Here is a 288,358-nt window from a genome sequence, read left to right as displayed (position 1 = left end):
GTGACAAAATCCGCTCCCTCACGGCTCATGAAAAAGTATCGGGCCCCGGACTCGGACCCTGGTTCTTTACGGATGGACCCGAAGCCGGACTCTGTCATCGTGACGGCGGCGAGGAAGCAGCATGTGACTGGACCTTCATCGACGGTCCCGCTGAGGAAATATGAATTTTTATGATCAATTGTGTCCCCTATCTAGACCCCAACGGCTCCATGTACATGCTACAAGTACATGTATGTTCCCTCCCCTTCAAGCTATGAAGACGCAAATACAATTGTGTCCAACGTTAATATGTCCTCTTTCAGATCTGCCATGAATGGGTCAGATATTCCGTTCCTAAGTATGCCTTGCCACCGTCTTTATATGGTATACTTTTCACGTTTTACAGCTCTGGCAAGGTAGGCCCTGAATTCTGCCATCGAGCTTTTCCTGCTTCTGCCTCTGAATGCTCCAGCCTGGACCTGTATCTGTATCCATGAACTTTGTCTTACTCCCTGCGCGGCTAACGGTGCCTAGCCCGGCCTGTTGCCTGCCGAAACTGTATTCAGCCTTCAAGTTATCTGCTCCGCTCCTCGAGAAATGCATTCCTGTCTAGTAGCTTAGGTAAACATCCCTCCAGCTGCAGAGCAAAGGGCCCGGCCTTACTGTCCCCGTGCAAGTAATTCATGACTTTCGTTACCATGGCAGGCCCATGCCCCCTCGTATCTCATGTAGACACTTAGACGCTTGTACACACACTAGCAGTCTGTATAGAATAGGCTCTGTCCGGAAGACTTTTCCTTCCAGATAATATAGTTCCTTAAACACATGATATTAGATACGATTTGGGATTAGGTTGTCCTGACATCCCAGACTTCTGTCTCCTCATGTAGGGCTAAATGTCAAGTTCCCGTCAATCACACGTCATGCGGCTGCGCGCGCATCTCTGCCATGTATTTCTGCTGACTTTGCAGGATTCTCTTATGGATCCACCCACTTGTGTCATCATCATAATGACGTTTCTAGTATACGCCTTTATGCACGCCTATTGTAACGCCTTTTTCATTACGTATGTGTATCCTTATCTCTCTTCTCAGCTGTAACGCCTTCTGCATATGTCTTTACTGTAATGCATTTTACTATAAATATGATAACCTGTCAATAATGTATTGCTGATCCCTTCCTGAACCTTCGTGGTGACGGAACTCGATTGCCTGGTTCGAACCATCATTCCTTTGTAAGGAATAAATTCCCTTTTATAACCTCAAATACCACGGATTCTGCCTCTTATTTTTACTGAGTTATTCTTATTGAATTTTACCGCATAAATTAAGTCTAGGTAATTTAAATTTACCACATAATTGGCGCCCGAATAGGGACACCTCTCACACCCCACGCGCCGGAGGTGCGTTGCAGACCCGGTCTCCTGCCACAGCCGGACGGACAATTACGCGTACCCGCAGGATTTCCTGTATCTCCCTCAGGCCAACGGGGGCGACTGAGGCTGCGATCAACACCCAGACGAGGCGGTGAGGAGTGCGGAGAATCCCGACCAGAGCCTAGCTGAGAGAGCAGGATCCGAGGTATACAGAGGCCCACCAGATTCCGAAGTTCCGAAGTATCTAAGTCACGAGTCGAGTCCAGTCCAGTTTGGTCTAGTCCAGTCCAGACTTCCGAGGCCTTCCGTTCCGTGCTTCCCGGTGAGTACCGTTGCTGGGGACGCATCTAGACGTGCACATTAGTTTGTGCCGGTCAAGACGGGTTTGGGTACACAGACCTGGTCTGCACTGTTCCAGCAGTGTATCTGTACTGTTTAGCAGTACATCCAGTATATTTTGTATTATGCAGTTAACTAGTTTTATTCTAAATTATTATTGTTCGTTTCTAAAAAAAAAAAGGTTTTTTGATATGTTTTAAATGTCGTGGTATGAGTGATTGTTCGATCTTCATTATTGTGTTTATTGTAATTATTGTGTTCAAGACCGAGTAAGAATTAAGTAGCAAGGTTCAAGATGCCGTTATTTTCAAAATTAAGACAGATAAAAACTAGAAAAGGGATACTCGAGGAAGCTGTTCCCATTCCACCTAGGGACACTCCAGGGTACTTTATGTACCATAAACATGGCCTAGATGCCGTATTATATCTTGATCTATGGGTGGACTACACCAAGGATTTAGCAGAGAGTCAGAGATGGCCCACTGCTGGGACATGGGATGCAGATTGCATCATGAGAGTAGAAGAAGTATTATGGAAAAAGAAAGCCAGACAGTCACAGAAAGATGCCATTGAACTATGTCGTAAAGAATCGCATAGACGCACAGAGAAAGCGCTCAGAAAAGAAGAGAAAAGTAGGGAAGATTCAGAAAGAGCCCGAGAAAACATATTAATTGACAAAGGTATCCGAGTAAAAACAGAACAAGTAGACAGACAACAAAACACTCTTATGAATGGTATGTATCCTCTTCTGGCCGAGGGTTTGCCTAAGGCCACCCTGGAGGTACCAAAAGATCTGCCACCTCCATTACTCCCGATTAAAGTACATCCCAAGACCGCAAAGGACATTTTCCTTTCTTCCTATTTAGATGATGCACCCCCCGAATATGCTAATGGTGAATATGCTAATGGTGCGCAGCCACGCACACCACCTGTTAACGACGCTCAACCCCAAGATCAGCTGCCCCCACCTCCGCAGCAACAAACTCCTCCTCACGTTCTGAACGTTCCACCTGTTTCTACAGTCCTTCCTGCATCTACACTCTCTACCCTACACCCAACAAATCCTTTTGGACTTGGCACCTCAGGAGGTGCGACAGGAGGTTTTTCCACGCCACCGCCAGCAACTAGATTGACTTATAGGGATTTAGCACACCAACGTACACCCCAAACAGCTAATCACAATATATTTAATGAGCCTCTTACAGATTGTAGATATGATCCAGTGCCAGGTAAACACAACAGAATGTTGCTATCATCAGTACGTTTACGACGAGTTGCAAACTATTTAATGACATTACCAGGAATGGTTGAACATCTAGACAAAATATATCGCTTTGTCCAAACAGGACAAGGTCCTGAAAGTATTGGCGAGGCCATGGAATACCAGAAGGTGGACATGCAAAAATTATTGTTACGCTTTTTCATAAACTGCTTGATCAGAAACAGAGATAGGCCTGAGGTAGATCCGGAGGAAATGCAAGTACTTACCAGATGGGGTCAGAATATAGCAGACGGAAAACATGATAAACAGAAGAATATAGAAGTTATGCACCGAAAGATCAGAAAAGAAGTAGAACGAATACATGAAAGAAGATTAGAAGCAGATAAAACTGAATCAGAGGAAGAGGAGGAGGAACAGTCAGAAATGAACACAGGACAATTAGAATTACCAGCTAGACAAACGATAGCTTATGTAGGAAAAGGAAGATCTTTTAATAATACAATGCGTCCGATACGTCCAGAATGTAACAGAATTTTTCAAACAGTTATCTCAAATCCAAGAACTCCTGAACACTTATTCCAGGCTACTGATAAATTACTTCGAGAACGAAGGGGGTACCATGTGCTCGATTCTATGGATGAACAAGAATTAGCCAGGTCAGCAGTACAATGGGCTGACAGTTCTGAAAAATACAGTGATGATGCGCTAGCACACACGTTTCTGAATCTCACCCCAGATGAACAGCGTTTAGCTGGTATATACATGATACAACATCTCCTTATATTGTATAAAGGCCAACACTCCGATCCTGGTCCCCTACCTGATATACTGATAGAACTACTCATGAATAAATGGAGAGGTCTAGGTACCGATCTAATTAAAGTAATTCTAGAATACCGACATAGATATAGTGCCTTTTTGTGTCCAGAACATGATCCAGCTCCCTCCATGGAAAGAAAAACGTATTACATAGACAGACAGAATCCCTTACGCGAAGTACACCCAGTTAGAAATGATGATAATACTTTTAGATGCGTGTTTGTGTACACGCCCATAACTAAAATAGAACTATTGGAAATGAAAAAATTAGTGCCCAGCCATGACAAAGATCCAGCAGGTTTTCACCGTGAACTAAAGGACATGTTTCTCATGGGTGATTATACCTATCCTGACATTATGAAAATATTGAAAGTATTATTGCCTGCCGGTATTTATGAGAAACTCAAAGAAAAAGAGTGGGAAGTGGGAGACCAAAAGATTGATTGGACCGCATTAGAAAACGAAGAAAATGCCCGAACTGCAGGCGTAGGGCTTGGGGACAAAACTAAAGCATTACCAGGATTATTAGTACAAGTATTGCCACGTTTATTAACTACGAAAAAGGAAGACTGGGGAGCAATCTCAGCTTGCAAACAGAAACCCGATGAAGACACTAGTGATTTTTATTCCCGATTTGAAAAATGTTTTGGTATTAATAACGGCCTGAAAGCAAGTAGCGATTCATATCCACATCTTTTTGTAACAAAACTAGTCGAGAATTCCCTGCCACAGGTTAAAAACAGAGTATTGAAAGTTGAGAGCACTTGGCAAGCTAACACTCCTTCACAAATGTTACAAATGTTACAGTATCACCAGAATAGAATTAGAGAAGAACAAGAACACGAACAAAGACGTATGAAAGACACGAAAATGAAAATGCTCGTTGCTCAGTCAGTTCCAGCTGATGGTCATAAAAAGGGTGCGACACAGTCCAGTAATTCAGCGGTTCCCGTCAAAGGGACATGCAACTATTGTAAACAGCCAGGTCATTATATAAACAATTGTGCAGTTCTGAAACATAATATCTCTACGGGTAAAACCAAGGAGAGACCACGTCCGCCTAGACAGGATCAGATCCAACAACAAGCACCTCAACATGTACAGCCTATGCCGGTTCCACAACAGACCGTAGTGGTACCACAGCCACAGCCTATTGCCGCAACACAAAACACGACACAACAGATGTACCAGTATGCACAAAATGACTATCCAGATTATCAGCGCTACACATGAAATAGCCTAGAGAGGGAAGTTGGCTTACCCCTTATTGAGGTTCCTGTAGATCAAGAGGGTCCTTATGTACAGAGTCAAGTATTAGGGAAAGACAGAAAGTTTTTACTTGATACAGGGGCAAGCAGAACAACTATAAGTCACGACGAAGTCCCAGGGGCACCCCTCTCAGGCTCACAAAATATTTCCCTTGGTTTTTCAGGAAAGCCTACTATTAACGAAGTATCGCAACCGCTTCCACTTACAGTTGGTCCATTGACACGGACTACAGATCTATTGCTTACTAAATCATGCCCAGAAAACTTGTTAGGTATAAAAACATTGAAAGCTCTAGGAGCTATAATATGTTGTTCTCCGGACGGAGTACGACTATTTTTACGTGACTTTAAAGGTCACTACGTGTCAAGAGACATGGATCACCGGTTACAGAATCTACCTGCACATTTATGGGCACGAGGTCCCACTGATGTAGGTTGTATGCACATTACACCATATCGAGTCACACTCAAAGCAGGAGTGGTATTACCACGAATGCGACAATACAAGTTACCTCCAGATGCTGTAGTGGCTTTACTGCAAATCATTGACGAGCTCATTGCACAAGGAGTGGTTGTGGAAACCGACTCCAATGTATGTAATTCTCCGATCATTCCGATTCTTAAACAAACTGATCCAAAAGCACCCCCAGCATATCGATTAGTTATTGATCTGCGCAAATTGAATAAATGCATTGTACCACAATATCCCGTGGTCCCAGATATCTCTTCATTACTGACAGCTATTGATTCAGAAGCAACGTTCTTTACTGTAATTGACCTCAAGAACGCCTTCTTTAGCGTCCCAATCGATCCGGAAAGCCAATATTTGTTCGGATTTAGTTTAAATGGACGAAGCTTTAAATTCGCACGCGCACCTCAAGGATTTACAGAAAGTCCTAGCATCTACAGCCAAGCACTGAAAAGACAACTTGACAGTATCCACATGCCAGTTAACACTGCACTGCTTCAGTATGTCGATGATCTGCTGATCACCGCCCGAAGCGAACGCGAATGTGAAAAAGCATCACTGACGGTTTTACATTTTCTGGCCGACAAGGGGCACAAGGTGTCCCCTTCGAAGCTGCAATTCTGTGCCCAGCAAGTTGTGTACCTTGGGCACTTGCTGTCCAAGGGGGGGAGACAGCTCACACCTGACCGCATCCAGTTAATTGTAAACATGCCACCACCCAAGACACAAAAGGAGGTACGGGCCTTCATAGGCCTCACTTCGTACTGTAGGCAGTGGATTCCCCAGTACGCATTTCTAGCAAAACCACTCATTCAGTTGACAACCCAGGAGGCAGCGACATCGACTGTCCTCCCTTGGACTTCAGAACATACACAAGCTTTTGAAGACTTAAAGAAAGCTTTATGCCAAGCACCTGTTTTAGCGACACCATGCTACAGTAAGCCTTTTACACTCTTTGTTACAGAACGTGAAGGTACTGCTTTGTCAGTACTCACTCAGGAACAAGCAGGATCACACAAACCATGTGCTTACTTTTCTAGCACATTAGATCCCGTAGCTCAGGCTCTTCCTGCGTGCCTGAAATCAGTCGCAGCGACGGCTCTAGCGATCAGACAAAGTGATTCCATAGTATTAGGACATCAGTTGACAGTACAAGTACCACACGCAGTAGAGGTTCTCTTGAACCGGACACAAACACAACACTTGACTATAGCCCGACTGACAGGTTACGAACTAACATTGTTTCAGCCACACATAGAAATCAGACGTTGTAGTACATTAAATCCTGCCACACTTTTGCCATTAAGTGGAACAGACCCATTGGCACATGATTGTATTGAAGTCATTACTATTACGACAAAACCCAGACAAGACTTGACAGACGTCCCATTACCAGACCCAGACCGGACACTTTATGTGGATGGTTCATGTATGAGAACAAGTACAGGAGAGTTAGTGGCCGCTTATGCAGTCACGACAGACACCGAAGTCATTGAAACAAATTGTATAGACACATTATCAGCTCAAGCAGCAGAGCTCATTGCTCTGACACAAGCCTGTATTCAAGCCAAAAATAAAAGAGTCAACATATACACAGATTCACGTTATGCATTCGGAGTTGTACACGACTTCGGAGTCCTTTGGCGAGAGAGAGGTTATTTGACTTCTCACGGTGCCAACATTCAACTAAGGGTGGGCGTAGTGGGCGTAGTGGGGCTACGTGAAGCAGCACGTAGTGTGCCCAAATCTACGCACACTACGCGCTTCGCGTAGCCCCACTACGTGCCACCCACCTCCCGCCCGCCCTTCTTTTAAATAATATAAGCAATGAAAAATAAATTAAAGTAAGTCGACTTACCCGTAAGCGCGGCGTCTCCGGGGCTCCCTCTTTCTGTTTCTAATTTCTTCTGGCAAATGCGCATGCGCGGACGCCCGCGCATGCGCATTTCTCGCGAGAAATGCGCATGCGCGGGTGTCTGCGCATGCGCATTTGCCAGAAGAAATTAGAAACAGAAAGAGGGAGCCCCGGAGACGCCGCGCTTACGGGTAAGTCGACTTACTTTAATTTATTTTTCAATGCTTATATTATTAAAAGGAGGGCAGGCGGGAGGTGGGTGGCGGGTGGCAAGCAGCTACGCTTCGCCCTCGGCGTGTGCGTAGCGCTGCCGTGCTTCGCCTACTTCGGAAAGTGCGAAGCAGGCAGCGCTACGTACACTACGTGGGCGAAGCGTAGTGCTACGCCCGGGGTTACATTCAACACGGTCCCCTCATTCAAGCTCTGTTAGATGCAATACATCTGCCTACTTCGATATCTATCATGAAGTGCAAGGCCCATACAAAAGTCACCGATATTATTTCCCAGGGTAATGACCTAGCAGACCGAACAGCTAAGCAAACAGCACAGAATAGGAATAATGCAACTGACTTGACAAAGACAATAGTCCCGACACACTGCATGACAGTTAGGGATCCCGCCCTTGATGTAATTGACATACAGACACATGCTACACCAGAGGAAATAAAGAAATGGACTGAATTAGGAGGGATCCAAACAGATCAGGGATGGATGACGAAGGGAAAATCTATATGGTTTCTCCCCGACTCAATGGTTCAAGTTATTATTAACACAATACATAGTCCAGCGCATCTAGGAGAGAAAGCTATGTTAGACAGTATTCAAAACATTTGGTTCAACAAACACTTACGAGCTGCAGCCAAACAGAAAGTCCGAACTTGTATGATTTGTTGTCAGTTCAATCCAGGTAAAGGTGTACCTGTAGAGCAGGGTGGATTTCAACCTCCCGATCACCCTTTTGAAGTCCTCCAGATGGATTATATCCAGATGGAACGATGTCGAGGATTCAAATATGTCCTCGTAGTTGTATGCGCTCTTTCCCGTTGGACAGAGGCATATCCCGTCTCAGATTACACTGCCCCGACTACTGCCAAACAGTTAGTTCGTGAATTCTTCCCACGGTATGGTTTGCCCCGTATCGTGTACTCAGATAATGGCCAGCCGTTCTCATCCGAGCTAATGAAACACATTTCACTCTTGTTAGGCTATCAATGGAAATTCCACTGTGTCCGGCATCCCGAGGCAGCAGGTCTCGTGGAACGTCATAATCAGACCCTGAAACAGCTCACACCTGACCGCATCCAGTTAATTGTAAACATGCCACCACCCAAGACACAAAAGGAGGTACGGGCCTTCATAGGCCTCACTTCGTACTGTAGGCAGTGGATTCCCCAGTACGCATTTCTAGCAAAACCACTCATTCAGTTGACAACCCAGGAGGCAGCGACATCGACTGTCCTCCCTTGGACTTCAGAACATACACAAGCTTTTGAAGACTTAAAGAAAGCTTTATGCCAAGCACCTGTTTTAGCGACACCATGCTACAGTAAGCCTTTTACACTCTTTGTTACAGAACGTGAAGGTACTGCTTTGTCAGTACTCACTCAGGAACAAGCAGGATCACACAAACCATGTGCTTACTTTTCTAGCACATTAGATCCCGTAGCTCAGGCTCTTCCTGCGTGCCTGAAATCAGTCGCAGCGACGGCTCTAGCGATCAGACAAAGTGATTCCATAGTATTAGGACATCAGTTGACAGTACAAGTACCACACGCAGTAGAGGTTCTCTTGAACCGGACACAAACACAACACTTGACTATAGCACGACTGACAGGTTACGAACTAACATTGTTTCAGCCACACATAGAAATCAGACGTTGTAGTACATTAAATCCTGCCACACTTTTGCCATTAAGTGGAACAGACCCATTGGCACATGATTGTATTGAAGTCATTACTATTACGACAAAACCCAGACAAGACTTGACAGACGTCCCATTACCAGACCCAGACCGGACACTTTATGTGGATGGTTCATGTATGAGAATAAGTACAGGAGAGTTAGTGGCCGCTTATGCAGTCACGACAGACACCGAAGTCATTGAAACAAATTGTATAGACACATTATCAGCTCAAGCAGCAGAGCTCATTGCTCTGACACAAGCCTGTATTCAAGCCAAAAATAAAAGAGTCAACATATACACAGATTCACGTTATGCATTCGGAGTTGTACACGACTTCGGAGTCCTTTGGCGAGAGAGAGGTTATTTGACTTCTCACGGTGCCAACATTCAACACGGTCCCCTCATTCAAGCTCTGTTAGATGCAATACATCTGCCTACTTCGATATCTATCATGAAGTGCAAGGCCCATACAAAAGTCACCGATATTATTTCCCAGGGTAATGACCTAGCAGACCGAACAGCTAAGCAAACAGCACAGAATAGGAATAATGCAACTGACTTGACAAAGACAATAGTCCCGACACACTGCATGACAGTTAGGGATCCCGCCCTTGATGTAATTGACATACAGACACATGCTACACCAGAGGAAATAAAGAAATGGACTGAATTAGGAGGGATCCAAACAGATCAGGGATGGATGACGAAGGGAAAATCTATATGGTTTCTCCCCGACTCAATGGTTCAAGTTATTATTAACACAATACATAGTCCAGCGCATCTAGGAGAGAAAGCTATGTTAGACAGTATTCAAAACATTTGGTTCAACAAACACTTACGAGCTGCAGCCAAACAGAAAGTCCGAACTTGTATGATTTGTTGTCAGTTCAATCCAGGTAAAGGTGTACCTGTAGAGCAGGGTGGATTTCAACCTCCCGATCACCCTTTTGAAGTCCTCCAGATGGATTATATCCAGATGGAACGATGTCGAGGATTCAAATATGTCCTCGTAGTTGTATGCGCTCTTTCCCGTTGGACAGAGGCATATCCCGTCTCAGATTACACTGCCCCGACTACTGCCAAACAGTTAGTTCGTGAATTCTTCCCACGGTATGGTTTGCCCCGTATCGTGTACTCAGATAATGGCCAGCCGTTCTCATCCGAGCTAATGAAACACATTTCACTCTTGTTAGGCTATCAATGGAAATTCCACTGTGTCCGGCATCCCGAGGCAGCAGGTCTCGTGGAACGTCATAATCAGACCCTGAAAATTCGACTTTCAAAAATCTGTAGAGAGAAAGGTGTCGACTGGATAGTAGCCTTACCAGTTGCACTCTTTTACATGAGAATGGTAGCACATTCTCGCACAGGGCTATCCCCGTACGAGGTGGTCTTCGGTAGGCCACCAAATATGTGGGGGACGCCTATACCTCGTAAAATCACTGATGTTGATTGTAATATGCTGACAGATTACCTTGCTTCCTTGATGTCTGCACTACAATCTTGCCGTTCACAGGTAGCTGCAGCCTTTCCCGACAACACCGAGGTGAAGCCCCATGAAGTGGCTCCTGGAGACTTGGTCTTCATAAGAAACTTCGACAGGAGGAGCCCGTTGGAGCCTCGCTGGCAAACACCAAAACTGGTACTTCTAACCACGAGGACAGCAGTGAAGGTCGAGGGTCGCAAGGGTTGGCTACACTCGAGCCATATCAAGAAATTTCATGGACTACCATCTGATTTGAACTCTCAGCCCTGCCCCCTTCCACAGACTGATTCAAAACTCCCCCTGGTTGAAAAGACCGAATCTCAAAAATATAAACTGAAACTAAGGTCTAGCAAGTCAGACAATTCGATTGTTTAAGTCCTCTCCAAGGTGAATCGGTTGAATTAGTCTCTGACATGTATCCTCTAGACCGAATTAGAGAGAGAAATAGACAGAAACAGCTCAAGAAACGTGCATATTGTAAATCACTTCATAGTCACTGTATAGTGACATTGTTGATTATGTTTTTTCTAAGTCTTTTGATTATTGCTGCAAGTATACTGTTGCACATGTACTATCCTATTTTCAAGCGTGCTCATTCTGTTTACAATGTTACTGCCGAACATTCTTTTAGTGAACTACCTCCACATGAGTTGTCCTACAGATTTGCGCTGCGCAACAACACATTCATTAGTATGTTACATCATTCCCATCAGACCAGCAATGCTACAAATTGTTGGATATGTGGCCGACTCCCTCCCTATCAGAAATACAAAGGAGTTCTGCCTCTCTTTCCGTATCCGTTTACACACAATGGTTCCTGTGGAGCATGGTTTAGTTTGATTAACTCTTTAGATTCAAACACTGTAGTTTACCAGAGCAACTGGGTATGGGGAAACCTGAACTTAGTTTTGCTTAAAGCCTGTTACCCTAACAAGGAGGGACTTCCCAAAAGAACAGGAACTGACCTAGAAAATGAAGTATATGGATTAGGAAATTTTACACTTAACCTCATGATTCTGAATGTTGAATCTGAAGCTGCACTAGTCTTGCCTGCTATGTCAGTATTACCAGTCAAAGGTGAATTATGTGTAAGAAAGAATAGTTCAGTACACCTGGGTCATAGTAAATGTACTACTGTGATCGAATTCAGTGATAAAGGCAAGTCTACATTTAGAGCTTCCCGTCATTCCTACTTCATATGTGGTCATACCGCATATATACGTTTACCTCTAGATTGGGATGGTACCTGTTACATTGCATTCCTTCTGCCACCTGTTTTCCTAGCCCCTCCTGATTATCATAGAAATACCAATCTAGTACACCATAGACCCCAGAGAGATATCCCGATTGTTGACTACACTGAAACAGCATGGGAACAATATACAGACTTCAATAAAGGTCTCTTTCCTTACATAGGTGTTGTCTCAAATAGTAAACTGATACGTAGATTAACCAGAACCCTTGAAGCAGTAGTGAATGAAACTACTTCCGCCCTAGGCAACTTAACAGAGGAGCAGTCTGCGATGCGGATTGTTGTTCTCCAAAATCGTCTTGTCCTTGACGTCATCCTAGCTGATAGGGGCGGAGCCTGTAGGGTCATCGGATCAAGTTGCTGTGTTTTCATTCCAGAAAACGCGCCATCCGTATATAAAGCCATAACTCATCTTCACAAGATTGCAAACCAGATACATCAGAATCCAGGCACCTGGACATGGTCCGGTTGGTTCTGGAGCGTGTTGTCAGCCTGGGGATGGAAAGTCCTATCCTTCCTAGGTATTGGCCTTCTCATAGTATTCAGTTGTTGCCTGTGTCTACAATGTGGACCAGCGATTTGCGGCCTGTGTGCCACATCGTGTATTCCACGTTCAAGTTCTCATTCAAAATCCCGGAAGAAGAAAGAAGAGCAAATGATGTTACATGAACAGATTGATGGATTCCTGAAGATCGATATTTCATGAAGGGTCCGTAGGGGACAAGGAGGGAATGAGGAAATATGAATTTTTATGATCAATTGTGTCCCCTATCTAGACCCCAACGGCTCCATGTACATGCTACAAGTACATGTATGTTCCCTCCCCTTCAAGCTATGAAGACGCAAATACAATTGTGTCCAACGTTAATATGTCCTCTTTCAGATCTGCCATGAATGGGTCAGATATTCCGTTCCTAAGTATGCCTTGCCACCGTCTTTATATGGTATACTTTTCACGTTTTCCAGCTCTGGCAAGGTAGGCCCTGAATTCTGCCATCGAGCTTTTCCTGCTTCTGCCTCTGAATGCTCCAGCCTGGACCTGTATCTGTATCCATGAACTTTGTCTTACTCCCAGCGCGGCTAACGGTGCCTAGCCCGGCCTGTTGCCTGCCGAAACTGTATTCAGCCTTCAAGTTATCTGCTCCGCTCCTCGAGAAATGCATTCCTGTCTAGTAGCTTAGGTAAACATCCCTCCAGCTGCAGAGCAAAGGGCCCGGCCTTACTGTCCCCGTGCAAGTAATTCATGACTTTCGTTACCATGGCAGGCCCATGCCCCCTCGTATCTCATGTAGACACTTAGACGCTTGTACACACACTAGCAGTCTGTATAGAATAGGCTCTGTCCGAAAGACTTTTCCTTCCAGATAATATAGTTCCTTAAACACAAGATATTAGATACGATTTGGGATTAGGTTGTCCTGACATCCCAGACTTCTGTCTCCTCATGTAGGGCTAAATGTCAAGTTCCCGTCAATCACACGTCATGCGGCTGCGCGCGCATCTCTGTCATGTATTTCTGCTGACTTTGCAGGATTCGCTTATGGATCCACCCACTTGTGTCATCATCATAATGACGTTTCTAGTATACGCCTTTATGCACGCCTATTGTAACGCCTTTTTCATTACGTATGTGTATCCTTATCTCTCTTCTCAGCAGTAACGCCTTCTGCATATGTCTTTACTGTAATGCATTTTACTATAAATATGATAACCTGTCAATAATGTATTGCTGATCCCTTCCTGAACCTTCGTGGTGACGGAACTCGATTGCCTGGTTCGAACCATCATTCCTTTGTAAGGAATAAATTCCCTTTTATAACCTCAAATACCACGGATTCTGCCTCTTATTTTTACTGAGTTATTCTTATTGAATTTTACCGCATAAATTAAGTCTAGGTAATTTAAATTTACCACCGCCGCTGGCTGGACTCGGCGGGCAGGAAGGTGTGTGGGACCGCGTCTACCACCATGAAGGCGGCAAGTGCGGGGGCGCTGTTGGGGCGTTACGACCGGGCCCTGTGGGAGTCCCTACAACAGTATGCGGACCTGCTGCCCCGGGACAGGAAGGAGGACTTCCTGGAAACGGTGCGAGAGGGCATGCTGGTTTCGAACCAGGTCATCAGTGCGGCAGCGGATGTCTCCTTGTTGGCGGCGCACTCCTACTGTCATGGTGTCCATCAGAGGCGTCACTCTTGGCTACGCCTGACGTCGCTCAAGCAAGAGGCTCAGCACAGAGTAGCCAATCTGCCCTTCTGGGGGAAAACCCTGTTTGGAAAACATGCGGATGATGAGATGGCCCGCATGAAGGCGGAGGCGGAGACCCTGACGGCTGTCGGGTTGGAGAAGGCCGAGAAGAAGAAGCACCCGTTCCAGAGGCGGTTCGGGTCTACGGGCAGAGGGCGTGGGCAGGGTTCGGGACAGCAGCAGCACCAACAGCAGCAGTTCCAGAAGCCCTTCCAGAAACGCCAGAGGGGTAGAGGAGGCCAGCAGGCGGCTACCACTACCAAGGGCCCGGCCGGGTCTCGGCCCTGAGCAACTACTTCTCCCTCAACCGTTACCCACTCCAGTGGGGGGAAGCATTCAACTTTTTCCGGCAGAGTGGAGAAAAATTACTCAGGACAAGTGGGTGCTGAATATTGTTTGCAATGGATACAGTCTTCGGTTTATCAGCCCGCCTCCAGCGATTCCGCCGGTAAGCTCTCAGTTCCAGCTGAGAGAGCTCCAGGCGGAGGCAGACATCTTGTTGAGAAAAAAGGCGGTAGAAGAGGTACCTCTGTCTCAAAGGGGAAGAGGTCTGTACTCTCGGTTCTTCCTTGTTCGCAAGAAGGACAAGAACGAGTTCAGGCCCATTCTGCATTTGCGACAGGCAAACAAATGGATTCGCAGAGAGAAGTTTCGCATGCTATCGTTGCATCAGATTTACCCTCAGCTGCAACGGGGAGACTGGCTCTGTGCCATAGATCTACAGGATGCGTACTTCCATGTGCCCATAGCACGGAAGCACAGGAAGTTCCTGCGATTCCAAGTCGGCGCCAATCACTATCAATACACAGTACTGCCATTCGGGCTAAAGTCTGCGCCCAGGACCTTCTCGAAGTGCATGGCGGTGGTGGCGGCACACCTGCGAAGGAACAAGGTGTTTGTCTACCCGTATCTGGACGATTGGCTGATCAAGGCATCATCCTACTCGGAAGCGCAAGAACACTTCCGGTGGACGTGCGCTCTTTTGCACAAGCTGGGGTTACACGTCAACATGTCCAAATCGGTCCCGACTCCGGTCCAGTGCATACAGTACCTGGGAGCCTCCATCGATACGCGGTCAGCAAGCGTGTCTCCTTCGGAGGAGAGACGGTTATCACTCCTTCGGAAGGCTCAGGACCTCAGGACTGCTCCATCGACGACAGTGCGGAAGGTGTCTTCGCTGCTGGGATCGATGGCCTCCTGTATCTTCCTCACGCCTCACGCACGGCTGCACATGAGACCACTGCAGGAGTGCTTGGAGGATCAATGGGATCAGAAGACAGGCTCTTGGGACGACAAGATACGACTGTCTCTACATGCTCTTCAGTCTCTGAAGTGGTGGTGTTCGGCGGAAAACCTCCTCAAGGGGGTTCCTTTCCACAAGGACATTCCCACGAAGAGTGTCGTGACGGATGCGTCTCTCCAAGGCTGGGGAGCGCATTCCGGGGACTTGCAGATTCAAGGAAAGTGGTCCCCGTTGGAATCGACGTACTACATCAATTTCCTGGAACTCAGATCTGTCTTCCTGGCACTGAAGGCCTTCCTTCCGTCCTTCCAGACCAACTCGCTGCTGATACAGACGGACAATACAACCACTATGTATTACCTCAACAAGCAGGGGGGGTCGAGATCGCGCACTCTGTCGCAGGAAGCGCAGGCGATCTGGCACTGGCTTCTGGCCCGAGGACTGACGATTACGGCCACGCATCTGCCAGGGGTACAGAATGCTCAGGCGGACGCACTGAGCAGGCTGATTCAGGAAAACCACGAATGGGTCATAAATGACGAAGTACTAGGAGAAGTCTTCGCAAGGTGGGGGACTCCAGACATAGATCTGTTCGCCACCGCCGAAAACAGCAAATGCCGAGACTTCGCATCCAGGTACTACCAGCGGGAGACGCTGGGGAATGCGTTATGGATCGATTGGTCGAACAGCTTTCTGTACGCTTTTCCACCCATTCCCCTGATTCCGGCAGTGCTCATCAAGCTGTCCCAGTCCAGGGCGCGGATGATCCTAATCGCCCCGGAATGGCCCAGACAGTGGTGGTTCACGGACCTACTTCACCGGTCTCTCCTTCCTCACATACGGTTGCCGTGCAGGCCTGACCTTCTCACGAAGTTCGGGGGGCGGATGGTGCACCCCAACCTCTCATCTTTGAGTTTGGCGGCATGGCTCCTGAAATAGTGCAATATGGCCATCTGAATCTACCAGAAGATTGTATGGACATACTGAAGGAGTCTAAACGGCCTTCCACTAGGACGTCCTATGCCTATAAGTGGAAGAGGTTCTGTATCTGGTGTAAGTCCAAGAACTTTGATCCTACAACATGTAAGGAAGATGTCATCCTTCCGTACCTTTTGCATTTGGCGCAGTCTGGCCTTAATTTCCATTCCATTAAGGTTCATCTGGCTGCTTTGACTGCTTACAGGAAATGCCCTTCACAGACTTCCTTCTTTCAGATCCCTGTGGTCAAGGATTTTTTGGAAGGCTTGAAGAAAGTGTTTCCTCCTGTCAGACTTCCCTCGCCTTCTTGGGACTTGAATGTGGTGCTGTCCAGACTGATGAAGGAGCCTTTTGAACCCATTCACAAGGCTTCATTGCAGCACCTATCCTGGAAGGCGGCGTTCCTAGTGGCCATTACATCGGCCCGCAGGGTGAGTGAACTTCAGGCATTATGTTGTCAAGAACCTTATACTGTATTTCATGCTGCTAAGGTTGTGATGCATACTCACCCTAAATTTCTTCCTAAGGTTATCTCTGATTTTCATGTCAACCAGACCATAACTTTACCTACGTTCTTTCAGAATCCCTCTTCGCCAGCGGAAAGGTCTCTCCATTCCCTGGATGTTCGGAGGGTGTTGAAATTTTATCTGGATAAGACCAAGGATATGCGTAGGTCAGACCAATTGTTTGTTAATTATGGATCAGTCAGGACCGGTCTCGCGACCTCTAAGCAGTCCATTTCTCGGTGGATTGTGTCCTGCATACAATTGTGTTATCAAAAGGCTAATAAGACCTTAGGGGGTAAACCTAAGGCTCATTCCACCAGGGGCAAAGCTGCCTCGACGGCTTTGCTGCGTAATGTTCCGATTGCGGAAATCTGCAAGGCAGCCACTTGGAAGTCGGTCCATACCTTTGCTGCGCATTACTGTCTGGACACGGATGCCAGGGCAGATGCTCAGGTTGGGCAGGCTTCGCTGCGAAATTTGTTCGCACAGTAGTGGTATTGTCTTGTGTGTTCTCCACCGCCATTGTTGTGTGGGGATGGGCTTGCCATTCTATTCACTAGATTGTGACTATACACAGAGATCCCCTACTACAGAAGGAGTAGTTTCTTTTCTGTAACTCCAGTTCTGTAGTAGGGGTATCTCTGTGATAGTCATAAGCGCCCGCCCTCCTCCCCAGTGGAGAGATGAATATTCATGTAAGGAATGCTACAGGTCTGGTGTGCTACGCCTTCAAAAAGAACTGAAAGTAAAAGGGACCTGCTGTTCATTCTGGGATACTGGGAAAGTTCTGGAAATCTGGAAAGTTTTCTTAAAGGCACAGTATCCTGTTCTCAGCCACATAATGGCAGCCTATGGGGCTTGTCATCTCCATTCCTTCCTCTCTATCATTCCAGAGGCTTTTGCTGGTAGAGGCAGGGTTTTTTCCTGTGTGGAGAAAAGCTGGACAGGCAGTGCTGTTTGTGGATGTTGGTGGAATTCTAGTTGAAGTACTGGACAGTGTAGCCTGTGGGTATAGGCTGCATTAGCTGTCTTTAAATTAAATTCTCTCTTAAAGGTGGATGCAGGCCTGCATGATTTGACACCTTAAGAGATTATTTTTTATTGCTCCGGGGTCCACGCACATGGGCGGGACTATTCACTAGATTATGACTATCACAGAGATACCCCTACTACAGAACTGGAGTTACAGAAAAAAAACTGCTCCATCCTTGGGTTACCACAGGTTTGCCGGTGAGACTCCAGAGCGAGGAAAGAAGGTCGGACACTCAGAAAGAAGAAGCCGAGCCGGCCTTGTTACGTCAGGACATTGTGGCTTCGAGATGGCATCAGGAACAAAAAGCCCAAGCAGACTGGGTGGCTAGAATAGACAAACAAAGTAAAAAGGGAGTAAGAGAATTGAAAGGAAGCAACCAGTCATGCGTATTCTTTGACAATTGAGTCAGAAAAAATTAATCAAGTTGTGTTTTGCGATACGTTGAAGCCAGCAAGGCTTTTTGAAGTAATCATATATACAGTTTACAAAATAACAGTCGAGATGACATACAGGCATTTATAAATTCACAAGTATTTGTAGAGGGAACAGTTGTACTAGAAAGACTATGTGGGTGAACAAGTATAGTTGAGAAAAACAATTGTCATTAATGTAGAGCATAGAAAAAATGAACGAGCACACATTATTATCAAGTATACATGATTAAAAATGGCAAATCATGAAGTGTGCAGTCCAAACGACACGTTTCTAGTGTGTGATTATGATAAACAGAAGGAATTAAATGCCTGTGGATACAATGGTAATATTGCAGACTTTGCAAGATAGGAGATTAGATAGCTCCACGACTGAGAAGTCCAATTACTTATACAGGAGGAAGGAGTTGTATGTGTTTTAAGAAGACATTGTGTGCAAGTGTTGCAGAAATGGGATAGAGGGGGGATCGTAGTGAAGAGAATGGCTGACTAACTAGATATGGGGGGCTGTGAGGCAAAAAACAGCTCTTGGTTTAACTTGGGCCTCGGAACAAACGATGAGAGAGTGGCAATTGTCATTGGATCCCATGTAGGAGGAACTGGTCAAAGGTATAGTACATTAGATGTTTATGGTATTGTTCCATTCTTCCAGGGTGTTAAGACCTTGTCCTACTGAGTTACAGCGAGCAATTCGCCTGCATTTGCATCTGTTTAAAAATAGGTGTAGATTACTGCCTCGAAAGGGTAGTGTCAGCTGGTCAATGACCTGGCATGTGAAGTCATTTTCGCTGTGACCCTTCTCAAGAAAGTGTGCAACAAGGGGAGCATTCAGCACTTTGCTTCAAATTTGGCTCTTGTGTTGGATGATTCGCTATCTGATCATTTGTGTGGTTTGTCCTATGTATATAAGATTTCAAGGGCATCGTACAGCATAGATCACCTTGCTGAGCGACAATTAGTGAAACTCCTAAGTTGGTAAGTTTGTTCAATTGCTGTAAAGACTTTGGTGTTGGACGTCAGGGGGTATACTATACATCTCTCGCATTTATAATGGCCCAGAACAGTTTGAAGACCTCAAGATGTCATAATGAGGTTGGCATTGTCTTGTGTCTCAGGACATGTACCAAATGGGCTCCCAATTTTTGGCCTCTTTTGTACAAGAATAATGGTGTTTCCTTGAAAGTCTCGAGAGTTTGTAAGGTCCTCCAGTTACTTTTTATGGTCTTGCTTATTTTGTTGATGAAGGGGCTGAAAGTAGAGACAAAGGGAATACGTTTATTTTCTCGTTTCTCCTTAGGTATGAGTAAAGTATCTCTGTGGTTTTACCAAGGGCGATTGCAGGCTCTTGTAACTAAACGTCTGGGATAGCAACTTTAAATGAGTTTCTCTGTAAGTATGTCAGCTTCGCGGAAGTAGTCATTCTTCCTCTTGCAATTGCTCCAAATACATATGAACTTTCCAAATGGCAGAGTATCCCGAAGGCCGTGTGGGAGTCCCGAAGACTCTTTATGCGCCTACGGATGAAAACTGGTAAACTGCGGAGTCCCCTGGCACATAGGCTTCTGAGGAATGGAATCCCCCGGTGGTATTGTGGCTGGTGGTGACAGGTAAGAGGGCTCCCGCTCTTCGGGGCTTGTACTATATGGGTCTGCCTCGTCTTTACTTCTGGTTTGTGCGAGAAAGTGAGTCTGACTAGTCAATGATAGCAGTTAGAAAGAAATGGTGCTGGGTGAAAGCAACTAAGGACAACCCGGGCTGCCGCACACTCACTCATGTGCTGTTCGGGCGGTGGTGCTGTGTGAAGGAGTAACATAAAGAACTGGAGCTGCTAGAAAACAACTGAGGCCACACAGTACCTGTAGGTGGCCGAGTCGTGTCCTGTCCCGGGGGAACCCTGACTGCTCACGCTGCAGACTCCTGTGTGGCACCAACTCATCTCTGACTGTACCATGAGGGTTGGGGACAGGCTCTGGGTCGGAGCAAAAGACGGCCGATGCGGCACCGATACCTGGTGCAGCGAGACAAGCTGGCCGCTCTTCTGATCAGAACACGTCCTCACTAGCTAGCGGCTTATTTTCTTTGGGGGTCAGCTGTGAACTAATGGAGGGGCTGAAAATAGAGACAACGGAAACACGTTTATTTACTTGTTTCTCCTTACTTATGAGTAAAGTATCTCCTTGGTTATAGCAAGCGTATTTACGGGCTTCAGTAACCAAATGTCTGGGATAGCCAAGTAGAATGAGTTTCTCCGTAAGTATGTCAGCTTTGTGGTAGTTGTCATTCTTGCTTTTGCAATTCCTCTGAATACATAAGAACTGTCCAAATAGCAGAGCCCCCCGGAGGCTGCATGGGCGATAGCTGGAGTAAAGTAAAAAAGTGTTGCGTTCAGTAGGTTTGCAGAAAAGAGAAGTATATATCTTGCCATCCTTCACATTGTGATGCTTTTACTCTATTCCAGCTATCACCCACATGGCCTTTGGGATGCTCTGCCATTTGGACAGTTCTTACATTTGGTTACAAGAGCCCGCAAGCATGTTTGCTATAACCACTGAGATACTTCACTCATACCTAAGGAGAAACAAGTAAATAAACGTATTCCCTTTGTCTCTATTTTCAGCCCCTCCATAATTTCACAGCTGACCCCAAAGAAAATAATCTTCCTTTTCTGGATCTCACACTCTATGTGGAGGTAAGCAAGATAGGTAATTCTCTTTTCCACAAACCTACTGAACGAAACACTCTTTTACTTTACTCCAGCTATCATCCTTGCGGCCTCTGGGATGCTCTGCCATTTAGACAGTTCTTACGTATTCAGAGGAATTGCAAAAGGAAGAATAACTATATCTGCAAAGCTGACATACTTATGGAGAAACTCATTCTACGTGGCTATCTCAGACGTTTGGTTACAAGAGCCTGCAAACACGCTTGCTTTAGCTACTGAGATACTTTACTCATACCTTAAGAGAAACAAGTAGATAAATGTATTCCCTTTGCCTCTACTTTCAGGCCTTCCAGCAACAAAGTAAACAAGATCATAAAAGAAACTGGAGGACCTTACAAACTCTCGAGTCTTTCAAGGAACTACCATTACTCTCGTACAAAAGAGGCCAAAACCTGGGTGACCATTTGGTACATGCTATTACATGGCCTGAGATACAAGACAATGCCAACCTCATTACGACACCTTGGGGTCTGCCACCTGTTCTGGGTGACCTGAAATCGATACAGGTTGAAACGGCATCAACACCTCAGCGCAACCTTTGGCGCTACTTTTGTGGTTCAATGGAAATAAATGTACCCCTAACTATGTACTAATATGTGGGAACCCCTTATAGCTCTACGTATATATTGACATTCGTGTTTTCCTTTTCCTGCATAGTCTTATCGCTGTATATAGTATTCTCACGTGTCACCTGCGCCATTTACCTTATTCACAAGCACTATTGTGCACGAGTCTGTATGGGTTACATGTACACTTAATGTAACTGAGTGCTGCAATATTGTCCTTTTCTAATATTTTGATCTCAGCATTTACCTGCTATAATCATTATCGTCTCCCTGTTTCCTTCCTTTTTGCTACTTTTATGCGCCTGCTTTTTTGGAAGGTAAAGTTGTCTTATACTAATACCTGTTGAGATGTTGTTGTTTACCATCCACATCTGTACCAGCACATGGTGGGCAGGCAAGGGAGCCGCCGAGGAGGATTTTGGAAAAATGGGGGCTGCTGCGCTAAGTGAGGCCTGGAAGACCCGGTCCGCCACGAGAAAAGATACCCACCCAGCAATGCTATCGGCCCTAATGGAGGGCTTCAATCAGCAGCGGAGTCAGTGGGGACACAGAGGCGTGTTTGTGTTCGTCCGCTGGCCACAAGGAGGTGAGGTTGTGGTAATATCGGTGAATGCAATGTCAATGTATGCTATAATATATGTACACATAACAATGGTAATACTGGTAAATACAATGTTGTTGTATACCATGACAAATGTACTCATAATAAGGATCATGTAGGTAAATGAGATATCAACGACTGCCATTTTATATACACACATAATAACAAACTTGTATCATTGCTGTTGAATCCACCCGAGATGACCTTCCCATCAACCCTGAGTCAGAGATGTAGGGAGCTGGCTCTGTATACACAATACCAAAGTAAGGTATAGTGTGCACAGAGTCCAGTTAATTCCCAGAGGCTTTACAGAGGCTAAAGTAGATACTACTAATGGTCTATTTTTTGGTTGTGTGGGTTAGCAGTAAGGCTTATTAGAGTGCTGTGTTAAGCACTGGTTGTACAAACTCAGGCAAGGAATTATTACACACACTCAATGACTAAATCCAAGATCAATGGTTTGTAAAAATATTACTATGTTATCACTAGGACCAAAGAAACTTAGTTGCAGGTAAGTACAGTTTTTCAAACTGGGCAAAACTTTGCAATGCAGTAAATGGATACTTAGTGCAGGACTTCAGTTCAGCAAGATAGATACAGTTTTTAGAAGGAGCAATACTTTGCAGAATGAGAAAAGTATACACTGCAATATTTCAAATGAGCAATGTTATCCTAAGGGAAGGGAAACAAGAATGCAATTTCACTGGTTAGTATGTTACTCACAAACTCAGTCTTCGAGGTTTTAGGTCAACACCGCGGAAGGTTCAAGTGAGCACCAAGAGTGCACCACCAGCGGCACTGAGGCGGTTCTGTGCAAAGGTCAAATTCGGAGGTGGGTGCACAGTGTTAACCAATAGAGACGGGGGCACTCAAAGTTGTGCCAGTTACAGGTGAGTAAAGCGGTGTTGGAGGCCAACCTCTGTGGATTAAGATAAGCACTGGGAGGGGGCCATGAGGCAGCACCAAATATACACTCTCAGCAGCACAGAGGCGGCCGCATGCAAAGTGCCAACACGGCGTCGGGCACCCAATACAAATCAAAGTAGGACGACGGTTCTAAACAAGGGCTGCAGGCTCAGACCAGGAATCTGTACGAAGGAAACCGGAGGCTGGGCAGGTAAGTTCAGATGTTGAGTGCCACCTGGGCACCATCGGTTGGGCCCCCAAGCCTGGGGTCTGCGGGTGCAGGGGTTTTCTTGGACGTCGGAAAAGCTTTACCGGAGCCAGTCGCGGTTAGAGGGTCCATTGTGTTGAGGCTGCAGGCATTGTTGTGGAGTCCCCAGTGGACTCTGGCTCTGGATCACTGGGGAACCTCGCTGGGCCCGTGGGCCGCTTGAACTTGGGCCAGAAGCCTCAGGTGCAGTGGTGGATCCAGAAGCGGGGTTTCGCAGTTCCCAGATCAGAGGCCTTCCTTGGAGTTTCTTGGTGAACAGGGCCGCTGTTCTCAGGAGCTCTGTTCTTTGTTGAAGGTAGCAGTCCTTCCAGAGGTTTTTAGAAGCTGCTGGGCTGTTTTCAGTGGGTATCTTCAGTCTTCCTCAGCTGCATGGCTCATCTTTTGTCCTCTTCCGTGGTAGTCCATCCGGACCTAAGGATTGAGGTTCAGGGGTGCCCCTAAATACTCAATTTAGGGGTGTTTCCGGGGCTGGACGGTAGTAGCCAAATGGCTACCTACCTTTAGGGCATCAATACCCTGTGTATGTCCACTCCATTTGAGGAGGGGGCATTCCCTGAATCCTGTTGGCTAGAATTCCCAAAACAATATGGAGGATTCTCAAAGGAGGAGGTCACTTCAGCTCTGGACACCTTAGGGGAGCTTCTGGCTGAGAGGGAAAACACCTCTCCTGCCTACTAATTTTCTGCCGATCTTGCAGCCAAAAAGTAGGGCTTGGTCAGGGGGGTGGAAATCTCCACTAGCTGGGGAGACCCTGGTCAGCATAACAAAGTGCAGGAAGCCTTTGAACCTCACCACCCTTCAATGCTGTTCCTGCTTGAGTCTAGGTGTGAAGCACTTACACCCATAGTAGGCTTTGTTTCTGACCCACGAGAGCAAAAGGCTGCCAACTCAGGGGATCAGAAACATGTCTAGAAGTGGCAAGCTGGTGCAGACCAGTCAGGCACACACTAGTAGTTTGGTATGGTTTTCAGGGAGACCGCTGAGGTGGCTTCTGAGTGTATTTATTAATGAATCCAACACTGGTATCAGTGTGGGCTCATTAATCTGAGATGTTTGGTACCAAACATCTTGCGATTCAGTGAAGCCATCATGGAGCTATGGAACTCGTATTGACAAGCTCCCAGCCCATGTACACAGTTTGGCTTCACTACGCACTTATAATGTCTATGAATGGACTTAGACACTATAGGGGCATTTCTGCTCATGCATTTATGCCCTCACAAAAGGTATAGTGCACCCCACCTGAGAGCTGTAAGGCCAGCTGAAGGGGTGACTTACCTGTTCCTCTTGCAGTGCTGGCAGGCCTGGCATATGGAGATGTGTGGCAGGTCGAGTCTTCACTTCTATCTGTACCAAAACATGCAGTGGCAGTGTACATGTGTTCGGTGAGGGGAATTTATGGTTCATGACTAGGCCCGGATTTACGTGCTCGACAAGAATGTGTAATCGGTTTATTGTACTTCAAGAACTGTATATAATATCGGCCAAAACCTCGGTACATAGAGACATTCTTCAGACATGACTCTTTTGCTTCTCTTGTCTTTTCATTTTTTCTATATAAATTCATATCCGAGCAACAGCCCTGTGAAGATGTGGGGAGGATACAACTTTGGACATGACGCCTGTGATGAGGCCCGGTGTAAGGGGACTGCGCCTGATTGGAGTATAAGTGTGGTGTCCCCTTGCCCCGAGGCCCTCTGACACAGGACTCTTGTGCCAGGAGTTAGCATTGGCTGACTTAGTCTGCTGATGTGGTGAGCCTCTGCGCACGCAACTCTGTGGCTGGCTCCCAGGGCACCTCTAGGGCTGTCGGGGGCCTGTTTATACAAGACACGCCGGCCCCTCTGTGGTGCTTTGTCAGAGCTGGGCACCTGGAGCGGTCTAATTGGAGCATCGACACCTGCTCCCCCCTTCTGCAGCTACATGTGCAGACTGAATGCCCCGAAACTGGTTGAAATACCAGGAGAGACCTTCAGATTATAGTGAATACATGACCCACATTCCCAAACCTAACACTTGTGGAGACTCATTGATGGTGCAGTGGAAGGGAACCAGCAACAGGTTATTTGTCGGATGGTGACCCGCCCCCTGGAACACAGTGAGTGGCTGTAAGCACTTCTTCCCTCCTTGGGCTTGGTGATAGCCAGGGACCACTTTCCTTATTTCAACCCCCCTCTGCGTGAAAAGGCTGCCAGTGCTGACGGGGTCCCTGGATTGTGAGGGGTAGATGCTGTTGGGGTTCTTCGAACCTCCCCCTCCGGCTGCGGATGTTTTGAGTCTGCCTATGGCACTTGGACGTTGGTGAAGGTGCCTGTCAAAAGAGGAAACCACAGCTTGGGTCTGGCTGCACTTGGCTGTGGCACACTGGTCTGACCCTGAGGCTCTAAGTGCTCAGGTGAACTCGCCATTCTGGGGGACTAGGACTAGGGGTGGGCGGAATTTGCGAAAGCGACTTTCGCAAATTATCGCGAAAATGTTTAAAATCTCCGCAAACACGCGGAAATATCGCGAAGATGCAGAAGTTTTTTTCCCGCCCGTTCGCGGTATTTTCTGAGTGTTCGCGGCTCGCCAACTTACCCATGCGGTTGCTTGCGGGCGCGGCCATCTTGTTTTCACTCTTCTCGCGGTGCATGATCGCGAGAAGAAAGACATGATCGCGCGACGCATGACGTCACTGCGGGCGCGAACTGTCGCGAGACAGCGCAAATGGCTAAAACAATACAACATCTCATGGAGAACGCGACCGGATCGGGAAAACTTGTCGGTGAACGCGGGGATTCAGGTAAGGCGATCGCGCGGGCGCGAGAATGTATTATTTTACAGCGCGAGCAAGAACCAAATTATCGCAAAGCTGCGGAATGCGGAAATTTTGACATTTCCGCGCTCTCCGCGGAACGCGGAAATGCCAAATTATCGCAAATTCCGCGAACGGAACGGAAATTTTGCCCAGGCCTAACTAGGACCACCTGCTTTGGGAAAAGAGTGTAAGGTAGGAGAGTACTAGGTTGTACAGCGCCCATGATGCTGAACTTAGGGCTATGCACGCATCTTGATCTCCCCTTCTCCTGAACTCTATCATGAGCAGAAATCGAGCGTCCCATGGCCCAAAACAGACGAAAATGGAGCAGGACACTGCCACCGGCCCAGCTGGGAGGCAGTCGAGCTCCACGGTGGGGGGGGGAGCTCAGGTGCCTCAGGGACCCACTGGCACACAGATACTGCTGGCTATTGATGCCTCCTACCCAAATGTCCATGCCAAATTTGAAACCATGAACTTTTTAGGAGCAGACCGCTGTAAGGTTGCAGATAGATTTAAGGTGATGGAGAACAGGTGTCCAAAGTCAGTAAGAACTGTCATCCCTTAAGGCCACAGTGGCAAACCTTAAGATGCAGATTCTTGAGGCACGTGCAGAGGATGCCAAGTGTCATGATCTGTGGGGTTCCCGGAGAGGGTGGAGGGCACCATTCCGGAGTTGTTCCTGGAACTGGCTGGGAGAGAAGAGCCCAGAGACTGCCTTGTGCCCAGTGTTTGTAGTAGAGAGAGCACATAGCTCTTTGGCGCCACACCCTCAGCGCTGGGGGCTCCACCCTGGACAATAATAGTGAAACTCCTGAACTACAGAGACAGGGACACCATTCTCTGGGAGATTAGATGCAAAAGAGACCCGAGATTCTCCAACCATGTCTTTGTATTTTTCCCAACTACATCCAGCTGGTCCAGCAGCAGAGGCAGATATTTTCAGGGGTCAAGCAAAAAGTGAAAGCTGTGGGTCTTACATACATGCTACTCTACACTGTGAGACTGAAGGTACTTCATGCCTGACGTTCACATTTCTTCGCCACCCTGGAGGAAGTGTGAGAATGGTTGGTGGTCCATGGGGATTTCCATCTCCCTTGCCGGGGTCCTGGAGATGCCAAGGTGGGGTTGCAGAGAAGATGCCTAATGGAGACTAAGCAGCACCGGATGCGGCAGTGTAGGTTGAATTCCAACGCCCAGGTGGTGGTGCGACAAGATCAAAGCCAGAGACAGAAGAGGCAGGAAGCTGGTGTACTCGTCAAGACAGTTAATTCGTCAGCAATGGCGGACAGCGAGTCAGAAATAGTGGAAGAATAGCCGAACTTGGACACTAAATTGTTCTCCTCCTCCCTTGGTCGTCAATGCTCAGCATGTGGGGTCTAGAGCTGCCTTGCCTTGGCAGCTGGGTGGGGACCGTGGACAGACCCCCCTGGTCATGGTGTGCTTCCAGTGGGCGGGAGGGGTGAGATGTGATGGACACTGCAAAGATAGCCTGAGACACTGTGGTAACTGTATTATTCTATTGTGGGGATGCTAGTTTTTTTCTTAACCTGTGGGGCAATCGGGGAGCGGGAAAGGAGTCTGCAGGCTGAACTATGGGTCCTCTGCTCTCCCTTACCCCACATCTGTTCTCGTTGACTGTTTGTTCTTCTGTAAGACATAGTTTCTTCTTTCTTGTTTTCTTCATCTTACCTTTACTCTGGTGGGTAGTCTCTTTCCAGGTCATAGCATTCTGCTGTAGTTCATACACCAATTGGGTGACCGAGGGTTCGTGGGTGGGCAACAGACCTCTCCTGACTCATATATGAGTAGTTGTCCAGGTGATATGCTTTTCTATGCTTGTGCAGGATGGCGGGTGGTGGGGTGGGTGGTGGATTGGGTGCTACTTAGCTCTAGTTCATCTAAGGGGGAGGGACACATGGACATGCTCCACCTCCCAGGGAACTGGGAAGGGCAGCAGGCACAGAGCAGGTGCCAAAGTGTTACACAGGGTGAGATATCTGGCACCCCGCACCACATAATAAAGTCGTGGAATGTCAATGCACGCTTATTTACGTGAAGCACCTTGCACTAATCCAGACAATCCTAATGATGATTTTTGGGGTCTTAGATAACCGTAGAAAGCTCTCAAAGTAGTAGCAGTGGGAGAGCAGCCTTCAGGCTTAGTCCAGCAGGAGTGTTAAGCATTCTGTTTTACCATATCTAATCAGTTAGTGGAGATTAAATGGAAAGGAACCACACAGCGTATTTATGAAAATATATCTATTTATTATATAACACTCACTAACACATTGTTATATTTCCTACCCGGAGATATTAACACAAATGCATACAACACTTCAATTGTAAACAGGTAAGTAAGCACAATACAATGGGGTCTCAAGGAGGAGACCAAACCATATACTAAAAAAATGGAATGCGAACTGCGATCGAATTCGGGACTTGAACCAGAAGACTCAGAAGAGCTAGGGACACACAGAAGCACCTGAGGTAAGTTTGTGAAGCAGGATACATACTTTCCTTGTAATAGAAATGGGTTTATTAAGTAGATAGGAACTGACCCCTGGGACACAACTGCTCTCCAGTCCAACTGCAACCCAATGCTTTCTACATTCCACTCTGCACTCCAGGCAGATGGGTTGCTAAGGAGCAGCAGTATTCCATGGCATCATACAAAAGTAATGAACATAAACAATAATGACCCATGATGAATACAACACATATTCCCCCTTAGAAAAAAAAATAACTATATAAATAAATAAACGATGTACATATATAGTCTTTGTACTTTTTAGGCATAGTACATGATCGTCTCAAATTTGTTTTGATACTTTTAGCGGGTATTCTAACAGGATCAGGACTTGCTTTACATGCATTGGTGTTTTGTTGAGGATTAGGAAACATGGCAACCTCAGTGTCAGAACATGGTGACACTTTTCTGGTGTTCCACCAATTACCATCAGCAAGTTTCACACTGTTACCTTTAACAAAAACAACTTTTTTGGGGGGGAAACCATTTAGAACAGGGGTCTCCAACGAGTAGCTCAGGAGCTACTGGTAGCTCGCCAGTACCCTCAAGGTAGCTCCCAGAGGTGAAGTCATTCCCAGTATCTCATTCAGAGAGTCTATGCGGAGACTCTAAGCATATTAAAAAATGCAGCACTGCTCATCTGATGATCTTTAGCCAACCAGCCTAAAGCAGGGACTCATCTTAACAATCAAACACACACTGTGTCGGCCTACTGAGTCTGCCACATGGCCACCTTTATCCAGTCTCGGACTAAGTCACAAGGTGATTGGCAATGTGGTAGTCCCCTGCTTTATCAATTTCACCATGTGTGTGAACAGTGGGTTATAAATGAAGAGTGGTAGTGGTAGTCTGAGCAGTAATCAGTGTTGACCTACTAAAGTGTGGGACTGCAGGAGTCCGAGTGAAAATGTTTCAGTTGGATGCACGAGCAGCCAAGGGCTGAGGAAAGCTATAATCCTGAGCAGAGAAAATTAATCATCTGCATTTATTTATGTGTGCGTCCATTAAAAACACTATTGCTTCCTGTAAGCTACACGTGGTGTCAAGAACTACCAAATGGGTTTGTCTGTGGCACAATTGTGTCAGTTCATGGCATAATAGTACCAATGACATAATTGTGGCCATCCTGAACTATTTTGGGTATTCTTGGTCTAGTTATGGTATACTGGCAGCCATCAGTGACATATTAACAGCATGACTGCACTCAATTTAGGTGTCCCTGAAATAATTGTGGCTGCGCCTTGCATAATAATGGCCATGACTAATAATATGGTGGTCATCCTGGTCCTCATGGTGTCCAGCCTTGGCACAATTGTATACTGGTGGGCATTATTGGCATTATACAGTTGTCCTCTGTGCTATGGTGCCATGGCTTATGGCTAATACCGGAGCATTCCAAGCAGGCTGTCCATGTGAGGCATTTGCACGGGTGAGTGTTCAATTGAAATAACAAGCTGATGTTTGGGGGCCCTGTTTTTCCTAAAAATGAAAATGTGTATTTTAAACGCATTTTTTTCAAACAAAGATTTTCTTCAGGAAAATGTAGTTTGTTTGCCCAAAATGGAAAGTGGTGAGAGAAAAATCTGAGCATTTTCAGAAATTGATATGCTGAAGAAGACAAGTTGCAATTCCAAATACATTCAAAGTTTATACTTGAAAGATAAGTCAAGCTGAATTGAGGAGACTTACTGCTGTGGTTATGTCCTTTGTGCCACAAGGCATGTGAAGATTTGAATGTTACTTTATCAGTCAGGTGGGGGCATTTAATATTGATAAATGTTTCCCTAGCATTTCTTCTGGTACTATCACCTGGAATACTTGGGTGGCACTGTGATAATCCTGCTTAGGATGGTCATAGTGTAATGTTTACATGTGCTGTCAATATTTTACAGTGATACAATTTGCTAGTAGCTCGACAGGACTTTCCTTGAGCTGAAGTAGCTCTCAAAACAGAAAAGGTTGGAGACCCCTGATTTAGAACATCCTGTTCTTGCTTTGTCTCTCTATAAAAGTATTATAGAGCTATCTCTGAGCCAGTTTTAAAATTCACTATTTCTGCACTTCAGGATCCTGTCTTTTCCGTTTGTTTGTATCACTGTTGTAGTGTTTACCCCTCCCTATTGCTCCGCCTCTAGCGTTGGGTTTGCGCAGAGGCGTTAGTAGCAGCCCTATGATGAAGCATGCCACAACTTGTTGTGGGTGAGGGCAGTTTTTACAAAGTGTGTGTGCTCTCTTGAACCCTTTGCAATTGCTAACATATATAGGCCGCTTTTTTGTCGCTCTACCTCTTAGTGTGTGTTTACGTACTTCTTGAGGAGGATGAGGTAGGGTTTGTGCCTATTCCCCCTTTTCTTTGTTGTGGATACCATTCGAATTTGGTACCTTTTTTCATCAATTTCCTTAGCTCATGTACTTTGTCGGAAAAGTGGTTTACAAATTTAAAGTAATACTCTGCCAGACCTAGAAATGATCTGAGTTGGTCTCTATCTCTTGGGGCAGGTGCCTTTTCAATGGCTTCAACCAGATTTTGTTTTGGTCTCACTCCTTCGCAGGATAAGGTGTGACCTAAATACTCTACTTCGCTGACCCCGAATTTGGATTTTTCCAAAGCTATTGTGAGACCAGCCTCAGAAAGCCTATTAAGAACCTCTTCTAGAATCAAATCGTGTTTGGTTCCATCACACCCCCACACCAATACATCGTCTTGGAATACTACTACATTTTTTAAACCTTTTAAAATAGATTGCATCACCCTTTGGGAAACCGCTGAAGCTGACGCCAACCCAAAGGGCATACGTGTAAAATGAAAAGCTCCTTCTGGAGTGATGAAGGAGGTGATATGCTTAGAGTCTTTATGTAGTAATATTTGGTGGTACGCGTTGGATAGATCCAAGGTGGTGAAATGCGTACCCCCTTTAATAGTAGCTAACATTTCACTTATACGGGGAAGGGGATGTCGGTCTATCCAGATGTTATCATTGACATCCCTCAAATCAATGCACATCCTAATATTACCGTTAGGTTTTCTGGCCAAAACTATTGGACTTAACCACTCAGACGCCTCAGTGGGCTCAATTACTCCTTCATTACAAAGTCTGAGCAATTCATCCTTGAGTTTTTCTCTTAAGACAAATGGCACGTTTCTTACTTTATGTACTTTAGGAGTACCATCCATTTTCAAGATGATCTGATGTTTAAATGTTCTTTTACTAAATAATTTTGGAAATTTAGTAACCCATTTGGAAGTTTTCCCTTGTGATGTTAATAAAACTTGTTGGGGATGATTGGGATTTAATACTATATTGAGAGCTCTCTGTTCTTTCCAACCCAAAAGAGATCTCCCCTTGTGCACAATATATAATTTGGCTGTTGTTTTTCTATCTAAGAAGCACATCTCAGTTTCTATGCATCCTAAACAGGTAGCTTTTCACCACAATACCCTTCTGGAACAACATCAGTGGATTGTAGTTCCTCTAATTTACCGCCTAAACCTTCCCAAATGGATCTGTCTATGATGGTAAATGTGGAACAAGAATCTGCCCATACATGTACATCCTTGTTCATGATCTTAATAATACATTTGGGGGGGTGATAGCTGTCCTGTTTGTTCGCTTCACATTTAAGGACCTGACTGGATTCAATATCATCATTCTCACAATCATCTTCATATAATAAGTCCTCCTTGTGAGGCAGATCAGTTTGATCCACTAAATTAACAGATTTAGAAATCATAGAAGTCCAGAACTCTTACACCATCTTGCAAAATGCCCTAACCTTTTGCATTTGTGTCACCTGGTTTTAAGAGCAGGACAATAAGTGGCATCAGCTGTGTGTTTTGGGCTGCCACACCTGTAACAAAATCTAGGTTTAGATTTTGTATTTTCTTGTCTATTCTCTGAAATAGGTTTATCCCCTGTTCTTTTAGCACACTTTTTTATGTTGTGTACAGTCTCATCCTCGTGGAGAATTTTTTGTGATACAATATTAAGTTCCTTTGCATATCTGGAGGTGTTCTCCATCCTTTTGGCTACCGACAATGTTTTGTCTAAAGAAGAATCCTTTAGACCCAGAAGTTTTTCTTGAATTTTCAAATTTGACATTCTATTAATTAATTGATCCCTAATTAGATCATCCCTCATGTCATTGAATTTACATGTAACAGCTAACATTCTTAGATTTGCTACATACTGTTCAATGGTTTCTCCTGGTGGCTGTGCATGTGAAAAGAACTTGTGTCTTTCCACAACAACACTGACTTTCATCCCAAAATTCTCCTCTAGAGCTTTTAACGCAACTTTGTATATGTCGATATTGCTATCCACAGACGATTCACTGTCAGTACTAGCCTCAGTAATAGTAGCTTCCATTAAGGGTAATGTTTTTAAAACATTTCTTCCTTCCAAACCCAAATTTGTTTTAAGATTGCTAGTTTCCTTTTATAAACATAATCATCACCCCCAATGGCTTCTAAATATGTTTCAAAAGTTTCCTTCCAGTGTTCCCATAACATGCATGGTTCGCCAGGACTCTGTAAAAAAAATGGTGGTGCGGAAATAACTTGCGAATACATTACTTGATGAAGAAATCTGTAAAGGAACGCAATGGAAATAAAGTCCTTCGATTTTACATTTCTTTTGGAATCTTGTGTTTAAAGCAATATTCACAAATTGAATAACACGCAATTGGTGGTGTGCGTGTCACCGATGAAGAAGTGCAGATTGTGATCATCTGATGAATTTGAGAAAAGATAGAAAAGAAAGTAAATTTTGTTCCCCCAAGATTGCGGCATGTTTTTCACGTATGTGTCAAGTGCAACATGAACGTCGATGTTTAGTCCCTCGTTGTTGTTGGGAAAAAGACGTTCATTGCGCAGATACAGAATTCCACGGCGCGGTAGCAGGAATGGAGCCAGTAGTCCTCGCAGAGCGCTCACGTACGGAACGCAGGACACGATGAAAAACAAACAAAGAGCACAGAGGTGCGTGCAACGTTTGTTACAATTTAAAAACCAGCACTGCCCGTGAAATTCAGTTCCAGAGGAAAACAAAAAAAAAATCATGTATAGTAGGTCCCAAGACGCACAAGGTCCAGAACTCCGCTCCAGTGCGAAACTCAGAAATAAAGATCCATCGCACCCACTTCCCGGCAGAAACACTGAAACTGGATGCGTCTCAACTTGCCAACATGTAGAGTAGAATCGGTCACAACAATCTCCCAGGCAGACACAGGGAATGCGCTTCAATACACCAAAAACCCAGGGAAATAGAATCCCCCCCGACGATGATGTCGGAAAATAAACGGCAGTCTGTCACTTTAGCAAGAGCATAGTTTGGTGAAAAATATCATAGACGTGCAGAGGAGAGAAAAAAAGTATCTCAGTCTTCGGCAACAACAAGATGTCAAACAGACGCAGTATAAGAATTAATGGACGGAGATAGAACAGTCAAGGTCACAAGGTAGCAATGCTGATCCAGGGGTCACTTACTGTCCAAAGTATGTTAAAGCTTATGAAGAATGGTTCTTCAACGTTGGTGTCCTCTTTATAGGGTAGCTTCCACGCTCGTTGCCAGTTTTGTGAAGCAGGACACGTACTTTTTTTGTAATAGAAAGGGTTTATTAAGTAGATAGGAACAGACCCCTGGGACACAACTGCTCTCCAGTCCAACTGCAACCCAATGCTTTCTACATTCCACTCTACACTCCAGGCAGATGGGTTGCTAAGAAGCAGCAGTCTTCCATGGCATCATACAAAAGTAATGAACATAAACAACGATGACCCATGAAGAATACAACAGTAAGCACCCAGGATCCCCACGGAGGCTCTGTGCAGAGTGGAAACACAGCCACATACTCAATAGAAGTCAATGCCAAAGTTGTGGTTGCAGTTTTGAAGAAGGACCCTTCCCAGTGGACCCTGAAGAAACCCTGTGGAAAACAGAGGTTTGGGGAGCCACCCCACCTGTGGATACCCCAAGAACCAGGATACCTATACCAGGGAAGCCGGGTGCATAGGTGCTAAGTGACGACAGAAACTGCAATAGACCACAATGGAGGACTTCAGAAAAGATGCTGCTGGTGAAGACTGTACAAGATGTGGAAATGTGGATTTTCCTGATCAGTTATGTCCCCTATCTTGGACCCCAACGGTTCTATATGCATGTTACAAGTACATGTATGTTCCCTCCAGTTCCAGTTTCTAAGACGCAAACATATGTGTGTCTACCGTCAACATGTTCTCTGTCAGATCCGCCATCAATGGGCTGGATATTCGATTCCTAAGTATGAAAGGCCACCGACTTTATATGGCTAAGTTACTCCATTTTTACAGTTCAGGCGAGTAGGCCCGATTCTGTCCTCAAAGCCTTTCCCTGCTCTCTGTCTCTGACAGCTTCAGCTTGAGCTCGCATCTGTATCCATGAACTTTGTCCTACTCCCTGTGCAGCTAACGGTGCCTGCCTCGGCCAGTTTTCGCTTGTCTGCCAAGAAGTTGTATTTCACCTTCGAATTATCTATTTTGCTCTTCAGCCGATGCATTCCTGTCCAGTGATTTAGGTAAACATTTCCTTTAGCTCACAAGCAAAGGACTCAGCCTTTCCGTCCTCCTGCAAGTGATTCATAGCCCTGTTGCTATGGAAAGTTTTCTGCCCCTCGCATCTCATATAGACACTTAGACGCTTGTACACGCACACAGTCAGTATAGAATAGATTCTGTCCGAGAGTCTCTTCCTTGTGGATAACATAGTTCTTTAAACATAGGATGTTAGATATGATTTGGGATTAGGATGACTTGACCCCAGACTTCTCGTCTCCACATGTAGAGCTAAATGTCAAGTCCCCTTCACCCCCTAGTTACACGTCAATTACACGTCATGCTGCTGCGCGCGCATCTATGCCAAGTATTATCTTATAGATCCACCTATGTCTGATAATCCTAACCAATCATGTTTCTTTTATTCCTTATTACGCCTAGTTTCGATTATGTCACTGTCACGTCATTTTTCTTATCAAATGTTACGCCTTCTACATTCGTTTCATTGTAATGTACTTATTATAAAAATACATGTCTATCAATAAATTATTGTACTTCACTTCCTGAACCCTCGTGGTGACGGAACCTGAAGGCCGCCACTCGAGTCGGCCATTTTGAATGGAATAAAGCCCATTAGAGAACCTCTTATACCACGGATTCTGCCTCTTGTTATTTTGAGCTATTTTACTTTATTTTAAGACTCCGTACGAAATTCAGTCAGGTAATATTTATTTTATTTACCACATAATGGCGCCCGAACAGGGACACTTTCTCATCTCACGCGCCGGCGGTGCGTTGCAGGCCCGGTCTCCTGCCACAGCTGGACGGACCATAAACGCGTACCAGCAGGATTTCCTGTAAGCTCCCTCCGGTCAAGCGGGGGCGACTGAGGCTGCGATCAACCCAGACGAGGCGGTGAGAAGTGCGAAGTATCCCGACCAGAGCCTAGCTGAGAGAGCAAGATCCGAGGTATACAGAGGCCCACCAGGTTTTCCGAAATCCCGATGTGCAGAGGGTCCGATGTCCACAGTCGTCGAGTCCTGTCCATTCTCTGAGGCCTTCCGTTTCAAGGAGCTACTCGGTGAGTACCATCGCCGGGGAGGCGTGTTGACGTGCACATAGGTTGTGCCGGTCAAGACGGATTTGGGTACACAAATCCGGTCTGCACTGTTTAGCAGTGTATATGTACTGTTTAGCAGTATATCAAGTATTCCGAAGTATTCAGTTATTGTCAAGAATTCAGCGTGGTGATTAGTTAGGCAGACTGTCATCATTGTCGATCATTGTTATAATGTTTAATGTTTAATGTTTAAAGTATTCAGAAAATGTCTTGCATATTGTGGTATGAATGACTGTTCATAGTTCACTGTTCATTATTGTGTTTCTCGTATTGAGTAAGTTCAAGAGTAAGTATCAGGTCAGTTGTCAATATGCCGCTCTTCTCGAAGTTAAGACAGATTACTACCAGAAAAGGGGTGCTTGAAGAAGCAGTTCCTATTCCTCCTAGAGACACTCCAGGACATTTCATGTACCATAAACATGGCATAGATGCCATATTGTTTCTTGATCTATGGGTAGATTATACCAAGGGATTACCAGAAAGTCAAAGGTGGCCCGCAGCGGGAACCTGGGATGCAGAGTGCATCATGAAAGTGGAGGAAGAGTTATGGAAAAGAAAGGTCAGACAGTCACAGAAAGACGCTGTCGAGTTATGGCGTAAAGAATCTCATAGACGAACAGAAAAAGCACGTAGACAAGAAGAGAGGAGTAAAGAAAGTTCAAATAAAGTTCAAGAAAATCTATTAATTGAGGAAGGTATCCGAGTGAAATCAGAACAAGTAAATAGACAAAGAAATGCTCTTATGAATGGTATGTATCCCCTTCTAGCCGAAGGACTACCTAAGGCTGTTACGGAGGTGCCAAAAGACTTGCCACCCCCGTTATTTCCAATTAAGGTACATCCAAAGGGGCATCCCAGAACCGCAGAAGATGTTTTCCTTTCCTCATATCTAGACGATGCAGCCCCCGAGTATGCTAACGCCACACCACATAGACCGTCTGGCGGAGGGGTTCAACGTCAGGATCAGGTATCTGTCCCCGTGCAACAGCAAGTCCCGATACAAGCATCGGCAAGGACATCTGTTTCCGCATCTGTTTCCGCAGTCGACTCTACAGGGGTATCGACACCCATAGTTGCTGTATCACGTTCGACGAACCCTTTCACACCCGACGCCCCAGATGGGGCCACGGGAGGTGCTAGCAGTATTTTTACACCACCTAGAATAAATAAACTTGTTTTTCAAGAGTCAGCACATTCACGTACACCTAAGTTCGTAAATGAACGTACGCTTAAGGAACTTCTTGTAAATTGTAGATATGACCCGGTGGTTGGTAAAGAGGACGAAATGGTCCTGGCATCATTACGTATCAGACGAGCCGCAGAGTATTTAGCAAGGTTACCAGGGATGGCTACGCATCTAGATAACATATATCATTTTGTTCAAACAGGACGAGATCCAGGATGTATTAACAGAGCTATGGAATTCCAGAAAGTAGAGATACAAGGGGAACTGTTACGTTTCCTCATAAACTGTGTGATCAGAAATCAAGATCGTCCGGGGGTAGACCGGAATGCAATGCTTATTCTTACAAGATGGAGTCAGAATATATCAGAAGGGAGACACGATAAGCAAAATTGTATAATAGCCATGTGCCGAAAAATACGTAAAGAAATAGAGCGTATTCATGAAGAGAGATTGGGAACAGACGAGTTTGAGCAAGATGAAGTGTCCGAATCAGGGGACTCTGCAAGACAGTCAGAGACCATAGCCTATGTAGGCAGAGGAAGATCTTGTGAAAATACTAGATGTTTTTCTGATCCAATACACTCTGTATGTCCAAATAATAGCAGAACGTATCCGACGCCTGTAATAAATCTGAAATCTCCTGAACATTCGTTTCAAGCCGCAGATAAAATACTACGAGAACGAAGGGGTTATCACCTCCTCGATTCCATGGATGAGCAAGAATTAGCCAGATCAGCCGTTCACTGGATTGTTAGTCCTGAAAAATACGGTGATGAGACCGTAGCACACACGTTTCTCAACCTCAGTACAGATGAACAACGTTTAGCTGGAATCTATATGATTCAGCAACTCCTCATATTATATAAGAGCCAACATGCTGACCCTGGTCCTTTACCTGATATATTAACGGAACTACTTACGTACAGATGGAGAGGTTCTAGTAACAAGCTAATTAAAGAGATATTAGTGTCACGTAAGCAGTACGTCCTTTTTGTAAGTCCAGATTCTCTCTCCTTGCCCCCCAGAGAAAGAGCACCGTACTACATGGATAGACAAAATCCTCTACGAGAAGTGCACCCAATAAAAGGCGAAGACAATGAGTTTCACCGTGTATTTGTTTACACACCCATATCAAAAATGGAATTATTAGAAATGAAAAAAGTAGTACCTAGTCATGACAAAGACCCAGCAGGTTTCCACCGAGAAATTAAAGACATGTTACTGATGGGAGAGTACACCTTTCCTGATATTATGACGATATTAAAGGTGCTTCTGCCTGCTGGCATATATGAAAAACTGAAAGAAAAAGAGTGGGAAGTGGGAGACCAAAAGATAGACTGGACAGCATTAGCAGAGGAAGAAAGGGGCCGAACTGCAGGTTCAGGGCTCGGGGATAAAGTTAAACTGTTACCAGGTTTACTAGTACAGGTACTGCCACGTTTATTAACTACAAAAAAGGAAGATTGGGGTGCAATCACAGCCTGCAAACAAAAGCAAGATGAAGACACAAGCGATTATTATGCTCGATTTGAAAAATGTTTTGGTATAAATAGTGGTATAAAAGCAAGTAGTGACTCATATCCACATTTATTTGTGACAAAATTAGTGGAAAATGCATTACCTCCAGTAAAGAATAGAATATTGAAATTCGAGAGTACCTGGCAAAGTAACACTCCGTCGCAAATGCTACAAATGTTACAGTATCATCACAATAGAATTAGGGATGAACAAGAACACGAGCATAGACGCATGAAGGATACAAAAATGAAAATGCTAGTTTCTCAGACAGTACCAGCAGATGGTCACAAAAAGGGTGTGACACATTCTGGTGATTCTGCAGTTCCTGTAAAAGGAACCTGCAATTACTGTAAACAACTGGGCCATCATGTACACGATTGTCCAGTCCTGAAACGTAATATAGCTACAGGCATTACAAAGGAGAGACCACGATTAGTTAGACAAGATCAGAATGAACAAGGAGCTATGCAGCATGGACAGTCCATGCCAGCCTCACAGCAACCCATACAGTTTGTGCCAGCTGCACCACCGTTGCCTGCTACTGCCACACAAACCGCAACACGACAACTGTATCAGACTGCACAGTATGAATACCCTGAATACCAGCGTTACGCATGAACCAGCCTAGAGAGGGAAGTTGACTTACCACTTATCGAGATTCCTGTAGATCAAGAAGGACCTTATGTACATAGTGAATTATTAGGTCAAGATAGAAAATTCTTACTCGATACAGGGGCAAGTCGAACAACTATAAAACGTAGCGAAGTTCCAGGGGCACCCCTCTCAGGCTCTCAAAATGTTTCCCTTGGTTTTTCAGGAAAACCTATTGTTAATGAAGTATCACAGCCTCTACCACTTACGATAGGACCTTTGACACGAACTACAGATTTGTTGCTTACTAAATCATGCCCAGAAAATTTGCTAGGAATTAAAACTCTGAAAGCACTAGGAGCCATAATATGTTGTTCTCCGGAAGGAGTAAGGTTGTTTTTACGTGATTTTAAAGGTCACTATGTGTCTAGAGACATGGATCCCCGACTACAGACTTTACCAGTACATCTATGGGCACAAGGCCCTACGGATGTTGGCTGCATGAACATTACACCCTATCGAGTCACACTGAAAGCAGGAGTGGTACTACCACGAATGCGACAATACAAGTTACCGCATGATGCTGTAGTGGCTTTGCTGAAAATCATTGATGAGCTAATTGCCCAGGGAGTAGTTGTAGAAACAGACTCCAATGTATGTAATTCACCGATAATTCCGATTCTTAAACGAACTGATCCTACTGCCCCACCAGTGTACCGATTGGTTATTGATTTGCGTGAACTAAACAAGTGTATTGTACCACAATTCCCTGTGGTCCCTGATATATCATCATTATTGACAGCAATTGATTCCGAAGCAACATTCTTTACTGTAATTGATCTCAAGAATGCCTTTTTCAGCGTCCCAATAGATCCGGAAAGCCAATACTTGTTCGGATTCAGTTTAAATGGGCGCAGCTTTAAATTCTCACGCGCTCCTCAAGGATTTACAGAAAGCCCCAGCATCTACAGCCAAGCACTGAAACGAGAACTTGACAGTATCCACATGCCAGTCAATACTGCACTGCTCCAATATGTCGATGATCTGCTGATCACCGCGAGAAGCGAGCCAGAATGTGAAAAAGCTTCTCTGACAGTTTTACATTTCCTAGCCGACAAGGGGCACAAGGTGTCCCCTTCTAAGCTGCAATTCTGTGTTCAGCGAGTTATTTATCTTGGTCACTCGCTGTCCAAGGAGGGAAGGCAGCTTACACCAGATCGCATCCAGTTAATTGCTAACATGTCAATACCCCAGACACAAAAGGAGGTGCGGGCTTTCATAGGCCTCACTTCATATTGTAGACAGTGGATCCCTCAGTACGCATTTCTAGCAAAACCACTTATTCAGTTAACCACACAGGAGGCAGCCACATCGACTGTTCTCCCTTGGACTCAGGAACATACACAAGCTTTTGAAAGCCTAAAGGAAGCTTTATGTCAAGCACCTGTTTTAGCAACACCATGTTATAGCAAACATTTTACACTCTTTGTTACAGAACGCGAAGGTACTGCCTTATCAGTACTCACTCAGGATCAAGCAGGATCACGCAAGCCATGTGCTTATTTTTCCAGTACATTAGATCCCGTAGCTCAGGCTTTGCCTGCATGCCTGAAATCAGTGGCAGCGACAGCTTTAGCAATCAGACAAAGCGATGCCATAGTATTAGGACACCCATTGACAGTACAAGTACCACATGCAGTAGAGATTCTTGTGAACCGAACACAAACACAACACTTGACCATAGCAAGACTTACCGGTTATGAACTGACATTGTTTCAACCACACATAGAGATCCGACGGTGTAATACATTGAATCCTGCTACACTATTACCTGTAATTGGAACAGACCCACTAGCTCATGATTGTGTTGAAATCATTGAAATAAAGACGAAACCTAGACAAGACTTGACAGACGTTCCATTGTTAGATCCAGACCTGACGTTGTATGTAGACGGATCGTGCATGAGAACAAATACAGGAGATTTAGTGGCCGCGTATGCAGTCACAACAGACACTGAAGTTATTGAGACAAATTGTATAGATACTTTGTCAGCCCAAGCAGCAGAACTTATTGCTCTAACACAAGCCTGTATTCAAGCCACAAATAAGAAAGTTAATGTATACACTGACTCACGTTATGCATTCGGAGTTGTACACGACTTCGGCGTGCTATGGCGAGAGAGAGGTTATTTAACGTCCCATGGTGCCCACATTCAGCACGGACCCCTCATTCATGCCTTGTTAGACGCAATACATCTACCCACTGCTATATCAATTATGAAATGTAAAGCACACACGAAGGTTACTGATACCATTTCTCAAGGCAATGACTTAGCTGACAGAACAGCTAAACAGACTGCTCAGAATCGCACATTAGACATGACAAAGCCAATAGTTCAGACACCAACACAGTGTATGACAATTAAGGATCCCGCACTTGACGTAATTGACATACAGACACATGCCACAGCAGAAGAAATAAAGAAGTGGACTGAACTAGGAGGGATCCAGACAGATCAAGGATGGATGACGAAGGAGAAATCTGTATGGTTTCTCCCTGATTCCATGGTTCAAGCCATTATAGCTACAGTTCACAGTCCAGCACATTTAGGAGAGAAGGCTATGCTAGACAGCATTCAGCACATTTGGTTCAACAAACATTTACGAGCAGCAGCTAAACAAAAAGTTCGTACCTGTATGATATGTTGTCAGTTTAATCCAGGAAAGAGTGTTCCCGTAGAGCAGGGTGGATTTCAGCCTCCTGACCATCCTTTTGAAGTCCTCCAGATGGATTATATTCAGATGGAACGTTGTCGAGGATTCAAATATGTCCTCGTAGTTGTCTGCGCTCTCTCCCGTTGGACAGAGGCGTATCCCGTATCAGATTACACTGCCCCGACTACTGCCAAGCAGCTAGTTCGAGAATTCTTCCCACGGTACGGTTTACCACGTGTTGTATATTCAGACAACGGCCAGCCTTTCTCATCCGAATTAATGAAACATGTCTCACTTTTGTTGGGATATCAGTGGAAATTCCACTGTGTCCGACACCCCGAGGCAGCAGGTCTCGTGGAACGACATAATCAACTTTTAAAAATCAGATTGTCTAAAATATGTCAGGAAAAAGGTGTGGACTGGATAGTAGCCTTACCAGTTGCGCTATTCTACATGAGAATGGTAGCACACTCTCGAACAGGGCTATCCCCGTATGAGGTGATCTTTGGTAGACCACCGAATATGTGGGGGACGCCTATACCCCGTAAAATAACTGATGTTGACTGTAATATGCTGACAGATTACCTGGCTTCCTTGATGTCTGCACTACAATCTTCTCGTTCACAGGTGGTCGCAGCTTTTCCTGACAACACTGAGGTGAAACCCCATGACGTGGTCCCCGGGGACTTTGTCCTGGTTCGGAATTTTGATAGGAAAAGCCAATTGGATCCTAGGTGGAAGTTGCCTAAGCAGGTCCTGCTGACGACCAGAACAGCTGTGAAGATCGAAGGACGGAAAGGATGGGTGCATTCCACCCATATAAAAAAATTTCATGGACTTCCTCCTGACACAAACAGTACTTCCCGTGTGTCTTCCCCCATTGACTCAAAGCTACCTTTGGCTGAGGCCAGTAGCACCGAACTCTATAAACAGAAACTCAGGTCCAGATCTAAACTGTCGGACGATTTGATTGTTTAAGTCCTCTCCAAGGTGAAGCGGTTGAATCTGTCCCGACATGTATCCCTTAGGTCTGAATGATGTAGAGTCCAGAATCATAATGAAACGACATGCTTATTGTAAATTACTGCGTAACCACTGTATTGTGACTTTATTAATTTTGTTTTCCTTGAGTTTTTTAATAGTTATTGCAAGTATATTGTTGCATATGTATTATCCTGTTTCTAAACGTGTTCTCAATATAACTGATGAACATTCTTTTAGTGACCTACCGCCACATGAAGTATCTTATAGACTTGCGCTGCGCAATAACACATTCATTAGTATGTTACATCATTCCCATCAGACTAGTAATGCGACCAATTGTTGGGTGTGTGGCCGACTTCCTCCCTATCAGAATAACAAAGGAGTTCTGCCTTTCTTTCCACATCCATTTACACGCAATGGCTCCTGTGGAGCATGGTTTAGTTTATTAAATTCCATAGACCCAGACACAGCAGTTTATCAACAACATTGGATATGGGGAAATCTGAATCTAGTTTTATTCAAAGTCTGTCACCCTAATAAGGAGGGTTACCCCAGTAGAACAGGAACTGATTTAGAAAATGAAGTGTATAAATTAGGTAATTTTACGCCTAATCTTATGATTTTGAATGTCAAATCCGAAGTTGAACTAATTCTGCCCACTATGTCAGTATTTCCAGTTAAGGGTGAATTATGTGTGAGAAAAGTTGGTTCCATACATATGGGCCATAGCCAATGCGTTACTACAGTAGAATATAGTGATCAAGGCAAATCTTCATTTAGAGCTTCTCGCCATTCTTACTTTATATGTGGTCAGACGGCATATATGCGTCTGCCTCTAGATTGGGATGGTACCTGTTATATAGCATTCCTTCTGCCACCTGTTTTCCTAGCTCCCCCTGATTATTATCGAAATGTTCATTTAGTACACAATAGAGAGCGAAGAGATCTCCCAGTTGTCGATTATACTGAGACGGCATGGGACAAGTATGTAGATTTCAATAAAGGTATCTTTCCCTATATAGGTACAATATCAAATAGTAAGCTGATACGCAGACTCACCAAGACTCTTGAAGCTGTAGTAAACGAGACTATAGCCGCCCTAGGCAATCTGACAGAGGAACAATCAGTGATGAGAATTGTTGTTCTCCAGAATCGTCTTGTCCTTGACGTCATCCTGGCCGATAGGGGCGGAGCTTGCAGGGTCATCGGATCCAGCTGCTGCATATTCATACCAGAAAATTCGCCATCTGTATATAAAGCTATAACACGCCTTCATAAGATTGTAAGCCAGATACACGAGAATCCAGGCACTTGGACGTGGTCCGGGTGGTTTTGGAGTGTGATATCAGCCTGGGGATGGAGAGTTCTATCCTTCCTAGGTATTGGCCTTCTTATGCTCTTCAGTTGTTGTCTATGCCTGCAATGTGGACCAGCGATTTGTGGTCTGTGTGCCACATCATGCATTCCACATCACAGTTCTCGTTCAAAATGCCGGAAGGAAGAAGAAATGATGCTCCATGAGCAAATCGAAGGAATAATGAAGATTGATGTCTCGTGAAGGGCAAGAAGGGGACAAGGAGGGAATGTGGAAATGTGGATTTTCCTGATCAGTTATGTCCCCTATCTTGGACCCCAACGGTTCTATATGCATGTTACAAGTACATGTATGTTCCCTCCAGTTCCAGTTTCTAAGACGCAAACATATGTGTGTCTACCGTCAACATGTTCTCTGTCAGATCCGCCATCAATGGGCTGGATATTCGATTCCTAAGTATGAAAGGCCACCGACTTTATATGGCTAAGTTACTCCATTTTTACAGTTCAGGCGAGTAGGCCCGATTCTGTCCTCAAAGCCTTTCCCTGCTCTCTGTCTCTGACAGCTTCAGCTTGAGCTCGCATCTGTATCCATGAACTTTGTCCTACTCCCTGTGCAGCTAACGGTGCCTGCCTCGGCCAGTTTTCGCTTGTCTGCCAAGAAGTTGTATTTCACCTTCGAATTATCTATTTTGCTCTTCAGCCGATGCATTCCTGTCCAGTGATTTAGGTAAACATTTCCTTTAGCTCACAAGCAAAGGACTCAGCCTTTCCGTCCTCCTGCAAGTGATTCATAGCCCTGTTGCTATGGAAAGTTTTCTGCCCCTCGCATCTCATATAGACACTTAGACGCTTGTACACGCACACAGTCAGTATAGAATAGATTCTGTCCGAGAGTCTCTTCCTTGTGGATAACATAGTTCTTTAAACATAGGATGTTAGATATGATTTGGGATTAGGATGACTTGACCCCAGACTTCTCGTCTCCACATGTAGAGCTAAATGTCAAGTCCCCTTCACCCCCTAGTTACACGTCAATTACACGTCATGCTGCTGCGCGCGCATCTATGCCAAGTATTATCTTATAGATCCACCTATGTCTGATAATCCTAACCAATCATGTTTCTTTTATTCCTTATTACGCCTAGTTTCGATTATGTCACTGTCACGTCATTTTTCTTATCAAATGTTACGCCTTCTACATTCGTTTCATTGTAATGTACTTATTATAAAAATACATGTCTATCAATAAATTATTGTACTTCACTTCCTGAACCCTCGTGGTGACGGAACCTGAAGGCCGCCACTCGAGTCGGCCATTTTGAATGGAATAAAGCCCATTAGAGAACCTCTTATACCACGGATTCTGCCTCTTGTTATTTTGAGCTATTTTACTTTATTTTAAGACTCCGTACGAAATTCAGTCAGGTAATATTTATTTTATTTACCACAAAGAGCCCAGTGGAACCCAATGTTAGATTGTTGAAGAGAAGAACATACAAGCAGATGGGACTGAGTTCATGCCACCCGGAGGTGAACAGGAGGCACAGAAGAGCAATGACCACCAATGACAGAAGATGCAGGAGTGCTGATGGTGACCTTGTTGCAGCAGTTGCAAGGACCAGATGATGCTGTGGAAGGCCAGGAGCTGTTCTTGAGCTGTCCCATGTCGGAAGTCGAGAACAAGGGGGTCGGTGTCTGGAGGGAGCACCAACAAGCCTTGGCAGCAGCAACAGGCATGGAAAATGATGAAGGAGCAACGGTGGGACCAGAAAGGTCCAAGGGACTCACTAAGTACCTTAGAGGCAGAGCAGGCCCTGAGCAAGCAGGGGAGTCCGCTGAAGCAAGAGAAGGCCCTCGAGAGGACCCACAGGCTGAATGCACAGGAGTCGTATGAGGATTTTGAGCAGTTTACCAAAGAAGCATGCCCACGATGCAGAGTATGCACTGAGGACAAAGATCTTGGCAGGAAGATATGCTGGAGCTTCTGGTAGCCCAAAGATCTCTGAAGTGCAGAGTCAACAAGCCTTGGCAACAGCAAGACGCAGTGCACAGGGGTTTGGTCCCAGTGGTTCCAATGCGGGATACTGGCCTAAAAATTGCAGAGAGGACAAGTCAGGCCTGAAGAGAGTAACAAAACCACCACCTGTGTTGCTGAGGCTTTTGAAGTCCATGGGACGTCAGGAGCAGCAGACCTGTCAGCTTCATTGCGTTGCCTGCAGATGCAGGGGAGTGACTCCTTCACTACAAAGGAGATTACTTCTGGGTGCTCTTGATGCCCATAGGTCTGTTGAAGATCCTGTAAGAAGCACAGACACAGACAATGAAGAAGACTTGCAGAACAGCAAGACCAAGAGCAGCAGGAGTATTCCTGATGCAGTCTCGGTTTCAGGCGAAGTCCAAGCATCCAGACAGTCAAGGAGTAACCTGGTTTCAGGCTTGAGTCTTGTCCCATGATGAATCTGTGGACCCACCCACAGGTAATCCCTTTTGTACCCTAAGAAAGGGGTTAGATGACTCAGGGCACCCTCCCAGAGGAGGGGCCGGACAGAGGAGAGGATACTCCCATGTCCTTTTTTCATTTTCACGCCAGAACAGGAGCCAAGGGCTCCCAGAACTGGTTCTAACTAGTGTACGCAAAGAGGGCACCAAACGTACCCTTCAAAGCAGTCTGGTGGCAGTGGCAACCAACCCCACCCCAGCCCAACACACCAAATCCTGTCTGGGAGGTGGTCACACCTCCATGTGACAGGAAACCTATTTCTACCTTTCCCTGCTCAAGCTCACCTCAGCAGCAAGAGGACAGAATCGTGTCCAGGGTCGGAAGCAGCAGTAGCTTGCTGGCAGACCCTGGAAGGCTGTTACCGGGAGTACTGGGGGCTTCGTGCAGGAGCCCCCAGTGCGTGGAATCGTACCTCCAACACCGGTACAGGTGTTGGGGTATTGTGAGACCTGGCATCTTTTGGCATGGTTACCCCTGACTTTTTGCCTCTACCGCCTGTATTTTTTGATGCTATGCTGGATGTCGTTTTTACTGGTATAGATTCTTTAGGCACTTTGCCACTGCTGATCAGTGTCAAGGTGCAAGTGCTCCCTAGGGAAATTGTGATGTAATTGGCTATACATGTTTGGCTTATTTGTTCTACCTGCAAGGCCCTAGTAAAGTGCACTGAGAGTGCCAGGGCTGGTAGTACAAATGCTACTAGTGGGCTGCAGCACTGATTGTGCCACCCACAGGAGTAGCACTAAAATGATGTCTTAGGCCTGCTTGCAGTGCCTATGTGCAGTCCAGGACTGCCATGTCGACCTGGCCAGTGCAACCACTGACCAGTCCTTACCCTTCCCTTTCTGTACATGTTAGGCATCCCTATGGGTGCCCTAGGTACCCCCCTGGGCTGGGTGCAGTGTATCTGAAAGGTAGGGCATGTACTGAGGTGTGTAACATGCCCTGGTAGTGAATTACAGCCATTTTCGTTTTTCACTGCTGAGAGGCTATCTTGCCCATAGGATGGAATGGGGGAGGCTGTTTACATGCCTATCTTCCCCTAAAGGCAAGATAGAAAATCCAAGTTTGGTATCTTTGTGTTCAGAATTTAATTATACATCTTCTTAGAGAGATGGTTTTTAAATTCACTGTGTGAGAATACCACTTTTTAGAAAGTAGCTAATCTCCTGTTTAACCTTCATGTGTGCCTGTGTGCAGATTGGCTGACTGGTGTCATGTGATGGGCTAGGTGGCTCCAGGAGTCTGGATGAGTCAGCAGCAGGGTGAATAGGGAGATCTGCTCTAGATGGGTGGGAGGAGTAGCCCCTGGGTTTGAGTAGGGCTGCCTCTGCCAGCACAATGCCAGCTCCACCCCCTGCTGGCCAGGCTGAGGACTCTGCCTCTGCCAGCACAAAGAAGGCTCCACCTCCTGCTGAGCGTCTAACGACCCTGCCCCTCACTCTGAAAGGAACCAGGTGCTCCAGGGCAGAGCACACCCAGGAACCGGTTTGAGCAGGGGAATCCCCCCACTGAAACAAGGAGAGACAAAGACTTGGAGGGGTAAAAGAAGAGGTCCCCAGACACCTAAACTTTAGATCACTGTGGAACTAAGAAGGAATCTCTGCCAAGGAGAAAGCTGGAAGGAACTGAAGAGGAGAAGACTGCCTGCTTGCTGTTTTGCTTTGCTGCCAAGGAGAGGGGAAGGACTTTGCTGTGTCCCCTTCTTTTGATTTTGATCTCCAAGGGCCTGAGGAGAGCTGGCTCCCTGTTAAGAAGTCCTAGGAACAAAAGGACTTCACCACCAGCTCCCCTGGAATTCTGCTGAGGGAGTTCTGACCTGCCTTGGAGTGCTTGCCTAGTCTTGGGGCATCAGGAGGTCGTTTTGCTGTGTTTGGGAGCTGGAAAGCAGAAGCGTGAACAAGAGTAACTGGTACCCATCGCATCATCCATTTGAGAGACGCATCATCCGGTTGCGAGTCGCAAGAGCGAGAGTGCGAGAAGAATTTCATCGCGGCGTCATCGCAGCACCCGGAGTCCCCGTATCGCCGAGTGCGTCCAGCATCGTCCCGGTGCGTGAAGATTCCTGACGCTGCGAGGGTAGTCGCAGAACCAGTTGCGGGCCGCACCACTGCCAGTGCGGGAAAGTATCCAGTCGCTGCGTGTGTCGACGCAGAGTCCCGTCCCATCGAAGAGCATCGCATCGTACCTGTGCGTGAAGCTTCCCCCTAAGAAACCTATGCAACAAAAGCCAAAGTCATCGCATCCTCCCCCTACAGATCGGAGCCGACGCATCCACCTCTGCTGCGTGAAGCAGGGCTGCTGCAAAGCCTCCCCAAGGTCTCAGGAGTATCGCATCGCCTTTGCCATCTTCATAGTTATAGCTTTTGGGAACCTTAGCGCAACTACAGGTACTGTTGGGCACGAGAGTGTCGCATTTTGTGCATTGAGAGTCGCATTGTGGAGGACACTGATTTTTACATCCTGGAGTACTTTCTGCAAACTCTTGAACTATCTTTAAAATAACCTTTTTAATTGTATGTTGGTTTTTCTGTAGTATTTGGTCTTGTGAAGTTTTTAGTAAAGATACCTTATTTTTCTAAAACTGGTGTGGAGTAAATCTGTGGTGTTTTCGCTGTGTTACTGTGAGTGTTGGTACAAATACTTTACACATTGCCTTTGATAGCCTAGACTGCTCAGGCCAAGCTACCTGGAGGGTGAGCAGGGGTTATCTTAACAGTGTATCCCCCTTTCCCTGACTAGAAGCAAGGGACCCTACTTGGACAGTGGTACCTACCCTGCCAACTGGAGACCCCCAGATCTAACAGGTATGAATCTAACATGTTTGATACCAAACATGCCCAGGTTTCGCACAGCTAATATATAGTTAGCCACTGCATAATGAAGCACGGCCACTATATTTATCAAAATAGCTGGCCGCACTTAAAAAGCCTAGAGAATCGACTCTGGTGCTTGTAGGGGGTGTCCTGCTCATGCAGGGCACCCTCACACTTAGCACCCTGCCTTCAGGATTGAAAGGTCTGCCTTTGGGGTGACTTATACGTTTTCTTATATCTGAGGTAACTACTCTTAAAACCTATATCTGTCGTAAGTGGTGCTATCACCAGCTTACAAAGGCTGCAATGGCAGACCTGTAGTCACAATTTGACTGGTCTCTCATGGGTGGCATAATATATGCTGCAGCCCATGGGAGACTCCTGGTGTACCTATGCCCTGGGTACCTTAGCACCATATACTAGGGACTTATATGGGTATACCAGTACCCAATTGTGGAGGTACCAAAGTACGTACCATAACAAATTTAAAGAAGGAAGCACATTGGCTGGGGTCCTGATTAGCAGTCGAAGACAGAGGACCTGGAAGCCCCCTCACCAGGAACAACCTGAGAATTGTAGGCATTGAATCTACCAATATAGACAATATGGAACACTTTGAACAACAATTCCTCTCCAACCTGCTGGGGCGGGATACCTTTTTGGAGATCTTTGTCGTGGAGCAAGCCCACTGCTCTCTTGCCACACGTCCGATCCCAGGGTCTAATCCTCGCCCTATCATAGCAAGATCATTAAATTATAGGGTCTGGGATGCAGCGATACATATGGCCAAAGAACTGGAGGTCCTGAGGCACGAGAGCTCTGAAATATTCTTATACCCAAGCTTCACACAACAAGGGCAGGAGAGAAGGTGACTGTTCATCATAGCAAAGAAAATGTTGCAGGAGCGGCTAATGAATAACAGTATGCTCTCTTTGGCGAGGTTGTAGATCATGGTGGATGGCAAGTCAACGATTTTCAGCAACCCCCCCCCCCCCAAGCAGCTACAACAGTTCCTCAAGTGAAGGGCAACGACAAAGCCTCAATGCTGTCCCGCCAGAGAGGACTATGATTGAGCGGGTACCATGTAGAATATGACCAATGCTCCTGGAGACTGTCAAAAGGACTTTGCACCGTGGCATTCCTTTGCCCAGGGCTTTCTGAGTGGTTCTGCAGGCTGACCCGTTCTCTAAGTGGGGGTAGCTACAATTAACCTATGACAACCTCCTGCTGGAGCTGCATATGTTGGTGTGTGATAAGAGCATTCCTGCTTTTGCTCTTTGATTGCATAATAGACCGAGACCCATGGTGTGACTGCTTGGCCCATGAGGCGTTGCACTGTATTTGAGACTACGACTGGGACTATCATGTTAATGCTGTTTTCTTTCTTTTGACTTATGCACATACTATGTTTGGTATATGGCCCCTGCAGTCGCAGGTTGTGTAGGGTATTAGGTCGGGCAACAACTGTTCGCATATATGCAACACCTGTTTCTGTTTGTGTTCTGTTGGGGGGGGGGGGGTGGCTGGGAGGGATGTTAAATTGTTGTGTAAGTTGTGGGGAATCATAGCGTAGGTGAGCATTGTTCTATGCAGCTGTTTTTAAGCGTTGGTGGTGGTTGCAAATGTTGCGTGGTTTCTGACTAGACGTGGCAGAATGTACGCATCAGAAGGCTGAAGGTGGATGACACAAGGCATGCAGTGACTGGTACTCTGGGCCACTCGCTGCGAGGGTTCCTTATGTGGAATTTCAGAGGGTGAATGTGGCAATATTGCAAAAAAGCAACTTAGTACCTCGGAGTGGAGTTTTGAGACAATGCAAAATGCAGGGACAATGCTGTGCAGTGGGCTTCACCACCCACTTAGTACCTGGGATTGGAGTTTTGACACAACGCAAAATGCAGGGACAATGCTGCATGGTAGGCTTCACTACACATGCCATGGGCATCTTAATCTAGGCTTGCACAGGTTCAGGTGTCTGGCTGCAGGACGTATGCATAGATGCGTAAGCCAGATTTGTGGTGACATGCTGTTACAAGGATGACCATGCGGTCATATTGAACAGGATATACAGACCCAACTACAATGATCCACAATTTTATCATTACCTCAATATCTGATTAATGCAGTGGGGTGACCTACCATAAATTAGCGGCAGTGAGTTCAATTGTGTGCTATGCCTGGAGTGTGATCGCTCTAGGGGTCCACCTTGGAGGCCCGAGTCCTTGAGGAGATAGACATTCAAGAGGGTCTATTGGACATTCAGCTCTATAGGTACCCCACGGAGACCGGATACACCTACTAATCCACTGTACATGATATCCACACTTTGGTCGACAACTGGCTATTATCATGAGTGCTAGCCTCCTGTGTTCAGTGTTGTGAGCCGCATCCGTGAACATACTCTGACCATTCTCTGGTTTTGTTAGAAATGGAGTTGCCAGCTGGCACTTCCCCCTGTGCCTCCTGCTGGACCGTGTGCTTTGAGAGGAACTAGCACAGACGATCAACAAATTCTTTTGTTCCAATTTAGACACAGTGTTTGTGACAGTGTGGGAGACCTTCTAAGTTTACATACAGGGTGTCACGTTATCTAAACACACCAGGGTCCTTAGGTCATTTCGAGGTCGGTTGTTCCAGCTGCAGTCAGAGGTCGTTGAGCAGGAGCGGCAGCATAAGATTATAGTTAAACAGCAATTTATAGGTGTCTTGAGACAAGACAGAAAAATTCCACAACACAGCCAAGAGTGAGGTGAACCACTTAATGAAGGATGTGGTGAACGTCCTGGAGCAACCCTGGAGGCGTTGCTGCACCCCCGCTGAGAGCCTGATGTGATCCTGCAAGTGCACAGAGGCTACCTTTGTGCACTGCAGTGCAGGTCTCGGATTGGTTCTGTAGATATAATGCTGACCTTCATAAATTGCAACTTACATATGACAATAAAGTTGTCTCAGACTACCTTGCACACATCGCCATGAAATGGCTTTTGGCGGAGCAAAGGGAACAGCTTATGGTCCCATTGCGCCCTGAGGAGATATGTGCCACACTCAATGATATGCCGTATGGGAAGGTACTGGGCACCGATAGGCTTACTGTGGCCTTCTACAAGACCTATCAGGACCAGCTCATTTCCCATGTGGTCAGTTTGCATGAGGCATTGTTCAAAACGGGTTACATGCCTCCCACAATGCATGAGGCTTTGTTAGTGACACTTCTGAAGCAGAGTAAGCCACTGGACCATTCTTCGTCCTAACGGCTGCGGTCGTTACTGAATGTTGACACTAAAATCTACACGCACTCGGAGCAGGCCGGCTTCATTCTGGGGTGCAACTTAACATTCAATCACGCACATTGTTTGGTGCGATTCAACGTCTTGATCCTCAGGTGCACGCAGCGAAATTCCTTGACTCTGAAAAAGCGTTGAACTCGGTCAAATGAGAAGTCATTCTCATGGTCCTGAAACACATAGGGGTGGGCGATAACTTTCTGCGACTACTGACAGAGCTCTACACACTGGCAACATCCTGAATACAAGTTAATGGATTGTCACTGCCCTATAGATATCACGAGGGGCACTATACAGGGCTGTCTCTTGTCCCCCTTGTCATATACTCTGGTGGCCGAGCCCTTGGCCTGTGCACTCCAGGGGTACCATGGACATCGTGGCTTACAATTTCCAGGTTACAATTTAATCATCTCAGCGTTTGCTGATGACACACTGCTCTATATACCCAATCTGAAACAAAATCTCGCCCCTATGGTGCCCATGGGGGACACTCTTGTCTGAGGAAATTGAGATAAGTCCATAATATTCCATTTTACCCTCCCCCCACCTAAGACACAGGCGCGGTTAGATTACACCCTGCAATAGTAAACAGAATCAGTGCGCTATCTGGGTGTACAATCGCCCACAGATCCAGCAGTTGTAATGCTTGACAAATATGGCAGAGCAAAGCAGAAGCTTTCGGAGGCAGTAGACCATTGGATCATATTGCTGTTGTCGCTAACCGGGCATATAGCCATTATGACAATGGTGGTGTTACCTAGTTTTTTTTTTTCCTGTTCAGAACATTCCAATGCTGCTCCCCGAGTAGTGTTCAATAATCTTTGCATGTTCATGATTCGTCTTGCATGGGCGGGACGCAACTGTGAGTTCATTGAGAGACTCTGACCCTGCCATACAATATGGGGGGCTCAATGACCCTATTTTAAAACCTATTGCATAGTGGCGTAGTATATGTTTGCTTAATAATGGATTTACGGCCATATTTTCAACATCTGTGGCTGGAACACGATACAGAGGACCCACACACAGTACTCCTGATGTTGATTAGGGACCCGATGAGTCATCATGGTGTCTTTGACTCACTGGATGCTACAGTACATGTGTGGGGTGTCTCTTAGAGCGGCAGGCTGGTACTTTACTGTGCTCGCTGAATGTTCCCTTGGCGCTCATGGCTCCCAATGGATCAGAAACAGGGGGCTATAGGTGTATTGGGAAAGCTGTGTGTGCACACCATGGGGGACTTCTTTAGAGATAGAGCAATGTGTGGGTGGGATGAGGCTCTGAAGCATGGTGATAGACCCACTCTCCTCACTCAATTCCATTACTATAGAGCGTGGCACAGATCGCGGGGATTGTTGGGTGAAGACATACTGGAACCCAAGAAATTGCCAGCATTGATTTCCCTTCTCCAGTTAGCGACCCCTTTACTATTGGTGGCTAGAATATGCGCTTTTGTGCAGGAGGCTTGCAGGCCGGCAGTCTCTAAGGTATGATTTGAATGGCAGAGAGACCTGGGGATTGTAATTGGTGATAAGCAATAGCAGTATTGCTGCTCGTTAGTTAAACCATCTCTTTGAATAGCAGACATAGAGTCTTGCACTTTAAGTATATCAACAGGCTGTACTACACGCATGTTCGTCTGCATAGATATGGACTGCGCGATAGTGCAGATTGCCTGTTCTGTTCTGTTGCACATCTAGCATGGTTCTGCCCTGGGATGTGGGGGTTCTGGAAGACTGTATTTGGGGAGCTAAAAACTATCACTGGTGAGACGGTGGAGCCCACCACCCTATTGGCAATGTTGGGGTACAACAGGGACATTCAGGAGAATGTTTGGCGACTGGTTGTCAATGGCCTGCTGCTCGTGAGGCACTGGGTGGCTATGCGCTGGGGTTGTGGCCCTTTCCCGACACTGAAGGAGTGACACTCATAAAGAACTGCTCCCACTTCAGACTTAGCTGAAAGATGTTTGGGGACCGTAGTCACTTTACCAAGTTCACCTGACTGGCGCTAAGATGGAGGGTGCCGGTGGGGAGAACTAGGGCTGATATGATGGAGGAGTGATGGACTCAGTATGCTTTTCTCTTAGAATATTATCCTTGGTGTGTTGGTGTGTGGCTGTCTGTATGCCTATGTGCCTCTGGTCCTGTGGAGGATCACTCTTCCTGTTAAACCGCCCTTTTACGGGTCCCCAAGACAGCTGTTTATTATGATGCATCAAATCGAGTTATGTAAATACAAATGGGAATGTATTTGTCGCTGGACTCCTTGCCACCCTAACTGTAATTATCATAGCTTCTTTGTCTGCACTTAGCCTGTTTACTTGTACTCACATCCATGTGGGATTATGGATTAAAAAAATTAACTTGCCTTCACACTGCCTCTCCTCCATCATCTTAGATGAAGAGCAGCAGATGGCTGGTAGCACCGGAAGCACTAAAGTTGCCGTACTCTCCCAGCCAATCACAACGCTGCATGAGCATCATCGTGATTGGTCTGAGCGGCTTGTTTGGTGGCTCAGACAGTACCTGGGGGCCTGGGCATGTTCTCCATGAGGCTGTACAGCACAGCACCATGGAGAACATGCAAAGTGCACATGACGGTTTGGCCGGCCCAAAAGTCTAGCCAAACTGACATGCACAGTTAGAGGAGTGCAAACCACTCCTCACTCTTCTCTGGCGTCACAGAGCTCAGCTCGGCTCTGACCTGGCTCTGAGTCCCACATAGAAAAATAAAATGTTAATAACATCCTGTTATTATCATTGTATTTTTATTTCTTGCTTGCTGAAATAGCAGTGGGGTGATGCTTCTCCTCCTTAGTGGAGGAGCCACCACTGGCTGCGTTGAGACAATGAGTCAAAATAGCTTTACTGCTGGCCAAGAGGTGGGTGGCTATGTTCTGGACTAGTGGTCCGGTCCCGAAAACTAGTCATTGGATCCAAGACATAATTTACTTCAGAAACCAAATAGACATTTATGCAGAGTGACTTCATCCCAAATCAAGTTGAAAAAGACTTCTGAGGCCCACTCCAGTCTTTCCTACTGATGCAAGAATCAACAACACATCTGTGAAAGACTATAAGGCATATGTACAAGGAAATGGCGTAGCGTTGTGCTGCGTCAAATTTTGCAGTGCTGTGTCATTTAAAAAATGCAGGGATACACCATATTTATAGAAAAAGCGCATGCCTGTGGTTTCCCTTGTGCTGGGGCTACAAATAGCTGCCTAGCTCTAATACACTCACCCTTGCTCTATAGTGCAAGGATGCCTGTGTTGCAGGGATGATTGTTTCTAGGCCGGAATATGTCCCTTCCTGCTCACAAACAATCACAATTTGCTACTTTTATGTGTGTGCAGAATGCAAATTGCCAATATTTAGTACCTTCCTGCACAAAACAATCATTAATGGTGTTTTGCACTTTCAATGTGTGCTGCAGAATGCGGCACACAAAGAAAGAGCAAAAACGAGGAGAACTAGAAGTATTACTTCTTGTTGCGCCAATCTAATGTCTGATTTTGCACTGCATTCGTTTTTGTCACTGCCTCAGATTTACACAAGCTTTTAAATCTGGGGCAGCTTCAGAAAGCAATTGGTGTTGCAGTGGAACGAACACAGCAACACCCATTGCAACTCACTTTTATGCAGATACCTGTGTCAATGGGTACCATATTTACAAAGCGGCGTTAAGCCATGCAAAGTTGCTAAACACTGTTTTGTAAATATGATGCTAGGCATTGCACCCCTGGAACGTCAAAGAAAGTGATGCTCCAGTGGCGCAATCCCCTTGTACATATGCCCCCTACATCTCACGTAACTCTTCTGGTGGCTATAACTTTATTTACACACTTATAACTTTCTATTGATGCTGCTGTGCTGTTCACATTTTGCCACATGTACCCTCAGCCATCTCGAAGGTGCCAATAATTCTACATTGCAACTTGTTGTCAATAATGTACCTCTTTAATCACTAATAAAAGCCGTTGTAAAAAAAGAATTAAAAAAACTTGAGCCTATGACGTTGGTAATATTTCACATGTTTTTCAATACTCAACCTGAAAGTCACATGCCTGTGGATATTATTATTAATAACATGATAGTTGGCAGGTGTATGCATGTTGGCCTATATCCCATGGCAGAATTGTCCAGACACTCGGAAACAGGAAGTCTTTGGGTTAGAAGAAATGTGTTAATGTTCCACCTGGAGAAAAAACCAGGTGTAAAACATCCCGTTCTGTAAGCGCCAACAAATAAAGTGGATCCGCTAGGCCCTTTCACACCAAATGGCACCACTTCTATGCACACTTAGGTATGTGTAAGTAAGGGAATATGAACAAAGTTGTGGCTTTGCGGTTCTTCATATTATTTCAGTGGGCTCTACTTCCATGAAAAAGACAGATTTCTTGATCACAACCCACGCTCAAGAGTCAAAGAAAATCCCACCACCCACATTCCTTTTTCTGCAGTTGAATGTTCCACTCTCACCAATAAAAATATATAGATTCTGTAATCATGTGCCTGTAATTTGCATATTCAAAAGTCAATTTTCACAAATAAGTGCATGTAATAGGAATCACGTGCATAGGTTATGGTATTTTCTCCTTTATTGGTCTCACCTAGCGTTTCAATGCATGCGTTGCTCGCTTTGCGAGGCATTCAGTTTATACTATAGCGGGTACACTTTGTGCAAACTCCGCCCACTCTACGCCTATCATTTTGATTGGCTTAGATTGTAAAAACTGCCTTCTGGTTGTTTTTAGGCTTGTTAGTCCCTCCTCCTGACGGCCATGTTGGTATTTGTATCCTTTCTTGGCTATTGGCCCCTTTACTCCAACACTATTTTCTTCCCTGTGTTCCCCCCCCTCCTGCAGTCCGTGACTTCTCACCCCCCCTCACCCTCCTACTCCCGTTCATGACTTCTTGGATGCCCGCACTCCCGTATTAATGCAATAGGTCTTGCGGAAATACGAGTCTTATTGCATTGCAAATGCTTGTTTGTGATGGGATTGGCTGGGTGAATTTGCACTCTTTTTGTGTGTCGTGCTGTTAACAGCTTATTTTGCCTGACCAAAACATGGCAGTCTCCAGAACACATGCGCCATACAAGCATGCATTTTTTCCTGCTGCTGCCTGAAAGCGGCTATTAATATCGAAACTGTCTGTTGCTGGCAAAGAGCACTGTATCCCTCCCACTTTCTTCACATTAAAAGCCGTTCGTGTGTTACAGTTACTGCTCGCTCATATTCTCTGCTGCCTCCACCTTCCCCATGCTTATTAGTACAGAGAACATACCTTTAACACTCGAGCAGCAGCTGCTTATCGCTCATCCCCTCGGATACCGCCTTCTCCCCCCAGTATGTCCCTTCAGTTTTAGCTAAGTGCGTACTGATTTTATTCATTGTACATAGAAAACATCACACCTCTAATGGGCCTTTTAAAAACACTTGAGCAGTGCTTACACACTGCTGCCACTGGCTCATCTGCTCGGGTGCCTCCTCCTCCTCTTCACCCAGTATGTCCCACATACAGGAACAACCTAGCCTGCTAGCATATAACTTGCAGCCAATCAGGGAGAGTCTTAATCTATGCACACCTATTGAGCATGCACCTGAGAAGACAAGCCAGTGGCAGTTGTGTGCAAGCACTGCTTGTTATTTGTGAAAAAGCATGTTAGAGGAGTGATGAGCCTAAGGCGTGGCGGTGCACAGCCACTGATAACAGCATTAAATTCAGAAATCCATGTAACAGGTAGCGCTTTACAAACCATAACCTAGATTTAATTTTTTTTTATATTGGTTTAGCATGGGCCTGCTTTTTACAGTTGTTCAGTCTTATATCCTCCGTTTCTGTTGATGCTGCAGCTGAAATGCAAATGCAAAGTGCAACACTGTCACAAAACATACAAAAATCTCGCAAGCAGCTGCATGCCTAATTTGTTTGTCTGACGTGACAGACACACGGTCCCATCCTGCGGCCCTCAGCCTGTTTTATCTGGATGGATTCTGAAAAGACCCGAGTGCGGTATCAAATTGACTGTTTTTAGTAACAAAGTGTTTTATATGTCTACTTCCAAAGATTGTCTTCTGTCTGAGCTTCTGTTAGTCGCCCCTTAGCTACCCCTTTGATATCCCCTTCACTTAAGGTTTGTTTTTTCCCCTTCTAAAATATTGTCATAAATGTCCATGCATGTAAAGTGATGTTGGATAAATATCCAGGATAAGCTAGCGGTACTGCTGATGACTTTAAATTAATTGCAACTTTAAATATATTTTCTAAAGCGTGCAATACTCCTCTAAAGGGAGGAAAATGGGGAAATTATTTTTGCTCTTTGTTTAAAAACAATTGTTGACGAGAACAAAAGTAACCAGGAAGTGGCTTGCACAATGTGATGAGTAGGGTGGGAGGAGCCTGGAATGGTTTTAGTGTCTCATGGAAGTGGAGAGGATGTGGTGCAGCAACCAGAGCTGCTGAATCAAGAGCTGTGTGACGCGTTCACTCAGTCCTGTCTCTTGATCCATGCTGAAATTAGGGCTCATAGTTTCACTTTATCGCAGTAAAGATAAGCTAAAAAATTCCATAATAGAGCTTGCTTCTGGCATCACGCTACATGGCAATGGGCTTTAACTGAAAAGGCAGTGCAGATGGCCCATGGATAATGTGGTGCATAGATAAATACTTATAAGGTCCCAAAGGTAAGACCGAGTGCCTTGCAAATGCTTGTTCTTGAAATTCACTGATTCTAGTATATATCTATCTGTCTGTGTATCAGTCAGTTATTCTTTTGACTCTGATCCTCTTACGTGGCTTCAATTATGTAGTTCACCTCTATCTAGATAACAATTATCTTTCCAGTGGCGGCAGCTCTGCTAAGGCGGAGGAGTGTCACCCTACTGCTCTCGGAGCAGTGTAAATGGAAAAATAAAATGATAACAGAAGTTATGATCATTTTATTTTTAGTATCTTGCAGCCAGGTTATGCGGGAATGAGTGTTTATGCACCTTAAGTGTGCATGATGGTTTGGCCGGCCGTCTTGGACCGGTCTAACAGTCATGCGCACTTTGCATGTTCTCCACTGGTCTATAACGCACAGCCTGGGTGGAGAACATGCACAGGCAGTCAGTCCCCATCTGAGCGCCGAACCACAGTGCTCAGACAATCACGAGGCTGCTGTCATGGTGACAGTAGCGTCAGGATAGGCTTAGGGGAGCCTGGGTGCTGCTGGGAGCCAGCAGAACAGCAAGGACGAAGAAGACACCAGCAACAAGCAGGTAAGTCTTTTTGTTTTCTATCTAACCCATCCCTGCCCCTCAGCCGCCGTTACCTACAAGCTGCCACAGATCTTTCCTGCATATCTGTTAATACTGTGTGAAAGGCCATTTCGACCCATGCACAAGTTATAATGATAATTGGCACAAAAACGAGTGACTACTTATTTTACACTTTCCGCAGTTAGTAGCTGAACGCATATTGTGCTCTGTCCTGTTTTGTAGCAGCTTCTGGCTGGTGGTAATTGCCTATTGAAACATTTTACTAAAGACAGTAACTGTTGCTAAATGAGCACAAAGCGTTAACATTATTCCCTGGTTTTTGGGTGCAGGACCTAATCAGTTGCATAAACAAAGGGGCAGATTTACAAGCTTAGACAGAACAAAGGAAAAAATAAAAAAGTATTCTTTCATAGGACGGATTCCCATCACTCACCATCGGTGACATGCTTCATCATCTGGGTCTCCTCCTAGTGCCACACTAGTGGCACTAAGGGCTACAACCCTTGCTCAAGGCAGGGGGAGCACACAGATGTTTTAGACAACTACGATAAAACACGCTGTGTTTTGGACCTACAGATGCGATTTCTCAATTCATATGGGAATCATAAGTGCAGTGCAATTGTATTAAGTGAAACGTGAATTAAAATTGACTGAGAGGAAAAATTATTTATTAATACCTCTCAAAGATCAAGAGTAAAAACAGTGCAAGCGACAGTTTTAAACAAATAACTGTCTAGGTGTACAGGGTCAACATGTTTCAGCAAATAGCGGATATATTATCCTACGCCTTCTTCAGGACCTCATATATTGCTACTGCACATAAGTGATATATGTAAAAAAATATATATTTAACTAACATATGTGGAGAGTTGGAACTAATACAACCTCTTCACCTGTGAGCAGGGATAACAATTCCTATGAAAATGCCGGTTAAGAATTTTCTGCAACAAAAGGTATATATGTACATTATAAACTAATGATGTCTAAAGTGAGACAAGTCCAGTCACATAGAAGAACCTTGAACAGCTGCAATTATTTTCGTAATGGCCAATTAATTCAATTGTGCCCACTATTTTAACATATATTCTATGTATGACGTGTATGCTTACCCGTCTTTTATGAGGATGAGACCTCACCTCACCTGGCCGTGGCTCAGGATAAAGGAGGCACCGCTCTAAAAGGTAAAGTAAGAAAAAACTTTATGTAATATCCTACTTAACTTGATACCTTTATACCATCTCAAAATAACAAGTGCAATATCTACAGAACCGAACACAACAATATAAAACTTAAAAGTATTCTCTCTATTTGAGAAGAGGAAATGCTGCTTTAGCATTTTGATCCATATTAAGAGCTACAGTTTTCATAACGCATACACAATGCCTAAATTGCACGCTACTTTAAAACAATTTTATATATTATATTTTATAGCACTCACGGCAAAATCCTTACAAGGAACATTCCGAAATCTTGTGTTGCAATCTGAAAGAAGCGAGCCTTTTACATGTGAATTTGCACTATGTTTGTGAACTGAATACAAGTAAAAAGATGTGCTTACGCTGCAGTGCTAGACTTGATAAATAAAATGATCAGTCTAGTGTTAGCACTCAACCTAAAAAAGTAGAAAATGCCTACCTATCCGGCGGTACCTCTGGCGGTTCCAAGAGCCGTCTGGGGAGGTAACCGCAGTGGTAGAACGCCATCTTTTAAAGGAAAGTGGTCGGGCTCTAGTTGGTATGCGCCACGTCTTACGTGCCTTCAGTCACATGATTACGTGCCCGGGGGATGCATGGGAAAAGTATTTTCCTGGCACTAGTGCTTACATAATGTCAATTCCGATATTATTTTAACAAAAAGAAAGAAAGAACGTGCAAAGGCAAAATTGTAAAAGCGTTACAAAAGCGCTCACGTTTGAAATGTGAAAAGCATAGTATAGTTCACATTTCAAACGAATAATATCACACGAGTAGGGCTCATCGTATGGCACTTCAAGTTCAGAAGAGGGATCTAGTGATTCGGGTTCCTCTTCAAAAAGAGGCCAAAATAATAGAGGCCGTGGGGGAAACTACCAATCTAAATGGAGAGGAGGTCCATTTAATCAATTTCAGCAATGGTGGCAACCGAACCCCTGGGGTTTCCCCGCCCCCCGTTCCAACAAACCATGCAACCACCTATGGGACCTTTTCCGCCACCCCATCTCCCTAACAATTACAATAATCAGCCTTTTTTAGGGTTTGACTGCGGTCGCTCCAGAGGATGACGCCAGACCCAGCAGGCCCAAGTACACTGGAGCCCTCCACCTTCTCCCAGGAGTCTGTGCAGTACCAAGAAGAAGACTCTCCCACAGGGAGGGACCAGTACAGAGACGATCTAGTCATCAATTTAAGCTCACATCCCCTGAATGAGGATGAAAAAGGAGTTCTTAATCGTGATCTGGGCTTTGTCTCTACGTTCAAAGGAGATCCTTTCCAGACTCAATGTGAACTTTCTGGGAACATTTGTTTGCATTTCTTTTTTAAAACGGCGCAGCAAGAACATACCGATTCATCAGATTCCAACACTGGGTTGAAAAAAACTATCGACTTTTAATCCCCCAGCCTGCACAAGTACTAACGTTTGAAAAAGCAGTAAGTGAAGATGTCGCAGCACTGTACAAGAAGGATAAAAACTTTTACTGCAATCTTCCCAAACGAGAACAACTAGCTTTACAGAAGCTCAAAAACGATGATAAAATTACCATCAAACCGTCCGACAAGGGTGGGGCAATTGTGGTTCTCGATACTGATGTGTATCGTGCTGAATGTCTGCGCCATCTAGGAGATAGAAGAGCATATCGTTTATTGAAAGTCGATCCCACTGAAAGACTAAATAACACTATCTCTCTTATGGTGGAAGAAGCTGTCAATGAAGGCTGGATAACCCCTCAAGAAGCGGCGTTTTTACAAACATCATATCCAGTTATGCCTTACTTCTATGTACCCCCAAAGTACATAAACCACAGAGACCCCCAGTGGGGCGACCAATCATATCAGGACTGGGCTCAGTTTTGTGGACCATTTCCTCAGACCAATGGTAAAGGAAATGCCCACTTAATTGCAGTATACAAAAGATGTGCTTCGCCTGGTAACACAGGTAGATTTTGATATGGCAACCGATGTTTTGGTTTCATTTGATGTGGAGCCTCTCTACACGTCGATTCCTCAAGACGAGACATTAGATGCAATTGCACAGCTACTGACTGAGAGAGATCGGGACTCCATCACTCCGGTGCATTTTATTATGGCTTGCGCCCAACTTGCAATGAAGGAGAACTTCTTCAAGTTTGAAGATACCATCTATCTTCAAGTCTCCGGAACCAGCATGGGGAGCGTTTTCGCTCCCAGTCTGGCGAATCTTTACATGCATGGTTTTGAACAAGAGCACGTGTTGACACATACCAATCCCTTCCAGGATTCAATACATCTATGGAAGCGCAACATAGACGATGTTTTGGTTGTGTGGTAAGGGGATACAGAATCTATCGACCTCTTTTTAACATGGCTAAATAGCCGTAATGATTACTTGAAATTCACAGTGGAATTCAACAAAAGGAAACTAGCCTTTCTGGATTTACTAATTGTGGCCACACCATCAGGATTAGAAACAGAATTGTACAAAAAAACAATGGCTAGAAATTCACCATTACGGTATGACAGTCATCATCCCAACTCACTCAGAGAATATCTACCTTTTGGGAAATTTCTCTGGGTTCGGAGAAATTGCTCTACTAATGAGAGATTTGAGAACCATGCTTCCAATTTGTCTGCTCAATTACGTGCCAGAAATGACCCCAAAAAACTTGTTCAACGATCATGCAAACGGGCCTCCAATAACAGGGAGGCCCTTATAGACTTACCAGTAGCTAAACCTGAACTGACTAAAATGACTTTTGTCAATACTTTCAGTAATATGTCAGCGGGGATTAAACAAAGTGTTTACAGACACTGGTGAATACTAAATATAGGTAATGAGTGTATACCACCTCCACTCTTTGCTTTTAAAAGGAGCACCAACTTTCGAGACCGACTAGTCCATACTAGACCTAGAACTAAATTAGCCCCAGGAGTAGGGACTCTGTGGACTTACCTGCTGTACAGGGCCATTTCCCTTGTGGATCCTGTGCTGTGTGTCCCCATACACAAATGACCAGATCTGTGAATATAGGGACAGATAGGCCATGGATAAAAAAAAGGTTCAATAATTGTAATAGTGACAAGCTCATTTATATGATCACATGTCCGTGTGATTTAAAATATGTGGGCATGACCACTCGAAAGGTTAAATTAAGAATATTGGAGCATAAAAGCACTGTGAGGTGTAGAAAACAATCAACGAGACTAACGAGTCATTATTTAGAAATGAAACACCGTCCTGAAGACTTTAGTTGGACTGTTCTGGAACAACCGTTATTCTTGAACATATTACAGATGTTTCAAGGTTCCTACTGGTAAAAGAACAAAAATGGGTTTTCAGACTGCAGAGCGATAAACTTGGTCTTAACGATGTTATACCATGGACTTTATTATGATTAGGTACAGAAAAGGATCATGGTTTTTTCACATACTACATGCCTCTATCGAGCACATGTTAATGATATACTATTGACAGTTAATGTTGTTAACATTAGGAGCACACATACAATGAGTAATAAATGTGAGTCATAGTTCTTTAAATCTATATTTGTATTTCAGACTCCTTCAATGCAGGTGTAAATCCCTACTAAATCACACTTATATATTTTGTTATGCATAAAAAACATCAACATTACCCGAGTATTTTTGTTCCCTACTTGCATGATATTATTCGATTGAAATGTGAACTGTACTATGCTTTTCACATTTCAATAGATCCACTGACAACGTGAGCGCTTTCGTAACGCTATTTACAATTTTCCTGTGCACGTTCTTTCTTTCTTTGAAATAATATCGGAATTGACATCACGTTAGCACTAGTGCTAGGAAACTACTTTTCCCATGCATCCCCCGGGCACGTAATCATGTGACTGTAAAGCACGTAAGACGCGACGCATACCAACTAGCGCCCGACCACTTTCCTTTAAAAGATGGCGTTCAACCACCTCGGTTACCTCCCAGACGGCTCTTGGAACCGCCAGAGGTACCGACGGATAGGTAGGCATTTTCTACTTTTTTAGGTTGAGTGCTAACACTAGACTGATCGTTTTATTTATCAAGTCTAGCACTGCAGCGTAAGCGCATCTTTTTACTTGTATTCAGTTAACGAATATAGTGCAAATTCACATGTAACAGGCTCGCTTCTTTCAGATTGCAATACAAGATCTCGGCATGTTCCTTGTAGGGATTTCGCCCATGAGTGCTATAAAATATAATGTATAAAATTGTTTTAAAGTAGCGTGCAATTTAGCCAGCATGCTAAAGCAGCATTTTCTCTTCTCAAATAGAGAGAATACTTTTAAGTTCTCAGCCCCTTTATACTGTTGTGTTCGGTTCTGTAGATATTGCACTTGTGTTTTTGAGATGGTATAAAGGTATCCTGTTAAGTAGGATATTACATAAAGTTTTTTCTTACTTTACCTTTTAGAGCTGTGCCTCCTTTATCCTGAGCCACGGCCAGGTGAGGTGAGGTCCTATCCTCATAAAAGACGGGTAAGCGTGCACGTCATACATAGAATATATGTTACAATAGTGGGCACAATTGAATCAATTGGCCATTATGATGATAATTGCAGCTGTTCAAAGTTCTTCTATGTGACTGGACATGTCTCACTTTAGACCTCATTAGTTTATAATGTACATATATCTCTTTTGTTGCAGAAAATTCTCAACCGTCATTTTCAGAGAATTGTTATCCCTGCTCACAGGTGAATAGGCTGTATTAGTTCTAATTCTCCACATATGTTAGTTAAATATATATTTTTTTACATATATCACTTATGTGCAGTAGCAATATATGAGGTCCTGAAAAAGGCATAGGATAATATATCCGCTATTTGCTGAACCATGTTGACCCTGTACACCTAGACAGTTATTTGTTTAAAACTGTTGCTTGCACTGTTTTTACTCTTGATCTTCGAGAGGTATTAATAAATATTTTTTCCTCTAATCGGTCAATTTTTATTCACGTTTCACTTAATACAATTGCACTGCACTCATGATTCCCATATGAGTTGCGAACTCGCATCTGTAGGTCCAAAACACAGAGTGTTTTTTCATAGTTGTCTAAAACATCAATGAGCTCCCCTGCCTTCAGCAAGGGTTGTATCCCTTAGTGCCACTAATGTGGCACTAGGAGGAGACACAGATGATGAAGCATGTCACCACTGGTGAGTGATGGGAATCCGTCCTATTAAAGAATACTTTTTTATTTTTTCCTTTGTTCTGTCTAAGCTTGATAAGTACAGTTGTTCGTTCCTTTTTGCAGTCTCATTGCTGACTAGACCCGTGAATATTGTTGTTGTTTATGTATATGTACTTGGGGAATATATTCATGGTGCAAGGGTGCCTGGGCCAGCGCATGGCAGCAGTTTGTGCGCCAGCGCAGGGGAAGCACAGAGATAAGACATATTGTTGTAAATAAGTTGCATCCCTGTGCTTTGAAACTAATGCAGCGCGGCGCAGCAAAATGACTTGCAGCACCGCGCTCCATTCATTTCTTGTAGATCTGCCCCATGGTGTTTAACAGCTGTCAATAGTGCATGAGTCTAAAGATCTCCAATAGTGTTTTTCCATTTGAAAAATCAATGTTTATTCTCTTTTTAAAACATAGATTTTTGTTTGTTTTAGCTGACCCAAAACACCAATGATTCAAATACAGCATTTAAGCCCATTTACAATAAAGTTATGAAATACAGTAGCATGATTAAACACAAACATATGCCAAAAGATTTTATTTTAGGTGTAGATCGCTGAGGAAAAAAGTACAGATAGACTTTCAGTTCAAGCGAGAACAAGTCTTTTTAAACATTGTAAAACTTCCTTGTTTGGAAGGAATATACTTCCTGTTGCAGAAGAAGAATCTTCCACCAACATAGATCATCGAAGTTGAGAAAATGGTGAGTCTCTTGAGTTTGATGCAAGAACTGAAGACGATCCTACACTTCAACCCTCTCTCTGTCCCCTTCAACACCTTGGCAGAGTTTATGAAAAGTCCTTCAGAGACAAACAGTTCAAGAATTGCTGAAAAGGAAATGAGTCACAGGGAAAGATTAATTTGCTAGTTTGAGTGCACAAGCATCTCACCATCAATTCACCCTTCACAACAACCCAAGGTCTGGCATGTTTTGTGCTTCATAAATAACATTTAGAATTGGTTTGTTGTGTCTGGTGCCAGAACAACAAAAGAGACCAGTGTCGTTCACTCTGGTTTTTTTTCCATTTTCTACATGAATGTAAGCCCATGCTTTTAGCTATACCGTTTTATTTAAGAATGACCATTACATTGACTTTTGACTCAAACTGCCGAAGACATGTAATGTGGTGCAGGGCATAGGCTCCTGAGCAACATTACCAAGTTTATATCGGAATCTAAAGGCATTATTTGTGTTTTCTCAGGTTAGCGACTGTTGATCTCTGCTGTGATTCTTGGCTCCAGGCAGCCGTGCAACTCAATGCAACGTGACACGACGCGTATTGACACACGTAATTTCCGGAATTCGCGAAGGCTCGGAAGCTCTGAGCTTGGTGCTCGGAGAGTGCTTGGAGAGTGGGGCGTTGAGCGTGGAACCTGGATAAGGAGAACAGCTGGGAGGCTGCCACGAGGCAAAACGATAAAATCAATGAGCCTTTACTGCCTTTACCGCCCCAAACCTGGGGGAGGAGAGGCTTGAAAAAGGGAAATTCACCCACTGGTATTGTTAAGTAGTAGAGAAAAAGCAATTGCGTGTAGGCGTGGAGATGGAGCCATATTGACTGGACCTATTGCGATTTTTTTTTCCCCGCTCAATACTATCCTTCTATTTGGCCCACCTACAACCTGTTGATTTTTACGGAATAAAATTACGTGTGGCTGCGGAGCTCTTTTAGATGGCACCTAAAAAGCAAAAAAAAGTAAAATAATAAAAGACCCCCGATTCTGAACATTGAAATAAGCGAGCTATTTAGATCCCCAATGGAGAGTATGGAAGATCAGGATGAGAATGCTAAGAGGGTACAATAAAAAGCTACAAAGAAGAAACAGATGCCTGACACACTGCAAGCAAGTATGAGAGGGGGGGGGGCATTGTGTCTAAATCAATAAAAGACTTTGTGGGGAAACATTTCACCAAGAAACCTACGCCCAAAATAATTCAAGAATCTGAGAAGGACTCAATTTGAATTCACGAAGCTAATGATCATAGTGCCCAAAGCATAGAAGATTAACTAATTAACCAAAGTAATTTAAGCCAAATAAACATCAATTTGGAACCAAGACTTTCTTTGTCGCCAAGGATATTTTCTGTACTCAGCACCGCTGATGGGGAATATGAGGAGAATAACACAAAAGAGCAGCACGTCCAGAAAGACACCACAGACTTGGACACAAGATCAAATGCAGAATAAAGTTTGTGTCAATGGGTGAACCAGGGTTCCAAGTCATTGGAAGAATTGGTGCGTAATAGTACTGAGAACTTGGACTTATTGGCAACACCCTCGGCATCTATGCTGGACATAATACTAACGTTGCAAAAAATCCAGCAAGGCCTGTTAGTGGTCACATTATCAAATAATAAAATATTAAAAGCCCAGGAAATGTGTTTAAAACACACTGTGTGTAAATTACAGGGCATCAGGGGCTTAATGCCGTCTGTGGTTAGACCAGTGCCTGATAGCTCCACCCTAGGTGATGCAGGGGAATCAGATCAAAAGAAATAATTGCCATGATGAGTATATCTCAAGATGCCCAATGTTAATTAGGAGAAGGAGTGATCACCTGTGATATAGGTGGCCAAAGACCAGATATCCTCTAAGAAAACACACTCAGCATAAAGGGAAACAAATAGGTCACAAAAAAGCAAGGGGTAAAGGAGATAAAACCCATGTAACCCATGTAACAACATTAAGAAGAGGTTCTCCCCCAGTTACCCAAAGGGAAAGGAGGAATCTGGACAGCCACTTAAGTACGAGACAGGAGAAAACAAGAGAAAAAAAGGTCCACCAAAAATCACTCTGGAAGTAAAAAGAGAGGAGAAATGGTCAGAAAAAAGGGCAAACTTACGGGAGGAGAAAGATCACCCGAAGATTTTAGGGAGAGGGGGTATTAGGTCAAAAATTCCAAACGTAAAGAGAGTTACATGCGAAAAGAAGAATGAGAGACTGGAAGTAATAGGTTTGAGCGACTAAACTTTGAACATTTGGATATAGAGAAGGGGAGGAAAACGTTAAGGACAATTGTACCCCTAAATCAATCCTAACTTTTATTTTCCTTCTCAAATGCCCAAGTTTGAGTGAAATTGAATCAAAGGATTTGAGGTAGGTAGGATTTTCCCCAAGTAGCAAAGGCAAGGATTTGACAAAAGTTGAAGTATTTCCGGGTATGGTAAGAACTGCAGTTTTAAATGCTGAAAAAGAAAAATTAAAGTAAGGAATAAGATTAATCACAGAGGCTGTATTAGAAAGTGTAAAACAGCTGGATAGTGCCTTCCTGAAATGTCACGCAGGACCAGTTCCGATTTAAAAAAAATCCTTTTTGGACTCGAATACCCTTTTGTTGTACTCGTTTCTGATTTTTCTGAGAGTTTTAAGCTGGGAGGATGATGGGTGCTGTCTCCATTTTCTTTCTGCAGGTCTCAGTTTCCGCCTATCTTCATTCAGTGTCTCATTAAACCATGAATTTTTACCTTTCTCTGATATACTTTTCAGTTTTAGTGGCATGGTGGAGTTCAGCATGCACACCTCAGCGAAATAGATTAGGGAAGTGGTTTGTCACATAGCCATGGGACATAGAGAAGCGCATCCCACTCCACAAATAGAGGAGGCACAAACACCCAGATTAATAACAAAAATAGGAACACTGAAGAAATCGAAGTTCTAAAGCACCAGGACACAAACAAAAGCCAAAATACACAGATGCATACCCCTAATATATACCTCAGACTCAGAGAGAAATCGAAGTTCTTCAAACACAAGTGGGCAATATGTCACAGGACATTTTAAACACACTACAAACTATGGAAACAATATTAGAAATCATGGTAAGCACCCACTCCAAAGTCGAGCACGTCCAAAAATTAGTCCATAATATTCCAGAAAAGAGTAGAGACACAGCCATGCCATTATCAAATAGGCATAATCGACCAGACAGAAATCTTAAATACTTATCAGGCAATAAAACTTAACCATACTACGGTCGTATGAGCCTAAAGCTAGCAGCAGAGGTGAGGAAATTAAATCAGTCCAGATCAATGCAAATAGAACATCCTGGCCTAAGAATAGGAAAACCAACTTTTACAAACCTACAACAATTCCAGCTAACTGCCAATACTCAAGAGATGAACTCTAGTAGCTCAAGTAAACCACTACTATGCCTACTGCTAAACTGTCGGCCCGCAGCAAAACATGCCTCAGACATTGCTGCCCTCATCATTAGCCAGGAAGTAGACGTGACAATTCTAACAGAAACATGGCTTACGGAATCCTTTTCCCCTTTCATAGATCTACTGGTTCCCCATCATTATAACATTGTGAGATTAGACAAATTAAAAAAGACAGGTGGCGGTATAGCCTACATACACCGATCGGCTATAGAGGTCAACCAAATGCAATCCGACCCTCTCGAATCATGTGAATACCTAGGTCTCAATATGAAAACTGCAGACAATCAAAGGAGCAACCTGCATGCGCTTTGCCACCCACCAGGCAATAATGCTACTTTCATAGACCAGTTAATGGAGATCATCACGGCTAACTCTAACAGTCACACTAATAACATATTCCTAGGCGACTTTAATTTACACTGGGACGACAATAATGACAAACAGGTCAACACACTCAAAGACTTTTTAGCAGATCTAAACCTTACTCAAGCCTGCACCCAGCCAACTCACTTGAAAGGGGCAAACTTAGACTGGGTAATTTCGTGAAGTAAAGCTATTACAGTCCACTCAATTGTTCCTTGCGATTGTTCAGATCACCATGCCATAACCTTCCTGATACCCACCATAAAAAAGAGCAAGACCGCGCAGCCTGTCAAACTTAAAAAGTGGACTTGGGACACCAAAGACCCTAATATTGAGCTACTAGTAGCAAGATGTGAGAAGGATCTAAATCTGCCTAACAACTTGCTGAACGTTAACAAACTCACTGGTCTCTACACTAAGTCAATGACGAATATAGTCAACTCCACCATGCCACTAAAACTGAAAAGTAGATCAGAGAAAGATAAAAATCCATGGTTTAATGAGACACTGCATGAAGATAGGCGGAAACTGAGACTTGCAGAAAGAAAATGGAGACAGCACCCATCATCCCCCCAGCTTAAAACTCTCAGAAAAATCAGAAACGAGTACAACAAAATGGTACTCGAGTTCAAAAAGGAATGTTTTAGATCGGAACTGGACAACGCCAAAAACAGACTGCGGAAACTATTCAAGATGTTAAAGCAACAATCCAATAAGTTGGCTAAATCTGCCCAAGAAACTACTAAAACTCAACTGAGCTGCAAAGAATTCTCAACATTCTTCACTGACAAGGCCAACACGCTAGAAAGAGAGCTCAGGATGGCAGCCAACTACCACCACAGCACAATGATACTACGACAAACGATCATGATAGATTGAAAAACAATGCACAATGGGCAACCTTCAAGTTATATGACCAGAATACCATTGACAAAACTCTCTTGTATATCAAACCTAATAATTACTACAATGACCCCCTCCCCTCTAAATGCCTAAAAAGAATCAATCATATTGTCGTCCCAATATGGGCAAAAATAATAAATGCCTCACTATCTCAAGGGATCCTACCAGTGTGCCTACAAACAGGTCAAGTCCTCCACATCATCAAAAAACCTTCAGCTGACCCGGCAGAGCCAAATAACTTTCGCCCAGTAACCAATATTCCATTACTTGCCAAACTAATTGAGAAATGTGTGCAAAATCAACTGAGCAATCACATCGCCAATTCCAAGCTGCTGAACGACTGCCAATCCGGATTCAGACCAGGCCACAGTACAGAAACAACAATCTTACATGTAGTGGATGATGCGTTACAGGTCCTAGATCACAAACAAACAAGCCTACTAGTCCTTCTTTACCTGTCGTCTGCTTTTGACATGGTAAATCATGAAAAATTGCTAGCCAGGCTTCAAGACAGGATGGGACTATCTGGAAATGTTCTGAAATGGTTTGAATCCTTCCTTCAGAACAGAACACAAAGATTCCTGGTCAACCAGACGCTATCCCCATCATGCCCAAATTCGATTGGAGTCCCTCAAGGATCAACACTATCTCCGTCACTATTGAACCTTTATGTTGAACACCTTACAGAAATTCTCCAAGACGCAAGCATCTCTTATCACATGTACACAGATGGCACTCAGATATACATCAAGATAGAGCCACTGGAAGACATAAAGATAATGAATGAGGCCTTAAAAATGTCATTACACTGGTTAACTAGTAATCATCTGAAACTAAATGCACAAAAAACGGAATTCCTATTAATATCACCACCTAAGAACCCCACAGAAGTGAAGGAATGGGCCAAACTGATCACAGCGCTAAACTGCACCCCTACTCTAGTTGAATCTACTAAATCACTGGGAATCACGCTTGATAAGAACCTAGACATGAAAGCCCACATCAAATCAATGGCAAAAAGTGTCCGGCATTCCAGGCCTTAGTTATTTAAAGGATTGAAAATGGATGTACAACTCTAGCAGGTCTATCAACAATTTCCACAGCATCACTAAAAGCATGTCTAAATGCGGCTGCAAGATTCATTACTCGATCTGGAAAATACAACCACATCTCCCCTCACCTGAAAGCATTAAACTGGTTACCATACAAAGCCAGAATTCAATTTAAACTGGCATGTACTACCCACAAAGCGCTCCACTACAAAACACCAAGGTACTTAGCTCGGAAAATTGAGCTTTCAGGGGGAAGCAGACCAGCTTGGAGTGCCAGAGAGCTGTTGCTGAAACCACCCATCTTTCGGAAAAAGAAAATGTATGACAGAGCTTTCTCCGGAGCAGCCCCCAGAATGTGGAACTCACTCCCTCCAAACATTAGAATAATTCCAAACACGGCAACATTCAAGAGGGAAGCGAAGATCTTCCAAATGAGCAAGTTCCTTTCTTAGGCTAGACTGATCATCATTAGGATCGTGATTAATACCCAAACGTCAATTGGGAATTGTTTCTGATGTAGAACTCACGGAAAGCTCATCAGAACCATTTGTATAGAAATGCTGTTACACCTTGTTCTTTAATCAGTTCCTAAAAAAACTGTTTTTGCTGAAACTGCTAAGAAAGACATGTAGCGGAATATTATATATATTAATGCTGCTATACCCGCTGTATTCCAAATGTACCTCATGTAACTGTGAAGCGCTCTGATACCCAAGGGTCACGTCCGCGCTATATAAAACTTTATAAATAAATAAAAATAGCCTAAGAAGTGTTTCATGGAACATCAATGGATTCAAAGAGCAAATAAAGATTGATTGTATAAAAAATGTCTCACAGCAGGCAGACATTATTTGCCTGCAGGAAACTTGGCTATGCGACAGCACCCTTGTAGTTGAAGGATGTACCCAGATTTACAAAGCCACCAGTAAAACAAGATTTGGACATCCATCAGGGGGGGATTATGACACTCATTTCTACAAGAACTGTAAAAAAAAATTGAATTTTATAAACACTTCTTGTAAATGGATGTTGGTTAGTGAGGTATCCCTACAGGGTCCCGAAAGGTTAAACGAACGTGTGATTGTGGTAAACACCTACATACAGTGGGGCTCTCAAAAAGGGTATGAAAGAGAAAAGGGGCTATTTAAAGATGAGATGAACTCCTTGAGTGATAAGTATGGAAAGGATTTGCTAACCATCACGGGAGACTTTAACCATAAGTTAAACCCCGAAAAATTAGATCCTTGGTTGAAAGAAATTCTAAAAGCATATGAGATAATGCTGGCACACTTCCCCGTTTGTACCATGAATAGGCAAGATGAAGCCCTAGGGAAATTATTAGGATCAAAGAGGTTAATAAGCTTAAATGGTAGGACAGAATCTGATAGACCAGCAATGCAGACATTCAGAAGAGGTAATCAATTGTGCCCCATAGATTACATCTTTGTACATGCTTGGAACTTTGCCTTGGTAAAAAAGTTTAAGGTAATCAAGCATAAAGAAAGTGACCATCACCCACTCTTTTGTGAAATAGTGAGAGGGCCCCCAAGAGTTTGTGAAAGAGTTCTACCACAATCAATGGATAACCCAAAATGCCTGACCACAAAATTAACAGATGAATATTTAACAAAATTAGCAAGTTTTCAACAGAATTGAGGTAGCACAGGATCAGACGGTCCCGTGGTTTAAGTACTTCAGGTTGTACAATGTCTCAGAGCCAACCTAAAGAAGAAGGAAAAGGGCGGTAAAATCTCACAAGCCTGGGATAGAAAGCAAATGAGCTGGTTTGATTCTGTGTGTAGGGAAAAAAAAGGATATTAAGGAGAGAAGAAAGACGTATGAGGCTAAGGTATGATCAGGAGGGTTTTAATAATTTAACACATTTGAGGAAAGATTATAAAATGTTAGTGATATCTAAGAAAAGGAGTTTTAAAGAAAAATGCTGGGACTCCCTATTGGAAACTAAAGAAACAAAAAATATTAAAGGGTTCTGGAAGCTGATCCAAGACGCCTCGGGTCGATCCCCAGGAACCATGAGTTGTGTAGTTGTCGAGGCATCCTGAAAGAAATACTTAGGCCAACTATATATGGCTAGCAATGTGCCAGTATTAAGCGAGGAAAGAGTCCCTATGCGCAGGCAGCAAAAGAACTAATACCTTCATGCTCCATTGAAAATGTGAAGGACACCATTAGGAAGTTAAACTTAACCCGAGCAGCAGGGCCAGATAACTTACCCAATGTTATAATTAAAACAGAGTTAAACTGGTGGGCACAATTTTTTTCTAAGATGTTTTCTGCCGTGCTAGATTCAGGTACTATCCCAAAATCATGGAGGGGAGCAGTAATTAAGCCTCTGCACAAAAAAGGGGACAGAAAGGACACTAAGAATTATAGATTATTCAACCTGTTAGATATCGGTGTGAAAGTTTTCTCTAAAATAATCCTAGGCAAATTGAAGGATTGGATTAAGTTACATGCAATTGTCCCTGTGGGACAAGGAGGGTTTAAGGAGGGGCACTCAACCATTAAACATTGCTTTGCCTTACTGGCATTAACTCGAAAGCTGGTAGAACAGCAAGGTAAATTTTACTGCTGTTTTGTCGACTTTCGGGCAACATTCGAACCAGTAGATAGAGAGCGCCTTTGGGAGACACTAAAAAGATATAAGATTCCTGAAAACTAGTTATCCAAGAGTTGCATAGCGAGAACTGGGCACAGGATATTAAAGACACAATGGGGGGTTTGACACAAGAGATAGCAATCAATAACGGCCTAAGACAGGGCTGTGTATTGGCCAAACTCCTTTTTTTAAATTTTCCTTGCGGATCTGCCTTCCTCTTTAATGACGGAAAGAGGTGCAAGCCCAATGGTAAATGGGAAGCATTTGTCCTACTTACTGTATGCAGACGATCTAGTTATTCTTGATCAAACATAATTAGGTCTGCAAAGGAAGCTAAATGCATTTGTTACATATTGTACGTCTAAAAACCTAACAATGAACATGGATTAAACAAAAATATTGTGTTTTGGGAAGAGAGATCAGAAATGCAATTGGTTCCTGGGGCAAACAAAATTAGAAGTTGTTAATAAATACAAATACCTGGGCATACGGTTTGATAAATCTTTAAAATGGGGCACGCACCTACAGGCCCAGAAAACTAAAACCCTAGCCTCAGTTTGCGGATTAAAAAAGTTCAGCAGTAACTATGGAGCTATGTCCCACAGACCCATGTTGAAGGCATACAATGCAATGATCCCTCCTCAGTTGTAATACGGAGCACACATTTTATATTTAGGAGGGAAATGCTCCTGGGACAGCGAGGAAGGGAAATGTTTAAAAACCTTGTTGTCATTGCCCAGCTCATCAATGATACAGGCCATTAGGTTGGACCTAGACTTGTTATCATGGAACCTTCAGGTTCAAGTTACCTTATGTAGGTTTGGAAACAGCTGGGGTCTGGGGAAGATGCAAAAGTGTCACGATGGTGTATGAAGGAGATTCAGCAGAGTGAACTAAAGCAATAAGAAAGAAACTCTACTCCATCTGTGACAATTGGAAGGTGAAAATCGACCCCCTCTCCCTGCATTTTGAAGAACCTAAGAGTGTACTAAAATCCTTGGGGAAGGAAAAGTCTAGACTAATTGATATGGAGTATCTGAGACAAAAAAGAGTCTGTGCAATTTATGTTAAATAGCTGGAGCAATGATAAATGGTACCCTTATCTAGGCACCTTACCAAATCAATGGTTGAAAATGGAATTATTAAAGGTGAGAGTAGGCATTAATCCCGCTTGTGCAAATGTTAAAATAAAAAGTATGTTGATGGACCCTGATGGTAGATGCACATGTGGGATGGGCATAAAATGTACCTCTGTACACATTATAATGGCTTGCCAAAAATTGTTAGCTCTGCGAAAACCGTTTTTGCGGGCAGTTTTTTTTAAAGTACGCTATAAGGTCATGGATGTGAGCGATTGAGCTCCTTATTGATATACAGTTTCTTGATATTGCAAGAGCATTGGCAAAGTTTATCCACGCTGCAAAGAGATTCCTTATGGAGTACGGATTGAAGGAGTGGACCGAGGGTTGATAAACAGAGATTAAATTGGGTAATTTTAATTGTTTTAAGTAGAAACTAAACGTTGGACCATATATGTGTATTGGATCGCACTCATAACTTGAGTATGGAATTGTTCTAACAAATGAAGATTGATGCTAGGAAAACAAGTTTTTATGATATAAAGAAATAATGAACTTTTAATCATTTTCTAATCCTGTTTTATGGTTCTTTTATAGAATTTTAATTTATATATTGTGTCTTATGCAGTTTTATGGTATTTTATGTGGTTTAAAGACCTATGGTCATAAAAAACTTATTTTTGGATTGAAATTGAAATATTTGTGTTTGTCAAAGCATGCATGGCATGCAGTTACTCTGCAGCTGGTGAAAGATACCTGGAATGTGGGATTTTATTTATCCCAAACTGCCATATCATGATCTTACAATGCAAAGCACACCCTAATCTACATTTGACAATTTGTCTGGGGGTGTGAAGAATTGGCAAATTTAGAATTCAACATTTCATTATACGACAACTTCATCGACCATCCACCAGGCACCACAGACAGCCCACCGGCCCCCCAGAAACACTAGTCAGCCCACCATCTCCAACTGGACACCAATCACAGACACCGCCTCAACCATGAAAAGCATCCACTCGGGGGCCCACACTGACCCCTGCCCCACTCACATCTACAATGGAGCAGTGCCCACCATCGCATCCGAACTACAATGCACCATCAACACCACCTTCAAAACAGGCACCTTTCCAGATGACTGGAAGCGTGCAAAAGTCAGATCTCTGCTCAAGAAGCCCACAGCCGACCCCACCGACCTCAAGAACTATCGGCTCATCTCGCTCCTCCCCTTCGGTGCTAAAGTTGCAGAGAAAACAGTCAACAGGAAACTGACATGGTTCATTGAAGATAACGCCGCCCTCGACCCATCCCAAACCGGATTCCGAAGCAGCCACAGCATAGAGACCGACCTACTCGCCGCCACAGATGACATACGCACCCTCCTGGACCAAGGCCACTCCGCAGCCCTCATCCTACTCGACCTATCAGCGGCCTTTGACATCATCTCCCACCGCACACTAGTCGCCAGACTCCACAACGCAGGCATACAAGGAACAGCCCTGGACTGGATCTGATTATTCCTCACCGGAAGAAGTCAAAGGATCAGACTTCCACCCTTCCTCTCCGACCCCACGAAAATCACCTGCGGAGTCCCACAGGGTTCAACCCTGAGCCCCACCCTCTTCAACATCTATGTGGCCCCCCTCGCAGCCATCGTCCGACAACACAGCCTTAACATCACATCCTACGCCGACGACAGCCAGCTCATCCTCTCCCTCACCAAAATCCCCATCACTGCCAAACTCAACTTCAATAAAGGAATGGAAGATGTCACAGTCTGGATGACCAACAGCTGCCTGAAGCTCAATGCTGAGAAGACAGAAGTCCTCGTCCTTGGTACCACCCCTTCTGCATGGGACAGCACCTGGTGGCTGACCGCCCTCGGAAGCCCACCTACCCCCTCAGACCACGCCAAGAACCTCGGCATCGTACTCGACTCATCACTCACCATGAACCGACAGGTCAACGCTTTCACCTCCAGCTGCTTCAACACCCTCTGCATCCTCCGCAAGACCTTCAAGTGGATTCCCCCTGAGTCAAGGAAGACAGTCACTCACACACTCATCACTAGCAGACTGGACTATGGAAACACACTGAACACTGGCATGAACAAGTCCCTACTCCGCAAACTCCAGACAATACAGAACACTGCCGCCAGACTAGTCCTCGGCATCCCCCGACACAAACACATCAGTCAACACCTACAAAGTCTCCAGTGGCTCCCCATGGAGAAAAGAATCACTTTAAAAATCCTCACTCACGCCTACAAATGCCTACACAACAATGGAACCAAATACCTCAACGACAGAATCAACTTCCACACACCCAAAAGAAACCTTCGATCTTCCAATCTCTCACTGGCCGAAACCCCGCGCATCCACAGAGCCATAGCAGGCGGAAGATCCTTCTCTCACATTGGAGCCAAGACCTGGAATGGGCTAACGGCAGACATCAGACGCGCCCCCTCCCTGAACACCTTCAGGAAGACCATCAAGATCTTGCTGTTCGGCTAAACAGCTCAGCGAATCACCCTCCCCCCCCATAGCGCCTTGAGACCCTCATGGGAGAGTAGCGTGCTTACAATTCCTTGATTGATTGAAAAGTCAAAATCGTGAATGTTTTACAGAAAGTAGTTGATTTTGGAGGAAAAACCTGAAAGCCTAACTTTTTCAGAATGCCATTCAGAATAGTTAATAAGGTAAGAAACCTCTTTAATGAACAAAGGTATCTTATAGAATCATTTCACACTGGAACAATAGCGGCTCCTGGAGGGAGTGCTGCGGGCCGGGGCGGAGGGCATTCGGGGGAGGGGCAGGGTGGGGGTAGTAAACTCCGGCATACGGCCGAACGGAGATAAGTACATAAATAAATAAATAAAATGAATTACATTGCGCACGCTGCAACGCCAAATGGCGATGCAGCGTGCACAATGTAATTTGTTTTTATTTATTTATTTATTTATGTACTTACCTCTTTTGGCCCGTATGCTGGAGTTTATTACCCCCCATCCTGTCCCTCCCTCGGACTACCACCCCGCAGCACTCCCTCCAGGAGCCACTACTGCACTGGAATCATATGGATATGAAGCAGGCCTTACCATGTTGCTAGGTCTTGCGCTTTCCAGGAAGTGATCACCTCTGTAATGGAAATGGCCACCTTTCCATTTGCCATTTTAAGGTCATCCCCCCTGTCACCATTGAAGTTTCCGCATGCTCCGCACAACCTGTTCACCATATCTTGGGAGGCGGTCACTGTCACCGACCCACTTGTGCTGATCTGAACTCGGATCCTATTTCCCTGTGCTACCACCACAGAGTGATCCTTGATGGTAACTGACACCGATTCAGAGATTTTGCGTGGGAAGCTGAGTTCACGTCCATTCCTCTGAAATAATGAAGGTAGATTGTTATTTTGCAGCAGAGAGCGATGAATGCCAAATTTGCATGCATGCTTTACATGTATGAGAGAACAGAAGGAAAACTGCTAAAATGTGCCTCCATAATTGCAGAGGCAATACTAATGCCTGCCATAAAAACATGTTTAATGCCAGCTAATTCTCCACCATCACTTTACATGCCACATAATGTAGCCTCTGCAAGTAAGATCCATAATTGAAAACGAAGATATGGTCACCTCATAGAACAAAATTGACTTGATTGACACATCTTCTCTGATTGATGGAACAACTCTTAATTGCTTTGTTCAAAATTGGTTAGCCAGACTACATGTACCACTAAGAATGTGATGGTTTTGTATTACCACTTTAAAGACCTGGGTAGTATTGCATTTAAAAATGATTTAAAATCTACATGCAGTTCTTTTTTTACTGATTCGCTAGGCTTCATTGAAGGAAGGCGAACTCACAGGGCAATAGGGATATTTAACAACATGACAATACTTCTAGAATCCCACTAGTTCGGTGGTGGGTTCATAACATGCCACGATCTCCTGAATGAAACAGCGTGAGGATTACCTACCTGTAGGGTGCCACAAACATATCAACTCCACCCAACAATAACAAAAGAAAAGAAAGGGCAACAACATCGATCTGTCCACAAACACTTTACCTTTGGTGTTCACTGCTATGTAGGGGTGGATTAATGTTAATTACGCATCTCCAAAACATGTGGTATTCGCATCCCTAATAAAGAAAAAGCCTCCCATTTTATGGGCAGTTCTCCTCCAGTATCACTCCTGTGGGTGTCTCTTGTAACCCCTAATTTGTACGGGTGGTTGCAGGTGGTGGTCACCAGCACTTCTTTGATTGTAGTGGGACTTAGGAGCATATTTACAAGCCCCCTGCGCCACCAGTACGTCACTTTTCGTGAAGTACTGGTGGCGCAGGGGTGCCTCTATATTTACAAGGACAGGAAAAGCCACCCTGCGTGACTTTTCCTCTCCTTGTAAATACGGCCCTTCACACGCAGCAATTTGCGTTGAAGGGGCGTTCCATGGGTGATGCTGTGGGTGTTCCCATGCAACACGCATGGAATAAGACACATCTCCAGATTTACGAGAAATCGTTAATCTGGAGATGCGTCTGAATGCTACGCCACCCTAGGGGTGGAGTAGCAAGGCGCAACGATGAGAAATGTTTTCATTCTTCGTTTTTTCCTCTTTTAATGCTTGCTGCATTCTACAGCAAGCATTGAAAGAGGAAAATGCCTGTGGTGATTGGTTTTTGTGCAGGAAGGTGCCCCTTCCTGCACAAAAACAATATACCCACGACGCAGGCATCCTTGCACCATGGTGCAAGGGTGCCTGCCCGGGGGCATGGCTGCAGTTTGTGCACCAGTGCAGGGGGGAAACACAGATATGCAACATATTCTTATAAATATGTCGCATCCCTGTGCTTCGGAAGTGCCGCAGCGTGGTGCAGCCCAAGGGCTTCCTTGTAGATCTTCCCCAGAGTCTTCATCAGAAGATTATAACTCAGACAAGGAAAGAGAAAAAAAATGAAGTGAAATATAAGGAGAAAGCCAAAGGAAGGAAAGCAGTGATAAACAGAGAATTAAGCGTTGAATTGAACCTTAACGAGAGAGAGTTAGAGAGATGAGAAATGGATGGTGGTGGAAAAAATCTGTAAACTTGGAATGAAGACTAGGCAACGCTGGTATTAGCCACACCCGGCATTCAGCAGCATGGGCGGTGGCCACCTCAGAAACAAAACTGGTCTTTTTTGACAGCTTAAGCTGCAGTCTGCCCTACTACTGCTGGTGTGTTACAGGCATGACCCACTCCTACAAGGAATTCAGGAAACTCAGAATTTGACCATAGCTGGGATTTCCATTCAAAATACAAAGGGGTCGATTTACAATAACTGGCGCATCCCTGCATATCAGCAGGGATGCGCCAGTTATTGTGCGTCACGGCTCCGCCACCATGGATGCGCCGCATTTACAATGTGGAGCACCATGGGGCAAAAATGGACAGATGCATGACGCATCTGCTGCCTTAAAGGCGGCGCATTGCTGGAGTTGCGTCGCAAGCGCGACGCAGCTCCAGCAAGGCTCGGGGGTGCCCTAGCTTTAAAATGCTGCATCAATCCTTACGCCTGCTTCAAGCAGGCGCAGGGTTTTGACGCAGCATGGCCTTAAAAGTGGCTGAGTGAAATCTTGTAGATTTCACTCAGCCACATTTAGGAGGCGTTGCTGTGCCGGAACGCCCCCCCCTGCGCCGGGACGCCTACATGTGGCGCAGGTCTTTACAACGTGACGCATCTCCCAGATGTGTCACGTTGTAAGTACCCCGCACCATGGCGCTGGCTTTGCGCCACCGCTGCATCACAAAAGTGACGCAACAGCGGCGTAAAATAGGCGCAAGGGGCTTGTAAATCTGCCCCAAAGTTAGTAAGGGGGATAAGAGAAACATTTCTGATGTCCAAAATATTTCGAAAACAGCAAAGTATTTCTAAAGAACATCCATAGTGTTTGTGTCAGACGCAGTATTTCCAAAGAGTTGTATGTCACTAAAGAAACATACAGCGAATGGCTGCCTCACTTACACAGTATTTCAGAAAAGAAATGCATTTCTAAAGAATTGTATTCGACTGTGACCATACTCATTTTGTCTGCATCATATTTTATGATGGGCACAGTATTTCCAAAGTCGAATCTCTCTCTTCAGGAATAGTGTTTAAGAATGGGAACTACAATTCGGACATACAACGTATTTTTCAATAGCACAGCATTTCCCAAAAGTAATGTTGAATTTCCTAACGGTAAAATTCACTTTTGCTGTTATATTGTCTGTGGTGGGCACATCATCGTTAGCTGATGAAGCTCGCTTCAGAGTTTCTGGGGCATCTGGAAAGCACCATTGCACTGTGAAAATGGGTAACACCTGGTGCTTGCTTCCTCGATTTTATTCGCTAGAACCCAGTAAGTTTAAGTAGTACATCAGTTAGACTGGATTCTGTGAGAAGCAGCCCTTAAGTTTTTTTGGCTAGGAAACCACTGATACTTAAAAAAAAGAAACAAGAAAAATAAACAATTGTCAGTTTCTGCTTCGTTTGCAAGTGTTTTCCTAAGGTCCGTGACAAACATTTGCATGTTGACCTATTAAGCATCTGGGCTGAGTCAAGAGCTTCTGTGGCTTTGACTCATCAATCATTTGGTTGGTGAGTCAGGGGCTCCTACGTCAAGGGCGTGATGAAGGGCCAAGAAAATTGCGCATCGCACATTGCGACTCTTTTGCGAGTTGCAATTTGCGGGGTGCAATTTCCGATGTACAACAGTGTATTTCACAATGTTTGCGATTCCTAATGAGGTTGCAAATTTCAAGGCTCATTAAAATTAATCAGCCTCTTGCAATTTGCGAGCCCATTGGGAATGACAGCTCCCCCAGAGATGGTGGCCTGCTGGGCTCAGCAGACCACCATGTCAGGAACTGCTTTTTAATAAAGCAGCTATTTTTTTTTAGGTCTCGCCTAGCGTTGGAGCGCGAATTCGCTGCCATCGCTTTACGAGGCATGCAGTATATACTGCAGTGTTGAAGCTACGTGGAAGCTCCGCCCACACGCTGCCCATTGGCTTTTGTCTAAAATGCGCCCTTCCAATTGGTTTGAGGCTTGTTAGTCTCTCCTCATTCCTCATTTGTATCCTTCCACGGCTATTGGCCCCTTTACTCCTAACACTATTTTCTTCCCACCCCACCGCCCCTCCCTCAGTCTGTGACTTCTCCCCCTCCCCGCCCCCCCACTCCCGTTCATGTTTTCTTGCCTGCCGGCACTTCAATTTTCATCTTTATTATTGCCACCTTGAAATATGCGAGTTCAAGATGCGTGCTGTACAAAAACTTCTTGTGTTTAATGAACTAGATTTTAATGTTACTCTAAATATAATAAGACTCTAGGCAACATTCGGGGTATGCATGGCAACTGACGCCTTTTAGTTCACCAATGGCATTGTTGTCAGGCGGGAGCAGCAGCAGTGTTTTAACTCATGCTTAAAATGAGCACTTTTAATAACTTCCTCTCAATTCAGTGCTATAATCTTGTGTACTGAGGTGACGCACTAAAGAAATTCACTTTTTTGAATTCTGAAGAGACATTATCGCACATTTACGTCATGTTTACTGTATGATTAACATGCCGATCATTTTCACGGCTCGCCCACTGGCTCGTATACGCTTGGCTCGTCTCCGGCTGGCTCTACCTGTTAATTAATATTTTGGCTCGCGCACCTCTAACAAAGAGAGATGAATGGATACATGACAGTGAGCCCGGTAAATAGTAGAGAAATAGACTGGTGCAGACAAATAGACAAAGTCAGTCTCCATTGCCTCACGTCAGAATCATCACTTTCAATAACCTGGAAATCGGCCGGCAACTCCTGCATGCCCCAACCTCATCCCCCTCACCTATTCTTAGCAGAAGTGGCAGATTCTGAGCTGTGCCCTGCTGGTGCAGTGGAGCACGGCAGAGTCTGTGGAAGCGCTGGAATCCCTAGCCTCTCTGGGAGGGCACCTAAGCCTTCCGGGTGCCTTCACAATCAGGATAAATCAATACATTTTGTTCTGTGATTTAGTCACCCCCCTCTGTGAGCACTGTCTGGTAGATGAAGCTCTGTGTTAAACACATTCAGAGAGGTGGTTGGGTACAAACAAACAACTGCCACAATACCGTACGTTTTGAACGTGTAGTTAAATACCTGCTCATCGAGCACCTCATTGGCTGATCATTCCATGGCACTACAAAAATTACATTTGGATTAATTTGCTCAACGGTAAAACACTCCCTTCTATGGGTCATTTAACAACTCGGGGCTTTGGGGTTAGGTAACCTACTTTGGATGCTGTGTAAAAGAGTAAATACAAAAATTAATGCAATGAAACTAAGCAACCAGTACTGTCTAAAACAATGTGAAAACTGACACGCATTCTGGCATTTTGTTTAGTTAATGTAGATTTTCTCATAGATGCAAGTAATGTATTCTTAATATCTTAATAAAATCTGCACATTTTTAACTAATAGCACCGGGTGACCTTTGACAACTAGGCAATTAATATATTTTCATGTATCCCTGAAGCCCACCTGCCCCAGCGGCAAACTTCATTGCCTCCCAGTGTTTGGGGGATAACCAAGACGCAGGAGGGTGAGTCAAATAGTCTAGAAAATGAAAGAGAAGCCAGGATTCGGATTCACATGCTCCGATCCCTATTGCGTTGGTTAGTCTGTAAGCACTACTTTTATTAATGAATTTCGCATTAGTAAATCACCACTGTGTGCATGTGTGGTGACAATTCACCCATGAGGTACGTGCCAAGCAATTGTTGACACAATCCATACTTTGCGTCTTTTTCTATGTATTTATTACGAAGTGCAGGACCTTTCCAAGGGATTTTGCACACTACATACATTCACTCCAAAAATTAAATGTGTAGATTAAAAAGCATTGCCATTTAGAATGTCAATAGCTCTAACTCACAAATGCGAGACCTGTTTGCATTGCAAATGCTTGTTTTAAATGCAGCCCGTTTTACTTGAAGGAAAACGGGATGCATTTAAAAAAGAAAAATGAAACTTTTCAGTTTAATTTTTTTAGGCGCAGGCAGTGATCTTTAGGACCACTGCCTGCTCTTAAAACTATTTTCCAACATACTCTCACAGGGGAAGGAGTCAGGGACTTGCAAAATAGCATTTGTACATGCTATTACCCTCTTTTGCGGCCGCAAACGAGAGGTTCTCCCGTTTGCGGCCGCAAAAAATGGTCGTACATCTGGTACGAAATTAATGCCAGGAATAAATATAGGCTAGATAACACTGCTCTTACCAGTCATATGCTAATTTCGTGAAGAGAATGTGTTATTATTATGTTGCAGCATTACAAAGGGGATTCTAGGCACTAATGGTGTCAAGAGTTCAAGGCTTGTTTTATAGTTTTTTTAAAATATGGTGTTCAGTGAAGAATGTGTCACAGTTGGAAGCCAACAAATTTAGTCTACGACAACCTAAATGGGAAACAGTCATTTAAATAACTTAGGCCAATTTGCCTGCAGGGTATAATTTACCAAACATTGAGCTTTGTAGATACTGAAATAAGTGTATGACTAAACATCATTTTGCCAATTACTTATGAGAAAAATTACCCATAATATTTAGTCTGATTGAGTGAAGCTCTGTTGCACGATTTAATCTTTTATCAAGAGGTTTAATTTTCCGGATTTATAGAAATCTAATTTTGTCCAGTGAGCGCTTCATTGCTATCTCATTTGCATTATACAAACTCTCACAGGTATTCAAAAGAATGCCATCCTTTGTGGAACGAGTTTGTAATACAAGTGTGTTAGAGCCCTTTTGTAGTGTTAGAATCATCTAAGGGTGGCTAGCTTTGCCTGGCTTTCTCCGCCTGGCTCATAGTGTGAGAGCACTTTTAAATTGAACTGAGTTGAAATAATTCTTCTGCAGGACACTCTACAACTCTTGGCGTACTCTATGATTGTACGCTCTAGGCTTGCTGCTTTCAAGCTACCCCATTAAATGATTCTCTCAGGCACTCTACAACTCTTGGCGTACTCTATGGTTTCCCACTCTAGACTTGTGCTGCCCCAAGCAACTGCATTAAATGAATCCTTCGATGTTCAATCTTCATGCACTTTTAGACCTATTTTGCACCCAGCAAATGGTGGTTGTTTGTTAGCTAAGCCCAGTGCTCTGCCAAAGGATGGAAATCACAGGGACTCTACTACTAGCATTAGCCATTTTAGGGGGACAGGCAGAATGTAGATCTAGCTTTCAAAGGCAGTTGTATTCTTCAATGTCAAGTCAAAACGTCCGACCAGCTGACTCCAGGCAGAATTGGAGAACAGTTGGCAGAAAATAAAGCAGGCAGAGATAGGGAGTGTGCCAAAAAGACTGGTCTTCCGTAAGTAGTATTAAAGGAGAAGGGAAACCTTCGTAAAGAAGAAAATTGACAGGTAGTGGTTGGAAAGGGAGGGGGGGCAGAGATGGGAGTGTTTTTGGGTCCTGAAAGACTGTCTATGTAAACATTGACAAACATGGGAGTAGAATGAGCTAACAATATGGGATTAGAAGACACTTCCCATGTCAACAATTAAGAATGGACTTTGCTACCACTACGGTTGGCGTCACAGGTGTGCCATCACCAGCCAAAGAGACATGCCTGACAGCGGTATGAAAGGAGACAAGTCTGTCATCTACTTACCCAAGCCTTCTGGCTCTTAGAGATTGATATGTAAGCGTCCCGGAAGTAAACATGGACAAGTTGGGCCAACATTGCACCACCTGTATTGCAGAGCTGGAAGTCGACAACAACACGGAACCAGGCTTTCGATGTCTCGTCGCAGAGAGAGGTCACCTCATAGGGTCCCTTGTGTGACACCATGTCTGACATGCTATCGAACGAGTTGAACCGTGGTCCAGGGGTCATAGTGCATTTGCCTTCCTTCCCGAAGCAGCCTCTAATGCCTTGCCTCAACGTGCAGTACTGGTCCTCCGCGCAAGATTGTGCCTCACAAAATACCCCTCTGGCCGCTGAGCACGTGCATATCTGGCTGCAGTCAGGTGAGACAAACGATTCGTCCAGCTGGAACAGAAAACAGTACAGTGTCAACATACATCAAACATGATGGTTGGGACTTCTGAAAACTGGTCTTATAACCCTTGCACAAAGGCAACTGTGACTGGAGCCACATCCGGAAATCTACCGCCAACTTCATCACACCCTCCCCACTGCGAACCAGCCTGCCACGATTATTTTAAGGGTGTATTAGGTGCAGCTGAATTTAGCAAAAAAGTCAAAAATGCACACTTGTGGAAACGTTCACGTTTGCAAGTACTCCTTGGAAGCTGCAGCAGTGTCAGGTTTGCCGGGGTGTCCCTGGAATTCTTTGTAGATTTCAAGAAGTCTAAACACCTTAGTTCCTGGAAATGACACCCGCATATTTACATCCATCGTTCAGACATACACTTACGAGAGAATCAAAGGTAAAAGGCTAAACTTGCAAAGGTCAAACTTGTCACAGAAACATAGGGTTTGACAACAGGCATGACTATCTGTGCTCATTCCTTCTACTCATGAGCCTCCTCGCCCTGGGGCAGTGCTTATGAATAGTAATCAGGTGTATCCACTTTAACTCAGTACTATCTCTTTGAAACTGAATTAAATGGTGTAAATCTCAACACATGACTGCGTCATTACTTCAGTGCAATTGCAATTGCTTTAAATACCATGGGCAGATTTACAAGCCCCCTGGGCCACAAGTACATCACATTCTGTGACGTACTGGTGGCGTATCTTACTGCTCCATATCTACAAGGACAGGAAAAGCCACCCTGCGTGGCTTTTCCTTTCCTTGCAAATATCGCCCCTGTACACGCAGCATTTTGCGTGGAGGGGGCGCTCCATGAGTGTTGCTGTGGGTGATCCCATGCAACACCCATGGAACGAGACACATTTCCATATTTACGAGGAATCGTAAATCTGGAAATGCGTCTAAATGCTGCACCTCACCAGGGGAGGCGCAGGGAGGTGCAACGAGGAGAAAAGTTTTAATTTCTCCTTGTTATTTCCTCTTTCCATTGCGTGCTGCATTCTACAGCACGCAATGGAAGAGGAAAATGCCTGTAGTGATTGTTTTTGTGCAGGAAGATGCCCCTTCCTGCACAAAAACAAACTCCCCATGAAGCAGGCATCCTTGCACCATGGTTTGCAGTCGGGCTGCAGTTTGTGCGCCAGTGCAGGGGAGAGCACAGAGATGTGACATACTGTTGTAAATATGTCGCATCCTTGTGCTTTGAAAGTGACTCAGAGCAGCGCAGCCAAATGGTTTGCGGAATGCACTGAGTCACTTTTATTTGCATCTAGCACCATCTAGCACCATATTTGGAGTACCAGAGTTTGCCCTTTTTAACCCTCTAAGGCATTCCCACACTGTTACTGATGCAGAAATTCCGCTGCAGAGCTGGCCCTAAATGCTGGTCAGAATCAGTCCACTGGCGTATCTCAAGCAGAGAGATAGCATTGTCCAGAACACATTAGACGACAAGCAGAACACTTTTTTGACAGCTGCTAGGTGAGAACATTGTCACATACTGTATGGCAAGATTTTGATGAACTTCTATTAGATATTATAATGATACTGTCCCTTTTAAGGGTTACCTAAAGCTGTACCTATATCCTACTGGTTTGTACAGTATATACAAGTACTTGGATGCATGTGGGTTAAAGTACAATACAAAGGTCTATTTCATGATAGGTTGTGTGATCCTGGCCAAATCCCTCTTGTCTCTCTTTCTCACTCTGTCTCAGAATCAGCATTTCTGACCATTATGTTCAGATAGGGTGCTTAGTTAGAATGCAAACCCTGGGGTGCTCAGCAATTTCTGACCCATCTCATTGTTACTTGCACCCGCAAAGATCTTGGAAAAGCTGGTTTATCGACAACTGTCTTCCTTTGTAGCAGCTAATGACTTGCTTCATGACACTCAATCTGGCTTCTGGGCACGCTATAGCACGGAGACCGTTCTACTGGAAGTGCCTGAGGCTGTTAGAGAGGCTCGTGATGGAGGGGCCGGCACTATGGTAGTGATGCTAGACCTATCGGCAGCATTCGACACGGTAGCATATTCTACCTTCTTGAAAAGTTTAGGCCATTTTGGCTTTCAGGGCACTGTGCTGTCATGGATACATTCGTTTTTAGAAGATAAATCTCAACGGATCTTCTTCCATCCATTCTCCATTTTGCCCAAACATCTGGTTTGTGGGGTGTCATAGGGTTCTGCTCTCAGTCCGCTGCTTTTCAACCTTTATTTGGCCCATTTTTCCACCCTTATTTAAACTGGGAGAGTGAAGCTTGTTTCGTATGCAGATGACCCACAACTTATGTTTTTATTTAGAGAACATTCAGACGCAGCTTTTCTCAATTTCAAAGAGTTTTTAAAATACATTTTTAAATGGATGGACATCAACTTTTTGAAACATGAACACGGACAAACGGAGGTGCTCTTCTTCAGCCAGATGGCTCCCCTCCTTCTAGCCTCTAGTGGCCCTCTGAAATGAATCCTCCACCGACACCTGTTACTTCAGTTAGAAATTTAGGGATTTTGTTTGACTCTGACCTCTTCTTTGCGACCCAAATTCGGCAGATTCCATTGTCCTGGTTTCTGAAGTTAAGAACTGTCAGGAGGCTATTGCATCTTCTTCCAGAAGAGACCCAAAGGATCATAATCCATGCGAAAGTGACATCGCATTTGGATTATTCTAACAGCTTACATCTGGGTCTTCCAAGTTTCTTGACTCAAATACTGCAAATTATATAGAATGTGGCTGTCAGGTTGATTCGACGGGTCCCCTTTCGTCATCACATCTCCCCTCATCTGAAGCAGCTTCATTGGTTTCCAGTTGCCAACAGCGTTGAGTTAAAATCCCTTACAAATCCCTTACATTGGCTTACAGAGCCATTAGGGGCAAAGGTCCACAATACCTGAGAAAAAAGCTTAGTCAGTAGCATTAAGAGAGACCCTTGAAATCTAACCACCTGCGACTCTTGCGCATCCCAAGGTTTGCCGAGGTTCGTCAAGGTGGCAGGTCTTTCTTGGTTCTAATGGCCAAGCTCTGGAAGACCCTGCCCATCCATCTTCCCATTGTTGAATACGAACACTGTTACCGGAAAGATTTAAAAAACATGCTTTTCAATCAAGTGTTGATATAAATGGCCTATCCTATTCTTCAGTCTTGCTTTTGAGCGCTGGGACGCCTCTGTTGAGGTGGCCGCATGCTGTGCAAATGACTTTGATTGATTGATAGGGTTACTCTTTGACCCCATGTCACCAAGGGCTCAGCGCTTCACTAGCTTGATTTTCCCATTTACAAACCTTTGTGATCTGATACTTTAGTACAACTGATCGCTGTATCCTGAAATGGTGTGCAGGCTCCACACATGTCTAGTCACCTGTTTGTATGTGTTTGATTATCAAAAATAGCCATTCTTAACTTCTCAGGGGCGTCAGCAACTGTTTACAAAATTAAATAATATTGAAGATACATAAATATATAAATAAACAAGGAATTTGCTTGAGCAGCGCAAGTTCAGCTAACAAAATCTAAATGGACAATTGGTTTGCTTGACTGAAGCACTAGAATGTTGCAACAAAAAGCAAGCATGCAATGGGAGTAAAAAGCAAAGTGATATGTTAAAATCTAGTGTATCATGTCGTCTTTTAGAAAAATCTTTTTTTTAAAGCTGCAACCGTATCATTAAAATCATCAATTTTGTATATTTGTGGTACGTGAATTAAATAAAATATATAATAATTTGTGTATTTGTTTCTGTATGTCTATACATTGTATAAACAGGAGTTGTTTAGGCTGTGGTCCACAGAAGTCTAAAGTTTAAGAACCACTGGTCCAATATTCATAAATGTAACATGGAATTTCCCCAATTTAGATCAGGATTTTCAGCCAGAAAATCTCAGAAAGAAGCAGTCTCTGCTTACTATTTCTGAGCTGTGCTGTCTGAAATTATGCAGTAACTTAGAAAAAGTTAAGTTAAATGTGTGTATTTTTGACAGAATAAATGCAAAAAAACAGGTTGTCAGCTTTGCACTGAGCGAGCATATATGTGAATGATACCGTCTCTGTTGTTCAATGGAGATCTAGAATGGGTGAACTGAATTCAAGGTGACACAGTAACTCTGATGACCTCACCCACCTGGTATGGCACTTACCTTCAAGTATCTTCCATTGTACATGCAGCCACATTCATTCATGGAAACACAGCGGTCCCCATTGAAGATGTACTGATCATCACACTGACAGCCCTCAAAGCATTGTTTAGTACACTGGGATGGTCCAGCAAGGCGAGCGCAACAAAAGTCACAGGTGTAAGTGCAGAGCTCGTAATGACTGTTAGCACCACAGGTGAAGGCTGAAGGGCAAAAATAAACACAAAACATTTTTAAAATACAGAAAGGTGTGTCTCACTCTCATGCAGATCTCCTTTGCTGACCACTTTTGCTTTAGAATATCTGCGCTGAATGTTGTGTTTTCAGAAATACTGGCTCCTGTGCTCAAATGGCACCTGGCATTGTCCCTCCTGGAGACGATACAGGTACAAGTCAAGAAGTCAAGGCTAGAGCTAATAAAATGCACATTTTTTATTTGATGTGGAACTGAACTCGCTTGTGGAGTGCTATGCCCAGACCCCTGTATTCATTGTTTGCACAGATAAATCATGAGATCGCTCTCAGGAAATGTCCAAGATCTAAGAGAGCACCTATGTTTTCCCTAAACTGGTTGGATGCGATTCGGCTGTGGTGTGCGATTTCACATCCTTATACATTTTTGTGAATCAGGACCTTCTCTATTCATTTTAATCCATTTGTTTCAAAATAGGTCTCTTAGCAAAATCATTAGGAGGGTAAATATTCAGGCGTCACTTATTTCCTGGTGGGCTATCCTATAACACCTTGAGATTCTGTGTCAAAAAATGCAAGCACATCTTACAAAGACAGTAGTGAGAAAAAGTGCAATTTGCAGAAATTTACTGCCCAAATACAAATATAAGATTGTATTCCCTTAGTATCTACAGGAGAAAATGTGTTCTTCCTACATGCACCCCATTTCTTCCTTTAGTTTTTTTTTATGTTCGTCAGTATCTTTTTAGATGCAGCACATAATCCTATTTACTAAAGTGTAGGATAACATTGCTCATTTCACAATTTTTTGTTACATTAGGTTTACTTACGACAGAATGAGGCAGTTCTCCATGATGAAATAGTGGCCCCGGCAGCTTGACATGCCGCCGCATAGGCCTGAAGACTCTTACAAAGCATATCTCCACTTCCACTTGCAGCCACAGAACACAAATCATAAGTGCAGTGGTTGTAGTAGGCTGTGGGACTGACTTTGGCGTGGCATTTTTTGAAAGGTCCAGCAGTGTTGGTGATCATACCACAGGAAACAGTTTTCTTGTAGAGTGCTAACTGTTTTGCAGCACAAACTGGACACCGACCCACGCAGTCATCTCTGCACTTGGCTCCAGCAATCTTCACTTTCCATGCAATGCCAAAGTCCTTCACCTTCTTGGTTATCTTTTTATTAGGCAGCTTGAACTCATCTTTTTTATTTCCATTAAAGTTACCACAGAGGCCTCCCAGTTTCCCCTTGTAGGTGCTCGGGACGCTGATCATCACATAATAGACAGTGTCGTAAAGTACGGTTAGACCAAAATCAGTCTGAAGAACAATATGTATGCCCTCCTGGTTGATCCATATTGTGCCGTCATTAAGGGTCAGTGGTAAATTGTTAATTTCTCCATCAACCTGTCAATAAAAAACAGACATGGGAAAATAGTTGCAAAGACTGCACTTAATTGTTTGTGCATACAAATCCTTTTCACATCAAGTAACTTTTTGGCTCTGCGTTGTAGGATCTATGTGATGACTAGCAAAGTCTTTGAAATAATGGTCAGGACTATACACCATCCAACTACTCATCTTTGTTTTGAGGGGGTCGCAATGGTAGATCGATCGCACCTTTGGCAGTTTAACTTCTCATGGCTGGGGTCTCTGAGGATTTGGACACAAGCTGTCCAAAGGTCTTGGGAATTGCCCCCTTGAATCACTTCCATCTTTGTGAAATCTGAAAATGGTGTCCCTAACATATTAGCTCCTAATGCTCTGCATGATGAATAGATTGGTAGATAGACAATGACAATGTAAATCCAATTTTTTAGACATTCTGTTTCTTCACCAAAATGGTTCCTCCCGATACAGACGTAACCATTTGGGTGGTGAACCTCTACCCTGACCCAAAATGTTTAAAAGACAGTCTTTTAACCGCTGCCTTAGTGAAAGATTTAAGTCCCTAAATTTAGCAGACACGTAATCTGATTAACAGACTTTCCAATTTTCCCTCTTTGCCTGCCGGAGTGCTGTGTAATTGCCATCTTGTCCTCATGAGCTTCCAGTTTCATAACTTTGCTAGTGATTCACTTTAAGACTGAACAGATAAATCCCTGGATGGGGTTTACATCACCCACGCCAATAGGCAATATGGTGAAATGGAGGTAAAACAGAGGCTAAGGTTTTAGGAGAAATTAATTTTCAAAGCAAAGATAATCTTTCTTGAAATACAAAGAATATGACAACATTGTTACAGGAAAGTAACATGTTCTTTTTACCTGTATTTATGCACGCCCATGTCTAATTTTTGCTGTTACATTTTCATAGATGGTGTACTGAAGCATTGTGCTCATGATCACAACAATGAATACCAGGTCAAGCCACTTGCCTTGTTGTTGAAATTTCCCATCTTTGATCTCCACTACTTGTAGTTATTGCTTTGTACAGTAGTGGTCTACTCAAGGTATGCCTCACCGCTTCCTTAATTAAAGGTACCTTACAGACATAAGTAAATGCAATTTTGGACTCACCTTGACTTTCCACTTCATTCCTCTTTCGATGATGATAGTATACCCATCCACAGACACAGTCACCATCCTGGTAACTGCCACATTGCCACTACCAAAGCTTTCATTCTCTGCCACGACTGAGAATTTCCGCAGTCTTGAGCCATCTTCAATTACTTTGGTCAGCGTGTATGTGCAGGTGCCTTGGAATTCAAAGGACAGGCCATCAAATGTAATGTAGTGAGGATCTCCGGATGTAACACATTTCCCAAATCCGGTTGGCTGACATCCCTGGATGCCATTCACCCCCTTGCACCTTTCATTGGCACCGCAGGAAACTTTCTTGCACTCTACAGCTCTGTTGTTACCACACGTACAGCGTTCTATGCACACTTTACCTTGATAGAACTCTTGCCCCCTCTTGTAGTACCTTTCATTGTACACACACCCACATTGTGCAACAGGGACACATTTGTCTCCACTCAAGATGAAGCCATTGTTACAAAAGCATCCTTCTGTGCACAGTGCATTACAGCCTGTTGGTGGAGACAGACCCGAGCAGGTGGCAGGGCATCCATTTCCACATACCTCATAGTGCATATTCATGGAGCAAGATGGACCTTGTAGAAAAAAGAACACCATTTTGTAAGTACATTGAGAAAAAGTAAGTCGGCAGAGAAAATTGATATCTTGTATGTAGTCAAAAAGTAATGATATGCTGTTACACAGTAATGACATGTAAGCACATTGAGAAAAAAATAACATTTTGTAAGTACACTATGAAGAAATAAAAGCATGTAAATACATTGAGAAACAAATAGTACCACATAAGTACTTTGAAGGGAGAACAAGTAATACTATGTTTAACGTAAATTTATAGAAATTACTACAATGTTTTTTTCTGGCAATAAAAAATATGTTGTTGGCACTTTCTGTAAAAGTAATACATTTAAAGTGCAATGCAAGAAATGTATTATCATGCAAGGACATTAAGGCGAAGTAATATAATTTTGAAAATAATTTGAAGAAAATTATAACGTAAGTCCCTTACCAGAAATAGTTAGTGTTTAGTAAGCATAATTATTATATAGTAACTACCCTAATGAAAAGTAATAGTGTTTTGTAAATACATTGAGAAAAGGTAATTAGATGTGATCAGTACAATGAGAAAAAATAATGACATGATTCAAGTACAGGGAGAAACAGTAATACTATAAACACACTGAAAAGATAATCATGAAATAATCATGCAATATAAGCATATTTTAATGAAATTTGATTATCATTTGGTTGTGAAATATCACCACCATAATTTGTCGTTGCTCCTGGCCTACCAAACCTAGTGTTCTACTGTACCATTTAGAGGTGGGTAAATTCTGAGGTGCATATTTATTAAAGAGTTGCGTCACCCTTGCGCATCACAGTGGTCCACAAGGGCAATAGCTATTAAGTTAGATTTATCAAGTGCCACGTAAGGCCACAAGCCCTGTGTGATTTGATAAATCTAGAGTAACGCAACACAGCGCAAATCACTGCTGTGTGTTACTCTGCCCGAGGAAAACGCAGCTCTCCCATGATCATGCAGTCCTTGATGGCTTCCAGCTGACCGCTTCTTGGATCTCTTCCCCTCAGAAGCCCGCACTGATTCATTGAATTCACCCCTGATAGAGCGGTTTGCCACCTACCACCGCGATACTCCGTCCGTCCGGATTCACTCCGTGATACGCACCCACACTGTATTGGAATTTTGTAAAGTGGTCCTGATGATGGCCTAACATTGCTTACAGGCTGAAACGCCATCGCCCCCCACAGCGTAATTCACTGCGCCTTCACAGTGATTGCCCAGAAGATCTCAATTTGTACACATGTGTATTAACTGTATAAGCATCACAGTCTATTTCACTGTGTATATGACCCTGTTTGCGCCTCTTTTTCCTCTGTACATACCCCCTCTCGTGTCACTGTCACCGTTCACCATTCAGGAGCACTTGTGCATGTTATCATAGGTTACATGACATTTAATGTAGCACAGTGCATTTTGTTTATGGAATCATTTGTTTTTCTGTTGACCATATAATTTACTTAAATATATGTGGAGAGCATTTGTATAAAAAATGTCTCGCTCCATGTCTGTGTGTTTCCCGATGCCCCTCCAAAGCAATTTATTTTGCTCTTTAACTATTCCCCTTCCAAACGATACCCCTCGAAACATTGTTTATGTATTACATTTTTGAAAGCATTTAAAAATTCTTAATCTACTTTCTTCATGTCCTAGCATAGTTGCAAATGCTTTATCCAAAAACCCCAGTGAATTGCTCATTTCGTGAATCTTTCCCCATTTCAAGATATGGGAGTTTTTAAAGTGTTCCTAAACGACTGTTGTGGTGGGTACACCACATTGTCCCGGGAATGTGATTGAATGTTTCTTTTGTCCCCTTGGTTTAGTTTTCAGCTTTTCGGAAGGAACTGATGCAGTGTCAATTAGATCATTTGGTTTACTTTTAGGTGCGCAGAAAGTGCAAAGTTTATGAGCTTGTACGCACAATGTAGTTCAGACCGGATCCGTGGCAGATTATTTTAACCAGTGACTCTGTATAATTTGCATTTCTTTTCACTCTGTACATTTATTTATTGTATCTATTGTGAAATTATTTCATGGACCTAACCTTTCTGGTCCAACACCCCTTTCTGCTATTTAGCCAATTTTATTATAGGTGACAAGTACGAATTTATAACAAATGCACTCCTAAACAGTCAGGTCTCCAGGAGACTTTGAAAGATGGCCTGAGGTCGGGGCGCGCAGATCTGAATCAAGGGGTTGGTTTTGCAGGAGGTTGGAGCCTTGATTACATTTTCCAAATGTCAGCGAAAGATTTAATGAGGCACAGCGTGTCAGCCGTCACTGTGACCGTCCTCCAACAGTATGGGATTCAATCTGGCATTCAGCTAAAGATGATAGCTGAAGCTTTAAGTATCATTAACTTGACTGTTAACAGGGCAACTAAGCGGGGGGACAGTAGGGTAGGTGCATGGATTTCCCCATAATTACGCAAAATACATTTTGCTGATAATCTGAGGGTATATTTTGCATGTAAAAGTCATTCATTAAAAAATGTCTCCTGCCTGTTGCAAACATCATTTTTACAAATCCTGCAGACATCTTATTGTCACACCAGTTTTCTGAGGTCAGAAATAGTGCAAACGAGCATAACCACCCAAGGAGAAAAAATATTTGAAATTGAATAACCTATAAATAGGAATTATGCAACATTATGTTTGCAAAATAATAAAGTGTACGAGAGATATGGTCACTCATTAATTCTAAAACAAACATTTGAAGGAGGAAACACTGTTAATCGGAACCTGAAAAATTCATGTAAGACTTACTGCAGGATGAGGGCATTCTCCATTCTTGTATCTGAATGCCAAGGACTTGGCATGCAGTAACATAGGCAGTGATGGCATTGCAAGATGCTGAGAAGTGCCCTTTGTACCGACAAGCATCAAAGAGACAATTGTTGAAGAAGGGTGTTGGGTCAATAGTATTGTAGCATTTACTGAAGGGCCCGTTCACCTTGTTGACTACCCCGCAGTATTGGTCACTCTTGTATTTTTCTTTCTCAGCATCAGTGCACAGTGGGCAGCTCCCAGTACACTCAGGTGTGCACCCAGGTACGTCTCTAATCTTCCAACTGTCAGCAAACTGAGTAACACTGGTTGCTGTGACCCCGCTCTTCATGGTCAGATCATCACTGCTAACTTTGTTGGCGTTTCCACAAAGCCCACCGACTGCATTGGTGTATGTGCTGGGCAGAGTGACCATGACATGGCTGTTCCAGTCGAATGTAACTGTAACTTCAAAGTCTGTCTTGATGATTCCACTTCCTCCGCTGATGTGGGCCATGATTTTGTTAGTTTGGAAGTATAATGGTAATGCTGTAAGAAGGCCATCCACCTAAAGGAAGAAAAGAGGAGACAAGGTCAATTTCCTCATCCGCTTGCTCACTGGTGGTCACGCCACAATACACCATGCCACACACCCAACAAATAAATCCAGTTTGCAATACAAGGAATGCAGTGGTTTCAGAGTAGCATTCGGTGGATAGAGAGATGACGCCTGAGCCACTTAGGTGATAGTGTGAAAAGCAAATCCATGCAGGCTGATGTCCCACCCAAAGATACTGAATGGTCACTACAATGATGATTCGGCATTCAATCAAATATTACACAGTCTGATCTGCCATTTGATCAGGGTAGATATAACATCTTAATGTTCAAATAATCAGTGCTTTTGCATCAGCTGGGGGTGATTCTTACGTATCTATTTTTGTGCCATAAATTAGGGCAGCACAGGTGGGAGGTTTTATATGTGAATGCAAAATTTAAAACGGTAATACCTGGAAATCTGTTAAAAAGATAGCCTTTATCCATCTTTTGTGTGATTTGTGGTTTCAAGTGTGGTGTCAGAGCATGCCAAAACTTTTCTCTTGATAGACATTAATCCCATGTTCTCTATCTTCAGACTGCATGAAGGTATTTCGATATTCAGCACAGAGTAGAATGGTACATATATACTTCGATGACATTGTCTCACATTGAGTTGTAAGATACGAAAGGTGAATGCCATATTTGGGTACAGTGACCCAAGTCCATTTTCGTGACATTTTAAAATAAAATATCCAACCTCTACCACTCCTATGTTTACTGTGCTCTGTCCAATGCTTCACACTGCTTCCTGTCACACATTAGTGCTTCTTATCCTTCTGTTACCAAAGTATTTCCATATCCACCCTGCTCTCCTTCACAATAGCAGAGCCGCACTTAGCATTTTGCTGATATTTAATGATTAAACCACACCTCCTGAGTTGTCCTTCTGTATGGAGAGAGGGTTGAGTTGAAGGTTGGAGCTTCTGTGTCGTTGGAAATGTCACATGCCTAAAGTCCTTTGTTCAATCATTGGCTTTCAAAAGACATATCAGCCTGATTAATGTCTTGGTGGACGTGTTACTCTGTCACAACGGTGATGGATATCCAGTCTGCCGAAATATAAATCCCATAGGTTATAATGGGATTTAAGTTTCCGCGGATGGGATATCCGTCACTGTTGTAACTGTGTAACCCGTCTGCCAAGATCTAAATCAAGCCCATAATATCCACAGAGGTTCCACATAAATTGATGGGATCTCCAAAGATAGGAGAATGTGATTGGAAAGGAAAACAAGTGTTCCTCCTGACAAGGGGATAACCAGTTAGGAGTCTTTGGTAATATTTGATACTCACATTATGAAGGTATTTTGTTTTTTAAACTAATGCTTGAGCGGTCTAACTCTAAAATAATATATTTTGCACATGCCTGACTTTGCGATGTGTACATTTTTGCACTGTTTCACCAGTAAAGTGTTGACTAATACCAAAAATAGTATTAGTGTTAACAGTTCATTAGGTATCCATTGACTGATACGGTTATATACCTACCAGGATCTGGCGAGGGAATTCTTTGCTGAGGGTTATGGTTGTGCCATAGGCCTCCAGTGTCACCACTTTGGTGTATGAAAATGTCTTCCTTCCTCCGTTGTCATTCTGAACTGTGACTGTGAAGGCAGTGAGAGAGGGATCCTTGGAGACGAGGCCAACCAGTTGATAGACGCAGGTGCCCATGAAATCGAATCTATGTCCATCAAAAGTGCTGTAGTGGGGATCTCCAGTCCAGGTACAGGTGGAGTAGCTGGCTGGAAAACAGTTTGGAACTCCTTTGACCACCATGCATTTTTCGGTGTCTTTGCATGTGGTATTCTTGCAGACCAATGTGCCAAGAGTTGAGTCGCACTTGCAGCGCACTTGGCAGGTGTTACCAGACCAGAATTCCTCATTGGTTTTGTAGTTGAGGCCATTTGAAGTGCAGCCACAGCTTCCCACAGGGACACATTTGTCGACACTAAGGACATAGCCATTATTACACTGGCAGGTCTCCACGCAGGGTCGAGTGCAGGTGGCAGGGGCAGTTCTGTCAGAGCAGCTAGCAGGACAGGCGTTCCCACATTCCTCATAGTGACTGTTCACACCACAGGGAAGTTCTGGAAGAGGCAGAAAATATATGTTAAATCACTACAACATGAAAAGATGAACGGAAGATCCAGATTTCTTTAGAGAAGAACCATAGATGACAGTAAAGGCAGCAGCAGAATACCTGTGGCCTATGATTCATATATATAACATGGGACTGCAATGATTTCCAAAGGTTTGACAATATAGTCTTTGCTGAATGAAACTGAATTGAATTGAATTGACTAAAAGATACAGAAATCCTATGTGCACTATATTGTGGGCTCTTACATTAAAGTTCAACACCAATTAGTGGGACCCCCTGGTGTGAACTGCCATGCAGTCGTGGTAAGGTGGTTTACATCCACTGTTTTCTTTTAGAGCTGAGAGAACTGGGAAAGAAAATATCATTGTTGACTCTTAGGCCTCTTTATGAGTAAAGTAACCTTTGAGTATTGTTTAGGGAGCAACAAAAGTTTCAGCCCCAAACGTTATAGCTCCTGTAATAATAGCATGTGCAATAATACCCCAAGTTTTCTGAGGATAAATCCTCCAGATCAAATCTGGAAGACTTTGTCCCTAAAAATAAAGGCCTTCAATTACAGGTTATGAAATTATTGAAGATTGTCATAATCCTCCATTAATTATACTCTAGATAGAGATTCATGGGCATATGTAGAAATCATTTTTGTGACTGGAAACAGTTTGATTCACAGAATCGGGCCATTTTCTAACAGCAAAAATGCTTATATATATCTACTAACCATCTGGGAGTAGTGGTCAACAAAAGGTTCACCCTCAAAGAATATCTAAACCTCAGAAAAGCACAAGCAAACAAACTCCGTTTCGCACTAAATATGTTAAAACAGAAACTGCAATGTCCTTCAAACTTCTATTTATTAAAAGTTATCACAGCCAAGTTTTTACCGACCCTTACTTATGGCTCAGAATTATTCAAAGGTCAATATGCCAACTTCCTGGACCTCCAACAGTCAGGTTTATTCAAACGAATTTTCAGGATGCCGCAGTTCCCGTCACAAGCCCAAGTTTGCTTAGAATTCGGGCTACTAAATCAACATCCTGTCAGACAAGCAGAGATAATACTGGAAATTAAAAGCAGCAGAAGAGGATTGCGGCACTGTTGGACTGAAATAAAGAACCAACCTAAAGGAACAAAAGTGCGGCACACCGCCCTCGAACACGCACTAACAACACTAGACACGCACGACGCCTGGAACACTGACTACAGCTTTGCTGCATTCAAAAAAATAGCCAATAACGCCGCAAAACAAAAGGCTTGGATAATGGACAAAGCAGCTCTAGCAAAGAAAAAACATGGCTGGATGGTTCGATCGACATATGAGACACAATTGCCCCAGCCGTATCCTGTCTAGCATATAACTCCATCAATCCAACATCAACTAATTTTGGTCAGACTGGGAGCATTTACATCAAAAGACCAAGTTTCCGCGTGGAAACAAGCATGGCCAACTATGTTCTGCAGACTTTGTGGACAGACGGAAAAATCCCTTATACACCTAGTGTACATCTGCCCACCGGTGAACCACTTGAGAAGGCAGTACCTACTTCACGCACTCCACTCCTCCCAAGTTAAATCGTGCTGACCAGCCTTAATGCTACTACTAAACAGCCACTCATTGCAGATCTCATGTAGGGCAGTCAGATTTCTGCAAAAAGCCAATCAACTTATACTAATACCAACCACATAGTGCTCACAGGTACATCGCAGGAGCACAACGACAAGTAACAAGAAGAATACAAGTGACGGCAAAATACTGCCCAGGATTTTAGCACGTTTTCAGATATATGTAAAAAGATGGACTAAAAAAAGAGAGCTACTTTATACACAGAGTATTGTTGAATAACGTTGAATTTTGAAAAAAGGGCTTTTCCCAATTTTTTTAACAGTTTTTGCCAAAGCAATGCTTTTTTTAACACAATTTTCAATGGTTTTATTTAACTACATGCAATAAAATTACTACTACTACTAATCAGAAATTGTGATTTAGTAACACGTTATCAAATTGCTATTTGTATTGCGATTCAGTATTTGGAAGAGGATTGTCAGGGGCGCCCCTTCCAAATACAGAATTGCAGTGATATGTATGGATATATATGGATGTTTTGTGGACGAAGTATGGTCGCAAAACATTAATATTTTAACAACACTTCAGAGGAGGTGGTAAGCATTCACAAATGGTAAGGGGTCACCAAGAAACACTTTCCCCTTTGTGAATGTTGAAGGAAATTTATTTTAAGAGTAGGTGATGGTCACATGGACCACTGCCTACTCTTAAAAAATGGAACTGAAGTCTAATTTTCTTATTTTAAACGTGTTCTGTTTTTTTAAAGGAAAACTGGATGCATTAAAAAAAAATTGCTTTATTAAAAAAAAAAAAATCACAGGTATGGTGCCAGCTGACCTCAGCAGGCCACCATCCCTTTGATAACAACTATTCCTAGTGGGTCACAGATTGCACCTATCTCATTAATATTCATGAGGTAGGTCTATTTGCAAATGCATTAGGAATGGCTATTTTAAGTAATCTTTATTTTGCACATTAGAAAGTCGTAATTCCTATTTTCTGTATATAAGGCCCCAGATTTATGCAAATCAGCCTTGGTCCTGCTCTAATAGGAACAATCCAGCCAGAATTGCCAGGTCAACGCCATTCTCTGTGTTCCTTTAGTGTAAAGGGCATGCCCATAAGTTGGAACTGGTCCTCTCTGCAGGGTCACCCCCAAACCATTTGCCTTCCTCCTCCTATTTTCTTTTTGCTGAATTTATTTTTGGTGGTCTTAGAACTCTGTGCACTTTAGCAGCGCTAACGAGTGCTAATGTGCTCACTTCCCTAAACATGGCATATACCTAATTGGCATATTTCATTTAATTATAAGTCCATTGTAGAGTGGTTTACCATATACCCAGGGCCTGTAATTGAAATGCTACCATTAGGTCTGCAGTGCTGCTCCAACAAATGATGGACGGAATGCTGAATGAATCAAACATTCACCCCCAGTCAAGAGATGAGGCTTAAATCCATTGTTTGTTTGCTCACTATACCACCCCACTTTTGACCCAGCCATATGCAACCCAGTCCTGAATCTGCACCTCATGGGAACAGTCCAGCCCAAGCTGCCAAGATGGGTCCTCCCTGGACGATAAACAAGCATCCTGGGACCAGTTTCGGGGTAACACTCCTCATCAGCCAGGCACAGCACCATTAGGCCTACAGCACATATTGTGCCACTCACTTAAGTAGCCCTCTAAAAACATGTCCCAGCCTGCCATTGCAGCCTGAATGCAGTGTCTTACTGCCAGATTGGTTTGTCATTTAAACCCTCTTGCCAAGCCTTAAACTCCCCTTTTATTAAATATAAGTCACCCAGAGGGCAGGCCCTAGGTAGCCCATTTGGCAGTGTTGTATAATTAAAAGGTTGAACATGTACTTTCAAGTTTTCGTTTTTCGCTACTATGAGGCCTACCCTTTCCATAGAATAACATTGAGGATTCCTTAATACATTTAGTAAGCTGTAATCCCTAATTGAGAGGAGGTGGATAGCTCATGTTTCGTACCTATAAAATTATAATAATACATCCTCCTTCATGGTAAAGTTGGCTTTTTCATTACAGTTTTGAAAATGGCACTTTTAGAAAGTTGAAAAAGCAATACTAGGACATAAGTCTTAGACAGAGTGCGCACTACCTGATGAACTCCAAATGAGTGTATTAACTCAATGTTAATCAAAAAAATCTTGACATGAAGTGAAGATGAAAAAACAAAGTTGTCCAATACACAGAAATTTTGCAATATACAACAAAAATGATGATCGTGACTGTGTTCAACTGTATGTCTTCAAATCATTTTATTCGAAGATGAAAACTTCAGCAAAGCGTTCTTATTGCTTCATATATTAAGTAATGCATTCAAACGTGGATATTTGTCAATCCCAACGCATTTTGGGTGTACAGTCACCCTTCGTCAGGGGAAATCTACAGGAAAACATTTAAGTAATCAAGCAACATCATTGACTATCAATCAAAACAGTGTGCTATAAATTTTGCCTAAACTGCATATCAGAAATGTGGCAAAAGAAGGGGCGCTAGGTGGCACGCTAGCAGTATGGCCGCACTGTAGTGAGGCTCCGGCATCTCGCTGCTTTAATCCTTGATTTATCCTGCCAAATGGTCCAATAGACGCCTGGAAAATAATTTCTCAGGCGCGCGTTGCCCGACTCCTGATCCGGTGAGAGTTTCAGCGGAATTGGCGGCTGACTGCTCCGGCAGCGATAGAATGAAGCGGCACCCGGGGGTGAGGGAGCAGAGTGGCGGAGCGCTGAGACGGCGTCGTCCCCTATGCGAGCTCCGGGCTGACCACGAGGAGCCCCGGCCGCCGGAGAGGGGACGAGTGAAGAGAACGGAGCAGAGCGGCCGATCTTCGGGTGGAAGGAAGTGCTGACCGGGGGCTGAACGGCGGAGGCCCCAGTGGCTGCACAGTGGCAGAGAAAGGTGCTGCGGACAACGGCGGGAGGGCACCGGATTAACTTGGCGGCAGGTGCAGCGGTGAGTGCGGCGGCGGTGCGGTGTCCGCGGGGCCCACGGAGATCGGTGGGCCTCTGCGGGGCATTCGAGGAGCGGAGAGTTGCGGTGGCGCCTGCAGCTGCCCCCCCTGCCTTGATTGAAGCCGGCGGGAATCTGCGGAGGCCGAGTAGTGGGACCAGCAAGCCCGCGACGGCGGGACGGGGTGAAGGCTCGCGCCCATGACCCACACGCGGCAATACGAAGAGTGCTGGCCGGCTGGAGGGGCGTGAGTGACCCATCCCACGAGGGCGCTGGAGGGTGCTTTCCCACGCGCATTAACTGGCATGTTAATATTGGGGGGGGGCGCTGCTGCTGTTGTGCCGCCTGAAGTGAAGCTGGCGCCGGAGAGGCTTAGTTGCAGTGGCCTCACTGAAAGATGAGTATGGAGAGGGGCGCACTGGAGATGGAGGAGTAAAATACGCATTGGCTTTGGACTGTGTGGGCAGACGGCTGATATTCCCAATAAGGGTCAAGTGAAGGCTGGGCCTTGCTGAACGCCTGGTAGGAGCTGCCAGAGGTCAGCGCTGCAAGTGAAGAGACTGTGATTACACCTGAGGCCCAAAAGAGCGACTCTAGGAGTGGGTGCGGTCGGTGAGGAGCCCCCTTGGAGTTATTGCAACAGACAGCGGTGCTCTTGGGTGCGGAGCCTATGCTCGGAGCCCAAGGGGAGGGGATCAGGTGCATAAACGAGGTGGAGGCGCACTGCCTGGGCAGATACAAGGGGCGCCATGGGCAAAACGGACAACAGGCAGCAGAAGCTCACCTTTGAAGCCGCGAAGCGCGGTCCACGGCCCGCGCAGGTGGACCGGGAGGCCGACAGGAGAGAGGAGGAACAGGGGGGGGGGGGCGGCTGCACAGGCTACCGACATACAAAGTATACTCCAGGAGGTCAGACAGGGCTCCGCCACCGTTGTGGATAAAGTGGACAGGATGTCCACGCGGATGGATGCGATTGCTCACAAGCTGGAGGGGCATGACGAGCACCTTAAGGAGGCGGAGAAGCGTGTGTCGGATGTGGAGGACAAGACCTCGAGACACACCACGCAGCTGGCCCACATGGATAAGCTCTTAAAGCTCATAGCAGCAAAAAATGAGGACTTAGAAGCCCGCAGCCGGCTCAATAATATTCGCATAATGAGTATTCCGGAATCGACCAACATAGGGAAAATGGAGGAATTTGTCGAAAAACTGCTGCTGTCCGCCATTGGGGCTGAATCATTTTCCAGCCAGTTTATAGTGGCGAGGGCCCACCGCACATTAGGACCGCGCCCCCCTCCGGGCAGTCCGCCGCGGCCCATCATAGCCACACCTTTGAATTACAGGGACCGCGATGTGGCCCTGAGAGTGGCGCGAAATAAACAAAAATTGTTCTATGATGGAACTGGATTCTCTATCTACCCAGATTTTACGCCCATAGTTCAGGAGGAGAGGCGTAAATTTCTAGAAGTTAAAAGTAAACTGAGAAAAGCACAAATTGATTATGCGCTGCTGTACCCCGCTAGGCTTAGAGTCACTCATCAAGGCAAGCAACATTTCTTCACCAAGCCACAGCAGGTGGAGGAGTTCCTCAAACAGGTGAAGCGCCGGGGTGGATTGGGGGGCTACGAGACTTCGCCTCGGAGGTCACCTGTTGCGGAGGAGGAAGATGAGTTAAGCTGAACTGACTCTCGCCTGGTATTCCTCATTACGCATAGTGCCCTGACCACTAACTGGAAAGCGGGCTTGAAGGAAGGCGCAGTTACACTGATTTCATGATGGACCATTTTGGGACACCATTTCGTAGCATCGAGCACACCCTGCCCTTGGTGACGCGACCCTCTAGCATTAGGGGGCGCGGCGGAGGTGCGGGGTTCTGGTGCTGCCACCTAGAAATTACCCCTTACGGGTGTTCCCCCGAGGATGCTCCCTGTGCAGCTGCTACAGGGATTGACGGGTTACTTCTGTTTGAAATGGGAAGGTGGGAGGGTGGGAGGGAGTACTATACTGGCAAGCTGGGGGTGCTTCAGTGGAGGGGAGGGGGGGAGTGGGGAAGGGGTATTTTGTTGTTTGACATCTGTGCATCGAGACTCAAATCTAGCAGGCGTAAGAACAAGGCCAGGGGTAGGGGAGGTGGGGTGCCTGACGTGCGGTCCAGGATGGGCAGGGAATGGCGAGCTGGGCACACGCCTCTCCCATATTACCTGGTACAGACGGATGGCATCTGATTCGGAAGATGGCTGAGATTGGGTCTAGACAAATAAACATACTTACGTGGAATGTTAGAGGCATGGGGGATCCGAGAAAGAAAAGGCAAATTTTGGCATATTTAGACAGGCATGGAGTGCAAATAGCTATGCTGCAGGAAACGCATTTCGCCCCGCAGAAATCACTTAGCTTTGCAAGCAAATGGGCAGAGCATAGAGTTCTCTCTTCGTATTCGTCATATGCGAGGGGTACAGCGATCATTATAAAAAAACAGACGCCATTCCAGATGGCTGGGGCGGAGAGTGATCCAGATGGTAGATACTGCTTGGCATGGGTGCGCCTGGGAACTACTTCGGTCACCCTTGCTTGCTGTTATGGGCCAAATGTGGACGCACCAGAGTTTTACGTTTCACTATGGACTAGGATACTGGAAATAGGCTCCAACCACATCATTTGGGGGGGGGGGGATTTTATTGTAACTCATGATCCCAGTGTAGATAGATCCCATCCAGCCCAGCACCATTATTCAAAAGTGCATGCATTCCTCCATGATACTATCACAGCTTATCAGTTGATCGATGCTTGGAGGCATGCTCACCCGCACGGGAGGGAGGGTACGCGTTTCACGGCGCTGGCGGGGTAATGGGCACGATTGGACTATTGGCTGATCACCCGAGGATTAGGGCCGGCGATAGTCCAAATGCAGCACTTGGCCAGGACGTATTCAGATCATGCCCCGGTGAAACTCACGTTGTCCTCCTCAGAATTCAATATGCCGCGCAGGGCGTGGAGGCTTCATGCCCAAATATTGCAAGACCCTGTCTTTAAGGCGGAGCTGAGTGAGGAAATACAAGAATTTTTCGCTCGGAATAAAGGCTCAGTGGAGACCATCTGGGAGGCGTTTAAGGCCACACTCCGAAGAATATGTATAGCAAAGGGGTCAGGAGTCCTTAGAGATACATTCAATACGCTGCGTAGGCTGGAGTCAGAGCATAGGGCATTGGAGGGACAACTGGCGGCGGAGCCGAACAGCATGGTTCGTAGCAAGTTTAGGGAGACTCTTTCTGAGTATATGGACGCGGCGCAAAGGGAAACGAGGTTTCGAAATAAGGCATGGGTGGCTCGGCGCTATGGAGAGGGGGAGCGCCCAGGCAGGACGCTTGCGCAAGTAGTTCAAAGACCCCGGCAGGCCAATTACGTGCTGGAGCTTGAGAAAGAGAGTGGAGAGGTCCTGCGTGATACCCCTAATATCCTTCATGAATTTACGCAGCATTACAAAAACCTCTATGCTACCAAGCGGAGTGAGGACCTGGACCTGGCAGGGTACCTAGATGATGTTGCCCTAGGCTGGTTGAGTGACAGACAGCGGGAATTCTTGTGCGCCCCGTTTGAACTGGACGAAGTCCGGGAAGCCATTATGAGCATGCAAAGTGGGAAGGCTGCCGGTACCGACGGCATTCCTATAGAGTTCTATAAGACATATATAGATCTAATGGCGCCTATCTTGCGGGAGATATATGAGGAGTCGTTGGAGGTTGGCTGACTCCCTGCATCCATGAGGGAGGCGATTATTGTCTAGCTCTTGAAGCTGGGGAAGGCGCCCGCATAGTGTGACTCCTACAGACCCCTTTCCCTCCTTAACTGCGACGTCAAAATTCTGGCTAAACTCATAGCAGCGCGATTGAGCCTCTTGATGGAGAACTTGATCCTTCCGGATCAATCGGGCTTCGTGCCTGGGAGGGCAACGTCGCACAATCTGAGGACACTTTTTGCCGTCCTCAATAACGTATTCCTGGACTTGCCTATGGCAGTGATATTTTTAGACGCCACGAAAGCTTTTGATTCCATTGAATGGGATTATATCTATGGGGTCATGCTGCTTCCTCTCCTGGTTTCGTCTCTTATATTATAAGCCGGTTGCAAAGGTTTTGGCTAATTGGCACACATCTTGCGCATTTTCAATTACTAGGGGCACCAGTCAGGGGTGTCCGCTTTCACCCCTGCTGTTTGCTCTTGCCACAGAGCCACTAGCAGCAAAACTGAGGCAACATCACAATGACAAGGCTTTGCGGTGTAATCAGAGGCAAATCCTGGTATCCGTATATGCGGATGACATCACGTTATATGTACAAGACCCGCAGCAGAATCTAAATCCCCTCCTCCGGGAATTTATAGTCTTTGGGAGATTGTCGGGGGTCCAAATTAACTGGGGAAAATTTTGCGTCTTCCCCCTGACGGATGCTACGACTCACTTCCCGCTCGATTATCCATTGGAGTGGTGTGATACGGAGATGCGATATCTAGGTATTCAGATTACCAGGAACAGAGAGGACCTAGTGCGTGCAAATTATGGCACTTCATTGACCCGTATAACGGAGTATGTGTCCCGCTGGATAGCTCTTCCGCTCTCAATGGCGTGGCGCGCCTCTCTTATTAAGATGGTGATACTGCCGCAACTGCTGTACTTGTTCTTAAACATTTCCTATTACCCGGGCGCTTATTTTTTCCAGACACTCAAGGCGGGACTAACGCGCCTGGTGTGGGGAGGTAGACAGCCACGGTTACAATGGCAGGTTCTCACTAGGCCCTTTTCACAAGGGGGGTTTGGCATACCAGATTTTGAATTATACTACTTCAGTGCTCAAGCTTATTATGCATGGTTCTGGGTAAAACAGCCGCGGTATATGCCGCAGGTAGCAGCGGAGCACTGGTTGGCACACCCCACTCCACTAGAGGGAGTGCTGTATGACCCGATCCGTCCTCGGGACAGGGCACTGACTACCCTCACTTGTACTGCTGGTGCGTGGCAGCGAATAGGGCGCATGTTACAGGTCCCCTTTTTATATTCTCCATTGATGCCCCTTACCTACCACCCGGATATGCCTCTCTTCCAGGAGGCATTGTTTCATAACTTCAAGGAGCGTGCAAACATATACAATTGGGGGGATTTATATCAGGATGGCCGCTTTCGCACTGTTGAACAGGTATTCTTGGGGGTTCAGCAGACCCCGCTGGACGTTTTCCTTTATATTCGCCTTCGGCAAGGTATCCGAGCATTGACACCGGATTTCCCAATGGAGCCCACTGCGCTGGCCCCTCTGCAATTGCTGCTTAAGAGCACAAAGAATACGAGGCTAGTTTCTTTGATATACCGCACGGTGCACACACAGAAAGAACTACCGACTACGTTGTCCCGCACGAAGTGGAGTGAGGAGCTAGGGCAGATCCTGACAGATGATCAATGGGAGTATTGTTGCTTGCAGACTGTGAGGGTGTTGTCCAGCAGCAGGCTTCGCATGATACATTACAAATTTTTGCATAGGCTGTATTATACCCCGACCAAGCTCTGCAGGTTTAAATTGCGAGACTCCGACAGGTGTGATCGGTGCCGGGTTACGGGGGCGGACTTTTTCCATTTGGCCTGGGAGTGTCCAGAGGTCAATGCCGTTTGGGGGCGGGTGTTTGACGCGCTAGCCCAGATGATGACTGCTAGCATCGAACCTGCACCTTTGGTGGCCCTCCTCGGATACACTAAATTGATACCGGCAGTGCACCGCAGGTATGTTGCATTGGCCCTCCTGATGGCCAAGAGACGGGTGGCCTGCCGCTGGGGCCGGGGAAGGGTGCCCAAGTTCAAGGATTGGATAGATGAACTAGTGATTTGCCAGGAACGACTCAACACATACGCGGAGATGATGCCTAGTGCTTCGAGGCCTAGGGATATTTGGGCCCCTCTGAGGAGTCACCTTCTGGTGGCACCGAATGAGACTATTTCCCCGGAGGTGGGCGACTAGGGGCGTAGAGGAGATGGTGGGTGGAGGGGGGGATGGGGCATGTTGAGCGGGGAGAGGGAGAAGGCCCTTAAATTGTTTAATCCTAGGCGGAGGGAGGTGACCGGGGGAAGGGACGGGGTGCAGAGCTAGGCCACTAGAGCGGACATAGTGTTCCCATGAACTCCCAGCCTGGCTAGATCCATGTGGCGGAGATCCCCACTCACAGACTCGAGGGAAGCTAGGTAGGGGACTGGCAAATCCTGAATAAGTTTGCGATGATTGAAATGTGGCACAACACTGGGTCACTTAGATATATAGATATACGGTGGAGGTGTCAGTGTGGGGATAGGAACACAGGCCAGCGTGGGAGGTAGGGGAGCCCTGGAGGACGTGGGACCAACACATGGGCATGACGGGAGGGGTCGGAGAAGGGGATGGGCACGATTGGGACCATATAGTACTGAACTTTCCGCTGGAAGGACTACCTGCAAATGATGTAATGTACAAATATGGGATTTGATGTATCAGATGTCATTGATGGTTATGTTGGATGTAAAAGAAAAACTACAATAAACGGAAGTTTAAAAAAAAAAAAAGAAATGTGGCAAAAGAAAAAGTAGCGTAGGTACAAGAGTGAAAGGAGAGTCCATCGATGACATGCTGAGTAGTGCAATTAAAAGAGTATAGTAGCGATGTGTGAATCACACGTGAAAGAAAATTGGATCTCATGTGAATCAGTGGTGCATGACAGTACCTCCACTGTGGTGCAAGGAATTCCTCCCAGACAGTCACATAATAGAGGGATTAGGTGTGGCTCAATAGGCCATCTGCTTGCAGGATGGGAGGGGCGGAGCTCAGCCCCACTTACTCCTTAATGGCCAGTTATCTGCCTTCACACAAAGGGCCTACTGACCCTGTATTAAAACTGCAGCCAAGGCAGGGAAGCCAGGGCATTCCACTTCAAAGAAACTTTCCATCAGCTTTTCTCACCTTCCAGAAGAAGGGCACCCAAGTATAAAATAGGACCTTTAGGCTAGCTCTTTAGTTGTCTACTTGACCTGTAAAAGGTTTCTCAGAAGACTGCAGACTGCTGTGACCTGCTTTGCACTCTGCCAGACTGCTGCTGTACCAGGAAGAACTTCTTTGCTGCTTGGAGCCTGCCTTGAAACCTCAAAGACCAGACCTGATGTTGAGCTCTGCATCTACACCTGCACCTAGGACTGCCAGAAGTGACTCCAAGGGCTAGTTTACTGGCCTCCTGCTCAGAGCAACAGGGATATACCAGGCTCCCACCAGTCCTGAACCCTTGGTTGTGGTGCTAAAGGTGTCCAGATGGTCAATTTCCAAAACTGAGGACTTAAACAAAACTTGGCCAAAAAGTGCTCTGAGTACCAGGAGAAGATTAAGACCAACCTGCAAGCCTATCTGCCCGAGGTGTATCGCCAGTCGGATTGATTTGCGGCTTCTCCCACTGCGTTCTTTTTCGCAGTAGCAAATCTGTTTCAGCAGTCCTTCCCCAAAGGGGTATCCAACCTTCAGCCACAGCCTTCTACCTCATCCCTCTGGAATTGTTCTACTTCCATTTCAGTGACTAAGTCTGGATGTAGAAATTTTCATCGTGGCTTCGGCCCAAGGTCATCTGACGACGATGCTCCAACCCCTGGAAACCTCCTGCAACCATGCCCTGATAAACGTTAGCTTCTCAGACATTTCTATTTAGAAACTTTTCTACGTCTGAAGTCAAACACCGACCGGGCCCATTTCACTTCTTGCATCCGAACCACGCTTTATCGCAGTCAACCTTCACTTTCGACTTTGTCCCAAATCTCATGCAACCATATGCCCATGGTTAGTGCTTTGATATTTTATGTGCTATTTTGCACATTAAAGTTTCAAAATTCATAACACCAGGCCTACCGATTGGAGTTTTGTTATTTTGGTGTCAAACTATTACATTAAAATTGACTCTATATTCTTTTAAATTGGTTAGGGATTTTTTATTATATTACACGTAAAAAAACTGAGCTAAATACAAAAAGCCCAACTCGGAAAAATTAGATCTGAAACTCAGTATTGGAAGCACTGTGAAAACATTATTGAATAGGTGGGTCATTCCAAAGTAAAATAAAAAATGAGTACGATGGCCTCATAAGAAAGAATAATCTAATAGGCACACAAGAGTGAATGTTTGTAACTGTGAATAAACCTACAGCTGAAAATAGAAAAAGAGAAGTAAAATATTTAAAAGATGTGAGAATGTCAGTATATAACCATAGAAACAAATGCCCACACAAAGCAAATAGCTTTTTTCCAAACTAAGGACTTGAGTGTAGAGCGATCTCCAATTACGAGATATAAGCTTTTTGATCATATCACCATTTTAATAGCATATTAAATAGGCTTTTGTTTTAATGAGACCAAGTTTTATATGGTTTTGTGGGTAATTTGAGTGTGGAATGGTTAGCTTTGAAGTGTTTCAGATAGAATTCATAAGCCAGTTGCTTAGGATGTATTTTATTAATGCTTTTATAAAAATGTGAACTGAGATTACTTTCAGAGCTGGTTTGTGACATTTACCCACAATGTGTCCCTAGTTGCTTTCTTAATATATCATGGAGAAGCACTCTAGCCATGGTTACAAATACACAGGACCTTTTATTTAAATCCATCCCTAAAGTTTCATATCTAACAAAGGATTGAGTTACTTACGACATCCAGCTGGTGTTCTCCATTCGTAGATTTTAACCCCTTTCTTCCTGCAGGTGGCTGCATAGACACTGAGGGCTTGGCACAAATATTGCTTGGCACCTCCATTGATGCAGACATCATAGAGGCAGCTGTCAAAGAAGGTGTCCGGGTTGACCTTGCTGTGGCACTCGCGGAAGGCACCGTTCGTGGTCTTGCTGATGATACCGCAAAATTGCTCACTTCCATACAGAGCCCTCTTGATGTCATTGCAGGATGGACATATCCCCTTACAGACATGGAAACAGAAGGGGTCTCGATTTTGAACATGCCAGCTCTTGGCCCATTCTACGATGGATGTGACTTTGGTGCCGTCAGGAGTTTGCATTTCATCCTTGACATCCTGGTTGAAGTTTCCACAGAGGCCACAAGTGGCTCCAGAGTAGATGCTTGGAATAGCTATTATTAAATTCCACTTCCACTCATAGTACACCTGGAGCCCGAAATCTGTCTGTAGATGGGCCACTGATCCAGATTGTACCACTTGTATCTGCCCATTGTTCAGTGTAACCGGCAAACTGGTGACTTTATCATTGATCTAGAAACAGAAGACAAAATGAGTTCCTCCACCTGCTGGACAAATCTATTTGCTCTCTGCATAGTTACCATGGCATGGATATGTCTCTGTCACATCATGAAGATGTTGAGCAGCATCGTCAAGCAACTCCTTGTCAAACCACCAATGAAATGTTCCTCCATCCACCTCTTGCCTTCCTATCCTCTCTCATCTTTTCCTTTACTGCTGTGACCTTGACTGTATGCCTCCAACAACCTCTTTCCCCTCTGCACCATAAAGCCCCACTTTTTATGCTCCTACCTGCCCTCTCTTTCTTCTTTTGTATAATCCCCTGTAAAACTTACAAGGTTTACAGTGCTCTCTTGATTTGTAACGATGTTTGCATTTATTAGTACGTATAAACACAGGGGGACATTTCTCAAAAGTCACTTTTATATGTGTATACTGCACACCTCTCCTTTTTATCAATTGTAATTCATGTCTGTGCACTAAATGTGCATATTGGGTGATCCATAGAAATTACCATGCACTTGGTACGACGGACTTATATGAAAAGGCATGCATAACTAGGGCCTGAATCATATTGTGTGTACACTATATTGCATACCTAAGACCAATAAAGATTATCTTTTCTGGTTAGGAAAATGTTTCGATACAAACATCATGTTTTTGAAGAAGTTATGGCCATTCTTTAGGGACCTGGTCCCATTTCCCTTTACGCACAGTTATTTTTGACAAACTCACTCCAGAATTAGGAGAGAAACAAGCGAAATTGGAGCATTTATTTTTCATTTTTTCATTAAACAACAAACGTTTGGTGTAATTGCTCTGTTGTGACTTTGTGGGTCTAATTTCTATTTCCTGTCCTGAACCATTCCTTCAACACTAGAATTATGCATATAAAATACATGGATTCTTATGCCACTCCGTACTTCCAGCTGCAGGTAATGCATGTGTAGGTTTTGCTCACTTGGGACTCAAATTTCTGCAGGCTTGTCTCAGAATTCAATTTTTTGTAAATGTAGTCTATTTATTACATGTGCAAAGCATGATATGTTTTAGCTATAGACAATGAAAACAATGTTCCCTTTCGTGAACTAGACCCTTAGACGGATCATCTCTGCAACCCTAGTAACCCCTGATGGGGCAAATGTCCTCCATGTCTGCCGACCCAAAGCCTGTATTCATCTCCCTCAGTAGCCCTCGGGTTATTCTGTATATGTCTCTTTATCCAATCGCTCTTATCTCTGCACCAACTGGACCTCATCCATGATCATTCTGCAGGAGCCGGGATTAACATCCTAATCCTTCTGCCATCTTCAACAAAACTGAGATCTTAAAGGCTGGTTCCCTGCTACCTTAGAGCCTCAGCCTAAACTGTTGATATCTTAGCAGACCTATCTTAGCAGACCTATCTTAGCAGACCTATCTTAGCAGACCTAGACCTTATACATTTTTAGAATCCAGGCCCAGATTTATCATTCTTTCACGCAGCGCAACGCAGCAAACCACCTGCGGGGTGAAAAGAAAAGTGCAGGAATGCGCCACATTTATCATAATATGACACAGTCCTGTCCTTTCATAGAGCTGGTGCACTTTTTGTTATCTAGCGCTAATGCAGCACCCTTGTGTCATTGTGCAAGGGTGTCTGCGCTGTAGCCAGGATTCTTGTTTTGCAGAAAAGGACACCTCCTTACTTAGGTTTTGCATCACCCGTGCGCCCACTTGCGTGGCGCAAGGGAGACACACAGGCTTGATAAATCTCGCCCTTAGTATATACTTGCTTCTTGTATGTAAAACAAATACAAATTTGACATCTGATGAAGGCCAATCTTTGGGCTGGCCATTTTCTCTTCTACTCCTAACAATTCCATCAGTAGTCGATTATTACGTCATATGCAAATAATCTTATTTTAAAGTACTTCGAATGGGAACCAATCAGAGTACCCATGAAGCATCAATGTTTAAACTGAACTTGGGATTTATTACCTTCTCAATAATTATTATCAAGGTACATTTGTGGCTTGATTTCCAGTTCCTTCTCATTGACAGAGAAACCTGGGATAATTTAGAACCTGGGTCACAGAATGACATTTCCAGTATTATTGTTGTTCCAGTATTAACTTAGTGCAGGTGTCGACACATCATAAACATTTTGTTTTATTAAAATTCATGCTCTATGTAGTGATCATTTTGGCTTCAATGGCAGTAAATAAATGGACACAATCCGATTACCTGTTCCTGTTTTAACCAAAACGGAAGCCACGAAAGACAAATTACAAAAGTATTTTTTGTTGCTTTTTGAACATTACTTTGAGATTACTCACCCTTATCTTTCCAAATTCACCCTTGTAGATGGATATCTTGTAGCTGTACACATAGATGTTAACAAATCGCACATAGGAACCCACTTGGTTCTCTCTGTTGCTGTTCTTCTCATCAATGACGAAGGGGACGAGCGTAGGGTCAGTGCCGCAGTACTTAGAAATGGTGTAGGAACATGTGCCGTGGAAGTCATAGTTGTACCCATCATATGTATGGTAGTGAGGACCTCCCCATGCCCAGCAGGTGCCTGAATACTCTGGCACACACACTGGCTTTCCATTTTTGACGTTACAGGTCTCCCTTGTTCGACATTTCATAGATTTGCAAGGGTCTGAAATAGGGCATAAGGTGCAGATTTTAGAATTTGGCAAGTTTTTGTGACAGTTTTAAAACTCTGGCAAGAAAAGTAATATTTGGACATTAGCGGTCATTCTCGCTCAGCAGGTCAGCGGTTTATGATCAACAAGATTGAGCTCTTATTATGCTGATAGACTTCTTGTATTGAAATTAAAAAAAAGGCCTGTGATTGAATATTCTCATTATACACCCTCATTCTCTAACAACCTCCCCACCTCTGTCCAAGGGTGAGAATGCTTGCAAGAGTCCTAATTGCGCAAAAGATATAGAAACGGTGATTAATCTCTGTTCTCAGTATGTTTTTTATGAATATTGGCTTAAGCCGATGATATTTGCCCACAGCACCTCACGAAATTATCTAATACTTCAATTTTTTCTGCACTGTTCCATTAACATCATTCATACAGGACCGTGTTTGTGCCACAGGAGCAATAATGTCCCGGCAAACCATTGACAAAAGGGCAGAAGTAACGCCAATCATTCGTGCCGGAAGAGTGTAAACTCATCATGAATACAATGCCAAAAGAACTAAGGACACTAACACTGTTATTTAAGGCATACTAATCCTGCCAGAAAATATCCTCATCAGATGTACAGCACCAGTAAATTCCATAAAAGTGATAATACCAGGTATTATGCTCACCTGACTTATTCTTCCACTTAAATTATTATTAAAATCACAGTTCCAATTATGCTTTTCAGAGGTAGAGCTCTCATAAAAACACCACTCTCATTTCCTGTTCACTCAAGCTAATTTGAACTAGAACTACTTTGAGATCTATGCTGGACATCAATATGGTTCTGCTTACATTGCAATCCAGATAAGCATAGTAAGCTCATCCGACTTGGCATGCCAATTCATCTCCCAGTCAGACTTGCTCTGCAACTTCATACCCTCAACAAATGTCTGTGATACTTAGCTTGAACATCTCTCCGACCTCCAGCAGGACACTCCTGCCCGCTGCAGTGAAGCCAGTTCTATGGACCTCTCCCTGCACTTACTTGTGCTGTACCTTGCCTATAGGGAATAGACTATCTGCTAAGTCTTGATGTATATTCTTCAAAGATTAATTAAGAGCAAGTCTGCCACTTCTCCTTGCAGATCCTCCGGTTAAAATCTGTAATAATTTCTGGAATGTGTACAGCTCTAGTGGGTCGCTTCAGTTTGTTCAATCCTCCCACCCCCTTACTGCACTCCACTTGCAAAGCGACTCACACGATGCCACTTGTTGGCGAACTTTCCATGAGGAGCAGGGTCAGAACTGATTTCATATGGCTAGGTCTAAACTGGGGTGGTATGGTGAGCAAAAGAACAATGTATTTAACCCAGATCTCTTGACTGGGGGTGAATGTTTGATTTGTTCAGCATTCCGTCCATCATCTGTGTGTCTTTTGCTTTCTCGCCCTAAGTGCTCCAGGTATGTCCAGACGTGGGTTCCAGGCTCACTGTGCCACTGGATTCAAGCTAGCCTAACTAATGAGGGTTGATACTCCCAAATCAGTTTCAGGATGCTTGATTCTGTTCCAGGGAGGAGCTGGCTTGGCAGTTCGGGCTGGACTGTTCCCATGCGGAGCATGGTCAAGACTGATTTGCAGAAGGATGGTTCTAAACTGGGGTGGTGTACGAAATGATGGCAGGGGTTTCAAAAAAGAGCCAGCAGCTCTGTTTGGTTTGCAAATGTATAACGCAATTTGTCTACTGGCGTGCTCAATGTAGACACTGTGCCATCCACAGTGCCACTCAGTACATGGAGAACAATTCCTCCATACACACTGATTATTAAAATTTGAACAACAGAGCACAGCACAACTAAAAGTTCCAACTGACTATCGTTAGTCAGTAATATGTTTAATTCCAGACTGAGCAGTGGATGAAACAATCAGTATACAGTAATCTTGATCATAAGTGGATCAGATTCCAAAATGTTGAAGCGTAGGTATAGCAAATAAACAACCAACACATGTTTCGTCGTTAGACGAATTTCTCAAGGCTTAAATTAGTATCTGTATATAGCAAAATCAGCAAAAACACCCTTGGCTTCTCCAGTATGAAGATTCAAAGGTGTGTGGCAATTCCGATACGAATTAGTGAGTCACAATATATTAGAATAGTTGTTTACTATGAGACCGGTGAGCTGAAAAAACCATTATGATAAACGAATAGAAGCCAATATGTGGAGCCTCTAAGAGGTAACGTTCTTCAGTTGAAAACCAAAATAACTTAATTTCCAGCTCCCATTCTGAAATGTGGGGTGGCATGGTGAGCGAAAGAACAATGGATTTAACCCCGATCTCTAGACTGGGGGTGAATGTTTGATTTGTTCTGCATGCCGTCCATCATCTATGTGCATTTTACTTCTAGAAAATGAGAATTTTCTTGCTTAACCATTCTGTGCCTCTGTCTGTCTATCGAATACACACGTCTGAGTTGGCTGGCAGTTGGGCTCTTGTGCATTCACTCTAAACAGTCACACAAAGGGAGCTAAAGTGTGCCTATTATATCCCACTGGGCCACCGCCAGGCTGATGGGCCTTCCTGACCTGGAGTGGTGGGAGGAGTTGTCATTGACACCTGAAGAGGGCTGTGCCTGTCATCACACCAAGCCATCCCCTCCTCCCCCCCCCTGTAGTGTGTCTGGAGCCAGGTCAGGGAAAGGCAGGTTCTTGTGCACTACAAAGACTTTCCTTTAAAGTTTGCCTACTTCAAAGGCAAAAAGGGGTATACGTATTAGACATCTGACAACCCAAAATCAGAACACTTCTGGACATGAGGATATTCTGCCAGGAAGAAGAGCTGAATGCTGTAGGAAGGACTGACACTCTGCCTGTTGCTTTGTTGTGCTGGCCTGCTTTTTGCTGCTGCTGTTCTGGGAGTGAAAGGACTGAACTTTGCTATCTGTGTACTACTGTCCAAGGTTCTCCAAGGTCCATGTGTGCTTGCCTCCTGTTAAGACGTCTCAGGGCCATCATAGACTGCTGAGAATCATGACTTGGCAAGTGGTGCAAAATCCAGTCCCTGGGCCCTGAAGAAGTGGAATCTAGTGAACTGAAGGAGAAAATCCAATCATCGACTGCCAGCAATTGTTTTTACCAATTTATGGCTACAAACTTCAATGCATCGCTGCAGTCGGCACTGGAGCATGGATCCCGATTGGCGCATTGACCACGACTTTCACCTAAGGCCCCAGCTTTCCATCACAGCACGTCAGAAGAAGCGCCGCCAAATGAGTTTCAGTCTGTGACGCACTGCTCCAACTCTGATACAGCATCTGCTTCATCGCTGTGGAATCGATGCAGCGCTGCTGGACTTCGAAGCATCCTCTCTGGGTGCTGATTTTTCAAAGACATAGATACTGCACTGCAGTAAGGAACCCAGGCTCTGTGTCCATACTTCGACGCTCCCCTACCAGCAAGGAATCGACGCATCACCTCCCATGTCAGCAAGGAATTGACATATCACCTCCCCTGCCTAGCAGTAAGTAATTGATGCATCACCTCCTGTGCCAGTTAGGAATCCATGCATCACCTCCTCTGTAGTAAGAGATCGACGCATCACTGTGTTTTTAGGCGTCTCACCTCCCGATGGCCCACATTGTCTTTTTTTTTTTTTACGCATCTCAAATACTTTGTGCTAAAAGTGACACACCCATAGATTTCTATGGACTGAACTGATTTATCATATGAAGAGTGATTTCTTTACTTGTGTATGTTATATTTTTGTCGTTTTGGTCTTGTTTTGTTATTCAGATAAATATTGGCTATTTTTTTTTAACTGGTGTGGATTCATTTTGTGGTGTTTTCACTGTGCTACTGTGTGTGTATGTACACATGCTTTACACATTACCTCTGAGATAAGCCTGACTGCTCATGCCAAGCTACCAAGGGGGTGAGCAGGGGCTATTTTAGCTGTGTGACTACCTTACTCTGACTACAGTGAGGGTCCTTTCTTGGATGGGTGCCAACTATGCCAATTAGAGTCGCATTTTTAACACTGACTGTAATAGAGCACGAGTCAGATACAGGGACCAGGTTCAACTCAATGAAAAATTTTCTTTCCAATTTAGGGGCGTATTATCAAGAGAGGCCATAACATTATCGCCGCTTTAGTGGCAGAAAACTGCAGCTAAAACAGCGATAATGGGCTTGATAATATGCTCTATGGAATTCCAATTGAAGCCCATGTTAGATGTCCTTCACATCTAACATGGGCTTCAATTGGAAGTACATAGAGCATATTATCAAGCCCATTATCGCCGTTTTAGCTGCAGTTTTCTGCCGCTAAAGCGGCGATAATTTTATCGCCTGTCTTGATAATATGCCCCTTAGTCTCTTGAATGGAAGTCCAATATACTCTGTAGGGAAAGGCAACAGGCTGTGTGTGAAGAGGGCTCCACGACTTCGAACGAGGTCCCGGTGCATCGATTTACCAAATGATCAAGGTGGTGTAAAATGGAGTCAGTTGTGTCCTGGTATTCGACCCAGAAGGAGGAAAACATTTAGGATCTGTAATCCCAAATCCTCAGGTTATTTTCTATTAAAGGATTAATGGCTTGGAATAGCTGGATTTAGATGTTGGGATGAATGTATGATTAAACAACTACCACTTAAATAACAAATGCCTAAACAACGAAGGCTAAACAACAACCAAAGCCAAACCACTCTGTATTGAACCACAGCTTACTGAACCCACGAAAATTAATCTATTGACATATAATCTGAATCTACCACAACATTTAAAACAACGCATGTTTGAAAAACGAACCAAAAAATGTAATTAAATTAAACAACACTGTCTGACTGTGGTGGCTTTAATTTTTCTTTCCTATGCAGGATGCTCAAATGAAATTGGATCAAAGAAAGTGAAATTATCCTCACTTGATTTTAAAAAAATATTAATTTGTTAAGGTTGACTGGCTAAATTGAATATCTATGCCGATCTGGCTTGCATGTTTTACTTGTGCTTTCGAAAATATGTTTCCTAGGTGATAACCTTTTATGTACCTGGTTGACTTCATTGAAAGGCATGAAGATTTGCAATGCATTTGGTCTCGCCTTTGGGACCTTATATGTATTTAGCTTTGCATCACAATAGTCTGGGTGCTAGAACATCTACTGTTCTTTAACATGGAGGGAAAGTAAGCACCAAACTGCGTGAACGCCAGGTATGGGAACACATGGAGCGAAACATTGCCTTTCATCGGGTAATGGTATAGTCCAAAGCTCCTTTGGTGGTAATATCACTGAAAATACAAGATTTGAAAAAATATTATTGTCTACGCGTGCTCGTGGAAGACGATTTCTATGGACTGGAATCTAGAGGATGCTAAAGTGATTCTGGTATTTTACTGACCTCTGCTGGTCGTTTTCTATCAAGAAAGTTAAATAGAGACAGTTGCCAGAAAAATTAAAAAGAAAGTCCCTCAGCAGAAAGCAATTCTGGTATTTTACTGACCTCTGCTGGTCATATTCTATCAAGACAGTTAAATAGAGGTAGTTGAACAGAAAAAATAGATCCTAAGCGGAAGCGGACAAGTCCTAGGGCTGATCTCCAGAGCCCACACAACCTACACATATAAGTATATACTAAAGTATATATACTAACGTATATACTAAAGCATATACAAGAGGTCTCGGATGCTTGACCTACAAATGTATATTACTCCACAGCCATGCTATTCTTGTGTGGCGGTCTGATTATTCACTTGATACTGGAGCCCCACCTGTATATAGTTGCAAATCTGTAATGCCTCACTAAAGCTGATGTTAAAATATGTGAAAGTACAATTATGCTATTTACATCCCAAATCATTTTGAATGTCAGGTGACCTGAATATGCACAAAAATAGGGAGGGTGCGAGGGGACTCATAAAAGCGAAATGTGCAATGAGGCCCTCATTCCAAACTATCTGAATTTCCAATGCAGCAATGGTGCTCGCAAAATGGGATTTCCAGCCCATCAACAATTGGAATGGGGGATAGTTTAGGAAATGGTTCTTACTACATCTAAGGAGGTCGTGGTTCAGGTACAGTAGTAGTTAAGGAGGTCGTGGTTCATGTACAGGTCCTTGTTTAGGATTCGTTGTTAAGCCCACTCGTTGTTAGAAATTTGTCTCGACTTTTTTGCCTACACGGAGCACGGACCCTGTGACTTTGACCATATTACACGACTAAGGCCAACGTACCTTGTTTTCCCTACATTTCACAAAATACTGAAGTCTTATCAATATTGAGATTTTAGACATCTGACTACATAATTACAAAAGAAAAAATGGGAAAACTTTAATTCGTGTGGATTTTTAAATTATTATTTGCAAGCCTTGAAGAAGTCCCGTGGGGATGAAACGTGTCGGCTATGAACTGGCTATGAATTGTACGCTGTATTTTAAATCAAAAATCTGAATTATCAAATAAAGAAAAATTCATCTTCAAGCTTTCGAAGTTTATCGCGAATCTTTGGGGATACACTACATATCTGTCTGTTTATTGAACGTGACGAACAATTTTGTCCATTATATTTGTACTCAAGTTGTGTGCTGAGCCACCTCTGTCTTGTAACCCTTAATATTTGCCTTACAATACCCTCGCACCTATATCTGCCTGATTTAAAATCATGCCTAATGTTGGATCTGGTTCTAATTTCATAAATTACTGGATTCCACGCTGAAAAACCCAAGATGGTGTCCTTTGAACCAAGAAAACCCATTTTGGATAAGACTGGGCTATGGGGGTCATTTATCAAGAAATGCTCTGTTTGTGAAGATTCTGTTAAAGTCTTAAATTTGATGTACATGTTCAAGAAGCCGGCTACAGCTGGTCCTTGCTATTTATCTATAAATCAAGTAGCAAAGTCTTGAAAAAGTCCACGATTGCTCTTGTCTACCCAAACTGAGTCACTCTTACAGGAGAACTGCTACTCTTTAATGCTGGTGCATGGTTCTTAAGAAAAGATGAAGATCATTCTCCTACACTTTGAGGCCTAAGGCCTGATGTATGAAATTTTCATTTGCATATGGGCCTACCTCATCCATTTTAAAGAAGTAGGTCGCAAATTGTGATTCACTACGATTGGATGCCAACACAGGGATGGTGACCTGCTGGGGTCACCACATCTGTGAACGCATTTAAATTAAGTAGGCTTTTTTAACAGAACATGTTTTCCTTGTTAAAGTGAGTAATGGGTTTCACAAAGGAGAGGAGCTCCCAAAACGTCCTCCTTCCTTTTGCAAATATGTTACTACCCCCAACTCTGGAGTTGGTGACCTTTCAATATTTTGCAGCGGGATTTTTGTTGCAAAACATTCATACATACCATACCATACATACCATACATACCATAGCGAATAACGTTTTAGAAGGGATGCCCTAACCATGCTCCTTTCAAACAGCAGTTTGTTATGCCTTCCCAAACCCATCTTGTGATTCAGTAACCTGTTCCAGAACCGCAAAATGGGTATAGTACATTTGCAAACCCTGCATTTTTTTATAGCAGGCTTTGCAATTGCAAAATGGCTTTCTACATGTCGCTCCTGGTTTCAAGGCAATTGGGAACCTGCCTTTTTATTTATCAACAGGGCGTTGCTCCTTTGTTCTTGTTGATTTAATAGAAGAGTGTTGGCATGGCAGGCAAGCTTTGCCAGTCTTAGTGAGGTGAAATGGGTGGATTTCAAAAAACAAATGTACCCAGGGTAGACACTGTGAAAGACACGTCCTGTGACTTCTTTAACAACTCCGTAAAGTTAAAAGAGGATCTCAACTTCATACAGTAAACAAGGAAACAACACTTCTGAAGCAGCAATAAAAACCATGTTGAACTCTGTGCAGCAAACAAAGGTAGGGCATAAAAAGGTGAAAATATTCCTGGACACAGTACTGTGCCTAGATCTAATATCTTTGAAGGAACATTCTCCCCTGCAACTCATTGTGACGTAAATCAACTTGAAGAGGAATTAGGTCAGAGGAGGCGATTGTCCACTCATGTTTATGCATGGGATTGGTTTGCTAGAGAAGACAGAAGTTTTAAAATGCCCTAGGAGTGACCTTTGTGGGAACATAGCAAAACTGGTCTGTCCCTCGTAATATGTAGATGGTAAGTTATCATATAACCCAGTATTTCCCAATGTTGCTCTAGAAAGATGTAAAGTCCTTTCATGTCAACGAAGGCCAAGTCATCCATCTGTGGGATACTGGGATCCTGCAAACCGACTTCCCTTTTTCACTTACTTTGGAGCTTTGCGTGGCAGTCTGTCTCATGACTGCTCCAGGACAAGCCAAATTGGCTCTGTACACTAAACCCCACTTTTATCAGCTACCCTAAGTCCTGGATGCTTCCTTTCGGTAAAAGTTCAAATTCTGGCAGAGCTGACAATGGACCTCATGCTTCAGAGGCCGATGAAAGGAGTTCAGTATATGTAACACTAGGGTCCAATTTTATGTTTAAATCTTTTTTATTGTGTTAGACCTGGCATCTTTTGGCGTGGTTACCCCTGACTTTTTGCCTCTACCTCCTGTATTTTTTATGCTATGCTGGATGTCGTTTTTACAGGTATAGATGCTTTGGGCACATTGCCACTGCTGATCAGTGTCAAGGTGCAAGTGATCCCTAGGGAAATTGTGATGTAATTGGCTTTACATGTTTGGCATATTTGTTCTACCTGCAAGGCCCTAGTAAAGTGCACAGAGAGTGCCAGGGCTGGTAGTACAAATGCTACAAGTGGGCTGCAGCACTGATTGTGCCACCCACAGGAGTAGCGCTAAAATGATGTCTTAGGCCTGCGTGCAGTGCCTATGTGCAGTCCAGGACTGCCATGTCGACCTGGCCAGTGCAACCACTGACCAGGCCTTATCCTTCCCTTTCTGTACATGTCAGGCATCCCTATGGTGGCCCTAGGTACCCCCCTGGGCTGGGTGCAGTGTATCTGAAAGGTAGGGCATGTACTGAGGTGTGTAACATGCCCTGGTAGTGAATTACAGCCATTTTCGTTTTTCACTGCTGAGAGGCTACTTGCCCATAGGACAGAATGGGGGAGGCTGTTTACATGCCTATCTTCCCCTAAAGGGAAGATAGAAAATCCAAGTTTGGTATCTTTGTGTTCAGAATTTAATTATACATCTTTTTAGCAAGATGGTTTTTAAATTCACTGTGTGGGAATAGCACTTTTTAGAAAGTAGCTATTCTCCTGTTTAACCTTCCTGTGTGCCTGTGTGCAGATTGGCTGACTGGTGTCATGTGATGGGCTAGGTGGCTCCAGGAGTCTGGATGAGTCAGCAGCAGGGTGAATAGGGAGATCTGCTCTAAATGGGTGGGACGAGTAGCCCCTGGGTTTGAGTAGGGCTGCCTCTGCCAGCACATTGCCGGCTCCACCCCCTGCTGGCCAGGCTGAGGACTCTGCCTCTGCCAGCACAAAGAAGGCTCCACCTCCTGCTGAGCGTCTAACGACCCTGCCCCTCACTCTGAAAGGAACCAGGTGCTCCAGGGCAGAGCACACCCAGGAGCCGGTTTGAGCAGGGGAATCCCCCCACTGAAACAAAGAGAGACAAAGACTTGGAGGGGTATAAGAAGAGGACCCCAGACACCTAAACTTTAGATCACTGTGGAACTAAGAAGGAACCTCTGCCAAGGAGAAAGCTGGAAGGAACTGAAGAGGAGAAGACTGCCTGCCTGCTATTTTGCTTTGCTGCCAAGGATAGGGGAAGGACTTTGCTGTGTCCCCTTCTTTTGATTCTGATCTCCAAGGGCCTGAGGAGAGCTGGCTCCCTGTTAAGAAGTCCCAGGAACAAAAGGACTTCACCACCAGCTCCCCTGGAACTCTGCTGAGGGAGATCCGACCTGCCTTGGAGTGCTTGCCTAGTCTTGGGGCCTCAGGAGGTCATTTTGCTGTGTTTGGGAGCTGGAAAGCAGAAGTGTGAACAAGAGTAACTGGTACCCATCGCATCATCCATTTGAGAGACGCATAATCCGGTCGCAAGAGCGAGAGGAGAATTTCATCGCGGCTTAATCGCAGCACCCGGAGTCCCCGCATCGCCGAATGCGTCGAGCATCGTCCAGGTGCGGGAAGATTCCTGACGCTGCGAGGGTCGTCGCAGAACCAGTTTGCGGGCCGCACCACTGCCGGTGCGTGAAAGTATCCAGTCGATGCGTGTGTCGACACAGATTCCCGTCCCGTGACGCATCGAGGGTTGCGGCGCCAGAAGTCAGCGCTGCGCCGCGCATCGCGCCGCATCGAAGATCGCCGCATCGTACCTGTGCATGAAGCTTCCCCCTAAAAAACCTACGCAATGAAAGCCAAAGTCATCACATCCTCCCCCTACAGATCGGAGCCGGCGCATCCACCTCTGCTGCGTGAAGCAGGGCTGCTGCAAAGCCTCCCCAAGGTCTCAGGAGTATCGCATCGCCTTTGCCATCTTCATTGTTATAGCTTTTGGGAACCTTAACGCAACTACAGGTACTGTTGGGCACGAGAGTGTCGCATTTTGTGCATTGAGAGTCGCATTGTGCAGGACACTGATTTTTACATCCTGGAGTACTTTCTTCAAACTCTTGAACTATCTTTAAAGTAACCTTTTTAATTGTATGTTGGTTTTTCTGTAGTATTTGGTCTTGTGAAGTTTTTAGTAAAGATACCTTATTTTTCTAAAACTGGTGTGGAGTAAATCTGTGGTGTTTTCACTGTGTTACTGTGAGTGTTGGTACAAATACTTTACACATTGCCTTTGATAGCCTAGACTGCTCAGGCCAAGCTACCTAGAGGGTGAGCAGGGGTTATCTTAACAGTGTATCCCCCTTTCCCTGACTAGAAGCAAGGGTCCCTACTTGGACAGTGATACCTACCCTGCCAACTAGAGACCCCCAGATCTAACATTGGTGGTCAGCGGTGAGGGTTGAACTTGTATTTGTACTTGACCCACAGTAATTGGTGTACATCACTAGGAGAGCAGACCATTACACAGCCACATACTGCTGATTGTTGATTTTTGGTTCTATTTTTGAGGTAACTCTTGAATTATCATGGCTCCAAGTGAGAAAGCAGCCAGTGTAGAAGGAGAGCTACAGTTCACCATTGAGGAATTGTATTCCTACAAGGCGGAGGAGCTCAAGCGGTTCTGCAAGGATTTTGGTTGTCCCATAAAAAGCAACTTCAGAAAGGAGGAGTTGCAGAAGGCTCTGAAAGCCTGGTGGGAGGCTAAAGAGGCTGAGGGAGCAGATGATGATAATGAAGGGAATGGGTTTGGGGCAAATGATTTGCCAGTGGGTAACCCCACCAGAGGAGCGGGGAGCCACCATTCCAGCAGGGGTCTCTCCCCAGCAGATGAGTTACAAGAGAATCAAATAATCAGAGAACATGAGCTGGAAGTGATGAAAATGAAAATGAGCATGGAAATGGCAAAGAAGGAGAAGAAGAATGCCCTTGCTTTTGAGGAAAGAAAATTGCTTTTGGCTCATGAATTGAGCATGAAGGAGCTGGAGATCAAAGCCAGAGAGGTGGAGACCGGCTCAAATGGTGGCAGCAAACAGCCAGTGAAAGGGGTAAGGTATATATCCCCAAGGATGTGGTTCAGAGTTACAGAGTGAGTGATGATATCTAAGGGTGGTTTTCTGCCTATGAGATTTCTTGTAAGATGCATAGAGTGCCTGAAGAAGATTGGGGTGCAGGTCTGTGGAAGCATTTTGAGGCCTCAGGGAGGAGTGCTCTAGAGCCCTTGGAAGCAGCCGGTAACCTGACCTATCCCCATATGAAGGAGGCCTTATGCCTCAGGTTTGGGTTAACCCCAGAACAGTACAGGGTACAGTTCAGGAACTCCAGGAGGGAGGGGTCCCAGACTTGGGTGGAATGAGTGAATCTGTTCTCACGTGCACTGGAAGGTTGGATAAAGGGCAGCAAGGTGAATGATTATAAGGGGTTGTTGAATTTGATCATTTGGGAGCACTTGAGTAGTATATGTGTTCCAGAGCTGCGCCAGCATCTTTTAGACCGCAAGTTTACTGATCCCCTTGAGCTTGCACAGGAGGCGGACCACTGGGTCAGTACCAGGGTCCATAGGGGTTTTGTGGGTACCACAGCCAAAGGTGGGCAGGGTCCCCAGCAGAAGAGTGGGGGGGATAAGGGTAACCAAAAGGAGTTCTCACAAGGGCCCCAAATCCGTTACCAGGGTAACCAGTCCCAGCCCCCCAAGTCAAAACCCAAACCAACCTGGCCCCCTAAGGGCAGGTCGGATAACAGGGGTCCCATTAAGTGTTATCACTGTCAGGAATTGGGTCACAAATCCCCTGTGTGTCCCAAGAAATCCCAGGCTCCCTCTGGTGCTCCAACACCGGGTATAGCTAGTGTAGCTTTTGGTGGGGATTTAATTTCTAGTGATTTGGAGGGATTAGCAGTTATGTCCCTTGTCTATTTAGGAGACACAGCGATGGTCCAGGAAACCCCTGTCCCTGATAACACTAAGAAGTACAGGCAGTGGGTGACCATCAATGGGAAGAGGGTGGAGGCTCTCAGGGACACTGGAGCCAGTGTGACTACGGTCGGGTGTCAGTGGGTCCCTGAGGAGATGATCATTCCCAATGTACTTCATCCTGTAGTGTCAGCTGACAACTCTGTGCGCCTTTGCAAGGTAGCACAGATTCCCTTCGAGTGGGGGGGGTCTTAGGGCCTCTCAGAGTCATTGTGAGTCAATCCATGCCAGTAGACTGTCTGCTAGGTAATGACCTGGAGAGTTCCCCATGGAAGGAGGTGGAACGCCAGGCTCATTTGGAGATGTTGGGTTTGCCTGAGTGGGTCTGTGTGACCACTCGGTCCATGGCAGCCAGACAGGGTTGTGAAGCAGACCTGGAGCCTAAAACAGTGGCCCAGGTCCCTGCCAGAAAGAGGAAGGGCAAGGGGCGTGGTGCTTCCACCCCCGCTGTTCCCACGGTCCAGGAAGGAGCAGACCCTGAGGGGGATGCCCTGGAGCCTACAGGGGAACAGGTAGCTGAGCTGGGAGACATACCTGAGCTGACCCATTGGCAGCAAGAGGGTGGTCCCTCCAGAGAGGAGTTCTGCCGAGCGCAGAAGACATGCCCTACTCTTGAAGGTCTGCGGCACCAGGATGCATACCAGGCAGCAGGTGCTGATCCAAAGAACTTCTTTCTCTACTGGGAGAATGACTTGTTGTACAGTGAGCCTAGGTTTGCTGAGCCCAGTGGATCACGTACCCTGGTGGTACCAGCAGGGTTCAGAGACTTCCTACTAGGTCTGGCTCACGACGTGCCTCTTGCAGGACATCTCGGGCAGGACAAGACCCGACAAAGGCTTGCCACCCACTTTTACTGGACCAGGTGGAAGACGGACATCGGTTCCTTTTGTAGATCATGCCAGACTTGCCAAGCAAGTGGCAAGGCTGGAGGGAAGTGCAAAGGCCCTCTCCAGCCCTTTCCTGTAGTGAGCCCCCCTTTCGAGCGGGTGGGGATAGATATTGTGGGGCCACTGGACCCCAGGACAGCCTTGGGCAACAGGTTCATCCTGGTCCTGGTGGATCATGCCACCCGGTACCCGGAGGCTATCTCTCTCAGGACAACCACAGCCCCGGTGGTGGGCCGTGCATTGATGGGGATCTTTTCCCGTGTGGGTTTCCCCAGAGAGGTGGTATCTGACCGGGGTACCAACTTCATCTCCAGGTATATGAAGTCTCTGTGGGAGGAGTGTGGGGTAACTTATAAGTTCACCACTCCTTACCACCCTCAAGGAAATGGGTTGGTTGAAAGGTTCAATCGGACCCTGAAGGGCATGATCATGGGGCTGACAGAGCCCATGAGACGGAAGTGGGGCGTCTTTTTGCCATGCCTATTATTTGCCTACAGGGAGGTACCACAAAAGTCTCTAGGGTTCAGTCCCTTTGAGCTTTTGTACAGGCACCCTGTTAGAGGACCTCTCAGTCTGGTGAAGGAGGGTTGGGAGAAATCTCCTGGGAAAACCCCCCAGGATGTGTTCAGCTATGTGCTGGCCATCCGCAACCAGGCACAGCGCTTCAGGACACTCGCTCAGGCGAAACTGGAAGCCAGCCAGGATGAGATGAAGAGGTGGTAACACCAGCATACCACTCTGGTGGAATTTCAACCTGGGCAGATGGTGTGGGTGATGGCACCAGTGGAGCCTTGCGCGCTCCAAGACAAGTGGACTGGGCCATATGAGGTGGTGGAGCGCAAGAGTGAAGTAACCTACCTGGTCAACTTGCGGTCTACCAGGAACCCCATGAGGGTCCTACATGTGAACCGCCTCAAACCCCATTTTGAGATGTCTGAAATAACAATGCTACTTGTTACAGATGCAGGGATGGAGGAGGATAGCGATCCTCTTCCTGACCTCCTGGAAGCTAAGGAGCAAGATGGGTCAGTGGATGAAGTGGTCCTCTCGCCCACCCTGACCCCAGAACAGCAGAGGGACTGTCGCCATGTTTTGGGTCAGTTTGCATCTCTGTTCTCCCTGACCCTCGGTATCACCAACTGGTGTGTCCATGATTTGGACACGGGAGATAGCATGCCTGTGAAGCAAAAGTTTTACCGGGTGGGTGACATGACAAGGTCAGGGCCAGCATCAAGAAGGAGGTTTCTAAGATGTTGGAACTAGGGGTGATTGAGCCCTCCAGCAGCCCCTGGGCTAGCCCAGTGGTACTTGTACCAAAAGCTGCTGCGCCAGGTGCCACTCCCGAACTTAGGTTTTGTGTGGACTACCGTGGGCTCAATGCGGTCACGAAGACTGACGCACACCCCATCCCCAGAGCTGATGAGCTTGTGGATCGGTTGGGAGCTGCCAACTACCTCAGTACGTTTGATTTAACTTCTGGGTACTGGCAGATTGCCTTAACTGATGGGGCCAAAGAGAGGTCTGCGTTTTCAACGCCAGAGGGGCATTTCCAGTTCCGTGTCATGCCCTTTGGGTTGAAGAACGCCCCTGCCACATTCCAGAGACTGGTCAACCAGGTACTGTCCGGGCTGGAGCAATTCAGCGCCGCATATCTGGATGACATTGCTGTGTTCAGCTCAACTTGGGAAGAACACTTGCAACACCTCTGCGCAGTGTTGAAGGCTCTGCACAGTGCAGGCCTCACTATCAAGGCCAGTAAGTGCCAGATAGGGCAGGGTTTGGTGGTGTATTTGGGACACCAGGTAGGAAGCGGCCAGGTGGCGCCCCTACAAGCCGAGATAGATGCCATCCGGGCTTGGGAACCCCCCAAGACCCAGACAGAGGTGAGAGCCTTCTTAGGACTCACAGGGTACTATCACCCTTTTGTCAAGGGGTATGGCACCATTGTTGCTCCCTTGACAGAAGTAACTTCCAAGAAGTTACCCAAGAGAGTGATTTGGACCAGTGCCTGCCAAGAAGCTTTTGGTGCCCTGAAGGAGGACATGTGTACAGCACCTGTACTCAAAGAGTCTGACTTCTCCAAGGAATTCATAGTGCAGACAGACACTTCTGAGCATGGAGTGGGAGCAGTGCTCTCACAACTAAATGATGAGGACTTGGACCAACCTGTAGCTTTCATTAGCAGGAGGCTACTTCCCAGGGAACAGAGGTGGAGTGCTATTGAAAAAGCTGAGACCCTACTTGTTTGGGACTCACTTCCGGGTTCAGACAGACCACAGGCCCCTTAGATGGTTGATGCAAATGAGGGGTGAGAATCCTAAGCTGTTGAGGTGGTCCATTTCCCTACAGGGGATGGACGTCCCGGTACAGACCACGCCAACGCTGACAGTCTGTCCAGGTTTTTCCCAAGAGGGTGGGTAGTTCTCCCCACATTTCAGCTGGAGGGGACACGTGTTAGACCTGGCATCTTTTGGCATGGTTACCCCTGACTTTTTGCCTCTACCCCCTGTATTTTTGATGCTATGCTGGATGTCGTTTTTACTGGTATTGATACTTTGGGCACTTTGCCACTGCTGATCAGTGTCAAGGTGCAAGTGCTCCCTAGGGAAATTGTGATGTAGTTGGCTATACATGTTTGGCATATTTGTTCTACCTGCAAGGCCCTAGTAAAGTGCACTGAGAGTGCCAGGGCTGGTAGTACAAATGCTACTAGTGGGCTGCAGCACTGATTGTGCCACCCACAGGAGTAGCGCTAAAATGATGTCTTAGGCCTGCTTGCAGTGCCTATGTGCAGTCCAGGACTGCCATGTCGACCTGGCCTGTGCAACTACTGACCAGGCCTTATCCTTCCCTTTCTGTACATGTCAGGCACCCCTATGGTGGCCCTAGGTACCTCCCTGGGCTGGTTGCAGTGTATCTGAAAGGTAGGGCATGTACTGAGGTGTGTAACATGCCCTGGTAGTGAGTTACAGCCATTTTCGTTTTTCACTGCTGAGAGGCTAACTTGCCCATAGGACAGAATGGGGGAGGCTGTTTACATGCCTATCTTCCCCTAAAGGCAAGATAGAAAATCCAAGTTTGGTATCTTTGTGTTCAGAATTTAACTATACATCTTTTTAGCAAGATGGTTTTTAAATTCACTGTGAGAGAATAGCACATTTTAGAAAGTAGCTATTCTCCTGTTTAACCTTCCTGTGTGCAGATTGGCTGACTGGTGTCATGTGATGGGCTAGGTGGCTCCAGGAGTCTGCATGAGTCAGCAGCAGGGTGAATAGGGAGATCTGCTCTAAATGAGTGAGAGGAGTAGCCCCTGGGTTTGAGTAGGGCTGCATCTGCCAGCACAATGCCGGCTCCACCCCCTGCTGGCCAGGCTGAGGACTCTGCCTCTGCCAGCACAAAGAAGGCTCCACCTCCTGCTGAGCGTCTAACGACCCTGCCTCTCACTCTGAAAGGAACCAGGTGCTCCAGGGAAGAGCACACCCAGGAACCGGTTTGAGCAGGGGAATCCCCCCACTGAAACAAAGAAAGACAAAGACTTGGAGGGGTATAAGAAAAGGACCCCAGACACCTAAACTTTAGATCACTGTGGAACTAAGAAGGAACCTCTGCCAAGGAGAAAGCTGGAAGGAACTGAAGAGGAGAAGACTGCCTGCTTGCTGTTTTGCTTTGCTGCCAAGGAGAGGGGAAGGACTTTGCTGTGTCCCCTTCTTTTGATTCTGATCTCCAAGGGCCTGAAGAGAGCTGGCTCCCTGTTGAGAAGCCCCAGGAACAAAAGGACTTCACCACCAGCTCCCCTGGAACTCTGCTGAGGGAGTTCTGACCTCCCTTGGAGTGCTTGCCTAGTCTTGGGGCCTCAGGAGGTCGTTTTGCTGTGTTTGGGAGCTGGAAAGCAGAAGCGTGAACAAGAGTAACTGGTACCCACCGCATCATCCATTTGAGAGACGCATCATCCGGTTGCGAGTCGCAAGAGCGAGAGTGCGAGGAGAATTTCATCGCGGCGTCATCGCAGCACCCGGAGTTCCCGCATCGCCGAGTGCGTCGAGCATCGTCCCGGTGCGGGAAGACTCCTGACGCTGCGAGGGTCGTCGCAGAACCAGTTTGCGGGCCGCACCACTGCCGGTGCGTGAAAGTATCCAGTCGCTGCGTGTGGCGACGCAGAGTGCCGTCCCGTGACGCATCGAGGGTTGCGGCGCCAGAAGTCAGCGCTGTGCCACGAATCGCGCAGCATCGAAGATCGTCGCATCGTACCTGTGCGTGAAGCTTCCCCCTAAGAAACCTAAGCAACGAAAGCCAAAGTCATCACATTCTCCCCCTACAGATCGGAGCCGGCGCATCCACCTCTGCTGCGTGAAGCAGGGCTGCTGCAAAGCCTCCCCAAGGTCTCAGGAGTATCGCATCGCCTTTGCCTTCTTCATTGTTATAGCTTTTGGGAACCTTAACGCAACTACAGGTACTGTTGGGCACAAGAGTGTCGCATTTTGTGCATTGAGAGTCGCATTGTGCAGGACACTGATTTTTACATCCTGGAGTACTTTCTGCAAACTCTTGAACTATCTTTAAAGTAACCTTTTTAATTGTATGTTGGTTTTTCTGTAGTATTTGGCCTTGTGAAGTTTTTAGTAAAGATACCTTATTTTTCTAAAACTGGTGTGGAGTAAATCTGTGGTGTTTTCACTGTGTTACTGTGAGTGTTGGTACAAATACTTTACACATTGCCTTTGATAGCCTAGACTGCTCAGGCCAAGCTACCTAGAGGGTGAGCAGGGGTTATCTTAACAGTGTATCCCCCTTTCCCTGACTAGAAGCAAGGGTCCCTACTTGGACAGTGGTACCTACCCTGCCAACTAGAGACCCCCAGATATAACATATTGTTATTATTATCATAAGTATTCTTATTGGGAAAGTGATACATTATCTTTCGTCAATAAAGTCTAACTTGCTTTACATACCACGGAAATTCCCATGTTTGAAATACAATCTGGAAACATTGTTCATACAATTATGTCTAACACAATACATATCTCAAAGTTGTATCTCAAATCCCAGCTCTTAGAAATAAACCAATAACTTGAACACCTCCCTCACTCCCCTCCCCCACCGGTAGTCCTATTGCTGTTCATATTATATTCATCGAAAGCTCAGTGATGTCACATATCAGTTGTTCTTGGGTGGCTGGGTCTCCCACTCCGGGTCCATCAAGGGCCGCACTCTCACGTTTTTTGGTCGAGTGATCTCATTAAACTCGGTCGATAGTACTGCTAAAAATGGTTTCCACACTTTCTAAAATGAGTTTTCAGAGTTATTTAAAGAGGCAGTAATATTTTCCATTCCCACGATGTACCACATCCGGTGTAGTGGGTGGTGTTGACGTCTCCCAGTGTGAAAGGATGTTTTGAAGAACTGCCCCCAGTGCCAACCCTATCTGTCGTCCCCTACAGCTTTTGAGTGGGTATGTTATTGTATTGGGAAGGGCTAGCACCACATACACTGGTAATTTCGGTATCTGCGTATCGAAGTGTTGGTTAACAACATCTAGTATTCTGGACCGGTAAGTCGTTAAAGTCGGGCATCCCCATAATAGGTATACTAGTGTTCCCTCCTCCCCGCAGCCTCTCCAACACGTAAGGCTCCTGTCTGGGTTACCTCTATTATGGCGTACAGGTGTAAGATACCAGTATGTGGCAATTTTCACAGCCGTTTTGATACTGGCCACATTGCGTGCTGTGTGCTTTGCTCTATAGTACATCCCTTCCCACTCCTTCTGCGATAGCTCTCTACCAAGTTCTTTCACCCACTTTTTCTGGCTAGGTGTGGAATTCTTTAGTACTGAGTGTATGAGCGTGTCATAGATCTCCGATATCAGCCCCTTGTTGTTCTGTTTCGTTATTAACCATTTCTCATAGCATGTTGGCTGGCATCTAGCCTGCGGTCATACCTGCGATCGTACCTTGGGTTGAAGCACCCAGTGTCGCAATTGCATGTATCTTAACCGTTCTGATTCTGGTACCCCATAGTCCTCCTTTATCAGAGGAAATGGAATTATTCCCGTCAAGTCAAACAGGTGCCCCACTGATATGCACCGAGTGTCATGTCACGCCTCAAATGCCTTATCTTCCATTCCCGGTGTGAACTCTCTATTTCCAAACAAAGGTGTCAAAGGTGATGGAAAGGACGTGAGTTTCCTTGTGGGGGCTACCCCTTCCCATACTTTCATCACAGATTTTGTAATCGGTGATCTCAGTAAGCTTTGGGGTCAGTGCGACTTCCTTAGGAAGGGGAACTTTCTATTGAGGGATCCCAGCTGGGGCTCTGTCCTGAAAGAGCCATCTCTTTTCGGACTCAGGCCTAGTCCATTCCATCAGGTATCACAATTGGGGCGCTCTGTATTAATCCACTAAATTCGGTATTCCGAAACCTCCATTTTCCAGTTCTCATGTACCCTAGTTCTCTTATCATACGGGGCCGGGCTACCGCCCATACAAAGCGATTAATGTCTCGCTGTAGTGAGGTGAGTACCCCTTCCGGCGGGAGCACAGGCAGAGTTTGAAATAAATATAATGCTTTTGGTAAAAGAGTTATTTTAATCGCTGCTGCTCTCACTAGGAGTGAAAACTGGTAACGGCTCCAATTGCTCAGCTCTTTTTTAATCTGATGCGTCAGTCTGTCGTAGTTTAATCTAACCGTTTGGTAAATCGTAGCCACCAGTTCCAGCCCTAGGTAAGGTACTGATTCGACCACTCGACTCTGTTCCCTTTTGTTCTGGGAAGGTTTGTATGTCCAGTCCAATTTAAGAATCAGCGATTTACCGACATTTACCCGGAAACCCGATACCTGACCAAAGACCTCCAGCTCCTTCAAAAAGGCAGGGAGTGATCTATTTGGTTCTGTCAATGCTGCTATGATATCATCTGCGTATAGGCTAATAGAGTGCGACTCCCTTCCAAACGGTATCCCTCTAATCTTAGGGTTGTCCCGGATTCTCTGAGCTAAAGGCTCCATGTATAGTGCAAATAAAAGGGGTGACAATGGGCAACCCTGCCTGGTGCCCCTTTGAATAAAGAAGGGCCGAGAAGAAACACCGTCGACCCTAATTGAGGCTGTTGGCGCTCCATAGCAGCAGCTCACCCATTCCCGAAACCTATCGCTCAGCCCAAAATGTATCATCGTCTGTTCCAAAAACTCTGTCTACCCGGTCAAACGCTTTTTTGGCATCAACCGTCAGGAGGAGCGCGTCCATATTCGTCTGGTGGGACTTATCTATAAGGTGGCGAATCCTCTTCATATTGTCCCCACTTTGCCGAGTTTGAATAAACCCCGCCTGGTCCAGTTCTATTAGATTCAGCATGAGCGGACCTAATCTCGTAGTCAGTATGCCCGTAAATAATTTTAAATCTGCATTGAGTAGGGATACCGGTCTATACGATCCGCATTCCTGCTTATCTTTTCCCAGTTTCGGTAGTACCACTATTGCCGCTGACAGCATGGTTGAAGGGTTCAAACCTTTACTCCTGAAGGCGTTCAATAGCCTTGTCAGTATCAGGGCCAGAATATGGCAACATTTTTTGTAGAAGAGTGCAGGAAATCCGTCCGGGCCAGGCAATTTGAGTGATTTAAGTCTTGAAATCGCGGTGACCATCTCTTCGAACCGTATTGGATCATCTAAAGATTTTGCTTGGTCCGGTGTGATTTTGGACATCGTAACAGTCTGTAAATATGATGTCCTGTTGCATCCGATGTAATAACTTTCATGTATAATGTTTCGGAAAACCCCCGAAAAGTCTGAGCTATCTCCTGATCCCCAGTAGCTTCCCTTCTCCCACTTCTCTTTAATGAGTGTATCTTAGTATGCTGGCGTTGAGCCCGGAGCCTATTTGCTAGTAAACATCCCATTCTATCCCCCCCAGTGTAGTTGGAATGTTTTAATCTAATTGTTGCATATTCAGCCCTGTCCAGATCTATCCCCGCTAACTGTGCCCTTGCAGCTTTTAGTTGTCTCCACACTCTATGTACCCGTTCCAGTTCTTGAACTTGCGTGGTTAACTGTGCATGTATTTATTTGCGTTCCTTGTTTTCAGCCGCAGAGATAGCTATTAGTTCTCCCCGTACTACTGCTTTTATAGCTTCCCAAAGCGTAGTGGCGGCTACCTTGTGGCATTCATTAATATTTAGATAGTGATTAAGGCATTTTGTGAGCTGCTGCATCACTGCCTTGGTATGGAGCATGTATTCTTTGAGCCTCCAACAGCCCACCCTCCTCTGTCGTGGTGGTACCTGTATCTGAACAGTCACTGCATCATGGTCTGAGAGGGCAACCGGCTCTATGTCCACATCCTTTACTACTCTGGTAATCTCTGTCATTCCTAGAAAGTAATCAAGTCTATCATAGGACCTTTGAGCATGTGAGAAGAATACATATTGTGTTGCATGGGGGTGGGCCTCCCTCCATATGTCTACTAGACCTATTTCCCGTAGACAATTCTTCGCTTCCTTTGATATCTCCCCTCTTTGATGGAAGGTAGCTTTCAACCTATCTTTATCTATATCGAGAACCGGATTCAAGTCTCTGCCAATCATGTCATGAGGACCTGCGATACCAGGGTCTCTGCTATAGCCGCTCTCAGGAAGCCCTCCTGTCCCAGATTGGGGGCATATATGGAGCCCAGGACCATAATTTGGTCACCAAATTGGATTGTGTATGCCAGTAGCCTCCCATTTATTTTGGCCACTTTATCCTTAACCTCCCCCTTGCAACGTTTGGCAATCAAGATGGCAAAACCCACCTTCTTCTCTGCAGTTGAGGAGAAGAGCTGCTGAGGGAACGCCCTAGAGCGCATGTGATGCCAATCTTTGGGCAATAGGTGGGTCTCCTGTAGGAGTCACACATCTGCCTCAGAATTTTCTAAGTAGGAGAGGATCATCTTCTTTTAATGGGATTGTTGACCCCTTTACATTAAGTGTAAGGACCTTCACTACCGCACTGGACATTTCAGGTGTTTGCATCCATTGCTCAGCTGGGCCCGAGTCGAACCTCAGTCTCCTTGTTCACCCACTCCTTCCTCTTGTTCTGTAACAGCATGCATGAATAACGCTAGACACATAATATCTGGACACCGGTTCCCCCTCCCTACCTCCCTAACCCCAAATAGAAAAACAATAGGAATACCCCAAAATAGTCCAGGATCCGCAGAGCTCGAACACGTGCCCTTGGTAAACCAGTTTGTAGGGTGCAAAGTGTGGCCTACAATTTTCCCCCGCTCCCTTGAATTCCGCCCGCGGCCCTCCCAGCACATCTTTGTTCACTAATCTGACCCCTGTATCAGTTCAATCACCATCTTTGGAGCAGGACGCACTGGACGGGGAATTCAAGATGGCCTGTCTCTCCTCTGCAATTGTCCCTGAGTCTGGTTTCGATGTCGTTTTTTTGTCCCCTCTCTCCATGTCTCACTTTTGGGAGTCCTCTATACCGTGGACATGTCAAGCTTCCTGAAAAGATCGGATTTGATGCAATTTGCCACCCCACCTGAAGATAAGTCGAAAGGGGTGTTTCCATGAGTACGTAATGCCTTGATTTCAGAGGTGTGTCGTGACTGGCCAGATATCCCGCCTCTTCTGCACTGTAAATAGTTAGGTCTTCATATAGAGCAATTGCATGTCCTTGATACGTCAGTGATTGGGCATCTCTTGCTTTCTTTAAGATTTGGTCCTTTAGCTGAAAATCTGGTATATATGCCAAGATATCTGGGGGAGGCGCCGGTGTTTTCCTTTGCTGGCCTACTCTGTGAGCTCTGTCAATTTTAATGTCAAAGTCCTGGGCTTTGTGCAGGATGTGCCTGAAAAGGCCCTGGAGGTATTGGGTAATGTCCATTCCTTCTTCTTTAGGAGGCACGCCTTTGACTCGTATATTGTTTCTTTGGGAATGATTCTCTAGATCCTCCGCATGGGCTTGGATATCTAGCTGTTGGACCCAAAGGTGCAGTACCTCTTGCTGCAATTGTTCCATTTCTTCATCCCGGGCCAATTCATATTCTTCCATGGTAGCGACTCTTTCCCCCACTGCCTCCAGGTCTTGCCGCACCTCCTTTATTTCTGTGGAAAAATCCCCTTTAAGGGTTTGAGATCTTCTCGGAGGCTGGAGAACAACTATTCCAAAAAGGTGCGCGTGACCGGTTCCCCTGCATTTTCTATTTCTTGTCCTCCTGTTGCGGTTGGCAATTCTCTGCCGTCTCCTCCGCACGCCCCGGTCATCTTTGTGAACATTTCCTTCACATTTCTATCTTTCTTGCCACGCGTCGTAGACGTTGCTGAGCTAATGGCAGTGTAGTTAGATCAATGCTGCAGCAATTTGGTTTTCTTCCATTGGACAGGCGTAGGATCTGTGCCACTGAGTCGACCGTTCCCACAACGTGCCCCTATGGCCATCTCTTCTCCGTTTCGTCCTCTAATATGATATTGCCTCGGGAGCCCCGCCTCCGTGCCCTGGGCCCTCGCAGCCCGAATGGACGCCCCTGTGGCGTGTGGACCAGACTCTCCCTACTCCTTTTTCACTCCCTCTGTATGCCTTCGCTTCACCAATCTCAGGGTATGGAGGTGCAGTTGCCATACTTCGGCGTAGGGCAACACAATTAAGTTAGGCATACCGTGCCTTGCTATTGAATGCCTTTTAAGTCATCATCATCAAACTTTATTCGGTCATTACGACCATCAAAGTATATAGGCATTCAATACAGTATATTGATAAGAGAAGGATTTTCATGTTGGGTATTGTGGGTCAAGATGGATGACGTTATTTATACAAAAGCAAAACATAATAAAACCAAGCCACTAAAAATGAGGAACAGGTTAATAAAAACAGCTGCAACAAGGTAAAACCGTGACAAGCTAAAAACACTTAAAAAAAATATGGAGCCGTAAATTTACATAAAGTGCAAATATATAACATGCAATAGTAATATTGAATGCCTTTTAAGTCTCTACCGGGGTCACTAAGCTCTATGGGAACCTTCTCCAGCGACCCCCATCAATTAGCTGCCTGAGTCGTGCATTCACCACGCTCTCACATCAGGCGGCGGATGCGCAGCATGCCTGGCTCCTTAAGCCTAGTGTTCAGTGTGCCCACCCTATGTGAACACGCACTGTGGTTTTGGGGCCCCTTTGACTCGCTGCCGTGGCCTGCTCGCGCTCCTCGGGTGCCTTTGTATTTGACCACAGATAGAGGGTCCAGAGCAGGGTATTTCCCTTTTGCCGACGTGTGCCTCATGGTTCTTGGCACCCTCAGCTCATCAGGGTGCCTCCGGCCCTTGTCATGCAGCTAGTTTATCTCCGCTGTACCTCCTGTGTGACCTCCCCAGAACCGCCGCCTCTTACGGGTGTTTTCAAGTGGGGTGCCGTGTAGCCCTGGCCTCAACAGTGTGGGTGCTTGGTCCGGCCGTGCTGCGCTGCCTTTCCCGAAGCTGACTCCGTCTTGCGGCTTACTGGTGTAACATCCGTCGTCGCGGGGGGAGTATCTGCGGAATCCTCACTGCCTCGTAGTTATTCCCCGGGGCTCCTCAATGACACTCGCTCTGGAAGCAGCCTGGCATCTGGATGCTCCCCTATATTCCGGCCCGAGTTCTGTATCGCCATTTTGGGCCGCTCATCACAGCGGCCATTGAGCTATTTGCGGGGCGATTCCCCCTCCACCACCAGGTCAGAAGCTCGTCTACAGGCTCATGCTATGGTCCCCTTCACGACCAGTAACTGCGTGCGGACGGGAGCGGGGAGACGAACGAGGCACGTCCTACCCGCTCTCTATCTTGACCACACCCCTGGGGTCCAATTTTAAAGTATTTTGCATAACTATGTTCAAATTATATGTGCATAACACATTTATGATGGTGAATTTACTTTCCTTTCTCACAGAATTGCATTGCTGCCAAGTTTTCAGTCTTATATGTGGCATTTCCATGTTTGCGACTTGCTGATAGGTGAGGTTTCCATCTCTACTTTGCGTGACACTTCATGACAAACTAATCATGATGCACCAGTTGACAGATTACCCCCGTTTGCATAGTCCAGGAACCTCAAACAAAGGCACTGTTCCTAACACAAGAAGAAATTGCCACAGCAGTAATGAAGCCCAACTAGCAAAGCTGTAATGGAGCATAATTTGGCCTTTAATAGCTGTGAGATTCCTCCACCAGTAGTTTCTGCAGGCCTCTACAGTCAACCAAGATACACTGCCATCACAACACCTCCAGGTTCCTGTAGTGATTATCTTCCTTTCAATTAATAAATCAATCTGGATTTGTAAAGTGTGGCTAATTTTACCCAAGGCTCAGTCGAACATCCAAGTTTGGAGTCCTTTCAAACTCCTGAAGTAACTGTCCCCCTTCTCATACCTTGAGATCCCCTCCTTCTGCAGCACTCCCTCACTTGCCACCCTGCCTTCAGGGTCTGGGTTATTCCGCATCTCCCCAGGGTGCCTTCAGCGCTCCTTCGATTCAGGCCCTTGTGACTTCATCTTTGCGTGTTGCCGCTTCCCACCTACATGTTGGCACAAACAGTGTGCTTTCCTTCATTCGCCAAGGCTTTGCTTCTGAGGCCTTCTCTCAGTGCACACCATTGGTGTGGCTGCCAAGTGACCGAATGTCATGTAGTAGAACGTCTGCTATTCCTGGTTATTAGACTACAAAACCTTGCATTTCGGGACTTGTAGTTTAATTGTTACCATGATATATAGGAGTTTAAATTCATAATCCATGAAAAATTGTAGGTTAAATAGCTTAGTGCTGACTTTGTGGTGGTCCGCATCACCGCACTGAAATGTATTAGTCACGCATTATAGTAGCACTGCTCAGCAGTCAATGCGGAGTGCTGCTATAATGCAACTGGTCATGACTGTGTTGTCAGCAGCTTGTGCCAGGCTAGGGGGCTGGCAGCTCACGACTCTGCACTGTCTCCCTTCAACAATGTATCTAAGTCTGACGCCCCCGCCCCCAGCCCATCCTATAGGCATAACTGATGTCAGAGTGGGGGGTGAGAGCTACAGTCGTATAACTAAAGTCAAATGCAGTTGGGCGGGGACAGGGGATCAGGCTGAGAGCCACCTGATGATGATGGATGCCAGGCCCAGCAGCCAAGCCACTGACTTGTGACGCCGGCCAGTGAGTACTTAGTAGCCCACATTGGCCGGTACTGTGGGTCAGTGACTTTCGAAATAATGTGGCCGGGTGGGCTGTGGCTGTCTTAAGCTGTGTGTGTGCTGCTTTAGTCAGCCCACTGACCAGCAGCACCTGCGTCATAAGTAGGTGCCATAGTGTGCGTCGGTATTTGTCATGTCCTGAAATGTAAACAGTTGCCATGCCATAATTTGATTCCTGAGAGCCCGTAACTGTTGATAATATGTAAAATCCTGACGAAGCTCCCTTCCAAAGGAAATCAGGTGCGGACCACAGCAAGTTTTGGATGAAGAGGTGCTTTATTGCATATCTCTCACAGCATGATGCGTTTCGACCAGGTTTTCCCGGGCTTGATCATGTACTGAAAAGTAAACAGTTGCGATGCCATAATTTGATTCCTGAGAGCCGCGTAACCTATATATATATATATATCTATATATATATATATATATATATATATATATATATATATATATTATCTACTGGCGGTCGCCAATAGATAGTTATAGTTAGGACCTATTTTCCATAGGAAATCTGCAACATTCTGTGGTAAATAAAATAAATATTACCGGACTGAATTTCATGCGGAATCTTAAATTAAAGTAAAATAGCTCAAAATAACGAGAGGCAGAATCCGTGGTATAAGAGGTTTTCTAATGGGCTTTATTCCATTCAAAATGGCCGACTCGAGTCGCGGCCCTCAGGTTCCGTCACCACGAAGGTTCAGGAAGTGAAGTACAATAATTTATTAACAGACATGTATTTTTATAATAAGTACATTACAATGAAACGAATGTAGAAGGCGTAACATTTGATAAGAAAAATGACGTGACAGTGACATAATCGAAACTAGGCGTAATAAAGAATAAAAGAAACATAATTGGTTAGAATTATCAGACATAGGTGGATCTATAAGATAATACTTGGCATAGATGCGCGCGCGGCAGCATGACGTGTGATTGACGTGCAACTAGGGGGTGAAGGGGACTTGACATTTAGCTCTACATGTGGAGACGAGAAGTCTGGGGTCAAGTCAACCTAATCCCAAATCATATCTAACATCCTATGTTTAAAGAACTATGTTATCCACAAGGAAGAACTCTCGGACAGAATCTATTCTATACTGACTGTGTGCGTGTACAAGCGTCTAAGTGTCTATATGAGATGCGAGGGGCAGAAAACTTTCCATGGCAACAGGACTATGAATCACTTGCAGGAGGACGGAAAGGCTGAGTCCTTTGCTTGTGAGCTAAAGGAAATGTTTACCTAAATCACTAGGCAGGAATGCATCGGCTGGAGAGCAAAATAGATAATTCGAAGGTGAAATACAACTTCTTGGCAGACAAGCGAAAACTGGCCGAGGCAGGCACCGTTAGCTGCACAGGGAGTAGGACAAAGTTCATGGATACAGATGCGAGCTCAAGCTGAAGCTGTCAGAGACAGAGAGCAGGGAAAGGCTTTGAGGACAGAATCGGGCCTACTCGCCTGAACTGTAAAAATGGAGTAACTTAGCCATATAAAGTCGGTGGCCTTTCATACTTAGGAATCGAATATCCAGCCCATTGATGGCGGATCTGACAGAGAACATGTTGACGGTAGACACACATATGTTTGCGTCTTAGAAACTGGAACTGGAGGGAACATACATGTACTTGTAACATGCATATAGAACCGTTGGGGTCCAAGATAGGGGACATAACTGACCAGGAAAATCCACATTTCCACAATTCTATTCCCAATAAGTCTGGCGCCGGTTGACGAATCTTCGTGAAATTTTCAAAACTTTTGGCCGGCTCCGCTCCTACCGTGAAAGTTTTGTGGTGATTCGTCAAGCGGGGGCCGAGAAAAAAGGGGGTCCCAAAACGCGTTTTCCCCATGCAATTTCCCATAGGATCTGTTGTCGCAGCTACAGCCCGAACCGCTGAACGGAATTACACCAAATTTGGCAAAGAGGTAGTCCTCAGTTCAGACTCGTGCCTTTTTCATAAATGGTGTGAATCCGTTCAGTAGTTCCTGAGAAAATTAGAGTTAAATGTACATAAATATCTATGGCCGGGGAGGATCCGCGGACCCTACCCGCACGTAAGCGCACCCTCCCCGAACCAAGCACGCACCCTCCTGATCGCGTGCTGAATGCTAATTGGCTGTCGAGTGTCTACATTCGAAACCAGGAACTGTTGGCGGCCATTTTCTGCCTCGGTAGAAGCGAGGCTGAAGACGCAAGGGGAATAAGTTTGTAAAACATATAAAGGGGGCAGAGTGGAAATACTCTGACCCTCTAGAGGTCCTAGAAGGACCCCCTGGGGCCCCCTTTATTAAAAAAAATAAAAACGGCAAAATGCGCGCACGGTTCGCGCATCCTACCGCGTTGGGTGCACGGATTCTCTCGCGTTGGGTGCACGGATCCACAGAAATTATTTTTGAAAAAAGACAAGAAATCATTGGTTGTATGACTACTTTCTACACTGAAAGGTAGGGTGTATATTTCTGTTTTTTAAAGGTATGATTCTTATTGGTTAACAAAAACAGATTGTAAGGAACATTATATATGATAAGCTGGTATGTTGAAAATTCAAGCACACTTCCTGTCTTGTTTAGCAACATTGTGTGCTGAACTTGTGACCTGTGTGCTCAGTGCAGTGTTTCATGACCTGTTTCTATGGTAAGAGGCAGAAGGCAGATTGGGGGAAGGGTTGAAATGTATTTCAGTTGGAAAGAGTTGAAATGTTTAACCAATAGAAATGTGTGTTTGCTTTTGAGTGTATGTGTGAAGGATTGTGATTTGATGTTTACATGTATATGTGTGGAAAATTAAAGGGAAACTTTTCCATTCTTTGTTTTTGCTGAGAGGTGCACAGTGCAGAGATTCTATAAAAGAAAATCTGGTGTGTGACTGATATACTTCTTAATCTACAAAACAACTTGAAAGGTGAGTTATTTAATTGTAAGGGGATGTATGTAGACTATTTTTATTTTAATCAGACTAATGTATTTCTCCTGCTAAAGTGTAGGGAGTACTTTTTTTCTCTACAATCCTATTGACAGTGTGTGTGCATGTAGAAACCACTCTGTGATAAGCATTTGTGTTTTTCATGTGTTTGCAGACAGATAACTGTGCTGTTTTTATATTTTGGTAGAATTAGAAACCAGTCATTGTTTATGAATATGTGAAATGAGTTATGTTATGTTTCTATACTAAAATGTAGTACTTCTTCTAGATGAAGAAATGTGTATTGGTATAGTGCAATGGATAGTGTTGTTTGTCTAGAATCACACAGTGAGTATGTGTGCATTTGGGAACCACTGTGAAAGAAGCATTTGGTAACATCGTGTATTTGCTGACAGATAACTGTTTTAAAACCTGTCATGTTGTCAAGTTTTGGTAGCATTAGAAGCCAGTCTTTGCTTATGCATTGATAAAATAAGTCATGCTTTGACACTAATGTGCTGTATTTTAATATGTAGATTGTGTGTAGTCTCCTTACCCCTTGCACAGTAGTGAATGAGTTTTAGTAAGCTGCTAGGGATAGTGTTACTTGCTTAGAATCACACAGTGAGTCTGTGTGCATTTGGGAACCACTGTGAGAGAAGTATGTGGTAATATCGTGTATTTGCTGACAGATAACTGTTTTAAAACCTGTCTTGTTGTCAAGTTTTAGCAGCATTAGAAGGCAGTTTTTGCTTATACTTTGATTAAATGAGTCAGGCTTTGACACAAAAGTGCAGTCCTGAAATATGCAGATTGTGTGCAGTTCCCTCACCACTTGCACTGTAGTGAATGAGTTTTGGTAAACTCCTAGGGATATTGGTGCTTGTCTAGAATCACACTGTGAATTAGTGTGTATTTGGGAACCACTGTGAGAGAAGCATTTGGTAACATAGTGTATTTTCTGACAGATAACTTTTTTAAAACCTGTCATGTTGTCAAGTTTTAGTAGCATTAGAAGCCAGTCTTTTCTTATGCGTTGATTAAATGAGTTAGGCTTTGACACCAAAGTGCAGTCCTGAAATATGTAGATTGTGTGCAGTTCCCTTACCACTTCCTCAGTAGTGAATGATTTTTGGTAAACTCCTAGGTATAGTGATTGTTGTCTAGAATCACACTGTGAGTTAGTGTGTATTTGGGAACCACTGTGAGAGAAGCATTTGGTAACATCGTGTATTTTCTGACAGATAACTTTTTAAAAACCTGTCATGTTGTCAAGTTTTAGTAGCATTAGAAGGCAGTCTTTGGTTATGCATTGATAAAATGATTCATGCTTTGACACTAAAGTGCAGTACTGAAATATGTAGTTTGTGTGCAGTCCCCTTACCCCTTCCACAGTAGTGAATGAGTTTTGGTAAGCTGCTAGGGATAGTGCTGCTTGTCTAGAATCACACTGTGAGTCTGTGTGCATTTGGGAACCACTGTGAGAGAAGCATTTGGTAACATCGTGTATTTTTTAGCAGATAACTCTTTTAAAACCTGTCATGTTGTCAAGTTTTAGTAGCATTAGAAGCCAGTCTTTGCTTATGCGTTGATTAAATGAGTCATGATTTGACACTAATGTGCTGTACTTAAATATGTAGATTGTGTGCAGTACCATTACCTCTTCTAGACTAGTGAATGAGTTTTGGTAAACTGCTAGGGATAGTGTTGCTTGTCTAAAATCACACTGTGAGTCTGTGTACATTTGGGTAAGGATTGTGAGAGAAGCATTTGGTAACATAGTGTATTTGATGACAGATAACTGTTTTAAAATCGGTCATGTTGTCAAGTTTTAGTAGCTTTAGAAGCTATTCTTTGCTTATGCATTGATCAAATGAGCCAGGGTTTGACACTAAAGTGCAGTACCATGTACTATTCTCTTCACTGTGCCAGAACTGAAAATTTAAAAGTTTTACCCAGGCACTAACCTAGCAGTAGTCTGATGATTTAGTCAGGTTCCAAGTACTCATGTTGTGAACCATACATTACCACATAGATTGTTTCAAATGTCTATGCAGTATGCATGCAGTCTTCTAACATACTATATACTTGTCTTTCACATTTTCAATTCGCTAGTCAGTATCCATACACTTCCAGGAAACACACTGTAACTCCCTTTGCAGTCCTCTAGTGACCCATTCAGCATCATGTACTAATCCATTCACTGTGCCAAAACCCAAACACTTATAAATTCACCAAGATACTATCTTTGCAGTACTCTAATCATTCAGTCAGTGCCTAAGTATTCATGCACTGAGCCAGGCCTTAGCACATGGACTGCTTCAAACCCCTATCCACTATGTATGCAGTCTTCTAACCACCTAGACACTTGTCTTTCACACTTTCAATTCGCTAGTCAGTATCCATACAGTCCAGCAAACATCCTGTCACTCCCTTTGCACTCCTCTAGTGACCCATTCAGTACCAAGTACTAATCCATTCCCTGTGCAAAAAGCCTACCACTTATAAATTTACCTAGGCACTCGCCTTGCTGTACTCCAATCATTCAGTCAGTACCCAAGTACTCATGCAGTGAGCCAGGCCTTAGCACATGGACTGCTTTAAAAGCCTATCCAATATGGATGCAGTCCTCTAATCACCTACACAGTTGTCTTTCACACCTTCAATTCCCTAGTAAGTATTCATACACTTCTAGCAAATACCCTGTCACTCACCCAGTGTGTCTCCTTATAGTACTGTAATCATTTAGTCAGTTAGCATGTAGTCTTTTAGTGAGGTAGGCTTTAGGGCATGAACTGATTCCAAGTAGTATGCACTATGCATGTAGTGTTTTAACGATCGTCACACTTGTGGTTCAGGGCTAAAGTTTCTTGGTCAGTTTTTATATAAAATGTGTTTGTACAGTAATGGAATAGTATAAATGTGAAAGTTATTAATATACATTTATTTGTGATTCTTTTTTACAGATACAGAACAGGAGTGTTTCTCATCTGTTTGCACTCTTCTCGTGCAAGGTTTTTTGGATGAAGGGTCCTTAGGTGTTTCATCATACTTGCTGTGCCGCACGAGTATTTTTTGTTAGGATCCCCTCGTAACAGAACTCTTTTGCAAATCTTGTGCGTGACGAAGGTGGCATTGGTCTTTGCTTGCCCCTCGAGAAAAGTAGAAAATTTCCTCCTAGGTATAGTGGTTGTTGTCTAGAATCACACTGTGAGTCTGCGTGCATTTGGGAACCACTGTGAGAGAAGCATTTGGTAAAATCGTGTATTTTTTAGCAGATAACTCTTTTAAAACCTGTCATGTTGTCAAGTTTTAGTAGCATTAGAAGCCAGTCTTTGCTTATGTGTTGATTAAATGAGTCATGCTTTGACACTAATGTGCTGTACTTAAATATGTAGATTGTGTGCAGTACCATTACCTCTTCTAGACTAGTGAATGAGTTTTGGCAAACTGCTAGGGATAGTGTTGCTTGTCTAAAATCACACTGTGAGTCTGTGTACATTTGGGTAAGGATTGTGAGAGAAGCATTTGGTAACATAGTGTATTTGATGACAGATAACTGTTTTAAAATCGGTCATGTTGTCAAGTTTTAGTAGCTTTAGAAGCTATTCTTTGCTTATGCATTGATAAAATGAGTCAGGGTTTGCCACTAAAGTGCAGCACCATGTACTATTCTCTTCACTGTGCCAGAACTGAAAATTTAAAAGTTTTACCCAGGCACTAACCTAGCAGTAGTCTGATGATTTAGTCAGTTTCCAAGTACACATGTTGTGAACCATACATTACCACATAGATTGCTTCAAATGTCTATGCAGTATGCATGCAGTCTTCTAACATACTATACACTTGTCTCTCACATTTTCAATTCGCTAGTCAGTATCCATACACTTCCAGGAAACACCCTGCAACTCCGTTTGTAGTCCTCTAGTGACCCATTCAGCACAATGTACTAATCCATTCACTGTGCCAAAACCCAAACACTGATAAATTTACCAAGATACTATCTTTGCAGTACTCTAATCATTCAGTCAGTGCCTAAGTATTCATGCACTGAGCCAGGCCTTAGCACATGGACTGCTTCAAACCCCTATCCACTATGTGTGCAGTCTTCTAACCACCTAGACACTTGTCTTTCACACTTTCAATTCCCTAGTCAGTATCCATACAGTCCAGCAAACATCCTGTCACTCCCTTCGCACTCCTCTAGTGACCCATTCAGTACCAAGTACTAATCCATTCCCTGTGCGAAAAGCCTACCACTTATACATTCACCTAGGCACTCTCCTTGCTGTACTCTAATCATTCAGTCAGTACCCAAGTACTCATGCAGTGAGCCAGGCCTTAGCACATGGACTGCTTTAAATGCCTATCCAGTATGGATGCAGTCCTCTAATCACCTACACAGTTGTCTTTCACACCTTCAGTTCCCTAGTTAGTATTCATACACTTCTAGCAAACACCCTGTCACTCACCCAGTGTGTCTCCTTATAGTACTGTAATCATTTAGTCAGTTAGCATGTAGTCTTTTAGTGAGGTAGGCTTTAGGGCATGAACTGCTTCAAAGTAGTATGCACTATGCATGTAGTGTTTTAACGATCGTCACACTTGTGGTTCAGGGCTATAGTTTCTTAGTCAGTTTTTATATAAAATGTGTTTGTACAGTAATGGAATAGTATACATTTGCAAGTTATTAATATACATTTATTTGGGATTCTTTTTTACAGATACAGAACAGGAGTGTTTCTCATCTGTTTGCACTCTTCTCATGCAAGATTGTTTGGATGAAGGGTCCTTAAGTGTTTCATCATACTTGCTGTGCCGCACGAGTATTTTTTGTTAGGATCCCCTCGTAACAGAACCCTTATGCAAACCTTGCGCGCGATGAAGGTGGCATTGGTCTTTGTTTGCCCCTCGAGAAAAGTAGAAAATTTCCACACCACTGAAGGAAAACGATGTGGGCGTGGTGCATCCTCCAAAAATTCATCCTTAGATTCGGTGAATATTTGAAAGCGACAACATTTACAGTTTGTGTAAGTTAAACTTATAAAATGTTGTTAGCTGTATGCATTTTATATATCTGTGATTTGTATCTTGTTTTTTTTGTTGAGAATAGCATGTTGTTGTTTTTTTTAACAATCTTTGAGATTGGTTTTTTTTTGCCCGCTGTTAAGTGATGAGTACGATTGAAATCACTATTTTTGGTGAAATTTAATATATTCTGAGAACAGCAAAAAAAGGCAAAAAAATTACTTTGTGGAAATTATGCTGTGTTGTAAAAAATGTATTATTACATGTTATAATTTTTTTTTTCCTTTTCTTTCACAGACCCAAATATTAAAATAAGCAATTTTTATGAATTTAGATTGGAATGAAAATATGAAAAAAATGTGTACCATTTTTTATTCCTATTACTGTGAAGGTAAGTTTAACTAAGTCTCAATATGCAGAATGAGGAGGTCTGCAAGAAGCTACAAAGTTGAAACAGGTTTCTAAAAACACTCTGTTTATACCTATGTAGTTTTGAAATCTGACCATAATCAGATATCATGTGACCTGCAAAAAAAGAGATTTGAGGGGTTGATAATATTTCCCATTTTAGCTATTGAAGGACCGCAATTATTTCAATTATTCTTCTTTGAACATCTTTGCAGACAAAACTCTGTGCTTACGGAAATATGTCACTTTTTGTAACATAGTTATAGCGCAAGACACTCTTTCATATTTACAAAGAGAGGAAAAGGCAGTCTGTGCACTTTTTATACTCCATGTAAATACAACCTCATCATGCAGACCACTTTGTTTTAAAAGGATGTTCTATAAGTGTTGTTGTGCATGATTGCACGTAATACTCATAGAACAAGACGCATGTCTAGATTGATCAGAAATCATAAATCTCTATATGTGTGTGAATGGTGCACCATTCTAAAATTGGCGTAGGAAAGCACAACAAGGAGAATTGTTTTAATTTCTCCACATTTTTATATCTTCAATGCATGCTGAAATGTTCAGCATCCATTGAAGGAGAAAAATGCATTTTCTCATTGTTTTTGTGCAGGAAGGTGTGTCTTCCTGTAGAAAAACAAACAGCACATGACACAGATATCCTTGCACTATGGTGCAAGGATGCCTGTGTCACCACATGGCTGCAGTTTAAGCAGCCGTGCAGACAGAAGCATAGATTTGCAACATATTTATGTACATATGTTGTATCCCTGTGCTTCGGAAGTACTACAGCACACTGCAGTTAAAGAGGTTACTGTGTGATGCTGCAGCACTTCCTCATAGTTCTGCACTTATACATTCACGATACGCTACTAATGCATTAATTCAGTCAATTACGTACTACACATACATTCATCTAAACTTTCACACACTAACAAAGAAATTTAGCTCTTTTTTTAAACCAGGAAAGTTAGTTCTTACAAGACCTTTTTTTTTCTTCTTTCTTCTTCTATAATTGTTTTGGGTTTTCTGAACAATTTTTAAATTATTTTGATTTTTCTGCAAAAAAAACCCCAAAAACAAAACAGGAGAAACCAAACAATGAACTTCAGGGAACAATAAAAAAAACTAAAAAAAACTAGCAAATGTGACTTGAAATGCATAGGGGTATTTAACTTGTGTAATTTATAAGAGAATTGCTGAGATAATGAAGTTTCGTATAATTTTGAATATCTATTCAGGTCCAATTAATGGAACGATAGATTCAAAATGCCTAATGATGAATTGTGCATTGATGAAAATTAATAGGGACTAGAGCCGATCCACGGCAAGATAATAATTCAGAGGATATAATTTTGCCTGATGTAGGCGCTAAATTTTAAATTTTAAACATGGACATATTTGTATGTGTGCTTGTTAATCTAAACGAAATTCGGCACTTTAGTTACATTGAAAGCAGCCGATTTACGGCTTAATTGTGATGTGTAATAGAAATGTAATTATAATAGCTGAGTGATTCTGAGCAACCTTGATTATTAACAACATTGTATTATGTCAGCACACATCTATTTATTGTTAGAACATGTTTTAACTTTTATTTCAATATGAAAATAAGAGTTTCCTTTGAATGTTTGCATATTTCAGCAAGAATAACTAACTTGCTGCTATTATATATTGCACATTACAAAATGGCGCTGATATCGGCTACTATGCGTTAAGTCTCTTTTTTGTCGCGATGCACTTTTGTAATAGTTAAAAGATGGCGTCTTCCCGGTGTGCCGGTAACACCGAAGAAGTCAGTTCGCCGAAACGCGTTTGTTTGGTCTGAATAAAAGATCCTGAGAAACGTCACCCATGAGTGTTTACTTTCCCTACAATATGGGAATGGGAGCTGTAATATTTTGTGGAGTGCACCACCACCTGATAGCACCCGTCTGCGAGTGATTTCAAAATTGGGTTCAAAGAGAGCGCTAATTTGTTTAGAAAAGCACCGCCGCCATAACAAGTATAAGTGTAAGCGCAACGGTAGCTGAACCCAGCGAAAGCCCCGAGTGAGCAGGGAGAAAATAAATCAACTGGACGCACGTTTGCGAGATGCGTATTTCGCATTGAGTAATACTTGAGACAAGCGGCAAGGCGTGGGTGACTAATCAGGATTATATTCGGCAAACATTCACTGAACAGGGAAACAATGTTCAGTGATTCGGCCAGCCGTGAAGCAGCCAAAGGCTTATTTTGCAATAAAAAATCTAAAGTTGCAGAACATTCGTTAACAGCAAAGAACTCAAATACAACAACTAGTCTCAACAATATTATGGGGAAATTAGAGAGACTATATGAGCGTGAAATGCGCCAGTGGTGGGAGGCCACCTCGCTCCAAAGCTACATCGAAGTCAACAGGGTACCAAGAGGTTTAAGAGTGTATACTGTTCCATCATATGAGAACCTGGACCCTGAGTTACTAACTGAATGGGCAGAACATACAGCGTAATATTGTCAAGGCACATTAGGCATACTAGTCAAGTATGCCTGGAGTGATCGTGAGAAAGCACTTAAAGAGATAAAGGATTTGGAGGACCTGCTGTCGAAAGCGGAAGACAAAAATAAAACGGATGAATTATTGGGCCAAATGAAAGCTCGTTTGTTGAAATATGAAAACAAAATAAAGCAGAGAAAGCAAGAAAAATTTGAGCGTGATGAGCACGACTATCTCCAAGGAAGAGTACTAACGTTTGCGTGAAGATTCGATGGTCCAAGAAAAGAATTAGCGCAAAGTACAAGTGGAAACATCGGAATCGGATTTGACTGCGAACGACTCAGGCGATGATCGTGCTGGTGGGTCAGGATTGGGTGTAATAACAACAACACCTTTTTACGACAAATTTCAGATAATCAGACAGCCCTGGCTGCGGGGGGGGCAAGAACAAGCCACCCGAACAAATCACCGAAGAATGCGCAGATCAGGGTGGGGCAGGAAGAGGAAGAACTCCAGCGTGGGTGGCGCGCAAGAAGAAATTCAACAAGAAACAATGAACATCACGAATCTCACAGTAGTCAACCTTACCCAAAGAAATTTGTCCGATAATGAGATCAAAGTACTCACTTTGGGACTAACATTCTGCCCCACAAGTCATCTAGAGTTCACACAAACGAGAATTGATATCTTTTGTTTCATATGGAGGTTAAAATTGCATAAATATTTCAAACTACGACCAGCTATGAAGGAAATCAAACAAACACCATTAAGGATGACGGTGACTGATTTGTTAACATGCAATGATTTACAAGCAGTAGAGATTTTACAGAATCTTCATACAGATTCAGAAAATCTGGAGAGTCCTGTCATGGATATGGCACAAAGAGCGGCACGTGCAGGAATAGAAGAGGGAATGCAAGAAAGTCCTTTCAAACCAAAATCTATATTTACACCGCAGATGCCTTATGATGCTATAGATGTCTTTTCAGAAGCTGTGGCTCGTGATTTGTTAAAATTTAGATGCAAAAATTGGGCAATTATTGGGAAAAATAATCTAACAGAGGAAGAAAAGTTAGCCCTGACAAATTTAATGGAGGACAAAGCCATAATTATAAAGTCTTCAGACAAAGGCAGAAATGTGGTGCTGCAAACAAGGACACGATATTGCGAGGAAGCATTATGAAAACTATCGGATACAAAATACTATGAAAAGAGTACACGAGAAATCTAACAGGCCAGTGTGCGTGAATATGAAACTCTAATCAAGACATGGCATGGCCGGTGTATGCGCGGGATGGATGAACATCTTTTCCTGAGGATCATGAATCCAATAGTGGCTACCTTTCATCATATTCCTAAACTTCACAAAGATGACTGCCATCCTCCAGGTAGACCGATAGTTTCGTCCCAGGGAAGTTTGACTGAACATTTATCAATGTTTATTGACTATTTTCTATTTCCATTTGTGGTGGAATTAAAGTTGTATGTGAAAGACACCAAAGACTTTTCGAACAAGATTGCAGACCTCTCTTGGAATCCCTCATACCAACTGGTAGTCTTGGATATTACAAGCCTTTACCCTTGTATTAATCATGAAGTTGTTTTAAGAGCCCTGCAACATTTTTTGACTGAGAGACAGTTACGTTTTGCAAGACATAACCGAATGATCCTGGAGTTCACTATATTTTGTCTCGTGAAAAACATCTTTCTGTTTGAGGATACATACTTCAGACAAATCACAGGGATGGCGATGGGCACCTGCTTTGTACCCAGTTATGCAAATTTGTTCGTTGGCTGGTGGGAGGAGCTGGTGCCCAGAACCTATGAGAAGGATAACTTGAAAGGCAGGGTCATTCATTGGTATTGTTATATTGAAGACGTATTCATAGTATGGCAGGGCAATGTGGAGTCAGCAGAGGGTTATATCAAAGATTTGAACGAGAACAATCTGAACTTACACTTTTCGGGTACAGTAAGCCCAGTGGCAGTGAACTATCTGGACCTGAAGGTGTTTGTGTCAGAATGGCAAGTTCATACTGCTCTGTATCGTAAGATTACAGCAGGGAACTCCACTCTATATACAACCAGCAATCATCCACCTAAATTGGTGCCTAGTATTCCTTACGGAGAGCTTTTAAGATTAAAAAGAAACAGCTCTCGCATGTGACTTTGAAACAGCCGCCAAAGATTGTTTGGCAAGATTTGAGAGGAGAGGGTATGACTCTGTTCTTTTAGAAAATACATTAAGAAAAGTAAGAGGTATTCCCAGACAACATCTATTGAAAGAAAGCCAAGTAGCAATAAGAAAGTCAGTCAATACACATGAGGGTAAGTTCAGGATGGTCACCACTTACTCAGCATAAGCAAACCATCTTAAACGCATGCTGAGAAAAAAATGGCACATTTTAAAAACGGATAATGTAATAAGTCAAGACATTCCAACTTATCCGCTGGTGACTTTTAAGAAACCTCGGTCACTGAGAGATAGGTTAGTAAGAAGTCATCTTGAAAAACAACCCCTTGGCTTGGGAACCCTTAGGGAAATTAGGGGTTTCTACCCATGTGGGAAATGCAAGGCCTGTTGGAGTAGTAAAAGGGTACTGTCTTATAATATCCCCGATGTGAAAATCAAAAGACGAACTAGAAATTTCTGACTTGCAGCACACCATATGCAGTGTAATGCCTTCTATGTCCATATACGCTACATAGGCAGCACAATACATCCCCTTAAAATCAGTATACTACAACATCAGAGGGCAAAAAAAATGAACGATGAATCATATCCGGTAGCGAGGCATTCTGCCGAGAAGCATTCCAGCAACAGGAATATGCTACAGTATTATGGTTTAGACTATGTACCTGAAAGTATCCGTGGTGGGGACAGATTAAAGAAACTGCGAAGACTTGAGTCACGCTATATAGTGGACTTACAAACCAAGTCTCCTAAAGGTCTTAATAGTGGAGAAGAATTCGCCTCATATTTAGGTACCTGATTTGATCTGAAAGGCAAATATGCAAGTGAAAAGCCATGAAGTTTTGTATTAATTTGACGTCAAACCCGTGTTGACTGAAACAAATTGTTAAAATTGAGAAGTAAAGTGCTGAAATACATGATTATGAAATGAAATGCATAGGGATATTTAAATTGTGTAATTTAAAAGAGAATTGCTGAGATAATGAGGTTTCGTATTGTAATTATAATAGCCGAGTGATTCTGAGCAACCTTGATTATTAACAACATCGTATTATGTCAGCACACATCTATTAATTGTTAGAACATGTTTTAACTTTTATTTCAATATGATAATAAGAGTTTTCTTTGAATGTTTGCATATTTCAGCAGGAATAACTAACTTGCTGCTATTATATATTGCACATTACAAAATGGCGCCGATATCTGCTACTATGCGTCAAGTCCCTTTTTTGTCACAATGCACTTTTGTAATAGTTAAAAGATGGCGTCTTTCCGGTGTGCCGGTAACACCGAAGAAGGCAGTTCGCCGAAACGCGTTTGTTTGGTCTGAATAAAAGATCCTGAGAAACGTCATCTGTGAGTGCTTACTTTCCTTACAATATGGGAATGGGAGCTGTAATATATATATATATATATATATTCACTTAAAAAACCATAGGTTTCACACATGTTATAGTTAGGTGGACATTTCACTTGTAAAAAACCAATGAAATTCCCCCGTTATAGTTAGTTTAGATAACTATAACTCGCGCGCCCGCAATCCACTGCTGATGACGTCACATATTACATCACTCATGACATGGTCAGTGGCATCACTCATGACATCACTGATGACATCATCCTTGTGATAGAGTGGCGGTCGCGCGAGTTATAGTTATCTGAACTAACTATAACGGGGGAATTTCATTGGTTTTTCACGAGTGAAATGTCCACCTAACTATAACAGCTCCCAAGCACCTAGCCATGTCGAGGGAGTCCCCAACGATCCCCCAAGTGAAAAAAGGCAATTTAAATTTTTCCAAAAATTTCGCCGTACGGTACGAAATAATAAAAAAAAAAAAAAATATCCACATTCTCCCCACCCCGTGTGCAAAAGGTGCCCGAAGGGCACCTTTTGTGCATCGCTTATTAGAGCTGAACAAAACATATATTTTACCTGTCACAACGATGCTCATCATATGTCCTCCATGTGCGCACGGTGCGCGAAGCGTATCGTGCGTTCATGGCCCATCTAGCGTAACGTGGGCACGCGTGCTCACTGTGCGCGCACGGTGCGCGAAGCGCACCCTGCGCGCACGGAACGAACTGCGTTAAGTGGGCGCGCACGCCACAAATGGCGTAAAGTAACTTAGCATTTAAAAAAACGTACAAATTCACTGAAAAAACCATAGGTTTCACACACGTTATAGTTAGGAATTAGCATTTAAAAAACCTTGCAAATTCACTGAAAAAACCATAGGTTTCACACATGTTATAGTTAGCTGGACATTTTACTGATAAAAAACCAATGAAATTTCCCCGTTATAGTTACTGTAGGCAACTATAACTCACGCGACCGTAATCCTCTGCTGATGACATATGTGTCTTTATGAAAAAAAAATATTTGTAATATATGTATAGCTAAAATTTAATGGAAGAAGACATGGGCAAATAAGTGTCTAAATACAGTATTAGCATCAGCAGAGGATTACGGTCGCGTGAGTTATAGTTGCCTACAGTAACTATAACGGGGGAATTTCATTGGTTTTTTATCAGTAAAATGTCCAGCTAACTATAACATGTGTGAAACCTATGTTTTTTTCAGTGAATATATATATATATATATATATATATACTGTTAGCCGTCCCTGTCGGAAAAGCGTGCTGCTACCAGAGGGGCAGCAGCATGAGTTCCGCAGGTTTGAAGTAATACTTTTGACAGATGTTTTTGGTGTGTGTGTAGGAATGTCGGTGGCTCTGAGAGTTTAACGAAACCTGCTCCGGGTCGTCAGTACCTGCGGGCAAAGATAGGTCGGTTGAAACACAAAATCCGCTTTAATTCAGAACAGCGAGATAAGTGTTAATTGCTATTGCGTAGACAGCAATTGCCAAGGTCCAATTGGATGTGCTGTGCAACTGAGGGAGGAGCTATATTAGCTTTTGTGTCTGTTGCGCTGATATTTATTTTCCAGTCACGCTATAATTTTTAGTTTAAAGTTGAGTTTAAAAGAACAATTCTTCCATGCAGCTGCTCACATCTTTTAGGTAGTTACATTTAAAGTCCATTGCTTAGAATGTTGAGTTTAAAAAACAAAAGAACCACAGGCTACATCTGTGTATGGGTGGGAGGCACTCAGCGCGTCTCACCTTCCAAAATCATACACTTACCATGCTATGGGCCCTTCCATTTCTGGTTCTTTGCAGCAGTTGTAAGAGATTCTTCCTAGAGTTTTTTTTGTGCTCAAGTAGGTGTAATTTCTAATTTGTATATATTTCCCTGATATTCATTGTTTGATTTTGCTTGCGAGAAAGTGCCACACATAGGGCCTAATTTAGGAAGTTTTGCCGTAGGGCAAGGCAGCAGGCCTTCCTGCTGCGCTGCCCTACGGCAAAAGAAAAGGGCAGGAATGCGCCTTATCTATAAGATCTGGTTAATTCCTGTCCTTTTCCCCTGCTCCGGCGCACAATGGGCTGCTGTGCACCAACGCAGGCGCCTTTGCACCATGGTGCAAGTGTGCCTGCGTTGCGGGGATGATTATTTTTGTACAGGAAGGGAAACCTTTCTGTACAAAAATAATCACAAGAGGCTTTTCCCTCTTTCTATGGGTGCTGCAGAATGCAACACACATAGAAAAAGGAAAAACGAGGAGAAATGAAGATATTTCTTCTCGTTGTGCCTCCCTTATGCCTCCCCTGGGGAGGCATAATCTTTTGGCACTGCCTCCAATTTATGATTTCTCGTAAATCTAGGGACATGTCAAAAGGCCATGGGTGTTGCTGGGAACGTCCCCAGCAACATTCATTTCACACCCCTTCAACGCAGAACACTGCCTTAAAGGGACTGATATTTATCAGGCAGCATTAAGCCAAAAAAAGTGGCTTAGTGCTGCCTGATAAATATCACGCAGGCTTCTGCGCCACAGAACGTCACAAAAAGTGACGTTCCAGAGGCGCAGGGAGTCACATAAGTGAGGCCCATAGACCTTGAAATGTCACTCATAATTGCGGTTAAATTATGAAAATGTCACACATAGCAATCTGAAACCTCGGCAGCTATGCAAATTCATCATTGTGCATGGCCGGACAATGCAAATTCAAGGAAAGAACAGTGGTGTCAATAATTATGGTCCCTACTATGTTCATTTCAGGTCCTTTTACTCTCTTCTTCCTCCCGAACTGTCTGAGACCCTGTACAGTTTCCCTTTCACAGGACTGCTCCTTGGGCCTTCATAAGCCTTGAAAACAAAGGAGAATTCAGATCTGACCTGCATGTGTGGCTGTCTGCTCCAGGTGCTGGCTCAGGTCACAGTACTTGCCCAGATGTGTATCCTTTCCCACAGCCTACAAGTGAGGCCCATCCATGCATCTAAGATGCCAGGGGCCAAGACTAACAGTGCAGTGCAGCAAGTCACCTTTCTGTGTTGCAATGCACTGCGTAACAGGGAAAGGGCAGGAGTGTGCTTTATTTAAGACAATACAATGCTTTCCTGCCTTTTCCCCTGCTCTGTCACTTTTTTGGCTGCCTAGCGCCAACGCAGGGACCCTTGCACCATGGTGCCAGGCTGCCTCCGTTGCATGTAGGTTTGTGTTTCTAGAGGAATGGGGACCTACATACACACAAAAAAATCCCTGAGGCATTTTCTTCTTTCTATGTGTGCTGCCGAATGCAGTACACATAAAAAGTGGAAAAAACAAGGAGAAATAAAGATATTTCCCCTTGTTATGCCCCCCTGGGGAAGCGTAGGTTTCTTGCACATTCCCAGGTCTACCACTTTTGGTAAATCTTGGAACGCCCACGCAACACCCTTGGAAATGCCTCTCTGCCGCAGAGTAATGCAACTCAGCAATTTGCGCTGCGTTGCATTACTCGAGATTTATGAAGCCACTCAGGGCCACGCAAGGTGGCCTTGCATGACTTCATAAATCTCATTATTAAGTTGCATCGCTCTTGCACCACGGGGTGCAAGAGCGACGCAAAAAAGTTCATAAATATGTCCTAGCGGTCTTCCACCCTACGCAAGCCATACAACCTGAGACTGCTGCAAGTGAAGCACATACTGAAAGTTTACAACAGCCAGTGCACTAGTCCCCTACTCAGATGGCAACGGTGTGCTCCAAGGTTGTGTGTGTTAATGTCTGTGCCTTAGGGAGATGCCTCTTTGTGACACACAGAAAAATCTAAGAGCATGGAGTGGTGAGCCCGGAGAGTAGACCTTATATAGACGGACTGGCTTCAGTCTTGGTGTCAGGGGCTCCAGAAGTACAAAATCTTTCCCTGATTTACAAAAAAAATTCTATCCTTTCTACGAGATACCGAGAGTTAAATTCAAAGGAATTGAGTGGCATATTATCAAGCCAGGCGATAAAATTATCGCCGCTTTGGCGGCAGAAAACTGCCGCTAAAACGGCGATAATGGGCTTGATAATATGCTCTATGGAATTCCAATTGAAGTCCATGTTAGATGTGAAGGACATCTAACATGGGCTTCAACTGGAATTGAATAGAGCATATTATCAAGCCCATTATCGCCGTTTTAGTGGCAGTTTTCACTCGCTAAAGCGGCGATAATTTTATCGCCTGTCTTGATAACATGCCCCATTGTTTGGTTCTCCTGTTACACTTCCATGACTGAGCTGGAAGCGCATCCAGCTTCTCGCAGTCTACCTTCGTTTGCACAAGTCAGGGACAGGGCAGAGTGACTTACCAGTCCGTAGCACAAAACTCTAGGCAGAGGCGTTTTAGGGCATGGGCAAAGTGGGCTCTGGCCCAGTGCTCCAGCATTCCAGGGGGCCCCCTGATAGAGCCAGCTCTGTTCTGCAGAGAGTCTTGCCCTGATGATCTTGAATAATTCCTAAACAGATTGTTTTAAAGGCAGTTTTCCTTTCATTTGTTTTGAATGTGGGTGATGTGTGAGAGTAATACAGGCATTTTGCCGAGAAATGTGTTTGTTTTAAGCAACATCCATAAAAAAGTTTCTTTTAGATCAAAACATGACCTCATATATGAGAAATGGGAGGGTATCACAGAGATTATTTGCAGTAATATTAGTGAGCTGCTACCCTGTTACAATATCGTCACAATACCTAAATATTAGATATGAACATATTGTGCAGTTCAGTCGCTACATGGTTCTCTACCCAGCTTTAGATCAAAACTGAATGCATTGTGTTTATTTCTTTGAGGCCTTGAGATGCTAAATAAGCACATTTTATTAAATACATCTGGGCTATCCATGTTTCATAAGAATTAGTGGTACTACCGTTTGGGGAAGGTGTTATTTTAATGCAGAAGCTAAACTGAAAATCAGATCACCCACCCTTGGTCAGTGCATCACGATCCTTTGCTCCATGGAGCTAAAAGTCTTTATCAATTGTCATTCATTCTTTAGATCATCCACCCACTCCTCACCATCCGGCAGCCCTGTCTCCAGTCTCCATCCATGCAATGATTGGACAAAGTTCCATAAGGAAAAATGTGATACAAATCGCACCATATATGCAATTTTTTTCAAAAATTGGTTTGGGGAGGACCTTCCCCCCCCAAACTTTCTTAGAAAGGTCAGGTTTGCTCGCTGCACTTACTACATGCAATATAGGGCTGGTCTGACAAAAGTTGTCAGGGCTACTTTTGGTTCCTAGTCCATCAGTAATAGACAAAATTGGGTTAAATAACTTCTGATAGCAGCTAGCTACCATCCCTAACTGGATTTGTCATACAGAGCAAGACCACCAATTGTCAGCCACTGAAGAATTACAAATGGCTAACTCAAGCGAGATCACTTGAATACAATACTCAAAGAACACAAGACTTGTATTGTATTTACCTTTGCTGGCACATCCTGCGATCCCGTCGTTGATGAAGCACTTCTCATCACTGGCGCAGTTGAAATTTTCACAGGAAAGGCCTGAAGTGGTGAGGCAAGTGCAGGCTTCCTTGCAGTCCGCAGAGAGAACTGTTTCATCAGGCTGTAAAATGGCAATCGAGAACGTTACAGTGATCTGTTACCCTCACACACATTTTTACAAGGATAGCAGGATACAAGGATAGCAGGTCTGTGGCGTAGCAAAGCAACGTACATTGTAGTATTTCCCATTCTCGAAGCAGCCGCAGTTGTCCATGGAGACACATCCCTTGCCATCGAAGAAAAATCCGTCATCGCATTCATAGCCCTCCACACAAATTGTTGGGCAGTTAGCCATATCTGTGATTCCGGCACAAGATGTGGAACAGATGTCCGCACACATTGCATAGTGGCCGTTTGATGGAGTTTGTAGAGCTGAAATAAGAAATCAGGCAACACTCATGGATATCTGACAAGCATTAGTGTCTTAGCGAGACATTGAGGAAGAATGCCAGCCAATAAGAAGCAGGGATTTTGTCTAACTGGGTGACTTTAATGGTTAGGTACTGACATACTTTGTGCACCAGAGCTTGGCTGGCATATGTGGAAACAAAGACCACTCCCTAGCGGAAAGTTGGAAGTTAAAAGTCTCTAACATGATTCAACCTGCCGGTAGTCTTCTGGCCAGTCAGATGCATCATCCACCTGTAAATCTCTAGATTCCATTACAGTCTGGGGACCAGCTCATGTCTTTGTCTCTCAGGGAATAGTGAAGTCAGCTGTGTGGAGGAATAACAGGTTAAAAGTCGTTAAATGGGGGGAAAGGAAATGAAGAAATTGTCTATGGTTGAGGACTAGAAACAAAACATTATATGATGAGGAATGGAGAAAAATGCACTATGTGGTGTGAGAATCGAAGCAAGCAGCATTAATTAAATGTCGGTGGTAATGGAACGTTCCACACTTTCTGGGTGAAGTACTAAATAGGAGGTGGTGGAGAAAGTTTTACCAGATAATTTAACATTTGCTCCAAAAATTGGAAGATGCTTCATTCTAGCCAACTACAAATCAGGGCAAAGAAATGTGTTATGTGGCAAGCGATTAGATGTAAAGAAATAAGCAATGTGGCAGTGAATGGAATCCAAGCATTGAGTAGTGAGGTGGAGAACTGGCATAAAAAAATAACTATATGATGAAAACTAAGCTAAGTGGTGGTAGAAAATAGAAAAAAGGCTTGATTTAGAGTTGGGAGGTAATGGAAAATCCTGTGAATTTTGGAGAAAATACCAAATTTGGAGCAGACTTCCCTAGCAGTCTTCATTTCTCAGTGAGGACAGTATGCTGGATGAATATAGTGGTGCATTCTCTTCTTTGGTATAGGATTTCTCCTAGAAATCAGAGGGTTACTTTACCGTCCAAGCATATATCAAAACTAAGAAATAAGTAATGTAGAGAAAAGGAGTAAAGGAAAATCGGTCTTTCTATGGGAGCACAGCCACAAAGAAATGGGTTACAAAGAAAACCATTGAAAACAAGCATTGGCATAGCCAATAAGTCTCGCATTTGGGACCTTATCAGTTTTTAGCCATGCAACACTTGATGTTGTTGCACCAAGGATATTGTGCTGGATATCTAAACACTTATAAGTATTTAAGTATGCATCAGGTCACAAAGCCGAGAACTATTAGCTATGCCAATGCTTGTTTAGCTTATGGAGGGTGGTGAGGCAGCACAGACAATTGGAAGGTGATGGGTGGTAGGGAAGAAGTAGGAGGGTCAACAGAAGGATGGGGGAGGAAGGGACGAAGTAACACGGACAAGGGGGGGTGATGGAAGGGTAAGAAGCGTCACTGACAAGCAGGGGCTTGAGGGGAGGAAAAAATCAAGACAATTGGGGAGTGGGAGGGGAAGAAGCGACATGGACCAGGTGGGGGGTGGGTTGGGTAAATTGACAGCAGGCTTTGTTGGCTGGTATGAGGGGCTGCCTTTGAGCAATAGTAAGATACTGGTTTGAGGTTGGTAAGGCATCTTTACCATAAGGGGCTGTACGCGTTTCCACCTGTAACCTTCAGCCAAAACGAATTGTTCTAACTGCTGTATTAAAACCATGTCCACCAATTTCAAATGTTTCCTACTTAAAGCATTCAAAACTTGTGCATCTCTCCTAACACTAACTTTCTCTTTGTAAATTTTAATCTTCGTTTTCTTCAGGGGTTCATGTATTAAAAACCAGCGCAAATAACGAACACAAAAAATATCCCTCTTGGTCGGGACCGCTCTACCCATATACAATCATTCCATGATTGAGCTGGTCATCGCCCTGGGAGGCATGCTATCTGCCTCCTTTCTATGGTGTTGAAGCCTTAAATCTGTTGGTGCAGACTAAAGTTTTTCTAATTTGAAACGGTTTTATCCAATGTATGTCTTTTCCCGAGATTATCTTGTTACTGGCAACACTTTCAGTCCTTACATGAAAGGCAAACAAGTCGAAAGGATACCAGTTAATAATCGCACTTATTTAGTTTTTAATTTCATTTACATTGCCCAACAATCTTAATTTAGTAACAATGTTCGAGGTAATTCCAGCCTGCCGTTGCACACCCCTTCACAGCTGTTAGACTCTTTACATTAAAGCAGTTGAGGAACCGCCGTTTACATGCCGATTTTTTTGCTGCTGTTCATTGAGCATGCACTTACTGAAACAAAACTGGAGGCTTTTTCAGTTACGGACTCCAGGAATAATTAGCCAGCTAGTAATTATGTCAAGCTGGAATGGTTAAGAGCGGAGACATGTATGCATGTGGGCGTGAAAAGTGGTTTCGTTTTTTGGTGGGAAAAAGTGAGCACGAGGGTTTGTTTACTGTAACCTGGTATGGCTGATGCAGCCTTTACCCTCCTGCCAGATACAAAAAAGAGAATCTAATCGCTTGAATAGGTCACCTTCGATTGTGATAAACGTAAGTCTAGTGAAGATGTAGAGGTGGAGAAATAGCGGGGAACGAATGTTTTGATCACGTATGGAACAGGAACATAATCTACTAGTGTTTGTAACAAACGTACCTCGATATGGCCAAGCCTGCAGAACCGAGTGCCTTACTTTAATCTCATGAGCGACGATGAGAACGAATTAAATCTATCCGTCCAGCAGCCAAGTCAATCATTGAGACAATAGTTTTAAAGAGCCGGTTCTTCCTCCAAGCGGCTCTCGGCCCGTTCCCGTCTGAAGAAAGCGCAGCTAAAATGTAATTACAATGTTTTCACTTGTAGAACGAGCTTGGTGATTTCAATCGTCTATTGTAACATCTCAGACTCAATTGCCTCTTTTTGTGTGTGCAGGTTAGAAAGATCGAAGCAAGCATAGGTTTACCGTTGGTAACTGTTACATTGTAATAGGTCGAACTGCTGTCAGACGTTTGGGGGAAGGGCTTAGCTGCTGTCCACGATTCGCTGTTACCAAAAAAATCTCCCATCCCACACTCACGTAAACATTGCTACTGGAACTTCCCTCCCAGCTTCGCATTGAAGTATTGCACCAGAGCACACAGCGTTTATATCCCGTTCTGAGAGCGAGTGTTTTACGCCGGCGGGCAAGCATTACTGAGAACATCAAAGCGGCCCAGCGGCCGCTAAAGTGATCGCGATCAAGCGTGGCGAGCGATGCTTGAGGAAAGCCATATGGCGCCTCTGCCTAAGTGCGCGCGCGCGCCCGCGCACATGCACTGTAGCTCAAGGCTGGCCATGGTAGCATTTTTTTTAAGCCCTTACAAAAAGTCTCGCCAGACTAGCGCATGCGCTGGATCAGGCGAGACCTAAAAAACGGTTATATGGTGAGGAAATGGATAGAGAAAAGAATCGGTTATATGGTGGGGAAATGTATACCAAAAGTTTAAATGTTTAGTGAAATAGTAGGCAATCACACTGAGGAAAATGTAGGAAGCCAGAGCAATAAGAAAGTCGGAATATGAGAGAGAGTGGAGGAGAGGCATTTAGAGGGCAAAGAGCATGGGACAGAGGGTAAATATTGAACGAGAGTCAGGATAGTAACAGACGTTGAGTGAGTGAGAAGGATAGAAAGAAAGCGATAAATAGAAAGGTAGAATGCAATAGAGGGAAAGAGTGGTAAATAAAGAGAACTAAGACAGAGCTTGACATGGAAAAAGTTAGAGAAATAGGAAGAGGAAAGTGAGAAAGTGATCACATACGAGTCAGAGAAGTAAGCTATGGAGAGAAAGAGGGTGAAGAATTGCTGTGGGAGAATGTGAGAAAGTATTAACAGTGCTTTATAGAAAGAGACTTAGCTGGGAAACGAGGTGTTATGCAACAAAACACTGAAAAGAGTGAAGTGGCTAGAGTGCAAGAATTGAAACTGAAATGTAGCTGGAGTCACAGAAAAAGGCAAGAAGAACATGAAGACGCAGAATACCAAGCATGAAGCCTGAAAAGAGCAGAAAACATTAATACCAAGTGGGTTGCGAACATATCTTAGAAACAACAGATTGTTAAGAGAGAGGGGTTTAAGATGTGGCAGATCATATAAGTGTGGACATCTTAGGGTAGTTGAACTTACGGGAGAAGGAATCATTTCTCCATCGCTGGATGATGGTGCCGTCAGCCTGGCATGCAGCCACATAACTTTGGATGCTGTGCATCAGAACATTCTGGTCACCATTGCCCGCACACAGGTCATAAATGCAGTTGTTGTAGTATACATCTGGGTTGATGGTGGCGTAGCACGCGCTTAGAGGACCACTGGCTTGCTTCAAGAAGCCGCAGTTATTATCCTGCTTGAAGATGTTCTTTTTTGCATCCGGACAGGCAGGGCAGGCATTGCCACAGCCTTCACTGCAGCTGACACCTGCAATGTTAACTCTCCATCCGGTGCCAAACTTGGTGGCATCTGAAGCCAGAGCCTTAGAGGGCAGCATGAACTCATCTTTCGTGTTCCCGTTATAATTACCGCACAAGCCTTCGAGTTGACCTTTGTAGTTGCCAGGGACGTTGACCACAACATGGTAAACCAGGTCATAGCTGACCACTAGGCCAAAGTCAGTTTCCACAATGCTTCGGATTCCATGCTGATAGACCCTAATACTTCCATCATTGAGTGTCAGAGGGAGGTTGTTATTGAGTCCGTCAACCTAACAAAAAGAGAACAGGCCACGTTAATAGTTTTGTTTGATATTACAATATTTGAGATCAGTGTTTTGTTTCTTATCTTGACTAGCAGCCAGCAGAACTCCAACACATCAAAAGCACTTCCATCAGAAGGATTTTACTGCAACATTTGAGGTACCTGGACTCTTTCACTTCCCATAGGAGTTTGTGTTATATATGAGGTCAAACTATCCTCTAATAACCCAGATTGAACACCTATAATTTATAATTGTGAGTGTGACAACGGAAGGTTATGATCAGTATGAGGATTTTGAATGCAAGCTAATTGTTCATTTTCATGCACCAAATTTGCTGCCAGTTTTTGGACCACATGGCAGGGAGAAGTTTTTAAGCAATCCAACATTGCATGTGCTCTGTCTCTTCAAATTAGCAATCAGTTGTGAAACAATTATTAATATATTTTCCTTCTATTTAAGTTCATTAATGTAAATGTTTGCGGTATGTGCAAATGGCTTACAGTCAAAACCCCATTACAGCATGCAGCGTGGCTCTATGCCACACACATACTGGGTTACAAACATGGACACTTGGATTTGATGGAGCCCTCTAACACTGCAAACAAAGCCTCAGGGTTAGAATGCATGCCAGCCTGGTTTTACATGTTTAGGGTCAACTATATCATTAAATAAGTCAGTTGTAAGGGGACCTTGAGGTGTTTGAGGCTGAGCTGCAAAATGACCTCATGAAGTGTATGTTTGCTTGCATGTGTCAGCGGTAACAGGGACGTCAAAGAGATTTTACTACTTTGGTGTGTGTCCGCTGTACACTGGAATAGGCTGTTTAGTGCTTAAGACTCCAACTAAACAGCCTACTGTGTAGCACGAGCTGGGAACCATTATTGTGACATTTTATTAAAGAATCTAACTCATTGGCAACCTTAGATTTTAAGTACAAATGTGAGAAGCAGGTTTGGAAACATTGTTAAACTTTGCTCCTCAATAAACCTGCGTCAGAACCAGTTTCCCCCCTAAAGCTCCCTGCAGTGACTTTTAATTCGGGTTTTCTCTAACCAGAAAGAATACGACGAGGCATGAAATTCCCCCACAATTATCACTGTGCCAGAGACAATAGGGCTCAATGCTGTAGTAAGGCCATCAGGAAGATTAGGGAGTGTGATTAAGAGGATTTATTGCCAGGCTGCTGAACCCTATACTTAGCAGATAGGCAGAGATGACGTTGTGAGGCCACCCAAAGACAGTGCTGGCTTTGTATTATAATTTTTCTCACACATGTTAATGAATGTCATTTCAACAAGGTCTCCACAGAGACATACTTACTAACACCCTTCGCTAATGGCGAAGAGGAAGGCAACAGAAAAGTAGCCATAGTGGGTGTATGATATGGTGGCCGCTCAGCAAACTTTCAGTGACTCCACAGGAACCTCCAAGGTGGTGACTCCTTTGAAGGCAGAGAGATCTTTACAGGGCCTGGGGAGAGCTAAATATATAGTGGGAGGTAGTCTGGTAGAGCCCCCTGACGGACAGCAGGGCCCCTTCTTTACTCAAAGTCAGGCCCTAAGTTTGAAATTAAAACTATTGACCAAGGCGAACCAATAGTCTTCACCCAACCCTCGCTCCCTCATGGTCAGCCTGAAAAGGTGCCCGAGACCTGGTCCCCTTTATCCATAGGATAACATTCACTTTTAATTCTCAGGTTTCCTATTGGTCCTTGTGGACACTTTACTGTTCCTGTACCTTAAGAAAATGTCATTTTGATGTTGTTTTAATCATTATATTTTATATGTTATTACTAAATTGGTTTGGTGTTTTGACCTGATTTGTTAGGTTTAATGCTTATTTTTGGTGCAGTGAAATACAACATATGCATTTTCTCAGAGGGAAGCCCGCTACCTGTGCCAAGCTACCAGAGTAATGCCAGGATTCTTACAGAAACATGCTTACCCTTGTAGGTGCAATACTGGGGATTTCTGCCGCAGTTCACATAAAAATGAGACCTCTATACACCAGATATCCATCAGGTCATGGTGTATCTGCCTTGATGCACAAATTCAATCACTTGGGGTTTTGTCTTCTAGCACAGTCTAGCTAATAGAAGAAGAACCCTCTTCCTGCTGTGTGTGTGTGTCCATAGTTGGTTTTTGTGACCACTGAGTTTATAGTTCTTATTAATAGTTTGTAGTTATGTTATTGTTTTTCTTCTTTTCGAAAATCACCCTTAAGAAGAGTAGTTGTTCAATACTTATATTTAGGAGCAAGGATTAATCACATTTAAACCTTCAATGATTTAATGAATGACTGATTGAGTTAAGACTGTACGAGTACTGTGCAAAGGGTAAAGTGTGATGGGATCATGACCTTGGCTTACCCTGACAATGCCTGTCTTGTTCTGCATGAGCATGATGTTGTATCCATAGACGTCAACCACAACCAACTTGGTCACTGCCACTCTGCCGTTTCCATATTTTTCATTCTCAACGCTAATTTTGAAGGGGACCAAGTTGTTTTTGAGGACAATGGTTCTTGAGAGGGTGTATGTGCAGGTGCCTTGGAAGTCGAACGCCAGACCATCAAAGCTTTGATAATGAAGACCACCAGCTGCCGAGCACTTAGCAGAGCCAATGGGCTGGCACTTCTGGATGCCATTGATTATCTTACACTCCTCATTGGCACTGCAAGAGAATGCTTTGCATTCCACACTTCCACCTGCCTTACAGGTGCACTGATTGGAACACTGGCCATTGGGGTAGAAGACCTCTCCAGACTTGTAGTAGATACCGTTGTATTCACATCCACACTGGGAGAGGGAAACACACTGGCCACCGCTGAGTACAAAACTATCGTCACACGCACAGCCTTCCTTGCAGTTTGCATTACATTCCACTCGGCGAGTGAAGCTGGAGCAAGTGGTGGGGCAGCCACTAGGACACACCTCGTAGTGGCTGTTCTTACCACAGACAGGACCTAAAATTAAGAGAGAGCAGAGAACCCATTAGCAAAGATTGGTACGAGAAACATGGCTTCCTTCCATCGTTGCCTTGTTGCATTTATGTTTGTGGATCTGGAGTCTGACTCAGAAGACTGTGGATAATTGAAAGAATACAGATGTTTCATTGATTGTAACTTTCACAGTTCTGGGTAAGATACTAGTGATTCCAAAAAAGAAATCAAAGGAAAATAACATGCTCTACTCTAATCATCTTACATGAAACAAGGAATGTGATATATTTTGTCTCCTGATGGTTACCATATCACAACATGACTACAGGGGCTTCATTTCTACAAGGAAGTAACTTTGTGTTCGACACATTTGCTTCTTTCATCTACTACAGTTATATTTCCGTTTGAATTACTGTTTTTGCTTTACTCACTCAGTGATTTTTCCAACATTTCCCCCTTTTTCAATCTTTACTTCGCAGTTATAGTCTTTTGTCCTTCCTCTTTGCTGTCCCATTACCCTGCATTAACCTAATGTGTCCCCTGTTCTTTTTCTCTATGCTTTATCTCTCTTGTCCCAAATAATTTCTCATACAACTGAGCACCTGTATCTCATCTTCAGCGTTTATAAGAAGACCCCTAGAAACTTTATGTCTTGCCCTCTCCTGAGATAGCACCCTAAGGAAATGATTCAGAAAATGTTAAAATAAGTTACAGTTTAGATTAAGCTGTGACCACTGTCGTCCTCCATGTGGCAAGTACAGAGGATTATTTATTTTTAGCTGACACAGTGTAAACGTAACAGGCTACAATGTCTGGTCGTGTATTGCAGAAATCTGAAGTGCATAGAAGACGTCCTAAATTTATGAATCTCCCTCAATTCGAGAATTTGGGATTCTACTGTGGACCAATTTTTTCTGAGGGAATGTCAATTTCTGTACACTCACTGCCTTTTATTGGAACACACCGTCTATTTTGAAAGGCTATCCTAACCACCTTTCTGTAAATTGTGAATATACTCACTGCAGAACTTGGCAGCCCTCCAAGCATACACTTTAATTCCAGCATCCTGGCAAGCAGCAGCATAGCTAGCGATGACCTGGCATATAATGTCCTGGCGCCCTTTGTAGAAGCAAGCGTCATACACACAGTCTTTGAAAGCACCCTCTGGGTCAATGACAGCTTGGCACTCCCGGAATGGGCCAGTAGGATCCACCAGGACAAAGCACTCTTTTTTCTTCTCTCTCTGCTCGCTCTCCACCGACGGCAGATCAGAACAGTGAGCGATGTCAGTTTCGGAGCAGCCGGGGACTTCCCTAACCTTCCAGCTCTTACCAAAGGCGGTTGTATCTGTTGTTAAGATGTTGTTCTTCATGGTCAGCTCCTTGCTTCTGTCTCCATCGAAGTCACCACAGAGACCGCACATGGCACCCACGTATGTGCTAGGGATTTTGACTGAAATGTAGGACCGCCAGTTGTAGGTGACGCGTAGACCAAAGCTAGTTTGCACGTAACATTGATAGCCTTGCCTATGAATTGAGAGCTTGCCGTTGTGGATTCTGTAGGGCAGGTGGATTAACAAACCATTCAGCTGTAAAGAGAAACCAGAATGTACATCGCTGTTAACATCTATTCAAAGTGCCAACAATATACCTAGAGTAGCTGAGAGGATATAGTAGTGCACAGAACTTCCCCACCTGTTGTTACTTTGCAGTCTGGGTAGCAAAAGGCATTGTGGGATATTCACACCTCTAGAATCAAGCCCATTCTTCCTGTCAGAGATCTTCTGTCATGATCTAGGGCAATTCCCACTTGCACCTATTACCAGGATAGAAACCTGCTTTCTTGTGTTCAGCAGCAACTCTCTTCTCCCTTTACACCTATATAGTCTACATTTTTCTTCTGCACCCTCTCTCATTTGTAATATTTGATATACTGCTCTCCAGATTCCCAAAACGCTTGAAAATGCATTACCAACAAGCATTGTTTTAACCGCCTACCATAGTGGACAATAACCCACTCTGTCTGACGCTGTTGGAGGATACACATTATTCACTAGTGACTGAAGTAGACCACACAACCATTAAACTGTTCCAGGAGTCAGTATGTACCATATAATCATGTTTATCTAGATGAAACCGAGCTCACGTGTGATAAAGCCCCTTTAACAGTGCTTTCAACAAATATATCTCTGACCAGTCCTCAAGCTTCCCAAATGCATGTGGAAGTAAACTTCTGTCAACAGCCACTTTACGGCTAACTGCAAACTGGTGCGGAGGTTCTACTGCTGTTCTCGTTCCCTTCATAGGTCATCAAGTCCACCTGGCCTTCTTGCTATAATAATTTCTCTAACCATCCCCTTCCTAGACATCTTTATGCTGAGTTTCATACTTCCATCCCCTTCTACTTTTCGAAAATTCCTCTGTCTTCACTATTCTCAAGATATCTCTTGTGAGCTCAAATAAATTGTGAGTCATACCTATGTAAAATCTGCCTCTTGTGTCTCTAGAGTCTGGCGACTATCTTGGCGGCCTTGAGGAACCTGCACTTTCATCTTTCAATACCTCATACTACCAAAGGCCCATCCATTCTTTTTTATGTTGTTATTTTAGGAACTAACACATGGTGTTCTTTGGAGTCTTCACTTTCTAGGACGGATTCTAATTTCGTTTTTGGTCTGCATTTTGTCTTGTTACATTGCAGATTTATGGAGTGATACTATGTCTGATGCTTTTCCTATTTGTATCAGAGTCAGAACGGAGAGTCCAGTGCAACTTAGGTGATGATCACAACCTGTCGGATCTGATGCACAAAGGCAGACTGCAAAAGTAATATATCTGCTCCTATATGTTTTCTCCTATACTTTAAGTACATTTCAGATTTTTGGGTATGAATTATAGATGTCAAGGAATGCTCCTGCTTTGCAACATTGACTGTCTTGGATTTTACACTAGATAAAAACATCTGCATGATGAGAAAATCAGCATTCGCCAATGTATGTATTATGTTTTTTTGTGCAGAGGAAACTATTTTCACTTTGAAGACACCACTTCCGCTTCATCCTCTAAGAATATCATTCTACAACCATCCATTTCTTTTCATGCAATGGCACTTACTCCAGTCTTTCTCAGAGCATTTTTACATTTATTTGCAGGGTAAGAAATTATCTTCCAAATGTTTATGCATACCGCAAAACCTTCAGATTGGTTGGCATTGGGGGCATTTTTTAGGCCTATCCGCCGCACCGGACCTTTTCATGTCCTTACTCCTTGATTGTTGATGGCAGATAGTCCATCGTACTGGCAGATTTTCCAGAATCATAATTGCAGTTTATGATCATGAATTTCCACAAATCCTGATATTGTGACTGCGCATATAGCACTTAGTCTCAAATAGATTTTTTACGCACTTAAGCACAGTGTAATGTGAAACATTTCCACTGCATTTTAGAAATTTCAGTCGTTATCAATTCAAATTTAACATAAGCTACACAATGGAATTGAAAGATTTTCCTATCAGACTTTAATGTCTGTCAAGTTCTATGATTCACATTTTTTTATCAAGTCTCAAATAGCTAGACAGCTTTGGAAGTGCATATACATACCCAAATTAATAATTGCTTCAGAGGGTGGTTCTGAATGTGATACTACTTACTTTCCAGTATCTCATGAAAGATAAAGTAAAACCAAATTTGAACCTTCATGGGTATTTGATTACTCATAGAATGCTTGTTGATAAATGTCATGAACAGTGATATTTGTCAATATCCTATTTAGTAAAACTACCAGAATATATACATACATACCATGACTTTTTTGGGGTACTTCTTGCTGATGATGATATCAAAATCATACACTTTCACTTGCACAAAGGATGTGTAAGATACAACTTTCCTTGCCCGATTATCATTCTGGACAAACACTTGAAAATCCACCAAATCATCGCTCTTCTTGCACAGTCCTGCAAACTGGTAGACACAAGTACCCATAAAGTTGTATCTCATGCCATCAAAGGTGGTATAGTGTGGGTCACCAGAGGCTGAGCAGGTGCCATAGCTTAAAGGATAGCAGTCTTTTATGCCTTTGACCACATCACATTTTTCTGTTGATTTGCAGGTGGTCTCTTTGCTTTCAACTTTGTTGGTCTGTGGATTGCATGTCCACTGTTTCGTACACTTATCATTGCCCCAGAACTTCTGACCTGGGGCATACTGTCGCCCTTCAAAGACACAGCCACAGGTGCTCTTGGCAATGCACGTGCCCTCTTTGAGGACAAAGCCTGGATTACACTGGCATGACTCCACACAAGCCTCAGAGCATTTCTCAGGAAGTGCACCATCGTTGCAAGTTGCAGGGCAGGCACTGCCGCATGTCACAAATTGACTGTTCGGTGGGCACTGGACAGCTACAGGAAGAAATGGCATGTTAATGTTACTTGGCTAACTGGCAAATAGTGCTTTGATCTCTTTTTTCTTTACTCCTGAGTGAATTACTTGTGAAGGACTAGCAAATGTACTGCCTAAATCCATGTAGCAGCTAACATAATCAGAACCGCATGTTGTGTATCAATGGGGATACCCAAAAGGCTACCAGACTCGGGTCAGAATTGCAGTACAATAGAAGAGTGGTCACAGTAGCAACATTTTTTAAAAACAAAAATTAAGCAGCATTCACAATACTGATTTAAGTTAGACTGCTAAGAATTCAATTTATTTAGAATATGAATAGGCAATTCAATTGTGGCAACGCAGTTTCTCTTTCATCGAGAAAAGAATTCTAATATTTTTTAACAGGTGCTCAAGTGTGGGGAAAGGAGAAGATGGAGTGTTTGTGGTCAAAGTGAAACCGTGAGGGTGGTGGACAAGGAAAAGGTAGTGTGACATATATCCATCAAATTCACAAAGTGAGACTGATCCGGACTAACATAGGTCACTTGTTCCAAATGTATCACATAGCATTATATGAAAACTGTTAATTAATTACAGTTGTCGAGGCTTGTGAACTAGTTGCAGTCAATGTTTCGACCCCTAAGAAATGAACAAGGTGATTCCAGCCTTTGGTTGGTGTCTTCATCAGGACTGTATGGATAAACTAGCTCACAAGCCTCGACAACTATAATTCATTAACAGTGCTCATGTCATGCTATGTGATACATTTGGAACAATTGACCTATGTTAGGCCGGATCAGTCTGACTTTGTGAATTTGATGTATATATGTCACACTACCTTTTCCTTGTCCACCACCCTCACGGTTTCACTTTGACCACAAACACTCCATCTTCTCCTTTCCACACACTTGAGCATTTGTTAAAAAATATTAGAATTATTTTCTCGATGAAAGAACAATTGCATTGCCACAATTGAATTGCATATTCATATTCGAAATAAATTGCATTCTTTGCAATCTAACTTAAATCGGTATTGTGAATGCTGCTTAATTTTCATTTTTAAAAATTGTTGCTAATGTGACCATTCTTCTATTGAACTATAATCAGAACCACAGCACATGTGTATATCACTTTGACATTGTCAGTGCCTCACCTGTCCTCTGGATTATTACAACATAGAAGATAATATGAATATTAATATGCATTGCCCCTAAATTCTTTAAAAAGGCTGCTAACTGACCAACTTCTTTGTGTTAACAGTAAATGCTGTCTAAATAACTTAATGCCTTCCCAATCAGACATGGCCTAACACAGGCAACGTTGGTTTACACACCGCTGCCAAAAGATAATGACTTTGAGGCTTTGCCTTTATGGTTTTTAATAAAAGATGTCAAAGAAATGTCTAATGGGTGTATTGGTTAGCAGAATATCACATTTCCCGATTCTGTTCTAAACCATATAGCCTTTAGATCCATCAAAATCTTTACAAAATAAGTGATGCATAGGATCTTAAAATACCCAGTTATTTACAATGTGCACGTCCAGTAGTATCACTGATTTAAAAATCCCATTAGTGTCCTGTGTGTTTTAGCACCACTTTTTTGTTTTAAGGAAGACCCCCAAATTTACCTATTTGGCCATCTGAAGAAAATGCCCACTTAATAATCATAAAGGTTCATCATCACCCACCTGTTTTTAGAGTCATTCAAAATGTCAAGATTGATCAGAATTGAAAAGCTTCATGAGGCTCACAGGTTTGACCTAGCCCACGACATTCCAGCTCTCAGACTTCCTCTGTCTCCCTAGTGATCATGTCAAGCTTCACAAAACAAATAGCTCTGAGATAGAGGATGGAAGCTACTGTTCATACATTCTTCAGTTTCTCATTGTGATCTTTGAAACATTGGGGGATAAGCACAATTACATTAGTCTTAGAATGCACTAAATATCTTTAGGACACCACACTCCTTACTTCACGGAGTATTGGATGCTTTTCTGTCTCACATTTACGCCTCTATCTAATGCATCTATGATCAATAACCTCTGACAGAACGGGGCTTTAGAATTTATCAGATGTAATAAATAGCACATATTCTGCGGTGCTTCATGGTTACAATGAATAACATGCAGATTATTACATTTGCATGACAGGTAAATGGAAGTCTCTACTCACGGCATCCAGCTATGCTTCTCCATTCATAGACCTTGATGTTCTTTCTCTGGCAGGTATCAGTGTATGTTTTTAGAGCTTGGCATAACATTAGCTTGAATCCATCATTCATGCACATATCATAGACACAGTTGTCCTTGTAAATTTTGGGGTCAATTACTGCATAGCACTCTCTGAAAGGTCCAGTCACCAACTTGGTTATCAGTCCACAAAGAGCCTGGTCTTCATACTTTTTAACCAGGTCTGCGCTGCAGGTCTTGCATACACCATTGCAATTGTGCCGACAGAAAAGGTCACCATCTTCTACCTTCCAGCTTGTCCCAAAGTCAATGGATTTCGGAGCCATTAATCCCGAGGGCATCATGAAGTCATCATTGGGGTTTCCATTGTAGTTGCCACACATGCCACATATATTTTCAAAGAAGCTGCTTGAGATTTCGACCTTTAGAAAGTAGTTCCAGTCATAGTACACTTTGAGAGTGAAAACAGTTTGAATGAGGATGTTTCCTCCGGACTGATAAAGCCGTAGTTTACCATCGTTCAGGATAACAGGAAGACTTAACTTCTCATTGTTCACCTAGAAAAGCACGCACTGGTTATCAACACGATAAGCAATAGCAAAATAGCCTTTATAAAAAGGTCAGATTATCTATACCAAAACTATGATTATTATTATTATACTACAGACCTCGCAACATGGGTGTATGCCTCACCATTAGGCCAGCATCGTTGCCCACCCATCAACTTCATCACACTCAACTGTCATCAACATCACTCGTTAAAATTCCCACCCACAATTTCAGCAGTACTACAATTGATCATACTCATCAACTAACCTCATTAATCTCCATCATTACAAATGACCACCTTCTCAACCTATTATCTTGACCTGCTGTCAACAGATTCTAAAATAACCATCATCTAAACATAACCATAACACGTGTCAAATACTAAAGGCAAATATTTACATTACTGTAACACTGGTGATAGAACTGGAAGCCTTTACCTATCCTCTCACATTATTTCAGAGTATGAGGACTCTTCAGCAATTACATTTCCAATCTGTTAGACCTGATACTCTTCAGTAAGTGTTTCCTTAAACCTTTAGCTTTTTCCTCCTGGGTTTTGCTGATTCTCTTGTTGTGGCCTTAGGGCTCTGGGCACTTTCCCCCTGTAAACACAATGTGAAAGTGTGTGCACTCTTTCTACAGATTTTAGGAAGTGGTGCTTACCTGATTTTTTAAAACATGTGTCCAGACTGCCATGGCAGGTCTGTGTGTGCACAATTGTGCCTATAATCAGGCTGGCCTTTCTAAATCACTAGTCATCCTTCTGGGGACCTTTCACTGCCACTAGAGCACCTCTAGGGGAAGACTTTAGGTGTGAAGCAAATGGAAGTTGGAAGGCAAGGCATGTACCTATGTGTGTACCCTGCCCACGTAGTAAGGAATACCCATGTGTGTTTTCACTGCCTATGACAGTTGCTCTACCCATAGCTTAAAATGGGAGAATAGTTGAAATGACTTCGGACTGAAATAGTGGATTGCAGTGGAGCAGCCTTATAACCTTTCCTATTATTAGATTTGCAATGACAACCCCTTTCCTGTGGTAAAGGTGGTTTTGTCATTACTAGCTTAGAAATGCTATTTCTAGAAAGTGGGCATTTCTCTGCTCTGGAACTCTTTGTGTGCCTTTTAGTTTGACTTCATCCCACACTGAAGGCTGGGGGAGCACATCTGGGCATTCCCTAGCAACATCTATAAAACATTGGGCATGCAATCGGATCGACAGACCTCTGCCATTTCAGGGCCTGACTGGATAGAATGGAGGAAGAGGTTTTGACACTGGGCGTATGGAAGCCAGATCCTGGCCCCACTGAAGATTAGGATATGCATTCCATGGCCTCATGGCAGACAAGGCTGAAGTTTGTGGTTCAAAGGGAGACCCTCTGAATCACCCCCAACTTCAAAGGCACACTACAATATCAATACTGATGCTATACATCAGCAGAGGAGAGATACACATGTGTGAACATGGGACCGAAGAACCTTGAACTGCGTTGTGCACACTGCCAGAGGAATCTGTTGTGCACAAGGAGGATTACTGCCATTCCAGAGGAATCTGTTGTGCACAAGGAGGATTACTGCCATTGAGAGGGGCTGTGAGTCCTTCCTGAATAGTGGTAGGCCTAGGCTGTGCTCTCCAAGGGCTTTTTAGCTTGCCCCCTGTTGTCTTGTGGGGGTCTCAGGGACATCAAAGACCACCAGCAAGGGACCCCCTCCATCTACTCCATGACACCCAGAGAGTGGTGCCCTCTTAGTGCTCACACCATCTGCTGTATCTCAACTGGTGGCGTGGTATGAGCAGGGAACTAAGAATTGTGCCTTGGAGACCAGATTGCCTTGTGTAGAGGCCCGAGAGCTCTTGCCCGCATCTAAGGCATGTGGTCCCTGCTTCATGGGGACCTTAACATGCATAAGCGCCTTGTTGGTGGTGAGCGGATTCACTGGTTGCGAGATACAGTGTGGCCTGCTTTATCGATCCTGCTGCATCTCTCTCATGCAGCATGCCGACTGCATGTTCATTGCGTGCGGTGTCCAATTCTTGTGTTGTGATCCCTCGGAGGTAGAGACATGCCTGTAGTAGTACCTCATTCTGCCTTGTGTGGTACTGCTGAACTTGCGCCTGTGTATGTGGCCGGAATCACCTCGTATGACTAGTATCAATGCACACCAGGCATTGTACCTCATTTCCAGGGAGATACAGAATCTGCAACTCTTTGTTGAATGTTACTGATATTATCTGGTGCAACCCTTATCACCGCATACCGGACTCTGTGCCTCATTTCCACAGTGGTATGGAATTTGCAACTCTTCATTTTGTGTGACCGTAACTATCTGGTGTGACTCTGAGTGACACACACCAGGCATTATGCCTCCTTCCAAGGAAGGTACTAAGTTTGCAACTCATCCTTGTGCCTGTATTGCCTATGCGCTACTCTGTACGACATGTGCCCGACAGGGTGCCTCTTTCTTCCAAGGGGCCCCTGCTACATTCTTCATTCATCAAAGGTTCCCTTTTGAGCCCTCAGGGCGGCAAATCAACTGCCCTCTCACCACCCAGGCTCCCAACGACATTGTGCAGTCAGGTATTATTGCCCTGATCGTGCCTTGGTATTGAGAGTGACTGACAGGGTTGAAGTAATGTGTCTGAGAACAATCGGAAGCTAGTCAAGATACTGGGTGACCACCCCACGCAGTGCTTCGCCTGGTGCTGGAAGGTCCTTGTGGAACTTGAGAGTGAACTTCCCGTGTTATGGCCAAACCCTCATTTTAAGGCTGCCTCCCAATTAGTCCTGCTACCTAACCCCACCTTCTTTCCTGGGACTTGAGGATACATGAATCTGTGCAATTCGATTGACTGGCTGCAATTAAAAATGTTTGTTGCAGTAGCTTTTACAGATACTATGCAGTGGAGTCTGCATATCAGGCCACAAATAGGACGGATGAAGCAGCATCTGAGGTTCCGTGTGGGACGGAACGGCACTTTTGAGTGGTGACGAATATGGATGAGTTTGGTGTCTACGAACCGCAAATGACGAGTATAGTGGGTGTACGCAGTTTCGCTATGCAACCACGTATGGTTCGTCTTATTTTTGGGTTTGTTCATCCGAACCCTCGGGTTCCATTTTAGATACAGCATCCATTTTGTTTCTTGCCCTCAAGTAGCCAGCGAACGGACTTTGTCCGCTTCGTGACCCTGGGACTCCCAAGCTTACACGAGGGACACGTGTTTCTTTGAGGGTGACTTTTACGATGAGGGAAATGACACGGCGAAGGCAGATGGCCCTGCTCGAGGCTCATCTTGCCGTGCCGGTCTATTGTTTCAGTCATGCATACATTGGACACGAGGTCTTTGATCCTGTTATCAAGTTTCCTTTATTACTCCTAACACTCTTTTCTAATCTGTCGTGCACCCTTGTCCTTTCTTTGCATCTGTTTTCGTCCCTTCTCCTAATGTGTTTACGGTCAGGATGGAATGTGTTTTATTGCAGAGAAGATATGTTTTTACAGTTGGGAACCGGTAATACTGTTGTAATTATGTTTCGGCCTCCTGAAACATGAACACGACTCTTTTGAAGTTTATTGTGGGAACTGAGTTGTAACCTTTGTTCGCCATACTGTGCAATGGCAAAAACGTGTATAAAAGGAGCGATCCACTTTTGCAATTCGAAGCAGTCTCCGAGAACCTACACGTTGTGTACTTCTTGTGACCTCTGTGTCCCTGCAGTGAATAAACGCTGATCTCTGACGTCGCTGGAAGTGTCCCGTGTCTCTGTGTTTTGTACGCCAGAACAGGTAACCCACGAAGGTTTCAGGTGTTGTTCCCTGGCACCGCTGGGTCTCAGAATAACCCAGTCCTTCAGTTGGCGCCCAACGTGGGGCGACATCAACGGTACCGGTCCAAAGCCCGACGATCGTGAGGAACTTCGTGTGAAATCTCCGAGGGAAGGTGCACCCCGCTTCATCGATCCAGTTGTCGAAATAAGTGGCCCGACGTCTTTTCCCGCGAAGATCCCCGCTTCCTGACGGCTGCGACAGACTGATGCCCTGACTGTCGACCTGTTTTGGCGCCTGGCGTAGTCCTTTGTACGGCGAGACGATAGACGGGCCTTCCTGGTGACGCCATTGTTCTCTCAGTTAAGTATTTGTGGGTCGCTCCCAGTGTTCCTTTGTTGTTTGCATGGTTCCATAGCATTTGTGGTTCTTAGTTGTTGGGTTTTATTTGACGATTGCAATTGCCAAAAACCGAGGGTCTTGCATTTTTGTGCGAGGATATCATAATTCGATAGCCCTTGAAGTTTGTAAACTCGGTTAGTGTGCACGATGCCTGGCCGTAGTACTTTGTTTGGGTTTTTCAAATGTTGCAGAATGGATTCCCGGCTGGAGGATTCGTGTCCGATACCTCCGGTTGGAACTCCAATTTATGAGCTCTATAGTCGCCATGGCGTGGGTCCTATCGTGTATAATGAATATTGGGTCCGCTACACTAAAAATGATGGCGTCCTTAGTTGGCCATCCCATGGTAGTTTCGAAACTGCCGTTTTAGATAATTTGGAAGCTAAACTGTTTAAAAAGAAGGCTAGGCCGGCCATGTTTGATTCCTTCCGGTTATGGCGGAAAGAGGCCAAGCAGAAAGAAATCAAACAGAGTAAGAAAAATAAAAGAGAAGGTGTTATTACGGTGATGCGAAATGCAGAACAGTATCAGCGAGACAAAGATGAGAAAGAGCAGGAAGTTAGTGCTCGACTCCATCATATGGCAGTGGATAAATGTTATCCGGTGTTACCGTCTAATGCCAATAAGACGGGAGAAGAAGCGATAGAGGATTCGCTATTGTCTTATCTGTTGAAATCACCACCTCCCTATGCTCCCGATGCTGTGGGTCCTGTGATTCTACCTCTTCCTCAACCTGCTGTTTTGGCGGCTGCTGGTCAGCCCGCCGTTCCTCCCGCTCTCCCGAATCCCCTTGTGCCGCAGATTGTTCATCCTCCTTTACCGGCTTTTCTTCCTACTGCGCCTTTCCAAGTCCCTCCTCAGTCTGTCGTTCCCGCTACTCCTGGTGCCGCGTCTGCTTCTACTGCCTCCACTCCTACTGTTGCTGCGCCTGCACCTTCTTCTTCTTCTCCTTCTGTTCGTAGCCATCTCCTGACTGCTGTTGCTACTCTTTATTCTCCGCTTTTTGGGCCAATACTCGGCTCGACTCTTTCAGATGTTGCTCAGAGGCGCAGCCAGCTTCCTGATGGTAGGGAACGTGAATCGCTGGTAAAAATGGCACGTAGATGGATTCGTAATCCTGTTAAATACACTTCGCGTGTAGTGTTTGAAACGTTTTCTCAGTTTAATGCGCCCACGCAACGATTCGTGTTTGAAGAAATGTGTAAATCGTTGAAGGAGGAGTGGGATCATGATGTGGTCGATAATGTACCGTCTGAGGTTTCTGAGCTCCAGCATCAATTCACAACTGGTGTGATTGTAGGTGACAAGGTTCGAGATGCTCTAGAACGCTTGTTATCCTTTCGATGTACAGTGCAACCTCGAGCATTGTTTAAGGAAGAGTCCGCAGAGTGGATGGCAAAACCTGGTCAATATCCTATGCGGGAAGTTCCCCCAGTGTGGATGCCAGGTAATCCTAATGCTAACCCTGCTGTCCCAGGCCGTTTTCAGAGAGTGTGGATACACCTCCGTGGAAACGATCGGAAGTTTTACAGGTGAAGCAAACTTTGCCTGATCCCCGTAAAAATCCTGCAGGTTATTACAAGGAGCTGTCCCAATTAGTGGATGCTACTGTTATGAACCTTGCTGATATTGACATGTTGTTTGGCAATGTAGTGCCTCAGCCGATTTGGGCGAAAATTCGTCACGAGAATCACGCGGCCGAGTTAGGCGGTGACTGGGCTGCCCTTACGGCGGCAGACGCTCAGCAAGTTGGTGGGGCTAAGCCTGAACAGCTTATTGTGGAACTGCCCCAGAGGATAATTACCCTTATGAAAACGCTTATGCCAGCGATGCGCGTCAATTGGGACAAGTTGTCCGCGTGCAAGCAAAAGAGGGATGAAAGCGTTTCCGATTTCTTTACGAGATTCGAGGAAGCATTTGTTGATCATAGTGGCCAGGACATGAGTTCGGAGGGTGGTCAGCGGCTGTTTGTTGATAAGTTTGTATCGAACTTGTTGCCCGAACTTAGCAACAAGTTGAAAAATTCTGAGAGTTCGTGGGCTGTTTCTACCACTGCTCAAATATTGGCTACGGCCCAATATTACGAAAATAGAGAAAAGGAAGAAAGTGAGCGTGCAGATAAGAAAACGAAGGATCTTAAAACTAAGGTCTTATTGCAGCAAGCGTATCCTCCGCGCTCGAATTTCAGTGACTCGCAACAGCCAAATCGATCGCAATCACAGTTTTCCAGATCGCAGACGCGAAATGACTCTCCCGCACCTCGTTTTGTGTTGGGATATAATCAATGTGCATATTGTCGAGGGGAGGGCCATTTGAAGTTTAATTGTCCGGTTCTCCGTGATAGGAACAATGGTGTGTCAGCTCGAGGAGGACGTAGTGGTCCTCAACAAGCTTCCCGTGGTAGAGGTCGTGGAGTTACTCAGAATCAGGCCGAGCGTTTTTCCACTTCCTCAGACTCGCAGAATTGGTTCGATCGACGCGACCCCTCGTCTGGTAGATCTGCACAGTATCATGTGGATGACTGTTACGTCGAGCGTGATGTTGATACGGACGGTATCTACTAGGACAGCCATAGACAAAGGAAGGGAGAAGTATCAGTTCCGGTTGATCAGAGAGGGCCTTATGTTGCAGTTGCCACATTGGGCGTCGTTGAGCCTTTTCTGTTGGACACTGGTGCAGCAAAAAGTTCCATTATGCATTCGAAACTCCCTGGCGCGCCTTTGTCTGGCTTAACGAATGTTTCCGTTGGATTCTCTGGCGCCCCCGTTACCAATCCAGTTTCTAGCCCCTTGCCCCTTACGATTGGGTCTCATGAGTTAGAAGCTCCTTTGATTTTGACTACTGGTTGTGGTGAGAATCTTTTGGGCTTGGATTTGTTGAAGAGGTTACATGCGACTTTGTACTGCTCTCCTACGGGTGTGGAGCTTACATTGGGTGAGAGTGTGATTTCCCCTATGTATCTATCGATCGATAAGCTCCCACCGGAATTGAGTTCTCTTCCGGCTTCTTTGTGGGCGACAGGTCCCAATGATGTGGGCCTGCTGGATATACCACCTTATGTTGTTCAATTGAAAGTTGATGCACGCTTACCACGCATACCACAGTATCGTATCTCCCTTGATGGTGAACGGGCACTATTAGCGATCATTTATGATCTGATTGATAAGGATGTTATCGAGGAGACACGAGGTAACGTGTGTAATAGTCCCGTGTTGCCTATTCTGAAGCGAACTGATCCCTCCAAGCCTCCCGTGTACCGTCTAGTTATTGATTTACGGGAAGTAAATAAAATTGTTGTTCCTCAGTTTCCTGTGGTACCAGACATTACAGCTTTACTGACTCTGATTCCAGCCTCTGCATCATGGTTCTCGGTAATCGATCTGAAGAATGCGTTCTTTAGCATTCCGATTGCTGAGGAAAGTCGTGATTTGTTTGGGTTTTCATTAGGCGGTCGCAGTTTCCGGTTCAAACGCGCACCTCAAGGCTACTGCGAGAGCCCATCGATCTACAGCCAAGCTCTTAAGAGTCAACTGGATGCGTTTGTGCTGCCGACTGGTGCGGCTTTGATTCAGTACGTCGACGATCTGTTGGTAGCTGCAGACACTGAACAAGCTTGCAAGACCGCTACTGTGTCACTGTTACAGCATCTCTGTGACTTACATCACAAAGTGTCACCTTCTAAACTGCAATATTGTTGTCAAGAAGTTACCTACTTAGGTCACTTATTGTCAAAGGCGGGAAGAAGGTTGACCCCTGAAAGAATCGCAGCAATTGCTCGAATGACTATGCCGACGACTCAGAGAGATGTGAGTGCCTTTTTATTTATCACGTCATACTGCAGACAGTGGATTCCAAATTTTTCACTGTTAGCGAAGCCATTGATAGCTCTCACGTGCAAGGATGTTTCGACTCCTTTGCCATGGACGGAGGAATGTCAGAAAAGTTTTTCTGAACTACGTGATGCGTTGTGTTCGGCTCCTGTGTTAGGTACTCCTGATTACAGCAAGCCATTCACACTATACGTCCACGAGAGGGAAGGTTGTGCGTTGAGTGTTTTAACGCAACAATTTGGTGGCAAGCAGCGCCCGTGTGCATATTTTTCCTCGACCTTAGACCCGGTAGCTAGAGCGTTGCCAAGTTGCTTGAGGGCAACAGCGGCAGCAGCGGCGTCTATTCGGCAGTCCGCAGGTCTTGTTATGGACAATATGCTCATGGTGATGGTTCCGCATGCAGTTGACACTCTCTTGAATCGGACGAAAACTCAACATCTGACGAGTGCAAGGTTGTCTGGGTACGAGCTGACCCTTTTGGCAAGTCATATACAGATCAAACGTTGTAATGTACTGAATCCGCGACATTGTTGCCGATTAATATGGAATCAGATGATGTGCCGCCACATGATTGTTATTTACGAACTGAGGAAGAAACAAAAGGTCGTGTGGACCTGAAAAACACTCCCTTGACAGATCCCGATGGTACTTTGTATGTGGATGGCTCTTGCTTTAAATTGCCGAATGGCGATGTGACGACTGCGTATGCTGTAGTGACGTTGAGTACGGTTGTGGAAACTGCGAGATTGAATCAGAATTCAGCACAAGCGGCAGAGTTGATTGCATTGACAAGAGCGTGTGTTTTGTCTAAAGGAAAGCGAGTGAATGTGTTTACCGACAGCCAGTACGCATTCGGCGTTGCGCACAACTTTGGAAGACTGTGGAGAGAAAGAGGATTTATGACATCGCATGGTACGAAGATTCAACACGGGCAGCTCGTGAATGACCTTTTGGATGCACTTACATTGCCTAAACAAGTGGCGATCGTTAAATGTAGTGCACATCGGAAAGTGACGGATGACGTTGGTCGTGGTAATGCGTTTGCGGATGAGATTGCTAATGAAACGGCTAAGGATCTCGCAACCCGAATGTATGTCACGAGTTCAGTGAGGTGGCCGACGGAGACTGGTATGTGTGAAAATACTGTTGAGAGTGTGAAAGCAATTCAGAACGAAGCTACTAAAGCTGAAAAGACCAAGTGGAAAGAAAGTACGGGAAAGTTGGATATGCATGGATGTTGGGTTGACCTGACGGAATGTCAGAGGTGGATGTTACCAGATGCGTACGTATTAGCTGTCGTGACGATGGCTCATGGGTTGTCACACATTAGTGCGAAAGGAATATGTAAGTTCTTGTCCCCTGTATGGAAGAATGAGGGTATTGCTAAGTGTGCCGAGAGAGTGGTTAAGAATTGTATGGTGTGTTTGATGCACAATCCTGGCAAGGGTACCCCCACTCCACCTGGTCATTTTGCTCCTCCTGTTTGTCCCTTTGAGGTTATCCAACTGGACTTTATCCATATGGAGAGATGCAATAACCTGAAGTATGTTTTGGTTGTGGTTTGTGCGTTCTCCAGATGGATTGAGGCCTATCCCCTTAAGGATAATACTGCCCTGTCCACAGCGAAAATCCTGCTGAAGGAATACTTTCCTCGGTATGGAATGCCACGGATCGTATGGTCGGATAACGGAAGTGAGTTTGTGGGAAGTGTAATGCAGAGTGTGTGCAGGGGCCTGGGAATTCGTCAAAAATTCCATAGTGCTAGTCATCCTCAGGCAGCGGGTTTGGTTGAAGGGTACAATGGTACCCTGAAACTAAAACTCGCAAAGATACAGGCTACGACTGGTCTATCATGGCCTGATGCCTTGCCTCTGGCTCTCCTATCAACCAGAGCGACTGTACACTCTCGAGTAGGGCTTAGCCCGTATGAGATTGTGTTCGGCCGCCCTGCGAATATTTGGGGAGTCCCGAGACCAAGGGCTTTTGATAGTCTTGAGTATCCAATGTTAATTGATTACCTGCATGATTTGACCACTAAACTACGGTTAATCCATCAACAGGTCTTTGAAGCTCTACCGGCCCAGACAGAGGGTCCTGGACACCAGCTCCGGCCAGGCGACTGGGTCGTTACCCGAAATTTTGGTCGGAAACGTAACTTGGAGCCAAGATTCGTAGGACCCTTTCAAGTCTTGTTGACAACGAGGACCGCGGTTCGACTGGAGGGCCGGAAGAACTGGGTTCACGCTAGCCACACGAAAAAGGTACCGATCCCCTTACCAACAGACGGTTGGGTGAGAACTGGGATTTCGGCAACAGAGACTGAGACTCCTTTGCACTTTGTGCCGTTTAGTGACGCTCAACCTGTAGGGGATGATTTGCCACTGCCAAACCCACATGTGGAGTCATCGGTAGCAGAGAACCCAAGGTCTGACTCATTGTCCACTTCATCGAACACTGTTGCGCCAGCTGAACAATTGTTTGTAGAACAAACTCGACCTGGAAGAAGTCGATACTTTCTTCGTTCAAGGACTAATAAAAATTAGTAGTATATTTGCTTTTTGATGTTATGAACATTATGGACAATTATATCCTTTCTTTTGGAGTTCTTATGTGTTTTCCACTGCTAAGAGATTTGTAATAAAACTGAACGTTTTGAGGAAACCCTACCATCCGGGTTACTGTAGGGCCGTGCGGGTACTCCTTTTTGTTTAGCAGGTTTCTGACGCTAGGTCGGTTACTTTTGTCGATTCCTGGGAACTCCTGGGGATTGATAATCGCTACTCAAAACGAAGTGCGTCAAGTACGTCACGGACGGTTTGTAGAGGATGGCATTCTCTAAGCTGTTGGAAGTAGAAAGGATGTCGGCGCAGAGATTAGAGTTACGGAGGGTTGTACGAACAAAATGTTTTCTGTTTCAGGTGTTCCTACTGTTTCTGACCGTATCTATGTTATTGGTGGGTGGAGTGTATTTTGGAGTACAGTTGTTATTACCTTCTGTTTCACCTACCCTTTCTCCTAAACTAAGCTCCCTCACCACTGTTTCCCCACATTCTTTTCATCCTTTGCCTCAACATGAACAGGTTAGACGTGCGGAATTTATGAATAATTCCTTCGTTCAATTGCTACATCAGCATCAGTTGGTGATGAATACTACCAATTGTTGGGTGTGTGGGTTAATGCCACATACCATGGATAGGGGTATTCCATATTTGGTCCTTCCTTACAGCTCCCAGGGTTCAGCTCGAGCATTCCAAACTATGTTCCGTAGTGCACTAGATTCCTACCCCAGTCGAGAGCCACGTTCTGTCAATTTTGGTCCTGGGCCGTATCACAAGCCTTTGGCGATAGCGATAGCGGATTTAGATAGAGATGTTTTTGATGCATCGCTTATCCCAGGTGAAGAGGTGCAGGCCTATAAGGATCTGAGCGAGGCTGAGTATAGTACGTCAGTGGGTGATAGACAGCTTAAGAGCTCGTCCCCAATATGGATTGTACCACACCTTGGTAATTTCTGCTTGAAAGGTGTGGGTCGAAATCCGAGAGCCCAACTTGGGAACAGTGCTTGCACTGATACGTATGTTTTACGATGCTCTCTTCCCCTGTTTTTCTGACCGCTAAGGGCACTTATTTTGTATGTTATGAATGCGCTTATACATGGTTACCCCGTGATTTCTCGGGTACCTGTTATATTGCGAACCTTTTACCACCGACTTTCACAGTTGCCTCAGATTATCACAAAACTCGTGAGGGGCGTTATTAGCAAAGAGGATACTGCCGGTCAAGAAGCAGGAGACTTCTTTAAGGGTTTCTTGCCGTTTTGGGGACCTATGGTTAATAGTAGGAACCTACGACAGTTGACCCGTGTAGTTGAGTCGACTGCTAATATTACTGCAAGTGCCCTTGGCAATTTAACAGCTGAACTTCAGGCGGATAGACTCATGACGTTGCAGAACCGTATGGTTCTAGATGTTGTTCTTGCAGATAGAGGCGGTGTGTGTAAAGTTATCCATTCGAGTTGTTGCATTTTCATTCCTGACAATGCTCCAACTGTCTACCAAGCCATTTCGAAGTTGCACAAGATTTCCGAGTCCATACACGTGGACGAAGGTAATTGGACGCTTCTAGGATGGTTTTGGGGCCTGATGTCAACTTGGGGTTGGAAGATTCTGATGATCGTAGGGGTTGTTGTAACGTTTCTGTTCACGTGTTGTCTTTGTGTATAGTGTGGTCCTGCCTTATGTGGCCTCTGTGCTACAACGTGTATAAGACGGCCATCTGTTACCAAGGAGACGTTGATGAATAGAATGATGTTCCAGCAGCATCTGAACGATCTGATGAATATTGAAATAGATTCCGATCTTGACTAGTGCTTGCCTACATGAGGGCAAAAGGAGCGTCTGAGGTTCCGTGTGGGACGGAACGGCACTTTTGAGTGGTGACGAATATGGATGAGTTTGGTGTCTACGAACCGCAAATGACGAGTATAGTGGGTGTACGCAGTTTCGCTATGCAACCACGTGTGGTTCGTCTTATTTTTGGGTTTGTTCATCCGAACCCTCGGGTTCCATTTTAGATACAGCATCCATTTTGTTTCTTGCCCTCAAGTAGCCAGCGAACGGACTTTGTCCGCTTCGTGACCCTGGGACTCCCAAGCTTACACGAGGGACACGTGTTTCTTTGAGGGTGACTTTTACGATGAGGGAAATGACACGGCGAAGGCAGATGGCCCTGCTCGAGGCTCATCTTGCCGTGCCGGTCTATTGTTTCAGTCATGCATACATTGGACACGAGGTCTTTGATCCTGTTATCAAGTTTCCTTTATTACTCCTAACACTCTTTTCTAATCTGTCGTGCACCCTTGTCCTTTCTTTGCATCTGTTTTCGTCCCTTCTCCTAATGTGTTTACGGTCAGGATGGAATGTGTTTTATTGCAGAGAAGATATGTTTTTACAGTTGGGAACCGGTAATACTGTTGTAATTATGTTCCGGCCTCCTGAAACATGAACACGACTCTTTTGAAGTTTATTGTGGGAACTGAGTTGTAACCTTTGTTCGCCATACTGTGCAATGGCAAAAATGTGTATAAAAGGAGCGATCCACTTTTGCAATTCGAAGCAGTCTCCGAGAACCTACACGTTGTGTACTTCTTGTGACCTCTGTGTCCCTGCAGTGAATAAACGCTGATCTCTGACGTCGCTGGAAGTGTCCCGTGTCTCTGTGTTTTGTACGCCAGAACAGGTAACCCACGAAGGTTTCAGGTGTTGTTCCCTGGCACCGCTGGGTCTTAGAATAACCCAGTCCTTCACATCCTCTAACTCAAGAGAGGATGTAGTGTTGATTAAAAGAACCTGCCATTTCTGCAGTTACCAGCCCCATCGGAATTATGAGACCTGTGGAAACGCCACAGATCTCTTAAATTTCACCTAGCGATTTTAGAAGCTGAAAGCAGCTAAAATCTGCGGGAGAACATATGGCCCAAAATTAGTAATACCATGGACTTGGGCCTGCAATTACAGATTTCCCCATTATTTTTCATTTCTTAGTGGACTCTGAGGGATCAATGCTTAATGGGCATGTTTTCCTCACCCTCAGAGTTGCAAGTGCCCCTAGTACCGATAACTTCAAGGATTGAGGAAATTCTGACTATTTACCGGGCCACTCATAACGAGGGTCAAAGACTGCTATCACTTTCAAGAACAATATCATTTAAATTTACTTGTAATTCCTGAGGCAGTTTCTCAGCCATTAAGTATTGTGTAACCCATCATCATCTCTAGATAAACACTCTCAAAATGGAGATTTCTCTTCCCTATTTATTACTCTATTGCTGTTCAAGCGTGGCATAATGCAGTTAAAGTGCTACACTACAGCCCCTCCATTGTGGTCCTTAACTTGAATATAAATGTGATTGTCTAAGTGCATTGAATCTCTGACCAAAAGAGAAAAATACAAACTTAGTTTCCTTTGAAGATAAATGTTTCATCCCATAATAAGATTTCAAATTAGGGACCCAATTCCTGTTATTATTTGCGTTGTCCTGGTAGAAATTCCAATGTTAACCCTATCTCCCCAAAACGCATCCTTCATCCAACTACCGGGATGGCAAATATCTTGCCCATAAACTGGTCACGTCAAGCAGGAAACTCTACCTGAGGTATCAGACCCCCCCCCCCCCGAAGATATCAGACCCCCTTTTTCTTGTAGTTCTTTGGTTTTGGAGGAAAGAAAACTCCAGAGCAATCCTTTTCAAGAAGTGCACCTAAGGGTGGAAACTCACTAGTTATTGAGAAAATTCCATCATGTGAAACCTTCAAAAGGAGATGAAATATGTTTTGCAGCACTGTTTATTACTCTTGTGAATTTTGTTTGATTATATTTGGGACTATCTTTAGACTATCATTACTGACATGTGACCCTCTTTATAAATCCCCCAAGTAATAGAAAAACCTTACCACATAGGATGTGTTTGATGTTTTCAAACCTAGTCTAAGAGTCACACTACAACAAAAATCACTTTATTCTTGAAGACTTGAAAAAGTACATGCAGCAAATCAATGTGAATCTTGTAAGCAATGGTAAAACAGACTTTTCATATTTCAAGTTGTTACCGACAACATGTGTGTTCATGGATAAACCGCTTCCTCAAGGCAGAACAGCCAAATACCCATATTTCCGAATTGTTATCCAGTGCCTAACTAGTGTAGGAGGGAGAGTGAAAAAACATGCCTGTTACATCATAAGGGTCTGTTGTATTCTAGAATTGGCACTTTTAATGTGACGCTGTGTGCCCTCTAATGGTTCTATTAGCCTAACCTAATTTGGACATACATTTTACCAGCATGTCACTGAATAATTAATAAAGAGACAAATTGATAAGGTATTTCTAGATCTCAAAGCTAATTAGGGCGGGGAATTGTATGCTATCCTCATCATAAGTGTTTACCCCTTCCATTTATGTTTGATATATTGTATTAACGTTTTGTATATTTCAGCGTGTCTTTGAACAAAGTCTGTTAAACCTCTGTTTTAACCACTCTAAGTGTTATATTAGCTTCATATTGAAAAGAGCACTTTCGCCTCATTGACCACTACCACCGATAACAGCATAGCCATGACTAATTTGCTCACCCTCAGCTGTTAGAGAGAAGAAATTACAGGATTGTAACACATCTGGAATGTAAATGGTTGAGGTGTTGTTTGCCATAAGAGTCGACTGCTTCTTTGTTAAATGGCCCATGGAGTGTAACAGTATGCATATCGCCACTAAGCGTTTTTGCACATTGTTTGGTAACTTTGAGCCAGATGTATCAAAGGGTTTAACACATTCTATGTCTATGGGAAATTGATTTAGTTTAATGGTCCTTTGTTTCTCCTTTGAAATCTCTAGAATAGATATGTACATATTGCTAATGCTACTTTGATGGTTTGCACATGCAATACGTTTTTAGCCTTATAACGGCACAACCACTTTGTAATTTATTTGACGTCAGATAGTCGGAACCCACGTATAGCTTTATTGTTTGCTTGGTTTCCTGTACTAGACAAAGTTGCAAAGAGCTCCATACTGTGAAACGTATTGATATCTTACACTAAGATGTGATTGATTTTACTGAATAGTTTTAGGGACATGGAATGTAATTTGGCAATTGTACTGAACTTGTGTATTTTTATACCTAGGATTGTAGTAATTGTCATGACATAATTGATTAAAACAATGAATTTGTGTCTACTTTATAATAACTATTTTGTGCAATGCTCCAAGTTTGTTACATTTCGACTACCCCCACCCACACACTCAGATCAGCACATAGGAAACAGGCAGTGTATCCGGAAGTGGTTGTCTTGCTGGCTCAGTCTCAATTAATACATTCTCCTGGATTAGGGGATCATCAATTGTAGAGTACAGACAACCTTCAGACTCCAATGTGCACATATGTGTTTTGAACAGCGCCTCCCCGATGGACTCTAACTTCTCTTGCTGTCACAAACTATTCACAGTTAACATCTCTAGTGCACTGAAATGATTACATGTTACTGTAAAGCGCTTTATAAAACTCTTGGATAAATCAGGAAATCAGCTTCAGTCTCCTTACCCTGACTTGACCGTATTCAAATTTGATCAGGGAGATGGTGTAGTTGTAGACTTCGATTGTTACAAAGCTGACGAAGGATACTTTGGTGTTGCCTAGGTTCTCGTTCTTCACCTCAATGTTGAATGCTGGTAGGGTGTTGTCCGCACCACAGGTCTTGGCGATGGTGTAGGTGCAGTTGCCCTGGAAGTCGTAGTTGTGGCCATCGAAAGTGTGGTAATGTGGGTCTCCCCACCCCCAGCATACAGATTCTGATTGTGGAACACACACTGGGCTGTCATTGATGAGCTGGCATGCCTCCTTCTTCCGGCAGGACACTGAGCTGCAGGAGGGCTTGGCTTTTCCTGAACACAAATAAAAAGCGGGCAAACAGGATGTGAAGGATGAACAGTATAACCACTAGTCCGTTTGCTAAACATCAACTGATGTAACCAAATCACTAAACTTTTTGAGGACCTATGTTCAGTGTATGTGTACAAATGACTGCAGATATGACAACAACAGACTGTGTTCTTGATTCACAGAATCAGCATTGGTTGGATTTTGCTCTGATAACTATGGGCTGTTCACAAGGAAATTCCATCTGCAATTTAGAATTTCGATGAAGAACAAATTTGATTCCAAGACTTAGTTTCTGAGTGCTTCGGTGAGTGCCCAAATGTATATGTTGAACACTCAGAAGCTCGCTTGGTTCTATCTGCCCATCTCTTTTCTCTTGTCCTTACTTTTGCTTCCATTAATCCTTATTTAGTTTCTGTTGCAAAGTCATCCTGTGTGCCCTCTGCAGCCCCATATTTTTTTGACTGGCACTAGTGGTAACTGACTCTGGCTGTCCCTGGGCTCTGCCTAACCAGGCCCAGGGCTATGTTGAAAACACAGTGAAAACACCCACATGCATGAGGGCACACTATGTCTCAAGTTTGAGAGGTCATGTACTTATAAGGAGAGTCCTCATAAAAGAGATTTTATATGCCCTGAGGACAGAGAAATTGCAAATTTCACTTTCCACATTGTAGTAAAGTGCTCCCCCAAAACTGACTTTTGTGCTAGAAGTACTGTGGGATGAGGATCTATACTGTTTTTACATATTCAGGACCCTTAAAGTGTCCCAGGGTCGGGGTGTCATGTAGATATAAGCAGGGTTCTTATAAAAGATGTTTTACAGGTCCTGGTGCTGGGGAAACTGCACATTCCATTTTCTCCATTGTAGATCCCCAGCCACACAGGTTAACATGGCAATAGTTTATTAATGCATAACTATCGCTTGGAATTAACAAATTCTATCACTCAAGGACTTAGGAAAATGGTATTGCTATTGTTGACTTTATCCTAAAATATACAGAAAAAAAGTTATAAGACTTTCTTGTCTGTAAGAGGCTATCTGTTAGGGAAAGCTCTGCAGCGCAGGAATGCCATAGCAGGGGTGAGGGTTCGTAAAGCACGGAGATTCAAATGGGGCTAGGACAGGCAAGGAAAACCAGGCCCATCTACCCCACAGCCCCACAGCCCCTCTGACCCATCCAGATGGCAGGCTTAAGGCAGGAATTTGCAGATGGTGTGGGAAGAAGAGCTATGGAAATACTGGAGGTTGGCTTAACTAGGTCTTGCTCCTCTGCTGAGACTTCAGTCATTCAAAATTTTGAAGAAGTAGCGCTTTCTGAGTGAAGATTATGCCACACTTTGGGGGAAGTTGTCAGTTCAGTTCATAGACTTTATTCGGGTAACTTAATACCCATAAAAGCACAACATCTTAACGAAAAATATAAATAGCCAAATGGAAGATTGACAGTACACAATGATCAAACATTTATAGTAATATGGCTATAACAATTGATACATTTGATGACATGTTAAAAAGGAACTTCATTGGTAATAAATAGATGATTTTCTGTTAATAAAACAATATATCAGCTAACAATAACACAAAGATGGTCAGTCAGATGGGGGCTCAGGGATCGGGCATAGTCTAACGTACTCTAATGGCAATTCTCAGAAAAGTGCTTGTGCGAAGGATCAGCTCTTCATCAGCCAGGGAAACTAAGCATGTATAAGCATTATCCAGACTGATAGGCCTTCTCTTTTTAAAAAAATGGATTTAAAAGCCACTTTGTATATTTAATATAATACTTACAAAAAAATAAAAAATGTAAAACTGATTGGCCACTCACCCCATCGCAAGGGCATGGTACATGGTCAAGATTATGATGATAGCCGAGAGGGAAGCACAATGCAAATCTAACAGTTCCTGCTCTAAGGCGGAATAATAGGCTCCTTTCCCAATAGCTCATGCGTAGGGTGAGATATGTGGGTAGGAAGTGATAGTCCTGTTCAATCGACATGTAACTGAGAACAGAAGATTTCTTAGATTCCAGGCCAATCCTTTCTTTATTATATAAAAAGTAAAGCGCATCTCTAAGCTCCTTTTTTGGCACAGTGTCAGCTATGTTTGGTTTTAGGAAAATATTTCCTTTGTTGACACTGCACAGGCTTTGGTATACTCCACTAAGCCAGGGGATTTCCATCCCTTTGTCACACAAGAGGCAATCATTAATAATCTCTCTGGTAAGGGAGGCAGCCTGGTTCTTCCATACCGATAGCCAAAAAAGGGCAGGACGGGCGCGTATAAAACCCGATATATAATTAAGATTGAGTTCTCTGTGGCAGATGTATTGTGGGGTAGAGATTGGGATACCCAGAAGTTTTCTACAAAACCTATTTTCTTCCTGCTGAATGCAGGAACAGTTTATAGTACCCCAAATCTCAGCCCCGTATGTCGCAACAGGGACACACTGTAGTTTAAAGATTTTTAAAATGGCTGATATAGCGCCAGTGGTCTTTGGGCGGGGAAGACTAAGAATTGAGTTGGTGGCCTTTGAGAACTTGCTCCTGGAGTGAGCGAGATGCTCAGTCTAGGAGCCGTTCGCAGCAAAGACCAAACCAAGATATGGAAATGTACATGTACTTGTCAATTTCTGACTACCCACTACAATGGAACTTAACTGTCGCTTCCCAGGACCACAGGACATTAAGAATGATTTATTAAAATTGACAAATAAGTCCAGGCTATCCATGTACTCAACAAAAGTCCATACTAGTCTACGCAGGGAATTCGGAGTGTGGCCTATGAGGACCGCATCGTCTGCGTATAATAGCACAGGAAGAGTTTTACCATTGATCATGGGGACGTCATGGGTCGGGGTTTTGAGCAGGTTGTTCAGCCCAATAATATAAATAATAAAAAGGAGGGGGGCCAAGACACAACCCTGTCTGACCCCCCTTCCTACCTTAATTACCCCCGAAACCTCGCCACTCATGCCGATCCACACCTGCGCCTGGAGGTCTTTATGGAGATAAGCTAGGAAATGTGCCAGGGGTTCATCCAAACCATATCCCAAAAGAATTGCCCAGAGCTTCGACCTATTGACAAGGTCGAACGCTGAGGACAGGTCCATAAAGGCCAAGTAGACCGGGGATTTCCGTGCAATGGTGTATTTCCCAATAACCAAGTTAAGATTGAGACATTGCTCATTGGTACCCACCTTGCTACGGAAGCCTAGCTGACAGTGCTCTAAGATATTATTTTCCTCTGTCCAGGATGACATTTTATTATACGGGACTCTTCCTAATATTTTTAAAGTATTATCGATTAATGAGATCGGCCTATAATTACTAGGCTGGGACCGATCTCCCTTTTTAAAAATTGGGACTATAATACTCTTAGCCCATGTGTCTGGTAACGTGGCATGTGTTAGACTATTAAAAACATTTAAAAGTAGTGGGGCCCAAAAGTCTGGTTTCCATTTTATTAGATCAATTGGTAGCCCGTCAGGGCCAGGTGCTTTGTTCCCAATGCTCTGTTGGATGGCCTCTTCTATATCAGAGATAGTTAACTCAATAGTGGTAAAAGGGCCATAATCATGTTGGTCAAGCTCTGGTTGCGGGGTATCATACATTTTTGAGAAGTGATTTTCCCAGGTCTCGCTTGATATATTACAACTAATGGGAGTTAGTAGCTGACCCATCGATCGAAGCTCCCTTACTGCGGACCAAAAAATGTTGCCCTTTTTTGTACTTGCAGCCTGGGATAGAGTTTCCTACCGTTTGTTTAGAAGGATTCCCTTCTTTTCCGGGTTGCAATGTTATATTCCCTCCTTGCCAATTGTACATCTGTGGCGCACCTTGGGTTAAGTGACAGTGCCCTGCGAAGATTTCTATTGGCCCGTGCACACTCACGGTCGAACCATTTGGGGTTATTTACTGCCAATAAGGCGGGTTTCGACAGGAGTATTTTGATAGGTAGGCACAGTTTTGAAAAGTCTTGAACTACCTCAGTATGTGCAGTATGTAGTGACAAGCAGGAATTAATGAGATGCATATTACCTCTAACTAACATTTTAAAGAGTTCACCGCTGTCAACGCCCTTCCAAACTAGTCTCAGGTTATCAGTTGTGGGTATGAGATTTTTTGCTCCACATTCGAGGGAGATCACAGGCCGAGGTGCAAAGCTCAGCATTATTTTAATGGGGTTATGTTCCCCATAATCCGTTTCAATTACTTCAGCGGCCATTATTTGATCTTCAAGGCAAGGAGAAATAAAAATAAAATCAATGGATGATGAGCAGCCCCTTCCCCTAAATGTTGGCAATTTTGTATTAGTGGTATTAGGGCTGCTCACCAAATCCATAACATAAGTCAAGTTATTTGATTTTAGAAGTAAGTTCATCTCTGCTCCCCTACGGGACGAGGGCCCAGGATTACTTGTTCCTTTGGCATGTGCCACACCATTAATTATAGCATTAAAATCTCCTCCCAAGAGAATCCCAATGGGTCCCTCCATGTTTTGCTGACTATCTATGTTAGAAATAAAATCAAAAAGCCTAATGAAGTTCCTGTTAGGAACCGAATAAAAGTCATTGTTATAAAAATGTACCAAGTATAAACAAACCTTCCTTTTAAAAAAGACAACTTGATAGTTTCTACTATTAGTTGGGAGAACCTTAAAACTGCCGCAAGCGGCCATATTGATCCCAATGAATAGCCCCCCGGATGGTCTTCCCAATTTAGGGATGGGGGCTACTATACTAAAACAATGGAACCCTTCAATATGAATATCTTCGGTGGCCCAGGTCTCCTGGAACATGACTACGTCTTGTTCCTTTACTAGGCGCAACCAGTCTTGTTCTCCAAGCCTGGATTGAAGCCCCGCCACGTTCCAACTTAGGATGCTCAGGTTGGCTCCCATGTTTGCCATAGTTGGAACCAATTTATCATTAGAAGATGGGAATACGGTATCTGAATGATCCCCCACATAAGCCTGCAAATTAGTTGGCAACAGTTGTTGTCAGTCCTGGGCGTCCAAGTTGGAAAGTGCATGGAACCTATTTACTGCCAAGGGTATTAGATGAGCATCCCTAAGCGGTGAAACTGGTGGTTTGTAAAAATAACCTAAGGGGAGTGCGCAAATGTCAGTATGTTGTGAAAAAGATTGCTCTTGAGTACTAAGTAAATGACGGACCGTGTGTGGTCTACAAAAATTAAGGACGATGCAGTCACCGCTGATGTTCTTATCTGAGAGGCCAACCCACCCTACTCTCCTCGCCATAATGATTTCATTCATTGAAGAGGGGTGGAAACCTTTATGTTTACGTAGCCAATCTACAGATTTGTTGCGGAGGTCTGACCAGGATTCCCTATGTCCCTCAGCAAGGTTGGGAACACCAGCCAATACTAACACATAAGGACTAGAGGCTGGTGGCAGGCTCAGCACGTCTGTGTTGGGACTTAGGTGTGTATCTCTAAGGTGGTCCATAACCACATTATTTTGGTCAGCCTCAATAGTTCCCTGCTGAGGCAAGTTACAATTCAAACTACCTAGTGTCACATTGAAATCATTGGGATTACGCATATGGGGTATGCCCAGGCTTCCCCTCTGTATGGCAATAGGATTTGGCACAAGTAAGTTATTTTGATTACAACGGGAAACACTAGGATTAACGACCAAGGATGTAGCCTGGGGAGCGAGAGCGACATCCATCGGTTGCGTAGCAGGCCCGTATTTGTTGGGCGCTGATGGTATATTGTTCCCTCGTCCCGCTTCATTATAAACTTTGTACAACCTCCCACCGCTTAAGTTGTCCACAATACGGTCCAATTGATTAAATTTCCCCCACAACAGTTCAACATTTTTATCAATCGCATCCTTGAGGGTAACCAACGTAGACGCTAGAGCTTCCATGCCGAGCCCTGTTTGTGTGGCTCCCCCCGCAGCACCTGTGTTGGCCTTATAGCACATGGGTTCAGAAATACTGTCTGTCTGGGTTGCTACTGAATTTGTAATGGCAGCCACGACAATGTTTGAGTTCCCTGCCGGTTGGCGGCCTTTAACATTTTTAGAGTTAGATTTAGCAGAGGCGGCGTGCTTTTTTTAAATAGATTGACCGCTTAATTTAATGTTCCTTTGTGCCTTAGCGGCATTACCCCTAGTATTAATACAGGGTACATCTAAAACAGGCACATTAGGGGAATCTTCAAATGGTAAAAGTAAGTTAAAGAAAACAGAGACAGGTCTTGCTGGAGATATATTTGGTGATATGTTTGGTGTGTTCGGACGAATTGTGTTGACATTAGCGGAACCACCAACCGACAAACGAGATTGTAGCGTAGCAGGGTCCAGAGACAACCTTCTTTCAGTCAGGTGGATTTCATGAGTGAAAAAGTGATTCAGCCCTTACAATGAATGCTTTCAGGGTCCCGGCTACACATTTTAATTTACTCATTTTGCAACACGAGATGTAGTAACCCAATTACACAGTTGTGGGCCCACCGAACAACGGCTAATGCAATAGGCAGTAAGCGGCTTCACAGTACCTTAACACCAGATGTCCGTAGGTGGAGGGACAGAAAGACAATGACAGCCTCTGCTGAGACCAAATAACATAGCCCAGCCCAGCTTCCTTCAGCCTCGGACGGGCTCAGACGGGCCCGTCTTGGCCCGGTCTTCGCCTGGGCCCAGCCGGGCATGCCCCGCGCGCGTCCCGCGCTGCGTGACCGCTTCCCCGGTTTTCACGTCCCTCCAGGGACTACCTGTAAAGTGCAGGGCGTCTTGGGTGCCAAGGGCCAGGGGCCGTGTGCAAATGAGCAGCAGGGTTCAGAGTCGGTCTCCCGCGCTGCAGGACCGCTTCCCCGGATTTCACGTCCCTCCAGGGACTACCTGTAAAGTGCAGTGTGTCTTGGGTGCCAGGGGCCAGGGGCCGTGTGTAAATGAGCAGCAGGGTTCAGAGTCAGTCTCCCGCGTTGCGGGACCGCTTCCCCGGTTTTCACGTCCCTCCAGGGACTACCTGTAAAGTGCAGTGCGTCTTGGGTGCCAGGGGCCAGGGGCCGTGTGCAAATGAGCAGCAGGGTTCCGAGTCCGTCTCCCGCGCTGCGGGACCTCCTCCCCAGTTTTCACGTCCCTCCAGGGACTACCTGTAAAGTGCAGTGTATCTTGGGTGCCAGGGGCCAAGGGCCGTGTGCAAATGAGCAGCAGGGTTCAAAGTCGGTCTCCTGCGCTGCGGGACCGCTTCCCCGGTTTTCACGTCCCTCCAGGGACTACCTTTAAAGTGCAGTGCGGCTGGGGTGCCAGGGGCCAGGGGCCGTGTGCAAATGAGCAGCAGGGTTCAGAGTCAGTCTCCGGCGCTGCGGGACCGCTTCCCCGGTTTTCACGTCCCTCCAGGGACTACCTGTAAAGTGCAGTGCGTCTTGGGTGCCAGGGGCCGTGTGCAAATGAGCAGCAGGGTTCAGAGTCGGTCTCCCGCGCTGCGGGACCGCTTACCCGGTTTTCACGTCCCTCCAGGGAGTACCTGTAAAGTGCAGTGCGTCTTGGGTGCCAGGGGCCAGGGGCCATGGGCCGTGTGCAAATGAGCTGCAGGGTTCAGAGTCGGTCTATAAAAGATGTTTTACAGGTCCTGGTGCTGGGGAAACTGCACATTCCATTTTCTCCATTGTAGATCCCCAGCCACACAGGTTAACATGGCAATAGTTTATTAATGCATAACTATCGCTAGGAATTAACAAAAAATATCACTCATGGACTTAGGAAAATGGCATTGATAAATCCAACAATATGCTATTGTTGACTTTATCCTAAAATATACAGAAAAAAAGTTATAAGACTTTCTTGTCTGTAAGAGGCTATCTGTTAGGGAAAGCTCTGCAGCGCAGGAATGCCATAGCAGGGGCGAGGGTTCGTAAAGCACGGGGCTTCAAATGGGGCTAGGACAGGCAAGGAAAACCAGGCCCATCTACCCCACAGCCCCACAGCCCCTCTGACCCATCCAGATGGCAGGCTTAAGGCAGGAATTTGCAGATGGTGTGGGAAGAAGAGCTATGGAAAAACTGGAGGTTGGCTTAACTAGGTCTTGCTCCTCTGTTGAGACTTCAGCCATACAAAATTTTGAAGAAGTAGCGCTTTGTGAAGATTATGCCACACTTTGGAGGCAGTTGTCATGCTCTTGGGTTTAGCCCTGCACCTCATTGGACAGGAGTGCTCTTCTGCTTGACTCCAGAGAACACTGAATAAATATGTGTGAGGAGCAGAGCCTCTCAGATCTGCTGCTTGAAACTAAGAGAAGAAGAAGTATTGCCAAGCTGGAAACTTGATTTGCACCATCATGTCCTGCTTTCTGACTGGCTGAGCCTGCTGCATTATCTAGAAATACAGCCCTCTGGATGTACCTTGCTTCAAGAGGAATAAAGAGTGGACTCCCTGCAAGCTACAGGTTAACAGACCTCACCTGAATCATCACCACCAAGAATCCCCTGTCTGGAGCCTGTCCAGTGGCTTTGTAAGGGTCTTGTCTAGGTGCATTGTGGGAATTGTGGTCCCAACCTTTTAAGGTCCATCTAGGAGATTCCAGACCCTTGGATTGTGTTTTGAACACTTTGGACCCTCAAGAGGAACTTTAGGAAGAAGTTCAAGATGTTTGGAGCAACTTTGGAAAAAAGCTCCGTAAGGGGACCGACTCAACCAAGAGAACCAAGCCACCCAACTTCACCCACCTTCACCGGTGAGCCGTCCTGGCTGCAGGAAGGTGGAATCTGACTACATGGTTGCCCACACTTTTATCCTGGTTTTTTGTTGGTTTTTGACTTAGTTTGGCTGGGAACCTGCTATTCAGGTCCCCAGCCTATCTGCTTTCTCTTATAAATGGATTCCATGTACTTTAGGTACACTCCAGATTAGATTCTGGGATACTCTTGTGAGTCTCTAGTATATGGTATACTATATACTCAGGGCATAGGTACCCCAGAGGCCTACCAGGGGCAGAAGCATATATTGTGCCACCCCTGGAAAGCCCTCCAAAATGACACCACAGGTCTGCTACTGCAGCCTGGGTAAGGTGGCGCATGCACCCCTTACTGAGGTATAGGTTCACTATACCTCACCTATCACTGCACATAGAAACCTATCAGTCACCTCTATATCAATCCTGAAGGCAGGGTGCTTGGTTATATGTGAGAGGGTGCCCAGGTATGAGCTTAGCCCATCTGCAGTCTTCAGAATCTCTTCTCCGGGGTTGTTGGTGGTGCAGCCTGACCATATACTCTTAAGTGCTTTATAACTAAAACGGCTAATGCTAACTTTGGACTGGCAGCACGGAAACATGTCGTGTTTGGTGTCAAACACCTTGGAATCATACCCCCACATCAATTCCTCATGTGAGAATATGATCCCACCCTTCTGGAGGGAGAGACATGACAGCACCGGTATACCCGGTACCAACTTAACAGAGCCCTGGCATCACAAAATGGATGCTTCAGCCACTGACATGGGTCTGGCCTCCTGCTGCTGATGAAACTCCGGCAGAGGAGGCCTGGACAATAGGTTTCCTGTCACAGGGAAGTGTAACCACCTCCCAGACAGGATGATGTGCATTGGGGCTGAGTGGGAGCACTCTCAGAGTGCTTTGAAGTCCTGCACTGGGGGCACATTTGGTGTCCCTGTGCATAGTCCAGCTCAAACCGGTTCAGGGGCTTCCAGACCCTGCTCTGGCGCGAAACTGGACATAGGAAATGGGTGTAGCCACCCCTCTTTCCAAACCCTCCCATAGGTTGGTCCCTAGAGTAAGTCCAACCCCTTTCTTAGGTATAAGTAAGGAACCTCTGGCAACAGGAATTTAGATATCCCTGGACGAAACTCTGAAGCTGAATCCTGGAACTTCAATGCTCTACTCAAGACTAGAGAACTGAAGAAATCTCCCTTGGGGTCAAGGAGTGACTCCCCTGCTTGGCAGGCACCAATGAAGCATTTTGCCGGTCTGCATCTCCGAAGCTCGAGCCGGACTCCAAAGTATTTGCAGCCCAGGCAGAGGATTTCCAGACATCTCACAGGCCGACCCAAGTCGACAGCAAAGCTGAGACCCGCAGCCCTCGTGAGTAATATGGAGTCGGAACTCCTGGTCACCGTGCACATTTGCAAGTGCATCACCTTCTCGACATCTCTTGAAGTTGTGCTTGGGGTTACTTGTAGCTCCTACCTCGAGCACCATCTGCACCGAAGATTGTGGGCCTACACTCAATGAGTGTTCCGTGAGCCCACTTCTTGCATTCCAGCTTGAGGCTGCTTTGCGATCCCTGGTCTGTCAACTGGTGGGTCCCTGTGAAGGCAACTTTGATTTTCCTTGGGCTTCCCTGGTTGCTTCAGATGTGCCCTGACTCTCCACTGCGTAGTGAGTCCCCCAGTCCTTGTAGGCCTGCACCGAAGCATCTTTCTCCTTTCTGCGTGGGTTGCTTTTGCCAAGGCTTGTTGTCTCCAATCCGGGCACCGATGCTGCAGCACTCGACATCCTTTGTGAGACAGCTCAAATCCAGCTCCTGGTTGTCTTCGACACCTCCTGGTCATCGTGGTTGAAGAGTCAAGCTTCACCTCCATCACCTGAAATCACCCGACATCGGTGGGCATCCACCTATCGTGCCCCTGGTCACTGGCTAGTGACCCAGACTCTGTCCCCTCTGCTTTCAGGTTCTCCTCTACTTCGATCCAGGCTTTGATCTCTTCGGACACTTCGCATCTTCCCGGCAACAGCACTTCTTCGCCAGATCCCATTGAAAATGACAACACGACCCAAAACCATTTGACACCTATGCAACCGGCTTCCCTGGGTGAGGTAACTCGAGTACTCCGGTGCTCCCGTGGGTGTTGACCCTAGAACTTCCTGAATCCAAAAGGGTTTGGTCCTAGTTTATCTCTAAGTGTCTCTAATCTTTAAAAATCTAACCGCGACTTTCCCCATAGAAGCTAACAGGAGCTCATGGCTGTGTTCTCACACGGCACACCGCCCCGTGGGTCCCCTGTGTCACTACCTTGGGTGGTTCCTTGGGGTCCCAGCGATTCTACAAGCTCTAGGCCTTGTCTATTTAATTTGTGGTTCTTATATCACTATTTTAGTATAAGGTTTGGCTCGCCCCTAGGGCCTAACGTGTATTTGTGCTATTTTACTGTAATATTTGAAGTGTAACTTACGTGTTTGGACCTCTAGCCTCATAAAGAGACTAGTAGGGTGTATTTAGAAATAAATACATATATTTTATATATATAACTGGTGTGGTTGCCTTTCATTTGGTCATTCAAGAGATTATAGACTGGTAAAACAAGTTGCTTTACATTCCTTCAAGACTTAGCTTGAAGGCTGCACTCCATAGCTACCACTAGGATAGCTTTCAATATAGGTTGTCTTTAACCTATCATCAATAAGGGGTTGTTTGGACTGGTGCAAGGTGCCCACTATAACTAGTGGACATCATATTCCAGGCCTACTTCTTACATTAGTGTGCAGAGTGTGGGATTCCAGCTTGCTATTGTTTTTACCAGATAATCTTAATTGAGTGACTAACTGAAAACCACTAAAGGTACCCTAGGTACATATAATACAAGCTTTAGAATACAGTAAGTTCTACTGAACTTAGAGATGTGTGTCAAGGGCTTAGCGCACCCTTTCTACAACTCAAGAGAGTTTAGTAGGCCACACTAGAGTAGGTAGTCCAATACACCACACCTCACTAGTGATGTCTTCAAAGTCAGGAACCAGTAGGTCCCTGCCAGAAGCCAATGGGCTTCTTCCCTCCAAGTATGATAACCTCCCATTCATGGAATTGAGAGCATTATGCACTAATAGGAAACTGAATACAGGCAAAAGCTCAACCACCCAGCATCTCATAGAAGTACTCAGGCTGGATGACCTCAGAAGACCTATAGGGTCTGAAGGAGTAGGCAGAGTGGGTTGGAAAGCACATGAGGAAGGGAAAAGGGGTGAAATTCCCCATGAGCTGACCTCTAATGCTGACCAGGAAGATGACAATGATCTTGACCTGGAAAACCAAGCTCCCCTTGAAGATGAGGGGGAGGGCCACAATGGCCCCCTCTTTGTCCCTTCAGGAAGAGTTGGTTGTGGGCCTAGAAGGTCCAGATCTCCCTCAGTGGAGTTTAACCATTAGGGACCTCTATTTCTTCTCATAGGAGGGAAACCTCCCAGGAGAGGAGGGAGAGACTGCTGAAGTATGAGGAAGCACAGCTCAAAATCAGAAAGCAACAGGTAGCCCTAGATAAGGAGGCCCTAGAGCTCTACAGAGTTAGAAAAAAGATGGGACTAGAGTCCCATGGTGGCAACAACTTCTCTAGTGATAGGGACAGGTCTCATGACCATAGAAACCTAAATAAAATTGTCCCTCCCTACCAGAGTGGGGATGACATCCACAAATGGATAACGGCACTGGAAAGGGCCTGTAAAGTTCAAAGGGTCCCCCAGGAGCAGTGGGCAGCAACCTTATGGCTCTCCTTTGCAGACAAAGGTAGAGATACGCTCCTCACTGTTAGAGAAGAGGATGCTGACAATTACAAGGTCTTGAAGAGTGCTCTGATTGGTGGGTTTGGCCTAACCACTGAACAGTATAGGTTGAGGTTCAGAGACACCCAAAAGGCTCAGACTCAAGACTGGGTTGACTTTGTAGATTGTGCTACGAATGCTCTGGAAGGTTGGTTACATGGCAGCAAAGTGCATGACTTTCAAGGATTGTACAATTTGATTATGAGGGAGCAGATCCTAAATAATTGTCAAAAACAGCTTTTACACCAGTACCTGGTGGACTCTGATCTGACATCTCCCCAAGAATTGGGAAAGAAGGCAGACAAATGGGTCAGAACCAGGGTAAGACCTAAAAATCAGGGTGGTGACCATAGGAAAGATTCTACCGAGTCCCAAGAGAAAGGTGGGGATAAATCTAAAGATAGATCTCCTACAGGGCCCCAAAATTCCTCCCCTGGGGGTAGGTCCCAAACTCCTTCCTCCCTTGAAAAGAAACCATATTGCCATGTTTGTAAAAAAGCCTGGCCACTGGAAAACTGATCCCAGTTGCCCCAGGATTAGCAATAAAGAAAATGTTCCTCCAACTAATACTACCACTCCTCCTGGTACTACTAGTAGTAATCTCCCAGGTGGTAGTATTGCACCAAAACAGTAAGGTGCATTCTCATGGAGAACAGAGGTGGGCCCTAGTTTAGACAGGTCCCCCTCACAAGTCTCTTTAGCCTGCGATGGTGGTATGGGATTTGCCACTTTTACCATGGATCCCAACCCTTTGGACAAATACAGACAGAAGCCCTTGTTCAATGGTCAAAAAGCTTTGGCATTCAGGGACACAGGGGCTAGTGTCACCATGGTGACAGGGAAACTAGTCCCCCCTCAAGAACTTTTACCTGAGTTTAAGTACCAGGTGACCAACATAGATGGTATCAGGACAGATCATCCATTGGCCATAGTCAATCTCAGCTGGGGAGTGGTCACTGGCCCAAAGAGAGTGGCAGTGTCCCCAAACGCTCCTGTAGATTGCCTGTTGCGCAATGATCTGGAAATTTCAGCCTGGACTGTAGTTGAGATACAGACCCATTTAAGAATGTTAGGTCTCCCTGAGAAAGTTGATGGGGCTGTGGTGGCCACAGCCCAACCCGTGGAAATTTTTGGAGTGATGGAGCCTGAAAGAATGGCCCATTCTCCTCCACAAGAGAGCACAAGGGTTGAAGACAAGTCTTCATCCCCCAGACTTTAGGTAAGGGTCAGCCTCCTCAGAGAACTGATCCTACCCCTAGTGAAGGAACGGCCCCAGAGGTAGTCAGGCCTGTCCTAGCAACACCTCTGATGGCAGGGGACCCTTCCAATGTGGTACCCAGTCTGGAGCAGGTAACCTGCCCCTCTCTACCCTGCCTCAGTCAGCCCAGGGCTGCAGAGGTCAGGGAGGTTAGTGGATCCCACAGGCCCCCCTGTCAAGAGGAACCCCCCATCAGCAGATCAAGGGCACCCAGTCTAGTAGCCCATCGCCAGGTAAAAATTCCTCAACCCACTGAGGGATCCCCCATACCATTGTGTAGGAACCTCCTCCCCCAGAACGACACTGTTGGGCAAGGGCAAACCTGGGACCAAAAGGTTCCAAACCTGCCATGCCCCTCCAGTGTTCCACCCAAAGGGACCCAACCCCCAGCTGTAGGCAGCCAAAGGTCGACCCTTAGAGCAAAGTGCAACTCAGTCATGGAAAGAGAGGCATCCATGGTGACCAGGGATCTGAGGAATCTGAGGCCAACTTTATTAGGGCCTCACATCCCTACTCAGACAACTCACCAGCTTTTTCCTTTACCAAAACACACCACAGGTGGTAATTCCCCGTGGTGGGGACCCTCTCATACCCTTAGGGTGAGGGATAGCTTAGTGGACCATAAGACAGGGGGTAACCATGCTAGTGCAGGTACTTACTTATATGGCCACTTAGTCAATAAAGGCTCAACTGACCAAGCTTAGCCTTATCTCCTTTCGTTTGGTGGGGGTTATGTAGGAAGGTGGATTCTGGCTACATGGTTGCCCCCACTTTTATCCTGGTTTTTGATGGTTTTTGACTTAGTTTGGCTGGGAACCTGCTATTCAGGTCCCCAGCCCATCTGCTTTCTCTTATAAATTGATTCCATGTACCCTAGGTACACTCCAGATTGGATTCTGGGGTGTCCTTGTGAGTCCCTAGTATATGGTATACTATGTACCCAGTGCATAGGTATCCCAGAGGCCTACCAGGGGCTGGAGCACGTATTGGGCCACCCCTGGAAAGCCCTCCAAAATGACACCACAGGTCTGCTACTGCAGCCTGGGTAAGGTGATGCATGCACCCCTTACTGAGGTATAGGTTTACTATACCTCACCTATCACTGCACAAAGAAGCCTATTAGTCACACCTATGGCAGGCCTTATCAATCCTGAAGGCAGGGTGCTTGGTTATATGTGAGAGGGTGCACAGGCATGAGCTGAGACCCTCTGCAGCCTTTGGAATCTCTTCTCCGGGGTTGTCAGTGGTGCAGCCTGACCATATACTCTTAAGTGCTTTATAACTAAAACGGCTAATGCTAACTTTGGACTGGCAGCACGGAAACATGTCGTGTTTGGTGTCAAACACCTTGGAATCATACCCCCACATCAATTCCTCATGTGAGAATATGATCCCACCCTTCTGGAGGGAGAGACATGACAGCACCGGAATACCCGGTACCAACTTAACAGAGCCCTGGCATCACAAAATGGATGCTTCAGCCACTGACATGGGTCTGGCCTCCTGCTGCTGATGAAACTCCAGCAGAGGAGGCCTGGACAATAGGTTTCCTGTCACAGGGAAGTGTAACCACCTCCCAGACAGGATGATGTGCATTGGGTCTGGCCTCCTGCTGCTGACCGAAACTCTGGCAGGGGAGGCCTGGACAATAGGTTTCCTGTCACAGGGAGGTATAACCACCTCCCAGACAAGATGATGTGTATTTGGGCTGGGTGGGAGCACTCTCAGAGTGCTTTGAAGTCCTGCACTAGGGGCACATTTGGTGCCCCTATGCATAGTCCAGCTCAAACTGGTTCAGGGACTTCCAGCCACTGCTCTGGTGTGAAACTGGACAAAGGAAATGGGTGTAGCCACCCCTCTTTCCAAACCCTCCCATAGGTGGGTCCCTGGAGTAAGTCCAACCCCTTTCTTAGGTATAAGTAAGGAACCCCTGACAACAGGAATTTAGCTATCCCTGGACGAAACTCTGAAGCTGAATCCTGAAACTTTGATGCTCTACTCAAGACTAGAGGACCGAAGAAATCTCCCTTGGGGTCAAGGAGTGACTCCCCTGCTTGGCAGGCACTAACGAAGCATTTTGCCGGTCTGCATCTCCGAAGCTCCTGCCGGACTCTGAAGTATTTGCAGCCCAGGAAGAGGATTGCCAGACATCTCACAGGCCAACCCGAGTCCCCAGCAAAGCTGAGACCCGCAGCCCTCGTGAGCAACGTGGAACTGGAACTCCTGGTCACCATGCACATTTGCAAGTGCATCGATTTCTCAACGTCTCTTGAAGTCGTGCTTGGGGTTAGTTGTAGCCCCTACCACGAGCACCATCTGCACTGAAGATTGTGGACCTACACAAGTGTTCCGTGAGCCCGCTTCTTGCATTCCAGCTCGAGGCTCCTTCGCGATCCCCGGTCCGACGACTGGTGGGTCTCTGTGAAGGCAACTTTGATTTTCCTTGGGCTTTCCTGATTGCTCCAGACGTGCACCGACTCCCCACCGCTTGATTAGCCCCCAGACCTTGCTGGTCTGCACCAAAGTATCTTTCTCCTTTTTGCGTGGTTGGCTGTTGCTAAGGCTTGTTGTATCCAATCCGGGCACTGACGCTGCAGCACTCGACATCCTTTGTGGGAGAGCTCGAATCCAGCTCCTGGTTGTCCTTGATGCCTCTTTGTCCTCGTGGCTGAAGAGTCAAGCTTCACCTGCTTCACCTGAAATCACCCAACATCGGTGGGCATCCGCCCATCATGGCCCTGGTCACTGGCTAGTGACCCAGACTCTGTCCCCTCTGCTTTCAGGTTCTTCTTGACTTCGATCCAGGCTTGGATCTCTTCGGACACTTCGCATCATCCCGGCAGCAGCACTTCTTCGCCAGCTCCCATTGAAAACGACAACTCGATCCGACACCATTTGACACCTCTGCACCCGGCTTTCTTGGGTGAGGTAACTTGAGTACTCCGGTGCTCCCGTGGGTGTTGAGCCTAGAACTTCCTAAGTACACTATGGTTTGGTCCTAGTTCATCTCTAAGTGTCCCTAATCTATAAAAATCTAACTGCGATTTTCCATAGAGAAGCTAACGGGAGCTCGCGGCTGTGTTCTCACACTGCACACGGCCCCTGTGGGTCCCATATGTCACTACCTTGGGTGGTTCCTTGGGGTCCCAGTGATTCTACAGGCTCTAGGCCTTGTGTCTAGTTAAGTTATGGTTCTTATACCACTATTTTAGTATATGGTTTGGCTCGCTCCTAGGGCCTAACATGTATTTGTGATATTTTACTGTAATATTTGAAGTGTAACTTATGTGTTTGGACCTCTAACCTCATAAAGAAACTAGTAGGGTGTGTTTAGAAATAAATACATATATTTTATATATATACCTGGTGTGGTTGCCTTTCATTTGGTCATTCAAGAGATTATAGACTGGTAAAACAAGCTGCTTTACATTCCTTCAAGACTTAGCCTGAAGGCTGCTCTCCATAGCTACCAATAGGATAGCTTTCAATAAATGTTGTCTTTAACCTATCATCAATAAGTGGTTGTTTGGACTGGTGCAAGGTGCCCACTATAACTACTGGACAGCATATACCAGGCCTACTTCTCACACTGGCCTGCAGGTTCATCCAGCTAAAAAGCTCCAGAGGTTCGACTTCCAGAGTTTGACTGGGAGCTCCATGATGCTCAAAATGGCAAACCCTTATTGAACCCGGACTGGTGAAGAGCATCGATCGAACCCGGCAGAAAAAGCTTCAGAAAAGTTTGTAAGTCAGACAGTAAAATTATGGCCAAAGCCTACTGCGAGGGGTATCCGAGCAGGGCTGCATCATGGTTGGCCTGAAACTTTGACTTTGTCCCAATCAGGCGGGACCAGATTTCCCAAGGAGGTGCCACAGGTTTCTAAGTGCTATATAGGGCTAAATCTTTAGAAATTCATATCTCTGTTTCCTTACATTGGATATTTGTTGTTTTGGTGTCATTGTAATGATAAACCTATTTCCTATTTTTATAAATTGTTGTGGAATTTTTATCATGTGTTGTGTCCTAATAAATTGGTGTATTTAAATGCTTTTCATACCTTTCTCTTAAGTTAAGCCTGCCGGCTCGCAGCTAAGCTACAGAGAGTTGAGCATGGGAATAATTTACTGAGACCTTTTCCAAGCCCTAGACTATTGGAGGCCTTATTGCCAGTGGTAGATGCATATTTATGGCTACTAATAACCCAATTTCCTACACGTTCTCTTTCTAGGGAGGCCACTATTTACACAGGTAGTTGCCCCAACCCATCCTGAATATGCTTTTACACCTAATCCACATAAGAGTGACAGCAAACGCGTATCCACGTGGGGGACCAGGGAAGAAACACCCACAAAACGATCAGCGTTTAGGGGAAGCCGTTTCTCCACAGGGAAAGTACGGAATATTCATTTGAGTCAAATGTCTTTATTCAGAGATATGTGCTGGTGTACCTCATGCAGGCACACATGATTAAGCAAGTGTGTACTCCCAAGAATTTCCAGCTAGAGTACTTTTGGAATTCCGCTGAATCTCATCAGAGTCAGACGGGTGGATTCTCAGACATATTTGCAGATCTGCTCTTGAAGGTGTACATCCTCACCTGTGTACAGATGTGCAAACAGCAGGAATTAAGAAACATTTGCAAGAGTGCACCAACCGTGTCCTTCTTCCAGAAGTATCTGCAGGAGTACGTCCTTTTCCATGTACGGCTGCTGGTGTATTGTGTACGGTTCATTTGGAAATGCCAACTATGCATGCAATTGAGTTGTAATTTATATTTTCTCCACACTGAAAACAGATTTCAATGTGCAGAACCCCCTTCCTGACACCCTTATGGATTTGTGGGTGTTACAAGTGTAATGAATGGACTCCTAAAAAAGATTTGAACGTTGACCCTCTGCATGTGACTTGGTCCCCCATGTAGGGATGATCTGATGGCATTGATCTTCAGGCTTCCGGCCAGGCGGTGTTGTGACATAGGCCAGTGTGCGGACTCGCAATGGCAGTGGATTTGTTGCTACTGAATGTATTTGTGAACATATACAGTAGCACAGTGAAAACACTACAAATGGACACCACACAGGTTGTATTAAAATAAGTATTCTTTATATAGACTTAACACAAGACCACAAATGACAAAAATCCACAATACTGTGCTCAAAATAGACTTAAAGAAGGTAGAAGTAACTCAATTTAAGTTGATGATAAATGCGACACGTTTCTCACAAAAGTACCTTCCCCCCGTAATGCCCTCGCCTCCACAGGCTCTACAGGCGCCCACTTCAGGGAGTTCAGTACCCCCCCCTCTCTCCCCCTGTCCTTCCCTACCCCCAATTCTACTTCTGCCTCTACCTTTACCTCTACCGTTGCTCCTACCGGCAGTATTGATTCAAATCAAGCTCATGTACAGGACAAGGGAGCAGTAGGCTTTATGTCGGATACTTGCATGGAGGATGGAGGATGGAGGCGGGAGAGGGGAAGGGGAGTTAAATAACTCTATTGAAACTATTTTGACCGCCATGTCAGCCATGAGGGAGGAGATTAGGAGTGATTTCGCAATATCTAAGGCAAATCAAATTGAAATAAGAGCGGCTTGCGAAATACAGGAAAGGAAAGTGGACGTACTGTGTGACAGAACAGAGTGTTTGGAGGGAGAGGTGGGGGGTATAAAAGCGAAGTTGGAGGTAGCTGAGGGTAAGATTCAAACATTACGGAGGGAAGGGGAAGCCCTGAAGGAGAGGGTTGAGTCGCTTGAGAATTTTTCGCGGAGGAATAATCTGCGGATTTTGAAAGTCCCTGAGGGTAGAGAGGGGGAGAACTTAAAAGCGTTAGTGGTGTCACTTTTGAGGGACTCTCTAAATTTGGATGAAACAGCAGAGGTATTGGATAGTGACATACAGCAGATCCACCGCGACCCCTTCCGCCTCAATGCTGGGAGAACTAAACCACGCAAGATTCTGGTAAATTTCCAAACATACTCTTTGAAAGAAATTTTTTTGAGTCTTGCTTTAAAATCAAAGACACTCAAGGGTCCCGACTTTTTGTGTGAAATCAGGTCAGACCTTTCTAAAGTGACATCAGATCGGCAATGGGAACTGGGCCAGAGGATGGAAAAGCTCAGGGCAGCAGGGGCCACAGTCCAGATGCTATTCCCCGCCTTTTTGCGGGTAATGTATAACAATAAGATGTACAACCTTCGATCCCCCTTCGAAGTGGACGAATTCTTTGGAAAAATGGGGGAGAGCTCAAGGGGGAAGAAGTTAAAGGATTGAGCCAGCTGGATCTCTCTGCTTCTCGCTTTTTTTTTTTTTTGTTTTTTTTTTCTTTTTTCTTTCTATAGTCATGGGGTAAAGCACCGGGTTGGATAAGTGGGGTAAGAGGTTTAAGTACCACTCTAAAAAAACCCAAAAGAAACAAATAATAAAAACAATAAAAAAAAATATATATATACATATGGGGAGGGAAGAAAAAATAAATAAAAAAAAATATATATATATATATGTATGTAACGTCTCTAAGACTTAGGGTAACTAGACACCTATCGGAAAGTTAGCTCAAGCATTAAAAAGAGGCTATAACCCATAAAAGAATCTTTATACTTTACAGTCTAAATGCTATCAACTCATGTTTCCTATTTGGTGGGGGTATCTCATTGCTAATTTCTTTCTTTTTTGTTTTCTTTAAGTAGTCTTTGAAGTAAGAGGGAGTCCATGAGAGAAGAACTCGGACCCGCAGAAATTATTTTCTACAAGTCACCATTAGTTTAGTGAAAGGGAGTAGGACGGGGAGGGGAGACGTAAACCTTGCCACACATCTGGCAAGAGTTAGGATGGAGGGGTTTTCCAGGGGAGAGGGGAGGGCAGTAGGGGAGGCACAGGGGGTAGGGGGGAAAATCAATAAAATTCCTCAGGAGTCAGACCTCACAAAGGTTAGAAATTTAGTCTGTCCTATAATCTTTCTATCAGTAGAGAATGGGTCTATCCTAGCTTGTGGCAATATTATCTCCATGGCAGTGGAAAATAGTGCAGGGAGACGGCCTAAAATGAGAAAGGAAGGAGAAAGAGAGGGAAGGAAAAAAGAGTATGGAAGAAAAAAAAGAAAAAATCCTATATAGATGACCTCCATTAGGTTTTTATCTTGGAACGTCAATGGCCTGCATGTAAAGAGTCGAAGGCATAAAATTCTACAATATTTGAGAGATTCTCCTGCGCAGGCCATCGTCATTCAGGAGACCTATTTACTAAAAGCAGAGGTCTCTGAGATGTTAAGGAAACAAAGTTGGGTAGATACGTTCCTATGTACGGACCAAACCACTAATATAAGAAGGATACTAATAATCTTTAAAAAACAAGTAAAAATTCAAATCTTGGATTGTAAGAAAGACCGCAGTGGGAGATGGCCAATTTTGAGAATTGTATTGGAGGGTATACCTTTAATACTGGTAGGATACTATGGGCCAAACCAAGATGACCCCTCCCATCTGAAAGTAATTCAGAACCATCTCATACTCTCACAGGATCCAGATATTTGGGTCGGTGATTTTAATATTGTGCTTAATACAACACCTTTGTTAGATAAGTCTTCCAAGTTAAGAGCACTCGTCCCATCTAAATCAAGGTTGGCTTTGCTGGACATAATGGAAAACCTCGGTTTAGCTGATGTATGGAGGGAAAGGTCAGGTAAAAAGTTGGGGGTTTCTTTTCAAAATTTCAAATATAAACATAAATCAAGAATTGATTATGCCCTTTTCAGCTATACCTTAAAAGATTATTTAAAAGGGCCGACTTACCTTCTCTCACATATGTCAGATCATATGGCTACTATATTTGATCTCCAAGGGGCCACCTACAAGAAAGAATCCCCCTGGTCTTTCGACCGTATGATATTATTAGAAGAGGAGGAGATTCATTTTTTGTTATCAGAGGTAAAGTCTTTCTTAGAACTAAATTTGGGCTCGGTAGACATTAACAAAGTTTGGGATGCCATGAAGGCATATATAAGGGGCTGCATAACTAACAGAGCTACCTATAGAAGGAAAGTTTATCGGGAGAAAATACGAAATATTGAGTTGGAGTTGGCTAAAATGGATCAGCAGCTGGGTTCCAACATGGCATCTTCTGGGGCGGCAGAAAAACAGGCCAACTTGAGACGTCAGCTTGAAAGCATATTACAAGAAAGGTTAACTAAATGATGGGAGGCGAGCAAAATTTCCCATTTTGAATTTGGGGAAGCGGCGGGAAAAGTCCTGGCATGGAAAGTCAAAGCAGAACAGGCGAGAAAGTATATTAAAGAGATCAAACGAGAAGGAGAGAATATCATTAGGACTTCGGATCGGGAAATAGGGACTGCTTTCCAAGAATTTTTTCAAGAAATATATAAGGAAGTGGTCAGGGACGACCCGGAAGTCAGGGAGAGGTGGCTAAATAATATTGTTTTACCATCTCTGCAAACATCACAAAGGGTCTACCTAGAGAGGGAGATTTCAGAGGAGGAGGTGGGAAAAGCGATCGGTCATCTGAAGAAGGGGAAAGCGGCGGGTCCGGACGGTTTATCCGGAGAACTATATCGAGGAATAGGCCCTGTCATAGTTCCAGCATTGACGACCCTTCTCAATGGCATTTTTTTGAGAGGGGAGAATCCCCCTGACTCTTGGAATGATGCCACGATAGTTCTTATCCCAAAGCCAGGGAAACACCTTTTGGAGTGTGGGTCTTACAGGCCAATTTCCCTTCTAAACAATGACTACAACATTTTTACATCTGTTTTGGCATTAAGATTGGGGGAGGTAATCGGATCGGTAATCCACCAAGACCAAAGGGGTTTTATAAGGGGACGCCAGCTGGCCGACCACACTCGAGATCTGGTAGGGGCGATTGACATCGCAACCACATTTTCTCTTCCACTGGCTACCTTGACCTTAGATGCCACAAAAGCCTTCGATAGGGTCAATTGGCCCTATCTGGTGGAGGTGATGAGAAGGTTCGGGTTGGGGGAGGTCTTTTGTCGGGTTATTGAGAAATTGTACAGGGCCCCTACAGCTAGATTGCTAGTTAATGGCATTTTAACAGACCCGATAAAAATTACCAAAGGCACTAGACAGGGCTGCCTGCTCTCGCCGCTTTTATCTAATCTTTACATAGAGCCGTTTGCTCAAGTGTTAAGAGAGGAAGTGGATATTCCTCCTTTTGTATTCGGGGAATGGGAGAAGCGGACAGCGCTTTATGCGGATGATATCTTGGTTTACACGTCAGATCCGCAGAGAGCTTTCCCGATGGTAATTAAAAAGGCAGGAGAATTTGGGCAAATCTCTGGCTATGATATCAACGCCAGCAAAACAGAGATTATGTGCTGGAACGTCCCAAATCTACAGTTAACAGTTGTAACATCCATGAGATACCTGGGAATACGTATTTCCCAAGAAATAGGAAAGCTGGCACAGACTAACTTAGATCGTGTTGCCACGGAATGCAAGAAACTTTTGAAATCTTGGTCGTTCCTGCCACTCTCAATTTTTGGGAGAACAAATTTAGTTAAAATGTCCATTCTTCCAAAGTTTACTTTTATTTTTAATTCTATTCCCTTGTCTTTTGAACAAAAAAAACTGGAAAAAAGTAAGCGAGAAATAAATTTGTTTATTTGGAACTTTAAAACAGCTAGGCTGACCTAGAAGAAGTTGAGAAGGAGGAGGGAAAAGGGAGGGCTGGCTTTGCCAGATCTGCTATATTATGCATGGGCATTTCAGCTGACTTACTCCAGGATGCTTCTTAAAACTCCCGCAATATCATCTTTGGGGGCTATGTTCAGGGCTATGTTAGGGGGAGGAGATATCCCATCGGATGGATTTCTATTTAAGTTTGGAGACATTAAATATTTCAAAAAAGTCAGATTAAAGACCTTGCAGTCAGTCATATCAAACTGGGTTCAGATTTAAAAAAAAGTCGGGTTACACTATTACTCCAACTTTGCCCCGGTGTGGGAGTCTCCTGGGCTGCCACCTTGTATGCAGGACAGTTTAACAACCCCGTTAAAAGAGGCTGGGATTCTTAGATGGGGAGAGTTATTGGTGGATGGAAGGGTACAAGACTGGGAGGTGTTGAGGGACAAGGTGGGTACGGCCTTCTCTAGGTTTAAATACATACAGTTGGATAGTTGGGCACGAGCAGTAAATAGGAAAGGACCTCAATCGGGGAAATATAGCCAGTTCGAACAACAACTGGTAGAAAAGCAAGAAGGGGGTAAAGAGGTGGCAATCTGGTACTGGTCTATGGTGGAGGAGGCGGATGGGGATTTCGCCTTGCCAGACAAGTTATGGGGAAATGAGTTGGCCCTTCAGTGTGAGGACTTATGGATGAGATCCTTTTCTTTTCTCTATAAAACAGTGAACCCAGTTTGGTTAAGACGTAATCATCTGTTCACTTTGCATCGGGCCTACCTCTCACCCCTAAGGCTTTCCAAGTTTCTTTCAGGGAAGAAATGTAATAAGTGTAATTTGGTGGCAGCTTCAGATACACACATGTTTATGGACTGCCCTGCCATTAGGCTGTTTTGGGAAGAAGTAAAGGTCACCTTGGAATCGATTTTAAGTATATCGTTGAACATCACTCTTCCGCTAATAATTTTTGGATTGGAGGAAAATGTAAACGGACAGGCAAAGTCTTTTCTTTTTTATTCCATCATCCTGGCAAGGCGACAAATATGTAAATTTTGGGTGGAAGCTAAAGCTCCATCACACGCAGCTTGGTTAATGTCACTGTACGAAACCTCAAAGACTGACTTGGCCAGATCATGCCGTAAAAGGAATCTGTCCTTTTGGGATCTGTTAATAAACTGGAGATAGGATGACCAGGGTTTTTTTTTTCCCCGGGTCCGATGATTATGTCAATTAGTCTCCAGAAGACCTTGGGAAGTGGTCTCTCCCTCTCTCGTACGTAATCCCGGGTCTGTCAGGTTGAACACCATTGACTGGAGTTTCTCCGTTTTCCACTTAAGAGGTTGGTCTCCCACCTATCAAATAAATTGTGCCCGGAAAAGGCCATGAAGGAGGATAGATCGTTAAATTACTTCAAGGCAGACACGTGTGGTGGTTGGCGTCTCTTGTGGATGGAGGTAATGGCAAATGAGGACAAAAAACAAAAAAAAAAGTATCTTGGATGCATAAAGCAAAACAAACAAAAGGTTCGCAGGGAGGGTGATGCGTTGGTTCCTTGCTTCAGGGGAGGCGATGCGTCGCTCCTTAATGCTTGCACAGAGTAGGGGATGCGTCTTGTTACTTACCGGAGAGGAGGTGATGCGTTGATTCTCGTACTGCGTTCCGGTTATGATGCGGCAAGACGGCGCCTCGATGCGATACGACAATCCGATGCGATGCGATAAGATACTGCCCTTGATGCGATGCAATGACGTGATGACGATGCGTGCACGCCCGATGGCTGTGTGGCGACTCAACAACTTGTAAGTCGCGACAGGCTCTATGATACGCTTCTCTGGTGATGCAACGGCAACCCTTGCTGTGGCGACACGCTACTTCGGTGATGCGACGGCAAGCAACTGCAGCCAAGACACACTTATCTGGCGATAGGACGGCACAGCTGCAACGACGACACGCTTCTTCTCGTTGAGTCGCGCTTCCAGATCCCAGCGTCACGCAGGCTTCTGCAGGCAGAATTCCCAGCAAGGAAACTCAGAGGGGTGCTGGTGGTGAAGTCTTGTAGCCCTGAGACTTCAGCCGGAGGCAAGCCCAAGTTCAAGCCCTTGGAGACATATTCTGCAAGATGATGAAAGTTCCTTCTCCTTTCTTTGGCAATAAAGAAACCACTGCAGGCTAACCCAGCAAAACAGCACACTGGCAGACGGGCAGTCCAAACTCCTGCAGCTTCCTTGGTTCTTCTCCTTGGCAAAGGTTTGTCTTGTTTTCCCAGAAGTGATCTAAAGTCCTGAGGTATGGGCCCCAATATTTATACTGCAAAATCCTTTGTCCTCTGAAGGCAGAGGGTCATGTACCTACTTCAAACCAGTTCTGGGTGCATTCTGCCAGTGTACACCTTCTTCGTTTGTCAGTGTGGGCCAGGGTCATCAGACGCACAACAGGAGGTGGAGTCAGTATTGTGGAAGGCAGGCACAGTCCTATTCAGGCCCAGGTGCTACTCCTCCCACCACTCTACATGCAGATAGGTCTATTCAGCCTTGTGCTGACTCACCCTGTCTCCTGGAGCCACCCCAGCCCCTGTCACTCACAAACCAGACATGGAATACACAAGCTAGCTGGTACGAGGTGCCCACTTTAATTAGCGAACAAAGCGATACAAAAGGGGGGGTGATGGACGGAGCATCAGAACCAATCAAACACTCACACCCAGTCAACAGATCTGGGTATGATCCATCACCATTCTTTAGCCCACTCTGCCACCCCAGTTCAGACATGGCCATATGCAAATCAGTCTGACCCTGTGCCTCATGGGAACAGTCCAGCCCGAACTGCCAAGCCATGCCTTCCCTGGACCGGAAACAACCTTCCTAGGACTGGTTTCTGGCATTTCAGCCGTCTTCAGCCAGGCTTACTTGAATCCAGTGGCAAAGTGAGCAAGGGACTCACGTCTGAGCATACCCTGCCAATTTATGGCAAACAAAGCGGTACAAAAGGGGGTGGTGATGGACGGAGCATCAGAACCAATCAAACACTCACACCCAGTCAACAGATCTGGGTTTGATCCATCACCGTTCTTTAGCCCACTCTGCCACCCCAGTTCAGACATGGCCATATGCAAATCAGTCTGACCCTGTGCCTCATGGGAACAGTCCAGCCCGAACTGCCAAGCCATGCCTTTCCTGGACCCGAAACAAGCTTAATTAGTGGTCAGCATATACCAGGTCAACTACATGAATACACAAGCTAGCAGAGGCAGGCTGGATGGTTAGGTAAGAAAACACCGACTTTCTAAAAGTGGTATTTTCAAACACAGAATGTTAAAAACAACTTCACTAAAATATGTATTTTATCATTCAGAGTTCAGTTCAGGCATACTAAACTGGAATTTCTACCATGTTCCCTGGTTCAGTTAGGATTATAAGATGTTATAATCAAACTGCCCAATCTGGCCTATGGGAACAGGTAGCCTTGCAATAGTGAAAAATAAAAATGGCTGTAATTCACTATCAGGACATGCCATACACATCAGGGCATGTCCTACCTTATACTTACAATGCACCCTGCCCTTGGGCCTACCTTAGGGGTGGCTAACATGTAGTAAAGGGAAGGTATAGGGACTGGCACGTGGGTGCACTTTCCCAGTCAATATGGCAGTACTGGACTGCACACAGGCTCTGCAATGGCAGTCCTGAGACACAATTTACCAGCTGCTTCTGTGGGTGGCACAATCAGTGCTTCAAGCACACTAGCAGCATTGGATTTACAGGCTCTGGGCACACGTGGTGCACTATACTAAGGTCTGACAAGTAAATCAAATAAGCCAATCATGGAGTCACGAATCAATACATGAATTTAACATAGGGAGCACTTGCACTGTGGCACTGAATAGCAGAGGCACAGTGCCCAAACATCTAAACCAGCAAACAGATCAAAAACAGAGGAGGCAATCAGTGAAAAATGGAAGGGAGACTCGCGCCAATGGTACCAGGTCTAACAAGGATTGATTAATTTAGAGAAAACATGTAATTGTGCACATATATAATGACTAATAGGTAAATCAAATGTATTCACTGTTATAATATTCATCTAAATGCCTGTATAACAAGTGCATATTAAAGGACGTTCTTAGGTTAGCCAGAATTGTGAGCCTAATTTTCGTTTTTCTTTCTGGTTTGCTCTTAGGTCAGGAGCTAATTAAAATTTATGTGTGTAGAAAGTTTTCTTTTCACCCCTACTGCAGGTGCAGGAATTTGACCTCGTCATTTTAGATTTAAGAAGATACATGGGAGGAACGGAACGCCTTTGAAGAGCTCGGACAGAGGGAAGGGAGGACATCTTCCGTGCCTGGTGAAACTTGAAAACCAAGGTCGATGGACAAGGCTGTGAAATTAATTGGACTTTGTGGAACGTTACTCAAAGAATGTGTTCACGGAAAAATGTACCATGTGACCTGTTAGGGGTGTAACTTTGTCTTTTTGAATTAGGCACAGGGACAGATTTGCAGTACTTCTGCTTTTGACTGAGGAAGGAGAGCATCTTAGAATGAGCTCTGTGGCTTTACGCTACTTGACCCATTTGACGTGAGTGCACTTCTTAGGAAGTCACCACCTGCTGATACCTTTCAGGAAATCCTTCTGGGAAATTAGGATGGGATGCCACTTTAGAAGTAGATTAGGGACAGATTACTCTGTAATTTGTAAATACAAATGAAAAGGGATTTGGACGCAGTGTCTATACTCAGCTGTGTTCTGATTTTTGAATTCATTGTTCTGCGCCTATTGTGCCGTATGAACTATATTCGTAGATTGGGCTCTGTATTAGTTTTCATGTATCTTTATACTTTGATTGAGGTGTGTCTAAATTCTGTTGTTCCTGGCTTTGTAATAAATCTACAAAAGCTAAATTCAGAGTTTGTAGTTATTGGATACGGATGAGAGGGAAAAAGTATAATTGGTAAATTGTATTCTTCCATCCACACTTTTTAGCAGGCAATAAAGACCATTGGCCAGAGATTTCTGGGTAAATTTAGGATACAGAATCTGGCCCCATCAATTGGTAGCAGACATAGATGGTTGCCTCTAGAAGTGAGGGTAAATTTGAGAAACATTAGAACATAATTAGACTTAAAGAGCCCAAAAGAGAGATGATTGAGAGCAGTGGACGGAGGGCGTTGAAGGAGATCGGTGGAAGCTGACGGTGCAGTGGAGACAGCAGTAGCATGAGTATGAATAGTGTTGTGTGTGTTAGATTGCAGTAAATTGATTGTGTGATGTCTTGTAGAGTTGGAATGAGAGTCGATTGAACTTGAGGTTATTAGTTGACTGGTCTGAACACGTGTGGGTCAGGAGGTTTTTGGAAAACAGACTCAAGAGAAGTCCAAGATCCCAGGATAGTTTTGTAATTGTAATTGTCTGATCATTAACGTGGGTGTCGAGGAGCGCTATTGACGGCTCACTTAGGGTAGGGAACTTTGTGTGAATGATTTCATAGAGTCGCGTGTGGAAAACCTCAGGTCAGGGGTGGACTACAGCGATTTGAGTGACTAACGCAGGTTGTGGGTCAAGAGGTGCGAAAGTTCTTGAGTGGGTGTATACTATCGATCTTTTAGACGACAGACGATTACTTGGTTTTAGGTAACTGAAAGTTGCTGTGGATGCCTGATAGGTAGTTACTTGGTTTAGTAGCTTTTGGGTAATCAGTTACTTGGTTGTGTGAATGTGAAAGTGAATGTATGAGTTGAAATTGTGAAGGAGTGTGAACCGCCAAAGAGAGGGAACAGTGATGTCAGAGTGTGCCGCGCTGTGATAGGCCAGTTGGAGTAACACTGCGCTGGGATTGGAGAGTTCTCGGCGAAATTTTGGAAAGAGAAATTGTGTTTGGTAACAATTGAGTTAAAAAATGTGATGTTTTAAGGTATTACGAGACTTATGTAGGGGAGATTCAGGTGTAGTGACTCGGGTTGGGGAAGAATGCTTCGCCAGAGGATACCCCTGCACATTATATGGCAACACATGTAGGATTGTATACCATAGTGTGGCTCCAAAATTGGCATACGATTAGGGAAGGAGAATAGGCTTTTAGATAATATAGGTCATTTCGATTGGATGTGCTGTATCAATTGAGAGGGTTGATGTCTTCATTCAAACCTACACCTAGATCCACACAATTTGAGGCACTAGATGCATGGATGCGGGCAGCACAAGCTAGGCGAAGAGGAAATTCTCAGGGAAGGATGAGAAAGGCAATGAAGTCATATAAGGATGCCTGGTGGGATGCGCAATTGAAGAATTGGAGGGTAGATACCATAGAAGGAGAGAGGTTGTGTCCATTGTTGCTACTGGGAGCTAGCGCAAGGACGGAAAACACAGGAGATGACAGTTTGTTAGACAGATTGTTGCAGAGCATCCTCCACCTTATAACCCTCAGTCTGAATAGGGAAAGCGATAACTGGTAGACAGAAGCCCAGAAGGAGTGGGATCGGATCTGACAGGTGTAGGTTCAAGAGTAGTGGGAAAAATTTTGCTAGGATCGGAACTTGGAAATGCTGAGATGAGAGGACCTAACTGTGATGTATGGTTGCCAGAAGCCCTTACGGTACTGGTTACCATTGGACCAGTAGTTTATACAATCCGAGTACGGGAGAGAGTGGGAGGCAACTGCAAGCGGGAATAAGTGAAGATACTATCTCTGGAGGGAGTCTTACTATGGGGACAAGCGCGCCCTTGGGGCCGGTGGAGACTAGTACCCCTTTGTCAGTAACGGCAGACCCTTCAGGATCGGAAGTGAGACAAACAGGAGCATTGGGAAATTCTAGGTCAAAAATACGAATGTGGGTTCCACCAGTATGGGAAAGTATGAGGAGTCAAGCTGAAATAGGAATGAGACAATAGGCATTTAGAACATGACCTGATGTCTCGAATGTTGGATTGGAAAGTTGATTGAGGAATCAGAGTTGTGAGAGAGAGGATCGGCACACCACTCAGGTTGAGGGTCCGAAAGAAGATTGGAGAAGTCAAAGTTGTGATAGAGAGGGATCATGCAATGTGACAAATCAAGGAAGGATTGAAGTTTGCAGTGAAGGCAACATTAATTGATGTACTGAAATTGATGGCAGAGGTCGATGAGGTGATAGATGGAAATCTGCCATTGGAAATAGTGGATCTATATGAACCAGATGAATTGCTATTTGTGGCCAAAGATGTCACTAAAAAGGCAAAAAGAGTTCACGGGGCATTGGTTCAGTTGGTGCAGAAGTATGATGTAGATTTGATTAAAACTAAAATGTTACAGGGAAATCACAGATTAAATTACACAGACCAGGAATTGGAGGAGAAGAGAGTAGTAGGATTGAAAGCACATATTCGAGAACTAGTCATAAAAATGAGGGCATGGAAAGCATTGAATAGATGGGAAGAGAAGTGGTCTAAGAAAAAGACCGTCAGGAGAGGAATAGGAGATACCCGCCTCCTGGGTAGAGAGTAGGAAACTTCCCTCTACAGGAAGTGCAGAATGGAGGGTATGTTCATGTGCCTTGGAGCAGGGGTGACTTGGTGTCCATTACAAATGATTTCCCTCTGCTGAGGGAGAAGGCTGCGGAATGGTACAAACAAATTGATCGGTTTGTGAAAATCTCTAAGGTTTTGCGGATAGATTTGAATACCCTATTTGTCATAGTGGTCCCAGGGGATTTGTGGGGGACTTGCAAGATCGCAATTGAGTGGCCCACTTCTGAACCAACCATCAGCAGAGGTGATGAAAAAATATGAACAGGCAATTACGTGGCTCCAGTCTAAAGAGCCCCTCGAACTATTGATTGGCTCAAGATTGATCGTACTACCCAGGAGCCGAAAGAATCAGTGCATGATTATCACGGGAGACTCTTATTGGCCTTTAAACAGCATAGTTGCCTAGATGTTCTTGAACAAAAAGATATGAGACAGTTTGTCTCGAAATTTGTGTTAGGATTGAGGGCTGAGAAAGTTTGATGATTCAGCAACATCTGATATGTTGGTAGAATAAGTCGGTGGACGAAAGTCTGCGTTATGCTAAATACCGTAGCAATTAAACCTGGGCGCTACGCTCATAGAGTAGTTTGCCCTACTATGCAAAATGCACATAGCACACTGCAAAAACTGTGCTAAAACACATAGCGTAGCAGCAAAATCAACAACACCCACAAATGCTTTGATAAAACACTTTTACATGCTAAAAAGCATATCACCAATTCACAAAACTGAACTTTGAAAATTAAATTATTAGGTAATGAGAGAGGTGATGATTTTGGGGTCCCCCCTAACCTAGGGGGAGGATCAAGCAGATGCCTTGAACACAAAGAGCATATCATGCTGGTGAACGATTCAGTGGTGGTCCCTTCCTCTTAGGACCTTCCCAAGCACAGTTATGGGCAAAATACAATCCCAACCAAAGGCCCTGCAAAGCATTATGGGACAAGATTAGCTGTGGGCACAGAATAATATAGTGTCCAATATCAAAATAATTCTGCAAAGAGTTGTAGTTCGACTAGTCGTTACTAGATGTCCCTCACGATGAAAACTGAACTGAATAAAGGGAGAGAAAATATATGAACATTGCTCTAAAAGAAGATAACCTAGGCCCGAGTGGAAGAAGAATATACTTAGGGAATTATCAATAGAAGAAGAAAGAGGGATATGGATGGCTTTTCATTAACTTTAGATTATCATTAGCAAATTGAATACAGAGAACTCACAGACATAAAAAAAATCAGGTGAGAACTTTATATGCAAAAAAAAACCCTTAAGAAGAAAGGAAGAGACTTTGTTTTTTCATTCCTGCACCAAGTGGTAAAACTGATTCAATATGGAGTCCGGAAATTCGAGCCATAGGCAGAAATGTATGATAGGTACACTCATAGTGGGGGTAATCGTAGTCATTACAGTAGTGATTATCACCACTATAGTCCAATGTCGTGGAGGAAGTAGAAAGAGGGACCCCCCCTCACCTTATACACCAGACATAAGGGAGGGTGCATCAGAATCAGATGAGGATATGATCAGAGAAACTAGTCGTCTATTACATGTAGATCTTTCTAAGGGTGACTTTACCTTGAATGCATGGTTGTTGTATGAGTACGTGGATACAAAGGAGGCAAAGGATTGTTTTGGGTGTATTCAGTTGCCAGCATCAGTAGAGGAGGGTATTAGATATCTTAACTTACCTCTGACTTGTGGCATCACGTGTAGCGTTCTGCTGAGTATGTTTTATGGTAAAGCTCATTTTGAGTACTATTTCTCTAATTATGATGTAGTGCTCCCTGAAGTCCCTGTACTAAAATATTTAAACAAGAATGATTATTATAAGAAGGAAGACAGGATGTCAAAGTATTTTATGCACAAAGTAACTTTAGACACAGCATATGCCCATTGACACAATTTGACCTGTATGTTATCTGACATAGAAAAGAAATTTGTGGACCAAATAGAGGATAGACACAGACAGGCACTATTTAGGCCTGACCCAAAGCATCAGGTGATTCCATGGACCCAAGATATTTGATATTTGATATTTGTGGGGTACTTATAGAGCGCAGCGTTCGCTCCGAAGGGAGCATCTTGGCGCTAAAGATCCTATGAGAACCAGTCCAGGAGGACTAGATAGCTGCTTTGGAATAATTGTCTGGGAGAGTGAAAATCCAGGTTTTAAGAAGTTTTCTAAAAGGTTTTTCCTGGGTGAGTTGTCTGAGGGTTTTGGGCAGTTTGTTCCAGGCTTTGACCAAGAAGAACTAGATCATAAGGCAAAGGGAAGTTCTGGTCCAATAGCTTTAGATTTGCAGCAAAAAGGGAAACTATGTATTAGACAGACAGACATATTATGATAAAATATTCGTAGGAGAGAGTGAATGTGAGCATGTCTTCCTGATTGAAGAAAGGATAAAGAAGGCGCTACTGGATAAATTGACCATAGTGCTCTATGTGTATTTTGTATGTGGAAGAGATACAAATGTTCGACTACCTCCAAATTGGTACGGAACATGTTATTTGTCTGTGGTATTTCAAAAAATATTCCATGTGGAAGATGTGTGGTCATTGGAAGAGAAACGTGGTACGAGTGTAGGAGAAATTGTTGGAGATGTGTTTGGTGCAATGATACCCAGCTTAGGAGTGATTCTGAATGATGTAAAGATTAGAAGATTGTCTACACTAGTGGACAAGTTGTCAGTGAATCCTGTTTGAACTTTATTGCTTTGTTGATGGGGAGATGGTCTCTTAACGGCCATGGTTCTTCAGAACCATCTTGCGTTAGATGTTTTATTGGCAAAAGGTGTCGGAGTCTGTAAATTATTGAGGGTTCAACAGTGCTGTACTTATATTCCGCACAATAGCAAGGATTTAAAGAAATATATAAGTAACATCACTATGATACATCATAACATACATGATTTGGCAACAGACGGGATCTGGGATAAAGTTGGCTAAGCATTTGGAAGGGTTGGAAATTGGTGTGGAAGCTTGGGACAAAGAATCATTGGATACATTCTAAAACCTATCATATAAGTTGTGATTTGTATTATTTATTGTTGGGTGCCTTTAGAGCTTTTAAGTGTCACAGAGCAAGACAGTCTGAGAGTTCCCTTAGAAGATGGGAAAGGCAGATGGAAAGACTGCAGAACAGTCACTATCAGAATCTTAAGAATGTGGAAAAGTATAGGCAGGGAAGACAGGCTACATCTTCTGTTTAGGTCAGTCTTTTCTGAGAGGAGAACATGGCAGGGAAAAGTGTTGTATTTGATGACACATGTCATCATGAGGGGAACTGATAAAGCGCTCGATGCTCTGAAATTTGTAAGGGGTGCATTATATTCATGTACGAATTGCACTCATATATACTAAATGTTTTGTTGGACTTGGTGCATATTAAAACGTGGTTCATATATCCTCATGTAAGAATCTGTAGAATGAAATTGTGACACTTATACAGGATTGATTAATGTTTTGCACATGTTTAGAGAAAACATGTAACTGTGCACGTATATAATTACTAATAGGTAAATTAAATGCATTCACTGTTATAAGATTCATAGAAAGGCCTGTATAACAAGTGCATATTAACGGACGTTCTTAGGTTAGTCAGAATTGTAGGCCTAACTTTAGTTTTTCTTAAAGGTTTTAATTCTCCACGTTTGTTCTTAGGTCTGGAGCTAATTAAAATGTATGTGTGTAGAAGGTATTCTTTTCACCCCTACTGCAGGTGCAGGAATTTTACCTTGTTATTTTAGATTTAAGAAGATACGTGGGAGGAACGGAATGCCTTTGAAGAGCTCGGACAGAGGGAAGGGAGGACACCTTCAGTGCCTGGTGAAACTTGGGAACCAAGGTCGGCGGACAACGCTGTGAAATTAATTAGACGTTGTGGAAAGTTACTCAAAGATGGTGTTCATGGAATAATGTACCATATGACCCGTTAGGGGTGTAACTTTGTCTTTTTGTATTAGGCACAGGAACAGATTTGCAGGACTTCTGTTTTTTACTAAGAAAGGAGAGCATCTTAGAACGAGATCTGTGGCTTTACGCTACTTGACCCATTTAACATGAGTGTACTTCTTAGGAAGTCAACACGTGCTGACACCTTTCGGGAAATCTTTCTGGGAAATTAGGAAGTAGAGTAGGGGCAGATTAGAAGTAGAGTAGAGACAGATTATTCTGTAATTTGGAAATGCAAATGAAAAGAGATTTGGACGCAGTGTCTATACTCAGCTGTGTTCTGGTTTTGAAATTCATTGCTCTGTGCCTATTGTGCCATATGAACTATATTTGTAGATTGGGCTCTGTATTAGTTTTTATGTATCTTTATACTTTGATTATGAGGTGTGTCTGTATTCTGTTGTTCCTGGCTTTGTAATAAATCTACAAAAGCTAAATTCAGAGTTTGTAGTTATTGGATACGGATGAGAGGGAAAAAGCATAATTGGTACATTGTATTCTTCCCTCCACACTTTTTAGCAGGCAATAAATACTATCGGCCAGTAAATTTGGGATACGGAATCTGGCCCCACCAGTGTGGTCGTGGTTTTCGTGTACTAGTGGTATTGTTGTTCCTATCACGTTCTGGTACTGAATAGAAGAACAAAATACCTTTATATTTTGGTCGGATGCTACATGAGGAAGTGCAATGCGTGGCAGATGTGACATTAGTACTAGCCAGTAGGGGTACTATGGGCCTATGTAGGTTTCGGTACTGTAGGAAGCCAAAGTAAGAGGGCTGCAGTCTGGATTTTCTTCTGGAACTGGGCACTTTTGCTTGGGTCCGGTACTGGAACAATCACAATAGTACTGATTACCTGCGGTTCCAACACTGTAGTTCTCAAAAATACTGTGGGGCAAATTTACAAGCCCCTTGCACCACTTTTGCGCCACTTTTAACATGGGAAATTTGACACCAAAGTGATGCAAGGGGCTTGTAAATCTGCCATGGTATATTTATTTCAACTTCCAGAAGAGTGAATGCTCGGTCGGGGTATGGCAATCCAGGTTTGCTTTCGGTACTAGAACAGCCTCTAAGGATCAGAACGGGGTACGGCAATCCAGGTGTGGTTCCAGTACTGGAAAAGAAGCAGCTCTGCTGCTTACAGAGGCTGGCTCAGTAACAGCAAGGGTACTGCAATTATGAATAGGTTCCAGTGCTGTTACAACAAGGGGACAGCTGGAAAGGCCTGACGACAGTACTAGCAGAATAATGGTACTATAGGCCACGTTCCTGCTAGTACTTGAATAGCAGTGATACTACAGTACAGGTCCAGCTCCAGCAATGGAAGATGAGGACTAATTCTTCTGATAGGGGTTGGATCCAGTACTGGAAGAAGGTTACTGCAGCCCAGGTGTAGTTCCAGTGTGGGCGCAGCAGTAGTACAGCTGGGTAGGGTTGATGGCAGACCCGAAACTGCAAGAATACTGCGAAATAGCACAGAATTGCTCCCAATACAGCAAAAGTACTTAGTTCCTATTGAGTTCCTTCCCTAGGCGATTAGGTGTATTGCACGACAAGAAGGTGGCTTCATCTACAGCCTGGTGGCTGTGGGAAATCCCCAAATCACTCGAAAAAGTGCCGCATATGGAGGAAACCCACCAGTCTGGAGCCTTCTTGCAAGGATTTAGCACTTCTTTCAGAAACTAGAGGGCGGCACATTACCATGCAGCTTTAAACCAGGGTATGTCTTCTAGTACTGGGACAAAGTACTAGTGGTGCGGTGCGGTTGTGATCAGCTGCGACATTGTGCAGTGACAGTGACTGCCAGATCTGTGGGGGCTGGCAGAGAACACAAGGAGGCAGCCAAGTGTGCTGGTGTGGAAGAGTGAGATGTGTGGCAAGGGGCTCGCCAGTATACTGAATTAAGGATGTGTGAGGGCATTCAGATACCAGACTGCAGCTCGGTGTGTGCCTCGCTAAACAAGAAGCTGCGGCAGGCTAATTCTATATAAGCATATTTTGCTCCCCCTAAAAGAAAAGCTTTCCTCTGCTGAGGGACACATACCTGTAAATATCTGTCACACGGTGAAAATCTACAAAATGTGGGGCAATGCATTGTTGGAACTGCATATACCAGAATTCATTATGAGGACTCGTGGAAATGTGTCCACTGTGTGAACCATACTTGTGAAATATGTGTTGGCACTGACAGTTTCTCCAAGCAGGAGAAGGAGCTGTCGTTGGCTGTCTCAGCTGAGCTTGGGTTGGTATAGCACTGCAGCCAGAGGCGCAACTAGAGCCACATATCGGGGGGACTACCAAAAATGTAGGCGGGGTTGACTCTTCCAGCAATATGCAGAGTGGAGATGCAGGGGCTCTAAGAAGGGGTGAAAAACAACAAAGCCTCGTTAACATGTAAATGGTCTTTTAAAGACCTGTGAAGTACTTGGGTGAGGCTGCAAGAAAACGAATGCCAGTGCACAGCAGCTCAAAATCTGTGTGTGTGTGTGTGCCCAGGAAGCTGTCTCAGCCTGGGCTGACTCACACGAGGGGGGGCGGCGGGGAGGATGGGCTGAAGCCCTTTGAGCCCAATGGGTGTTGCGTGCCTGACTGCAGCTGCTAAGTAGTAGTGTGCTATGAACTCCCAAAAGGAACATGCTGATGTGTGGCACGTACCACATAATACATAGGGGCAGATTTACAGGCCCTTTGCGTCATTTTTGTGCCGCTGTTGCGTCACTCTTTGTGACGCAGCAGCAGCATAAGAATACGGCCCATTTACAATGCAGCTAGGGAGATGCGTCACGTTGTAAAGCCCTGCGTCACATTATACCTGCGTCAGGTATAATGTATGAAGGGTGGGTGTTCCAAAGCAAAAATAGCCTCATAGAAGTGACGCAGTGAAATCTACAAGATTTCACTGCGCCACATCTAGGACGCTACTGCGTCAAATTCTTACGCCTGCTTGAAGCAGGCGTAAGGAGTGATGCAGCACAATGAGGATAAGCCTCCCCTGCATTGCTGGAGTTGCGTTGTGCTTGCGATATGACTCCAGCAGTGCGTGACTTTTGCATCGACAGATGCGTCAGAATTTCTGACACTTCTGCCAAGGTGGGCCGTATTGTAATTATGGCACATCCATATGGGTGCAAGGGTTACTCAGGGTGGCGCAGGGAATGTGGCGCATCTTTACAGATGCGTCACTTTCTTGTAAATCTGCCCCATAGAAGGTGATTTCCAGTACTGGATGTGCACGTATTTGATTGTGAAAACGTCCAAAATACGAGTAAAAAGAATTGTTAGGAATACCCCAGAACGCGTTAGGAGAGCTGGTGCAAGTTGGTCTGTGTGTTAGAAGTCCTTGGAATCAATATTCATAAAAGCTGAAGTGTCTCATGACAAGCCTGCCAGAGTGTGCAGACAAGTGTACATTTCAGTATTCAAATAATAGGCTTGGCTATCAACATCACTAGCCTATAGCAAGAGGTCGAGGAAGTGCTTTTCTCTATCGGCCAGGGGGCGGCAGAGGTGCGTGTTGAACACTACTGCTGAAATGCTTAGTGTCCGGGTCAATGAGACTCCTCGGGACCTGCTCTGTTACAGCAATGTGCAAAATCGCAATGAAAGGTTAAAACAGCTTTGCGCTGAGCACAATTCAGTAAAGGTTTTTTAAAATGTACGAGATAAAATACCCTGAAACAGTGGTCGCTCCCGGCTCAATCTTCAGAAGGACATGTATCTCGTAGTGTAAGATGACCTCAGATATACTCGCTGCATCTCGTAGTGTAAGATGCACTCAGATATGCTCACTGCATCCCATAGTGTAAGAGACACTCAGATATGCTACTGCATCCCGTAGTGTGAGAGACACCCAGATATAATCTCTGCATCCTGTAGTGTAAGATGCATCCAGATATACTCACTGCATCTCAAGTGCAAGAGGCACTCACATTAACTCACTGTATCTTGTAGTGTAAAATGAACTCAGATATACTCACTGTATCTCGTAGTGTAAGATGCACTCAGATATGCTCACTGCATCCCATAGTGTAAGAGACACTCAGATATGGTCACTGCATCCTGTAGTGTAAGAGACACTCAGATGTAATCACTGCACCCCGTAGTGTAAGAGACACTCAGATATACTCACTGTATCTCGTAGTGTAAGATGCACCCAGATATACTCATTGTATCTCGTAGTCTAAGAGGTACTCAGATATGCTCACTGCATCCCGTAGTGTAAGAGACACTCAGATATAATCAACTGCATCCCGTAGTGTAAGAGACACTCAGCTATGCCCACTGTATCTCGTAGTGTAAGAGGCACTCAGATATGCTCACTGCATTCCGTAGTGTAAGAGACACTCAGATATAATCACTGCATCCCGTAGTGTAAGAGACACTCAGATTTACTCACTTTTTCTCGTAGTGTAAGATGCACTCAGATATACTCACTGCATTCCGTAGTGCAAGAGGCACTCACTTATACACCCTGCATCCTGTAGTGTAAGAGGCACTAAGATATACTCACTGCATCCCATAGTGTAAGATGCACTCAATTATACTCACTGTATCTCAAGTGCAAGAGGCACTCACGTTAACTCACTGTATCTTGTAGTGTAAGAGGCGTTCAGGTATACTCACTGCATCTCATAGTGTAAGATACACTAAGATATACTAACTGCATTCTGTAGTGTAAGAGGCATTCAGATATACTCACCGCATCCTGTAGTGTAAGAAGCACTAAGATATACTCACTGCATCCTGTAGTGTAAGATGCACTCAAATATACTCACTGTGTCTCAAGTGCAAGAGGCACTCACGTTAACTCACTGTTAATGATAATGTTATTGATATTTCTGAAGCGCAAACTGTTACCCGAAGGTGTCCTGGCGCTGAAACACAATGTCCTACGGCGACCTAAGAGCACGGGCAGGGAAAGTAACTAGTTAGACCGAGAAAAGTCATGTCTTCAAGGCCTACCTGAACTCAAGATGATTAATTATGCACCTAAGATGCAGCGGGAGCTAGTTCCATGCCTTGGCAGCACCCACTTCAAAGCGTCTGCCTCCCCAGTTAGCCCTTTTTATAAAGGACACTCGTACCAGTTTTGCTGCTGAAGAGCGGAAAGATCTACCAGGAACATACCAATGGAAATGCTGTTTAAGATGCAGTGGTCCATTTCCTTACAGGGATTTATGGACCACACACAGGGCTTTAAAACGAATGCGTTTTTTGACGGGCAGCCAGTGTAACTTTTTAATCTCAGCTGAGATTGAGGCATATTTAGGTATGCCAGTCAGTAGTCTGGAGGCTGCGTTTTGCAGCAGTTGGAGTCTTCCCATGAGCCCTTCCTGGATATTAAGATAAAGACTGTTGCAATGATCTAGTTTGGACATTGCTAGGGCGGTAATAACAGTTTGTTGGCTCTCTTTGGGTAGGAACGGCATGATCTTCTTGCAAGATCTCAGCGTATAAGATGTCACAGAGACCATCGCGTTCACTTGATCCTTGAAACTGAGCTTGTTGTCTATATAGACTCCAAGGTTCTTTACCTTCCTAATAGGGGTCGGCAGAGAACCCATTGTATCTGGCCACCATATTGGAGACCAGAAATCTGGGATATCACCGAATAGAATCACCTCCGTCTTACTGGAATTAAGCTTCAGGCAATTTTGAGCCATCCAGTTACCCACGGCTGTCATGCAGTCGTGGAAGCGAGTAGCTGTTCTCTGTATCCCATCAGGAAGCAGTGACACAATGATGTGTGTGTCATCCGCGTAAGAATTTAAATTGAAACCATAGGATTCGATCAGAGGAGCCAACTGAGAGACATAGATATTAAACAGAGTCAGACTAATGGAAGACCCCTTAGGGACTCCCACAAGGCAGTGAAACTGGTTTCGCCGTGAAATCCCCAAGGGATAACGTCTGTACTCTGTCTGATAGGAATGATTTAAGCAGCTTCAAGGTGGTGTCCTTGACTCTAATCTCCTTAAGCCAGTCCATCAGAAGGCCGTGATGGAACGTATCAAAGGCCGCCGAGAGGTCTAACATGATCATGGCTGCTTTTCCTCCCTGATCCAAAGTAATCCTAATTTCTTCAGTGGATTTAAGGAGTGTTGACTCAGTACTGTGCCCATCCCGGAATCCATATTGGGTGGTATCCAATACCTTGATTTCTTCCAGAAAAATGCTAAATTGAGAATTCATGATTTTTTCTGTGATGTTTGCTGGGAGTGGGAGTCTGGAAATGGGTCTGAAATTATTGGTGTCTTTGGGATCCAGACTGGGTTTTTTCAGAAGGGATAGTCTGGAGGCACTTTTCCATGCTTTGGGGTATTAGCCTTCTTCAAACATAGCATTGATGATGCATGTGAGCGTAAGTGCGGTAGGCTCACGTGCTAGTTTGAGTATAGAAAGTGGGCATGGATCGAAAGGTGAGCCCAACCTTGACATCATGATCATTTTGGAGGTATCTGTGACCGTGACGGAGACGAGTTTGTCAAACTGTGGAGACGAGATCAGTAAAGGCTTAGCATAAGGTTTGTCAGTCATATGGGCCTTTGTGGTGGAGTGTGTGAAAGTAGAGAAGATGGCCTCGACTTTATCTAAAAAACATTTTGCTATCTTATCACAAAGCTCTTGGCTCGCAGTGATGGGAGCGGGGGCAGGATATGCTAAGGTGGTAACTGTTTTAAATAGCTCCTTTGTAGAGATCTTTGCCAAGTTAATTTTGTTAGCAAAGAACTCTTGCTTAGTTTTTATACGTAATTGTTTATACTGGGCTAAGCATAGCCTGAGTTTAGTTTTGTCAGATTCATTATACTCCCTCCTCCAAACTCTCTCCTTATGCTTGCATGCCAGCTTTTTTTCTCTGAGCTCTTGATTACACCAAGGTGAAGAAGGTCGTATCCTGTTAAGGCGAACTATTTTATCGGAGTTAACTTGTTGCCTGCTGATTCCAGCCAATTATTATAGGAGAGCATGGCCTCGTTCTAAGTTACAAGGAAGGAAAGGCAAGGATGAGGTAAGTAGTTTGTGTAATTCGTCTTCCTTAACCTTGTTCCAGGCTCTGAATAACGATAGTTTCTTTGCTGATTTCAAGAGACCTCTGTCAGGCTGAGTTACTTCAAACAACACCACATTGTGTTAGGACCAGGCCACTGGAAGGAGATCTATATAAGCCAGCTGTGTGTTGTTGGAGAAAATGCCGTCCAAGGTGTGACCTGCCTTGTGTGTGGCTCCTGTGAATAGTTGTTTTAGTTCTGCACTGTTCATAAGATCCAGCAGATTGGATGTATCTGGATCCATATGATGTCCCAGATGGAAATTAAAATCTCCTAATATTGTAAAAGATCCTGCACTAAGCTCACATTCCAAGATAGTACAGGCTTGAGTTAAAAAGCGGTTCCTAGCGCCAGGGGGCCTGTAAATGAGGGTCCCTTTGAAAGAGTGGTGATGTGAAAGGTAGAAGAAAAAGTCCTATGCTTCGCATTCCGCTATGGATGAGCAGTTAAAAGATGCATTTAGTGTCAATGGGTATATCACTGCCAGCCCACCTCCTTTCTTAAGAGGCCTGTATTGCGTGTGACAGATGTAACCTGGCGGCATAGCTTTAACCAGGTCTGGACCGGAAGCATCATCCGTCCAGGACTCTGTAATAAAAGCAATGCTAATTTCCTCTTCCTCAATTAGGGAGGCACATTCAATACTATGTTTAACCAAGGACCTAGTATTGAGTAGAGAAAATGTATAAACTTTTATGTCTTTGTTTCTTTTCGGGACTCTATGTGGTGTGTGTAAGTCTTTCCTCTGCTGGTTAGTGAGTACCGGGATTTTAGTGCTGCAACCCGGGCATTTTGCCACACCACGTGGGAGCTCAATGCTGGGAAGGATACACATACAGTTAGGGTTGGGCTTGATATAATTAAGGCTGTGAAGCATGCTACTAGAGTAAGGCTTCCGCCTGGGACACACTACGTCCAAACAGGCAGGGGGGCTGGCGCCGTGCACGGGCCATGGGCAGATGGGTGCAGACGGGCTTTCCTTAGGCGCGCCCACTGCGCGCTCATGCTTGCTTCCCTTAAATAGTGCGATGGGCGAGCGACTAGCCCGCCGACCCTGCCTTCTCCCAAGATGGCGGACACACGATGAAAAGCAGACCCCGGGAGTGCGGCTCTGTTACAGCAATGTGCAAAATCGCAATGAAAGGTTAAAACAGCTTTGCGCTGAGCACAATTCAGTAAAGGTTTTTTCAAATGTACGAGATAAAATACCCTGAAACAGTGGTCGCTCCCGGCTCAATCTTCAGAAGGACATGTATCTCGTAGTGTAAGATGACCTCAGATATACTCGCTGCATCTCGTAGTGTAAGATGCACTCAGATATGCTCACTGCATCCCATAGTGTAAGAGACACTCAGATATGCTACTGCATCCCGTAGTGTGAGAGACACCCAGATATAATCTCTGCATCCTGTAGTGTAAGATGCATCCAGATATACTCACAATATCTCGTAGTGTAAGAGGTACTCAGATATGCTCACTGCATCCCGTAGTGTAAGAGACACTCAGATATACTCACTGTATCTCGTAGTGTAAGATGCACTCAGATATACTCACTGCATCCCGTAGTGTAAGAGGCACTCACTTATACTCACTGCATCCTGTTGTGTAAGAGGCACTAAGATATACTCACTGCATCCCATTGTGTAAGATGCACTCAAATATACTCACTGTATCTCAAGTGCAAGAGGCACTCAAGTTAACTCACTGTATCTTGTAGTGTAAGAGGCGTTCAGGTATACTCAATTCATCACGTATTGTAAGATGCACTAAGATATACTAACTGCATTCTGTAGTGTAAGAGGCACTCAGATATACTCACTACATCCTGTAGTGTAAGAAGCACTTAGATATATATACTCACTGTATCCTGTAGTGTAAGATGCACTCAAATATACTCACTGAGTCTCAAGTGCAAGAGGAACTCACGTTAACTCGTAGCGTAAGATGACCTCAGATATACTCTCTGCATCTCGTAGTGTAAGATGCACTCAGATATGCTCACTGCATCCCGTAGTGTAAGAGACACCCAGATATACTCACTGTACCTCGTAGTGTAAGAGGCACTCAGATATACTCATTGTATCTCCTAGTTCAAGAGACACTCAGATATGCTCACTGCATTCCGTAGTGTAAGAGAAACTCAGATATAATCACTGCATCCCGTAGTGTAAGAGACACTCAGATATCCTCACTGCATCCTGTAGTGTAAGAGACACTCAGATATAATGTCTGCATCCCGTAGTGTAAGAGACACTCGGATATACTCACTGTATCCCATAGTGTAAGATGCACCCAGATATACTCACCGTATCTCGCAGTATAAGAGGCACTCAGATATGCTCACTGCATCCTGTAGTGTAAGAGACACTCAGATATAATCACTGCATCCCGTAGTGTAAGAGACACTCAGATATACTCACTGTATCTCATAGTGTAAGATGCACTCAGATATACTCACCGTATCTCGTAGTGTAGGAGGCACTCAGATATACTCACTAAATCCTGTAGTGTAAGAGACACTCAGATATAATCACTGCATCCCGTAGTGTAAGAGACACTCTCATCTACTCACTGTATCTTGTAGTGTAAGATGCACTCACATATACTCATTGTATCTCGTAGTGTATAAAATACTCAGATTTACTCACTGTACCTCATATTGTAAGAAGTAGCAACATATACTCACTGCATCCCATAGTGTTAGAGGCACTCACACTTACTGCATCTCGTAGTGTGAGAGACACTAACGTATACTCACTGTATCTTGTGGTCTACGATGCACTCACACATACTCACTGTATCCCATATTGTAAGATGCACTTGGATATACTAACTGTATCATTGTAGTGTGAAAGTCACACATATATATACTTAGAGGCAGGATACTTTCTACTACACACTAAAATATTTACTGCCTTAGCTTGTCTGTGATTCACTCAGCTGTAAACACTGAATCTTGTACTGCATGATGCACTCAGATGTACTTACAGTATCTGTGTGAGATACACTCACATATGCTCACTGTATCTTTAGTGTGAGAGGTGCTCATATATACTCACTGTTTCTCGTATTGTGAAAGGCACTCAGATGTACTCACTGAATCCCGTTGTGTAAGATGCACTAAGACATACTCACTGTATCTCATTGTGTGACAGCCACACATATATACTTAGTGGATTAAAGATACTTTCTAATACACACTCAAATACTTACTACCTTAGCCAGTGTATGATTCACTGAGAAATACACACTGTATCTCGTAGTGTAAGATGCATTGACCTATACTCACTGCATGCCATAACCTGAGAGGCACTCACGTATACTCAATGTATCTCATAGTGTCAGAGGCACTCAAATATACCCACTATATCTCGTAGTGTGAGAGTCACACACATATAATTACAGGATTAAAGATGCTTTCTAATACGCACTCAAATACATGCTGCCTTAGCCATTCTGTGATTCACTCAGCTATCTCGTAGTGTAAGATGCACTCAGATATACTCACTATATCTCGTAGTGTGAGAGGCACTCACATATACCCACTGTATCCCATTGTGTAAGAGCCGCTGAAATATACTCACTGTATCTCGTAATGTAAGAGGCACTCATATATACCCACTGAATCTCATAGTGTAAGAGCCACTCAGATATACTCACTACATCTCGTAATGTAAGAGGTACTCAGATATAATCACTGCATCTCGTAGTGTAAGAGGCACTCAGATATACTCACTATATCTCGTAGTGTAAGAGCCACTCAGATATACTCACTGTATCTCGTAATGTAAGATGCACTCAGATATACCCACTGCATCTCATAGTGTAAGAGGCACTCAGATATACTCCCTGCATCCTGTAGTGTAAGAGACACTCACGTGTACTCACTGATTCTCATAATGTAAGAGGCACTCAGATATACTCCCTGCATCCTGTAGTATAAGAGGCACTCGAGTATACTCACTACATGTGATAATGTAAGAGCCTTTAAGATATACTCTTTGCATCTCGGAGTTCAAGACTGACTGACTGACTGAACGTATTTATAGAGCGCACTACTGCTGAGGCATCTTGGCACTGAGTGAAAGTGCAGAAACAATGACCAACATGTTCAGGTTTGGGAAAAGAGCCATGTTTTAATTTCCTTTCTAAACACAGATCTGCTAGGTTGGAGTCCCAAATGTGTGGGCAGTGAGTTCCATAGTTTGGATGCTAGGAAGGAAAAACGTTTCCCCCATTCCTTGCTTTCTTTATCCTTGGAAGTTGTACCAGACCCAGGGAAGACAATCTTAAAGATCGTGATGGTACATATCTAGTAAACAAGGATTGCACATCCTTCGCTCTACCACCAAACAGGGCTTTATGCATGAGACTGAGTGTTTTAAAATCAATACGTCATCTCACTGGAAGCCAGTGAAGCTGTTTTATACTGGTGGATGTAGGATGATGTTTAGGTAGTTTAAGCAGGACTTTTGCTGCCGTGTTTTGAATTGACTGGAGTTTAGAGAGCTGAGCTGCACCTGCTCCCAGATAAAGGGCATTGCAGTAGTCAATTCTAGCTAAAACCATGGCTCCTACCATCGTTTTTCTCATAGAGAGAGGGATAAAAGGAAGAATCTTCCGCAAGCCCTTTAACATGAAAAAGCAGGCTGATGAGACTTGGTTGATCTGAGGAGCCCAAGTGAGGTCCTTATCAAACATAAGACCAAGGTTCCTAACCTTGTTGACCGGAGTCGGACAGATGCCAGCTGCAGTGGGCCATCATATTTGGTTCCACACCGAAATTTTCTGTCCAAACTCTACCACCTCGGTTTTATCTGCGTTGAGTTTCAAAAAGTTGGAGCTCATCCAGGCCAGAGACACAGCTGAAAAATTGGGCTGCTGTATCACCCACTGACTGTGTTACAGACACTATAAGCTGCGTGTCATCAGCATATGATACCAGCGTAAAGCTGTAACTTCTTATCAATCTGGCTAAGGGGGCTACATATATATTGAACAGCGTAGGGGACAAGGCCGACCCCTGTGGCACTCCACCAGGGAGTGTAAATTCCTCAGATTGATAGCCATCCCAGAGAATCATTTGTTCCCTAGATGAAAGGAAAGAGGTGAGGAGGGCAAGAGCTGTACCACTGATACCTATCTCCTGTAGCCTTCGAACTAGTACCGTATTATTTCCGGTGTCGAAGGCTGCTGTTAAATCAAGCAGGACCAGTACAGCCCTTCCTCCGTCATCCATCACCTTACGTATCTCCTCTGCTGCCATAATTAGGGCTGACTCAGTAGAGTGTAATGATCTTAAACCATGTTGAGTAGAGTCCAGAATGTCATTGGTCTCTAAATAAGTTGTTAATTCTGAGTTCATAGCCTTCTCAAGAACCTTAGCAGGTAATGGCAAGCAGGAGATAGGACGGTAATTTTTCTCATCTGCGGGATCCAGTTTGGGCTTTTTTAGAAGAGGGCGAATACAGGCTTTTTTTCCAGATGGTGGGAAAGACCCCTGAGACTATATTGGTTTAGTATGGAAGACAGTGGTATACTTATCTCACCTGAAACCAAATGCAATATATGCGGAGGACAGGGATCTAAAGGGGAGCCTGATTTGATCTTCAACAACATTTCAGCCACTTCCTCCTCTCCCAATAGTGGAAATGCGGTAAGCCACAGTGAGAGACCTTGTTCTCAGGCTGTCCTGGATTATTGCGCCCTACATCCTTGGCTGATTTTAGAAGGTCGTTATATACAGACTGAACCCTGTTTTGAAAGAAACCTGCCAGCTTGTCTATAAAGTTTTGATCAGGTAAGAACATTGCGTCCCATGGACACTTCATCAGCGCCGAGACCGTTTGAAATAATTCTTTTGGGGAATTTGAGGCCTCCTGGATTTTGATGGTAAAGTAGGCTGTTTTAGCTAGTGTAATCACCATTTTATATTCATCTAAGGCTACACAATACACTTTCCTTTGTACACTACTATATTCCGATCGCCAACAGCGTTCCTTTTGCCTGCATTTAATTTTAGCTCGTTTAACCCCTTCAGTGCCCATGACGAGCTGGACTCGTCATGGGCTGCGGTGGCGCTGTGCCCATGACGAGTCCAGCTCGTCATGAACTCCGCCCGCTAATGGAAGGCGCGGCACTGGGCGGGGAAAGGGGCGGGCATGCAAGGGGTTAAGTTCTGCAGAGTACCAAGGGGACAAAGCTAATTTCCTTCGAGAGTGCTTAGTAACTTCTGGTGCCACAATATTGGCTGCCCTATTAAGCCAGTTATGAAAAACTGTCGCAGCTTGGTTGGAGTCAGGAGGATTTACGGGCCTTTCACATAGTGTTGATATTAGATCCTTTTTACTAACTGACTTCCAGGCGCAATATTTGACGGCCAAGGGTCTGTTCCTACGACCACCGTTTGAGGTTGCTGGTGTGATGGTAAAATGAACCGCTGAGTGGTCAGACCAGGTTAAGGGACAGACAGTCTTGACTTCTATGAGTGAATTATTGGTGAAAATGTCATCTAGTGTGTGTCCCGTATGGTGTGTTGGCTCGCAAACGATCTGGTTCAAACCAAAGCTAACCAGTTTGTCTAATAATGAGAATGTGTCAGAATTATTGTTGGCTTCCAAATGAAAGTTAAAATCGCCTAGTATTGTAAACGATTCGGTGTCTAGGCATGATTCCATATATGTTTGGAGAGATGTCGTAAAAGAGGATCTAGGACCTGGAGGTCTATAGATCAAGAGACCTGGAAACAGCTCTATATTATTGAATTTTATGCTAAAACACATAGCTTCAGAGTCCAGGGTAGGTTCTGGAGTGATTTTCACAGTACACTGAGAGCGAGAGATTATCGCTATTCCCCACCCCTTGCCTCCATTCTATCAAGGTTAGTCACAAAATAGCCAACTGAGATTGCCATGTTCCAATCTGAATCATTATTTTCATTTGCCCAGGTTTCTGTGAGAAAATCCAGGTCCGGATTCTCTATTTGGATCAGGCACTCTAAGTGAAGTTTGTGCTTGACCAATGATCTGGTATTAAGTAAAATACACCTAATAGGTCGAGAGTTCTTGTTGTTAAAATTAGATATCTGAGTGTTAAGAGTTGGATTTAGGCCTACCCAGCCACAGATATTGCAGCGTAGTGGGTGAGTCACACATTTACCAAGATTAAGACACATGAGTTGGTTGTGCATATATGTATACCTTACAAAAGGGGCAGGGTTTCTGGTACTGGTCGCGTTCCGGGCGCTGATGGGCGCAGACGGGCTTGCGGTTGCTGCATCCGGATTAAGTAGGAAGTGGGAGTGCTTGAGGGGAACAGAAAGCTAGAACGCTAACCTTTAAGCGGGTCCGCTCTTACAGGCAGGCACCGCTGGTAGAGTTTAGATTTATCAGATAAGTAGTTGGTTTAACGGTGCAACAGTTCAACAATTAGTCACCCCTCCCAAATTAGGTAAATAGTTTTTTAAAAAAGAATGCGAGTTCAAATTCAATTTAAAACAATTCAGTTCAGCTTGAATTTTTAAAATTCAATTCAGCTTCAATAGTTAAAATTCACTACAAGTTCAATTTTAAACAACATGTGAGTGCAAATCCACCACACACAATTAGCGCTATGTGACTGCACGATCACGCTTATATACTTACTGTGTCTCGAAGTGTAGGAACCACTCAGATATACTTACTGCATGTCGTAGTTTGAGAAGCACTCTGATATACTCACTGCATCTCCGAGTGTAAGAGGCATTCAGATATATTCACTGCATCTCGTAGTGTAAGAGGCACTCATATACTCACTGTATCTCGTAGTGTAAGAGGCTGTCTGATATACTCACTGTATATCAAGTGTAAGAGGCACTCAGATATACTCACTGCATGTCATAGTGTTAGACGCACTCAGATATACTCCCTGCATCTTGTAGTGTAAGAGGCACTCAGATATACTCACTGCATCTTGTAGTGTAAGAGGCACTCACACAAACTTGCAGCATCTCATAGTTGAAGAGGTACTCAGATATGCTCACTGTATCTCAAGTGCAAGAGACACTCACATATTTACAGTCTCAGACAGATTACGATCCACTCAGATGTTCTTACAGGCTCAGACTGTCTGATATACTCTCAGATGCACCTAATAGTTCAGACAGATTCTGATACACTCAAATGCCCTCCCTGACAAAGACCAATGTCATGTAACATACTCACGGGTGATGCAGGTTCCTGGTGATCCATACCCGTCCATCACAGATACTCCGAAACTCAGAACCTCGAATGGAGAGCTGCCGTCTATCATGTTGATGCTGAAATCTTTCCCCAAGCTGAAGCTGCTCCAAGAGAAGTCTGTGCCCTCAATCGGACTCCATTTCAGCCCAGGGATGGACGCTTTGTTGGAAGTCATTCTCGATGTTGCGGATGTCTTGGCCACCAGGATGGCCTTGTTATCAAAGTCTTTCAATGCAAACGTGTTGTAGGACACGCAGTAGCTGTTAACATCTGGTATATTGATAATGAAGGGATCGTATAGGGTGCTGTCTTCGGCAGTCCAGCCCGTGAAGTAGAGAATGACCTGGATACCTGCAGTGGCCTTGATGTAGAGAGGGTTTGCCTGCTTAACTTCCAGCTTCACCACTTCTCCCGCTCCCAAGCTCTTGGTCTCTTTGCTGGATCCTGCTTGGTAGTCCAGGCGTGTGGTTTTGGATGCTGTGATAAATACGTAATTAGATCCGGTCTGTAAGGGAATTGCAGGCACGATGAATGTGTCCCCCCAGCTGGTGGTGGGCAGGAGCTGCTCATAGACATGATTGCATTTGTTGTTTTTCCATGTGCACGTGTGGCCGGTCATCACAGCCGTGGGTTTGGAGGAAACAATCCTGGTGCCGGACAAGTCTTCCTTGCTTTGGATCTGGATGGCCTGCAGAGGCTCGAGCATGACCGAGAGAGTGGTGTGTGCTGGATACGTGTTTTCCTGAAAGGTGACTTCACCTTTGAGGTAGATTTCAACATTGTTGGTTTCTTCATTGTTGATCACTGAGAACTCATTGTATCTATCTGACAGTTCGTCTAGTGGTGTCATAATGTAGTACTCTGTGCCCCAGTCTTGAGTTGGGTACACTATGGTGGTGTCAGTGCTCAAACTCTTTTTGTTTACTGAGAAGACAGAGATGTCCTTGTCCGCCTGGATGGTGACTGTATTGCAGAATTTGCCTGTCCCGAGGATTTGAGCAGTGCTTGGGATCTGCAGAGCCACCGTCTCCCTCTCGTTCACCGTGAGCACTTTAGTAAAGCCTGTCTTCTGGATGGTCACAGTGACCTTAGTCGAGGCGGCATAGCCTGTGATCAGCACTTGCAAAGTTGGCTCTTCACCGTTGGCTACATAATTCTGCATGAACACGGTGACAAAGTTCTTTCCTAGGGAGTCTGTTGAGCAGGGACCTGCGGGACAAAAAGATAGAGTCAAGATGTGGCTCTTGTTATTTAGAGATCAACAACAGTCATTGGGCTTACAAAGGGATCCAGTCAGATGTGTTGGTTATAAACCCAGGCCCATTAAAATCTCATCTCTTGGGTACTGATTGCTGTAACGCGAAATGCCTCTTTGCCAATCTTTTGCCATATTAAAGGGAAGCTGGGAGTGTATAGCTGTCATGATGGCGGCTTTACATCAGTGCCAGCTTCATGGTGAAGAGTGATAGGCATGCTGGGATTTGTAGGCTAATACCATCGTTGAGGACAGTAAGAATACATGTTCTTGCATAGTTAGTGCTATTGGCTGAAAAATAAACCCTCATGACATGAGTCCAGTTGACTGCTGTGAGAGTGGTCTACCTGGAACTTTCCTTAGAGACACCATTATTTTCTATTTCCAATTACCAGATTCCCATCTCCTGCCAGTGTACATGTCTATCAGAATCATACTCTCATCTCTCATGCCCACGCAGGTGGCAGGTTGTTCCCTCGCAGTTTGCGGCTGCCAGCTGGTCTTGCCTGCCAAGGCTCCTTTTTATCCTTCCCAGAATATCCGTTAGTCTCTTCTGTACCAAGACCTAGAGCTCCTAGCACACAACTTCCTTCCTTTTCCTTCCTACACCCTCTCGCATGTGCACCTCTCTTTGCTTTCCCTTTTATGTTTATCATAATCTTGCCCATTTACCCTTGAACCTCCCGCTCCTCAAGTTTATAGGCAGTAGTCTGTCTCCTCCTGCTCCGCACCTTTTTGGGGGACTTAAAAACAAGTGGACGTTATTTGAAAGCTTAATGTATGTTTACTTTTTATGTTTGCCTCCTTTACTTCAGTGGTAAGCCTAATACAAATTCTGAACACAATGGTTTGATAAGTTCCCATCAGGGTTCTGATAATACCTTCAGAAGACATCAGACCCTGCCCTTGCATAATTTGCTAAGGAAGACATTACTAGCCTAAGTGGGTACCCAAAGGGATACCTCAAATGTTACTCTCAGGGGTCTTCTTTTGGTCAACAGGGTGGCCTGCTGTAAAACAGTCCGCATAAGCACATTATTTCAGCTTTATTTCAGTCCTATTCCCTGTTTGGAAATGCAGACTGTGCGACATTTAGGACGTTTGTAGCCATGAGAAGGTCAAAGCTTGGACACATCGATTCTCTTCAGAGGGTTCTCTACATATACAGAGGATTGGCACCGAGCAGTAGCTTTCCAACAGACCCACATCCATGCCAGTTTGCATGAGAGTGGTCAAACAAGGACGTTTAAATGAAATGCAGGGCCACCTCTTCCGTAAGGAAGGACTTAACAAATGTGAATTCTTGAGGTGGGGCTGTGAAATGTTATAAAAAGGTCATAGCATCACGTTTCAACATCACATGCTATCCAAGGTACAGCAACATCAAACTGGTTGAGGTCAGGAATAGATATTTAAGGACTGCTGGTTTATTCTGTAAAGTGAAACCTCACAGGTCACTTTCTGACTAGAGAGGGAAGTGGCGGATCCAAGTACACATGCTTACACTGCTTCCCACTGTCTAAAAGCCAGAATGCTGCTAGAACAGCGAAGGAAAGATGATACTTGCATGGAAGAATTCTTTTGCACTTGGAAGAGTATCATGGAGTGATTGACTTCAGCACTCCCTTGAGTCTCTACTTCTAAGACATTTAATCAGAGCTAGTGGAGCCAGAATTATTAAAAAAAAAGCAAGATGAAAGTTTTTTTTTGACTATCCAGTAGTGCCTTTTACAGCCCGTTAGCTTTTGGCAGGGTTGTGAAGAAGGGAGAGTTCCAAGGAGCAGAGTCAGTTCTGGCATCTTGGAGAAATTTAGTAGGTCCATTTGGGGAGTTGAGCTGGGCTGTTGTCCTCAACAGAGTAATCAAGTAGGCTGTCTCCCACTGATTTCTGTGACCTGATCACATTGGAGCAGTTCCTAAATGTGTAAAGAGAATTAGAGGCAGACAAATGTGTTTGAAGTTTTGATAAAGTTGTGATTTAGAATTTCTTTACCTCTAAGTGATAGGATAAGGTCACAATCGTACCCAAAAGATGCATTCTCTGCAGCCCCTGTTTTCATGTGTGTCCCACTCGGAACTTTTGATAGTAAGTGCACTATTACCACAGGACTACATAAAGGGGGCATATGACCACGTGGAGCCGTATTCAGCTCCACTAAAGGATTTCGAGCTCTAAAAGTTTCAAAATCTGAAGGTAAACTGTAGACTGGGATGAGTAACCAGACTTTACCTGTCCGCTGCTTCATTGTGGACAGTCAAAAAAGGCACACAGCTTCCCCTTATACCACATACCATAGGATAAAACTGAATTTTAGGTATGCCACTGTTTTCAGCGGGCATTTTGTATATTTTCCACACAACTCCTGATCCATTAATCCATTTTTGTTGTTCTGAAGTCATTTGAAATGGTATGCTACCAGAATACTGAGTTATAAATATCTTGTTATAATATGTCGATGGTCAAAATATGTTGATCACGAAAACATCATTGACTAATATATTGACAAGGTAAGTCTCTGTAGGTAAGTGCAGCTTTACTACACTTTTCATAATAATGTTTAGTTGTTTTTCATGGAGTAAAAAACATATTCTTATATTGAACAGGATGAATAACTAATACAATAATATATTACTCTTTTTTTCTATTTAGCATTAACACATATTTGATAGTATAATCAAAATCCATCTTCATATCACAAGCGCTCAGTATTAGTTTTAGCTATAACTGATGATAGCAGGTAGAGGGTGTTGTGGACTACGCATGTCAGGAGTATTACTTCATGATAGAAGGTCTGGGTCATTATCATCAGTTGTGCAGATGAACCTCCATCATCAGACTAATTGCAGCCATGCATATCTCACCAGCCGCCAGCCATTTCCAAGTCTCTCGTTTACAGGTTTTCTATATTTAACATGCTGTTTGCGCACTTTGAGCAAATATATCTCTTCAAGGTACGTAGATCTGGGCTTAAGAATTGAGGGCCCGATTCACAGAACTAACTTAAGACAAAATCCTAAACTTGCTACCATTTTGGTATTCACAGAAGGCACTTACTCATTTTGGTATTCACAGAAGGCACTTACTCATTTTGGTATTCACAGAAGTTAGGAGTCCTAACTTTAGGACTCCTAAATGCCTTCTGCGAATACCGAAAGTTAGGACTCCTAACTTTAGGACTCCTAAATGCCTTCTGTGAATAACGAAAGTCTTAAAATTAGGATTTTTCTCAGTTTAGGAGTTCTAAAGTTAGGACTCCTAACTTTACTACTACTAAACTGAGAAAAATCCTAATTTTAAGGCTTTCGTTATTCACAGAAGGCATTGAGGAGTCCTAAAGTTAGGAGTCCTAACTTTACTACTACTAAATTGAGAAAAATCCTAATTTTAAGACTTTCGGTATTCACAGAAGGCATTTAGGAGTCCTAAAGTTAGGACTCCTAACTTCTGTGAATACCGAAATGAGTAAGTGCCTTCTGTGAATACCAAAATGAGTAAGTGCCTTCTGTGAATACCAAAATGGTAGTAAGTTTAGGATTTTGTCTTAAGTTAATCTGTGAATCGGTCCCAAAGACATCTAGACCTACCTCTACATACTTACCTCGGTTACACTTTGACTGTTGACATTTTTGATTCAATATTCGGTTAACATGATATATCTGCAGTCAATATTCTGACATACAAGAATTTTAAACAATACATTTGTTTCTGATAAATTGGTTTGGAAATGTTTACTGATTCATTCCATTACTTTATCGTTGTTTTAGTATTGTTAGATGCATTTTCTCTCAGGAAAATCTGTCCCATTGTGCCAGCCTACCAATGCCAAGCACAGGGTTCCTCATAGAACTCAGATTTTATATTTGTACACTACATTATCTAAATTTGTGTCATCTCAACCACACATCACATCAAGAATATGGCATCTCTCCTCCCTAGTTAGCTCACCAGTTTCCTACAGGAACTCTCCATAATTTGATGATGGGCTGACAGCTTCCATGGATGTTGTATTGGTGCTCCTTTAAGTGTTTAAAAAGTAGACCTGATTGCCATCAGCATAATAGTGGTAACATATTTTTAACATTTACATGTAAACGGGGCATCATTGAGGGACGCTTCACCACACCTGGCATGGTCCATTTTGAGCCTCTTTGATTGGTTGTGTAGGAGGATGACTGTAGTCTTTCTACTTACAAAATATGAAACGCCTCTTATATCAAAGAGATAAATGCAGCATTTAGATCTAGCAATGCTAGAAACCCGAGCCTTATTCACAAAGCTATATTTATAGGTGTAGATTTACTCATGTGTAAATCTATTCCTGCACCTAGGAGTCATTATCAGGTGCACATGTGTGGGACATTGCAGGGCTCCTCCTTAGCCCTGTTGGACCCTGGGACGGGTGTTCCCTTAGTGAGAGAGGATACGGTAAGAAAAATATAAAACAAGAAAGTATGAGAGTGGAGGCAGTCTTGAGGAATGAGTTACTCCATAAACATAGAGATCTGGACAATTCAACCAAAGTGAGATTCATTACTACCTTTTCACATCAGGCACATCATTTGCGCATGATTTTGAAAAAACATTGGCAGGTTTGGACGACTGATGAAGTTTTCAGTTTGCACCTTCACCCTAATCCCCAAATTACTTTTCGCAAGATTATATCTTTGAGGGATGAGCTAAGTCATAATATGATCATGAGTACTGACAAGACATCCAAGATTATTAGAGGAGGATTTTTTTGCTGCAACAATTGTAAAGCTTGCAGTGGGAGTTTTGACTGTTCCAGGTTTCAAATCCATAATTCAGGGAGTTTTGCTTGTTAAAAGTTTCAAATCCATAATTCAATCAGAGAGTTTACGATCAAGAAAACCCTGACATGTAACACCACATTTTGTGTGTATGCTCCAATGTGTCCCTGTAATAGAATGTACATTGGGAGCACCATCAATAAGACTAAGAAACGAGTCTTTGAGCATATTCGGACAATTAGGCACAATGATAAACATTATCCAGTGGCCCGACATTTCTTTGAAGCCCACTTCCAGAATGAGAAATTGTTACGCATGATTGTGATTGATGCAGTAGAGATTGATGTACGGGGTGGGAATCGTGATTTAAAACTGCATAAACTGGAGTCTAGATATATAAATGACTTTGAAACCCTGACCCCACAGGGCCTGAACTCCATTGAGGAATTGGCTGTCCATCTGGGTTAATTTGAAGAGCATAGTAAATAATTGCATTTTGTAGTTTCTGATATTTTAAAACAGATTTTTTTTAATTTTCTAATTTCTATTATTCATATAGGTAAAAGCAATTTTTTGAGATATCGAAGAGCTGGGAATCTTCTGTCTTCGAAAATATCATGAATTGAGCGGTGTTCACATCGTGATATAACTTTGATCTGAACTTAATTGAGTGACCTCCATGACATTGAGTGCAACCTTACCTTCAAAATGTTTCCTTTTATATGGGTTTTGATGCTGCAGACAAATGCCCACTTCAGTTATATTGTATGGTATCAAACTTTGGCTTTATTGCAATTAGGTAATTATATCATGATTGGGTTGCTACTTTCAGGGCCCACGTGAGTAAGATCAGATATTTCAGATTTGAATTGACATTTTATTTATTTGTGCACTTTTTGCTCTTTCTAATTGCTTGAATTTATATTCATACATGATGAGTCTTCTTTGGTAATCATTATTTATTGCCCGAAAGTCTTGCTTGTTAAACAATAATATTGAGTCTGTATAGTTACACTCACAGGGTATAACGTAAAAACCTTTTTTTTTTAACAAGCAATGCATTATGTATCACGATTGTCTTGATATGCCTTCTTGTATAGAATTAAGAAATGCAGCTCTGTGTCAAGATAGCCGACACAGCTACTCTGTCTCTCTCTCATATGTGGGGTGAAGTCTGTTTTCACTGTTTGCTCTTTATTAAATACAGACGTTTTTGGCTTGTATGTTATGAGCGTGAGAAAGCCGTAATGCCGAAAGGCATTGGAAAGTCCTTAAATTGAGGTATGTAGGTAGCACACAGGAGTTTCTGAGTTTTTTGTTCAGTTTGAGCTGAACATTTTGGTGAATAGTGAGGGACTACCGGTGTCCCGCCTCAGACTGCCACTCACCAGCGTTGCGCTAACCGTGACTTGGATATGTTTGATATATATACATACTTGTATATATATTGTTTAGTTGTGTGTGTGTGTGTGTATATATATATATATATATATATATATATATATATATATATATATATATATATATATATATATGTATATATAAATGTTTCACCAAGTGTATAACATACACGGATGCACTCCTCCCCAAAGAAGACACAGCATTTCAGAATTCCATCACGAAGATTTAATTAATGTGCTTTTAAGCCAAAGAATACCCAACGCGTTTCGACGAACATATCGTCTTGGTCACGGGTAAGTATCTGTTCAAATTCAACAGTTAAATACATTCAAAGAAAGGGGCATCGGAACTACGCACAAGTTTTGCGGAAATAAACAGAAAAAGAGGACAATAGTTTGCATGTACTCCTGGCCGGCGGCATGGCGGCCATCTTGAAACGGTAAAGGCATCATGTTATATTCAACAACAAAAAAGTACCTCAATAAAGTTTTACAATCAAAAAGACAGAGATGACTACATAAACCACAATGATGTTAATTCCTATTCCTGCATAGATTGCAATCTGCCAATAATGTTGGATGTATGCTGGTTTGCATACTATATGTTTACTAATTGAATCGGTGCTTTTTTTAAATTATTGCATCTGCATATAATCGAACATTTTTTTAGCCATCCGTTTTCTATATATTCAAATCTGTACCTCAGCCAAATGCCCCCAATTGCATAAAGAAATTATTATAGGTATAGGTCCATAGAATTCACAGCATATCCACATCATACCCAAGTGGGTAAACGTTAACATAATTACTGAAAAGAGGAATATCCATATAATTTTAACATTGCATAGTATGCTTGTGTATCATATATCATAAGGGTCAACTTAAATAATTCAACTTACTCTCCAGACAAGAGTATAAGAAATATGAAATAATTATACCAAAATTCAAAATTGTGAATTATGCAAAATATGTGCAAAATATATACTTAGCCCAAGTGGATATATTCATTGCACTGGAGTGCGGGTCTCCCTTTCTTTGATGGTAGCCCTTTCGGTGTCTCTACGGGAGCCTCACCCTATCCAGCACCGTAGCTGCAGAGTCCCTGCTGAGAGGCTCCAATCGATCTCCAATAATCCAAATCACCACAGTGAAAAGATTACGACGCCATTTCAGCAAGACATGGCGTTGTCATCTTTTCACTGTGGTGATTTGGATTATTGGAGATGTTAACGGATCTTGCCTGGTTGATCCGTACGGACGGCGCACCCTTCGTTCAGGAGCAGCGGCAGTTGGAGCTAGGCATTGAAACCGTGCTTATATATATATATGAATTATATTTTTATTTATTTTAACATTATTTCCTATAAGGTGTTATATTAAGTCCCTGTCTCTAGTGTATGCTTTTGGAATGTTGTGCAGTATGTCAGTGGCCATATGTGATGCTGGACTTACTCCAAGGCTGGACTGTAGTACATCTATGAATACTTTGTCACCTTTTAGGTTGTAGTAACTCTAGAAGTGCAGTTTTTGAATAGCATTGGGCTTACTGTGTTGTGGGAGAGTGTTTAGCTTTTGCATGGTCCGCCCTAAACTCCTCTTTTCCTCTTCCTGAACTCCTCACATAAAGGTGCAACTATTTGCCATTTTGCAACCATTCCCCGTCCTACCCATATTTGATACAAAAACCTAGAGTTAGACATGACCATCTTTTGCATGGTATTCCACCAGATTTTAGCCTTTTGGTGCTGATCCCGATTTTGTTAGCCGGAGGACTCCCTTAACCTCTGCTTGCGTTCTCCCTTCCAAACCTGTCAAACTCGCTATACACCAAACTGGCACATTCAGTTTGCTTGTAAGCCCCGAGCATGTGGTACCAGCTGTACCGGGGGCCTGCAAATGATATGTTACTAGTGGGCTGAAGCGCTCATTGTGACACCCACTACAGTAGCGCTGCAATGCCCAATCAGGCGCCCGTGATGGGGCCTACTTAACGGAGATCTTTATTCCGAAGCCGACAGGTGAAGTGCGAGTAAGGGTCTCAGTGTAGGTGAAGGTGAAAGCGTATAGTGAAGTTAAAATAGGGAAAAATATTCCAATCAAAATAATTTTAATGAAGTTGGTTCTTCCCCTAATTAAAAATAAATAACTCGCGTATGATCACCCTATGTTGTGATATTATACGCTGAAGTGTGAGGTCGACATGTTTCTTGCCCTATTATCTGTTTGTAACGTGACCATCATATTAACGCGAGTTATTTATTTTTAATTAGGGGAAGAACCAACTTCATTAAAATTATTTACACGGAGACCCTTACTCGCACTTCTCCTGTCGGCTTCGGAATAAAGATCTCCATTAAGTAGGCCCCATCACGGGCGCCTGATCGGGCATTGCAGCGTCGGCCCGAGTAGGAGCAGACCCGATGATGAAGCAAGACACCTTCTTGTCAGGTTTGTGAGGGTCTTTTTCCAACAAGGAGAGCACTCTCCTGCCTTATATTGGTGGTTACCCTACAGTTAGGATCTGTCTTTTGTCTCTTTTCTCTTTTTGTTAGGAACTGCATACTCATTGTCTATACATAGTCTCTTTGGTACGTATGCTGGACCTTATTATAACAACCCTCATCTTTGTTTTCCCCTTGACTTTGTCTCCATTGTATGCACGGGTCTTTACCCGTGGGGTATTTTTACTCAGGTTACCAATAGGTTGCGAATTGCTTCCTTTGGCCCTTCTTTCTATTTTTTGTTCAATCCAATTTGGCTTGATCTACACCTTTGATTACCCTCCTTTAATTTAATGGAGGACTATCAGGGATTAAGTTTCGGTGATGAAGCAGCAGCAGAGATACTACAAGCACCGTCCCTGTTGGGACCTGATGGCAGTGCTGCCTCGGTCAGCCAAGCAGAGGATTGGTCTTTATCCAATATTAAGCATGAGTGGCTTAAAGTCACTCTACACGGGGCAATGATGACCGAATACTTGAGAGCTAATATAGCTCCAAATGGCCTCATTGTTAATAACTTCCTCCACCTCTTCTTGGAAGATGCTACTTTTAAGAAGGAATGGTCGCTAGTTGCCTGGAAGTGCACTAGGGACTGGTTGATTCTGATTATCAACACAGCGAAAAGAATAGCAGACGCTCTTCTTATCAGAATTCAAGCGGCAGAGGGTGCCATAAAAGTGACAATTCAGACAGCAGCCTTTAAAAGCAAGCTGTCAGAAATCAATGCAGAGATTGCTGAGAATAGAGAATATCTTATGAAACAAAAGATTTCTAAATTACAAAAGGACATACAGAAATTCTCTACTGAGAAAGTTTACCCATATCTTAAAGCAGATTACACGAGCTCCGTTACTGGATATTCCTCAGACGATAGCTCTAATACTTCACGGAGAGGTTCTTCTTCTAGCAACGACTCTAACTCTGGGGGTTGGAATAATAGGAAGACACGCCCCTACCAACAACCCATGTTTCCTGCATACAATGCTCCACCCTACCAGGGACCTCCCTTCTGGCAATATCCATTATACCCACAAGGCCCACCACCCTTCTTTCCAGCTGGACCTGCACCTCCTTTTTTAGACAGAGGCTGGGGCAGAGGAAGAGGGCGCAGAAGAGGACAAAAAAGAGTGCAATGGCAGGACCAACCAACAGGGGCAGTGGAAACCAGGAGCCAAACCAAGGGGAAAAGAAATTGATTGTCAACCTCTCCTCCAGAGCAGTCTCTCCTGTTGAGGAACGTGTTCTACAGAAGGGTTTAGGCTTTGTTCCTACCCCAAGAACTGATACCTTTAGGGACCGGTGTGAATTACAAGGCTTCTTTCGCAAGATCCCCCTTCATGCCTTTTTTCATGACCAACAACAGTATAGCGTTGATGACTCTGGCCTGCACAAACCATCTACGTTCACTCCTACGAGTGCTATGGTTCCCAATGAGGTTCTGACATTCGAACAAGCTGTATTGAAGGATTTCAATACCAAGACCGTCTCAGCCCCCTTTCACAATCTCTCCACCGAAGAGACCACTGCAATCAGGACTTTGGCTAACGACAAGTCCATTACGATTAAACAAGCAGACAAGGGTGGGGCCACGGTCATAATGAACACAGTGGACTACAACACTGAATGTGAGAGACAATTGAGTGATAGAAGGTACTACACCCCGATAAGAGAAAACCCTACACAGAGATTAAAAAGCATCCTCTCTGCCATGACATATTCGGCTGAATCAATGGGGTGGATCACGAAGAAGGAGGTTGATTTTCTAACAACAAAAGAACCCGTTATTCCCTACTTTTATTGTCTCCCAAAGATCCACAAAGGGGTGACACCTGTACCTGGACGTCCTATTGTATCTGGGATTGGTTCTATACTCGAACCCCTCTCGAAATTTGTTGATCATTTCATCCAACCGTTTGTGAATAAGACTCCTTCTTTTGTCTCCTTGAGGGGGCCCAACATCCCAATGAGGTGGTTACTTTGGATGTTGAGGCCCTCTACACCAATATTCCCCAGAGGGCAACACTGGATGTCATTGAAGACATCCTGAATAATGAAGAGTGGGATTCTCTCACTCCGGTGTCATTTGTTATGGAATGTGCTGCCATTGCACTTACTGAAAACTATTTCCTGTTTGGTACCCAACTCTTTCATCAGATTCAGGGTACGTCAATGGGGAGCACCTTCGCGCCTAGTCTGGCCTGTTTATATATGTCATGCTTTGAAGAGCGCAAGATTTTCCATTCTGACAACCCAGATGTCTCTAACATCTTACTGTGGAAACGGTTTATAGATGATATCCTTATCCTTTGGAAGGGAGATTCGACTAAATGCAACAAATTTTTCATCTGGATCAATACCCTCAATCCATTTCTCAAATTCACCAACACAATTTCTACGAGCGAGATTCCATTCCTTGATCTCCTCCTCAAGTTGGAAGCAGGGATTATCTTCACCACTCTCTATCGAAAACCCACTGGTAGAAATAGCTTATTGCTATTTAGCAGTCACCATCCCAAAGCACTCAGACAAAACCTACCAGTTGGCCAGTTCCTTCGCATTAGGAGGAACTGTAGCACCCTTGGTGACTATAAAAAGGAAGCTAACATTTTAAAACAAGATCTGTCTCTACGTGAATATCCTCAGCAGGTGATTGCAGACGCCTAGAAAAGAGCGAGAAATAACAACCGAGAGGGCCTCCTGGAGGATAAGATTAGAGAAACAGACACAAGCATCACGTGTGTTACTACGTATACCCCTGATTCTAATCGATTGAGGAAAATCATTAGGAAAAATTGGGGTATTCTCAATACTAGGTCACTGACCTTCTCCACACCCAGATTTGCCTTCAAACGCATGAACAACATAAAAGATATGTTGATACATACCAGACCGCAGAAAACTCACAATGTGACACAGAACACACTTTGGGACTTCCAGCAGTCCACTTCCCCTGCGGATCCTGATCCGCGTGTCCCCAAACCAAGGTTACCAAATTACTGAATCTCCCCAATGACATTTGTTGGCGGTTGAAGACACATACCAACTGCAACACAGCCAACGGCATCTACCTGATTAGGTGCACCTGTAATCTTGTCTACATAGGGATGACCATTAGGCAAGTTAAAGTACGCATAATGGAACATAGGAGTACTTTCAGATGTGCTAAGACCAATACCAAAATGACGACTCATTTCACAGAAATACGACATCCCCCTGAGTCTTTCGAGTGGTACGTCTTGGAAGCACACCCGGGTATGCCAAAAGACACCTTGTTCCACCTTGAACAACGGTGGGTCCTTAGACTGTCCTGTGATAAAATGGGCCTCAATGAGGACATTCCATGGAGCCTTCTCACTTAGAATAGAACCTTCTCCCTTAGAATAGAACGTCCTTCATTCTGCATAAGGATTTTGTTCTGTGAGAATTAGTAATTAATGATGAGACCGACCTTTACACCTATGGTTTTTCATAATTTAAGATCCGCTTTCGTCAACCCCTTTCTTTACGAAGGAATTTCTGCTGCACATGCGGTTGTTAAATAAATAACCCAATACATTTACCTCAATTCATAATTTTAATTTTCACTTGTACAGCGTATTAATTTCCTGGTTGGGAGGTCCTGGACGTATTGAGGCTCTCTCCATTGCCAGACACCCACTCTATTATACATTAAGCACTTTTCTTTACTGACGATCGATATCCGCAGATCGTGCGGCCCTGATTGGCCTCCATGCGATCACATGACCACCACGGGGTCATGTGACTACTACCCCAATATGGCGTCGGCGGGTTGTGAGTTTTCTAGCGGTTTCACCGGGACCGGTACCCTTCTGAACCACGCCCACCCCGACCTCCAGCCTTTCACAGTGCAGGGCTCTCAAACCCGTCTACCAGACCGTTCGGACCGGTAGCGCCGCCGGGGTAGGATCAACTTTGTGACTCTACCGAGTGAACCGTGAGTAATGAGTTAGCGTTCTCCTAAACGCTTGCACGCGCCTGTCTCCCGTTCCCATTGATGTTTACCGCTACGTTTGGGCGGGATTCTCCACTTGGCAAGTAAGCGTTCCTTTCCTTATATTGGTGAGGTAGCGATACCGGTTGTGTGTCTTTGGCTACTTACTATGCTACATGGCTACCCTTTTGAGAGCTTTGCTGAGATATTCTTAGCCTTTTAGCAACCAAAATAGTAACGTGACCATCATATTAACAAGTCCACCTTCTGTTGCTAACCGCTATACCTTATCAGCCATTCTGTGCACCCCACCGCATTTTATTACTCTTGTCTCAGATCTCCTGGCTTTTGAATTGATTTGAACATCTTTATATTTAACTAGTTTATTACTCTCCTGTAGTATAGCTTGTTGAATTATTATGTTCTTCTCATATATCAGGACACTAGAATTCAGTGTCGACGGCGACCGGTACTGTTATGGCCCGGACCATAAATAACAAGGGTGAGGATTTCCTGATGTTTGTTAGTGACTTTGTTCACACCACTCTCTCTCCTCTCCCCCACTCCCACGCGTTCATTACTGACTTGCTGTGATAAACTCATGACATCATCTTCATCATCTGAACAAGCTTCGATCTATTGACGAGAATTTGGTTGCATCAAGCATGTCACTGCCCATGGGCTCATTGCATGCGTGTGATGCACCGTCACCTGCTAAATCAATTTTATTGAATTGTTTTTAATGATATTGCATTGCTTTATCTTTGACTGTTCTAACTGTTTTTATTTTTACAGGTTATATTTAATTTACTTTATTGACACCAGAGGTACCCCCACATTTTTTAGGGTGCTGTAAGGGTGGTCACTTTTCACTACATGTGTTGGGTGCCCACCACCAAAAAATGTGTAGGTAGTCTTGTCGGCTTCGGAATAAAGATCTCCGTTAAGTAGGCCCCATCACGGGCGCCTGATCGGGCATTGCAGCCCCGGCCCGAGTAGTAGCAGACCCGATGATGAAGCAAGACACCTTCTTGTCAGGTATGTGAGGGTCTTTTTCCAACAAGGAGAGCACTCTCCTGCCTTATACTGGTGGTTACCCTACAGTTAGGATCTGTCTTTTGTCTCTTTTCTCTTTTTGTTAGGAACTGCATACTCATTGTCTATACATAGTCTCTTGGGTACGTATGCTGGTCCTTATTATAAAAACCCTCATCTTTGTTTTCCCCTTGACTTTGTCTCCATCAGGTGCTACTCCTCCCACCACTCCAAATGCAGATTAGCCTATTCAGCCTAGCGCTGACTCACCCAGCCCCCCTGGAGCCACTGCACCTCCCCAGTCTCTGACACTCCAGAGCCAGACATGCAATACACAACAGGCAGGCACAAAAACACATTGCACACAGAAATGTCCACTTCTAAAAGTGGCATTTCTAAAATAGTGAAAATAAATCTGCTAACACCATTACGCAGCATTTGTTACCACCATTCCAAACATACCTAACTTGACAACGCTACTCCTTTCATGTCAGGAATTACCACTGAAACTCATATTAGGGAATCCCCAATGCATTCCTATGAGAGGGCAGGCTCACAGAAGTGAGAAACCAAAATGAATGTTTGTCACTACCAGGACATGCCACAAAGTTAAGGCACATGTCCTACCTTTTACCTACAGTGCACCCTGCCCATAGGGCTAGCTAGGGCCTACCTTAGGGGTGACTAACATGTAGTAAAAGGGGAGTCACAGATGTGGCACCCACTTTATGTGCCACATCACAGCGGCAGTAAACTCTGCGCGCCGGCCTTGCTATGGCAGAGACAGTTTTGAAAGGCTACTTTGGTTGGTGGCGCAAGCAGCGCTGCAAGTCCACCAGTAGCATTTAATTTACTGGCCCCGGGTATATGAGGTACCACTTTACAAGGGAAGGTAAATTAAATACGCCAATCTTACCAAGGTTACCATATAGAGCACATTCACTTTACACTGGACAGCAGTGATAAAGTGCCCGGAGTCCTGAAACCACCAACACCATGTCAGAAAAAATACCAGGAGGAAGGCAAAAAGTTCAGGGATGACCCTGCAAAAAGGGCCTTGTCCAACAGTGCCATTGTACATGAAACTGTATTTTTTCAATGAATGGTGGAATGCATGGGTGAAAAACGTAGGGGGGAGAAAGGAAGGGAGGGAGAAGAAAAGGGAGTAAGATATAAAGGGATGGAGAGAAGAAGGAGGAAGGAAGGAAAGAAGGGAGAGAAGGTGGCAGGACAAAAGGAGGATGGAGGAAGCACAAAGGGACGATTGAAGAGAGGATTAAGGGAAAGAAGCACTTTATCTAGTTTAGTTATATAGCATTTAATTTTGTGTTACTCATCTGTAGGTGAATGTTGCTTCTAGAGTCATTACAGAGGGGGAGAGAAGGACTGAGATGTGTAGAAGTACATTTTAACTATACATAAAGCCCTGTCATTGTTTCGTGGCAGTTCTTTGATTTTGTTTCAGTTATGTATTGTTTTGTTTTAGGATTTATACTGTGCACAAATTAAACCTTTCATAATGTAAAACACAATGAGAAAGAACACTTGGCTTGGGTGAAATCTTACACATACAGCTCTGATTTAAGGTGCTTTCCGAATGGCAGCATGTTGTGTATGTCTCTGTTTTTCAGCCCGCGCATCTTCTATGTCTCTTTTCAAAAAGACAGCATGTCCCAAATGTCATTGTGTACCTCTCAGGCATGGTTCCAAAGGTGAAGGTTTGAAAGAACACAAAAGCATCATAATATTGTGAGGGGCTTTTGTAAAAGGAAAACGATTGCAGTTTTTTTCTGGAAAGAATTGTGTAGTAAGAGCACCTGGCATTGTTCATTGACCCAAGACTGCTCCATGACATTCAAAACTGGTTCCTTGTGATGCTGTATTTCAGTTGTGTGATGGAACCTTGCATGCCATTACCACGCATGCTGTTTCAACAGGGTCTTAACCACTCAAGTCCTGCCTTTATAATGAAATATGCATTGTTAAGCCATGTATGGCAAAGACATATACGTGGTTAAAATTTACCTACATACCCTGACCCCTGCCACCCGCCCTGAGCCATAAAATTCCCCCAGGGCAAAAATCCAGCCCCACCTTCCTCACAGCGTCCACTCCCGATCCTACTTGGACCCGCCCATTCCAGACATCTGGGCCGTGCATATGCCTTAACCACGCATATGCGTGGTTAAGGCTTATGTGTGGTTAAGACAAGCGTGGTTGCGCTTGCGTTGATCGGGCATGCGTGGCTTAGTACGCAGTGTTCCGAGCGTTTCATTTTATTTCCGATGTTGATTCATAGCTTGCTGCTGAGTCAATTAGGATATAAAAAAAAATTTTTGCACGTGGCAAATTTGCCTCTTGGGCTTATCAGTTTTTAACCAGAAATAAAAGGAAATGCATGATTTAAGGCAAAGTTTGAGGTTTTCAGGGCATTGTGGGAACAAAAACCTTCTGGGATGCATTCAAGGCACCCCACCCTGGAATCCCCTGATTGTCTAGATTTCAAACATGTCTGTGGTTGGTAGGTTTTCATGGGTGGTGGCTGAGCACCGCCCCAAATCTCGCAACTACCCCTATTGTTAATCTCTCCACATAGCGCTATAGGGCCTTTTGTGTCAAGGGTCTTAGTCCATTCAAACAAGTGAGATACCATTTTCTTCGGGAGACTTTGGGAAATGCTGAATGGTAGGACGTTTGTGGCTCCCAGTAGATTACAGAAGTTTTCCTCACAGAAATGTGAGGAAAATGTGTGTATTTAGTCAAAGTTTGGGGTGTGCAGGACATTGTGGGTAAGAAAATTATATGGAATTCAAGAGCTGCACACCAGCATGGACTCCCGGGATGTGCAGTTTTCTGAACTGTCTAGCCTCGATTGCATACATGCAGCCATGATGGCACTGGTGCGGTTGGGTCTGGTAGCAGCCGTCAGATACCGCAGGCGTGAAAACTCTCCCAAAAGAAAGCCATGCTTGTGTGCGGCAGCCAATGTGTGGTCGGGTCCATGATTGCCCAGCAGCCAACTTTGAACTGCGCGGCGGCCCACCCTTTCCCGCCGCAGGAGCCAGACCCACCTAGAGGCACTTGTCCATTAACACTAACGCACTCGGTAGCAATTGGCTCGGACCAGTACTCCTCTGACATCAGGAATATCGCTGCGCTGTCAGTTGTACTTATTGTAGCACACCACTCTGTGCAGCTCAGCTGAGCTGAGCTATCGCTGAGCCACACAGCCCCCAAGCCTGCCAGCAGCAGTGCGCACCGCTCGCTGCCACTGCAGCTTGTATGGTGCTTTATTATAGCAGCGCTGCCAGCTTGACAGCTGAGGCACTATAATGCATGACTTTGCATTTCAGTAAGGTGCTGCTGATCACCACACTGAAATGAGTTAGTCTAATGCCTGATGCATGGAACTTAGCAGGGTTGATGGCACCAGTAGTTACACTACAGTGCATCTTTGAAATTGGGGGTGGTTCAAATGGTCTCCCTTTGAAACACAGATTTCTCCCTAAATTTCAGTCCTCTCCACCATGAGGCCGTGGAATGCAGATCCTAATCCTTAGTGGGGCCATGACCTGGCTCCAGAGGCCAAGGGTCAAAACCTCTTCCTCCAATCTCTCCATCTAGGACCGCAAGTGGAAGAGGTCTGTCATTCCTGTTGCATGCCAGGTGTCACTGGGGAATGCCCAGATGTGCTCCCCCATCCTCCAGTGTGGACTGGAGCCAAGCACAAAGGCACATAGCAAAGTTTTAGAGCAGAGAAACACCCACATTTTAGTAGTGGCATTTCTAAGCAAATCATGACAAAGCTAACTTTACCACTGGAAAGGGGTTGTCACTACAAGTCCAGTGATAGGAAACATGCTGCAGCTGCACCACTGCAATACACTGTTTCAGCCCAAAGTTCCAATGTGCAGTGGCAGGCTGGACACAAATTCAGAGACACCATCAATGCCAGTTCTGGACACGAATTTATCAATACCAGCGATGCCACACCCACACCAGTCTGCAATGAAAAGAAAGGAAATGAAATACCAGCATTTGTAAAGCACACAGCTACCTCTGGAGAGGTGTCCCGGCGCTGGGGGCCGTCGGGAAGATTAAGCAAGCTATTGCCCAGAGTCACATGGTGCTGGGCTAACCTGCCGCTGGTGCTGGGTATCGAACCGTGAACCCCATGGTCCGGAGTCAGGCACCCTGGCCGCTGCACCACACCTCTTCCACTTGCAATGGCACTGGCAGCTTGTCACGTATTCAGATGCACCATCGGTACAAAGTGCACCCCAGCCTGCAGTGGCAGGCTGGACACATGTTCAATAACACTAGTGGGGCAACACACACACTAGTCTGCAATGGTAGGCTGGCCACATATGTGGAAAACACCATGTGTACCAATGCGCACCCACACACGCAATGGTGAACTACACAGAAGTTTGGGATACCATCAGTGTCACAGCTCACCTAAGCCTGCATTGGCGGGCTTGACACTCATGGAGTGACATCATTGGTGCAAGCGCACACCCCAGCCTGCAATGGCAGTCTGGTCACATAATCAGGGACACCATCGGTGCAAATGTGCCCACTCCAGCCTGCAATGGCAGGCTAGACACAGGTTCTACAACATCACATGTGCCAGTGCGCACACCGGCCTGCACTGGCAGGGCTGGTCAACGGGTTACGACCACCCTAGATGCAAGTGTGCACTCACACTGACCTGCACTGGAAGGCCTGACTTATGTTTAGAACCTGTGGCTAAGCAGTAAGCACCCCTTCCTAACGCGTGTAGGAAGGGAGCTTGCATTTTCACGCTACCTTGACAGTGGGAAAGTGCACCAAGCCCTATATTCATAATAAGTGTATCAGCCACACCCTGGAGATGTTTTCAAAGGGGAGAGCCGACTCCCTAGGTAGAGAAAACCCACATGGGGCTCATCTCTACCAGGGCAGAGCACATGCGGATGTGCCTACCTGAACCCTTATCTACCCTGATTTGGTGGTAGGGAACAGCCCCCTCAAGGTTGGCCACGGAGTGAGCCAGGCCAACCAGACCATGAGACATTTTTTATAGGCTCTTCTGGGGGGGGGTGGCACAATCAGTGCTGCATCCCCCCATTAGGCTGTGTTGCCCCTGCCCCGGGTATGTGGTGTACTCTCTCACCTGGCACTTACAGGTGACACATAAACCAATTAAGTAAACACCCTGTCCTGGCATGTGTAGGAAGGCTGTGCACACTTTCCCACTGCAGTGCAGGGGAAAGTGCCCACAGACCTAAGTTCATGAAAAGAAAGTGGGCAAAAACTAGGAGGACAAAAAGCAAAAGGTTTTGGGGAGATCCCCCTAAGAAGGATTGCATCCACAAATAGAGGCAAGTTATAATCAAAACCAAAATATTTTGACATTTCCTACTTGAATTGTGGCCAGAAACACAGTGAGGTCTTCCTGAAACTGGCTTCCTTGTCAAAACTGTCTTCAGTAAAAAACTGGTTAGTGATGGAAGCCAAAGTTTTGCACTACTTCAGCTGATGATGCTGATCATAAGTACATTAGACTAAACTAGGGTCTATCTTATAACTGTGTAGTTCTTGCAAAAGAAATTAAGTTGACCTTAATGTATTTTTTGTGTGTCCTTTTCATTTTACTAAATGGAACCAATAACCACTTTTCCACTGTTCCATATAGTTAGCATATCTTGTATTACATTCTTGTTTTTAGTTTGAATTTTGTTTGGGTAAAATAAATAAGAACATGCAATAAAAATGTAACATCAAGTAACAAAAAGATCAAAATATGGTGTGATGTTAATAATATGATAAATATTCCATTTAAAATGCTATAATTTATAAAGATACAGATAAAATATAAGTGGAAAGAAGGCAAAGGAAATAAAGGAAACAGGAGGTGAAGTGTCACAAAGAAAAACAATAGGCACTTGCATAATACCAAACAATGATATGTAGGAGAATTAACAATTTGAAACTAACATAGGGACTATCCATTAGTTATCAAGGGGGGTTGGCAACCTCCTTTTCAAAAACATTAACAGTAGAAGCATTACAATCAATTTTACCTACGTAATCAAGTCAGTTAGTCAGAGATGATCCGTTGATCTATTTCATTCAATGATATGAACTGTTTGTCTCCGGATTTAATATTGATGTTGTATCTCAGTTTCATGAATTTTATTCTAATCACATTGTAATTGGACTTACAACTTTAAACTGAATGTAAGCCACCCAAAAGAGGCTTTGTGGATCCAGTGTCAGCCTCAAATCTGATGCTTGTGACTTCTTTCATCATTACAGGTACACACAGAGCACATAACAGATGGTGTTTGCTCCCAGGAAAAATGCAATGCAATAGGTCTTGCATTCACGCGAGTTTGAGCTACTGGCATTGTAAATGACAATGCCTTTTAATTATGTTTTGGGTTTTAAAACAGAAATAAAAGGCATTAGCATTTACAATAGTAATAGCTTAAAGTCTCGCAAATGCGAGACCATTTGCATTGCAATAAAGGGCCTTCTGGACCGCTTGTTAGATTATAAATATCAGAGGAAGAGACCGGCCTGCAATGTCTTCAAAGTAGTGATAAATAGTGCAGTGAAGAAGATGAGTAAGTGCTGTAAATTACACAGACACAAAGTGTGAAGTGAGAGTTACATATGATCCGAGCTATAAACACTAACTTTCACTCTGTGATTACACTGTTGCGGCTCAGAAGGAAGAGCAGGAGGGGCTGAGCTATTTTCTGCCCTCTCCGTGAGCTGAGTGTACAGTGTGGCATTGCGTGATGTCATTGCTATCTTTGGCCTAAAAAAAACCACTCAAGCTGTTGTTGGACCCTGGCTTCACCTCCTGATGCAGGGCGGGCTGTGCTTTATGGCAGGCATAGATGGAGGGAGGGATGGTCTCTGGCCTCGTACACTGCCCCTGCTATTACTAGTGAGCAAGAGGCACCAAGGTGGTGGTATTGGTATTGTTGTTGGTGGTGGTATTGTTGGTGCTGGTATTGGTGGTATTGATGGTGTTGGTATTGGTGGAGGTGGTGGTATTGGTATTGGTGGTGGTGGTGGTATTGGTGGTGGTGGTATTGGTGGTGGTATTGGTATTGGTGATGGTGGTGGTACTTGTATTGGTGATGGTACTGGTATTGGTGGTGGTACTGGTATTGGTGGTGGCAGTATTGACATTAGTGGTGGTGGTATTGGTGGTGTTATTGGTGGGTGGTGGTATCGGTGGTGGTGGTGGTATTAGTTGTGGTATTGGTGGTGGTGGTAGTGGTGGTGGTGGTGGTGGTATTTGTACTGGTGATGGTGGTATTGGTGGTGGTAGTGGTGGTGGTATTGGTGGTGGTATTTGTAGTGGTATTGGTGGTGGTGGTATTGGTGGTGGTGGTGGCATTGATGGGGGTGGTATTGATGGTGGTGGTATTGGTGGTGTGGTATTTATGGTGGTAGTGGTGGTATTCATGTTGATGGTGGTATTGTTGTTGGTGGTGGTGATATTGGTGGTGGTGGAGGTGGTGGTATTGATGGTGAAGGTATTGTTCTTGGTGGAGGTGGTATTGATGGCATTGGTGGTGGTGGTGGTATTGGTGGTGGTGGTATTGTTGGTGGTGGTATTGATGGTACTGGTGGTGGTATTTGTGGTGATATTGGTGGTGGTGTTATTAGTGGTATTGGTGGTGGAGGTGGTGACATTGATGGTGGTGGTATTGATGGTGGTGGTGGTATTGAAGGTGGTGGTATTGGTGGTGGTGGTTTTGGTGGTGGTGGTGGTGGTATTGGTGGTGGTGGTGGTTTTGGTAGTGGTATTGGTGGTATTGGTATCAAGAGAGAAGCCAGCTATTTAAGCAGACCCTTATTTAAAGTACAATAAGTCCTAAATGCAACATTTGATGTAAGGTCCAATATTCATGATAAATAGAGAAGCAATTTGAAAAAAGTCCTTGGAGGATTCAAAATATTCCAAAAGTATCACCGGACAGGATGCAATAATCGTCAAAGTTTCAGAAATTGTTCTTTTTATTGGTTTAGAAACCCAAAATCCAGTATTCAAACACAGCCGTCCAATATCCAAAGCAGCCAACACGTGTTTCGTCCGTACTAAATAGGTACAATGACTTTCTCAAGGCTAAATATTTGTTCGATAAATCCAACCTTCAAACACGATATCAATGATAAGATATCAAGTCAAATAACCGTCTCCATGGTGTATAGATAGAAATTCACATGAGCTCAAAGTCATACGTGTATCAGTATTGCATATGTTGTTATCCAATCCTAGACATATATTCACACTGAAATAGAGTGTGAATATTATATGAAGAGCCATGTAGTAATGCTCCGTATTATACCACGCACCTGATAACGCTATACCGGAGTTCATTGGTGGTATTGGTGGTGTTAGAGGTATTGGTGGTGGTATTGGTGGTGTTATTGGCAGTGGTATTGTCAGTGGTATTGGTGGTGGTGGTATTGGTGGAGATGGTGGTATTGATGTTGGTGGTGGTATTGGTGGTAGTGGTGGTATTGCTGGTGGTGGTACTGGTGTTGATAATAAAACAGGGTTTTGAAAACAACCTATCAGGTGGTTTAGTGCAGATGACATGTAACACAGATGTGCTGTTGTCAGCTTTAGCCCATTAGCACACAATTATGTGTTACCTGTAATTCACATGGCTTAATTTGCTAATCATTTCTAAATCCATTTTACTTGGGGGGGGGGAGGGTTGAAACAGACACAAGATAATGCTGGGTTAAAGTGATTGAAAGCAGGCGCCCGTGTTACTGGAGGTGGCCATGCTGCTTAAAAAACACAATCTGTTTCATCTGAAGCAGTGCATGTCCGACCTGCATTAAGAGAAACTCAATAAAGTAAATAGTGCTTACAGACTAAATAATAGGTCCTGTGTAACAACCGAAGTAAAGGGACCAGTCGCCATGGGAGGGTACAAATGAAGACAAGGGCGTACTAAGGAGGGACTAACGAGCCTATTAACTAATCCAAAGGCAGCATTTACGAAAGACAATGACACAAGCCAATGAAAAATATGGGAGGAGAGTGAGTGCAGTTTCTCTCTCATACTCTACTACAGCAGTCTCGCAGATGGAGTAGTGCATGCGAGCTGCCGCTAGACTTGACCTAAACACACGAGGGGGATATGAGGGGCAGGAAGACAGAATAGCGGTGGCCTAGGAAAGCAAGCAGGACCCTGCAAGAGTGAGAAACAGTGGTAGAGTGATGGTGGTAGATTAAAGAGATATGAGGCTTAATCAAATCTACTTAGACATGGTACTCAGCATGCCAACATTCAATAGTGCCTGCTGCAGGCTTCTGAGGAAAACTAACTTCTGTCAGTTATTTTTCTGGAAATAAAGCACTGTATACAAAATGTATTTTCTGCTGATCGCAGTTCAAGGCTGGAATCGAAGTAAAGGAGGCCCTCAACCTCACTAAAGATATTGCCTCCATGGACGTAGCTTCTCCTGGCCCTTCCACAGCCTTACTTGATCGAACCGCAGACTGACATTTTCCAAGGTTTCTGTACCTTTGGATGATTCTGCCACATCCAACTACAATTGCTTGAAGCCTGGGAAGTATGAGATCCAGGGTGAGCAGTACAGAATGGTGGGTAGAGCGGAGCCACCATTAGTATTATCCGGGGACAGACATGTGCCAGTGATCTCGGATGCACTGTCAAAAGCCTTCCTGCTCCCTGCGCACTTTTTTGCAGGACTGAAAATACAATCCAAAAATACTTATATCTTGTATTGGCGACTCTAGCAATAGTTGTCACCCACATTTTCCACTACCAAGCCCAATCACTGTTATCAGAAGAATACAGAGAGAGGAAGATGGGTAGGGGGAAGTGACTTTCTCTTCCAAAGGACTCACTCCACACTTTCATCCAAAAGACCCCAGTTCCAAAGGTATTACAGACACACTAAAAATAGGTTTTAAGTGAGCACAGGAGGATGGAACTGTGAGGCCCAGTAATATTTCATGTTCAGCACCCTGTGTGAAATGTCCAATTAACATACAAATTGGATGTTTAATATTTTATTTGGACAGGCTGACATGCTCCAAGACCTTTTCCAATGAGACAGTGATTGGACATTGTAGTCTTAATTCGCCATCCCCGGAGTTAATGTTTCTGGAAACATACTATCATTGCACGTAACTGTACTTTTTATGAAATACCTGCAGCAGATTCTCAAATTCTGATTCAAGCAAGTTGCTTCTCTATGTATATTCATTACTGAGGGTTAAATGTTCGACTCCACCGTGAAGAGGATTCCCTTAAATTGTTTTTGACCTGCCCCCTCCTTTACAGTCTTAGGAAATCCTTGAGACAATATTCAGATTCTTTCCTGATCTCTTGGAAATCTACTGTACCCGGCCATTCTTATTTATTTTGTATCCTGTATCTTGGTCTCTCCAGTTGTATGTTCAAAGAACTGGAGTGCTGTGTTGTCACCACACACGTGTACATGTAGCACCTTTGCATTTTTGATAAAGATAAATATTGTAACTATTAATATTCCTCATGCCCATTCTTCATGGTCCACCATTCATTATGCATTTAGATTTTTTTTATCAATTCAAACAATTACTTTCTCCTTTTAGTTTGTAGATATGGTTAAACCTGTATCACTTTTGTCTACTTCTTAAGATTAAAATGGATTCAAAACAAAGGTCAGTTTCAGAGAAAACTATTTCTGTTTCCGAGAAATGTTTAGTGACCAATGGTTGCATCATAACACCTTCCGCTGCCTCCGAATTCCATTTTTTTTAAAAATAGACCTCTCTCCAGTAAATATGAAGGATTAATGCAACAATTTAGCAAAGTGATGTGTATTTTCTTGCTAGAACTGAATTCATCTAAATAGAGTCAGTTATCTTGTTTGTCAATGTGATCTGCAGGGAACAGCAGAGAAAACAGCAAGCATATAATAATATCTAGCACATAGCCCAACTTTAAGAAGTAAAATAACCTCAAACTCACTTTTAAAAGACAAACAAATTAAATGTTCACCACCAACGAACTAGTTATTAACCAACTTTTGCTATAAAAATGTTTCACAATTATATAGCTACACCATATATATATATTTATATATATATATATATATATATATATTCACTGAGAAAAAAACACAGGTTTCAGGGACGTTATATTTAGGCTGACAATTCACTCGTACAAAAACAGAGAAATTCGCCCGTTATAGTTAGCTCAGCTAACTATAACTCACGCTCCCTCAATGCACTGCTGATGACATCACATATTACATGGCTCATGACATGGTCAAATGACATCACTCAATACATCATCCATATGATCATCTGATGCACCTCCTCACACCCTAATATAATCTTTGATACACCCACTCTCAAATACAGACTACCAATATTGAAACCATAGACAGAACAATACCAGTTAGTACATACACGCGCAGTGATTCATATGACTACACACATATCCATTCACTAACCCATAAAGACACAGTCTCATAGACACATTCATTCATCAATATAGCCGCCGATATATCCACTCATACACCCATAAAGACACTCACACACTGCCACTCACCCAAAGAGTTACTCAAACACCTAGTCAGTCACCCAAATAATGAATTACACTGCCATGTACTCACCTATACAGTTATACACACACACCACCTCACTTATTCATACAGATAGTACCATATACGTACTCTCTTCAACAATCACTGACATAAGGACACACTTATCCATGCAGCCACTGTCATAATCACATATACTCACTTATATACTCCAACACTCACATATACTGCCTTTCACATATGTATTTACTTACATATATACCACTGAGACATCCATTCACTCACCAACACATCTATAAGCACACTCACTCACCCATACAGTCCCTAACACACACACACTCATAAACCCATATAGCCAGTGAATCATCCACTCATATATCTGTGAAGAGAGACACACCCCCCACTCACCCACACAGACACTCAGGCACACATACAGGTACTCAGACAACCAATAATTAACCCATATAGACACTGATATAGCTACTCTCTAACCCATGCAGCCACGTACACACCAACTGACTGACTGATACAGACATTCAACCAGATTAATCATTCACCCATACATTCACTAAGACACGTTTGATCACTCACTTATACAGTCAGTCAAGCACCAACTAAATCATTCATTCAGATACCCATATACCCACTCATTCTTCAAGACACCTTGGCGTATACATATTACCTACTGGTGCCCACCAGTAGGTAGTTATAGTTAGGACCTTGTTTCTATTAAAAAAACATTTTTTCTTTTCCCAATAACTTTGGCACCGGTTGACAAATCATCGTGAAATTTCCAAAACTAGTGGGGCGCTCAGGTCAGCTCCAGTCTTGAAAGTTTCGGGGTAATTTAGCAAGCAGGGACCGATAAAAAAGCAGGGTCCCAAAACGTGTTTTCTCCATGTTATTTCCCGTAGGAAACTTTAGACACGACTACAGCCTGAACTGCTGAATGGAATTACACCAAATTTGGCAAAAAGGTTGCCCTTGGTTCAGAAAGAGACCTTTTTGTTAAATGGTGTAAATCCATACAGTAGTTCCTGAGAAATTAAAAAAATAGAGTTCAAAAAATCAATTTCCCATAGGAAACTTTAGACACGGTTACAGCCGAAACTGCTGAACGGAATTACATTAAATTTGGCAAAAAGGTAGCCCTTGGTTCAGAAAGAGACCTTTCTTTTAAATGGTGTAAATCCGTTCAGTAGTTGCTGAGAAATATCAAAAGAGGAAAGTTTCGATATCTATGGCTGCGGTGGATCCGCAGACCCTCCCGACCATGAGCTTAATTCTAATTGTCTGTCAACAGTCCAAACCAGGAAGAGTTGGCAGCCATCTTGTGCCTCGGTAACTGACCCCCTAGGCATGCTCAGGGGGTCCCACAGGGACCCCCAGGACCAAAAAAAGAATTAAAAAAAATTAGCTGAAAATTCTCCTTGAATATTGAGGGTCCCAGGGGGCCAACTAGCCCACCCGGTACCTCCATTATGCGCTAGGGAGCTGCGTTGCAGAGAGGTCATGCCCCTTTTTACACCTCTCTGCAATGCAGCTCTGTGGTGCTTACTGGAGGTACCTGGTGGGCTAGTTGGCCCCCAGGGACCATCAGGATTGAAGAGGAATTAATTCCCCAACTTAAAACGCCCCACAGGGTGCATTTGCACACATGTCACCTCAGGTCCCTCCCCCTTCCATCACCACTGTGCAAATGCACCCCGTGGCACGTTTTAAGTTGGGGGATTAAGTCCCCTTGAATTCTGAGGGTCCCTGAGGGCCAACTAGCCCATCAGGTACGTCGAGTAGGTGTCACAGAGTTGCGTTGCAGAGAGATGTAAAAAGGGGCGTGGCCTCGGACCACCTCTCTACAACGCAGCTCTGTGGTGCTTACTGGAGGTGCATGGTGGGCTAGCTGGACCGCAGGGATCCTCCGGATTCAAGGGGATTTAATCCCCCAACTTAAAATGCTCTATGGGGCGCGTTTGCACAGTGGTAAAGGGAGGGAGCTGGGCCTGAGGTGACGTGAGCAAACACGCACTGTGGCGCGTTTTAAGTTGGGGAATTAATTCCCCTTCAATCCTGAGGGCATCTGGGGCCAACTAGCCCACCAGGTGCTTCCAGTAAGCGCCACTGCGCTGCGTTGCAGAGAGGTGGTCCAGGCCAGGCCCCTTTTTACACCTCTCTGCAACACAGCTCTGTGGCGCTTACTGGAGGTACCTGGTGGTCAAGTTGGACCCCAGGGACTCTCAGGATTCAAGGGAACTTAATCCCCAACTTTCAAAGTGCCTGGGGGCCTGGCCTGGACCACCTCTCTACAACGCAGCTCTGTGGTGCTTACTGGAGGTACATGGTGGGCTAGCTGGACCGCAGGGATCCTCAGGATTCAAGGGGATTTAATCCCCCAACTTAAAATGCTCTATGGGGCGCGTTTGCACAGTGGTAAAGGGAGGGAGCTGGGCCTGAGGTGACGTGAGCAAACACGCACTGTGGCGCGTTTTAAGTTGGGGAATTAATTCCCCTTCAATCCTGAGGGCATCTGGGGCCAACTAGCCCACCAGGTGCTTCCAGTAAGCGCCACTGCGCTTCGTTGCAGAGAGGTGGTCCAGGCCAGGCCCCTTTTTACACCTCTCTGCAACACAGCTCTGTGGCGCTTACTGGAGGTACCTGGTGGTCAAGTTGGACCCCAGGGACTCTCAGGATTCAAGGGAACTTAATCCCCAACTTTCAAAGTGTCTGGGGGCGCGTTTGCAGAGTGGTGGAGAAAAGGGGCATGGCCTTTGTCTACCTCTCACCAATCCCACTGCGTGGGGCATACTGGTGGTAGAAGGTAGGCTAGTTGGCCCCTAAAGGACTCCCAGCAGTGAAGGGGACTTCAATCCCCATCCAAGAGTGTGCCAGGGAGCACGTTTGTAGAGTGGTGGGCAAAGTGGGCGTGGCCTGGTACGAGTACTTACCAGTGCTGCTGTGTGGGACTGACTGGAGGTAATAGTTTGGGAAGTTGGCCCACAATGATGTCCTTGGGGGCCAACTACCCCTCTTGTTACCTCCAATAAGTCCCAAACAGTGGGATTGCTAAGACGTCTTCGGAGGCCATGGCCCCCTATCTCTACCACTCGGCAAACATGCCTATTGGCAGACTACGGGATGGATGATGAAGTCCAATTTAGTCCTGAAGGAGTTTGGGGGCCAAGAATCCCTTCTGGTACCTCCTCTAAGTCCTACGCAGCAGAATTCCTGAGCGTTGGTTGGACGCCCATCACCCTTTCTCCACCACTCTGCAAACGCGACTACTAGTTAAAGTAGCATATTTCTGCACCTCTGACTTAGAGGTAGTTTTAATCCCCCTGCACTATTATTAGGCCTGGGCCAAAATTCCGTTCCGTTCGTGGAAATTCCGATAATTTGACATTTTCGCGTTCCGCGGAAAGCGCGAAAATGTCAAAATTTCCGCATTCCGCAGCTTAGCGATAATTTGTTTCTTGCTCGCGCTATAAAATAATACATTCTCGCGTGCGCGCGATCGCCTTACCTGAATCCCCGCGTTCGCCGACAAGTTTTCCCGATCCGGTCGCGTTCTCCACGAGATGTTGGATTGTTGGTAGCCATTTGCGCTGTCTCGTGACAAATAACGCAAACGGGCGGGAAAAAAACTTCCGCATCTTGGCGATATTTCCACGTGTTTGCGGAGATTTTTAACATTTTCGCGATAATTTGCGAAAGTGAATTTTGCAAATTCCGCCCACCCCTAACTATTATGTACTAGGGCCTTAAAGAGGAGGTCATGCTAATCACAGGGGTACCCCAACGCATAGTGTTCCCTAGTGTATGTAGGTGTTTTCACTGTATTCTAAGTGTCTTTTAGCATAGTACTTGCTCTGGTCCTGGTTACACAGGAGGGCTTTCTGCTCTTCTGTTGGTTCTTTCTGCACAATTCTTGCTTCTTCGTGCACTTTTCTTCGTCTTTCTGGACTTCTGTTGCCTCTTTCTGCATTTGTCTTGCTTCTTGCTGCGCTTTTCTTCCTCTTTCTTCACAAGTCCTAACTTTGTAGTCATAGTTAGAAATTAGCATTTAAAAAACCATTGAGATTCACTGAAACAACCATAGGTTTCAGGCATGTTATAATCATTGAAAAAACCATAGGTTTCAGGTACATTATAGTTAAAAATTAGCTTTTAAAAAACATTAAAATTCACTGAAAAAACTATCGGTTTCAGACACGTTATAGTAAGAAATTAGTATAAAAAAATAAACTAGAAATTCACTGAAAAAAACATAGGTTTTAGGGTGAGTTATAGTTAGTTGGAAATTTCACTCGTACAAAACCATAGAAATTCCCCTGTTATAGTTAGTTCAGCTAACTATAACTCGCGCTCCCGCAATGCACTGCTGATGATGTCACATATTACATCATTCATGACATTCATGACAGTGACATCACTGATGACATCACTGATGACATCTCAAATGACATCACTGATGACATCACTGATGACATCATCCATGTGATAATTTGATGCATCTTCTCACACCCTAATATAACCTTTGATACACCGTGTCCACAATACCTAATACCATTTTCAAAAACATAGACACACCAATACCAGTTACTACATATGTAGTCACTGATTTTTAGGTCTACACATACATCCACTCATTCACCCATACAATCACTCATACATGCAGTCACTCATCAATACAACACTATCATAGGCACTCATATACATACACAGACACTCATACACCAGCACTCATCCACAGTTACTCACACACCTAGTCAGTCAGGCAAATAATCAATCATTCTTCCATTTACAGACCTATACAGTTATACACACACCACCTCACTTATTCAAACATATACTAACACATACATACTCTATTATACAATCACTGATACAAGTACACACTCAATTTCAATTTCAATAAGCTTTATTCGATTGCTACATAAGACAATCATAAAAGCACATAGAAACACACAACAATACATAATTTGTAACATTAAAAATATCATACCAATATAAATTTTTTTTTAAAAACGTACACACTCATGTATACAGCCACTCTCAGAATCACTGACTCTCACATATAGTCACTTTTATACACCAACTCTCACATACACTGCCTTTTACATACGTACTTAGTTGGACATGTACCACTGAGACATCCATTAAGTCACCAACACACCCATACACACACTCACCCACCCATCCAGCTGTTTCCATATGCACTTCTTAAACTCATACACCAGTCAATCAACCACTCACACATCTATGCACACAGTCACACAACCCCCACCCAACCACACACACTCTCAGTCTCCCATACAAATATTTAGGCAACTAATCAATAACCCAAATTGAAACTCATGTAGCTACTGACCAACAGATGCCGCAGGTTACACACGAACAGACAGACTGATACAGACATTCACACAGTTTAGTCACAACGCCATGTATTCAGTGAGACACATTTAGTCACTTACTTAAATAGTCAGTCACGCGCATACTAACTCCTCCATCCAGACACTTATACACCTACTCATTCTTCATTACAGCTTGGTATATATATATATATATAATACATATTTACATTTTAAAGAAAAACACATTCACTGGATGATGTCATCAGTGATGTCATTAGAGATGTCATCAGTGATGTCAACAGTGATGTCACTGACCATGTCATGAATGATGTAATATTTGACGTCATCAGCAGTGCATTACGAGGGCGCGAGTTATAGTTAGCTGAACTAACTATAACGGGGAATTTCTATGGTTTTGTACGAGTGAAATTTCCAACGAACTGTAACTTACCCTAAAACCTATGGTTTCTTCAGTGAATTTCTAAGGTTTTTTAAATGCTGATTTCTAACCATAACGTGCCTGAAACCTATGTTTTTTCAAGTGAATATATATATATATATATATATATATATATATATATATATATATCGAAACAACCAAAAACGCCATAGCGTTTAGAGATGGAAAGCACACAAAGAATTTCAAAGCAATAATGCTTTATTGTGCAGACCCCCCCTTCTTTGCACTGACAGAAGCATTTCACTGACTGGCTTTTTCAATGTCAGCTTTTTTTGTGCTTCATGGAGACATTTAAACAATACATGCATCACATGATTCCTAGTAACAGTCAAAGACGGACTTAGGCAACATTGTTAAAAGATACATGGTGGCCATCTTATAGTGCCGTCCCTATATAACAAACTGAAATAAAGTGCAATAGTGCAAAATTTGAAAAAAATAAGATAGCACCATTCAATCATTAAGTGAAATCTTAGTATGGGGGAAAGAAATATTTGCACATTTCATATATGAATATATATATAATATATACATCCTATATACATAAACACACATATCTCAACATAATTCTTAGGCTGATACGAATGATTCCAAAACAGTGTGGATGAATATCCAAATGATATGAGTTCGTATCACCAGTGTGTTACCCCCTGATTTAGTTTATTAGGCCCTGCATGGGCAATGGAACAACTAGTGAGAGAGATTTTTCAAATGGCTGTAAGTGACACATTAATGATCTAATTATAACTTAATGAAGTTCTTATTAATACCCATTACTCTAACGTCATTAAAGGTGAACCCATAGCTCCTCATCTTTATTCAACCCTACTGGGGCCTTTGTTTGGAGATCAATTATATAAGTTGATTCCAAAATACGGAGCTTGCGCACCCTATCACCACCTCTTTCAGATTTGTCCACTCAATCAATACAGTGGAATTTCAACAAATCACGGTTGCTCTGATGGAATTTCTCGAAATGACGAGCAACCGGATATGCGGGATCCTTTTTTATAATAGCCCGCATGTGTTCAAGGATGCGTTTCTTTGTAGGGTGTATCGTTCTCCCAATATAACATATGGGGCACGGACAGGTTAGGCAGTAGAGTTAGAGAGTGAAGTCAGAATTGCAATTGAGATGCAATTTGATTTTGCGGGTCGGTCTATGATCGCCTGGTCTGCCTTGGTAAGTTGTCACTTTTTCACAGAATTTGCAGGCCTTGCAGCGTTTACAGGGAAAGAAACCTGAAATGCCTATTCGGTTCTTAACTCTGGGGACAGGATCATAATGATTTTTAAAACAATTACGTTTAAGGTGCAGAAGTTCACCAAATAGTATATTTCTGATGACACTCCGGGGGTGATGGCTACCCACATGCAAAACCGTATTTCCTGCCGTGGGCTTTCTAAACAATCTAGTAGAAAGTACATCTTTATCAATGTAGACCTCAAGATCCAAGTACGTGACTGAGGTGTTACTGGCTTCATCTGTAAACCTAAGGTTTAGTTCATTATTGTTTAGAGAGGCTACAAACTCCTCAGTTGAGGAGCGGCTGCCGCGCCAGACTATGAAGAGGTCATCTATGTATCTTGCCCATAAAATGTTTTTTTCAATCCAATGATCATTGGGTTCCCCCCAGGCCATGTGCTTCTCCCACCAGCCCACAAAGAGATTACGTAGCTGGGGGCGAAGCACGTGCCCATGGCGGTCCCACGCAGCTGGCGGTACAGTTGTCCTGCAAATGTAAAATTATTATTCGTGAGGCAGAAGTTGATCATTTGCGAAAGCATTTCATTATGTTTCAGAAATTTGATTGGTCTTTTGTTTAAAAACCATTCCACAGCTGTAATGCCGTCTTGTTGGTTAATACAGGTATAGAGACTGGTAATATCCAGGGTAATAAGGAACATATCCTTTTCCAAAGTCACCCCTTCAACGAGTATTAAAAAGTGCTGAGTATCCTTGATGTAAGAGGCCAGATCCTTCACCAAGGGAGCTAGGAAAGAGTCTATGTAAGTAGATGTATTTTCTAGGAGGATGTCAATGGATGCCACAATTGGTCTACCCGGGGGATTGGTTAGATTCTTGTGTACCTTTGGAAGGTGATAAAACATTGGTTTTGTGGGTGTTTCGCAACGCAAGAATAATTATTCATCTTGACTTAGTAGGCCATCGTTTCTCCAAAGCTGTAATAACTTATGGTACACATCAATACATTCCAGGTAGATCCTTCTTGGTAATGGCATATAACAATTGTCATCATTCAGTTGCCGCATAGCTCCTTTATGATATTGATCTTTATTGAAGGAAAAAAAAAAATATATATATATATCCAAAGAAAACCTCCTTCTCACATCAAAGGAGGCACACCGACACTGGTTAGGTTCCAATTCACGTAGTTTTTAATTGTGAAACAACACGAAGGTAAGAGGCTCCTAAATCCCAACGTTTCTGCTCTGGGCGAGCCTTGATCACGGGAGGCAGTCTCTGATTTCAAAAGGGCCCACGTGGTTTCCCTTCTTATCTAAGTGGGCCGTATTCTCATGCAGAGTGCGCACAGGGAAAGATTTCAGCATATCACAGGTGAATTGCGCCGTTGTTTCAATTATGTGAATGACATGCTGCGCAACCACTTCTTTTAATAACAGTTTCCCCGAGCACAAAATACCTGGTAAGTCTCAAACACAGTTCGTTTTTCAATTTCACCATTACTTGTGGAAAGTCACTCCAACCTGCAATAACGTAGAAACTCCTTCTGCTCCCAACTCGCCAACACACTGCGAAAGCATTCCCAGGGGGCGTGCAGGTCAGGCTCCAACACTAAAATCCATCCAAATTGCCCCGCAAAAGAAGCCTAGACCTTGAAGGGCGGTCCAGGAAGATAGTGTTGCTGCAAAAGATCTCGGTGTCCAGGGGTCACGGTTCCACGTCACCCACGATAGCCACGGGCCTCAGCTTTGCTGTGGACTCAGGGTTGCCTCAGGGAAGTCTGTAAATCCACCTCTGGTGATGCAAAAACTTCAGCGTCCAGCGGGAGCTTCAGAGTTGCAGACCTTACAGTTGCTTCTTTGGTGCCTGCCAAGCAGGAGAGTCACTCCTTGACCCCAAGGGAGATTTCTTCAGTCTTCTAGTTGAAATAGAAAGTCGAAGGTCCAGGATATATGTTGCAGGTAATATAAAGCCTCAAGGACTGGGTTCCTATACTTATACTAAGATTGGGGATTGGACATACTCTGGGGACACACCTATGGGAGGGTTTGGAAAGAGGGGTGGTTACACCCATTTCCTTTGTCCAGTTTTGCGCCAGAGCAGGGGCAGGTAGCCCCTGCAACTGGTTTGAACTGCACTATGCACAGGGACACCAAGTGTGCCCCCAGTGCAGGACTTCAAAGCACCAGAGAATGCTCCTGCCCAGCCCCAATACACATCTGCCTGTCTGGGGAGGTGGTTACACCTCCCTGTGACAGGAAACCTATTGTCCAGGCCTGCCCTGCCGAGTTTCGGTCAGCAGCAGGAGGCCAGACCTGTGTCTTTGGCAGTGGCATCCATTTTGTGATGCCAGGGCCCTAGAAAGTCTTTACCGGTTAGACCAGTGTGTACATGTCTCTCCCTCTAGAAGGGTGGAATGCTACACCCGCCATCAGAACTGGCGGGGGGGGGGTAGTATTCCAAAGTGTTTCCGTGCAGCCAGTCCTGATGGTCAGGCTGCACCACAAACAGCATCAGAGGAGGTACTCTGAAAGCTGCAGAGGAGCTCTGCTCATGCAGGGGCACCCTCTCACATAAAAACCATGCACTCTGCCTTCAGGATTGTTAAGGCCTGCATAGGAGTGACTTATAGGTTTTATATGTGTGTGCAATGGTAGTGACATAGGTATCCTATACCACTGTAAGGGTTCATGCACCACCTTACCCAGTCTGCAGTAGCAGACCTGTGGTGTCATTTTGGAGTGCTTCCCAGGGGTGGCATAATAAATGCTTCAGCCCCTGGTAAGCCTCTGAGGTACCTACGCCCTGGGTACATAGTACACCATATACTAGGCACTTATAAGGCACCCCAGAATCCAATTAGAGATGTACCTAATGTACATGGAAACCATTTTAGAGAGGATGCAGCTAGGCTGGGGTCCTGATTAGCAGGGACACAGCCAGACTAAGGTCGAAAAACAGTGAAACACCAGCAAAAAGTGGGGGTACCCATGTGAAGCAGATCCTACTCTCCCACACAACCCTCCCCCCCACGCAGGGACATTAAACTAACCTTGACCAGTTAAGTCTTCATGTTCTAAGTGGAAATACCTAGAGAGTCCATCTGCATTGGCATGGTAACTCCCAGGTCTATGTTCCACTGTAAAGTCTATCCCCTGTAGGGAAATGGACCACCTAAGCAGTTAAGGGGTTTTCACCCTTCATTTGTTTTAGCCATAAGAGGGGCTTATGGTCTGTCTGAACAAGGAAGTGAGAACCAAACAAGTATGGCCTCAACTTCTTCAGAGCCCAAACCACAGCAAAGGCCTCCCTTTTAATGGCTGACCAACGTTTCTCTCTAGGGGTCAGCCTTCTGCTTATGAAAGCTACTGGCTGATCCTGACCTTCATCATTCAATTGTGACAGTACAGCCCCTACCCCCAATTCAGATGCATCTGTTTGGACAATGAACTTCTTGGATTAATTAGGACTCTGTAGAATGGGAGCAGTGCACATGGCCTGCTTCAGGTCTTCAAATGCCTTTTGACAGCTAGCTGTCCACTGAACCTTTTGGGCATTTTCTTAGACGTTAAGTCATTCAGGGGTGTCACTATTGATCCATACCCCTTGAGAAATCTCCTATAGTATCCAGTCAGGCCTAAGAAGGCTCTATCCTGAGTCTGGGTGGTTGGAGCAACCCAGTACATGATGGTCTGGATTTTGCTCTGCAGTGGTTGAACATGGCCTCCACCTACAAGGTGGTCCAGGTACACAACCTGACTCTGCCCTATCTGGAACTTGGTGGCCTTGATAGTGAGGCCTTGCTTTTGCAGGGCCTCCAAAACATTCCTTAGGTAGACCAGGTGATCCTCCCAGGTGGAGCTAAAGACAGCAATCTCATCTAGATAAGCTGCACTGTAGGCTTCCAGACCTGTGAGAACTGTATTCACCAACCTTTGGAAAGTGGCAGGTGCATTCTTAAAACCAAAGGGCATCACTACAAATTGGTAATGCCCACTTGGGGTCGAAAATGCTGTTTTTGGCTTTACATCATCAGCTAGTCTGATCTGCCAGTAGCCAGTTGTCAAGTCAAATGTGCTAAGGTACTTGGCTGAGGCCAAAGTATCTGTAAGCTCATCTGCCCTTGGAATTGGATGGGCATCAGTCCTAGTGACTGCATTGAGACCCCTGAAGTCCACATAAAACCTCATCTCTCTTTTCCCACCACTTGTGTGAGGTTTTGGCACATGGTCCACTGGACTAGCCTAAGGGCTATCTGAGGGTTCAATAATTCCCAAATCCAACATTTTCTGGACTTCTGTCCAGATACAGTCCCTGACATGGTCAGGCTGCCTATAAATCCTATTTTTAATAGGCAGACTGTCCCTAGTGTCCACTTCATGAGTGCACCAGGTAGTCTGACTTGGAGTCAGAGCAAATATTTTTCTGAACTGATTGAGCACCTGTCTGCAATCAGTTTGCTGCTGGGCAGTGAGGCTGCCTGCCAAGGCCACACCATCAACTGACCCATCATCAGGGTTCTGTGAGAGGAAATCAGGGAGTGGGTCACTCTCTTCCTCCTGTCCCTCATCAGTAGCCATGAGCAAGCCCATGTCAGCCCTGTCTACATATGGCTTTAGTCTGATGACATAGAGAACCCGGTGGGGACTCATGGGAGTTCCTAGGTCTACTGAGTAAGTAACCTCTCCCTTCTGTTCAACAATAGTGTGGGGTCCACTCCACTTGTCTTGGAGAGCTGCTGGGGCCACAGGCTCCAACACCCACACTTTCTGTCCTGGCTGGTAAACAGTCAGTACAACCGTTTGGTCATGCCAGGCTTTTTGCAGTTCCTGGCTAGCCTCAAGGTTTTTAGTTGCCTTTTTCATGTACTCAGCCATCCTGGAGCGGAGACCAAGTACGTAGTCCACAATGTCTTGCTTTGGGGGCTTGAGAGGTAACTCCCATCCTTCCTTCCCCAAACACAATGGACCCCTGATAGGGTGACTAAACAAAATTTCGAAGGGGCTGTAGCCAACCCCCTTTTGTGGCACCTCCCTGTATGCAAACAAAAGGCAGGGCAAGAGAATGTTCCATCTTCACCTGAGCTTTTCTGGGAGTCCTTTAATCATGCCCTTTAAGGTTTTGTTGAACCTTTCAACCAAACCATTGCATTGTGGGTGATAGGGTGTGGTGACCTTGTAAGTCACTCCACACTCCTTCCACATTGGCCTTAAGTAACCAGACATAAAGTTTGTATCTCTGTCTGATACTACCTCCTTTAGGAAAACCCACTCTTGAGAAAACTCACAGTAGGGCTCTTGCCACCACAGGTGCTGTAGTGGTCCTAAAGGGCATAGATTCTGGGTACCTGGTAGCATGAGCCACTACAACCAGGATACATCTGTGCCCAGATGCTGTTTGGGGATCCATGGGACCAACATTGTCAATCCCCGCCCTTTCAAAGGGCACCCCCATCACAGGTAGTGGTATCAGGGGGGTCTTTGTAGTGCCACCAGCTTTGCCACTGGCTTGGCAGATTACACAGGAGCGACTAAACTCCTTTGTGTCTTTAGGCAAGTGGGGCCAGTGAAAGTGAGGGACTAGTCTGTCCCAAGTCTTGTTCTGTCCCAGGTGACCTGCTAAAGGGATATCATGGGCTAGGGTCAATAGGAAGCCCCTGAACTTCAAAGGTATAACCAACCTCCTGGTGGCACCAGGCTTGGGGTCTCTACACTCTGAATACAGGAGTCCATCATGCCAATATACCTTATGGGGACCACTAGCATTCCCAGCAGCCTCAGCAACAGCTTGCTGTCTGAGAGGTTCAAGAGAGGGGCAGCTCTGCTGCTCCTGGCTCAGATCTGCCCTGGAAGGGTCCCCTGTCCCCAAGAACTCAACCTGATCAGCTCCTCTGGGACAGTTCCTTCTTCAGGACTGTGATCATCTCCCTCAAGAGACTGATCTTGCTTCTGAGTCAGGGGGAAGGCTCTGCCTTAACCCTTCTGCTCCTCCTCTTGGATGGCACTTGGTCCAGTGTTCCAGAATCCAAGGCCTGTTCAGTTTCAGACATTTTGGCCTGGGACCTGGTCACAGCAAACACATCTGCAGGGATGCCTAGCATTTCTGCATGAGTCCTGAGCTCTACTTCTGCCCAAGCTGAAGTCTCTAGATCATTGCCAAGCAAGCATTCAACTGGTAGGTCTGCACTCACCACAACCTTCTTAAGGCCAGTTACCCCTCCCCAAGTTAACAACTACCAGAGAATGGTCTGTTCTGACGTTGCTAGCATTGCTCACTTGGTACCTTTCACCAAGTATAATCTGCCCAGGATCCACCAGATATTTTGTCACCATAGTGACACTTGCTCCTGTGTCCCTGAATGCCAAAGCCTGTACTCCATTGATTAAAGGCTGTTGCCTGTACTTGCCCAAGTTACTGGGACTCACAGAGGGGGTCATATCCATGCCCCCATCACAGACAAGAACAGCCTGAGTGGTTTCTCTTACTAGGCCAGGGCCCAACTCAGTACCCAGGGTCAACCCTACTAAACCCTTGGCTTGTGTATTCCCACCACCAATTGTAACTGCACTAGGGGGAGCAGGTGCCTTAGGGGCATTGGTGGGGGCTGGAGTATTCTCTTTGGAATTGGTGCAATCACTGGTCCAGTGTGTCTTTTGCTTATAGACCTTGCACCATGGTTTCTTTTGGCCTTTCCCTTTGTTAGACTGTGAATCCACCTGAAGAAGATTTTAGGGGCCCTTGTGAAGACTTCTGGTCTTTACCCTTCTCCTCACCCTTGTCAGAGTTCTTAGAATCTTGCTTCCTAGGGTCACCACCTTTGTTCTGTACCTTCCACCTCACCCTGGTTCTGATCCATTTGTCTGCCTTCTTTCCCAATTCTTGGGGAGAGGTCAGATCAGAGTCTACCAGGTACTGGTGCAACAGCTGATTTTGACAGTAAGTAAGAGTCTGCTCCCTCATTATCAGATTGTACAATCCTGTGAAGTCACACACCTTACTGCCCAATAACCAACCTTTCAGAGCCTTAGTAGAACAGTCAACAAAGTCCACCCAGTCTTGATTTTGTGCCTTTTGGGTATCCCTGAACTTTAACCTGTATTGTTCAATGGTTAGGCCAAACCCATCTATCAGTGCACTTTTCAAGACCTGGTAATCATCCGCATCCTCTTCTCTTACAGTGAGGAGCTTATCTCTACCTTTGTCTGCAAAGGAGAGCCATAAGATTGCTGCCCACTGCCCTTGGGGCCCCTCTGTACTTTACAGGCCCTCTCCAAGGCAGTTATCCATTTGTGGATGTCATCCCCACGCTGGTAGGGAGGGACAATCTTATGTAGGTTTCTATGGTCATAAGACCCTTCCCTATCTCTAGGGAAGTTGTTGCCACCAACGGGCTCTAGTACCTCCTTTTTTCTAGCTCTGTAGAGCTCTAGGGCTTCCTTATCTAGGGACATTTGCTGCTTTCTGAGGTGAAGCTGAGCTTGCTCATACTTCAGCAGTCTCTCTCTCCTCTCCTGGGAGGCTTCCCTCCCTCTGTGGATAGATACAGTGGTCCCTACAGATGAGGTAGAATGGACAGACACCCCTGAGAGAGATCTATCCCTTCTAACCCTACTTTCAACTCTTCCTGGAGGGACAAAGAGAGGAGCGTTGTACTCTTCCTCATCATCCTCATCCAGTGGAGCTAGGTTGTCCAGATCCTGATCATTGTCATCAGTCTGGTCAGCAGCAGAGGTTGGGCCAGGGGGAGTTCCGCCTCTAGGTCCACCATCAACCGCTGCCCCACCCACTCTGCCTACCCCTTCAGGACCACTAGGCCCTGAGAGATCATCCAGCCTGAGTATCTCTAAGAGATGCTGGGTGATTGGGCTTTTGCCTGTCTTCAGCTTCCTAATAGAACATAAGGCCCTAAGCTGAGCAAAGATGAGATCCTCATATTTATTGGGGAGAAGCCCACTGGCTTCTGGCAGGGACCCACTGGTTCCTGGCTGATTAGACATTACTAGTGTGGTGTGTTGTATTGCACTACCTACACTAGTGTGGCCTACTAAACTCTCTTGAGTTGTAGAAAGGGTGTGCTAAGCCCTTGACACACAACTCTAAGTTCAATAGAACTTACTGTATACTTAGCTTGATCTTACATGTACCTAAGGTACATTTAGTGGTTTTCAGTTGATCAATTCAATTGAGATTATCTGGTAAAACAATAGCAAGCTGGAATCCCACACGCTGCACACCAATGTGACAAGTTGGCCTGATATATGCTGTCCACTAGTTATAGTGGGCAACCTGTATCAGTCCAAACAACCCCTTATGGTGGTAGGTTAAAGACAACCTTTATTGAAAGCTATCCTAGTGGTAGCTATGGAGAGCAGCCTTGAGGCTAAGTCTTGGAGGAATGTAAAGCAGCTTGTTTTACCAGTCTATAATCTCTTGAATGATCAAATGAAAGGACAACCACACCAGGTATATATTCAAAATATATGAATTTAAGATACAACTCCCCCTCTAGTCTCTTTATGAGGCTGGAGTTCGAAGTACTTAAGTTACAAGTCAGTATTCAACAGTAAAAGCAAAAATACACGTTTGGGCCCTAGGGGCGTACCACACCATATACAAATAAAGTGGTGTAAGAACCACAACGGAATTAGACACAAGGCCTAGAGCCTTAAGAAGCATTTGGGCCCCAAGGAACCACCCAAGGTAGTGACGTAGGGGACTGACGAGGGACGCATGCAGTGTTTTAACACAGGCGCGAATCGCCGTTGAATTCTATGGGGAAAGTCGTGGAAAATTACAAGTTAAGGACACTTAGAGGATGACTACAAGCAAACCCTTTTGGACCTAGAGGTGTCTAGGGCCAACACCCACGGGATCACCGGAGTTCTCGAGTTACCTCACCCAGGGAAACCGGGTGGGTAGGTGTCTTTTGGTGTCGGGTTGCGGCGCTGTTTTCAATGGAAGCTGGCAAAGAAGTGCTGCTGCCGTGAAGAGGAGAAGTGTCCAAAGAGATCCAAGCCTGGAGCGAGGATGGAAGGAACCTGAAAACAGAGGGGACAGAGTATGGGTCAATTACCAGTGACCAGGGGCACAATAGTCCAATGCCCACAGATGTCGGGTGCTTCAGGTGAGTTGATGGGTGTCTTGACTCTTCAGCCA

At 44.3% G+C, this 288,358-nt stretch overlaps 1 protein-coding gene across 1 annotated transcript; it reads right to left on the bottom strand.

The window, feature by feature from the left end:
- Positions 1 to 67,683: 67,683 nt before the first annotated feature.
- LOC146809161 (IgGFc-binding protein-like) lies at positions 67,684 to 249,213 on the bottom strand. The gene is made up of 20 exons (XM_085614837.1): positions 249,198 to 249,213; positions 245,695 to 246,921; positions 195,223 to 195,563; positions 178,564 to 179,137; positions 175,809 to 176,407; positions 173,027 to 173,594; positions 171,435 to 172,030; positions 168,502 to 169,072; positions 164,170 to 164,369; positions 163,917 to 164,058; positions 117,228 to 117,556; positions 114,348 to 114,921; positions 100,512 to 101,110; positions 98,424 to 98,991; positions 95,061 to 95,656; positions 93,372 to 93,948; positions 92,353 to 92,552; positions 87,830 to 88,210; positions 80,263 to 80,549; positions 67,684 to 67,813 (listed from the first exon to the last, which is right to left on the bottom strand). Exons 1-20 carry the CDS (start codon positions 249,211 to 249,213, stop codon positions 67,804 to 67,806), a joined length of 8,955 nt encoding a protein of 2,984 aa, XP_085470963.1. The 3' UTR covers positions 67,684 to 67,803.
- Positions 249,214 to 288,358: the final 39,145 nt, after the last annotated feature.

Source organism: Triturus cristatus, chromosome 7, assembly GCF_964204655.1.
Source record: "Triturus cristatus chromosome 7, aTriCri1.1, whole genome shotgun sequence".
NCBI classification, from domain to species: Eukaryota; Metazoa; Chordata; class Amphibia; order Caudata; family Salamandridae; genus Triturus; species Triturus cristatus.
This window is presented reverse-complemented; position numbering and strand designations above follow the sequence as displayed.

What these genes read in the sequence shown, in the direction of transcription:
- LOC146809161 (XM_085614837.1), bottom strand. An exon ending in GAGAAATGATTCCTTCTCCC is followed by an intron (nt 164,370 to 168,501) that starts GTAAGTTCAACT and finishes TTCTTATTTCAG; the next exon opens with CTCTACAAACTCCATCAAAC. An exon ending in GAGAATGCCCTCATCCTGCA is followed by an intron (nt 95,657 to 98,423) that starts GTAAGTCTTACA and finishes TTTTTCTACAAG; the next exon opens with GTCCATCTTGCTCCATGAAT.